General features: G+C 39.7%; 30 protein-coding genes and 2 non-coding genes across 52 annotated transcripts; 21 read left to right on the plus strand and 11 right to left on the minus strand.

Annotated features, from left to right (window-relative positions):
• The first annotated feature begins 423 nt into the window (after positions 1-423).
• Positions 424-495, plus strand: Trnam-cau. Its single transcript has one exon. It is a non-coding gene; the product is annotated as a tRNA-Met (tRNA).
• Positions 496-721: 226 nt separating this feature from the next.
• Trnam-cau lies at positions 722-793 on the plus strand. Its single transcript has one exon. It is a non-coding gene; the product is annotated as a tRNA-Met (tRNA).
• Positions 794-21,017: 20,224 nt separating this feature from the next.
• LOC106650397 lies at positions 21,018-23,249 on the plus strand. Its single transcript, XM_014368369.2, has 2 exons — positions 21,018-22,337; positions 22,414-23,249. Exons 1-2 carry the CDS (start codon positions 21,185-21,187, stop codon positions 22,965-22,967), a joined length of 1,707 nt encoding a protein of 568 aa, XP_014223855.1. The 5' UTR covers positions 21,018-21,184; the 3' UTR covers positions 22,968-23,249.
• Positions 23,250-29,250: 6,001 nt separating this feature from the next.
• LOC106650555 (probable cytochrome P450 6a17) lies at positions 29,251-41,577 on the minus strand. 3 transcript variants are annotated; one of them, XM_014368629.2, is made up of 7 exons: positions 41,348-41,577; positions 40,911-41,280; positions 40,499-40,848; positions 40,206-40,439; positions 39,886-40,137; positions 39,617-39,814; positions 29,251-29,376 (listed from the first exon to the last, which is right to left on the minus strand). In XM_014368629.2, the coding sequence occupies exons 1-6, from the start codon at positions 41,541-41,543 to the stop codon at positions 39,654-39,656; spliced, it is 1,563 nt and encodes a 520-aa protein (XP_014224115.1). In that variant the 5' UTR covers positions 41,544-41,577; the 3' UTR covers positions 29,251-29,376; positions 39,617-39,653. The 3 variants fall into 3 exon arrangements, with proteins under 3 accessions (XP_014224115.1, XP_023317476.1, XP_014224114.1); XM_023461708.1 differs by lacking the exon at positions 29,251-29,376 and having other exon boundaries at positions 39,432-39,814; positions 40,206-40,430; XM_014368628.2 differs by lacking the exon at positions 29,251-29,376 and having other exon boundaries at positions 39,432-39,814.
• LOC111694247 (zinc finger protein 271-like) lies at positions 35,023-36,193 on the plus strand. Its single transcript, XM_023461610.1, has 2 exons — positions 35,023-35,123; positions 35,190-36,193. The coding sequence occupies exons 1-2, from the start codon at positions 35,114-35,116 to the stop codon at positions 36,191-36,193; spliced, it is 1,014 nt and encodes a 337-aa protein (XP_023317378.1). The 5' UTR covers positions 35,023-35,113.
• Positions 41,578-47,521: 5,944 nt separating the features above from the next.
• On the minus strand, positions 47,522-54,814 carry LOC106650556 (endophilin-A). 5 transcript variants are annotated; one of them, XM_014368630.2, is made up of 3 exons: positions 54,649-54,814; positions 54,391-54,543; positions 47,522-49,966 (listed from the first exon to the last, which is right to left on the minus strand). In XM_014368630.2, the coding sequence occupies exon 3, from the start codon at positions 49,920-49,922 to the stop codon at positions 48,726-48,728; it is 1,197 nt and encodes a 398-aa protein (XP_014224116.1). In that variant the 5' UTR covers positions 49,923-49,966; positions 54,391-54,543; positions 54,649-54,814; the 3' UTR covers positions 47,522-48,725. The 5 variants fall into 5 exon arrangements, with proteins under 5 accessions (XP_014224116.1, XP_014224118.1, XP_023317477.1 ...); XM_014368632.2 differs by having other exon boundaries at positions 54,604-54,814; XM_023461709.1 differs by lacking the exons at positions 54,391-54,543; positions 54,649-54,814 and adding exons at positions 51,400-51,564; positions 51,656-51,954.
• Positions 54,815-56,629: 1,815 nt separating this feature from the next.
• Positions 56,630-58,270, plus strand: LOC106650440. Its single transcript, XM_014368428.2, has 2 exons — positions 56,630-56,945; positions 57,020-58,270. Exons 1-2 carry the CDS (start codon positions 56,883-56,885, stop codon positions 57,266-57,268), a joined length of 312 nt encoding a protein of 103 aa, XP_014223914.1. The 5' UTR covers positions 56,630-56,882; the 3' UTR covers positions 57,269-58,270.
• Positions 58,271-58,555: 285 nt separating this feature from the next.
• On the plus strand, positions 58,556-62,044 carry LOC106650332 (poly(A) polymerase type 3-like). Its single transcript, XM_014368262.2, has 6 exons — positions 58,556-59,093; positions 59,172-59,477; positions 59,563-60,062; positions 60,153-60,845; positions 60,921-61,174; positions 61,250-62,044. Exons 2-6 carry the CDS (start codon positions 59,284-59,286, stop codon positions 61,355-61,357), a joined length of 1,749 nt encoding a protein of 582 aa, XP_014223748.1. The 5' UTR covers positions 58,556-59,093; positions 59,172-59,283; the 3' UTR covers positions 61,358-62,044.
• Positions 62,045-63,219: 1,175 nt separating this feature from the next.
• Positions 63,220-68,449, plus strand: LOC106650241 (relaxin receptor 1). The gene is made up of 21 exons (XM_023461611.1): positions 63,220-63,586; positions 64,115-64,240; positions 64,309-64,389; positions 64,449-64,554; positions 64,665-64,736; positions 64,797-64,868; positions 64,939-65,082; positions 65,164-65,232; positions 65,401-65,472; positions 65,548-65,619; positions 65,682-65,753; positions 66,319-66,393; positions 66,482-66,553; positions 66,612-66,682; positions 66,825-66,986; positions 67,049-67,197; positions 67,336-67,486; positions 67,553-67,682; positions 67,813-68,003; positions 68,071-68,226; positions 68,304-68,449. The coding sequence occupies exons 1-21, from the start codon at positions 63,499-63,501 to the stop codon at positions 68,441-68,443; spliced, it is 2,271 nt and encodes a 756-aa protein (XP_023317379.1). The 5' UTR covers positions 63,220-63,498; the 3' UTR covers positions 68,444-68,449.
• A 1,455-nt stretch (positions 68,450-69,904) lies between these two features.
• LOC106650520 (nipped-B-like protein) lies at positions 69,905-80,598 on the plus strand. The gene is made up of 5 exons (XM_014368560.2): positions 69,905-70,383; positions 70,728-74,532; positions 74,616-77,147; positions 77,232-78,166; positions 80,405-80,598. The coding sequence occupies exons 2-5, from the start codon at positions 71,086-71,088 to the stop codon at positions 80,448-80,450; spliced, it is 6,960 nt and encodes a 2,319-aa protein (XP_014224046.2). The 5' UTR covers positions 69,905-70,383; positions 70,728-71,085; the 3' UTR covers positions 80,451-80,598.
• A 68-nt stretch (positions 80,599-80,666) lies between these two features.
• Positions 80,667-82,566, minus strand: LOC106650242 (coiled-coil domain-containing protein 112-like). Its single transcript, XM_023461613.1, has 4 exons — positions 82,310-82,566; positions 81,945-82,153; positions 80,938-81,862; positions 80,667-80,833 (listed from the first exon to the last, which is right to left on the minus strand). The coding sequence occupies exons 1-4, from the start codon at positions 82,471-82,473 to the stop codon at positions 80,776-80,778; spliced, it is 1,356 nt and encodes a 451-aa protein (XP_023317381.1). The 5' UTR covers positions 82,474-82,566; the 3' UTR covers positions 80,667-80,775.
• Positions 82,567-82,643: 77 nt separating this feature from the next.
• Positions 82,644-86,361, minus strand: LOC106650522 (ras-related protein Rab-40C). Of its 3 annotated transcripts, none has more exons than XM_014368564.2 (5): positions 86,111-86,361; positions 85,122-85,314; positions 84,869-85,062; positions 84,565-84,787; positions 82,644-84,449 (listed from the first exon to the last, which is right to left on the minus strand). In XM_014368564.2, the coding sequence occupies exons 2-5, from the start codon at positions 85,285-85,287 to the stop codon at positions 84,115-84,117; spliced, it is 918 nt and encodes a 305-aa protein (XP_014224050.1). In that variant the 5' UTR covers positions 85,288-85,314; positions 86,111-86,361; the 3' UTR covers positions 82,644-84,114. The 3 variants fall into 3 exon arrangements, with proteins under 3 accessions (XP_014224050.1, XP_014224049.1, XP_014224048.1); XM_014368563.1 differs by lacking the exon at positions 86,111-86,361 and adding an exon at positions 85,774-86,102; XM_014368562.1 differs by lacking the exon at positions 86,111-86,361 and adding an exon at positions 85,701-86,102.
• A 991-nt stretch (positions 86,362-87,352) lies between these two features.
• Positions 87,353-99,897, minus strand: LOC106650243 (dual specificity tyrosine-phosphorylation-regulated kinase 2-like). Its single transcript, XM_023461552.1, has 4 exons — positions 96,455-99,897; positions 92,502-93,308; positions 91,869-92,425; positions 87,353-91,672 (listed from the first exon to the last, which is right to left on the minus strand). The coding sequence occupies exons 1-4, from the start codon at positions 97,628-97,630 to the stop codon at positions 91,516-91,518; spliced, it is 2,697 nt and encodes an 898-aa protein (XP_023317320.1). The 5' UTR covers positions 97,631-99,897; the 3' UTR covers positions 87,353-91,515.
• A 1,802-nt stretch (positions 99,898-101,699) lies between these two features.
• LOC106650376 (microtubule-associated proteins 1A/1B light chain 3A-like) lies at positions 101,700-103,323 on the plus strand. The gene is made up of 3 exons (XM_014368337.2): positions 101,700-102,593; positions 102,681-102,843; positions 102,934-103,323. The coding sequence occupies exons 1-3, from the start codon at positions 102,551-102,553 to the stop codon at positions 103,118-103,120; spliced, it is 393 nt and encodes a 130-aa protein (XP_014223823.1). The 5' UTR covers positions 101,700-102,550; the 3' UTR covers positions 103,121-103,323.
• Positions 103,324-106,099: 2,776 nt separating this feature from the next.
• On the plus strand, positions 106,100-111,399 carry LOC106650364 (orphan steroid hormone receptor 2). Of its 6 annotated transcripts, none has more exons than XM_014368318.2 (8): positions 106,100-106,508; positions 108,677-109,018; positions 109,098-109,418; positions 109,498-109,765; positions 109,843-110,135; positions 110,206-110,411; positions 110,492-110,769; positions 110,835-111,399. In XM_014368318.2, the coding sequence occupies exons 1-8, from the start codon at positions 106,479-106,481 to the stop codon at positions 111,104-111,106; spliced, it is 2,010 nt and encodes a 669-aa protein (XP_014223804.1). In that variant the 5' UTR covers positions 106,100-106,478; the 3' UTR covers positions 111,107-111,399. The 6 variants fall into 6 exon arrangements, with proteins under 6 accessions (XP_014223804.1, XP_023317335.1, XP_023317337.1 ...); XM_023461567.1 differs by lacking the exon at positions 106,100-106,508 and adding an exon at positions 108,310-108,341; XM_023461569.1 differs by lacking the exon at positions 106,100-106,508 and adding an exon at positions 108,363-108,421.
• Positions 111,400-111,482: 83 nt separating this feature from the next.
• Positions 111,483-113,325, plus strand: LOC106650244. Of its 2 annotated transcripts, none has more exons than XM_014368166.2 (3): positions 111,483-112,449; positions 112,518-112,894; positions 113,106-113,325. In XM_014368166.2, the coding sequence occupies exons 1-3, from the start codon at positions 112,002-112,004 to the stop codon at positions 113,307-113,309; spliced, it is 1,029 nt and encodes a 342-aa protein (XP_014223652.1). In that variant the 5' UTR covers positions 111,483-112,001; the 3' UTR covers positions 113,310-113,325. The 2 variants fall into 2 exon arrangements, with proteins under 2 accessions (XP_014223652.1, XP_023317407.1); XM_023461639.1 differs by having other exon boundaries at positions 112,518-112,898; positions 113,106-113,216.
• A 571-nt stretch (positions 113,326-113,896) lies between these two features.
• Positions 113,897-118,016, minus strand: LOC106650622 (glucose-induced degradation protein 4 homolog). Its single transcript, XM_014368758.2, has 4 exons — positions 116,794-118,016; positions 116,535-116,702; positions 116,239-116,471; positions 113,897-116,151 (listed from the first exon to the last, which is right to left on the minus strand). Exons 1-4 carry the CDS (start codon positions 116,935-116,937, stop codon positions 116,088-116,090), a joined length of 609 nt encoding a protein of 202 aa, XP_014224244.1. The 5' UTR covers positions 116,938-118,016; the 3' UTR covers positions 113,897-116,087.
• A 1,130-nt stretch (positions 118,017-119,146) lies between these two features.
• Positions 119,147-124,027, plus strand: LOC106650583 (BTB/POZ domain-containing protein KCTD5). 2 transcript variants are annotated; one of them, XM_014368690.2, is made up of 4 exons: positions 119,149-119,877; positions 120,717-121,013; positions 121,103-121,231; positions 122,835-124,027. In XM_014368690.2, exons 1-4 carry the CDS (start codon positions 119,665-119,667, stop codon positions 122,862-122,864), a joined length of 669 nt encoding a protein of 222 aa, XP_014224176.1. In that variant the 5' UTR covers positions 119,149-119,664; the 3' UTR covers positions 122,865-124,027. The 2 variants fall into 2 exon arrangements, with proteins under 2 accessions (XP_014224175.1, XP_014224176.1); XM_014368689.2 differs by lacking the exon at positions 122,835-124,027 and having other exon boundaries at positions 119,147-119,877; positions 121,103-122,378.
• Positions 124,028-125,773: 1,746 nt separating this feature from the next.
• LOC106650585 (ragulator complex protein LAMTOR2) lies at positions 125,774-128,253 on the minus strand. Its single transcript, XM_014368691.2, has 3 exons — positions 127,907-128,253; positions 127,599-127,761; positions 125,774-127,528 (listed from the first exon to the last, which is right to left on the minus strand). The coding sequence occupies exons 1-3, from the start codon at positions 127,972-127,974 to the stop codon at positions 127,379-127,381; spliced, it is 381 nt and encodes a 126-aa protein (XP_014224177.1). The 5' UTR covers positions 127,975-128,253; the 3' UTR covers positions 125,774-127,378.
• A 546-nt stretch (positions 128,254-128,799) lies between these two features.
• LOC106650361 (MAP kinase-activated protein kinase 2) lies at positions 128,800-134,627 on the plus strand. 2 transcript variants are annotated; one of them, XM_014368312.2, is made up of 9 exons: positions 128,800-129,769; positions 131,085-131,407; positions 132,712-132,854; positions 132,922-132,986; positions 133,104-133,211; positions 133,298-133,396; positions 133,481-133,556; positions 133,628-133,838; positions 133,908-134,627. In XM_014368312.2, exons 2-9 carry the CDS (start codon positions 131,189-131,191, stop codon positions 134,163-134,165), a joined length of 1,179 nt encoding a protein of 392 aa, XP_014223798.1. In that variant the 5' UTR covers positions 128,800-129,769; positions 131,085-131,188; the 3' UTR covers positions 134,166-134,627. The 2 variants fall into 2 exon arrangements, with proteins under 2 accessions (XP_014223798.1, XP_014223797.2); XM_014368311.2 differs by lacking the exon at positions 128,800-129,769 and adding an exon at positions 130,253-130,340.
• Positions 134,628-142,599: 7,972 nt separating this feature from the next.
• LOC106650406 lies at positions 142,600-158,281 on the plus strand. The gene is made up of 5 exons (XM_014368382.2): positions 142,600-143,268; positions 155,509-156,036; positions 156,126-156,858; positions 156,937-157,259; positions 157,340-158,281. The coding sequence occupies exons 1-5, from the start codon at positions 143,190-143,192 to the stop codon at positions 158,038-158,040; spliced, it is 2,364 nt and encodes a 787-aa protein (XP_014223868.1). The 5' UTR covers positions 142,600-143,189; the 3' UTR covers positions 158,041-158,281.
• Positions 158,282-158,508: 227 nt separating this feature from the next.
• Positions 158,509-165,711, minus strand: LOC106650621. Of its 3 annotated transcripts, none has more exons than XM_014368756.2 (16): positions 165,434-165,711; positions 165,249-165,342; positions 165,057-165,170; positions 164,830-164,973; positions 161,997-164,764; positions 161,649-161,932; positions 161,320-161,579; positions 161,159-161,255; positions 160,872-161,036; positions 160,645-160,793; positions 160,446-160,574; positions 160,099-160,374; positions 159,597-160,015; positions 159,308-159,518; positions 159,130-159,236; positions 158,509-159,056 (listed from the first exon to the last, which is right to left on the minus strand). In XM_014368756.2, exons 2-16 carry the CDS (start codon positions 165,315-165,317, stop codon positions 159,050-159,052), a joined length of 5,199 nt encoding a protein of 1,732 aa, XP_014224242.1. In that variant the 5' UTR covers positions 165,318-165,342; positions 165,434-165,711; the 3' UTR covers positions 158,509-159,049. The 3 variants fall into 3 exon arrangements, with proteins under 3 accessions (XP_014224242.1, XP_023317349.1, XP_023317348.1); XM_023461581.1 differs by having other exon boundaries at positions 161,997-163,281; positions 163,369-164,764; positions 165,249-165,711; XM_023461580.1 differs by having other exon boundaries at positions 165,249-165,711.
• A 2,124-nt stretch (positions 165,712-167,835) lies between these two features.
• Positions 167,836-173,642, plus strand: LOC106650345 (alpha-(1,3)-fucosyltransferase 7-like). Its single transcript, XM_014368286.2, has 3 exons — positions 167,836-168,859; positions 170,203-170,462; positions 172,256-173,642. Exons 1-3 carry the CDS (start codon positions 168,668-168,670, stop codon positions 173,214-173,216), a joined length of 1,413 nt encoding a protein of 470 aa, XP_014223772.1. The 5' UTR covers positions 167,836-168,667; the 3' UTR covers positions 173,217-173,642.
• A 32-nt stretch (positions 173,643-173,674) lies between these two features.
• LOC106650245 (nudix hydrolase 7) lies at positions 173,675-175,368 on the plus strand. The gene is made up of 3 exons (XM_014368168.2): positions 173,675-174,057; positions 174,152-174,663; positions 174,740-175,368. The coding sequence occupies exons 1-3, from the start codon at positions 173,877-173,879 to the stop codon at positions 174,908-174,910; spliced, it is 864 nt and encodes a 287-aa protein (XP_014223654.2). The 5' UTR covers positions 173,675-173,876; the 3' UTR covers positions 174,911-175,368.
• Positions 175,369-175,786: 418 nt separating this feature from the next.
• On the minus strand, positions 175,787-177,082 carry LOC106650403 (40S ribosomal protein S2). The gene is made up of 3 exons (XM_014368378.2): positions 177,027-177,082; positions 176,422-176,758; positions 175,787-176,337 (listed from the first exon to the last, which is right to left on the minus strand). Exons 2-3 carry the CDS (start codon positions 176,755-176,757, stop codon positions 175,843-175,845), a joined length of 831 nt encoding a protein of 276 aa, XP_014223864.1. The 5' UTR covers position 176,758; positions 177,027-177,082; the 3' UTR covers positions 175,787-175,842.
• A 2,142-nt stretch (positions 177,083-179,224) lies between these two features.
• Positions 179,225-180,983, plus strand: LOC106650429 (zinc finger protein 239-like). The gene is made up of 2 exons (XM_014368415.1): positions 179,225-179,416; positions 179,753-180,983. Exon 2 carries the CDS (start codon positions 179,754-179,756, stop codon positions 180,909-180,911), a length of 1,158 nt encoding a protein of 385 aa, XP_014223901.1. The 5' UTR covers positions 179,225-179,416; position 179,753; the 3' UTR covers positions 180,912-180,983.
• A 1,065-nt stretch (positions 180,984-182,048) lies between these two features.
• On the minus strand, positions 182,049-203,681 carry LOC106650246 (collagen alpha-1(XVIII) chain-like). Its single transcript, XM_014368169.2, has 14 exons — positions 203,428-203,681; positions 200,872-201,516; positions 185,832-185,910; positions 185,575-185,733; positions 185,271-185,453; positions 184,923-185,146; positions 184,641-184,827; positions 184,083-184,160; positions 183,912-184,003; positions 183,701-183,793; positions 183,408-183,572; positions 183,128-183,322; positions 182,940-183,058; positions 182,049-182,869 (listed from the first exon to the last, which is right to left on the minus strand). Exons 2-14 carry the CDS (start codon positions 201,085-201,087, stop codon positions 182,581-182,583), a joined length of 2,079 nt encoding a protein of 692 aa, XP_014223655.1. The 5' UTR covers positions 201,088-201,516; positions 203,428-203,681; the 3' UTR covers positions 182,049-182,580.
• A 360-nt stretch (positions 203,682-204,041) lies between these two features.
• On the plus strand, positions 204,042-205,381 carry LOC106650402 (gem-associated protein 8-like). Its single transcript, XM_014368377.2, has 2 exons — positions 204,042-204,220; positions 204,367-205,381. The coding sequence occupies exon 2, from the start codon at positions 204,505-204,507 to the stop codon at positions 205,300-205,302; it is 798 nt and encodes a 265-aa protein (XP_014223863.1). The 5' UTR covers positions 204,042-204,220; positions 204,367-204,504; the 3' UTR covers positions 205,303-205,381.
• A 1,234-nt stretch (positions 205,382-206,615) lies between these two features.
• On the minus strand, positions 206,616-215,160 carry LOC106650595 (host cell factor). The gene is made up of 7 exons (XM_014368705.2): positions 213,309-215,160; positions 211,693-212,400; positions 211,484-211,629; positions 208,235-211,396; positions 207,930-208,163; positions 207,464-207,851; positions 206,616-207,384 (listed from the first exon to the last, which is right to left on the minus strand). The coding sequence occupies exons 1-7, from the start codon at positions 213,466-213,468 to the stop codon at positions 207,272-207,274; spliced, it is 4,911 nt and encodes a 1,636-aa protein (XP_014224191.1). The 5' UTR covers positions 213,469-215,160; the 3' UTR covers positions 206,616-207,271.
• Positions 215,161-216,089: 929 nt separating this feature from the next.
• LOC106650412 (cytochrome b-c1 complex subunit 8) lies at positions 216,090-216,947 on the plus strand. 3 transcript variants are annotated; one of them, XM_014368389.2, is made up of 3 exons: positions 216,090-216,182; positions 216,393-216,557; positions 216,646-216,947. In XM_014368389.2, exons 2-3 carry the CDS (start codon positions 216,404-216,406, stop codon positions 216,738-216,740), a joined length of 249 nt encoding a protein of 82 aa, XP_014223875.1. In that variant the 5' UTR covers positions 216,090-216,182; positions 216,393-216,403; the 3' UTR covers positions 216,741-216,947. The 3 variants fall into 3 exon arrangements, with proteins under 3 accessions (XP_014223875.1, XP_014223876.1, XP_014223877.1); XM_014368390.1 differs by having other exon boundaries at positions 216,171-216,206; XM_014368391.2 differs by lacking the exon at positions 216,090-216,182 and adding an exon at positions 216,204-216,222.
• Positions 216,948-223,891: 6,944 nt separating this feature from the next.
• On the plus strand, positions 223,892-250,123 carry LOC106650248. Its single transcript, XM_023461641.1, has 2 exons — positions 223,892-224,208; positions 248,188-250,123. Exons 1-2 carry the CDS (start codon positions 224,158-224,160, stop codon positions 249,925-249,927), a joined length of 1,791 nt encoding a protein of 596 aa, XP_023317409.1. The 5' UTR covers positions 223,892-224,157; the 3' UTR covers positions 249,928-250,123.
• Positions 250,124-262,783: 12,660 nt separating this feature from the next.
• Positions 262,784-279,327, plus strand: LOC106650249 (nuclear receptor subfamily 2 group E member 1). Its single transcript, XM_023461614.1, has 6 exons — positions 262,784-262,831; positions 262,908-263,136; positions 269,625-269,699; positions 277,923-278,153; positions 278,234-278,520; positions 278,644-279,327. Exons 1-6 carry the CDS (start codon positions 262,784-262,786, stop codon positions 279,325-279,327), a joined length of 1,554 nt encoding a protein of 517 aa, XP_023317382.1.
• Positions 279,328-282,931: the final 3,604 nt, after the last annotated feature.

Here is a 282,931-nt window from a genome sequence, read left to right on the forward strand (position 1 = left end):
AAGATCATCAGATTCACCTAATTTGATTGAACTTGTATTATGAACATTATGAACAATTTATTGACTGTTCGTTGCTTATAATATTTTGTAAAAATGTTCGTATCTGCTGATATTTATAACAGAGTTCTTCTTTACCGACAGTTACGTTTCTATAAAAAAAAACGTTGCATCATCTTTGATAAACTTCCTCCTATTAAAACTCTGAAAATGACAAACAAATAAGTTATTATTTATAAAAACACTCAACTATTATATGCTTTGAATAATCTGCTTACATAATGCCTGGTTTATTTACCAAATTGGACAAACACCCATCATCTGATTTCTAATCTATACCAAGGTGGAGTGCGATAGACTAGCTTGCGCCGGCGCAGTAAAAAATATCGAGTTCTACTAAGCTTTTATTAGGAGCATTTTCACAAGAGCAGAGTGGCGCAGTGGAAGCGTGCTGGGCCCATAACCCAGAGGTCCGTGGATCGAAACCACGCTCTGCTAAATTTTTTTTGTTTTATTTTTTAAAATTTTTTTTCAACTATCTCGTTTAAAACATACTGGCATTGCATGGAATTATTTTATTTTATTTTTATTACTCGTTTTACTGCTGTATTTTAGCCACGGGTAAAACCGATGACAGCGGAAAATCTGATTTTTTTCGGCGTTTAGATTGCATCATCTTTTTTTAAATTAAAATCTAGCTTCTTGTGGAGTGAGTAAATAAGAGAGCAGAGTGGCGCAGTGGAAGCGTGCTGGGCCCATAACCCAGAGGTCCGTGGATCGAAACCACGCTCTGCTATATGTATTTTTTACTCCCTGAAATTCTCATCGAATACAGACGCCGTTATAATTCATTTAAGGAAATAGTTTTTCCAACCATACAAAAATGCATAGTAAATGTAACCATGGAAAGAAAACTGTCATTTTCGTCTTACTCATTCCGGAAAGTATGGCTTATCGACAAATCCATGATCAAATCTACGTTTTTTTGGCATTTTATGCCGAGAATTGACTGACATATACCTATATATCGACGCTGTTAAGGAAGACTAGCACGTTTACATTTAAAAATGTATAGAAACGTGCTACTCTTCCTTAACAGCGTCGATATTAGCTCGTCGTTTCGAAACAATTGGAGCAGTTTATGCACGGAGCTCACGCGACAGTAGTATTCACGCGGACAATCTTGAGCTACCCATCGACTTTTCTTCCAATTACTTAAGCTGGCGCCTCAAGCACATGAGGCGTTGCAGAGCTTTTATGCTTAATTCGCACGTGCCTTTGAAGCAAAAGGACTATACTGGCATAGTCTATAAATGACACTTCACATAATATACAAGCAATTTTACAAATTATCAAGGAAATTTGAGCTTAAAATTAGTAGTTAGATAAATTCTGAAAAAATTTACGAGCATTCAAAAAGTTTAAGAGTTAACGTTTATAAAAAATTATATCGCTTAAATATTATTTTTTTGAATTTTTTTTAGTGGATCCCTAGAAGTAAATTTTTCTTCAAGTATACACAAGAAAAAGGAGAGTAAGAGGAAAAAAGGTTTTAATATTTCAGAGAAAATTCGATGATTCTCTGCAGCGTACTAATATAGCTGCAGAAAATATACCTATCGAAATTTTCATTGTTTACGAAATTTCCTTTATTTCCGGGACTCGAATGAACAGTTATCCACGTCCATTACATGCATCGAACGACAGCAATTTCACGCGTGGTTTTGGTCTCGAATCTAATGGATTTTTTATAGAATTACTCATATATACCGCTCCCCGAAATGTTATGCGATAGCCATCGTCGTTCACGCGGAGGGCGCGAACGGCTCTAGCCAAAAATCGTGCACGGCGCATTGTATAAGCTCGCAGCAACGTGTGCTATACATAGTTATAGCATATATTCTCGTGCACGAGAACTATGAGTCTAAATTGCTTTTTGACGCTGCATTCTTGAGCCGCATCGGGAGCAATATTTCCCAAGTTTTCTCTCCTTCTCTCTCTTTCTCTCTGCGAGAGAAGGCTTGCCTACAGATATATCAGTGTAAATATGCTAATTTTTCTCTGTTACTCGATTATTTTAAAAGCTACATAATAACAAATTGAAACAATTTTCCATTGCCGCGCGAGCGCCTGATTTATTCCAATTATTATTTGCATTTATAAAATGTCTTGGGCATTAAAATGCGCAGTGCACACACCTGTTGATTTTTTTCATAATTTTCACTTTCTATCGATACGCACGGTACATATTTGCTCGAAGATTAATCGATCTCCGCGCGATCGTGAGTAAAATCTTTTTGAGAATCTAAACGCTTACGTAACGCAAGATCTCAAGCTCGTGTGGCTACTACCTACATGAAATATTAGCGGCAATTGGCATCATAATTCGATACCACACGGGATGGAAAAGAAAATTCTAATCGGTCGTCTGATTGAAAAAATGAAAAATCAGTGAGCGAAAACCTTACATTACTTTGCATAATCTTGTATACGGCGAGCAGCTCTTTTTTTTCCAACTTTTTAATTTTCTCCATTAAGAAGCTGGTGCACGAGTAATTTACCGCACGTGCCGCATCGCGTACAGTGCATATTTACACTGTAGTCGCGCGAGTATGTGAGAAAAAGCTGCTATTGAATTAATGCATGCTTACGGTTTATTTTTATCTATAAAAATAAATAATACCTCGTGCATTGCAAATTTTTGCTCTGAAACGAGTGCGGACCAGTTAAATCCATATAATATGAATAGTTCGATTCACACGTCATACTTTTCATGCTGCGCGCGCGGCGTCGAACAAATGCAACGTCTTTTGCATACCGAGTCGCTGCATAAATTTATTCGGAAAAAAGTCGACAATTAAAGCGCTTTAATACCTCGCACAGCTCTCGAGCTCGTTGCACATACTCGAGCGGGAGCCGAAGCTTTTTCCTTTCTTAATCCCTTTTAACGCCGAGATCGCAACAATGTGTAATAATGATCATGGGGGTAATCCGACGCGCGCGAATATAAGCAGCTCGTACGTTGCTGTATGCTTTATTGGGTTTCGAAGTCATTGAGTATAATTGCCGCACGCAACGAGAGGATTTCATCATGCCGGGGCTGTCGCAAGGCCAGCGCATAACACGCGCAGGTGTCGCAGTTTCGCACTCTATGCGCGCCATATATAATATATATAGCGTACATGAATGAAAAATGTATACGTACGCCAGCTGTAGAGGCTGCGCGCACGCACTGCACATTGATAATGTATATAATTCTCGCTGCGGGAATTTTTCAACCTTATTCGCGCGTTGAATCGCGCTGCATTCGATATCTCGTTTCGATCGCGGGATCACGAGCAAGTTCATTGACTCGATCGCTAAGCGGTACAGAGAACATTTTTTAAAATTTTTTCCCGAGCGATCAATGTCAGCTCTCTCTAATCCGTCAGCACGACGTCAAAATATCGATAGCCTCGTATATGCCTGCTACGTGAGCATATACGCGCTCTGCGGCGCTGCTCAGCTGGTACCGGTCCGCTTCGCTTCGAGACGCATATAGAAAGTGCAAATGCCATATCAATGTCATTCCTGGATACATTTTAATATTCTCCGTTTCAATGATACATTTTCACCGCTTACGGATAATCGACATTTATTTATAGCCAAAGTAATATTTCTATCCTGCAGCAGCCAAATATGTATTTCGAAATTTTCTTAGCACGCGCATGCCTGTATCTACCCTGTTAAAAATGCTATGAATTCACTTCTCAATCATTATTATCGGAGCGCAAAAATAACGACGAGAGTACGAGAGAATATTTTTCGTAGAGCACAGAACCAACCTTTCACCCGCATTTTGAATTATATCATCCGGTGCACGATGTGCTTTTGAGACGCCGATGCGAGGCTGCTTCATAAATATCATCCTGCAACAACAAATTCAGGATACATTACAAAAACTTGGTTTGGAACTAAAAAACTCTTTTTTATTGTCCCAAACTAAAAACAAGGAGGCACAGATACAACTTTTCATTTTTCACAACAACGAAATCATATTTTCAAATTATTTATTATATCTATTGAGTTATCATTTAAAATTGCATTTGTTACACAACTTTGGATGCGTCTGATGTAAAAAATATAATTAGACGCGTTTTATAATTTGAAAGATTAGTGAAATGTTTTCGATAACGGATATAAGATCGACCAATTATACAAAATGAAGATAAAACAGTTTTCTTCTTCACAATCTAACTTTTAAAATAACCATTGGATCTTAATGTTTATGGTCTTCAATTAAAGCTTGGCTGCTGATCTTTCAAAATTCTACTTTTCAAAAATGTTAGAAACCGACTTCAATCTAAATAATTTTTGAAATATTTAACAAATCGAAATAAAACTTTTTCGGAATTTATCCTGAACATAATTGACAATAAATGTAGTTTATTTCAGTAAGATTTACCATGCCGTTTTCGAGAAAACGTATTCTACATACATACATATACACACACGCATACACATACTTACAAGTATCAGTCGATCACAAATTCTGCTTGGTTTACGAATATGTAGTTGAGATATTATACCAGACACAAAAATGAACAAAAGTCGATTTTGGACCCCTCACAGAGTTTCCTCGTCGAGAAAACAATATGTGCATGTATATATTATTACTCCTATAATTACCGAACTTCAAAAAATTATGAAATCCATAAAGGAATATTTTTAAGCCAACGAAAATAAAGGTCAATGCAGAATTGGCTTTATCGCCACGTGGAAACATGTGGTATTGCATCATTCGCCGTTGCATCCAAATGAGATAAAAGCAGCCTAATGCGGCGCTTCTGTTTCCGGTATATATCTCTGTTTCTTTCTAGCGCTGCGCAATGGATCAGATCGGATTCATTCAAAAGGTATTACGACTAAAAAGTGAAAGACCAGCATAGCAGAGGTGATGCCTATGGCCCATCTGTATGCTATTGTTATTATTGCCGCGCGAATGGACCCGATTACGCTGGAAGCTTTCACTTTCAAGTCGCTTCTGTGCATACACGAACAAACGTTTGACCCTGTTTCACGCTCGAATACATAGAGATACATTCACGCTCTGAGTCGAGCACAATCCACGCTCAGTCCCGAGCGCGAAACGTCCTCGAGTTCAGTCGAGTGCAAACTATGTCCCACGCTGAGCAGGATATTACCTCAACTCAATCTGGAAAGATATTCGCCCTCGAAGTCGATCACAGATCATGCTCAGACCCGAGCACGAAATGCTCTCGGGTTCTGATGCGAGCGAAGTAATCCTGAATCTTGAATATGAAAGATGAATGGTCGAGTTTCAAAAACTTAAACAAAAATCTTTCGTTGCGTATTCGCATTGCGTATTATTTCCCAAGTGTGCATGGAAACCCCAGATTTTCTATTTTTCAAAATCTTGTAAATTTATAAACTATCATTGGTTAAAATTTCACTTCGATCTAAAGTTTTTTTCATTTTCGCTACAGCCTCCGTAATATATCGTGCTTGGTATTTGCATTGATTTATTTTAAAAAATTTTAAATCTCCTTAAACGTGCTTCTATAACGAGCAGCAGCCGCAAGAGCATATTTGTGCGTGCTTCGAGTGCTATAAAAACAAAAAAAACTATTAAAAACAGTGAGTGATAGTGCAGTGTATAGTGAAAGTTACAGAGTTAACACCACAGTATTTCACGATGGTACCAGCGTATAAAAGGCATAAGGTAAGGGGCTATCTTACAATTTATAATAATAATTCGGTCTCGATTAAAAAGGAAAATTAAAATTCTCTGCAGAGTCTTCTTCATGCGACGGGAGATAACAATTACGAACACTGGTTGACAACGTCGGACATTTACGCGCTGCTACGCCTTTATTACCCTCTCGAGAATTGCGTAGTAGGCCCGCCTGAGGCTTCACTCCGGAGAGAAATCGAGGGGTTCAGGAATCATGATCAAATGACGTTGAAACCGATCGTCTTCAACTTGAGCGAAACTCATTGGACGTGTTTGGTCCTGGAGAAGAGCGCGGGTAAATGCTACGCATATCACCAGGACAGTCTCGGTAATTATGCCAAACTCTGCTTTTTTTACATTATTTCCGAGTTTCTGCGTAACTTCTTGCGGGAGTAGACCTATAAGGTTTTCGATGTCCGCACAAAACAGCAGTACGACGGTGATAATTGTGACATCTGGGCGGTGTTGAATGTCCGTGACATTCTCCAAGTCCTGCAGAAACAACGTCCAGAAAACCGAATGACCGCCGGGGTTTGGGAACAAGTCGCGGTGACGACCATGAAGAAAGCTATGCATCAACATAAACTTGCCGAGCTCAATGATCTTCGTCGCATGTATTCGTTTTTTTTTTTTTTGGAAAACTGTCCGTCTTACGACAACGAATATGGATACGTTGTACATGATCGGTAAGGCTGTTCTTTGCCATTCGTTGATTGAATTTTTAATATTTTTAAATATTTTGTTTTCGGTTCTAGCATCGTTCCCAGATTAACATCACCACCGGTGGAGCCGAGGCCCTCGAGCTTTCAACAGTTCATCTGTAGCAGGAGTGCTGCTCCGAATTTTTTAAATAATGCTACGCATTTTTTCTATTATTAAGTTTAATCTAGCTTTTTTCAATTCAGTGTCCGAATCAAATAGAGTCTTTAATGCATCGGGAATCAAATGCGAGACCTTATGTGCAATGCACGTCAAATACTTATCTATACCTCAAAATAGAAAATTTGATTAAAATAAATTATAGTCATTTTAATTGTACTTAATAAATAAATAATAAAATTAGAAATATTTACCAACTACTTTAATAAAGATAGAAAAGAAGTGAAATTTGAGATTGGTGATAGAGTATCGTAGACGATTCTACGGACACTCGCGGCTCTCGTGTGCTGTAGCGATCTACTAGCTTTACCAGTCAGACGGTAACTAACTGTCATCTTCGCTTTTCTCTTGGCTTCTACTTCGCCCGTCTTGTCGATCATCGCCTCTTGTTTACATATAACATAAAGGAACAATCACGCAGCATCTCATACTATTAGATCATTATTATTAGCCTTGACCGACAATGATTCGTCGGGCGACTTACTCTACAATAATACCGTTTCGGCATTACAAAGCCCTCCACCAAACTATTCGTACCTGTACGAATAAGTTTGTCAATTTGTCGCTCGACACATCCTTGTCGTCAAGCCATCGACGCTTAGTACTACATTCACACACTTCTCGAAATTCACTCATTCAATGAAATGATTCTTAAAATTACAAACAACACAACTAACTACCAAAATAAAATATAAAAAAAAACCAAAAATCTTACGGCCTCTCTCTCTCTTACACTCTAGCGCTTTCCTCCTCCTAGCGCTTTCCACAGCTGTTTCCTTGCTGCGGCCTTCTTCGAATGGAAGTTCCTCTGGCTCTTCTTCCAGGCCCGACTGCAGCGAGGACAGTGCCGAACCTCAACACCTCGCCGCCCACAATTCGTACAAATGTCGCCGTCGTAACGACTTTTACATTGGCGACGAGTGTGTCCCGGCTGGTGACTATGAAAACATGCTCCGCGCGGAGGATCCAACCCCGGCACGAACCCCACCGGCTCCAGGCCTCCAAAATTCTCGCCTCGAATGCGAGCCGGTGCGGTCGCGTTCCCCGACAGCGAGCTAGGGCCCGCCACCGGGTTTAGAGGTCGAACCTCCACGCGAGCTTCCTCTCGCTGATGTTGTTGCTGCTGCAGTCGCGGTAGCTGCTGATGTTGTTGCTGCTGCTCCTGGTAGTGGCCCGGACGGCGAAGTTGGCGCTGTTGCTGCCCGTCGAAGACGTACTCCGCCTGTGGCAGGCGCCGCTGTTGCTCCATAAACGGCTGGAATACCAAGCCATGCGGGCCCGCCACATAGCTCACCTGCTGCACCGGTGGAGGCAACGGCAGCGCAAATTGTTCTTGTACGGGTGCCAGAGGTGGAGTCGGCACCCGCGCGCTCTCCTCCGTCGACTCTCCTGAGCGACGAAGCGTAGCCGTCGCCTCCCCCTCCTCCAACAATAAACTCTCCTCTTCCGGCGAGCCACGGAATACCTCCTCGAAAGCTCGCCGTCCCACTCCTCCATTGGTCGACGGGCCGCCACCAGCTGCTGGAGCATCGCCCGCATATCCTCCTCCTGCAGCCGCTCGCCACCTTCGTCCGGACGTCGTCCTTCACCCGGCGACGGAGTGCGTTGGCGCGGACCAACGCCGTTGACGCGTCTGCGTTGGCGCGCCTCTCTCCTTCTGTCGGCGTCCGTTCGCTGCTGCCACGCCGGCTGTTGCCAGCTGTAGCCCTCAAGCACTGCGGACTCCTCCCAGTCCATCTCGTCCTCCGCCGTCATTGCCGACGAACTCGGATAAACCGGGACAAGTTCGCCCGAGACCTCCACGGTCTCCCTTCCCTCCGGCTCTGCGCGGAGACGACCGGGTACGCCGAGCTCCATGAGGCGTATATACTCCTCAAACCAAGGCTCCTAGTCACCCATTCATATTTTGATGAAAGAAATGATACAGTTACACCCATATAAGATTGATTGGAAACATCCTTCCAACAATCAGCTGTAATACAGTAGCAAATGCTATCTGCAAAATCTTCCATAAAGCGACTTTTCAGTACATCAAACTTACATTCAAGATTATGACTTAGGGTTTTTGCAGAGGGTATATTATAATGCGGAGCTACTGTTTTCTGAATACTTGAAAGTATCGAGTCTTCATAATACTATCGAATAGTATTGCCGAACACTAGCCGAGGGCAGTATCAGCAGCAGCACCGCCTGCTTCTCCGATTCCTCTTCAGAGGATGACGAACATATTATTCTTCTCATCGCTCCGGTGCGGATGGTGATTGGTTCATCATCCTCTGACTCGTAGAGCAGCTCCTCTTCAGTCCTGCGCTGATTGGGCGTAAGGACTTTTTTCGGACTTTTTGAAGTGAAAGTCCAGGGTCGACGCGATTTGGGAATCGACTCCAACTTCTTTGTGGCAGGAGTTGGAGGCGATTCTGGGTCCACCACGACTACCTCTACGTCGGCGGTCGATTGATTTTTCGCCAACGGATGTTGCTTGAGCGACAATGCAGGCGGTGCTGCTTCTGCTGCTAATGCTGCCCTCGGCTCCACCGGTGTGATGTTAATCTGGGAACGATGCTAGAACCGAAAACAAAATATTTAAAAATATTAAAAATTCAATCAACGAATGGCAAAGAACAGCCTTACCGATCATGTACAACGTATCCATATTCGTTGTCGTAAGACGGACAGTTTTCCAAAAAAAAAAAAAAACGAATACATGCGACGAAGATCATTGAGCTCGGCAAGTTTATGTTGATGCATAGCTTTCTTCATGGTCGTCACCGCGACTTATGTTCCCAAACCCCGGCGGTCATTCGGTTTTCTGGACGTTGTTTCTGCAGGACTTGGAGAATGTCACGGACATTCAACACCGCCCAGATGTCACAATTATCACCGTCGTACTGCTGTTTTGTGCGGACATCAAAAACCTTATAGGTCTACTCCCGCAAGAAGTTACGCAGAAACTCGGAAATAATGTAAAAAAAGCAGAGTTTGGCATAATTACCGAGACTGTCCTGGTGATATGCGTAGCATTTACCCGCGCTCTTCTCCAGGACCAAACACGTCCAATGAGTTTCGCTCAAGTTGAAGACGATCGGTTTCAACGTCATTTGATCATGATTCCTGAACCCCTCGATTTCTCTCCGGAGTGAAGCCTCAGGCGGGCCTACTACGCAATTCTCGAGAGGGTGATAAAGGCGTAGCAGCGCGTAAATGTCCGACGTTGTCAACCAGTGTTCGTAATTGTTATCTCCCGTCGCATGAAGAAGACTCTGCAGAGAATTTTAATTTTTCTTTTTAATCGAGACCGAATTATTATTATAAATTGTAACTTCTTTAGGCGCGTTGGGTATTTTAAATGAATCAGTCTGGGATTTTAGGTAAAAGTTGCGCCGCCTCAAAACACCTGTAAACAGCAAAGGAAAACATTTTTTCCGCTCTTTCCGTAGAGCGTCTACATATCTGTATCGCCGATGATTAGATTACGGAATTGCATAATAAATCCCGCGAGCGCGTGGCGTGCTACACAGTAGTAATTATCCGTGCAAAAATGCCCAGCTCTCCTTTCGTACCCTCCCTCCTCTCGCCATTTGCATAAATCACATTTTCCCTCATTCTGTGGTACAGAGCACGCGGACATTACTCGAAATCACACGTGAATTTTTTCCGCACGAGGCAAACGTTTTATAAAGCCGAGGCGCGCGCGCCCGAGTCGGTGCACGCGAATATGTATACACTCGAGGTGAAAGAGAGATCGTTATTCATCGAAATGGCTTTCACATACATGTGTGTTTGTGTGTACGTATGTTTATACGCGCGCAAGTATCAGAAGCTGTGCCGGGTTTATTTTCTCTCGCACTTGTACACGTTTTACACTTGTTAGCTATGTGCTGATGGAATTTCAATGCATGCATGTAAACGCATAACAAATAATATAATAATATTGAGCGCGTGCTCGTTGCCGCCTGAGTTTCGAAAATATGACCCTTTCGTTTCTGCTCTCGTGATTCGACGGGCCCGATGAAGCTCAACATGCCTCTTCCATGTAACGAAATAGTTAATATAAACGTGAAAAACTACGTTGCCAATGGAAGATTAACAATTTCGAACTGTTGATCGGTAAGCCGGATCAAAACAAGCGTCTTTACATACATTCATATCTGCTTCTCTCTTTTACTCTGGATTTTAATTAACTCACATTGTTTCTCTATCAAGACATACGTGTATATAAACCAAAAGACCGTGTAGACTTTGTATAAACAAGCGTCTTCTTGAATGCAACCGGTGGGCTTACACATATATATACTTCCGCCGTCAGCTCATCAAACAGTACTCCCCTTCATGATCTTGTGTGTGTGTGTGTGTATGTGCCTGTATGAGTGCATACATGCAACTATTTTCTAACTGGATCGGTTGAAATCGAAACCGCACATATTCGAGCCTCGCGTTCACTCGTCGAGCGCAGCGCGCCGAACAGCAGTTACATGATATATACAACGTTTGCCAATTCACGTACTCACGCTTGCATACACGTACACACATACACACGTACACATATTTATGCAGCTACGGTACTTATCGGTACTCTATCGATAGTCGTGTCTAAGATTGCTCCGAGAGAGAGAAAATTCGACTTCTCGATCGCTCGCTCGATATATACAGATAGCTACTGTAAAATGTCTGTGCAGACTTTAATTAGTCTAAGAAAGAGAGAAAGAGCTAATCGTAAAATATATCAAATGCAGCTTATAATATGTGGTATATTATTGCAGGTAAAAAAGAGTGGCGTCGGGCTATATACGTACATGTAGCTCGGATATTTATAAGTATGTATATGTGTGTATGTGTGTGTGTGTGTGTGTGTGCAATTGATTGGCGAGCTGAAAGTTGTGATTTCTTCTGCTTTTTTTGCGTCTGTCAATGTCAATAGCTCCGCAAAGTGTCTGCGCTTACGTTCACATGCACGAGCTCGAGCGCGATGTACCGTTTCATTTCTTTTTTTTTCGTTGTTGTTGTTTTTCTCCCTCTCGATCTCTCATTCCCATAAAACTTTTTTTTTCGTGTCATAATTTTGACTAATAATATGAGCGTGAATTGGTCTCGTTTTCTACGCCCGTCACCGGCGATTGAATATCAACCCAACGTTCGATCAGATAAAAGCCGCGATAAATGAATACTTAGCGCTGCTTTTCAGTCCATCGAGCGCCACAAATCACAACGAAAAGCTTATAATTAACATTTTTTATCAACGTCTCGGTATTTGTCACTGTTTATTATGAATTAAAAAAGAAGAAGTAAAAAGAGTGAAATAATTATCGCGGTAGCGTGTAAATTTAATCTACTAGTCTCGCGAGCGCACGCATAATCCGAATATCAAAGAGCTTTTCCCTCAAAACACTGGGCTGACTGTTTTAATGTACGGCAGCGGCGGAATTTGCACGGCTCGTTTGACTTACTGGGATATACAAGTATAGCTCTTTCCCTCTTTAGGCTCGCATCGCTATATAATTCGTATTCGCTGCTCGCGAAAGACAGAGAGAAGATTCTTCGCTGGACGAAATTAGACGAGTTAAAGTCTCTCTCTCTCTCTAGAGCCTATATATATATTGCGATTCATGTGGGCTCTTGTATACGTTGTAGGCCATTAGGCAATACAAATTACAACAAATTCAAATGGTACATACGGATATATATGAACGTAATTCCATCACTCGGCAACTAAGCCGAAAACGATGGAGATGTTTGCTGCGCGCCTCTGCACTTTTGTTTAGAGAGACCGAGAAATACTAGCTCCCGAGATATATTTCGAGACTCGAGGCATTTTCGTTAAGAGATATAAACCTTTTTTTCTCTCTCTTTTCTAGCATCGCGCACTAGGCGCCTTCTCGATGACGCACAAACTCGAGCACGTTTAATGAACATGTTGTACTTTTGCGCGCGGCCGCGCATATAAGCTCAATACCGCAAGGTATGAAAACAATGTTGAATACTCTTTATAATGAGCAGTTTTAGTTGGCACTTTGCAGGTCGCAAGTGTGCTTAGAGCCGCCGCTGCTGCTGCCGTCGCTGGACGCATTCTTGGCACATTTTAATTATATTGTTTTCTGCAGACTATTGTTTCGCCCGTGTTCCAGAAAGTCGAATGAAGATATATCGTTATAGAAATGTATGATCAGTAGTACGCTTCATCGTCGCTCCAATTCATCTCTTAGAATCTTGAGAGTCGTACGTACTCGGGTAAAGAAAAGAAATAAAAATTATAGATATTCCCATTACATAGATTGAAATTGAGGCTTCGTAAGAAATCACGCGGGTCATCCATGCATCGACTAGCTTCATAAGTATAATACTTTGTGAGAAAATAATTTTCTTTTTTGAAATTGTATCAATTATATAAGTATTAACATTTATCATTCAAGTCCACATAATTATAAATACTAATCATGATTTAGTTTCGACGTATTTACACTAGCTGGTTCAAAATTTCAATTTATTCGGTTAAAACATAAAGTATGGCATGCAAATAAGATGAATTAAAATCGATTAAAATTCGATATTTTTTATACAATTACACTGGACTTGTTTGGCGAGCAGGCATCATCAATCAGGCTTGGGTTATTTTCGACGCTGAATCTGACACATTATACAATTAATACTCATTGAGAGTGTTAAAAATCAGATATTTTTATAAGAAAGCGCGTGTACTGGCTGAGCAAAATGGACGGCACTTTTCAAGGTAATTAATGAAGGGTATGTACGTGTTACATTTGTGGCTGCGCGAAAAGGGACAATATTGGCGCCAGTTTCTACACGGTTTGAAATGTAGGTCGAACGATCTTGCGTTGCCCCTCTCTGACTTTGGTGTCGCGCGCCGAGCGCGTCTCTGCATTTACGTCAAAGTCAACGCGCGCACTTGTTGTTTTTCTTCTTTTCTTCTTTTTCCTTCTCTTGTTACCTGTTTTTTTCCATATCGCTCTATTTAATGCCTGTTTATACTTGGCCGGTTTTGTCATTTTTAAAAATGTTTCAATTCGACAAGCGAGTAATATTGCAGGATAAGGAAAATCAGGAGCATACTTAAAAGTCTCATTGAACGTTGCTTGATTTATTTACCGAAAGCCAATGAAAAGTAATTATTTGCATGCGATGCAGCGTAAAAAGAAGAAACAACAAAGTCAGCGAGTTGGTATTGGTACATGCTATACTCGTGTTAGCCACGTAATATAGGTGCAACCAGCAGAGCTCGATATAAACACACACGGACGATGACCAGCTTGTTTCACAATTATGTACGCTAATAGCATTTCCAATGCAATCTGTACACGATAAGCCGATCGATGCATTAGCGGGTAAAAATAACAATGTTATCTACTTTTTTGTTTTACATAGCAAATTACGTGTACGTGCCATAAGCAGACATTAAGCGGCAATGGTTTTTGTCGCTTCTTCCGGGTGGGCGCGCGACTACGTTACATTGACCTGAAAAGAGCGAGCTCGATCCAGCCGGGTCGCTCGGCAAAACTACATATTCATCTTGTATTTGACAATGCGAAAAATCTCGAGCGCTTGATAGATACCCCCTCAATATGGTACAGATGAGCCGACGGTGGGGAGGAAATACATACAGAGAGCAGATTAATCAAGTAAAAGGTCACTTGGCTATGCTAAGTAGCACGAGGCATGCGGCTCGCGAGCCTCTTCTATGTTATATACAGAGTATATACGAGCAGCAGCAGCAGCAGCGCACGTTATTTCTATACACATATAACGGCACTAATGTGACGTCAATATAAGCCAAATGCTATGTAGTGGAGCTCGTACGTGTGTGCACGTATAAAAAGATGCTATATTGTATAGGTGCTGCACGTTGCGGTGTATACACATTATATATAGATAAAGTACGCGCGCGGCCTATGCTCGTTAAAAGATCGGCTCGAGAATGCGAGTAGCCGCCCAGGGTAAGTCGCGCTGCAGTTCCCTGCACTACTACTACTGCGCCTATACTATAACGCACCGACGCTAAATCATATTGCATCGAAAGCAGCCTCGCGGCTACTTATAATACGCCCTACGGTCCACCCATATCCTCGCGCGATCCTCCACTTATATTTGCGGAAAACGGCGAGCCTACGCCATTTTCAATATTATACGCATTATAACAAGAAGCTGTATGCCTCTGTGCAATTTATACCTACATTCGTTTATCGCGACAATGGCACATCGAGCGGCCAAATCGCATCTTATCGTCCGGCTTATTGCTCCGCGAGTCTGCCTAAGATCGAGTTACCAGCTGTAGCACGTATGCTCGAAACATGCCCATAATCGAGCCGACCGACTTATCTACCTATTTCTGCGGCTTTTATTTTTCTTTGCTGTTCTTGTCTCCTTTCCTGCTCGTAATCGCCATCGCCATTATCCTATGCTAAGGCGCTGATGAACTGCACAGATGAGACTTATATCGGCTGCTCGATCCGTATTGTCGAGAAGCTTAGAAATATAGTGGAGACATTTTTCAGTGCCATAGGCTTTTAATGTATTATTTCTCGATTTCGTTGTGTTTGTTTATGTTTTCCACGCTGACATACTATGAAAATTTATATCATAATACTACACGCACAATCGACACCAGCAATCGACAAAATAAAATTTAAAAATCAGCAAAATTTGCTTATATATTTACTTACGTAATCCTACTGTACGCCGTGAAGAGGAAGCCGAATGACTTAGTGGTCAAAGGGTACAGTTTATTGTCGTATAATGCTGTATGAATAGACCGCGAAAAGCCGCTAACATCGGCAAAACAGTTCGCGCTATTTTCAGTTGAAAAAGTTTACGATTCTTTTAAATTTTCCAATCTCTATCGATACAAGTCAGTTATTTTTTGGTACTCTCGCTGCTTAGAAAAAAATCAACCATTCAGAGCTAATTGAAACGTTTACTGACGTACATTTTCGTATCCGAGACAACATATAGCCTCGCACTTAAAAAAAAAAACAGCAAGACAAAGAGAATCACCTGCGTATCAAAGGACGATTACATGCCTTTACACATCTTTTTCTTCCGTCATTTCGATATGCTACACCATAGGGCACACGTGATGCATAACTCGACTCTCATTGAAATGTAAATACTAAATTAGCATGTTCCGTTACGCACGGTTGATTATGTCGTTATAATGGACAAGAGATACATCGTTAATCTTGTGCACTTAGAGCAGTCACAAAATGATGTGCAGCTCTTTGTTTGTGACGTAACGTGTTAGATAGAATGATCGCATTTCAAATTCACCTGTATTTTTTGAAACGCGGGTCCGCGTGAATATACCGTTCATTAGCTGCGCGTTAAATGATTTATCGAAAATCAACTTCAATAGTCCAATAAATGATTGTAGATCCTTGTAAAATCGCGGCTCATCATACGAGTTATTAAGGAAGAACATTTTAAAAATCTTAACTCCACTTTATCATACAGTTTGAGTTCAGAATTTTAATTCACGACAAAAAAAGTATAAGATTCTAGTCACGAACGACTTTATACAGAATTTTTCAACGATGTGTGTAGCGGTTCTTCCAACTTTTGGGGATATTATACGCGCGAAGCTCGCTGTGTGTAGCGGTTCTCTGTATATATCTGTACCGCACATGCTTTTGTACAGTTTTAAAATTCACTTTCGGTACAGCACGCACACAGCCTCTCGTCGGCCTCGCGGTCTCGACCGCGAGAGATAGATGCATTAAAGCATCGAGCTTGTGCATCGAAGCCAGCGAGAATTGAAAAATATATTAAGACGGAGAGGAGAAAAATTGTAATTGGATTAAGGCGATTTCAATCTTTTTGCATGGGCACGCCGAGCGCACGAGCATAAGTGCAGATCGTAAACTCAATTACTTCAACAACGTCTCTCACTTTTCAATCAACGCGGATATGCGCCCGCGCCTCAACTCAGACACAGAGTCGTGAATTTTTTACCCCCCTCCCTCTCCCTCTCTCTCTCTCTCTCAATCCTTTTTTTTCATGAGCGTATGGCATGCGCTCGTTATATCAATCAATGACATAATTAAATGTCAAAAGTCATGGAGCCGCGCATAAATTTCGAGCGGACTGAAAATGATATCTCAAGTGTGTATTTATGAAAAATGAATTTTGCATTACGAAATGTGGCATTATATGCATATAAACGAAAAATCAATCTCGTAATCGCTACGGTGCATCGTGTACAGTATAAATGATTGATTTCTTGCGATTACGTAGGGATTTATGGATCGTTTTCCATTATTCTCGCTACTGGTAAATAGATACATTGTAAGGATCTGCCTGCACAAGATGAGTGATGATTAGAGCACAATGTTCAAACACACGCTGTGAAAGTTGCATTTATGTGCAATTATTTCTGCTTCTTTTCTTCTCTGATCTTCGCACCTTCAAATGAACTCAATCTTACGCAATTTGTATCGCTTATGCGTTATTGGGAAAAAAGCTGCGCTGCGTTTAAGAAGCTTGAAAAAGAAAACGATAACTTCTAGGCAAGAAAGGCTCCATTTTTATCATTTTAAAATAAACATGACGCACTCTACGAGGAAATAATTCGATGGGGGCGGTTATTTTGCTACATTCGAGCTGCATTGACGAACACGTGTATACTATATAGACAACCTATCACCCCAGTAACATAATTTACTCTATTTCGCATTTAATCTGCTAATCGCCACACCTGTACGATATAATATGCATATAAAAACTGAATATCTCAGTCAGTGTTTCGCGTGATTATTTTTGCAATTAATATTAAGTGTGTCGAACTCGAAAAAAAAGCTCACTTTATGCACGAAAACAGACATGCCCAAGTTAATGATGACTCATTTACTGTTTAGGCGGGCTTGAACTTTCAACTTTCGCATATTATATACGAGCCACGGCTCCCAACAAAATTAAGACGCTGGATTACTCCACAAGCGAATCTCAAAGCTCATATTTCAAAGCGTAGCCGTTAGGCGAGCTTTAAATGTATATCGCTTTTTCAGTATTGCGCTCGTCGAGCTGCCACAAGACTCGCCATCTCAAACGCTTCGGCATAGCTTAACGCTCGCACTGACGATATCGAGGATTAATAATATAGATCGCAATCTCGCAGCCGATCGGTTGCAGTACGTAGGTGCTTAATTGAGTTTCCGATGCATCCTCCGTACACACAATACGTCAGCTCGTGTTATTCGCTTTTTGCTCGTCTCTCGATTCGCAGCGACGACACCGCGTGTAAACGTTCCTCGTGTAAACCTTCGTACGCGCGCGTCTTGCGACTTAATCTTGCTCTTTCTCCTTCTTCTTCGTTTTAATTGGTGCCTTTTTTCCTCTTCACTGCTGCGTAGTGCAGCCGAGGCACCGAATCGACCGACGTAGGATATACATAATATCATCAAAAGCCCAGCGGAGAGCGTCCATTCTCGAACGCGGCCGGTATATTTTATTTATAAGGTATTTACTATTGATGAGGTCTATACATCAAAGTGACGCGTTGCATATATGACTGACGCGCTACGCGTTTGTTCGCCGCATCATCCGTCGGACGTGGCAGGCGCTTATATGCAGCTGCCCAAAACCGGTACGCAAAATGAAAGAAAATATCGCGTAGCGCCCGTAGCTGCGCGCGCGCGTGCCTCCTCGAGACAAAGCCCCCGTAGTGCACCGAAAAACCGGTCCGCTACTCGAGTGTATCTTCGCGCTACCATCGTTCTTCCGCGTCCCGTATAAGGATTGTTCTTGTCATGCGTGTACGTATGTAGAGTCGAGAGAAGGAAAAAAAAGGATTCGTGTATTCGTATTCTCTTATCGCGTACGAGAGCTCGTATGCGCTCTGGCTGCGCCCAAAGCAAACGCCGAGAGAGAGAAAGAGAGTAACTTGGCGCGCGCAGAGAGAGAGAGATGGCCAATTGCACAGTTTTACGCGTGTGCGACCTGATTTTGCTCACTCTCTGGGCAGATTTAATCGCATTTCTTCCGAGTCTTCTCTTTTCCGACCATCTCTCGCTCCTCGAGAGTTTTACATTTCAACTGTGCAGCGCGAAAAATAACACGCGTGATTATTTCACGTCTCGTGCGTCGCTAATGTTGCTTTTTCTCGGTCTGCCTATAGCTTCTGTACGAATTTATCAAGGATACTCGCAGTGAAGTAAAAGTGCGCAGAATAGGTCTTGAAGTATCCCATAATGCCTCAAGTGACTGTGGAAAAGTATATTTTTATTACGTCTTTATCGTCAAAATACTTTTAATTTCGTCACTAGAAAACGAACCAGCTGAAAATGTGAAACAGAAAAATGTTAATGTTTTTCATGACGAAATCGCTCTTAGCAATTCAATATTCTCGTAAATACATAAACGTATTTTCACGTAATAATTTCAAACTGTATAGTGCGAGTATAAGCGTTTTCTCGCCCCTTCCCCCTGCTTCTCGCTCTTTTGAACATTATCACTTGAAAGCTATAAAATATTTACGAACTGACGTGCATTAAAACTCTTTCTGCAACGCACCCGTTATTAATTATAAAACTTCTTTTAAAAATCTCTGCGAAAAATAACGGCCTCAAATGAGCAAAAGGGAATACGCTTAGCCGAGCCGCGCATTACCCAGATGTCATTGGTACATGGAAAAAAGGTAAATCACGTCCCATTTCCATTAGGCTCCTTCAATTTTAACATCCAGTGCCCATAATGAGCTGGTAATGAGCCTGGAATCGCAATTTTTCTTAACTTAAAGAGCGTTTCAATTTAGGAACAACGGCCATCGAAAATAAGTATCCTTAATAGCTAATCGATTTTTTTTAAATTTCATTCAAAATTGCAAAATATTTATTCAGAATACGTCATCAGAATTATTTTTTATGTTTCAAGAAATGTAACTATACACAAAGCCCGGTATAATTTTTCATACCTCGAAGCTTTTTCACAGCGTCAGGCTCTGGGCCAAAGACCTTCAGTCTTATAACGATAGCGTCCGTGATGTGCTGCATTTCATGCGAGTACCCTTGTAATTTTGCTTGGCTACATGTACTCTCCTGGTATCGTGTAAGTGTGTGTGTATGTATAATTCAAACCTTCGACAAAGAGATTTTCGCGCTCTTAATCGAAACGATTTAGCGCGAGATATTTATACGGTGAGATCGCGTTGGTGAATCCAATTTTTTCTTTTATTTTCTTTCTTTCTTTTTTTTGTTGTTGCATATTTCCATTCTTTTTGCTATGGCTTGAGCTCTCTGACGTGGTATGCCGCCACACGTGAGATCTATACAATTTCACAGTGCATGAAAATTTAAGTACATTATAAACGAAGCGCCCAGATCAGAAAGTATTCAGCTGTACACTTGATATATCGTTGCGTGGGGGAGAAGGCGCGGTATGAGCTTTTATAGTATTTATTACGCGCCAAGATTACAGCTAATTTTTTTTGTCTTTATTAAGTGTATTAGAATACGAAAAAAAATCAAGATATTAAAAAATTACCGATGATTTCATTAATGTAGTATCATTACCCAGTAACTAATAAAAAATAAAACAAAAAGGTGAGAGTTAGAGTACGCTTGAGGTGCACTATAACAAAATAACATTCGATCATTTTGCATAGTTACAACATAAAATTTAAAATATTTTCTGCTAGTTTACTGATTTGCTACCCAACAAGTTGCTCAAAGTGTTTGCAGATGCGAGATTGTTAATCACTAAGGAGAAAAGTCTGATTAGCTTCAGTATTATTAATTACATGTGTTTAACCGCCAAGTTATATGCACAGCTCGACAGACTGCACTTGACTGCTAATATCGCGTACTATTAAGCACCAAAATGTTATTAAACTTTGTAATTTACATCCATGTGTATGCATGCACTCCTTATAGCTTATATTGCGTTAGTGAAAGAAACAAACGAGAGTAAAAATTATTGATGAAAAATTACGAGTTACTGCGCGAAAAATTAAAGCTCCAGCAAGTATTTATAAATTTTATGAAAATTAATATTTGTATCCAAGCAAGTTATCTTGTACTAATTGAAATGCAAATATACTTTAAAAAAATTCATTAGAAAAAACTAAATCTTATAGATAATAAAAAATCATCTCTTGATGTCTAAAATGAAACTTTATAATTAAAACTCTAAATATTGTTAAGATGGTTACAAAATACAATTTATAAGTAACCGTGTAGTAAAGATTGTATAATTTTCACTTTAATTTCGTAGTTAGTTTTATAAATATTATATTTTAATTAATGTTGTAATAAGTTCTCTAATTTAATAAATTTTTAATTTAATTTTGAGAAATCGTATAACAGATTAGCTCAACGACAATATCTAGTGTTGACTCGAAACAATCTTGACATCTGCGTATTTGTAAACACTCACTCGTCGGTGTGGCATAGGTGGTAGAATCGTTGTACTCGTTTGCTCGAACAGTAGCAGAATAATAACTTGACAGGTAAGCGAATTCGCGCGTACAAAGTTGGAAATAGTTTCATCGCGCGCTCCAACGACCGTAATCCGTGAGACGTTGGGAACAAGGAAAATTATAAGTTGAAAAAGTAACAATTAAAAACAGGAGTAATCATGGTCAAGGGTGTAACTTTTGTGTTCAGAGACCATCATCATGTCGGTCTACGAAAGAAAATTATTGAAATACAAGATTGGAAATTTCATGAGTTAGAAGATGAAGGATACTATAATGATAAGGGAAAAGGATACAATTCAACAAAGAATCTGCTTTCCGACGAATCCGATGAATCCGTAGAATCCGATGAATCCGAAGAATCCGATATCAAATTTCTTAATGCTTGTGAAAAAGGCTACATTGATTTCGTTCAAATGAATCTGATGGCAAAAAAGGTGAATATCAATGCCCAATATAAGTCCAAACAACCATCTACACCTTTGCACATAGCCATTCACAATTCTGATATCGAACTGCTCGAGTTACTCTTGAAATATAAAGCGGATCCGTGTGTAGAAGACACAGGTAAAATGACCACAGCATTGCACCGCTTGTGTTTGTCAATATCAAAGGTGATGTCGAGTAGACAACGTGATTGCATATTGAACATGATTAAATTGGTGTTGAACTATCAAACTAACGTTAACAAAGAAGACAAGTTGCATGTTGCCCCGGTTTTTGGACTTTTTGATTATCAGGTTCATAAGAACACATTCGACAGCGAAGACAAGAGGAAAATGTTTCAGTACCTTCAAAAAGACATTTTAAAAATGCTTTTGGAAGCCGGTGTCGAGGTTACATCTCAAAGCAAGCAAGAGAGGACATTGCTCGATTTGGTCATAAGCTCCTGTTCGTCTCGCGACGGTGTCGTTCAAATTGAAATGCGAGACGAAGTCGGCATGGAAATGATCGAATTATTGTTGGAACACGAAGTAGATGTCACGGCTAAGAGCCGATGCGTAGAAATGCGTGAATTTTATTCACCCCTTCACCTGGCCGTTAATCGTTATAACTTTGACGCCGTAAAAAAATTGTGCCAACTTCATCCTAACGTCTCAACGATTCGGTTCAACAAGTTACTTTTGAACGATAGACCCAGGCATGTGATGCCCACTGCAGAGATAGCGCTCAATCTTATAAACATCATGATGACTTTGAATGACAATAATTACCAATTTAACGTCAGCAAAGACTTAGCAATGATTGATTTCTTGATCGGAACTGATGACGTATACTATGGTCCAAAACAATTTCTTAGTGTGTTGGCATTTGGTTCGTAAAATTATTAAATTATTTTTAATCCCAGTAAAGTTTACAAATATTTGACTACAACGATTTTTTACTTCAGGTTCCTTGGAAAGAATACGGAAATTTTTTGATTTGGCGCTTTCTCGCGATGAAGAACACCTAATTAAAACGACTCGCAAGTACCTCGCAATCGTGCGCAAATGTGAGATGTACAAAAGTCAAGAAATGATGGATTTTTTGTTGAAAAAGGCAAACGTCGTCGAAGATTCGAAAAACTACTTGGATGATTTCAACATTGATCTCGAACTGCAAAGAATGAAGAGCCTAAAAATCAGCAAAAAAGCATCTCTGTACGACGTTTGCAAGCTCCATCCGAAACAGGCATACTTCGATGTTTTGATCAATTCGGACTATAGATCGATCGTTAGGTCGGCCGAGTTCGATCAAATGTTCCCAGAGTGCGCTAGAATCATCAGAGGACACCTGGTGCGAGCCGAAGTCAACGCATGGTGCGATCTTTCTGTCGTAACACTTGCCGAGCTTCATTATGATCTTACTGACGCTGCCTCTCAGCAACTGATCAGCTACGCGAGCTACGAGGATAAGTTGTCTTGGGCCAAGCAGATTCAAGCTCTAACAAAGGACGTTTACTAGAATATTGACCTTTGCTCTTAAAAAATAAATTTTTAAAATATCAACGAAAGAGATCAACTTTTTACGAATATTGTAATACAATGTTGGAAGAATATTGTAAATTTTATGCCAATTCATAAGTGTAATAACTAAAATGGAATCTTTTCTCTCTGCTGTTACGATTTCAAATTAGCTAAATTTCGATGAATTTAATATAGGCACAATGCCTAGTGAGATTTTTTATCTTTTAATGAATTTTTATCAATGCATAGTTGTAACTATGCAAAAAATTAACATGAAACAAATTTTAAACTAATAAATCGAAATCTCACGCAAATTAAATTTTCAAATTTTTTTTATTTTTAGTCAGTAGGGGTTTTCCTTTGATCGTGTAATAATTTTTAGGCTTGCTACACAAACATTTTGCAATATTCAAGGATTTATCATTATTATTTTTTGATGTCAATAATTTTCAATTGCATGACTTGAGACTTATTAATTTACCATATGTCATGTATACATAACATCTATATAAAAAGGCAGCTGTTGCATAACACTTTATCATTTAACTAAGCAAGGGGTGAAAGTGCAGCGCGTTGTTCGTTCACATTTTACACGATTCAGGAATTTCGTGTAATAGTCGTTAAGTGCACATAGCTGAGATGATTTACTGTATATTTTTCAATAGCTCAACAATTGCTCGTTTAATTCTTTCCGTATTTTATCTTTGGTTTCGTACAGTAAAGTCACACAGATAACTAATATGCAAAGGTTTCTGTTTTTAAATTTAAAAAAAGGATGAGCAGAATGCTGTATTCGGAAAATTCATTCCAAGGTAAGAACTAGATAATTTCATTTGTAATTATGATTTGAAATAAAGTTCTGAAATTGCGTCTGAATACACGAGGGTGATTTTAAATTTATCCGACAGAGCAGTTATTCATGTATTGATTGCCGCAATATATATAACGAAGCCAATATATGGTAAACACTTGTGTTTACTTACATACGGCGTATATTAACTACGATTTGCAAATTACAAAAATCTATTATACTTATCGAAGATGTAGGTAGCGTATAATTAAATAATAATTATTCAACTTGGCCTTATTATATTTCAGAGTCTTGTTTTTCAAACAATCATTAGACGCACGTGTGTGTATTTTTCTTTTAATTTTTTAATAAATTTATAAACGGCATCATTGAATAATAAGGCAAGATGCCTGATATAGCCGCATAATATAATGGTATCTTGAATATTCCATCAGCGCGTGGTACGGGGTGTGGCGCAAATTTGAAGCTTCGATTTGCTTGCATATGCAATTAAGATAACTAAATCATGACATTTTATTGTGCTTGCATCGAAAGGAGCTATCAATTAAGATCTAATGTAGTCTTGGAGTGTATGCAAACTTTCTGCATCGATGTCGGGATTTTTAGCTTATTTTCCTCTGGGACAGTCGTAACTCGTTCGAATCGACGGAGCTCGGCGCGCTCGCAGACACACGCTAAATGGACCTTTATCTGCTCAACGATCCGCGATTATTTCAGCAAAAATCGGAGTTTTCGAAAGCCACTGCAGGCGCAGTCGACTCTCGTGCATTGCGCGTTGGCCGTTGACTCGTTGTCGAAGATCTCGAAATATTGAGATATTCAGCTGCTATTTATTTATCTAAGCGTAAGTATTAGCCAGCGAGTCGAACGAGGAAGTGCCGAGAGTTTTTCTCTGCCAGAATGCGCGTGTCCGTGGGTATTTGCGACTTTCCATAAAATAAAATCGCCTGGACCGCGGCGCGCTTTGCAATATATAGACGCGAGAACTTGTTTAACGTCCACTTGAATTTGTCCAATGGCCGTGCGCACGAATTAATTTTATGCTTTCGCTACGTTTTTTATGATTATATTTTAAGCGGGACGTTTGCCCTCGGTAATGGATATTTATGTTAATTTATTAGGTGCGTCGAGCGGCGAAAAGGCGCCGTGCGTCGAGAGATGAAATTTCGGCGATGCGCGTACGCGCGATGCGACTCGTCGCGAAGCATCGCCAAGTAAACGATCGGCGATTGGGAATCGTAAAAGCCCGAGCTTTTCCATTTATCGGCTCGATATTCCGCAATTAAGATTCGCAAGCGCAGAGGCGATATTTGTCGTATTTATGACTATTATTTATTGGCCGAGCGCGCGAGTTACCGCGCTAAAATTTACTGGACGCGCAGTCGTATTGCGCCCCGTAATAGTTTATTACCATCGTCGCGCGCGCGGGCAGAAAGATTCTCTATACATTATTAAATGCGCGCGACGCGCATCCTGATTGCGAGATATTGCTCGGCGCAGTGTCAGTGAAGTTTATTTACTCGGCGTAATGTAGCGCGCGCTGCTGGCCATAAGGAGCAAAAGAACAAGCTCGTAGCGTGTACGTTGATTCGTGCACCTTGTGGACTGCAGCGTGACCTTCGACGCGTAAATATAAACTTCGTCATCGGCCGGTGGGTGTTCTGCGGGGGGGGACAAAAAAAAATTATGCACACTCGAGCCAAACGAGTTCTTCTCGTCGATGGGCTCGCGCCAATAACGCCGAGATAACTTTTCAAGTGCCGAGTATCCTTGTTTGACTTTGCCCAATCTCGGCTACATTGTGTACTCGCGTTGCGCTCGACAATGGCCAATTTTCTGCCGCTTCGCCGATATTATCGTTTTTCGAGCTTACGTCTTCTAGCTTCTAGCTGCGGTACGTTGCTATAGTTACTGGATTATCTGATTTATGATTAAATTAAGTGAGACTTTAGCTTCGAGAAATAATAACAATTAATTCAAGCCCGTGGAGTCACGGGCTGGGCATATAGATACATATGTATTGCAATCATGCTCATGCACTTCCTCTTTACATAGCAGGCCGAAGATTTAAAATATAGTCAGCTTTTGAAATATCGCTTTGACTGATATCATCGATATTTCAAAACGTCAGCGCGAAATTTTTCAAACTGCTGCAATGCGGTGCCGCATTAAATTGCGTAATTTCGAATTCTGACGGTCTGCAGAAACTCGTATACACTCGAGGTACGCTGCAGCCGCTCGAGCTCTGTACCATGTATAAAAAAAACGTAATGCATCGTAATTATTTGCAATATGAGCCGAACCCGATTGTCGCGCAGTAATTTTCTATTCTTTGTTTCTTTGAGTACGCCACTGTGATCGTATATGCGCGGCCATAAACAAACGCCGAATATTATCGTCTCGCAGACGTACTCGTGAGCCCAACGTAAATAATAGCTGCATCGAGATTGCCCAAGCTCTCGGTTTAGATGCTTTTCTCTCCTCTCATCCGCGCGTAGACGTCATAATTTACGATTATATCACTGTGTAAGTCAGCGAAGGACGCGCACCGCTACGTATAATATTATGAAGCCATAGGCCTTATTGGTTATATACGGGCTTTCTCGTATAGGCCGTAGCAGAGATCCTGCCCGGGTGATACTTTAATACGCCACAAACGAGGGCGTAAACGAGTGCAGCAGACCTCGAGGCACGCGACACGTCCATTCGCCGATTGTCGTTGTAAATTCTCTCTCGGGCTAGTTCTCTTCCTTTTTTCTCTCGCAAACACTGTTTCTGATGCTTCGTCTGCATATTGTGGGCCTTTTGAGTCATATATGAGGTTCAGACGAATACGTTATTTTTTTTCAAAACTCTTGCACTCTGTAATGCGTTGAGCAGTAGCAGAATTGTGTGAAGTCGTCGTAAAAATTAAATGGAAAATCGGTAGCTTTTGTAAACGCATACTCTTTACTCTCTTTCTCTCTTCCAGTCGACCCATTGGAAAACGCATAGACATAGGCATATTGTCGCCGCTATCGACGCCTTTACTCTTATATATGGCTTATTAAAGACGATCGATTTATGATCTTCGGTGATACACAAAGCGTTCGTACGTATGTACAACGGCTATGTTTATTGTAACATTTTTTCTGATTATATGACGGCAACTGTGTGCACCCTGCGGGCTACGTGTCAATTATATTGTAAAACTTGATGTTTCTATACTTCGATAATAATATTGAAGACTGAAACAAAGACATAAAATAATATCATGTGCTTACATGTAGTGTGCATGTGCTATATAAGCCATCGTTTAATGCACCAACACGGCAGCAGCTGCTCGAGGCTGTTTCGCTCCTTGTATGGAGATGAGCTTTGGCCACAAGGGCGAGATATCGGCGAAAAGTTGCACGCCTATCCAAATCGAAAAGACTCATAGGCACGTTTTATGGAGCACGCAAAACACGTCATGGACGTAGTCCAACAAATTATGGAATGGATATTAAACATTTTTATTAAATGTAAAAATAGATTAATCGGAACCTTAATTGTAAACAATATGATCATTAACGATTTTGACTTTGTCCCTCGACATACTGATCATGTTTATAGTAAAACAAATTAGTTTGAATATTGTCTTTCGCTATCAAACAATCAATAATATCAAAAGATAGAGAAGTTATACTCGTTCATTAATTTCTGGGGCACTAAATAGACTGATACATTGTTTAAATTAGGCCCCAAAATGGATAAAAGTGAAAAGAAATTCAAGGAAGTTGTTTCAAAAGATAATTCAAGTGAACATGACATTGTTGTTTCAGACAACCAAAAATACATTTGTAATATTTGCCAAGAGGCATTTACACTAGAATCAAGCATGATAACACACCGAGACAAAATTCACGATGAACGAAAAGATTTCTCATGTGACAAGTGCGAAAAAAAATTTGAGTTCCGAAGTCACTTGAGTAGACACCAAATATCGGTACACAAAAGCTGCAAAGATTTTTTATGTGACAAATGCGAGAGAAAATTTGAAAATAAATACACTTTACTCAAGCATAAAAAAATATTTCACGAAGTTTTTAAAGATTACTTATGCGAAAAGTGCGCCAAGAGATTCGGAAATAAACGTAGTTTGTTCATGCACGTAAAGAGAGTACACGAAGTTCCGAAAGATTGCCCCTTCAAAGTCTTTAAACATTACTCCTGCGAGAAGTGCGATAAGAAATTTGGAATTAACTCATATCTAATTAGGCACCGAAAAAATGTACACGAAGATCGGAAAGATTTCACATGTGATAAATGTGAGAAGAAATTTGTATTCAAATACCAATTGCTTGACCACCAAAGGACAGTTCACGATCGTCACAAAGATTTTGCATGTGGCAAGTGCGAAAAGAAATTCGGAAAGAAACAACATTTACTCAGACACCAAAAGACAGTACACGAAAGTTGTAAAGGTTACGCTTGCGACAAGTGCGGAAAGAAATTTGGGGAACGAGGCAATTTGATCAAACACCAAAAAATAGTCCACGAAAGTCGGAAAGATTACAAGTGTAACAATTGCGAGAGGAATTTTGGAATTAAAAGAGATTTGTTCAGGCATCAAGAAGCAGTCCACGAAGGTCGCAAAGATTACTCATGTGAAAAATGCGAGAAGAAATTTGGATTTAAATCCAATTTGCTTTTCCACCAAAGGACAATACACGATGGTCGGAAAGATTACGCATGTGACAAATGTGAGCAAAAATTTGGCACACGATGCAATTTGATTAGACACCATAAATCAGTTCACGAAGGTCGCAAAGATTACACATGCAAAAGATGCGAGAAGAAATTTGGACTTAAACGTCATTTACTTTTCCATCAAAAGACAATTCACGAAGGTCGCAAAAATTACGCATGCAACAACTGTGAGAAGAAATTTGGGCAAAAATCGACTTTGCTCTTTCATCAAAAAGCAGTCCATGAGGGTTGCAAAGATTTCGCATGCGATTATTGCGAAAGGAAATTTGGAGATCGAAGCAATTTGATTGTACATCAAAAAACAGTTCACGAAGGTCGGAAAGACTACGCATGCGACAAGTGCGAGAAGAAATTCGGACAAAAACGAAGTTTGCTCTGCCACCATCAGACAGTACACAAAGGTCGAAAAGATTATGCATGCGATAAATGCGAGAAGAAATTTAGTCAAAAAATGAATTTGATCAGGCACCAAAGAACATTACACGAAGGTTGCAAAGATTACGCATGCAACAATTGTGAGAAAAAATTTGTAAGTGAAGGAAATTTGTTGAGGCATCAAAAGACAGCCCACGAGGGTCGCAAAGATTACGCTTAGGACAATACAGAAGGAATGATGATGGACAATTTTTAAATGTGTGTAATTATTCATAAATATCTGTTTTTCTGAAATTTTAATAAAAATTGTGCCTAAATAATTTTATCTTACCTGAACCTCGGGCTTTCAAAAATCATTACACCTTCATACATGTCGTTGTGATGTTTTACTTTTGAACAAGATTTGCGAACTACTCTCTCTCTTCATTTTTTGGCTTCTTAGTTCTTGGCTCTTTATTCATCAGCCCAGATTTTCTGCTAATTATTACTCCTAAAAGAGACGTGATCAGTTATAACAATAAGTTTTTACTGAAAAAATTAAGTGAAACACATTTAATACTTTAATTTAAACAAAAAAATATTTTATAAATAAAGGAAATGAAAAATACATAGCGAAAAATAAAAAATTTCTTCACAATTAGCCCTCATACAAAAATCAAGCAATATCCTAATATTGACCAAATAATAGTGTTTAGTTTCATTGAGGATTCTCTCTCGTCTGCTTGTAGTATGAAATGTTCGATGCTTCTCCAGTCACTCTTCTGCATTAATAACATGTGTATATGGGCTATTCTAAGCATGATATATCAAAAACTGAGCATACACTGTTGAAGAGTACACTGAAAAATGAAAATCCTAAAAATGTCATCCCTCTCAGTCCATCCCCCTTGGATTCATAAGGGCAATTATTCTGCTTTTCTGGGGTGCAGAATATAAAAAATTTTTTAATTCATTTTTCTATATGAAATTTGATGCAGAATTCAAATTTGTACTCAAAAATCATATGTATAACCTTAAAACACTTAAAAAATTATAAAATAGCACGAAATAGCATAAAATTCCAAAAATAAAGTTGTTCATATAGATTAGTTACTTTTTCATTTTAATAAATTTTCAATTTTTTCAAGCACGCAAAATTCTAATTCAAATGAAAACTCAAATAAAATTCAGCAATTTGGTAAAATAAATGCTTAATTTTATTACTGTTATGTAAATGGCTGAGTAAATAAATATTTTCAACAAAACTTGATTCCTATGATAAATGACATGCCTAATCTCACTCATGTTCAAAATCTTCTACTGACTTATTTTAGTAAAATATTATTATTTTTACTCATTAACAGACATTTCTAGGTAATGTTGATGCCTCGCTAACCAATTAAATATGAAATTAACAGAAAACTCAAATATTGTTAGAAATGTCAAATTATGTAATCAAGGTTATCAATAGATAAGGCCATTTCGAAGTAACGAAAAAAAATTAAGATATTATCTATGATTTTGATTAAATTTTATAGAAACCTTCGAAATGTTTACTATCCATGAGTATGGTCCAGGAGTTAGGACTTAAATTTCAGTCAAACATTATTTATTAGACTATTGATATCCAAGACTTTCTTTAGAATTTAGCACTTCTTATCTCTCGTAATATCTGCTTATCTATAAAAAGTTGAAAGATTCTTTTGCGAAACATCCTTATTAAAATCAAAAGTATGTAGATCGTATAACACCTTCTGTCCTCCTTGTCGTTATGACATAGAACCTCGCAAATGAAAAAAACTAGAAAAAAATAAAAAAAGAACAAGGACCCCACCCTCGCATTTCGCGTCGCGAACTCATACGCAACTAGTTTTGTACATGCAGCAATAATAGCCGGTGGCTATTTAAGTATTTCAGTTGAAGGATATATACGTGCATTGCGTTCGTGGACGACGACTCTCGCTGATCTAGGCCTTGAGATTGATATTGTGGTTTTTCTCCGCTTCGATAGGTAGTGCAGATCTCGCTTTGCTCGCTACTGCTTGTAGTCGTTTCTGACTTCATTTTACCAGTACGTTACAGCCTTTGAGCTATTACAATTAGTTTCGATTTAGGAAATCTTACCTATCATATGCAATTCGAGTCTGATACGAATAAAATTTTCTTTAGACCGCACCTAATAAACCTGATGGCGTATCTTCGTTCACTCAAAGAGGTGGTCGATATAGGGATCCTTTGCATGCATAGCTAACATTCAACAATGAAGCATACGCATTCGACGAGACATAAAATAAAAAGAATTTCGCAACCATGAACGCGTCACTGCAACAACGGGACCTATTCTTTTTTCGCACATATTGCAGTTTAACCAATCAACGCACAGTTTACGCTGCTAGATCGTTATTTTTCTCAGTAGATTGAACAAAAAATATAATACAATTTGCAATTATCTTACATAATTTACAATCATGAAAAATGGGATGAAAAAAATATATTTTAATTTAATATATTTATGTGATCTTATCAAAATCAGTGGTAATCAGTTTCATGAGAACTACTATTTATGTACATTGTACTATTTTATAATTTAATAAAAGTAATGGAAGTCAAGTTTAATTAAACGGCAAACTTGATTCTTATGAGACGAGAGTAAAACGATGCTATCGTTCGATGAAAATCATGAGAAAATAGATAATAGTTTCAAATATAGCGAGATTTTTTTGGATGTATTCTAGCAATTATGGTTCTTAATTAACAAATTACATTTTGATTTTGTTTAAAAATCGTGTATCTTTCATACTTGAATAAAATTATGCTTAAGAGAATGCATCTTTTAAAACTAGTAGAGTAAAAAATCGATTGAAATGTTTATCGTAATCGCAATTGTGACTAATGAATTGTTTTGGACTTACAAAACATTTGTTGCACATAAGTTTAAAGATAAAAATAATCATATTTGGAAAAAAGACGCCAGCCGCACATATGCCAACAGAAATCGGACATTGCTCGGCGTTCGAGTCCGTTAGAAGTACGTCGACGGCACGCGAGCTGTTATCTTCCGAATGAGGCAAATTTTCGACGTCATTCCTCGAGCGGGTGATTAAAAGAAAAACCGCCAACTCGCACGTCGCATTTTACAAACATAATAACGGCCTCACCTACTTCCAAGGCTCGACGCTCATACCCGATCTCGGGCTCGCGCCTATACCCGATCCGGCCGCTTTTATTTTTGCTCAATTCCAGCGCCATCCTGTATACTTAATTGATTTTCTCAGCCATCGCGGCGATCCACGCTTGCATAATTCATTTTTTAACTAAAAAATGCGAAATGTGATTCGGGACACTTTTTGCGCGGTGTTTTCTTCTAAACTGTTGCCGCGTTTCGACATATCATTGTTTTTGATCGTAGGCATGGCGAGGCACGCGAATGATTGAAAAAATAATGAAAGTAAGGTAGGGTTCGGAAATGAGTTCGGATACATGAAAAATTCAGGATGGCACTCATCGGTTTGTTATGGCTATAAGTTCAAACGAATTTTCCGAGATTTGTTGTACGAAATTCTCGCAACGATTTGGTTTCATATCAATTTATATTGCCACGCAGTGAAAAACTACATAGATGTATTTCTGTATAGGAATTATATGGTCAAATCACATAGACGCTTATGTTTGCATATATATTCTATGGAAATCGCATAAAATGCCAATAATCACGAAGGAAAGGCTCAATTAAGGCCATCCCTCGATACTTTATTTACGGACTCGAGCCGCGTTACATATACTAATTGACGCTCGGTCGCGTAGATGATGTTCGAGGCGGCTGGCAAATACACGCACACGCGCAGGTATTATAATAGCGTGCGGGGCTCCGCGTGGCTGAAATTAAGAATAATTCCTCGTCGATAAATAAATGTGTTAGGAGCGCACGTGCGGCGGACAGTAAACAAATAGGCGCGCGCGATCCTCGCCATAGTCCCGTTATTCTCCGTTTGGCCGCGAAGCTTTAATTACGAAACGGCCGGCCGAAAGATCGGTCTCAATTAAAAGTCGACGTCTGCCGCGCGGCAGCGATTAAGTTCTTTCGCCCCCTCTCTCTCTCTCTCATCTCACTGCAGCACTCGACCCGATGACGGAATAACAAGGATATACACAAGTGGCTTATCAATAGGAGAGAAAAGAGCCCGAGTTATGCACACGCGCGCGCGCGCGCGACTTTGCTATACATTATAAAGTTCCATTCGAAAGAGAAAGGAGCACGACGGAAACAAATGCACGCGCCAATGTGATATAATGCCGCGCGGCTAGAAAGACTTTCGCGCATTCGGATTTTTCCTGCTCTTAATAATAATGCTGTACGTATAGCCGCACGCGTCCGTATGTGTACGACTCGCGGCATTTGCACACGCCTGTGCGTGCGCACATTATAATATATTATTGACATTTCTATCTGTATTTCTCGCGCGCGGCAAAACTTATTATTAGGATTGTTTTTCTTTTGTCGTAAATTTACCAACGATCTGCGGCTGCCTTATGCGGCCGTGCGCACAAGCTCGTAGTAGAAAATATCGAAATATATTACGCGTATCTTGAAATAATATTCCGACTCGTTGATATCTCAATGATACCTCTGGGCATTTATTAACTTGGTGAATTTAAAACCACTCACGAAAGTTTTCAAGCCAGTAATAGTCGTTTTAGTACTGCCCTCGTGACTTCTTCTAACGCACTTACATATTGTGTACGCTGAAAAGCTTTATCTCATTCTTGCGTCACAAAAATCTTGCCTACATGCATCTCATCGCTGATTATATCGCTCTACACACCCATCGCGAGTCATTAAAATTATGTATATTATGAGCTCGAACGAAGGAACGATAAGCAAATTAATAGGATCCTTATCCACCTTGCCGACACAAGAAAGGAGCAAAGAAGGAGCTCGGAATCGGGCTAATCTAACTATCGAGTTAGACCCAACAAATGAACGAAATAATCATTGTTTATTCATCGTCGCTCTCGCACGCATAAATCAAGTAGTTATGCGCATTATAACTGTGAAGTGCAGCTCGGCGCGGCCGGATACGGAAAAGTCGATCCAATTATTCGCACTCGCGGGAGAAAAAGAGAGAATAAGGGGTGTGGATCGATACTGTGTCCAATGTGTGCGTACCTACAAATGAGATTTGTTTATTTTTCAAATATATAAATATACATGAGCGCAATTATGCATTCGCAAGAGAGTCGGAAAATTTGCCGACTCGGCTTTTTTTTGTTACTCTATCAACGTCGCTTGACGAGTGAGTCTTCCAGTCTCGGAGGTTCATTAAAGTTGGAACTATGTTGTAGCCCGTTGACTGGACTCATGAGCGCAGAGCTATTTTCATCGAGAGATTTCACTCGTTTAATAAGCCTTAGGTGCATTGCTGTAAACTCTTTGTAAATGTATTTATTTTCATCGCCAATTAATAATAGTGTGTACCACACAACGTATTAGATGTAAAACTTGGGTTATACAATGAATTGGCTTGCTTGGAATTAATTTTTTTTCGTAAACTTGTGTGTTGTGAATCTCGATCAAATTTTTCCCCGAATTATAATGCAACCCTCAAACGTACTTTATTTGCGTATTCGACAATTGTTTTATTTTATATTTATTATATAAGATGGATCAAATTTCGTGTTTTACGAACGTGCAGCAGACATCACGATAGCATATGAAAGTCACGCAGTAAGCATCATCGTAGTTTTCTTCTGCTGAGATATCCGATAAAAATAGATCGATTGTTTCCTTACTCTTTATTTTACGTAATATAGTATCGATGAAAAATACCCCCAATAACTTGCATAATAAGACGTTGTAGGAATCATGTTCTCACCGAACTGTCAAGTAAATATTGTATAGTGTGAATTCGATATTGCCTGTGGGAAGTAATTTTAAGTACATTTACTTTTAGAAGAGCAAAAAATTTTTCGAAGGAATCGTTGCTAATATAGAATTTTGATTTGTTTCAAATGTTGTAAAAACAATTTATAAACGGATAAATCAGGTACCTCGATTGTAAACAATATGATCATTAACGATTTTGACATCGTCTCTCAAAATACTGATCATGTTTGTAGTAAAATCAAATTAGTTTATATGTTGTATTTCCCAACGAAATAAACCCTAATACCATTAGATAAATAAATTTCAGTTATTCAACTTTTGTGGCATTAAAGAGAAGTATCAATCGCTTAATTTAGGCAGCAAAATGGATAAAAGTAAAAAGAGTTTCGACGAAGTTGTCTCAAAAAGCAATTTAAGTGAACACGACATTGTTGTTTCAGATGACAAAAAAAACCATTGTGATATTTACCAGGAGGCATTTATACCAGAATCAAACATGATAACCCACCGAGACACGATTCACAATGAACGAAAAGATTTCGCATGTGACAAGTGCGAAAAAAAATTTGAGTTCCGAAGTCACGTGAGTAGACACCAAATATCGGTACACAAAAACTGCAAAGATTTTTTATGTGACAAATGCGAAGAGAAATTTGTGAGAAAATCCAGTTTGATTACGCACCAAAAATTAGTTCATACAGATCGAAAAGATTTCTCATGTAACAAGTGCAAGAGAAAATGCGAAAATAAATCAACTTTGCTCAAGCATAAAAAAATATTTCACGAAGTTTTTAAAGAGTACTTATGTGAAAACTGCGCAAAAAAGTTTAGAAATAAACGTAGTTGGTTCATGCACGTAAAAATAGTACACGAAGGTCGAAAAGATTACACATGCGACAATTGCGAAAGGAAATTTGGAATAAAAAGAGATTTGTTGAGGCATCAAAAGGCAGTCCATGAAGGTCGCAAAGATTACTCATGTGAAAAATGCGAGAAGAAATTTGGATTTAAATTCAATTTGCTTTTCCACCAAAGGACAATACACGAAGGTCGGAAAGATTACGCATGTGACAAATGTGAGCAAAAATTTGGCACACGATGCAATTTGATTAGACACCATAAATCAATTCACGAAGGTCGCAAAGATTATCCATGCGACAATTGTGAGAGGAAATTTGGACGTAAGGCAGATTTGTTAAAACACCAAAACACAGTCCACGACGGTCGTAAAGATTTCGCATGCGAAAATTGTGAGAAGAAATTTGCACACAAATCGACTTTGCTTTTCCACCAAAAGACAATACACGAAGGTCGGAAAGATTACGTATGCAACAATTGTGAGAGAAAATTTGTAAGTAAAAGGAATTTGTTGAGGCATCAAAAAACAGCTCACGAGAGTCGCAAAGATAATGAATGCAACAAATACAAGAAGAATGATGATTGACAATTAGAAATATTTATAGATACTTAGAAATATATGTGTTTCTAAAAGTTTAATAAATATTGTGCCTAAATGATTTTATATTACCTGAACCTCGGGCTTTCAACTATCATTACACCTTTGTTCACTATTGTGTTGATGCTTTATTTTTGAACCGGACGACTGCTAATTACTACTCTCTGTTCATTTTTTGACTTCTTAGGTCTTAGCTCGTACTACGCGGTGTAGTATGTTAGGTCTCAAATCTTATTATTTTAAATTAATTTTTCCGAGTCCGAAATTTTGGACGAAGTATATCTTTGTATTTTTAAAACGTACTTTTAGTTCACGGCATATCCAGTAATTCACTCACAGTGGGCGCTTATCTTCGGGGGTCAAAAATACTAGAAAAATCCATTGACACCGGTTCCGGTCACTTTTTTGCTCGTTAGAAGAAGGAAAATCATTTTCAACATTCTACACCTAACCGAATCTTCATAAAGAAAAAAGTTTCAGGAACTTATTAAGAATGCGTACACCATCTTCATAAATACCCATGATCATGACCTAAATATTTTTTATTCTAGGATTCAGTTGAAATATCTCATGATATATTTTGAGTATAGGAGGAGTTCGATTCCATCATCCTTGTTTGTACATAAAATGCATACTGTCGGTTACAGTTATAATGCTATTGCCTTGTATGTACCCCGTCACACTATGCTGCAGGTTGAATCTTTCACATTTAGCAGCAGTTAAGTTTTCCACTTCCACACTTGAAGGTTTTCCAAATTTTAACGTAGTTTGTGCAAACAACGCCTGTGGTATTATCAGTGCTTTTTAGGTAGTATTAATTTATTGTAATTTCTTCGAGGTTGAAACACGATCTATGCTCGTAACCATTGGCAATGCATTCAATGGAGATTCATAAAATCGATCACGTTCTATTTGGCAGGGCATAGCCAGGCAAATCGTTGCTTATGCGCATTGTCATGCGTTAGCGTGCGCACGAGCAAGTCCAAAATTTTGCATGAATTAGTCGAGGCGCTCGGGCGCAACGAGCAATTCTTCCGATTCGATTAGTAATGTAGGCGCTCGAGCTAGTACTACATGGCAACTCGCGAGATAAGACGGATATCTGCTACACGTGCATTATTGCCCGCGTTCGGTGGCCTTACATAACGGCAGAAAAGCGCAGCGCTCCGTGCGTATATGATGAATATAATTATATCTAGATATGCACTCGACACTCCGTTACAGCCTATAGTTGTGGATCGCAGCTGGCATATATAGCAGATAAATACCTACAGTGCAAGTGTGCGTGATACGATCTCCAAATACCGGTACCTTATAACAGTCGACGATGCAGAAAGCTCTGATTTGTTTGCCATCTTGTAACACTGCCATATGCAAATGTGAATTGTTAAAACCAATCTTCGCTCGCGTGTACTACAACGGTAAGTTGTATGCGTTATTTTAAAATATGAAATTTTACCATTGACGTCTCTCCCCTCTCTTTCTTTTTGGAAATGTTCTTTTACTTCCTCGCTGCTATGTTTATTATCAGAATTCGCCAGCTTCCTGCCAATGCGGAGATCTCATCTTGAAGTTTTGAAAATATCAAGAACAGTGATAAATCAAACTCTTCAAAATTTTATAAAAAATATATTTGTGCATCTGGTATTCTTTACATTTTCAACAGTACATTAGGAATTTGAATGGGGCTTATACAATTGAAAAATTCTTTCAATTTTGGAAAAAGTATCATTCGACAAACACGTATGAATTTCTTCAAATTGTTTAAACATTCGAACCTTCAAGATCTGACCATTTTTCAAAATTCCCAGTAGTCTGGTAAATTCTGTAAAAATTTACAAGCTTTCTCGGAAAGGTTTCAACGATTTTTTGTTTCGTTTTTAATAATCATGAACATATCAAAAGTGAAACTATCTTTAACAAATTTCCTCGAAATCTTCAAAGATCGAGCATCCTTGAATGAAAACAGATGAGAAAATTCACTCGTATTATTTAATCATGAATGCACAATTGAAAAACCTCCACGCGATTAACACGGTATTCTCGTGTATCGAGTAGAAGATTCCTAGCAAGCACTCTTAGTTTTGCGCAGCTCTCACTTGGCATAGTAAGCATTTTTTTTCGCACAGCTTACAAGTAGGCCGATGATTATATACATGAAAATATAAATGTAGCTGAGAATTCACGCTTAAAAGAGAAGTGAAAAAAGATAAGGAATGAAAAATTTCATCCAACATTAGTTTTTATTGGGAGAAAAAAATCGCTCGCGCGCTGCTGCGGCTGGGCTGCGCGACTAATTAGCTCGTACACGCGCCTCCTTCGGCGGTACGCGGATGCTCGCTAAATTAATTTATTGTATGTGTTTATGCGTTGCTCTGCGTAGGCGTGAAAGCCGTAATATTAATTAGAATTTGACATTTCGAGGTAATAATAAAAGGCCTGCGCCAAGGCTCGTGCGATAAATCCGTTAATACAGCGCACCGTGGCGATAATACAGCCGGGTTAAGTGGCTCAGCCTCGGGTACTTGAATTTATGTTGCACTTAATGCCACGAGTCTGTATCGAAGCTAAGATTTAAAATAATTTTTCGGACTTGATTCTAAAAAATTCTAATTTTCGCTCTTGTGGACATCTTATGCGAGAGATGCGGAAATTGTCCGTCCTTGAACGTCGACATTTGAAAATCACACTCGTAATGTAATTCGAAAGAAATGATTACAAAATCGACTCTTTGGCTGCACCATAAATTTGGTACGATATAATTCAAACGCAACAAAGACCACATCTCAGCATTGTAAATCTTATATCAATGTCTCTCGGGCTGCTCGCGCTTTCCAGCATTACACAAGCTTTTCGCTCGCCTTGTAATCCGGGCAGGACATCGACGCGTAGACGATAGGCCTTGCATATAAAGACACGCATAGCTATATAATCGATCTCCTTTAGAGCTTACCCTCGACATCGCTCAGAGAGAAAGTTTACTTATAAGTAATACATATAAGGAAAAGTGCCAGGCGTACGTACCTGTGCGCAAACATTTTACCATAATATATACTACGTTATTATATGTGTAAGCAAGCCTCGTGCTTGATATTAGAGAAAACTTTTTGACGTTTATTATGATGTATCCCAATGTCGATTGAACGGGAAAAAAATCAACTTTCCGCGATCTTGTTGGCACTTTGTCAGGTGGAAAAAAAGAAGAATTACGCAAACAAAATCTGTATTTGTGTAAACATAGCTTTTTAATGTAAAATCATTACGGCTGCTAAACTTGATATCAAGATTATACCTCCTTAGACATAAAAATTTGAATCGAATGCGTTCATGTAATTGAATTTCACATATCACACGTGAATGCATAATTTCGTAGAAAAAATTGATTATTTTCTAATCTGTAACCATTCATACCTGTTGATGGAAAAATAGTCCTGCTTCAGATCATTCATCATCTTTTTTCAACTTTTAGATACGTGTCAACCGGAACTTGAACGAAATAGCCGGGCAAGTAAGTCATCGGTCTGGGCGTTTTATCGCTCGCCATGAACTTGTAATTTAAGATCAAGTAGTATATGGCAGTTTTAGGTTTTAAAGTTCCAAGACGTTTACCTGCACACATACATATTATGATAGATTTGATCAATTGTTAAATGCTAATGACGTATATATGAATCTATTACCTATGCAGTGTCTAGGACCATCTCCGAAAGGCAAATGAGTGCAATTTTTTCTCTTCACTTTGTTTTCGTTAGAAAATCGTGTTGGGTCAAATATCTCGGGCTCGGGATAAATATCTGGATCCATGTGTAAGCCGATGGTTGGTATGATTAATTTTGAGCCTTTTTTTATACAACAATCTGAGCCAGGGATTTGAAAATCTTGACTGCATTGTCTGTTTAGTACAGGTGTACCAGGATGTTTCCTCAACGTTTCTGTAAAATGATATAAATTTTGACTAAGATGCATTTCCCTCGAAATTGTTGTAGAAAACCTGGATTACCTTGGAACGTCATATCCAAGTATGGCATATCAAAAAGCTTATCGTAGGTTAATCCTTCCGGACTGTCGTTCACTTCTCTTATTTCTCGATACAAAGTTTCTTGAACTTCTTGATTGAGAGCCAATTCGTACAAACAGTTAGTGATAGCTGCAGATGTGGTTTCTTGCCCAGCGGCGAAAAATATCATTATTTGACCGATTGCTTCGGTATCGGTCAATTTATCGGCTACCGTTACTAAAATTTAACAATTGATCACTCGATACGATAAGTAAAAGACATTTTCAACTACTTACTTTTCGGTGCATAGCCACTCGGAGCACTTTTTGACTCGTTGTCTTCTTGGATGGTGCCATAATCCACCAACTGCATTATCATATTTAGAAAATCAGGCCTCATGATGTTATTTTGTTTGCGATGGCTGACCATTTTTTCATAGAGATCAACGAAAAATGTTTCCACTTGTTTCCTGTCTTTTGGTAATGGATACAAGGGTGCTAATTCGGTATTAAAAAAACTAATGAGCAAAAAAATTCGACCAAAGCTATTACTGATTTGACCATTTTTCAAAAATTCACTGTCCGGCTCGTGTAGACTATCAGCGTTGAAACCAAAAGCGATGGAGGAGATGCAATCTATCGTGAATCTACAATTTGCTGTTAATAATTGAATAATTTAAGACTTTTGAGCATTTGTTGCACTCTTTACCTAGTGACCAGTGCCTTGATTTCCAAGACATTGGACTCGATCAGAGCATCGTCGAAGACCTTGATCATTTCTTCGCAAATCTCTTGAACCAGCGGAAGCATGAGCTTGAGCTTCTTGGAAGTAAATAGAGGCGAGAGTTTTTCCCGGAGCCTTTTCCACTTTTCGTCGTACAGCCTGACTATTCCAGTTGACAATGGATCCTTGCTCTCATTGTACAGTGTGCCGCGATTGTAAAAATTGTTGAAATTTTTCACCAGCACGAGCTGTATGAGCTCGGGATCGTTAATTACGAGCACGGGCAAGTTGAGCAGATAAATGCCGTAAAATCGCTGCTTCTTGTGCTTCTCGTAGCTGGCTTTTACAACGGAGCCTGCGTGAAACGTGCTTCGTTCGATTAAACGCGAGGAGCTCAGAGAGAGGAGGATGGATCATCTTACCGAGCGTCGTGTCCCCGATGAAGTAGGAAATCGGCAAGTTACCCAGTGGAATCGTCGGCTCGTCGTGCTCGATCCCGCGCCTCTTCCACACACCGTAGACCACGATTTTCAGATAGAAATAAAGAGCGAGCACTGCCAATGTCAGAAGCACGTGAGCTTGCGAAACGAGTGCCGCTGCACTCGCTGGTGACTCCATCGTCGTCGCGCCTATGCTGCATCGCGCGGACTAAATTGCGTCCACTCCGATCGCGAACGCAAACTCGAAGATAAAGTCAATACTCGTTTATGTAAAACTCCCACTTTGAGGCTTGATAAAAACTCGTTTCTTTTTATTTACGTGCTACTTGGCTTCATAATCTTGTGTAATGTAGCAATCGTCGACGCTGCTGAAGAGACTCGGACTGCGATCGAGTACTTTTCGTGTGAAAATCAATAGATCTTGATCAACTCTCAGAAACAAAATGAATTGTAAATATATATCATCGATCGATCGTCGCTATATATGAGTGAGTTAAATATTTATAGTCTTTTTCTGATTATTACATCACTCGCGCTAGCTGCACTTGTCCTCTCGCACGTTTAGGTAGAAAAACAAAAACGAGGTACGTTTCTCAAGTTTGAACGAATAATCTGAATAATCTTCGGTGAGTTTTATTTGTTTATTAGTGAGTGTATGTATTTGCTTTAATAATTTATTTACAATACATCTGTAATTAAGTTGACTTGACGTTCTTTTCATCCGCTATCACAATTCTTGAATTGAAAATTTAGTTTTGCTTAGGGTTATGAGAGATTAAAATATTGTGCGATAATAGTTATACCTGAGGTATTAACTCAAGTGTCAATGTGAGCGTGGCATGCATCTAGAGTTTTTTATCTCGATGGTGTAGTGTAGCACAATTCTAATGTAACGATCAAGCTACGATATTAAGAGCCCCTTTTTTCCACTAGTCACGAAATCACGATTTTAGTCGGCGGTCGAACGCCTAGGTATAGATTTAATTTTGATCCGAGTATGTTCGAGTATTCAGTAGGTTCTGTATGTTAATCTGTATCGGTTTGACGGATTTTTCTTTTCTCAATCGAGACTCCGAGCCTGCGAACGCGAAAAGAAAATTCGTGCCTATCGATAAAATTGCTTATTAGTTTCAGCATAAACAATCGGAAATCGGTCGCTTAAGAGTTTCTCCTGGATCAACTGGAACAGTTAATTTTTGTCGTAATCTAGGACACTCGTTTGAACAATCCAAGCTAAGATTTTAAAATGTTTAATTTCATTACAATACCGATCAAATTTTCATTACAGATTTTCCAAGGGACAAATGGAAAGTCACGAGGCTATTATGATAGCGCAGTGGATGCACTTACGTATGGAAAATAATTTGACAACCTTACACCTGTTAAATGAGCAATAAAATATACGTATGCAGACGTGCCGACATTAGTGGCCACTTTCAGCGAAGCAATCGCAGTTTAATTTACAGCAGTTGTTAATTCACATGACACAATTAAAAATCGAACTGATTTACGAACTTGGCGCATTGTTATACGAGGCGCATCGAACCAAAAGGCAAATAATCTCGTCAAGCACAGAAAGAAAAGAAACAGCGTGCAATAATGTGCAGCGATGTTGGACTGGTCGCTCGAGTCGAAGCTCGGACGGCGTTAAAAAGTGGATATTTATCTGCGATCCCCATACACAGAGAGCTGCACGTATGGAATGAACGACAAGGAGGATAAGCCGCTGCTGCCTCGTGCGCTCGCAAATTCTTTTTACTTATATAGAACTCGCGCGTGATACGCTCTCCTTTTCTAATCCTCGAGTGTCATGCACGCCGTAAGATATTGTGCCTCTCTGTACTCCGTATATATATATGGGCGCGCACGTGTATGTAATTGTGTCAGTACGCTCCGAGATTCCAACTGCACTTTTATGCCATAGAGCCGCGTACAGGCGCGAGTCTCTGCTTTTTTTTTGTTTTTTTTTGTCTCGGCAGCTTGAATGCAGTTAGGCAGTGTCAACGATTCTGCGAATTCACTGCGAGCGCGGCACGTATGGATATACTAACTGTTAATAAGAGGTAAAGGCGAAATTTTTTCATCCTGTCAGCGCTCAAAGTACGCTCGCGAGCCCGATAGAAAGCGCCTCGTTTTTCGCCTCGATTTATGTGCGCGCGATTTTTGTCGTAAAACTTTTAATTTGATAATTATTATTGCTTCGCTTTTCGATACGAGTCGCATTTACATCGATTTTCGCAGCTGCTATGCAATGGTATCGATCGGGCGCAGTTCACGAATAGTTGGCGCACTTACGACATGCCGACAGACGCCAGGACGTCGACGACTTCCGACTTTGGATGGAATTGCGAAATACACACAATGGGCCGCATTGCCAACGCGAAAGTATTAAGAAAATCGACGCGACGGGCAACAAAAAAATCGTGACGAATTTATCGTTCTCGAATATCAAACGTGCAATGGGCTGCTGCTCTTGCTCCGCGCGACCAAGTATATCAAGCCGTGTGATTTATTGTCGCGCGAGAGAAGAGAGCAATTTTTCTCGCCTTGAATCGCGGGGATAACTACTTTTTTTTTACGATTCGACCGAGTGATTACATGCATGTTCTTATTTTCTTTCATTTTCTCGCATCGCCGAGAGTAAAAGAAAGCATTGTAAAAGTGCGCGAAAATATGAATTTTACGACCCGGCGATAAACTCGCGTGCTGCTTTTCTATATGGGCACGTATTTTCACAGCTAATTTAGATAATATGAGAAATTCAAATATTCGCATAAAGTAATTGCATAAGTCAATTTACCGTTCGTATGCTGCATTCGAATATGTGCGTGGAGTAAAAATTTGGCCGAGCTAATTGGAATTGAAAAGTTAATAGTTTGCTCAAAGTTTTACATAAACTTGCAGAATTTACAAGTAAGTACCAACGTTGGCGCGACGCGCTTTTTTACATTCATTCCTCCGCATCGATTCGCAGCAAAGCTTGCCAAGCTCCCTTGGCCGATAAAACGCGCGTATATGCGAACGAAAAAGATTCGATGCGAACAATAAGCGAAATGAAGCGTCATCGCGCCAAGGCCTGAATATCGTCACGTAAAAATAAAGCTCGTAACGGTCGCGACGAAAAGCAGCTTTTCATCGTTGCCGTCGGCTGCTGGAAAACTGCCGTATTATTGCGCGCCATATAGGCTACCGGTGTTTAAATGAAAACATTCTTATTCCTCGCTTGTGACTCGCGTATACACACGCGCCTGCAGCCGAGTATATACCGTTTTTCTGACTCGCGCGCGCGTGGATATAGGAAAACGAGGACTCCTTTTGCGAGCTCGAGCGCGATGGATTTATATTTATACTCGCTCGGCGCGGCCAGACACGACGCGATAATAGGCTATTGCAGGTGTTTTCGAGACTGCTATGTAACTCGTTAAGCGCCGAGCGCGGTGCGAATTTACGACGCTCGAGATTAAAAGCAATAGACGAGCCGAAAAAAAAGTCGCGCTAGTAGTAGCCGGCAGCAGCGGCGGCGGCGGCGATGACGCACTTCACGGGCAAATCATTAAAGGACATAACTGACTAATATTTATTCTTTGAACAGTTTATTTAATATGAGTATCATTGAACATTGATTAACATCGTAATTTACAATAATATTCTGACTACCATATAATGTGAGTTGTTTCTTTGTAGCGTATACTCTAAAAGATTGACGGCATTTGAAATCAAATATTTGCGATTTTAAAACTTGATGCGATATACTCTTCTTTTTTGTCGAAATAAAAGACGCAGCTCACAATCGTAAACATCGTCATAGATTTCTTTTTATCTCCGTAAACTTTCGAAAATGTTTGCAAATTATACCTCAAGTATAAACTAGTTTATTTTTTATTTTCATTTTTTTTTCATTTATTTTGAACTTTCGTTTACTTTTTCATTATTTCAAGTGACTCATACAATAATGATTATAATTCTTCTCTGGTTATACTTTAATTAAATATCACTTTTTTTTAATTAGCATGATAAACTTAACATGTCACCTTTTTTTCTCTAGGCTAAAATTAAATTCATCAACAACGTTCGCTCATAATATAATACTATCTTACAAAATGCTAAACTCTGTAACCTCTAGTTACACGGCTCTGTTCTTATTTTATGTGCAATAGCAGGAGCATATGTATCGAGTTTAACATTATATCGAAATTCATACTTTTCATTACTTTATTTTTTTTCTTCGTGTAACATTTGCTTTTTTTTGAGATTTTCATTTCCATACGGTCAAAATCTACATTGATAAACGTTTTCATGTATAAACACCAAGCTTCGAAAAGTCGAGGGATAATTCAACAATTTATAGAAACTTTGTTATTAATGTATAATACAAATGTTTGGGTATTACTATTCAACATGGAAAATTTAAACGATCACAATCAGATTCATCAACCATTTAAAAAGTCAAAAACGTCAATAATTTCGTCGACGGAATTAGATTTAAAAACCTTATGGAATTGAAAAACCAAATCATAATCAAATGGAATTACATGTATCATATTTACTTACTACACTATATAAAATCTTGCGAACGCTTAAAAGATTGACAGCTTTACTTTTTTATTTCTCAATATCATTATTTTATTCTCGCTGAATTATATACTTCTTATTCGCATATTATGTTATTTTTGTATCGTTACTTTATTATTGTTTATCGTTAGATGTATAGTGATTGACTCGTGATTATAATTTTTATAATTTTCGTTTTCAATAGCAAAACAACGCGTAAATATATATGATATAACCAATTAACTCACTTTTCTTTTTTTTTTTTATTAATATATTCATATAACTTTTTCTAGTAGTGTACATATACACATGCACGTGTAGATTAAATTTTACTATAATTCTCAAAACTGCTGTTCGCTACTGTAATGATTATATCAGTCTGTCCCTACAATTACAAGTTTTCCTCGCAAACTTAATATTTTTTCTCTTCATTTTTCTGTATTGTATTATAATTTCTATTGCTTCAAAAACATAGAGAAGAAAATACGAAAAGTTACTGTTAAAAAGTACTTAATACAATGGAACAAATTCAAAACAAAAGCAATCATTGAGTATACCCTCATGTATAAATCAGAAAATGAATCAGCATATACATCAATATATTGTCGCTTTTGTTTCAATGACTTTGATTCAACTACTTTGTGGGATATGTGTGTTGTGAATTACAATTTTTGTACGCAACCCTTATGTACTTCTCATTCAATCATTTTAATTATTCGCAGGGTGTGCGTCTAAGACCGTTCATGTATTTTCGCATATATTTATATGATGGACTGATGTCATGTTATTACTCTATTGCTACTATACACTTATTCGTCATTATAGTACGTGTCTCACATTCGCTCGTCGACGAGGATAGCTTATTATTCACGATCGATCGATATTACACATTTATTCAATAAATCGTAAGGAATGTCGATGAAACGCAATCGTAATTGTAGCAATTATACAAAAGATAATACAATAGGTACATAATAATAATTTCATCAAGGTATATCATCAAAGACAACTTATCATTGTCGTCGTGTGTGTGGGAGTGTTTTATGGGTGTATATTATATACATACTTGATCGCTCTTAAAGTAACATGGTATACAGCTTTCGTTTGTTTCAGAACTTGTATGGCCAAAGCTTTTACCCAGAGCTATCGAATTATGTGTTTATTATATAGACCCAAGCTTATGTATTTTAATAATGTTTATTCATATGTTACAACATTCAAGTTTATAGACTAATAAAAATTGACTATAAACTGCTTTACTTTTCCGTTTACATTATTTTTGGAATAGAGGGATTTTATTCCCTCGTGAGTCAACCTGTAAACGAAAAGCGTATCGATAACTATAATATGAACAATAAGACTTAGAATACAAATAAATGGAATGGCTTGAAACGATAATAACTAAACATCAATCGCAAAACTGTGGATAATATTTACAAAACGCAAAATCTTATTATTTGTTGTTTTTTTCTCAAGACAAGACACCGTTGTGACGACGTATTTTATAAATTACTCAGTATTGTCGAATTAGGTCATAATACCCGTGTGTATGTATTTTTCTCACACTTTGCGTAAAATGCAAAAAATTGTCATCGTCATCTTCAATTTTTTTTTCTCAATTTTTTCTACCATCATAGACAATTAAACGATCGGGAGAGTATCAGAAATCTAGGTCTACAATCTAAATCGTATCATATAGAATATTTTAAATGCATATAAGTTAATCGTGTCGAGATATGTTTCCTAATATCAATTTATTCTTGTTAACTCATCATCCATTCAATAAGTAGGCACCTTTGTGTTTAATACTTTTATTGTGTTTTTTTACGCTGTTGATCAAAACATAGACAATATCCGATGAAAAAAATTTCAACGCTCGACGCATCAAGTACAATACAATCTAAAAAGCTTGACTTTGTTGTTTTCGATACCTATCCTTTTCTCTTTCTTCCTTATTATCTTTGTCTCTGTCTCACGTTTTCCCAGATTTCTAACACAACTCCTGAATGATCGAATCAGAGCTGACTAAATTCGCGGATAACTATGATCGGCGCGAGCTTCACTTAATTTAATAGACCGCAGTGTACACGCACAAATACAATTTTAAAAAATTTTCCTATCATTTTTTTATTGGTAGTTTTTTCTTTCAATTAGCTATTCGATTGAAGAAGATTCAGCCATTATTATCGACTTGTTATCCCATAAAAAAATGTTCGAATAGCAATTTATGCGTTGTGTGTATATGTACATTAACTTGTACAGTCATACTTCATCATTTGTTATATTATCTTATATAGAGTTTCGGTACCTATCTATAATAAAAACGTTTAAAACGAGCAAACGGACAAGAAGACTGTAAAATGATAGAAATAAGAAAGAGTATCGTTTAGAAACGCTATTAAAATTATTTAGAATAGATTTGTAACAGTCACAGCGCGAGAAAATCGTTACTTGAATATAATAACACCATCGATGACACAAGAATAATTGTTATATTATAGGACTTGCATATAACAGTATTGTAATAGTTAATTATTATTTTGGGTAATCCGAAGGTAAAAGTCATTATTATCGTCGGTTATCATGCACAACAGCATCACACGCACACGCTCAGACACACACTCATGCAGACTCGGCACACGCACACGATTACATACCAGCTGTGACGCGGTGCGCGCGTCTCAATTATTTGAATATTTTTGTTTTCAATACAATAACTCGTAGCGATAGTTATGAATGATAATGTTAATTTGAATAGATGCACGATCAAGAGACACGGATTACATGTGTGCTTGTAAGCTTAAACGGCTTAAGGCAACGGCACGACAACTTGAACGTAGGACACGGGAAAGTAGCCTGTGCGACCGTTAACAGTGCCCTCGTACCAGTTATCGTCGATCTTCTTTATCAGAGTGATCGTATCGTTTTCCTTGAAGCCGAGCTCGCCCGGATTCTCCGGCTCGAAATCGTACAGAGCTGTGCAACACGGCTGTCGCTGTTGCTGCTGCTGTTGCGGCTGCTGTCCCGGCTGTCCCTGCTGCTGCTGTTGCTGTCCCGGCTGCGGCTGCATCGGCGTCTTGGCCGGTGAGCGTATGACGCTCGGCGAGGCCAACGGCGACGCGTTGGTCGAGCTCGGGGGCTGATTCGCTGGGAAGAGGTCGAGCTGGGAGCGCTTGTTGCCGTTCATGCCGTCGCCACTCAAGTGAATGGCGTCTATGCGCAAATCGGACAGGGTTTTCGGCTGGAACTCGTCCTTGGGCCGGTTCGCCGCCTCCTCCTTCTTCTCCATGAGTCGCTCGCACAGGGTCCGCAGGATCTCGACGCACTGCTGATGGTACTCGAGCAGACCCTCGCTGAACGTGGCCAGCTGCGCGACCTGCTCGATGTCGTTCTCCAGCAGGTTGTACATGCCCATCTGAGCCAGGTGCAGGCTCTCGGCGAACTTCTCTTCGGCCTGGCGGATCTCGTCGTCCTTGGCCTGGCAGCGCCGCTTGCAATCGAAGTCCAGCCGTCGGCCCTGCAGCTTCTTGCGGTGGTGCATCACCTCCTTCAGGTCCTTCATCTGCAGGTGGTGCAGCGGCTCCAGGAAGTTCTGCTTGATATTGTCGTCGAGCGAGTACTTGACGTCGGCCATCTGTTTCATGGCGTCGCCGACCTCGATCAGGGCTTGGCCGAAGATGCTCTCGTCGCCCATTTTTTTGCCGTAGTGCAGCATGCAGTCGCCGAGGATGCCTTCGGCCTGTGGGTAAGTCGAGGCCTTGGCCTGGCCGCTGAGTTTGCCGATGCCCTTGACGGCTGCCATTTTCGCTCGGGCCGTCGGATTCGGCTGGAGAAATTCTTTGGTTTTCAGTTGCAGCTCGTCGACGAGCTCGAACGTCACGTCCGTTTTCCTCTCCATTTCCACGAGCTGCTCGTCGTCGAGCTTTGTTCCTTCCGCGCCGCCCATTTTCTCCGTCATATACTGGTTGGCTTTGTTGATTTGCTTTTTCAGACCCGCGAACGCCATGATTGATGAGTTTTCAAATTTTCTTTTCAATACAATATTTCAATCTGAAAATTAAAACATTAAATGTCAAATCTGGTCCATTTCATCATTTTTTGCTTTCAAGTTTATCAATAATTTGATTTAAAAAATCTTTGAAAAAAAAACAACTGAGCTACAGGTATATATTCATAAATTGAGAGGTAAACGTAGTTTGTTGCGATATAGACCAAGTTAACGTTTTAGCATGCGCGTGAAACGTACGAGAACTTTATGTCGTTCGACGTGCACATTCTCACCAGCGTAGGATGTGTTTCTCGAAATATACCACGCAACGTTTTGACGCGCACTAATTGATTTAACGGCGTGAATATTTTCGTTTAACAGTAATTCAATGACGTTCTCTTTATAAACGTTTCAATAGACAAACCAGTATAAAAAAAAGCTCGTGCCGAACTCGCGAACGAAAATAAAAAGTTAAAAGCATCGCATCAATTGAAAGTCGATGCAATATTGAAAAAAAAACTGCACAATTTTCGGGCCAACAAAGACACAAAGTCAAATGACAAATGCGGTGCAATTCAGCGAGAGATTATGATGTATTTTAACATCAAGCGATTTTACGAATTAAATAATCGTGCATAAAGAAACTTACAATTTCGCGTTTTACAATAATGATATGCCGATGAATTAAAGTAACTTGATTTACGAAGCTCTGAATTCAGCTCAAAGTTGACTGAGCTTTAGAGACAAGCCACGAACAATTCAATGCAAATTAATACAGTTAAATTATGTCATTGTCCGATTTGACCAAACGAAAGTAAATAAAGAAAGCAATAAAATAAAAGCAATAAAAATGACTCATTTACGTATTATTATTTGCTGGGAAAAGCTCGATATTCGTAGCATACAAAGGTATTAAAGAAAAAGTCAATGAAAGGGCTGCACAATACACAAGATGAAAAAGAGAGAGAGAGAGAAGTGCTGCATATAAGTTGCTACGTATAGTGGAAGGGCGTGCGCATTAAAGCTTGCAGCGTATGCATTGCAAAGAAGCGAGGTTATGTCGTCATGCTCATTAATTCTAGACACATACGAGCGAGCGAAGGCAAAATGCAGCAGCAGCACTAGGTAAAATCATAAATATTAGCTGCTCCCGATGATGCGTGTATTTGCTCTTTCGCTCTTGTCAATGATCAAAGTTCGCTTCGGGAAAAGTACTCGAGTCGCGTCGATCGAGAAGCGCTGAGAGAGCTTGAATTTTTAACGTCCTCGGAGCTTTTAACGTATTAAAATGGCCCGTTTGGCGGCGCACGTGTAGCCCCCCGTCGCAGCTGCACACACACACACACACACGCACACACTGCTACTACGCGCAGCACCGAATGTGACACTTTGCGCGAATCGGCCGCAATGGTGTTTCGGAGACACAATGTTTTTGGGGGCGTCGGGAAAGGGGGGCCTATACTCGTCCTCGGGCGGGGGCCACTGCGATACGTACGGGAACGGCCAGCAGCGGCGGCAGGAACAACGGAAGAAGCGGCGGTGGCGGCGCGGAGCACTGCCTCGACTCCTCTTCGACTCGTGCTGCTGCTGGCTGCCTCTGCCTCTGCTGCTGCTGCTGATTCTCTCCTTCCTCCCGCTCTCCGAGTCACGCACATGGGCACTGGTACGCGAGAGAACACAGAGCTTTCATCGATCGGCTTGGCTACTACTACTACTACTACTACTGATACTACTACTGCTGGCAGCCTTACTACTTGCGCTGCTGCCTCGACGCTCTCTGCTCTGTGCTCGCGATATACTACGATGTCGCGCGATCTATCTCTACGCGCTTTTCTGACCGATGGACGTTTTTTCTTGCACTGCCTCGGGTTGCCACACGACGCTCTTTTTTGCGGCTGCAGCTGCCTCTATCATCTGCGTGCATATGTATAGGTATACAATGTGTACGTGTATCGAGTCGCGCGCGCGATACAGCGAAAGCTCTCGAGGACAGGCTCGGACTGTCTTTGCTGGCTGCTGGCGCGGAGAGCTTTTCCACCGCGTACACACCCCCGTTCGGAGAAAACCTTAACTCCCCCTCTCTCTCTCTCTCTCTCTCTCTTTACCGAAGCGGCGCTGGGCTTTTTATCTCTCCCTCTCGCTCGCTCCGGATACCTGCGCGTGCTTCTTCCTACGGGGGAGTCGTGTCCTATGACCAATGGGACTTTTTCTCAAAACCGCTCGCATCCCCATTCGCTCTGGCGTTTTCTCTCCGTCGCGATGTGCTGTGTGTACTTAATCTCCATCGGTGTGCCCGCGTAATGTCTCGAACGGTGATGTGGCCGATATGTGTGTCGAAGCATCGAGTGTGCAAACAATACATCTGCACAAACAGACGCAAAGGAAACGGGGGCATATGACCTCCTGCCTGAGTCACACCGCACACGCGTAGTCGTCCGGCTGCTTATCGTCGATCTCTCTCGCCTGCCAAATATCCCTTTTAAGGAAAAGTCAACGAAACACGAGCCAGCCTCGATATTCTGCATTTTTCTCGAAAAATCGCTCGAAAAGGATCGAGTGTCTCGGAGCGATCGAACCGACGCTTCGTTCAAACGTCCCAATGAGTCGAAGCGTTTTTTCAATGAACCGCTTCCATCGCGAAGCCTCTTGCGTACTACTTACGCATCCATGAGATGCGATTAATTATAAGTAACGAATTTCGTCGTTACAATGAAAAGTCAACGCAAGCCAAAACTGTACTCTCAAAAAAGTCGTACGAATGAAAATCCAATACTTCCGACACTAATGATTGACCCATTGTAATCCCAATAATATATCTTCTGTCAACTTATTGCATTCATGCATGATTTTTTCACTCTTCAAACGTTTCGCGCGTCGAGATATACTATCGAAGCGACCGTTTCCTTCCGCTTATTTTTGATTTATAATATAAGTGCTGTCTTTTCCTTTCTTTTTTTTTCTTTCAACCGACAATAAAGTGATAGCGCTCAACGCCCACATTTTTCCACGGTAATACGTTTACCGAAGAAAAAATCTTCAACATAATGCACGCTTTGTTCAACTACCTACATCATTATTAAAAACAAATAATTCGAGAGAAAAATGAGTAAATATATATAAAACAAATATAGACGGAAAAGGCTCAATTATTTATGAAAATAACGATTAGAATGAGAAATTGATTTTTAATGAGGTACCGAAGTAAAGAAAAATATTGAAATCTTCAAAATTATTCTCTGACATTCATACTGAAAATATTTTTCGAAAAATAATGGTAATCTAAAAAATAATTCATAAATAAACATATATTTAGCAAAAAACTCAAAAAATTAATTTAACATGTTCATTTCCTCAGAGGTTTTGAGGTTTCCTTAATTATCAAGACACGCTTTTACGTTGTCACGCACAGAGCTTTTGCACTTTAACGTCGTGTCTTTAACTTTTTATTAATGAAACTCCGGAATAAAACATGTTAGAACAGATACTGTGCAGATACCGTTGTCGGCAGAATATTAAATTTCGAGCTTTGAAAAACGGAAAGAATAAGTTTTGCTTCTGAGGCACGTGTAACATATAATAACGTCAAAATCAATATCTACCAAAATTGAAAACGTGTAAATTATCAGATGTACTACATTGCGTACTTTGCTCCGTTTAAAATATTTAGCTACCTACACTATTTACCCAGGTGCAAAAAAGAAGAATTTCAAATATCAAATGGTACATTCTAGCTTCTTTAACATGAAAAGTTTCATCATAAAATTACTATCCTTCTCTCTGGCTTAAACAAAATGTTGAAAATAAAATAAGAATGTGGAATTTTGTGGAGTAATATCACGCTTATCAAATCTGACTCTCATTAATACACGTAGACTTATAAGAAGTACATAAACCTATTCACAATACCTTGCAAGCATCGAGTCAGAACTATAAATGTTTATAGAGCCAACGCATACTTGCTATGAATGTACATGTTTAATCTACTTGTGCTTTCAATCAACATAGAATATAGTTTCTGATTATCATAATGAATAAAAAAGTATTAACTTTCAATTAATATTGAAACCAAGGAAAAAATATAACAATTGACTTGAACAATGACCAAAATATAAACTTTTGAATTGTCAAAATATTTAAATTCTTAGTAATGAATGAGCTGTACTTTGACACTCTATCAACTAATACATCAATGACAAATAAAAAAAAAGATAGAAAATAGCACCATAAAACTATACTAACAAGTTGATTTAGTAAAAGCTATCCAATAACATAATATGTGATGAATATCTGAAGCCAGATATATTATTAATAAGTACAAGGTCATAATAACATACACATCTTATAGTTTGAAGGCAAATTAAAAAAATCTAATAAATTAAATAATACAAAGTAAGCTTAAGATTAACAACTGTGCAAGCAAGTAAAATAGCAAAAAAAAATCTTCTGTATTCTTCAGAAGTCAGAATAAGCGTGCAGTGACACTTACTTTGCTCACTAGAGTATAATTCTGCTGTGGATTATAATATATTCACAGATGTGGAAATCTCTTCGTATTGAAGGTTATACATGTACAAAGAACTTTTGAAACAAGCAAAAATCCGTGAACATCATCACTTTGCACTTTATTGACTTTGATTTTCTAAAAAGAAAAATTGCGTTCATTACACAATTGACATTAGACAAATGGTTTCCTTATTACTTATCAATCAATAGATTCTGTGTTTCATCGACGATTAAAACTCACTTTATATACTCGAGAAAAAAGGAATTACAGATGTACGAACGCTTGCTCCGTAAATGAGCGATAATCGCCGTATTGTATAAGTATGCGTATGCTTTGCATCAATAAGAAAAGCACAGCAAAAATTGTACAAGTGCACTGCTAAAGGAGAACAGCTGACTATTAAACAGTATTGATATTAAACCCCTTTGACAGTTGGTGGATTTGAAGCGCCTCGACAACGGTCACATAACCGTCTTATTACTCCGGTACATACGAATGGATGCTTATCTTTGAATTCTCTATATTTTATAAAAATCGTAAGCCAACAATTTTTATATAAGTTTTCTGAGATTTCTACGAAACTTTTTGTTAAATAACTACGCGTAAATTACCAGAAAAAAATTATGATATTCGCTCACTTTATCAGAATAGATTCAGGGGAGATCTTTGTATTTTTTCATTTAAGGCGTTCCTTTTTTATTTAGAAAATCGTAGAGATTGAAAATGTAACGATTTCTAAATAATTTTGAATGTAAAAAATCACTTTTGCGATTTTTATCCCTTTGAAAATGACTTGAGTGAAAAAGTTCAAAGAACAAAAAGCTCTTAGAAAGCGTGTGAATTTGTTCGAAATTTTTAAAACAATTTTATAAATTATCAACGCTAAATTATTACTTATAGTATATTACTGCTCTAGGCCACGAAAAACAGAAAAGTCTCAGGGTACATGTAATTAGTGATCGAGGCGAAGCCGAGGCTAATAAACACGTGCCCTGAGGCTTTCTGTGTTCGCGGCTTAGGCCTGTATACTATTTTATACCCCGTGGCCCGAAAATAACTCTTCCCGTGAAATGAAAATAACTTTTTTGAGGCCAAAAAGAGACCTCAATCGGCCACGAAAACCCCCTTAGCATCCGGACTTATACTACCTAGATAATAGAAATTACTACTACGATTATTCTGCTCATCTTATATATGGTTTCATTCTCGATGCAATCAATCAAATCTCACTTGAAAAATCTATAAAATAAAACTAATATCACAACGCACCTAAGTTAACTTATATCAGTAACTGGACATTAGTGTGGATGTAAAATTATGCATGATAAAAAAAAACATTAAATAGGGAAAGAAAAAGAAGCAAAACGTTCTCTATTGTACTAGGACCCTTTGAAAAAGAGAACAACGTGCAAAATAAAATGCAGTAAGAGGGAAGGGATGTGTATGTAGCATTCTAATTAATCGCAATTAACCGCCGCGACCGCGAAGTGTACTCAGCAGGGTACTGTGGAGCGGTGCACATGGTCGTCGCCGTAGTCTCGGATACTAATTGCCTCTCGTCGCGCTTCTCTTTCAGACACAACGCTTGCCAAGTGTTGTGCACTTATTTCGCCCACGATCCTGCACTTTCTCGAATACAACAAAATATACATTGCATAATATACATTTTATACATATTTGGTGCAAAGTCAAATCTGTAAGCAGAAAATCGTTTCTATTATGAATTGTTTTCGGGCCAAGGTTTTGCATTTTTGTAAAATTACTAAGTAATCGTTGTTACTTAAAAAATGTATCATTTAAAATGAATATACTATGGAAAAATGTACGTGGGGGACTCTTTGGAAAATTAAATGACCTAAAGTTATTTTCTATTTATATATTTCATTTCATACTTGTTATCTGACTTCAAGGATGTAGAGCTTACGCAATTGTTGTTAAAAAAACAAGTCTTGTAATTAAAGTTTGAAAAATTTCCTTTGTAATAAAGGTGTTTCAATTGTGCTTTCATGATGTAAATATCATAGAAAATTATATTTTTGGACCAAATTTTCAATCTGTTCCGAATTCGCCATAATCTGGAAAACATCTCAATCCGTGGCGAAAATGTTTCACCTGTAAAGTAATATTGATTTCATAGTGAATTTTTACCGTGAATTTATTTGGCAATATGTTTAAAAGAATGATCTTTCATATACATATATCTTTTTGACAAGATTCGCACTTACAACATGACATTTGTTACAGCAAAACATAAATAGAAATTAGCATTTTACGTGTTAGTGCTTAGCTAAAACTAATTGTGACTTGAAGAAAAATTGAAGGCTGCATATTTGAGTATCATGTACAATAATATAAGTTATTTTATAGCGTTTCTTAAAATTTGTCATTGTCATTTTTTTGCTATATAATAATAAGCGAAAACCGACGGTGTAATATTTGCTCAATAGGATTCAAAGTAAATTTATCAAATTATAATGGAACACATTTTTTTTTTAATTATTTACTTGGTCCTCGTTACAACAACTGCCCAAATACCAGTGAGTAATAATTAATTAATAATAAAATGTGTCTAATGACATAATCGTACATTATATGTAATATTATATTATAGCAAGCTAATCTACTAAATTTGCTTGGTATTCCTACACTATCTAATCTTTTGGGACGCCAGGATAGATTCGATGGAAATATTAATTTCGATCTATCTGGTCGAAATTCTTTTACTGGAGCGCAAGAATTTTTTGGTAATTTTTTGAGCGATTGTTTAAAATTAATCAAAGCTGATGGAAAATTTTTGGGAAATCAAATACACGAGAGTCAAGGAAATATTAAAGGAAATTTTACATATGGAACTTCTTAAGAACAGATTTTTGTGAAGACTCATAAAAATTATTATTAATTTTATAAAAAATTATTATTAGTAAGCATAAAAAAAAGCAAAATAAAATGTGAACTTTGGTATCTGCATGTATTGTCACAGGACTTATATGTTAAAGAGACTGTGCAATCTTTGTTTTTGTGATTCATATAACTGCTACTCGTACGCTAGTGTTATTAAAGCTTTTTTGTAATAGAATCTCATTTAATATTAAATGTTATTCATTTTATTATCAAAATGAAAAAAGCATTGCACAGATAGCAGCAACCTGGGCAAATTCTACGTTTGTACAGCACTATTTGAGACAAAATATTTTTTATGAGAAACGTGAGTTTTTTGAGTTGATTAGACACTTTACGTCTCTGTTGTGATTGTATACTCTCATATTGAATATTTAATAGGAATTGAGACCATAATATATTTTTTTGTTACTTAATCTAGAATAATTTATTACTAAACTTATTACGGTTGGAATGACTCACAGGTAAGTTATCTGTTTTAAGACAAGTTCAGACCAAATTCTTTAAAAAAATGCCCTTAGTGGACTGAGTTTTTTTGGAATTTTTTCAAGGGCTAGACCTTTATATTAAATCTATTCGATATTAACTCAAAAAGATTGTTTAATTTTTTCCTTTTTTCACATATGTTTGTCTATAATTTTTAATAATTTTGACCAGACATGTCTGGTTAACAAACCAAAAGTCTCTTAATCTTCAACACTTATAGAAAAATCCTGCGCTATGTTTTCTATGATTTCAATCACTGCCTATCATCCAACTAAGATACAGACATACTGCAGAATAGCTGATTAGCGTTGCTTAATGAAAAATATAAAGATTAATAAATGTTTAATCACGTTTGAAATATCTTCTATTAGAAAACATGCTACAGTAGACATGCTACAGTATATTTTATTATAGCTGTTTTACTTGTATAATTACTAGCTTCATTGAGCATATATCACTACGCTTTACTAAACTTCAAAACTTATGTAAGCAGCATTACAAAGCAAATAAAAACAGTTATCATTGTTTGCACTGACATTTTTGATGTAAGAAAACTTGAAAGAAGTTTCACTTCTGAAAACTAAATCTCACCACAAGGTTCAAAATATACACTAAAGTATATCGTTGATCAATGCTGTAATTTTAGCTGACGCATGTAACATCTTTATCAATTGCTTTTTCACAAGTGCAATCAACATTATTCATTTTTACTGCTACTTTTACTGGCATAACTAGATATAGCTTTAGCTTTAAAGAGGTGTCTGTTTACATGTGCGATTTCTAAATTTGAACACCAGAGGCAGCACTGAACAGCGTATGCCAATTGAATACTATACGTGTAACGTGTACAGTGAGAGAGGGGAGAACAGAGAGGCAGCAGCAGCAGCACATACAATTAAAGCCAAGCGGTCTCCACTCTTCATAGTCAGTTGGCCGTAGAAATCGTGGCGAATACAGCTCAAGATCAAGCCTCGGTGAGCTAATGATTCTAGCATCATTTCTATAGTATCGTAGGTTGTCTCAGACCAGCCGTTTACCTTACCTAGCCTCACCAATTCTTTTAGTAATCGTGTACAAGACTTGAGTTGCCAAAGACGAGATTTGCTTGGCAGTCAACAGTGCCAGTACAATAATTGTGTTTGCAAGTGACTCGTTCCCTGACTTTTCATGTGCTCTTTGCAAAAAACTGTGCTGCCTAGTGTTTTCTTTCTTTTAGGTTACTGCAGTTTTCGACTGACTCAACATAGTTTTACAAATTACTTGTAATTTTTTAACTTTATCATCTGCTTATTAGCAAACAAGTAAGTTAGTTTGGTTAGAACATAGACAGTCCAGCTCTAAACAAATTGAATAAAATCACATAACTGTCTGCTCTAAAGTTTATATGGGCTGAGAATTCTAGAACAAACCGAGGCACAGGCCCATTAATACGCCCACTAATAGAGTGTTCGCTCATATTATTGACCAAAAACACCCAGTTGAATCGTCAACATGAGTACTCAAAACCCTCAAACCACTAGTAATAGTGCTGGATCGCCCCGCACCCTCGGCATGACTTCAGCGATAAGCACTGCAGAACCTAAAGCTATCGATCGTGCAAAAACGGCAGAGCTTCAAGCAACATTGGAACGGTTTAATGTAAACGAGACTCAAGAAGAACTCAATCAACGAATGGAAATATTGAGGTATATATCGCACGAGATTTTACAAATACTTATACTTTTAATAAAACATTACTAATATAATTTATGTTCATTTTTCATGTTACAGCAAACTCAATACACTTGTGAGAAAGTGGATTCGTGACACTAGCATTGGAAGAAATATGCCTGCTAATGTAGCCGACCAGGTCGGAGGTAAAATTTACACCTTTGGGTCTTACAGGTTAGGAGTACACGATAAAGGAGCCGACATAGATGCACTATGCGTCGCTCCAAGACACATAACAAGAGAAGATTATTTCTCATCTTTTTTTGAGCTACTTAAAGCTCAGCCTGAGGTATCTAACTTGAGAGCTGTCGAAGAAGCCTTTGTGCCAGTTATAAAAATGAATTTTGATGGCATTGAAATCGATATGCTTTTTGCGCGACTAGCAATGAAAGAGGTTCCAGAATCAACAGATTTAAAAGATGATCTTATTTTAAAAAATCTTGATGCAAAGTGTGTCAGGAGTTTGAATGGCTGCAGAGTCACTGATGAGATACTACGTCTTGTACCAGACATTAACAACTTTAGATTAGCTCTCAGAGCAATTAAATTATGGGCCAAAAGTAAGCATACATTTTTATAAAATTTCAAGATCAAACATTTTTTAAAAAACTGATGTATTACTAAATATGTATAAAATTAAAATTTTTCAGAACAAGGCATATATAGCAACGTACTTGGCTATCTTGGTGGAGTTTCTTGGGCCATGTTGGTGGCTAGAACTTGTCAACTATATCCAAATGCTGTTGCTGCAACGCTTATTGAAAAGTTTTTCCTTGTTTTTTCCTCCTGGAAATGGCCAAATCCTGTGTTTCTGAAGGCACCATCTAATCCAAATCTTGGGTTTACTGTTTGGGACCCAAGAATCAATGTTCCAGATAGATATCATTTAATGCCTATCATCACTCCAGCATATCCTCACCAAAACTCAACTTTCAATGTTTTAGCATCAACTCGTCAAGTTATGCAAACAGCTTTTGAAAATGGCCTAGCAACAACACAATTGATAAATATGGGTAAAGCTGAGTGGAGCTCATTATTTGAGCCCCCAGATTTCTTTGGTACATATAAACATTATGTGCTGTTAATGGCCAATAGTGAAAATGCAGAAGATCAGTTAGAATGGTCTGGAATGGTTGAATCCAAATTGAGACACTTTGTTGGAGTTCTAGAGAGGAATCATACAATATCTTTAGCACACATCAATCCTACATCATTCAAACCTCTAAATGAGGAAGAAAATCAATTTATGACTATGTGGTTTATCGGACTTACTTTTAACAAAACTGATAATGGAAAAATCAAGGTTGATTTAACCAGTGATGCTCGCTCATTTGTCGACAACAGTATGTTTACTTTATAATAATTTTGATTATTTATAAAAAAATTTTTACTTATTACTTAACTATGTTTTTTTTTAGCAATGAGACATGCTGAACAAATCAAAATGTATCGAAAAGGTATGTCGATTGATGTTAGATACTTGAAGAAAAAAGATTTGGCTCAATACGTTCCTGCATCTCTCCTTCAAAAGAAAGTTAAAAGTTCTAATGGCAGTACATCTCCGAGAAATGAAATGGACTTACTTTCGAGGAAAAGGAAGTCTGATCAAGACTTTGGCGACTCTGCTGATAAAAAAAGACGAACGGTTGAGGATGAAAGTAATGAAGTTAAGGTAATCAACTAAAGAGAATTTATAAAATTCAATTTTGATAAGACAACTTATCATACATTTTAATAAAAATTTAAGAAGGAAGATTCTTGTGAAGTCGAACAAACTTGTGAAGATAGTAATTCTGGATTTAGCATAGAAGATTATAGCTCTAGCTATGAATCTACAAAAGATGTAAAAACTTAAACCTAAATAAGTCATTAGGTTTGTTAGCAAACATTTTAAGACAACAATGAATATTTACCAAGAAAAAAATATTTTAAAAGTCATCACTGCCTCTTAAAAATTCTTCAGCAACACGTAAGTCAATAATAATAATAATTTTTAGTTTTTCATTATGTTTGCTATTAAAACAAATGTTAAATCATTGGACTATTTTTGAATTGATTCTTAAGTCATCATAAAAAAATCATAAAAAGACTTTTCTAGATAAGTTTAAGAAACAAATTTTTTTATTACATTCAAATAATGTTTAAAAGAATGATATTTTGTGTGAAAAAACTGTAAATTCATGAATTTGCATGTTTCAAAAATTTGTTTTTTGAATATAGTTACAATACCAACTGTGATATATTGTGTAATTCACCTCATTATAGGTTGGAAACTTCTCAATTCTATAATACTTACTAATATCATCAAAAATAACAAAAAAAATTGCATATAAAAAAACTGTATAAGTTTTAAAAAACTCTCAGTAAAAATTTTAAATTAAAAAAAAAAGTTACAAAGTTGGCATCAATATTCATAGTGTCATTTGATTAAATTAGGTGAGCGTGTAATTGCAGTGTGTGAAAGCAGTGAATTGAAATTATATTAAAAATACTTCGGTAACTTCATAAAGTAAATTTTACTATTTGTAACACACGTAAAATAACAATCAAAATTTATTTTGCGTTCAATTTTACATGAATTTTTTGTAAATATTAGCTTATTTTATTTAATTCTAGTTAGTAAAAGACACTTAATTTACTGTTATTTCAAAATGTTGAATATTCTCATGTACACGATAACATGAGTTACAAATTTACATTCCTCGCGTAATTTAAAATTGACTAAAAGTTTTATTAAATTATAAAACTAGCATTTTCCAAAAATACAATTTTTATGTTTAACGTTAGTTATATAACGTTAACTACTTGACTTAATAAATTAACTTTAAAGTTATTGACATTATTTACAGAATGATTCCATAAAGTTGGACAATATTAAATTGTAACTCTTTTGCACTGTAAATCTTACTGAAATAGTAAATTATCTTCAACTATAATTAATATACTTATGTAAATAAATAAAGAAATAATCTTTAAAAAAGTGAAAAATCGACCACCTACTGTGAACAAAAATAACTAATGAAATTTAACAGTGGGGACTCGCTATACTCCTTTTTACTTCTGTACAATACGAACTAAATTGTGTCTGTCGTTATTACGTTTTTTGTATAAAAATTACACATGTATAATTGATAACGACCAACGATAGTATTCATACGTGTAAATAATTCATTATACATAAAACACTTTGACTATCATCCAAATGTGTAAGTTAATCGATTCGATTGTGACGATTAGAAATATTAGCGTACTTTTTACCACGCAATCTTCTAAATGTAATGTGTATAAAATAATCATGATTATACAATGAATATATGAATATTAAGAGAGAGGAAATTATCAAATAAGTGAAAGATGAAAAATACTTGGAAATTGGATGTATTTCAATGAACATAAACGGAAATATGTTTGCAATAAGACTTGTATAATGTATAGATGTGTGAAAGTGTTATGATTTTTTTTTTAAATTATGCTATGTAAAAAAATTAAAAAATATTGACAAAAAAGAAAAAAATTGTACAAAAAAATTTTAAAACTAAAAAAAAATAAATAAAAACCGACTTGAAAACATATGATTGAATTATTTCGCAATCCCTACTTTTACGTACAATATTGAGTTCAGAGTTTCGTGAATAAAAAATACCATACATAATATCTTTATCAACGATATTACATAAGTACTTTGTTAAAATCTATAACTCCAAAAGAAAACTGTTTTTTACACGTGGTAAAAAAAATCAGCGTGCATCCGTTGTGAACAGCCCGAATCGACATGAGCGCAAGGTAAAGTGCGCTTGCGTGAAGAAGAGCAAGAACTTCATTTATATTCCTATACCAATGATAAATTTTCAGTTTCACACAGGAGATCGGCTCGGTCCACTACTTGACCGGCGGTATGGAACTATTATACTGATCGGTATCGAGTCTTGCTGGCTAGGATTTAATAAGTATTAAAAGAATTCGCGATCAATAATATACCAAAAATCCTAATAAAAAATGCGGTACAAACACATAGTGTCAGTGGGAATGTTTTTAATGTCTATTATAGTTTTACTGGCTGCTTTGATGTACTACTTTTACCAGAGTAAGGATTTTTTTTCTTGTTTATTCTATTGCAACAATTTCGATGTTTGAATGTGTACCATACACGTTGCAGAATTTGAAATTCTAAACGATTATCCATTGCTGAAACTACTTTTACGAAAAATCCAAGGCTTTTACTCATTTTACGTATTCAATTAGATCTTATTGCTTCATTTGAGCGTGTGAAATAAAGTAAAATCCGTACGCGTATGATATAATTGTGCGATTGTCAGTCGGAAAATTCACGTGACAAAGTTATTTTTTCAGATGTAAAACCACTATATACTTGCTCGATGTGCAATTGAGATCAATCAAAAGTCTATTAAATTACGATATATATTAGCATCAAAAAAAGCAAGAAACCTACTTGTGTCTAGAATTGAAGATTACATCGGCTGTTGAGTTCAGTTAACACGTGTCGAAATGTCACTTCAGTGCAATAATCACTTTTATCATGCCTTCACGCGACTTCCTGTCTTAGCATGAATGAAGTATCATAAAACACTTAAATACATGAATGAATTTACAGAGGACTGTGCACTTGGAACGTTTCGGTGCCGAAATACAACTCCCGTAGTATGCATACCACAAAACAAATGGTGCGACGGTGCACCTGATTGTGCCGAGGAAGATGACGAGGACATTGAAGATTGCGGTAAGACAAATCAGAACGATGGCTATTCAAGGTCTATTGTTTCACCCATACTATGACATTATTTCCAGTTGATAATAAACTTAGTATTTATCCATATCCCAAGCCAAATTACAATGTCATGGATTTTTATTGCCCACCCGCTGCGATAGGTAAGCTTCAACCGACGCGACTTAAAAATCAACTGCAAACATTTGATTTCATCTTGCAGATGTCGGAAACTGTACGTATGGAAACAAAAGTCATGATTGCGCCGTAAAGTGCGAACATTTAGATGGAAATGTGTCTCAAAACATATCTGAATTCGTAATACAAATGTGAGAATTTTTAAAACTTAGGAAATATTATACATAACCGATGTGTTCGGTGGTAAATAAATGTATTATACATAATAACTTTATAAAATATAAAATAAATTTTTCTACAGGACCATTACAGACAGTAACATCAACATTTTACGTAAAAATGATTTCCTCCGATTTTCTAGACTAAAAACACTGTAAGTTTTATTTTTTCACGTCCCGAAAATTCTTGCTAACTACTTAAAATTAAATTTTAGCCATCTTTTGGAAAGTCAAATAAAAATATTAGAACCAAACGTATTTATGGCTCAAAAAAATTTATCAAGATTGTAAGTACATAAGAAATAATAAAAAATCAACTACGATACTTGTGCTCAATAAATTTTTTATTTTATTCAGAATCGTGGCAAATAACGAAATTGAAGAAATAGTAAAAGAAAACTGGAATGGTTTAGAAAAATTAAGCCTTTTTGATGCTAATTGCAACCAGATACGTTCGATTGATTTATCCTTTTTTGAAAATAGCACACTGTTGACTTTCATGTAAACCAAATATATATATTCATTTGGTGTAAAACCATAATAATGTTTCAAAATTTGACTAACAAAATTATTTTTTTTCAGAGATCTAAGCTACAATTTATTAACTTCAGAAAGCCTGACTCTCCCTTATTTGCCAAAACTTGATCATTTGTAAGACAAATATTTACGATAATAATAACAAAAAAGACAATGAATCTGTAGATTTTGCTTTGTCAAGGAATTTAATTTAATTTTTTAATTTATTAATCTCGATTTTTCAAATACTTTCATATTTCAGTAAACATTTCTTTTTACATTTCATGCTGGGTTTTCAATCAGAAACTTGGAAGACAATCGTTTGACAAAAATAAAGGCCAATATGTTTGATGGTTTGATTTCATTGACGCGGCTGTACGCTCTTTTATTTTCATATTACATGACATTGATTAGGTCGTAATTTTTCATAACATTTCATTTGGCTCATAGATTTTTGCAGTACAATCAAATTGAGCAGATCGATGAAGATGCTTTCGCCAGATGCAAGTCTCTAGTAGAATTGTACGAACTTTTGAAAAATTTACTTTCGTTTTCGTATTTTTTAATTTTTTAATTTTTTCCAGGAACTTGATGCAAAATTCCATTGTGGCCTTATCGCCAAATATATTTACCCCCTTAGGCAATCTCACTGCTCTGTAAGTACATAACTAGTTTTTCTAAGTCTAATACTCTTGTGTTTTTCTTTATTTTATTCGATTAATATTGTTATGAAACGTTGATATGATAATCGAGATTACATAAGCAGCACGTACGAGTCGGATGAATTAGGTTGAAAAAGGATAAAATCTTACACATTTCATCCCTCTAATCCATTTACGTGCTCGAAGTGTAATCAAGGGAATTCATGTAAAGAGTTTAGCTCATTCAGCAATACCTGCGCGCGTAAGCTCTGGCTTGTTTTTTTACTCCAACCACAATGTCAATAGTGTTTCGAATAATATTATGAGGAACACTATATTATACTTAAATAATTGAAAAAAATGTAAAAAATATTTCTAAATAAGAGGTAAGAGAAATTTGAGAAAATGAAAAACATAAAAATGAAAAGCATTGTCTTTACGCAAACTCCTATTCCTGGGTAGAAATATAATGAGGTTGACATTTAAAAAGTACCTCAAGAAAGTAAAAAAACCAATTAAAAAGTAACTTTGAACTCCGCAAGAATATTTGAAAAATTGTCTGAATGATTGTATGTTTCAGATTCCTTGGATACAATCCTTTCAAAAACATACCAATGGATGCTTTGCAGCCTCTCAATTCAAGTTTAAGAACACTGTAATGAATTGTTATACTGAATTGTTTTAAAAATTTGAATATTTACCTTATTCTCATCTGACATTAAAGTTTTTTGTTATACTTATAGGCATCTTGAAGATATAGAAGTTCATCGGATAGAAAAAAATGCCTTTGATATTTTCAAAGAGCTTAAATTTTTGTAAGTATGCGACATAAAATAATGCTGTCACAATTACTTCAACTGTTGTCTTTAACAGATATTTCAAAAACTTTTACTACTGCGCTGCTTATACACCGAGAGTCAAAATTTGTCGCCCACTTAATAATGGTAAATATAAATTAATAACGAAACTATGCTCGAATCAAAAATACTTCTAATCGTTCAACGAAGCTAAATATTTTTCAAAATCTTTACATAAGAATTGAATTAAGACATTTAGTACATCTTTGAACATTGAACTCATTTATAGGTGTCTCATCCTATACAGATCTCTTGGATAAACCAGTATTACGAGCTGCAGTTTGGGGAATCTCGTGTGTCACTTGTCTTGGCAATGCGCTAGTGTTATGGGGCAGATTCACAGCAAAAGACGAAAATCGCGTTCTCAGCATTATCATTCGGAATTTAGCTGGCACGTTATTCGTTTTTATCGACAATAAAAATAATCAATTGATCCATTTTTTTCAATTTCAGTGTCGGACATGTTAATGGGATTTTATTTGTTTATTATTGGATTGGAAGACGCACGATTTCGAAATACTTATAGCCGAGAAATAGCAAATGTATGGATGTCTTCGTGGTCTTGTACTCTTATCGGTATACTGGCTATGACGTCGTGCGAGGTGGGTGTTATAGTCAAATTTAAAGTAAAGGACAATATTTCAATGTAAAATGAAGGACTATATTTCATTTTGAAATGTTAAACTTTTTGAAACAATGAAGCTTTTATTTTCTATTTATAGTGTTCAAATTTTTTTCAGGTTTCTATGCTCATCTTATCGTTCATGTCCATCGAACGATTTTTACTTATAGCAATGCCATTCAAAGCTCACAGATCCATCACTGCACAAACAGCGACTTCGGCCATGACTGTGGTTTGGATAATTGGAATCACTGTTGCTCTCGTTCCTGGTTGAAGATTTAAATTTTTTTCTCAATGTCTTAGCATTGTTGACTCACGTGGGATACTTTTTTCAGCTATCCTTTGGCGCAATAGCACGCGATTTTATGGTATAAATGGCATGTGCTTCCCTCTTCACATTGAAGATCCATACCTTATTGGATGGGAGTACTCAGCGTTCATTTTTCTAGGCTTAAACGTTTTGGGGTGAATATTGTAATTTAAAAATCTTAAAAAAATGTCTTTCCGTTGACAAATTAGTAAAATGACTGAAACTAGAAATGCGTCATCGAAGTATACGTATCTTCAAAATTCAACACCTTTAATATTATTTTAGACTCTTGACAATTGGCTACGTTTATACTGCAATGTTTTGGAGCATTAGAAAAACACGTCTAGCCACAACTCTGTCAATTGGAGATGTTGAATTCGCATTACGATTTTTTCTCATAGTGTTGACTGATTTTCTTTGCTGGGCTCCGATCATTGTGATGAAAATCATGGCACTAGCGTCTTATCCCGTTTCACGTGAGTCTGTTGGTTAATAAAAGGATTATTAATAAAAACGACAATGACCTTTTACTAATTTTTTCAGCCGACTGGCACGCATGGGTAGTAATATTCATTTTACCCGTCAACAGTGCTATCAACCCGTTGTTATATACATTTACAACACCAAAATTCAGAGAGAGATTAAGCGAAGGGTGGTTTGGTCACGTACGTAGCTATGTTTCTCGCAAAGCCTCCAGCGGTAAGTAATCTCAAATCCATGCAGACAAAACCAGTTTTATTCATTTGCATTACAATTCTTCGAATAAAATTTTACAGATTCTCATCTATCCAATTCATCTTTAAGAGACAACAATATGATACCCATGTCAGCAATCGTTTATTCAAATGAGGGCAAAAGAAATAAACAAGTATCTAATAATGAAATTCTTCTGATAAATTTAATAAAAAATGATTGAATTTGAAAAACGAAGTATTGTATTTCCCACAATTGTGAAGTTGGTGATCATTATTATTGAAAATAGCTTTCAAATTTATTAATAAAAATTTCCCCAGACTATAAAAATAGTATTTCACATTCAACTAAATCATCAAACTTTGCTTTCAATTTTCATTTCATCTATAGTGATTAAAAAACGTTGACTGTTTGTAAGAAGATTTTGGTGGTTTTACTACTACTATTGAACATTAAAGAACTGAAATTTAAATTTTAGAGTCTTTTTCCTTCTTTGAGTCTTCTTTCTGAAATTAAATTTGACTTTTTCGATTTTCAATGTTTGTTTTTTAATTCAAAAGAAAGAAAAGAATAGAATTTGAACAATTAGCTTCATTGTACAATGTATGTATGCACAAAATAAAATCCCGACCAACAACTTGCTGACAGTTCGTGTTACTTGGGTAGTGCTAGTTTTGGCGGTATTTTTAATTTAAAACGAAAAAATAATTCTCAAACATTTGCAAGTCTAAAAAAAACGCAGAGAACTTTTTTTTTAAATTACTCGTGGAATGAGTACTTCACGATGGTCGATCACATTTCATTCAAGGAGAGGGAGGACAATTACTATTGTCCAGGTTCACGTTTTAACAATCAATTTTTTCAGTAATCGAAGGTACTACGCTCGAGTCAAAACTGGTAACTTGGCATTGATTTGAACCAAAATATAAATTGCACCAAGTATGTTACGGTACCTATAAGTCTACCTAATCAAAAGTACCGTTTTAATGAATATGCGTTAAAAATGCATGATTAGCGATTTTGGTTTGATCGGTTGGGCGCGTTATTAATTGTCATATTCATGCTTAAATCTACTGTTGTTGTTGGCTGATGGCGAAATCTGACACGAAGTCTGCACTGGGTAATTTGTTGCAACTCTAATCGCCTTAAAGTAGAATGCGTAAAATAAAATAAAAAATATTATCAGACGATGAACGTATCATTATCGATCCATTGATCGTTGGGATTAAGAAAATAAATATCAGCAGCAATTTAAGATGGTAATTTTTCTTAAGATATTAGTGACGTTTCGATCATTCGAGCCAAGATTTTGAAGATCCAAGACTCAGAGATTGAGACTGGAGTTTGCTACTTATTGCTCGAATACATCAAGTCTCAGAGTTGAGTCATGGTCTCCGTGCGTTGCATGTTTTTGGTCTGAGAGCATATGCATACAGCACTGCACATTGTTGCAGAATGCAGATACCGAATGCAGACCGAGACCAGCAGTACCAGAGAAAGAGAGTTGGAGAGCATCAGTGAGCAGTCTGATCTTACTGTAATAATAGATATAGGTATATGTTGTAATGTGCTGGCGAGGAAGGCTCTTGCTTGTATGTGTGTACTTTAATGTGTGTGTGTATATGTGCATCAACTATTGCAAACGCTAAAACGAACCCCGCTCGGCGCAAGCTGGTAAAGCAAAGTAGTAGTGGGTGAGCCCAGTGCGCATGCGTCCCGCATCTCTGTTTCTCTTTTATTTCTGTCAATGCGCCAGACAGAGACAGCGCCAGTCCAGTGCGAACGCGAGCAGCAAAATGGACGCCTTTGTGTCGGTTTTCTTCGTAGCTGCACTATAAATAGTGCCTCCTGGTGCAGGAGCCTGGCCGGCGGCCCACAAAGACTCCAAGGACACGCTAGCGAGCCCCAGCCGAGGAGCAGCTGAATACGAGGAGAGACGGAGCGCTCTTGGAGGCGGATAACAGCGCGCGTTACTAACACGCCAGCCGCCAGCCACCGCTATAGACCATTATACATTGCGCTACACCAACACAGCTGCACCTCGCTGCTCTCGCGTATATACACATCTACGATCCCGCCAAGCAAAACATCTTTTATATTTCCAACATTCGCTTCGCCGAGCCCACCCCGGACGATACCCGCCGACGAATTCACTCCTTACTGGTAAGACTTGCACGAATGCTATCTTGAAAGCGTCAACCTCCTTTTGCCTCGTCCTAAAAATTACGCAGAAATAACTATTCCGTGGCGGCCTGTGCTGCGTCTCGTACGTGTGTGTCTCTGCGTGTCCATATATATACCTTTCATACTTGTGTATACATAAATATATATATGTATACACATACACGTATATACATACTAATATTCTCGTCCGTTACTCTGTGTACGTGAGAGAATAGAATGTGTGTTTATGCGTGATACCTCGCTGAGGTAAACCGATTTCACTTTTTTAACCAATTTCCACCAAAAATTCACCATCGATAACTTGGCTTCATCTTTTTCTGCAGGTTACTGACTTTCAATCAACTATGAATACTCTACTTCAAGACCCTAGAGCTTCTTCAAAGTTTGGCTAATGACTGCCAAAACATCATGGGAACTTGAGTTTAAAAAACTGTTGCTAGCGCCTTAGTGGTGGTACTTACTAAACGTTTGTTAAGTGTAATCAGTGTACAGTTTCTCTTTGTGTTTCCTTAAACAAGTTTTGTGATCAAACATTTGATCTGTGCTTCAGTGATGCAATGAAAATAAGTGTGGTTAGTCATTACAGTGCACCTAGACACTCAGTATTGTAACCAAAAAAGTTCAACCGTTAATTTAAGCTGTGAGAATCTGATAAGTATACATTCAAGCTTACACTATCAGATGCCAGAACAAATCAAAGTCAAAATGAACGGGGTAGTACCAAATGTACCAATTACTACTCTTGCAGGCATTGCAAGCCTGTCGGATTTGTTGCCAGAGATGCCTCTGCCAACTCCTTTACCTCAAACTTTGTCCAATAAATCTCTTCTATTTCATCCAAGGGTAACTGAAGAGGCCAAGATTTTACTTAGTATGCAAGATGATAATCTGATACCGCAGCTTATCATGTCAATCTCGCAAACATCATCTGAGCATATTGAATTGAAAGATCAGTATGCGCATTTAGAGCAACCTTTGGAAGCGCAGCAAAATCATCCAGAATTATTAAAAGCAATTTTAAAAACTAATCCTAATGTTTTTAAAGGGAACAAATATGGTTCTGCACAAATTTGGCCCCAACAGCAATTAAGCTGCAGTTATGAAGGATTTTCCCCATCTTACTCAAATTCATCAGGATCTAGGCAAACACCACAAGGTAGTCCTGCTCACATGGCAGTAGGACGTTCAATGATACCTGGTGGTATACCACTTGCGCAACATCCTGGGATGCCAGTTGCTCCCCAGAATCATACAGACGTTACTCAAAGTAGTCCTTTTACTGTGCCTTCGCCATCTTCTCGTGCAACAGTCATTACTGAGCAAACTAGAACATCTACTACTCCACAACATTTAATTGATGAAACTCAATATTCTAATAATGTAGCAGCTCAATTTAATATGCAGTCTCCAGCACATTTGAATATGGCTAGCCCAGTTGTATCGTCTCTTGGTAATGTCACTCCGCAACATCATATGATCAGTAGTACTGGAATGAGCTCTCATCAAAATATGCATATGACGACAACTGCAGACAATAGTGACCAACTGTCTCAACAAATGCAAGCACATCACCACCCTCTACACCAACCTCATCAAATGCATCAGCCCCAAATGGCTGTTCATCAACAAATGTTTGATCCAATGGTTGGTAGACAAGTTCATCAACCTCAGATACCTCAAACAATGGATATTGATCATACCATTGGACATGATTATCAGCAAAATATTCTGGATCAGGTTGCTGGTCTTTCTGAAATGTTGGACGCTGTTCCCCCTATGACATCGGCACAACCCAATGTGTTTGATAGTGTAAATACTAACTCAAATATAGGTAATCCAATGATGTCTTTACCACAATCTGGATCATATTCTACACATCAACCAGATATAACATATGATCCATCGATGGCGCAACACTTATTGCAAATGCCTTATGGAGGACAGCAACAGGTTGATCTCGCACCATCAGAACATTTGTTACAGCAGCCAATGCAACCACAAGTACAACAACCCCAAGTACAGCCACAAGTGAACATGTTTGAGAAAGAAAAAATTTCTTTAAAAGAACCTGTCATTATGCTTAACAGATCATTGGCTGATCAAGCATTGATGAAAAAAGCTCTAGATGCATCTCCTCATAAATCATCAGGTAGAACAACACGAAATAGAGAAAGTATGTCTTCTAAAAGTGTGGATAATAAATCAATCAAATCTGAATCAGATAGCGATGAAGACTATAATAGTAAAAGCAACAAATACTTTAAATCTAAGTCAAAAGATAAAGAAAAATCAGATAAAAAAGAAAAACGTACTTCATCAGCTAGAAGAAAACGAACACTTGAATCCAGTGATGAAGATGATAAAAAGAATGAGACTGTTTCACCAGTTAAACCAAAAATTCGAAAAATTGAAATGAAACTTATCCCTGTTTTACCCAAGCTCAGTGTCGAAGAGCTAATGGAAACAAATACTTTTCAACGATTTAACTCATTGGTTGAAACAATATTTGATAATACAGAAGAAGCAGCCTTTGAAGAGATCGAAGAAGATGGTGATGTTCCACAGGAATTGCTCATTCCTGACCATCAATTACAAACATTATGTTCCGAAGCAGCAAAATTGAAATCACTGGCTGCCATGGAATCGGTACCTGCTGAAAAACTAGTTAGGCTATTGAATATCTTAGAAAAAAATATTCGCGACGGAGCTCGAGTTTCGCCATTGGCGGATCCAGATGACGATGTCGAGCAAAGCCGAATGTGGATGCAGATAGCAATGAGCAGAGTGCAACAAGCCGTCGATGCCTCTCTAGTTTGCTTACATATTATGACATCGAGTAACATGCCAAAAGCAATTTATTTGGAAGACGTGATCGATCGAATAATTGTTTTTGTCAAATTTCAATTACAAAATACTATTTATCCATCCTATGATCCAGTTTACCGAGTGGAATCGAAAAGCAAAAACGAGTCGCTGCTTTCAAGCGCGAAAAAGAAACGCAGCCACGCTAAAGAAGTCCGAGAGAAAAATTTAGTTATGGTCTATAGTAAACTACATGAGTTGGTTGGGCTTCTAGCAGAGCTCCTAGGTATACAGATTTTAACGGACACCAGCGTGTTGCACGCCTCGACGATGGGTGTTGCTCCCTTTTTCGTTGAGAACGTCAGCGATCTACAGCTCTCGGCTTTGAAGCTAGTGACGGTAATCTTCACCAAATATGAAAAGCACCGGCGTTTATTGCTCGAAGATATTCTAGCGAGTATAGCAAGGCTACCAAGTAGTAAACGAAGTCTGCGCACCTACAAGCTCAGTACAGATGAACATATCCAGATGCTGACTGCACTTGTACTTCAGCTCATCCAATGCGTTGTCGTTCTTCCAGAAACGGGAATACGCGGTACGGGAGAAAAATTATCGAAAGAAGAAAAAGAATCGGGTCTGATGAACAATGTCGACATCGATCTGCTAATATTGAACAAGTACGACGCAGCGCAAGGAATTGCCGGCAACTTTCTCGGGGCCTTTCTGAAAAAGTGCAGCAACAAAGGCGAAGAAGTCGACTACCGTCCTCTTTTCGAAAATTTCGTCCAAGATCTGTTGGCTACGGTGAACAAACCTGAATGGCCAGCGGCAGAGCTGATGCTTAGCTTGCTGGGAAAACTGCTGGTCAGCCACTTCAGCAACAAAAGTTCAGACATGGCGATACGCATAGCCAGCATAGAGTACCTTGGTGTCGTTGCAGCTCGTTTGCGAAAAGATGCTGTCAATTCGCATTGTAAGATCGATACCATCGATCAAATTATCAAAGACATCAAGCAAGAACAGGATCGCGACTCCGATTACGATAGCGTAAAAGATACCGCCATCAAAGGACTCAACGAAGAAGAGGAGCGCGTCGTCTTTCTGCAAAAGGTTCTTCTAGATTATCTTGCTGTTAATGGTACGAGAGATTCAGGCTTGGCTTACGCTCGCCACTTCTATCTTGTTCAGTGGTACAAAGATTTAGCTGTCGACAAGCAACGCATTGGACAATCCAACAAGAACATAAGCACTCCCAGTAAAAAGAGTCCAAGCAAAAGTAGTAGCAGCAGCAAGCATAAAAAGAACAAAAGTCGCAGTCGTCATAAAGTAAATAATTTTGATGTTTGAATCATTTTTAATCATTTTTAATTTTTTCAATGTTTCTCTAATTATTATTTTTTTTTTAACAGATGAGCGACGATGATAGCGACGATGACCACGATGATGATCAGGATGGTGACGAAGATCAAGAGAGCAAAGAACAAAAGTACGCCGAGATTTATCGGATAATTGAAGACAAAAAGCGGCTCATAATTCGTAAAATTAGACCGTGCAGTACGAGCACAAAATCTGACAACTTACAGACGTACATAGACTCCAGTTCGGCAGAGCTTATTTCGCAATATTTAGCCTCAACGCGCCCTTTCTCACAATCTTTTGATATTTATCTTCAACAGATCTTGCGGGTACTCACTGAGAATTCAATAGCTATTCGAACGAAGGCAATGAAGTGCTTGACAATGATCGTCGAGGCTGATCCAAGTGTGTTGGCTCGCGTCGACATGCAACTGGGTGTCAAGCATTCTTTCCTCGATCACTCTACGTCTGTACGCGAAGCAGCTGTAGATCTCGTTGGGAAGTTTGTATTGAGTAAACGCGAGCTCATTGACAAGTACTACGACAAACTAGTGGCACGAATTCTCGACACGGGCGTTAGCGTTCGTAAGCGTGTCATTAAGATTCTCAAGGACATCTGTATGGAGTATCCTGATTATGAAAAAATTCCCGAGATCTGCGTGAAAATGATCAGGCGCGTCAATGACGAAGAAGGAATTCGCAAGCTAGTTATGGAGGTCTTCCAAAACATGTGGTTCACGCCAGTCCGCGATCGTGACGCCAAAGCTCTGCTACGCAAAGTTATGAACATCACTGATGTCGTTGCTGCCTGCAAGGACATGGGTTTGGAGTGGTTCGAACAGTTGCTCGTTAGCTTATTTAAGCCCAAGGAAGATAAAGAGGATAGCACCAAGTTACAAACGGAGCCACCGAAAGCGCTTGTTACCGCTTGCACGCAAATCGTTGACTGCCTCATCGAAAATGTATTGAGACTCGAGGAAACCAATCTCAATAACGGGCCCGTTTCTAACGACGCAGAAACACCGAAACGCGGCGCTTCTCAGCGTCTTGTCGCTTGTCTAACCACCCTCTACCTCTTCGCCAAAATTCGGCCACAGCTTCTGGTTGGCCATGCTATAACTCTGCAACCTTATCTTAGTTTAAAATGTCAAACACAAGGCGATTATCAGATAATTAGTAGCGTAGCTCACACGCTCGAGTTGGTTGTACCTTTGATGGAGCATCCTAGTGAGACGTTCTTAGCCCAGCTGGAGGAAGATTCCGTTAAACTAATTTTGCAGCACGATCGTTCGGTCGTAGCCAGCTGCCTATCTTGTCTCGGCTCGATCGTAAACAATGTAACCCGTAACTTCAAACTAATTCGCGACTGTTTCAATAAGTATTACGGGCACATTGCTCATTATAAATCATTTTACGAAAAAGATCCAAAGAATCCTTCACTAGCCAAAGTCAAGCCACTTTTTCGCCGTGCTCTCTTCACCGTGGGTCTGCTTCTGCGACACTTTGACTTCACGGATCATCAAGTGATCGATGGCTTGCCCGAAAACATCAAAGATCAGGTATTCGAAACATTAAGCTACTTCGTCGAGCAAGAAAATGACGATACACGCCAATTCACGTTATCTGCTATTGGCTCGCTTTGCATACGGCACTGTGACTTCATGATGTTGCCTCAATTAGAAGAACTGTACCATTACTTCCTCACGTCGGAAGTCGCACCTGTACCCATGAGAGTTCAGGTTCTCAACAACATCGAGCTTTATTTGGCTGAAGAAGAAAAACGCATGATTCGGCAAGATCTCGAGTGGGCAAAATTATCGAAGCAAGAAAATCTTAAAGAGATGGGTGATGTCTCTTCGGGGATGGCCAGTGCTGTTATTCAACGTTATCTTACTCAAATTCTCGAATCCTATCTTCACAGCAACATAAATGTGCGTCATGCGGCACTGAAGGTTGTTCAACTTGTGTTAGCCCAAGGTTTGGTGCACCCAGTAGCTATTGTACCTTACCTTATATGCATGAGTACTGATTGTGAGAAATCGCTCAGCCATAGCGCTGACAAACAGCTACAGGACATCGAAAAAAAATATCCTGGTTTCGTTCACACGAAAGCTCAAGTAGGTATCCGCTTGAGTTACCGTCTCCAGCAGATACTGCAAAAAGATTTGATACTCGTTCGTGGCATGCGCATCAAAGAGGGAGAGTATCCCTCAGCTCTCAATGGATTTCTTTATAGCATATTACGTGGTACCAAACAGCAACGTCGAGCCATTGTTCAGTCAATTTTGAAGCAATTTGACGAAAGTGTCAAAACCAGTCTTTCGCAGATGCTTTACCTTGCAGATAACTTAGCCTACTTTAGCTATCAAGTACAAGACGAACCGCTATTCATAATTCATCACATCGACATTATAATTTCTATGTCTGGAATGAATCTACTTCAACAATTTAAAGAAGCACTGATACCAAAAAATAATCAAGTGCTTGGTAATCAAACGACTCATCTTCAGCTACCTCAAGAGATTCCTCTAGAGCAGCAACAGTTGCTGCACCAAATTGAACAAATCCAACAAATGTACCCACAGGTAATAAAAATTACTATGAAAAATTATAATTTTAATCTCAATGTAAAATGTTTCGTTAAAAAATCGATATTCCTGTCATTTTAGGGAGATGGTTTGAATATAGCTGGACAAGTAGCAGGTATCACTCATCCAACGGCAAGTGCCATTCCCAGTCAAGTAGCTGGCATAGCACCGGATCAGCTTAATTCTGCAGCGTCTATGCCACCTAACCAACCTACACAACCGGCTATGCAACGTTTCAATCCAGATGGAACACCTAAACCCGAACAAATGTTATCTGTTGCACTCGAAGACGAAGAAGATGATGAAGAAGATGAGGATTCGGTGCTTGATCGAGTCCCTCACGATACGCGGCAACTTCGTGGCTACATAACTGCTAGTCAAGGATTTTTATTACTTTTAAATTTACGCCAACATCTTAAAGATTTGTACGGGTTTAGTGACGCAAAAATTAGCCAATATTCACCGATAGAATCGGCTAAAATTTATGAAAAAGCTGTTAGTCGTAAAAATAATCAGTTGTTCAAACCTAAAAACACTTTGGAAAGAATTGCAGGTGACAAGCAAAAAACTGAGGATAAAGAGCTCGATGACGAAGGCCGACGTCTACTCGTTAAAGAGTATCTCAACTTTAAACAGCTCATGCTTAAATTTGATCCTGATGATCCTGAAGATGATGATGATAACGATGATGGTACCGGCAAGTCACCTAGGAAAAGTCGACAAAGCCACCATGGAAATCCTGGATCCTCCGAGGTGGTTAGTGAGCCGGTACAGTATCAAGTGCACCAGGTACTCGAACAGCAAAATCACTCCACGGCCCCAACTCAAGGACCACCGCGTGTACCAAAACTTACCATTCATGCAACGCATCATCATTCGCCTGAAAAAGAACATCGTAGTAAGCACCGAACCAGCCACAAAACGGAAAAACCGAAAAAACATAAGAAAAAGAAACGGAGACGAATATCCGATAGCAGTGACAGTGGAGACGACTACAGCGACCCAGATTTCGCAGTGTGAGTAGTTCCTCGGTCTTCCAGAGTTAAGGATCTCTATCATTTTCTCATCAATTTAATCTTTTCGCGATATCACTATTGTGCTGGTGCTGGACGCTCATACTCGGAGTAACTTGAGTGCTTTGAAGACACTTGTATCTATTGTGTAAATATTTGATGTCGATCATAAATTGTGATTTGAAAAAAAATACATCGTATCTGTTAAGTAAGCAGACTATAATAAATATGGACCAGAAAAGAATATCAATGTTTATAAAGTTGGAAATATAAATAAATATAGGAATATATTACTAAGTTTAAGATGCAATTTTAAAAAAAATTGAAAAGGTAGAAAATTGATTTCTAAGCTGGCACAATTTATTCAAACTAATAAACTAATAAAGCGCAATCCAGTCACTTTTACTAAAACTCAAAGTTGTTTTGAATGATAATTCTAAATTTTGTAAAACAAAGGCATGCATTATCTCTGCATAATGCTCATTATGTATAAAAATTCTGGAAAATAAGTGATTAAAATCTTTCTAAAAGATCTTATTTTCTTACAAAATAAAAAGAGTGTTACAATGATAACAATTATATAAAGTGATGACATAAAGGCGTGTTTACTTTTTCACTTCTTTTGATGCTATTTTCAATCGAAATTTTCTAAATTTACAAGCTTTTGGATCCTTTTTATGTTTTTTTTTTTTTTTTTTTTAAGTAAACTAATATGCATTATATCTTTCAATTATTATCTGTAAGATATTAAACGAAAAGATTGCTACTTATAATCAAACTACAAAATCGTTGTTACTTATGATAAATCATTATTTTTCATGGAGTTCCGAAGTATTCAAAAAATTGATAATCATATTAGCTATACATGAGATACATTTCATATTATAGTACTACGTCTTTGCATTTTTCTTTACCTAGCTTCTTATATGTCTAAGTTAAATATTGTTCATAAATAATCTCGTAAATTTAATTGTTGTAATAGACCAAAAGTGGCGTTAGTAGATAGAGAAAAGTAATTCTTTTTTTTGTGAAAATTTTATGTTATGCTCGTCATGTGATTGTTAAAAAGTAAATCTTATTATTAATGTCGTTTACACTTATAGTTTGTCTTCAGGTGATTTCCAGATCAAAATTTTGGTCGTTAATTGAATTTTAAGAAGCTTCTTGATATTGCCGCGATAGGTTCAATCAAAGTTTTCCAATTAAGTACACAAAAGCAGATAAAATTTATTTTCTACAAAACGTCAGAAGCGTGCAATGATATAGATCTTTTAGTGTCAGTGAAAACATTTTTCATTTCACTAATGTATTTTAATTCATGAACAAAATAAGGCATAAGATTACGTGATAATTTTGATTGAATGGAATAAAGAAAGTGTGAGAGAGAATAAATGAAACCATGTTTTAACTTGTGTCGCAGCTCAGAAGCTCAGATTGCAAGAAGAAAAATAGAGAGAAAAAAGAGAGAAATAGAAAGAAAGATCTGTAAATATTATTAATGCATAAAATTATAATGAAAAGTAATATAGATAGCAATTATTTCTCAGATTGATAAATAGGTAACAAGTTATCTATACTCTTATTGTAAAAGGTACATACTAAGATGGTATATACTTGGGAGTAAATACGTTGATGAGAGGAGAATTTTTATGTTATTAAGCTTTTTGCTTAAAAGAATGAAAGGTACTATCTAGGGTCTACCTTTCCGATGTAATTATTTCTAGAAAGTACAGTGAATTTAAAATGATTATATTTCTACGTATGTATAGTTTTAAATAAATTTTAAAAAAATTAACGGCTCTACGAGTACATAAGTATTTCTATAAGATGCATCTCATTGTATGGAGTGTAGCTATTGTGTCGAATATGGTTCTTACACAAAATAAAGTACATATTGTATATTGAGTAAGTTGAAAATATAACTTTGTAGAATAGTATCCTGTTCGACGCAATATCGAGGCTCGTTTGTATTATAAATCATTTTCGCAGATAACACGTACACTATCACACATGCACACACATTATCAGAATGTTTTTGTACTTGGTATTAAAGAAAAAAAACTTCATCGACACTGACTAACTCAAAAACTATTCAAACCTGCGATCGCATCAACTGAGTAAAAAATATATGTGTAAATATATATGTATTTATAAAGACATGTATATACACACCATTTTTCGAGCGGAGAGAAATGCAGTGTTAATGTTATCTGTAACATGCAATTAACCGTTTGTGCGTAGATATCCAAGGAAACGAGAAAATCGTTGTAAGAAAATGCGGTTGTGAGATAATGGAAAAGTGAAAACAAAAGTGACATCAATAGGCGGCATTTCTGGATAAACGTTAACATTCATTTACTCTTACTTATCGTGTACATCGTTTTGAAATTTATTGAAAAAAAGAGTTAAAAATAAATAAAATAAACATAGAAAAATGAAAGCTCGTTTTTTACATTTTCTTTCAAAACAGTTCCCTAAGGCCATTTCTCTTTGAGATTAAAATAGCAAAGATTTTTATTGGTAAGAATTGTTTTTTAATTTAGTACCATCTATTTTTTACACAGGCTTATATATAATCTCATAGTTCTTATGTAAGTAGAACTAGGTCGGTGTCATTTATTTTGACGAGTCATCGAAGTTTGAACATCTTCCTGACTTTTTTCAACAGTCCTAGAAAATATAAAAAAAGAAAAAAATGATTTCACATTTGAAAAAGATTTCTCGAGAGAAATCCTATAGAAATAAATGAAACGAAATAAAATATTCGTTAGTACCTATCAGAAGTGCCGGAGTCATTGCTGGAGAAGTTTGTTTGCAAAGCGTCGAGCAGTTTCCGCTCCATTTTATTCTGATAACCGATCGAAAAATCGTACACTCGTCTATCTTCAACTCGGCGGCCTCTAGAATTGAGCGCGCGCCGACGCTCGTCGATCAAGCGCAGCTTTTCGCGCTGCTCTCGGGAACGGAGCACCAGCTGACGTTTGCGCTCGGCCTCGGCTCGTTTGTGCACGGCCAGTCTCAAGAGCCGATCCCGAGCAGTGGAGTCGTCGTTGACCGGACGCCCGGGAGACCGTAATGGCTCGCACGGGTCTCGCGGCTGCGAACTACAGGATTCATCGCAGGATTTAGCCGAGATCGCTGCGACGCTGGTAGGCTGCTCGGACGAGTGGGACGCGAGATCGGCTCGTCTCCGCTGACGCCACTGCTGCACGGCTTGTCGCTGCTGCTCGCGCAGCTCGAGGTAGCGACGGTACCAGAGCTCGTGCTCGACGATGGCCTCGCGGCTCAGATCGGGACACTTGGCCTGGACCAGACGCACCAGCTGGGCCAGGCTCTGCTTGCCGGACTTGGAGCGCTGCTGCTGGCGCTGGCGCAATCTGCAGAACAGCTGGTGGTCCTCCTCGCTCCAGTTGCCGTTGTGGCCGCTCCTCGCCAGCAGACCGCACAGGTCCTGCACGCTCGACGACGCTTCTCTGTCGCTGACGGTGCTTCTCTTTGCCGGCCCGGTCTCGCCGCTGCTGCTGCCCTTCGTCGAAGCTTTTTCCTCCTGCTGTTTGCGTACGACTCGCAGCAAGCCTACCAATTCGCTCTCGAGGTCCTTTTGCTCGGCCACCAGAGCGTCGAGGGCCACGAGTGATTCTTTGCTCTCTTGCATTCGCTTCCACAAGGAGTGAAGTTTCGATTTGAACGACTCCAAGTCTGACATGTAAAATAAAAATGTTCGATAATAATTTGATTTTGTATTTACTTTCATCTCAACTCGTGAGCTATATGCACGTACCGATTGTCTCAACGTTGTCTTCGTTTATCATTGATTTGGCATCTAACAGCTCTTCATAAATTACTCGCACATTTTCATTCAACGTGCCCGTCAATTGTTTCCTAGTGAATTTTCTCGTGTTATCGATTCGCTCGCTTTTAAAGAGATAGGTAGCAAAATTAAGGTAAAAATATGAATAGTCAAATGCTTTTTTTGAGATTTTCAGGGATTACTGTTGAGCCATGTGAACATTCAAAAAAGAATCAAATTTGAATTTGTTTGTTAAAATTATGTTCAATAGAAATCTCAAATAATGCATTCAAAAATGATTATACTTTTTCTAGCTTGATCGATACACCACTAATATTAAACAATCAATTTCTTACCTTTCGATCTCAACACTTTCAGAATTGCGCCTAATGGTACAAACCATTTCAAGATCGAGCTTTGCATTTGCTAAAAGAGTTTCAATTGATTTTTCAATGTAACATTCCTGCTGCTTCAGTTTTAAATAAACTTTCAAAGTTGGAGATTTAGAGTAACTATCCATTGTATCGTATCATCATTGAAAACCATACTGTTTCGTGGCAGTTCATTCTTACGACCCCTTCGAAACAACTTTGTATGCATCATTCGCTGCAGTTACTATGGTAATTTTTCGGACCTGGGAATTTAAGGACGGCAGAAAGGCGGCTTGGTAAAGAGAAATACGACTGTAAGTATGCTTAAATTTCATTTATATTACAATTTTTTGCATAAATTAGACGATTATCTAATGTACACGCGCATCGATTTCCTTAAAAATTTTCTTACTCATTTACGCTCTCTACATCCATTTCTTCTATTCATTGGCATTTTACCACGTTTTAGAATATACATTCAGATGTATCATTTTTTCTCCAGCTATCTCTACAGATTTTTTGGCTGAACGAGCAGTTATCTGTTGTCAGCTGTAAGTAACGTAATAAATTTTATACAAGTTGTAAAAAATACCATTGGCAACCAGTTGTTGTAATATATTTATACGTTAGCCTTTAGTTTACCATCACGTTTTTCTGATAAACAATAGAATTATCCACATGAAATAATTTAAACAATATTTTACGTATTTTATCAGTTCTTTGCAAATATCAGAATTGTAAATTATTTAATTGCAAATTAAATAATCCTGCATTTATGAAAATCGTGTAAAATTATTTAATTCGAAAATCATACTATTATGAACGTGAATCAGAATTCATTGTTTTCGTGACAATGCTGAAAGTTTAAATAAACATTCTTTGAATTTGTCTAGTTATTTTAATTGAATGTCATCATCTTAATGGTAAAATTTGATTTCACATAGCAACAAACTGTCACAATTTGTACAGTATGCTTGAAATATAGAGCTCTGAAAATTCAAAAACTGAATCAACAAAACTGAGCAAAGTTTGATTGATTTGTTTTCAGTATGACTAGTTTGCTACTACAATTGATTAAGCTTAAGCCTGAGGATAAAACAACAAAAAAACTCATACATATTTTTGAAAATCATTTCCGTTCCATTCAAAACACATCCAAACTTGCTAATATTTTACATTTTTCACTCTTGGACGCATTATAATTAAAATATTTATTTCTTGCAATATTATCCTAAAACTACATGTACCTAATTTTTTACAATATTTTTAAATCCGACTAGAGGATTACAAATTAAAAAGATTTCATCAGAAAAAATTAAAAACATAACAGTTAACAAAATCCTACTATAATCGTTATTTTGGAAAATGGAAAAAACGCGCATTCAATACCATATAATTTAGATTTTTTTCGTTCAATCAAGTCATTCATTCTTACATTCTTAAATGTAAATATACTTATTGTTATCACGTCTTTACTCACATAATTAAGTAATATATTGCCCGCTAACACACTTATCTATTAACTTTATACGCAAAAATTTAATAAATTCCTCAAAAGATAATCACGGACGTCTCGAAGTCTTGTCACTTAATACTTGAAATAGGTCTGAATTTGCAGTGCATCAGTTTCAGATTTTGATTTTAATTGAAAAAGGTATTGTTCAATTATCATTTTAATCATTAAGAACATCACAAATTTTTTGATCAACACATCTTATGTTCTAAAACACTTGACAAGTACAGAGAAAAATTGTATGCAGTGATGGTACTTGAGATAGTGTAAACATTGATCAAGATATAGTACAAGAATTTCGACCTGCACAACTAGTACGTGAATCGTTAATACTTCCGGACGGTGAATTACCTGGCGTTGAAGATCCTGCACTGCTACTACCTATAACATTAGATAAACGCAGCTTACGATGTCCAAGATTCAATGACTTAATGCTACACAGTGTTCTACTGCCACAGGATGTATGAATACGATGTCGAATATGAGGAACAGAGGTCATGGCATACGATTTTAAGTGTGATTTTATTGAACCCGGCAGAGGTAGTTGTTCTATTCCATAAACTGTTGTTCTAGCCACTATCGCACGACATGCCAGTTCTTGTAGACTCAAAACTAAAATTTTTAATATTAAAAATCGTAAATAAAATGTGTTTAAGAGTTCTTTCATTAAATAATATAACAGAGGAAAATCAAATCTGTATTTAAAATATTTTTCAAATAAATTTACCTTTATTTGATCTCCACAAACGTTCCATTCCATTGCGATGAAGGGCCATTCGAGAAAGTTCAGAAAAACTTTCACGAATATTAAAATCACAGAGTGGTGATACCTCAAAGAATGCCATACGATTCTTAGCAGCATATTGTTCAGCATCTCGCTCACTGACTTGGCGTTTAAAGGCCAAATGCAGGCGATTACCAACAAGAACCTTAGGCACTCCAGGAGCTTGCTGTAAAATAATTATAAAAAAAGATTAGCATAAAGAACCATTTTGTGCATATTAATTAAAAAGAAATATATAGTTACTAACCTCTTCTACCTCTTTTAGCCATCTGTCAATTCCATCAAAAGACCACTTATTAGTAATATCATAAACCAGCAGTATACCTTGAGCTCCTCTAGAATATGATCTGATAATAGTGCAGAATCTACCTTGACCTGAAGTATCCCATAGTTGAAGTTTTACCCTTTTTCCATCCAGCAAAATGGTAGTGGTTTTGTAAGCTATAATGATACAAAAAAAACTTAAAAAATGTTTGGCTACAAAAGCGTAATTTACTAACCACTTCCACTGCAAAAGGGAGACTCAAAGGCACCATCGTCCAGACCACTGAGAATCTCCTGTTTACCAACATCACTGTCACCTACCAAAAGAAACTTGAGCAAATAATCATACTGTTTCTCTTGTCTAGGTTTACTGGTAGCATGGCTTTGCCCTCCTGCTGCCATGATAGCCTCGGGCTCGCGTTGAGCATACTGCAGTATCGACCAGGAGGTATCCGTCAGCAACAACCAGAGTAGTTTAGTTCAGAAACAATTCATGAAAGCAATCCAACGATATGGAATCAGATACAATGATATCAACAACAACAATAACAACAGCGGCAGATGTTTTAAAGACTGCTATGCATCGACCGCGTCACGTTTAGCAAACCATTTAGGATTCGAAAGTATATATTTCGAACTTAATTGCGTCGATTCTTCGCGATGCAGCTGGCGTGTGATTATAAAAACACGCGAGAAAGAGCTCTGAGAGTGGAGAGTTAAAGAACGAACGAACGAGCAATGCAAGGATAGAAGGGAGAGAAGAGAGCGAGAGAGAGAGATAGAAAGCGCGTCCTTGAGTAAAAAAAGAAAAACACCTGGCAAGGTAACACGACGAGAACAAGAATACAGTCAAGTCTGTAAAGCAAACCGGTTGATAATAATGCACACCCGTTAAATGTCCCACTGTGGCAATCTGCGAGTGTAGCTGATAATCCGACTGACTTGGGAACGTGGAGGATCAAGGAGCATCGTCGCTTGAGTACACAAGCGAGTATTATCACTAATGCTCCGAAATAATGCAAAACTGGTCAATAATTGTTATCCAGCCAACGACGGTCCGCGTACAAGTACTGCTGACTGCCTGCCATGATACACTGTAGGCAGCAATAATCAAGAAAGAAAGGAGACTGCGCTCACGGCGCAACTGTTGGCTGCAGGCAACACTCGAACTGACTTAACGAACGGCAAGCGCAACGTATAACGGCCGCAATGGGGCTAAGCTTACCTATATAAAATGTAAGTCAGACGGTGCGCAGTAGCAGTAGCAGCAGCTATATCACCAGTCACCAAATAAGAGCTGGGCATATAAACTCAATGCTACTTCGATGCTTTGCACTTGCTCGCGCTTACAAAACAAAAACATACACAACAATATTATAAATGTCAGTAAGGCGGCACAGCCTTTGCACTTGACGTTCGCTGCCGAATGCCAAATTGTCAATGATCACACTAGCCGCCTATACAATTGTCGGTAGCAGTAATACTGACTCGTACACTGCACTGTCACAAACTGTTATGTGTGCATGTGCCCCAGCGCACAAGCGTTTAGAAATCAAAAGTACACTATCATCTTTCAGTAAGCTCAAGTTAACACTCGCACGTTGCTCGTACATGCAGCATAAATGTAGATATGTTTAAATTCAAAATAAGTATTTACACTTACTTTAGTAATACAAATATACAAATAACGTTTTAGTTAAACGTTTCAATTCAATTTTAAGAGCAATAGATTCCTTACGTACTTTAAAATACATATCTTTATTAACTTAAATAAATTCCAATAATTTTTAGACCATCTTTTTTTAATTGTAAGATATTCTTTTGAAAGTGTTTCGACTCGCGCGCGAGACATGGTAACTATTTTTTGGCGAGGAATTTGTTTGGCGTTGAACCATGGAGTACTCCTGATGGAGTAAAAATATTCGAATTACGTTTCCCCATTCGGCGAATTTTCGCGATGGTATCTGTTCGTAAATAAAATGCACATCAACTATAAAGACGGATTGAACCAAAGTAAAGACACGAACAAAAGGATGAGAAAAAACGGATTTGAGAAAAATGTTCAACTTTTCTTTTCTAAAATAGTTGTAGTAATAGTGTAACAAAATACTTACAGAAGATAGAAGATAAACGCGGAAAAAATATTACACGATTAACGATACTACGCGTATCCGCTGTACTTTTTTTTACTATTACTTTGTTAATTAAATAATCGATCCGAACATTATTTCCATGCTTTCACTATTAATCATTAACTTTACCTACAAGCTGCTCAGATATATTGTATGAAGAACAGTTCCAAAACTCACCTGGTGGCCGAAATTGTGTAAAAAAAAATGAAGATATTTTTGAAGCTTACAATCAAATGATTTTACAGGTTCAAGTGTGACATGAATGAAAGCACATTATATTTTGGAAAGAAGGATTTAAATTTCAAATTGCACCAAAAAAGAAAAAAAAGCATTAGTAACCGTCGTAAGCAGTATTTATTTCTGATAGTTATCTTTGTTATCATCACCTTATTCGTGAAATATACATGTTATAATCAAATCAGGTATATCGGGCACTGTTAATCATCATCCTTAATTGTAGTATGTATAGCTCATATAAGCGACATTCAATTTTGTATATGCAGGCATTCTCGAAAAATTTTAGTAAAGCACAATTCGGAAACTTTCGCACCGGATCACGGATGCCTTATCGACTGCTGCAGATTACCGCATGTATAATAGGATAACATTTATACCAAAATTGTACAGTTTAGCTCGTAAAATGCGATAACTGCCATGCAGACATACCAGCTCAATTAATTTTATTAATTTTACTTTTATTAATAATATACATATACATACATGTATAAGCGAGTATACATGTACATATGTATCTATACATTAATATTATGCACATTACATGACAAGATGTACAAAAAGCGCTTGGACGTTTTTTCTCGTACTCTTGAAACGAATAGCGTTGACCATTCACTTGGTTGATTTTCTTCATTCCCTTACTTTACCGATCAATTGTATTGTATACTTTAATTCATTCTTACATTCTATACATATTCAACATTCCTCAATACATAAGACTAATATTATAATAGTATGAACCACATTTTCATCATTCATGTTTCATTAATATTTTATGTTAAATATTAAGCGTTATAGAGATCATTTCTTCGATTTCATCGTCGTTACTTTACGAGAAAAGTCAACTTTTCTCTGCTCTCCTTTACAAATATTACACTTAAAATACAATCAATCATTTCTCGATGTTGCAGCATTCGCATAAAGTGTACACATTATCTATACATATGATAAACTAAATTATAGTGGTTATGATACAAATGATTATACATCTGGGATGCGGTGTGTGCTCTAATTTTTCATTTTTTTTCAAGTTGTACCGTGATTTTCTTTATTAAGATGCTACGTTGGAATATGATTCTATTACTGCTGCGTTGTCTGGATTTTGTATTGTACAGTAAGACTGCTTTGTTATCGACATTGTTCTAATGATCGTTAGTTTTTCGTAAAAGATTTTTTCCATACTATATCACAAACGTATTGCGAAAAAAGTCGATACGCGAGGAACTTCTCGTTTCTTTAATTTTTTTTTAAGAATTCGCAAAAAAAGAATTCATTAATTGAAATCGCTTTTTATATTTAATAACATAGTCATAACAATGATTCTTTTTTATTGACATTCACGCGAGATACTTATATTCAAAAAGTGGCAGTAACTCATTCAATTCATATTATCTAATGTTTTCGATAGTTTGCTAATTATCGTACAAATTCGACAGTCATTGGTGCTCGCAATATCTTTGACTAATTATTAATATAAATCTAGAATCTTATCATAATTTTCAAATTATATTTACAGTTGAAGCTTTATTGCATGCGTGTATATAATCACGCAGTCGTCGTTTAAAGTTACATTTTTCTAAATTCATCTTCAATATGTTTTGAATGATTGCAAATGCGACGTCCTGATTTCGCCATTTAGTCGATACATGAATATTAATTTTTGAGCGTGACTTTTCTTTGTTTTGAGGCGTTAATACATATATATTACCTGAAAAAAATGCAAATAAATTTTGATAAAAAGGCATGAATTTATATAAACATTTTTTTTTCGGAAGTATCGGTTTCGATTACTCTTAAAAAACGGTTTTTTTATTAAAAATTTGAAAATTATTTTAAAATAATCTTGGCTTGTTTTACCGCTCATTTGAATTATTCATGTTGAAAGTCATTGTAGTGTTATTATAAATATAATTCCACTATATTGGTAATAGCAGTATTTATCGTTGAATGGTCACTATTTCACAAAAATTCGTCTCGCAAACGAATAAACAACAATTAAATGCATAGAAACCCGCATGCATTGTAGCTTCACGCAAGTACCACACTTGTTTAGAAAGAGCATTACCAGGCTATCACTCATAGTTTAATGAAAATTTTCTTACAAAACTCGAATATTTGTATATACTTTTCTCACACAAATAAGGTGTATTTAATAAGACGATGATAAGTAGGTAAAATTGATTAATCGATCGTTTAATTTTTTCGTGCGAAAAGTCTTCTAACTTTGTGTTTATTATTCGCACTAAAAAAGTGTAGAATAATTACGTAAACCTTAAAGCGATTCATTACTAAATGATTTTACTAACAATGGTACATATGATTTACAATTTTTTCTGCAGCTTTTCATCGCGTTATTGCAACATTTTTCAGATAAAAGGTGATTTTATCATATTGCCGAATTACAGAGAAAAAAAATGTTCCTTTTGACATAAAAACTTTATGCGTGCCAAATAGTTTTACAATTTTTGAAAGCTATATTCATCAGAGTCGAAAAATTCTAGGGAACTATGGTACAATTTTATAAAATTTTTTAAAAAATGTTTCCTTATATAATATGTTTTTTATAATATATTTTTGTACATTTCAAGATTATCAAATTAATTGCTGAAGATAACAAAAATTTTTGCTTTAAATACTTAATAATGGTTCATTCATCACATTTTAAAAATTATAGTAAGTAGTCTCACATCACTAAACCAATATTATTTACAATCGATTATGCTTTAGGAGCCAACGAAGACAATTCGTTTCAGCGATCAGCAGAATAGCTATAACGTAAACAAGAAAATATACTTCACGAGCAAAAATGTATCGTTTTCTGACTTTTTCAAAGTGTATTTTCTTCTTAAGTTACATATCATTTACAAAGAGCTATTATAACGTCCTGCTAGTTTTCTTGATCGAAAAGACGTTAGATCACAGCCTTATAATTTAATGCATTAATTTCTTTGCAACAGCAAACAGTGTTTACTACTAACAACTACTTAAAATGCTCGATTTAATATGTAGGTACTTCAAATACCTATATGATGGTGCACGCGTATCTAATACATATCATTCAGATCATAATACCCAAAAAAAGTTTATGCGGTAAATGTTTCATTTATTTAAAGCTACTCAGCAAGAACGCATTGCATTTAGCGACTAAACGCCTTAGAACGTTCTATAAATTATGTCTCATAACTTCTAGTCAATTGACGCTTCAATGACCACAGAAACAGCCATGTATTACAGTTCAAGAAATTTTTTTCTTTTACTTTCACCAGCTTTACATTTATTCTAAACACACACACAAACATACATACATGCATACATACATACATGCATACATACATACGCACAATTTGCCTAATTACAAAGAAATATTCACATCGACGACTTTCTTCCTCTCAAAATTAAGTTGAGATGTACATTAAAACAACATAGATATTCGAGAACAAAAACTATACACGCGCTAATAATCTTTTCAAAGTAAAAATGCTTCAAAATTCAATGTAACCAAATGGATCGATTGTTATCATACATGCACAAAGATTGTGCATCTTTAAGTATATATCTAGATTTATAAAAGTACAACCACACGCATTTTTTTGCAAGATTTAACACTATTGATGTTATACATTCATTCAAGCTAGCAAGTTTAAACAGTCACAGATATAATAAAATGAATGAAAAAATGAAGCAAGTTTCACATAGAAAATGGTTATCACATAAAAATCTCGTTTGTTGCATGTATGCACAATTATCATCGGCTATTACAATTATTATTTAAAAACTTTTCCAATTTTCCATTGATTATGTTTGAAAGTATAGAAGATTGCACGATGACTTATAATTGCATCTGTATCTTGATAATAGTTTAAATAAATTCGAGATTATATCAATAATCGTAAAATTATGTAAAAAACGAAAAGTGAAAAAGTTAAAAAAACAATTGATAGCTCATAACTTCGGGTTAAAGTTTAGAGTTGTTTGTTCATAAATTGTTGGTGATTCTTTTCAATCTTCTAATTTTTTCTCACATAAAATACATATATACAGAAGCTTAGCTTGATCAAGCTAAAGAACATTTGACACTTAGAAGGCGCCAAGGAGTGCTTGCAGGGCTCGAAATAATCGATAAAAAGAAAAAGGTAGGGCAATGTAGTATGAGGTCAAATCGGACGGATGGGTAAAAGGAGGCGCATGAAAAATTGTTTTTTTCATTATCCTCGTCTTCAAAAGGAGAGTCGAAAGTGAAGAAGCGACATTCGCTGGCTGGGGCTCACATTTCGGCTGCGTAGCGTTTGACGTCGTGCCAAGCGGCAGTTTTGTCACCCAGAGCCGATCGGTCAAGCGAAACGCAGCTACCATGACTAGCCTGAAGACCGGCGGCAAGAAGTCCAGCTGGCCCATTGCTTTGACGTTTCACGTCCTGCAAGCTATAGGCAAAATGTATAAGAAGTCAGCCACTGAGAAAAGAATCGATAGCCAACGATTATCTAATCGAAAAAAAAAAAGATAAAGAAAAGTAAGTGCGGGGAAATATACATGTCTTGTATACAGAAAAATAAAATGAAAAAATGCGTGAATAAATAAAATGACGTGCAGAGTAATTAGCTGAGGGTGCGCCGGTACCTGAGGCTATCCCATAGCGGCTTCTTTTGCTGAGAGGCCGAGCTATCGGAGCTCGTCGAAGCCGAAGCAGAAGCCGCAGCAGGTACCGTGGGTATCGGGTCGGAGAAGTTCAACCTCGACAACTGATTGTAGAGCTGCGGCTGAGCAGACCAGGTTGCTGCTTGTTGCTGCTGCTGCGGCTGTGGCTGTTGTTGTTGCGAAAGATCGACGAGCAGATTCGATCTCGCCTGATTCTGCGTGGCAGTGAGACTGGCTGAGGCAGAGTTGCTTTTGTTGGCAGTCGGCTGCCTGTGAGCAGCATCGCTTTTGTGCTTGTCGATGTTGGCCTTGATATTATCAAGAATCGGTTTGAGCTCCAAGGCCAAGTGGTTACGGTCTTTGTTGCTGACCACGGCCTGGGGCGGCGGCGGGGGTTTGCTAACCTGCAGTCGCTTTTGCTGCAGCTGCTGCAGCTGCTTCAACAACGCGGCCTGCTGATGGTAGTTGCAGCAGCTCGCCGTCTTACTGACCTCGCGGCTATTTCCGCCTGGGCAGGTTCGCACCAGCTGAACGCTACCCTGTCAAACAAAGCACAGAGACGGTACGTCATACATAGGTTAAACGATATGGGCCTCGTCGAGGTAACCAAAATACCTGCTGTTGTTGCTGTTGCTGTTGATGATGCGGCTGTTGCTGCTGTGACTGCTGTTGCTGTGGCTGTTGCTGTGGCTGCTGCTGCTGCTGCTGCTGCTGTTGATGGTGATGATGGTGATGATGATGGTGATGGTGGTGCTGCGGCTGTTGAGGTAGCGCATTGTGAAGCGCCGTCGTCACTTGGCAGGCTAGCTGTGTCGAGGACGTCGACGACGAAGACGAGGGCGTGTTGCGTTTGTCCTGCAGCGCCGACTGCTGCGTCAACTGCTGTTCGGGCGGGCGTGGCAGGCGCCGCCTGAGCCAAGCGTGGCGCAGAGCTTCGGCCGGAGTCATTCGGTACTGCGGATCCCACTCGAGGCAGCGCTTGATGAAGTCCAAAAAGTGCTTGTCGTCGCAGCCCTTGAGTGCCTTGCTGAGGTTCTTCGAGCCGGGTGGACCCCGAAACTTGCCGCGATGGGACCAACCACCCGACAGGTCCATTGTGCCGTCCTGGGAAAAGTTGATGCCCGAGTAGCGGGGGTAGCCTTTGGTGCTGAAAAACTGCCTCGCGCGCTTGGCCTTTTCCAACAGTCCCTGGGGCGGCATGCCGAGCAGCTCGATTATGCAAGCCATTTGGTCGGGCTCGTCCTCACCGGGCAAGAGTGGGTAGCCTGTGAGCAGCTCGGCCAGGATACAGCCAAGTGACCACATGTCGATGGCCATCCCGTACGGGGCTCCCAACATGACCTCGGGAGCCCGATAAAACCGCGACTGAATGTACGTGTAGACTGTCTGGTTTTCGTAACAGGACGAGCCAAAGTCTATCACCTATAAAAACAAGGTAATCGGTTATTAGTCGTTTCAATTTTTGGAAATAAAAATTTTCTACTATTTATATGAAATATGACAAGGAAAATGAGCCGAACTCAGTTCGGCTCCAGTCGCACTCAATGATCCACTCAAGGAATATCTTTAGAACACCTGCCATGCCTCGTTCAAGTAATAATTTCACGGAATTCGCTCGATACGCTTTAAAATTTGAACTTGAAACGCGGAGCGCGTTGCGATACAGCGGCGAGTCAAGTCAGCAAATCAAAAGGAATGTGTCAGGCTCTATGCGCGGTATCGTTTATTTATCGTTCATCGACTGCATCGAATCGGTCGTCGAATCGACGAGGAAGATCAGCTGCGACGTATGCACGACTATTTATCGGGCGCGGATCGTGCCGCAAGGTCGTAATAAGTGTAGAGGATCGCGGATCGGCCGCTGAACCGGCTTCGGCGCGGTGTCGCTGAACTTTGGCCGCTATATAGCTCTCTCGACGGCGTGGGCGCGAGATGCTGCCGCCAATATATATACGTACGTGCGGCGCATGGCTCGCGGCTCCGATAAATCGAACGAGCGACAAAAATAATCAATTCTGCCTTCTTGTGTGTATGTATGTATATCGGCGCGAGCCACGCAACGAGAGAGAAAGCCTTTTGTTGCGCAATCTTGTGGCTGCTGCAGTCTAACGCGGCGATCGAACGAGAGCCAAAAGAAACTCGAGTTTCTACGAGCTGTGCTCCAGTACCTATTCTTTTTTCGTCTCTTGCATCGATTCTCGTGGTTTTTCGTCGTCTCGCAACCGATGCCCTATCGAAATCGGGAACATTCAGTCCTCAATTTTTCTCGCGATAATACGACGATAGCCTTGCTCTTGCTTAATGAAACGAACCTCGCAGCCATGTGCATTGCGAGTCGACAGCCTCTTATCGTTTTGCCTACACGTCTATTTTCACGCGTCAGAAACGTAGCCGGCTCGATTGAGTCCAATATCGGACGCAGAGACACGCGCTCACTCCGGCATAAACATCCGTTTATTAATGAATGAGAACTCGAGGCAGATGATACATCGACTCGGTATAGGCCTAGATGTGTATTGTGTAGACTGTAGATGTATATAGACAAGTCCGGGCCACGAGTATCATTTTTCTATTCTCGAACGCTTCTATTTGAGACTAATTTTTCTTGGATATATTAAGGCACTTATTCTGCGTATTAAAAACTTTCTACTCGCGGAACGACTCTACATTACAAAAATATTAGATTTTCTCACGAGGGAAATGTTGGCTTACGCACGATCTGATCTGACTATTGATCAAGGTACAGTAAAATGGGTTTAGTTCTGCAAAATGTTTTAGGTGCGCACCACTTTCTTGCGAACGACGAAAGCAACACGTGAAACTCGGACGGGCAAAAAGATATTACGACGGGAGTTGAAAAAATCTCAATGCACGCTCATCGATCCGTCGCGATTTACTATTACTTGTCATCGGAAAAATTTGTCTCGCTTTGCTTCGACACAGAGTAAACTGCTTTTATCTCCGACCGCTTCCATCTTCCTAGTTCCGTACTAAAGTTATCGCTTAGTGTTAACAACAATTTTAATGCTCATAATAGTCACCGCGTGGCATATAACCCTGATATCGATGTCTCAAAAATCATTGAATTTTTTCTTTTCACGTTATCTATGACGGAAAGATGAGACCAAGTGCAAATTTGCGCGTCAAATTGTAGAAAATGCGCTGTTCTTCCAGTAAGCCAATTATATTGCTAATACGATGCATAAGATCAACAGGAGGTGTAATGTTAGCATATCAACTGCAGGTGGAAACCATTTGAGCAGCGCGTATTCTAAGGGTGTATAAACTACGATTGGTCGCCAGAGCTTTTTTAATTGAAGTGATTTTTGGAGCAACGCGCGTCAAGTTCGACTTTACACAAGATGAGATAACGATGGTAATAAGACGAAAATAAACGTGTGAAAATTTTGATCGATGCTAGTGAACGTACGTTAAGAGGTTTTTACAATAAACATACAATCGCGTTATAAAACTAGTTCTGAATCGGTAATAGTTGTAACTCGAGCGTACGAGCGACGGTTGCATTCAATATATAGCGACGGAGGGTGGCCTATACGATGCATAAACGCAACGCCCGTACAGATGGTCAAAGGCGCGCACGCACGAGGTAAGGCAACCGTGCGAATCCAAATGCTTTATTTTTGCGCTGCCTGCGCCGTACTGGCAACAACCCTCAACGTATGTATGTAACGTATACGCGCGTCGTGTAAAGCCAACGCTTTTATTCGTCTTGTATCGTGCGTGCATTTTATTTTTCACAAATAGAGGCCGGTGGATGTACACATCGTGTACGCGTTTAATTGCTGGCACATGCACGTTAAGCGATCATTTGCCGATTTTCCTTTCGCTCAACATTTCAAGTTAAAGTATCGAGTGAAATCAAATTTTGCGATGCAACGAGCATGGAGAGAAATTAGGAATGACGCTTCGTCGCTGATAACGAACGACAAGTGGAAATGGGAAAAAAGCTCTCGAGACTCGAGATTTCGAGCGCCACGAGTACTTGTACGTATTCGCATGCATCGCGACTCGCGCGAAAGACTCTCGGTAAAACACGTATCCGATATAATTTACAGCAACGACGAGCAAGACGTCGGTGCGATCAATGAAGGTAAATGACTCGTGATAAAGCATTCGTATAGTCGGCTCGTGTCCTATATATAACTCGAGCGTGCAGCCGAGCTAGGTATGCGCGCACCAGCATGACGATGTGGACATTGCAACGAGACTATAGCTATTGCGTCGTCGGAACGTTACGTTTTGCGCGTGCACCGCTGGCCAAGGATACGTTGCGCGTAAAATTCACATTTCCGCTCTCTCTCTCTTTCTCACAAACGCACTATACGATGCTCGCTACATGCTCACATACGTGTAGCAGCGAGAACAAGAGAGCGAGGAGTGCATGTATATATAGCGAGAGATACAAAGGTATAATAAGTAGCTACGCTGCACATTATCGAGAGAATCGAACAAGTGTGCAGTACAGGGCCAAAAGGATCGAGAAAGAGGCTGGCAGGAGGAAGAAGAAGCCGAGGAGGGATAAGGAGAAGCTGTGGTATCGTGCTCACCTTAATTCCAGAGCGGCCCTGTTGCTTGAGCAGTACGTTCTCGGGCTTCATGTCGCAGTGTATGATCTTGTTCTTGTGCAACGCCTGCAGGCACTGGAGCAGCGAGTGCGAGAACTTGCGCACGAGCTGCAGACTGAAGCCCTGGAACTTGTTCTTCTTGATGAGCTCGTACAGATTGATGGAGAGCAGCTCGAAGGTGATGCACATGTGATTGCGAAAGGTGAACGAGTCGAACATGTGGATGATGTTCATGGCGTTGTCCTTGTCCTGCTCGCGCAGGTTCCTCAGGATGCGCACCTCTTCCTGGGCCTGGCGGTGGAAGCGCTCCTCGTTGCGCACCATCTTCAGGGCGACGATCTCGCCGATCTTGTGGTCATAGGCCTTAACCACCTGGCCAAAACTGCCCTTGCCGATCACCTTGAGCACCTCGTAGCGGTAGGCCACGTGGTCGTGGATCACGTGCATGTAGCTGCCCTTGTCGTTGTCGTAGTCGTTGTTGTTGGCCGCGCCGACGATGCCGGGCCGTTTCTTCGCCGCCACGCCTACGTAGTAGATGGTCGGGTAGCGGTAGATCTCGTGCAGCTCGTACGGCGTGAGCTTGCTGCCGAACAGCTTGACCGCCAGCTCGGGCGTGTACTTTTGCGGCACGTGGCTGTGGCCGTTGTTTATCACCACGACGTCCAGGAGACTTTTCGAGCTGCCGCTGATGCTCGACTGCGAGTCCCTCGACGACGCCAGTCCCAGTTGGCTCTTGGAGCTCGATTGTGACTGTGACTGTGACTGGGACTGGGACTGCTGCTGCTGCTGCTGACTCGGGGGAGTACTATTCCGGCTAGTTGCCGACGACTTGTCGCCGTTGCCGTTGAGGCTCTGAAGACTAGCCGCCAGACTGGGCAGATTACTGCATCGTGCCAGCAGCTGCTGTTGAGTAAACAACTGTGTATATGGCTGCTGGTTTGGTTGTTGTTGTTGCTGCTGCTGCAGCTGCTGTTGTGGTCCTGGCGAGTCGAGGGATTTGGAGGTCGGCACCTGTGGCTGTGCCTGGGCCGGGGCTTTCAACGGCGGCAACTGACCACTGGCCTCGCCGCAGGCGTACGCGTGCAGCTGCTCGCTCGACGACAGTCCGTTGGTCATGGTGGCCGCTGACAGTGGCGGTGGTCTCGACGACAATGGCATGCCTGTGCCGCTACTGCTGTCTCGTGCTCTCGACTCCTTGTTTCACTTTATATCTTACTGATACTTTTGGCTGATGCTGCTGCTGCTGCTGCTGCGATCGTCGAGTTCGGTCTATACCTCGGCTGAGGTCGCAGATGATGCCTCTGCTTCCGCTTGCTACTGCTGCTGCTGCTGCTGCTAATCGTTGTGGCTGCTGCTGTCGCTTCTGTTTCTTCTTCTACTTGACGAGTCTCGGGGGGACGATGCATGGCTAGTGTCATCGGGCGTGATGCACTAGACAATGGCGCGGCAGCTCTATCGTCTCCTGGACGACTGCTTGACTGCTGGAGCCGGCTTCTACGAGCCCATGCTTCTTGTCCATCGGTTGGTCCCGAATCGAGCGGCTAGTTCTCTTATTTCGTGTAAACACACACACAGAGCAAAGTCGATCGTATATAAACACCGCGGAGAGCTCTTAGCTGCGCGCAGGATTTTCGAGCCAGCACATTTGTTATGATGCTCTATTTAGCTCGGCTATTGGTACGTTTGTCGAGCGAGAGCGAGCTTCGGTCGGTAGGCAGTTGGCTTGGCTGTAAAATTCATAATTTCAATGGACGATGCACGCGGGCGCGACTTTATTGTGCAGGAGCGCGTGTCCTCGCGCTCGTAGACGTAGACGGCCGAGTCTTGCGTGCACGAGACGTCTCGGTGAATCACTGGGCCGAAGCGATGACAAGAGCATCGACACGCGTATCGTAGCTCGCGCACTGGACACCCAACGACGATACCGACACGATCGATGAACTTTCGTCGAACGCACTCGCGCACACCATTTACAGCTTTCACAAAGAGACCCTCGAGATAACCAATAATAAGGGCGAAACAATAACACAGATATGTGTGACAAGCCACTCGTGTATGAATCGGCTGCACTACAACGACAATGAATGGCCGAGGGAACGAAATCGAATCGTTCGGGTCGACAATTTACGCCTCGGTGTGCACACGTATACAGAAAAACGCGTGCTTTGTATACAGCTGCGAGAGTCGCGAACTGGCCCTTTTGTGGTTATAGCGCAGCGGCAGTTCCTTGCGTGTCACTATATTATATGCTTGGCCAGAGCGCATAGAAAGGGTGACTCTTTCTCGCTCTCTCTCTCTTTCTTTCGTTGCAGCACACATGCAACTTGTCGCAGCTTCGACTTTGGAATCGACGTTCGAGCGGCGATGCTGAACTTACACCGCTAATTCGCTCGCGTGCAGACTGCAGATGCACTTTATATATAGAGTGCGTAATTTTTCTTCTTTTCTTTTCTCTCGGTCTCTTAGCTGTACTCGTTATACGAGTGCTTGGGCCATGTCCTTCGAGCTCGTTGTCGGCCCTCTCTTTTACACTCGTGCTTCAGTCCCCTCGTCGAGAATAATCGTCGTCCCGATACACTTGCAGCCGCGCGTTCCAGTCCAACTGTAGGGCTAGGGCTCTGGCTGGCACCGATAATTCACATAGACACACACCCACAGCACACGCGCGACGATACACGCATTATATAGCGCCAGCGAGACTATCGTAGCGAGCTCCAGTTCCCGTACAATTCTCTGCTGCTGCTGCTGCTGGCCTGCTGCTGCTCCGACGTGAGTCCAGTCTCATACGATTTTCAGAGACGCGCGGGGATGATCGCGCACGTATAATACATGCGTGTAACTCGCTGCCTATATGTGTGTTCTTCTCTCGCTCTTATCGCGTATACGCGTCGGCGCTGACAAGTACGTGTGTTTACGTCTGACAGAGACGAGAGACTCGGACTCGGATATTACAAATGCGTGTCCGGCGAAAAAAAACCTGACCGAGAGACTCCGCGGCGAGAGCGACTCCTCGATTGTGTTGTATCTCTCTCTCTCTCTCTGCATGCGCAACCTATAATACCCACGACCTCTATGGGACGAGATGCAGCAGCGCGTATAGTGTTGCCCACCAACACACGTATACACAAGTGGCGAGAAGTTGCCGTTGGCTATGGCGTCCCGCGCAGACTAGCGGCTGTAAACTGCGATACGACCAGCCCTATACGTGCTGTATATTGGCCATAGGCACTGCTGGCAGTGTATCCACTTATTTAGCAGGCGACACGCACACGCGCGCGCACTCACGCACACATGGGCGCGCATCTAACACACACATACATACACGAGACCAGCTAGTATACGAAGAAGCCAAACGGAGACACGGGACGAATCGTGTACGCTACTGCTGCTGTATACGTGACGCGCAGCCGCTCTCGGCTAGTTTTAGACAGTCCCGACTGTCCGGACTCCGAACTGTACGACCAAGCCGAGGGCAGTATCGTGTACATGGGGGCAGGCAGCGATCGCCAAGTTTTTGCCAGTTCGCTGCCACGGTGCTGCCACCCGGTGCTCGTTACCTGGACTACTTAGCAGCAACGGCGCTCGGCGATCACAACAACCACGCACGCTTGCTTATCTCCTCGTACCTGCTAATAAAAAAAAATAGTATTTATCATTGTCCTAGGCCGCGAAAAACAAAGTTCCAGGGCACGTGTAGAGATAGTGCCGTGAACGCGTGCACTAGAGCCTTCTGTGCTATTTTTCATATCTCGTGCTCCGAAAATAAAATTTTCCGTTCAGCGCAGTAACGAGCAAATTCTGCTTTCTGGACGTTGCCGCGAAAGATACACTTTTTCTTTTAAAGCTTTTGTGGATTTACTCATTCTAATATTATTGTCAAGTCCTTCTCATTCCTTTCCCTTTAAAAGACTTGTTTACAAACTTGGATGCACCGAGCGAAATATATACTGCAGATGGCAGCTCTGATCATCAGTGTCTGTAGCGCGAAATGTGACAAATTACGATCTTTCGAGAAAACTAATTAGAAGCATACTAAGTTCATCGTTCATATAATACGGTTTTTCTACCATTACTATGAAATATGTGTTTCACCAAAAATGGAAAGACCTGTCTTAATTAACTTGAATGAAAATGATATTCTATGAGTAGAAAGTTTTCAGTTTTAATTACATTTCATATTGTCACAATACTAAAAATATAGAAATAACTTATAATTGTACTGAAATTCTTATATTGGCTGGCATCGATGAAATAAATTCGATCAGTAAATGATATAGGGAGATAGTACTAAAACCTGATCAGTTAAGAAGTGATGTTCTTGTATCCGGTGATTTCCTCGTGAGCTTATGATAAATCAATTACATCTTTCACTTTGACAATAAAAACTTGAATTTTCACTCAACACTACTTTAAATAATGAAGAGATTTTAGAGAAAAAAAATTGTTGACGTGGTAATTTTAACTTGAAAGTGATCCGTAATTGGACAAATTAATTTGCACCAATATCGGGTCACTTTTCATTCCATTTGTAACTTCAATAAAAATGACTGGTCACTGGGTATAGTTACTCTACATTGATTTCGCTCCAGCAAAAATGTATTAAGCCTTTCATTGAATTTACTATTCAAGCTTAGTTCGTGAAACACCGTGAAAACTAGAAACCAGCTATACGATGAAGTAAATGGATTTATTTACAAATAAAATAATTTCGATAAAATTGTTTCAAATTTTGAAATATTTGCTAAAAGCAAATATCACTTTTTACATAAACAATTTATAATTTAATAAAGTTACAATAATTATAATACTAATAAATGAATAAAAAAACTACCGATAATAACCCGAAATGACATCATCACTATCGATATGTAAGCACGCGTATCTTAGAAACATTATCCGGACACAGTAATATTTACTTTAGTTATCTTATCCAAAATAAATATAATACGCTATCGGCCTAATTTTTTCCTAATGTTATGATTTTCAAATAATATATGGATCAATGAATATATCAAAAATTATTTAATAGCAATTGCAATAATATATCTTAAATTGCTATACTTTTTAACTGACAAAACCCCAAAATAATTATAAACTTAGCGCGTAAAGCACATTAACGAATTAGTACAAGCTTAGCCTTACTCCCGCGAGTGTGGGTAGAGCAGCACCGCTGGCTTTCCCCGCATTTCTCTCGATTCCAACATACGCGAACGATGCGAATTTCGCAGCCGCAGCCAACTCCACTGCACGCAAGCAGCAGTGTCAGCAGCAGCAGCAGCGAACTCTCGCGAGATCAGCATACGAAACATAAACACACGCGGTCAGTAACTTGGTCGACGCAGATAAAGCAACACTCCGATAGCACAGTGGATACGTTTATATTGCATTATACATATAAAATTCGCGAGTCGTGCGTGCGCCTTTGCATCAATTTATTATATATACTCAAACGAGTGAGGTGCTGAACACGTTTCTGACTATCAGCCTCGCAGCGGGAACTTCATAATAGAACGCTGTCAAAACGGAGCTGGGCCCGCATCTGTCATCGCGTGTGTACGTCGTATATCGACGAACTGCGTAATAACGTGCAGCATAGACTCGAGCATTACGCGCGGCTGCTCGCAGCACCTTTGGACTTTTCGACAGTAACAACGAAGCTACGATTAAAGACAGTCTAGGAATATATGTGTACTATATATAGCATATATAATACTGTTTCATAGTTTCTCACTATACAAGATACGAGCATATATACGTGCGCAGTACTTATTGCGCCAGACTCGGAGAGACTGTGTCGTTGTTTTAATACTACTAGAACCAGATAGCCTCTTTGCTTACGCTTAACGAATCGAGTAGGTTTCGTCATATATCATCGCAATAATAGCACACCATTGTCGATTTCGATATTAACGCCTTGATTTCTTCGGATAAAACGCACTCGACTGACCATTTTTAAGTCTGACTTATCTGAAATCATTTATAAACAATACCAGTATCGAGTTATACGGTTGTCATCATTTACTCGACTTTCTGGACAAAGACATCGAAGTATTACTATTGAGTTTTATCGTCGCCGATATGAATCTCGTACCGAAATCTTTCAAGGAAAAACGTTCCTTTGGTTAGTAAACATTTTGTAATTTTATACATTGAGCAATGGGTGCATTGTCAATTATGTTGCTCATTTTTTTATTATTCTATCCGACAGATCAACGTGTGGCCGATGTCAAAATGATTCGGGAAAAACATCCAAATAAAATACCCATCATTGTTGAAAGGTACTACGCAGAGAAACAGCTACCATTGCTTGACAAGACCAAATTTTTGGTTCCAGATCATCTTTCAGTCACAGAGCTAATAAAAATTATAAGGTAAACTGTTTGGTATTATTTTTCTATACAAGCTTGAACCAATCTAAATGGTCCTACTAAATATTCAAATGCTAATCTATTGTTCGATAGGCGAAGACTGCAGTTGCATCCCACGCAAGCATTTTTTCTACTTGTGAATCAAAGAAGTATTATTAGTGGTAGTACAACCATGGCTCAGCTATATCAACGAGAAAAAGATGAAGATGGATTTTTATACATTGTATTTGCGAGTCAAGAAGTTTTTGGATCAACACACAAGCTCTGTGAGAGATCTTAAGTAGTTATCGATCCAGATTTTCAATTAGTTCAGTAAAAAAGCCCTTGATGCTTCGTTTTGAATTTTCATAAAATATAATGTGTTTAAAATCATTGATAGAGTCATCGATAAACTTACTATGAAAAGTATATGGTTGATTCTCCCGAAATCTGCTTTTTCGGGTATGGAAAACGGAAAAATGGTGAAAATTTTTTTGTCATATTGAACGGCGCGAACTAGTTTACCCTTTTTTAAACCATAAAATATGAATAATTATTGAATCTGGGGCTTTGAGATTTCGTTTTACGAAAACTAAGTCCGATTTTATGCTTAAAATCGACTATTTTCGGTTACGGAGGTGACACACACGGAGGTGACAAATCGCTGCTTTGATCAACTATGTAAGAAAAATAAGAAACGCACAAAATTTTCCGCACAACCCGAAATTTGGTCATGAAAAACAAGTCTTTTGACGGGGCGAGCGGTTAAAAAGAATGATCATAGCTCGAGATATTCATGTCCACGGAGGTGACCGTTTTTTTGACACACGTGAATTTTTCAATAGAATAATTATCGCAGCATCGATAAAATGTAAAATTTGAACCCGCAACCTACACCAATCGAAAGCTGGGCTATAATACTTGACATTTACGTATCTAGCGACATCAAAAATGAGTTAGCGACCCAAAGCAGGCGGTATGTTTGAAATTATTCAGAAGCATGATTAAAATCCGAGACATTTTTCAATTGCGTGGGAAATTTTTTTAAAACATTTTTCAAACCCCTAAAATAGACTTAAACTTTACTCTGGATGTATAGAAGCTGGTCTCGTAGTTATTATAGGGCCAGGTGCTAATGAAAATGAATGGTACATGCAAATAGAGTTGATTTTGAGATGTAGACATGCCACGGAGGTGACATTTGGCATATATATCTTCACGGCAAATTTAATTGGCTCTAAAAAATTGAAATATTTATGTCCTATCATGAAGAATACAACAATATTGAATGAATGACCGAGCCAGTTTTGGCTCATCTTCATTAGTTTAAGAATATGGCATAAAGACATGCAAAAAGCAGATTTCAGGAGAATCAACCATATACATACTTTAAAAGTAGCATTATACAGATTAAAGACAAGTCTATTTTGTCTTTTTACCTTCTGCTCGTGACCCTTTATATTGTTATTTGTACCTGCATATTGTTAACTGTATTATAACAATTCTATAATGCTGCGTTCATATTTCGTATTTGGAAATGATTTGTTTGCAAAACAAAAACCAAAAATAAGACACCTTTGTGCCTTTGTTCATTAAAAAGCTCTCTTCTTTCTCTTTTTTTACTAAAAAATTCGATGTAAAGTTTTACAAAATGCATATTACGAAATAGAAAAATGAGTGCATTATTTTTCATACATACAATAATGATAAAAAAATATTTAGTAATAATATAATAGATGACAGAATTTTAGCCGCTATAAACATTGTAGCGCGATAGCGGATTGGCTGTGTATAACGTTGTTTAAAACATAACGTGTAAAAGTAGTTGTAGAAGATGTAGCGATAATAGTGTAAACGAATATCAAATAAATAAATGTTTTTTATATGGAAAAAAAGTTTTGTAATTGAATGTGTGTGTGCGTGTGTGTTAGAAATGTGTATAGTTTTCCGAAGATTCAAAATTTCTTCGCGCGTAGCTATTTTTCCGACGAAAAGTGCTGCTTATGAAAATTGGATCATGCCGCGATCAGCAATTTCACAAGTAACGATATAAGTAAAAAATACTGACAAGAGTTTGAATAGCGCGCCGAATAAATTGCTGATGCGCCTTTGCTAATCTATCAAGCGACTTTTTGCGAATTTTTAGATTAAAAAGTACCAATGAACTATTTAAATAGTTATGTCATAATTTTAATCTATCTAGCTGATTCGGACACGCAATCGGTAATCTCCGTTCATGCTTATCTGTTTCTAAGCCATCCAAAAAGTAGATGGTCTTGGTATTATCGAGATTTTCGACGGAGAAGATTTTTAAGACGAAGATAAGATTAATGACAGCTGTTGCTCGGTCGTTTAATGCGACGTTAAAATTGTGACAAAACGAGAGCCAAAGAAAACGATTCGTATCCGTACATTAAGTAACATGACATATCAACTATTTGAATGAGAAAATTATTTGTATGCGTAGGTAATTTATGTAATTGACGCGCGAGCGTTATACCGATGATTATTCGCGACCGAAAGTGCTGAATGTGCAATCGAAATGCAGGCACTACGTTGCTTCTCTGCAATTATAAGTGTGAGCAAGAAAAATAATTTCTCACAGAGAAAAAGCAGTTTTTTTGGGCCATAAGCACGTAGCTGACGATTATTTATCCGGAATCAATGGGACTTTGGGGTACAGCTCGAGTCCAGATACATCGTTGGGCTTTATGAGGGACGCGGTAGCAGGGTCGTTTACCCAGCTCCGGATTCAATAGGTATAGGAAGGAAAAGCAGTCGAACGAGTAGCGTACGATGGTATAGTCGTTGTCGGCTACGATATCTACATATTATATCCATTAGGTAAAAGTCGCAGGTATATAGGCTGCAAGTATAGGTACAGAGTAGAGGTATATCACACGCCCCGATTGGCGAGTGTGTCGTTGCGCCGTGCATGAGGCGGTTCGCGGGCCACCTGTGCAGTCGCTCGCGTTGCACTTTGCCTAGCACCTTCTTCCGATCCCTTCTCTCTCTTATTCATACTCATATATACGAACGTGTGCAGCTCACTCGGCTTGGCCTGCACTGCCTGCAGAGGTTTGCTCTCTTTGGCGCTGATGCTCGCAGTTTCTTCCCAGTATGTGTGTGTGCGAGTATACGTGCGCAGCGTAGGTATAGTCAGTGTATATAGACTAGAGGATGAACCAAGCGTATATATATATAGCGTGCAAATCGCGCGCCGAGATGCCCCGCGCGGCAGCAGACCGATCTTGCGCTGCAGCGCAGTTGGCCGCTGACCTGCACACTGCAGGTTCTACGCTATTATAATCGCGCACGTTCGGCCGAGTACGCATCTATAAAGTAAATTAATAACCGTATGTACACGCAGCCTCGCGAAACGCCAATGAGTCGATTCGCCATCTCGACTCTAACTAACTTTGACAAATCGCGAATTTTGCCCCGGAGATTTTGAAAATTAATAATCGCTCGTGGCTCGTCGTTACAGTTATATTAGACATTCCGCTGGGCAGTGGACGAGCGAACTAGCCGCGTCTATATACATCTGCACTCGTTTGCATATATAGTTGAGAGTCGGTGCCTCGCAGGCAAAAGTGTTGCATTGTTTTTGCGATCGACTCGAGTGCACAAACGCATAGTAGCAGTGGACACCTGCGACGATGCACAGCAAGCAAGCGGTGCCTCAACAGGTAACGTATTCCTCGAGCATTTATTTCTACGCGTGTGCTGCATTCTGCGCGATTGAGATCGGGCGGCCAATAACTATATATAGATGGCTAAATAAAATTAGGCGAGCTTAATCTTCCGATCTATAGGCATCGCGGAATTCCAGCGCAGGCTAAGTTTGCGCTTAGACGGAGCAGCTGCGCCGCCAACCAACTCGTATATAAATGCTCTTATACGATTCACTTGTAAATTAGTTTTATATACTGTAACCCACACGACGGTGCATACATAGAGAGAGAGAGAGAAAGAGAGAGAAAGAGCAAAGAACGCCGCATATATCTGGGCGGAGTTGGTAGGTAGCTGTTGTTGCACAGGTAGTAGCTCGTCGGCCCAGAGAGGAGGCAAACATGCCTCGGACTTGAAGTTTACAAGAAGATAGACGAGACGAAGAGAGGAGAGTACATAGTTGGGAGGGCCGAGGGAAAGAGAGAAAGAGAGAGAGAGAGATAGAGGCGAGAGGGAGAAGGAGAAAAGAGTCTCTGACCATGGCCGCTTCCGCTGCTACTATAAGGCCCTCTTGACTGCCACCGCCTCGGCTCGCGTGCATCCATAGTTGCAGATGTACGCGGAGCGATCCTTAAGCGAGCATATAGCGGCCAATCTCGATCGCGCTCCAGTCCAAGAAGCACTTGGGTCGCTCGGCTAGCTAGAGCCGACGACCTCTAGCTAAAACCAGATACCGATCTCTCCTCTCTCCCCTCTTCCTTCCTCTCTCTCTCTCTCTCTCTCTCTCTGCCTGCTCTCGTGCACTCTTTTTCACTCGCTCTCCATGGCTGATGCTGCTGCAATGCTGCTCTTGTGTAGCTTCCTGCATTTATGCACATCATACGGTGCAGTGACCACTGACCACTATTTGCAGCTGCCTAAGAGTAAGCTATCGACTCCAAATCGTGTAATAGTACATCGACTACTACAAATATCATTTTTACCAATGCCACTTTTCACTGGTGTCGAGAAAACGCGTCGGGCTTGCACAATGTGCTCTCGCTACTGCGAAGATGAGGCTGCTGCGAACTATTCAGGAATCGCGACGATCGCTTACGAAAACATAAATTTGGCCGACAGCTAAACCCGTATCGTTGTACTGCACCGCAAGCTTATATGGTACTCCGAAGCTCACGAACGTTTTAGCCGATTTTTTTCCCCCCATTTCTCAGCCGAATTATAAGGCCTCTCTGGCGCGTGCACGAGCCGAAGAACGATCGTTGCCCAAGTGAGTATAGTAGTGGAAAACCTGCACGATGTGCCTCGCTCGATGCACAGAGATCGACACGGATAGCGACTATTTTCGATGCACATAGACAGCTATACGATCTTAATCTGATCCGAGAGCGTCGTGACTCGCGAATCGACACCACGAGTTATAGCTTTCGATCCTCGACAAACTTATGGACGGCTGCAACAGCACCGACGATGCACACGTACAACGAGCGTGATCCGCTGTAGAAATGCACTTTTCAAATACCTATACCTGCACCTGTCTTTACACGCGAGTGCATACTCACATCGACTCGACGACTATTCTGTACTCGATAGTCACGTACGTGTGAAAAATTTATGGACTGGTCTTTTTTTCACTGCTCTCGCTGTAGAATACAGAAAAAACTTAGAAACTCATCGCACGATTATAAAGAATATCAAACAAACCGAGTACGAGCCGGGCTGACTATACAAGAACTCGCATAGCGTGTACACAATCGTTGTAGCTAATACAATACTTTGGAATATCCACGTACACCTACAGGTGTCAATTGCCGGCTACTTATACGTCTGCTGCTTGTCGAAAAGAGAAAGCGGTATAAAAAATCAAAAACACAAGCCCTATACAATTCACTTCATCACTCACGCATGACCGGCATCGTTCATTCATCACGCGGTATTATGCTGATACATCATTCGAACGAGAATTTGATCACTTCGTCAGTGGTTTATTATTATCGGCTCGCAGTAAATTAGTATAACGTCTCTACGTCGGTTCGGCTATAGTCGTACGTGAGGTTATAAACCTCTTTCTACGTTATTTATAGTTTATTGTTTATAGTGTATAGTGTATAGTTGATAGTTTATACTCGGTGAACCTAGTGCTGCAAAAATGTATGGTAAACCAAAGTATGCTCGTTCTTCGTTCCAGAGGGATATGGAGCGTAGTGCCTGTGAGATGTCAGCAACTACCTCGGCTAGTCACACGCCCGAGACGGTGCCAACTGAGCAACAGGAACCGAGCGATCTGAAAATACGCTCGACATCGTCTGCCTCTGCGACTACTGCAACTGCAAATCGTAGTCGCAACAACGTACCTGCTAAACAATCGTCGGCTGCTTGTCGCGTTGCTGCTCGCAAAACCGCCGACGAGCACGCCTTACGCAGCGGTCCCGGAGAAGCCGACGACGACGAGGACGTTGACGACGACGACGATGACGAGGAGGACGACGAAGGCGATGACGAGCGTGAAAACGAAGCCATCAACTACGAGGTAAATAAACGTGAACCAAAACCATTCACGAATCGTCAAACTCTTATATACACATCTGTATGTTGCATTCAATTTTTAGAAGAATGCGAACAAGCCCAACGATGCTCGGAAAGGAAATCATACCAGTACCAATGACAAGCTGAACGATATTAATCCGGAAATAGCTAACATAGCAATCCGCGATTACCGAACGCCTTTTAGAAAACATCACCTGGGAATCGACAGCAACACTGACAACATTCAGGATCTGGAAGCCACCGTCGACCGCGAGATAAAGCGTGAAATAGGTGTTGAACACTACACGGCCGCAGCTGCAGCTGCAGCCGCCGCAGGAATGATTCAACATCGCCTGCATACCGGTATCGATCAGATAGGGGGCAATTCTGGAATTAAAATGGAGGTATTTATTGGCTGTTATTCATCTTTTGTAAGGAGTAATGCTCGTATTCCTTCAAACATCTTTTATACTTTTTGCACAGATGAAATTATCTAGAGAAGGTCGAAACTCTTGCATGGGTTTAGGATTGTCGTTGGAACTGTGTGTTGTGTGTGGTGATAGAGCAAGTGGAAGACATTATGGAGCGATTAGCTGCGAGGGTTGCAAAGGCTTCTTCAAACGCAGCATTCGTAAGCAACTGGGCTACCAGTGTAGAGGAAATAAAACATGTGAAGTAACAAAACATCATAGAAATCGATGCCAATACTGCAGATTACAAAAGTGTTTGGCAATGGGTATGAGAAGTGACTGTAAGTAATAAAATTTTCAATAAGGTATTCTATTTAAAGTTTCACTGTAGTATTATGATGAATATATTTTTATTTAGCTGTTCAACATGAAAGAAAACCTGTGATTGGAAACAATGACAGTAGTGGCCAAACCAAAAGTGGTAATCGAGGGCAACGTATTAAACCAGAACCAGCAACATTACCACCTATCACGGAGACACCAGTTGTTAGTAATTCTTGGGAACCTCCTCAAGATCACCAACCCGAAAGTCCAAACCTTGAAGATCATCAAAGTAGTGACAGTGATTTCAGTGATGCTATAACTTTGGCAAGAGAACGTGTTATAATAGCACAAGCACTTGACAATATGACAAAAATTATTACTGGCGATGTGAGCTATGGTTTATTTTTGTTATTATACTATTAATCTTTAATTTAATATTTACAATAATTTATTTCAGAGTGTCAATGGTAGTATTGAGGGGGAACCAGATGATGACTGGAACTGCGGTCAATTGTTGTCTGACAAGCATTTACTTTTTGATTTAAGAGCTCCCAGTCCAACTCCTACATATCTAACTATACACTATGTTTGTGAAAGTGCATCAAGATTATTGTTTTTGTGTGTACACTGGGCTAGAGGAATTCCAGCATTCCAGTCTTTACCGTAAGTAGATGTACCTTCCTTATTTTTATCACTTTAATCAAAAATTTATTTATTAATTTAAAACTCTTACCTTTTAATAGATCTGAAATACAAATATCTTTAGTTAAAAGTTCATGGAGTCAGTTATTTATACTTGGATTGGCACAGTGTTCTTATATCCTATCTTTACCTAGTATTTTAACTTGGATCATTGGACATGTTCAAGCAAATATAACTCAAGAGAAAATGACTATTAATAAAATTAAACTGATTACTGAACACATTTGTCGTTTGCATGATTGTGTGAGTTCATTACACAAAATTGATATAAAACCAACAGAATATGCTTACTTAAAAGCTTTGACTTTGTTCAGTGCAGGTAAAAATAATAAAATTATAATAATTTAACAAAAATAATTTTCACACCATGAAAAATTTTTGCAGACAATGTTTTAAATGGAATTTGGCGGAAGCGCATTCAAATTATGCAAGAAACAGCTTCAAATGAATTGCAACAAAAAGTTGGATCAAATCGATTGCCAAAATTATTACTACGATTAGCACCTCTTCGTTCAGTTAGTCCACGTGTGCTAGAAGAGCTCTTTTTTGCTGGACTTCTTGGTAAAGTGAGCGTAGCGACCATAGTGCCTTACATACTAACGATGCAAAATGGATCCAAAATGGAACCTGAAAACCCAATTCAAGGATGTATTTAATTTTTAGTAATTAGTAATAACGTACCTGTTACTAAAGTGCTTTTAAAAAAACTTTACAAAATAAACTTGGCAACAATAAGTAATTATATTTTATATAATATAATATTTAAAAATTGAACTATTATAATTATCGAAATGAGATCATCTTAAATTAATTCATTGAAAATGTATTTTAAAGCCATACTCAATTTCTTATTACATGAAATCGTTTTTGCGTGCAATTTTTAATCTTTTTTTGAACCTTTGTTCAAATAAGTAACTTTTTTCATCATAAATTTCGAACTGTTTTTATGAAAATGACTACCTATATTAACATCAGTATTTAAAAAAATTTAGTTTAGAAACTATATGAATTATTTAGAAAAAATTGTGAAAAAGTATTAATATTATTTTGGAAACATAAGAAATTATTATATTGGCTAAAAAAATGTATTATTAAGTAAGTGGGGCAGTTGCAATTTTGCAATGTATATACATTATTTTAGAGAAAAAAAATAGGAGTACTTACATAGAAATACGTGCCTGTACAATTGAAACAAAAGTGCGATTTATACTTGATAACAATAATAATATAATATTATATTTACGTTTATTGATCTTTTCATAAATGTTCATATCAAGACACTAAAAATTGTTACTTCATAACTCAGCGATAGTATTGTGTACCGATAAATCATCATACAAATAAAAAAAGTTTTACAGTAATTTCAAATTGATCATAATGCATTATTTATTTGTATTCGAGGAAAAGTATCTGTGATAGGCTGAAGTTAGCATAGAAAAAAGTATTGTAGATAAATTCAGTCGTAAGCCTGTCAGTACATTTTGCACCAAGATATTTTTTATTGATTAGAGACTTTTTTTCGTTGATTACTCGAGTCTAGAATTTTTTTTCATGGAAGAAATGCAAGTAGATACGTCAGCGTCAAGCGAGAATGCCGATTTAATCGAAAAGATCGGTGAACAAGAAAGCGAGGAAAAGGCCGAAGACGGAGGATGTATCGGTGGCACGACAAGCGTAGAGACTCAGGTTAATTGTTCACCGGGTCCTGACCCTGTGGTATCGTTGCACAAGCGAGTCGAGAGCATCGTGTCGCTGATGAACGAACTCAACGACCAGCTGGAAATTCTATCTAACGAGCGTCGTACCAGCACATTGAAGACCCAGTGGTCGATCATCGAGGAGTTCAAGACTGTCAAGTCGCAATCCGGGAAGCCGTCAAAAATTTGGCACAATAGCCTCTTCTTTCGAATGTATTTTGTCGAGAAGGAGCTCGACGACATATTTCTTGCCGCCTTGAGACACAACTCCATGCTCTGCAAGCATCTCAACAATCTCAATGGTACTTACGTCAAGCCAATTTTGATCGGCGATCGGGCGTATTCACATTCGTTCACGATTTTCTCCTAGACAAAATTGTGGGCAAAAACGAAAGCAAAGCCGCATCGTATGTACAGCAGCAGCCACAGCATCGGGACGAAGCATCGTTGGAATTGCTGCTGCCGACATCGAGAACCCAAGAGTTGCTCGAAGCTGCTATGAAAAGTCACCAGCTGCAAGCTCCCCAATGTAAGCCCGTCTCGGCTGTGACTAACTCCAAAGAGGACGAGTCTTCTGGCAAACGCGATTTCAAGCAATCCTTTACCGATCTCATACGGGCCAAGATCGACTTTGACTCGCAATTTATTCAATTCAATGCATTAATGAGCGAGAACTGTCACACTGAAGACTTTCAAAGCTTTTATAAACTTTACTGCGCAGCCAACTCCAGTAGCAAGTCCAAAACAGTGAGTATGCAAGTGTATTTTTCATAATTTTTTGCCTGAACTTTTTTTAAACATTTTAATAAAAATAACTTACTTACTCTCGTTGAGGATTATTGATAATCGTTTATTGATAGTCTGACAATTACCAAAACGAACTTCATAGATTCTAGTAGTTCCGAGAAATGCATATCATCGTATTGCGCAAAAAACAAATAGCAGTAATTTTTTATAGTCGTCATCGTCACTGGCTATTGATAAAAGCGGCGGCGATACCAACCAGCTTCGACGGAAACGACTCTCTACGAGCAGCAATAGCAGCAGCATCTCTCATCGGAAAAAAACCCAAAAGCAACGAACCCTCAGAGCACTCAGACGCTCCAGTCGTTTGGCCAGCGACGAGGTGCAGATCATACGCACCGTCAAGCGTGCTACCTGACCAATTTTGGCAACGGGAGTAGTCGATGGAAAAAATAGCCAGAATATCTAATAAAATCGTATCTTAAAATTCTAAAGTCTTTATTTTATTCTCCTTTTTTTTTTAGTCGCTTTCATAAAATTTTATACATTCAAATAGTCGGAGCGCTGTGATTATCGTCAACCCCTGAGCTCTGAATTTTTCATACATGCGCAATAATCAATTGATTCTATTAATAAATGTCCGTCAAAATTGCAGTTTGTTTGTCTAATTTATTGAAATTCCTTCACCTCAAAAATTCGACCCTTCAGATTTTTTCCCATACGTGAATATGTAATGAAATGTTTTTACCGTTCCCTAGATCATTACCAACGTTAAATATATTTCAAAGTAAATTTATATATACTTATTGTTACTTTCCAGATACGAACTTAATATTTTTAGAAAATCGTAACAAAAGTAAAATAATAGAAGCTGTCCAAATTTTACCAATAAGATCGTTGAAATTAGCATTGTCGTTGTTCTATTGCAAAAGTTACCTCCAGTAAGTAATTATTGTATCGATAATGAAAATAGTGGATGTAAAAACAGAGTTATTCACATTACAATTCGTTATACTACAGTAATTTATACGTTCAACACATTAGATCGATTTTTACACGTTGTAGCCAACAAGTATCGGTTTACTCTAAGTCACATCGGATTGCTTATAAACCTATTATAGCGAATTTAGTTGGAAAAACACTTTTAATAATATACACAAGTTTTTGAGTCATGATACAGACGTTTTTAGTATGTTTCTTTTACACTATTATTTTGATATTGCCTTTTGTAAACATGGTATTATCTCATTCATAACTAAAGCTACTGCAAAACTGCTAACAATCACTGTATGATTGACTGACAAACTGAAACCGATATGAAATATTTATGTACAATACAGAACTATCGAAAAGTACGAAATATATCTGTTATAAGTTTTATTCACTCTGGATGATGAATCTTTTCCGAGGTTCGACCAACAATTAACAAAAATTGTTGTTTCTCTCATTTGAAATGTTCAAGTAACTTGCTCAAATCATTATTTTTTTTATTGAGAATTAAACCAAAACAAAAAAACTTTTTTATAAAAGTCAAAAATATTTCAAAATTGAAATTGCTATTACAATTATTTAAATGACCTATCTAGTTGTAATCAATCATACAGTATACATATCGAATTTCAGAATACACGATGCATTTACATTGATATAAAGCGATAAACTTGTTAAATTTTACATTTGACAAATTATTGCTCTAAAATTGCCTACTATGCTTTTCAATCAAAGATAGTATCGCAAAAACAATACATTTATGCACAGATAAACAGAATATATTCAACAAAACGTAGACAGTCATCATTTTTGTCACTAACAATTCAACGATTCATTCTTTTTTTCTCTAACTACATCAGTCATTTTTGCTCATACAGAACCATATTATGTTATCTACACAGATTTTTTTACGGCTTGAAAACTAATGAATAGTATTTTTACCTATCTCATTAATTAAGTAAAAATTTAAAACTGAAAGAGGATGAACACTCTAGTTTTCGGATGTTTGCTAGTTAGTAGTAAGCTAGTTTTGCTAATTTCTTTTGTAGTTTAAACACAAAGTTACAATGATTTTTCAATGACAAACTTTGAAATGATAATTTTAAACTATATTTCGTTGTAAAAATAAGTGAATTAAACAACATGAAAAATGTTTAAAAACCACTGGTCAAAATGAAAATTTGAATGGATTCTTCAATGGTATTATTAGTGATGTAAACAATTTTTTACTCCAGAATGACAATCTCCATTTGTAAAAACTTCACAATTAGGCTCTCCAGTGACAAGTTTGTCTTGTAACTGAACATGCATTTTTGTTTAATTTTTTTAAAATACTTATTGTTATAACTAAAGCACTTGTTATTTGAAGTACATACATTCAAGTACATGGTTCTTGATAACTAGCAGCTATCCGGCAAATAGTATGTTTATCCAATTATTATGAAATTTGAAATGTAAAACTTTGAAAGTGTATGGAAGCAAGTTGATTAAAAAACGTACAATAATTTCCATGTTACAATATACTACTCTGTTTTTATAACATTATGTACAGGCTTCTTGTACTACTCACAATTTGAATTTGAACAGATAAAAAGATGTTTCACTCACATGAAATTAATTTGAGTCAATAATAATTTAAATCATTTTCCTGCAAATATTTGCCAACTATGGTTTAATCATGTATAATTATAATTAACGTTACTTTGATTAATTTAAGCAATATCTCGTTTGACTAGTATAAAGATTTGTAATATAATAAATAGTTATATATAAGCATCTATGTCAAATTTAATTATTCTAGACAATCTATTTATAGAAAATTTGTGTATAAGTTTCTCAACATTGAACTAAATTGTTTTTTCCAACTTCAGTTGCAATTCAATGAAGAGTTCTTAATTCATCATTTGTACAATTGTAAGACTTAAAATTTCCCGATGAAAAATATGCAAAAAAGTGGGAAAACAATTTTCTTGGATTCCTCTAATGGTGCTAAGCACATCATTGTTTTAATCATCACTTACCGATATTTGAGGCACTGGTCCGCTTGTTGAAAAACGGACACGCACTTAACATAAAACTTTACATTTACATAAAACTCAAATCAAACAAATATTAACATGAGAGTTCAACACACACACACAAGATTCCATAATAGTTGAATGAATCAAGGAGCTGTTGCAAAAACAAATGCAGAGCTTCTCATTTTTCACCTAAACTCATAGATCTGAATACTGTGTTCCGGCACATGCCTCAAATTCAACGATTGGTACCTAAAAAAACATTACGCATTATTATGAAACATCACTAAATATTTTAACTTGGATGATTTTGAAAAATGTATTTATTAAAAATATTACCATTCAGAACTTCGATGATAATAATAACCTTCAATGGTAGCCGCAGATTTTTGAAAACAAATATAATAAAAGCCTGCAAACGAGGCCCCATTAATATCTTTGATTGTATGATCAGGCACTAGAAAATGTTCCTTCCACCTCATGAAAACATAATCTGTTCCTTTAAGAGCATCATAATCAAAGGTGTCAGAGTTAAAAGTTTTGACATATTGGCAAAACGAATTGAATTTGCTCTGAAATTAAAGTCATTCATGAAGTACACACATAGTTACAAGAGAAGAAAAAAATTTACTTACCCAATGTTTTTTGTCAACATCTTCATCAGCATCCCATTTGCGAGTGAGAAATGGATATTTTTTGGAAATAATTTCTCCATCAAAAAATGTGGTGAGTGTAGGAAATTCTTCAGTTAGGCCTTTGATTTTGAGGTATCCACAAAGATAGCTGTTTTCTTCATCAACATGCTGAAATAGAAAAAAAAGGAGTTACTGATGCACAAGAGGAAGAAAATGTGTAAAAAACTTTACTAGCAAGAAGAATTGATGGCTAGGTTACCTGAAGTACAACTTCGACGTCATAACTATTTCCCTTTGATCTTTGGGAGCCTTGGAATCGAGATCCGTTATAAAGCAGTGATTTGGTGACGCCGGGCTGTTTGGAATTGGCAGGTGGCGGTACTACGTCTACTTTCACCGGCATGTTGAGACAGGACGAAGGATGCAGTCACGAAGATGATAACAAACGATTCGCAATGGCCACGTCGCGAGCGGAACGAATCAGTTTAGATTTGAACAGCTATACGGATGGAAACAGCAGGCAGCTGCAAGTCAGGCCCAGATACTAAGTCGATGCAGAATCTTGGGAGCCGCTAGGCGCAGCAACAGCAGCAGCAGAGATGCGTGCAAAAATGTGCACTATACAGCAGGTGAGTGCAATAATCGCAATCGGACATGTGACGTGTTTCTAGCAGCTTCTATATATCCAGAGAGTATGGCAAAAGTGCCAAGTCAGAGTCAGTTGTGGTGTCGTCGAGTGCCCGATCACAGGTAAGCTCTCGTCGATGATGATCGAGCGGATTGGTGTCCGTTTTCTCCGCAGATTGGAGTACGTTACGTGCGTGATCGGCGAAGCAGCAGCTGCGCCTGCGAATTTCGCTCGGTCCTCCTTATTTATGCCTATTTGATAAGTCAGCAGTTTGCTCGCGAGCGCGAGAGCAGCTCGTGTGGAAGATTGCAATAGGCGCAGCAGCTATGTGACTCTCGTTGAGGAGCTGCTCAGGCCCGAAAACTTTGCCGCAGACCGTTGCGAGTCCAAAAAATTTCACGCAAGCTGCGTATATACGTGTGAGACAGTCGGACGGTATACGTATATACATATAATGCAAACAGGCAGTAAGTACCAGACGTGTCGGTGTACGTGTATATATAAAGCTGCTGCGCGATACGTCCGCGCGCGCTGCCTATAATGTAACAACTATCGGGCTGCGATGACGATGACGATCGACGACTCCAACTTTCAACGTCTGTGTTGGTACGGACAAACGACGACGACAGTCATACGTCGTATAGTAGTTATGCATACGCTCACACACACACGAGCACACTCTGTATATGCACACACGCGCGCGACACACAACACGTTGAGTTTGCTATATAGCTATAATATCATTGAGGTTGCTATACGCAGACTGCTGTTGCTCCAAAGCTGAACTGCGAGCCTGAGCGAGTGTTGCTGCTTCTGCACAAGAGTCGCGATGCGCGCGCTCTCGGTTTTGCTCTCTCTCTCTCTCTCTCGCTCGTGATATATTTGCCCGCGTGTACCTTCACTTTGCACTCGCCAACTTGCATGCTAGTATGTATGGATGTGCATTCACCGTTGGGCGCGCGCTGCAATTCTGCCGTGCGCCAGCGCAAAGTCTGCGTACACACCATACCATACCTATCCCAAATCTCAATGACTTTTGAACATGAGAAATCTTCATTGCAGGTTTCATCACATTTGAACTCTGCTTTGCCACGTGCGCAGCATTTCAAAAAAAAATATGGCAAATTGTATTGTGTGCACTTAGTGCTTTACTCCATACGAGTTTTCATTTAAAACTTTTAGAGATACGTGAATAATTGCAAATTGTATTTCAGTCAATTGCAATACTAAGTTTAGCAATAAAAATTAAATAAATTTGTTTGTTTGTTGGTATCTAATTTACTTGACGCTTCAGAGGATTTTACCGATTTACAACTCGTAACAATTTGTAGTCAACCCATGAATAAGTCTAATCTTCTCTTCCTTATTAAATAAAAACCTTGGATTATAAAATGCAGCGATAAAAATTATAATTAGCAATCAATCGAAAAATTACTAGATATATACCTACAAGAAATGAAATTTTAGTGATTCGATTATGATTCAACATCAACCATAGAAAATATATAAACCATCACGATAACAATTTTACATATTAATAGTAACAAGCGATTTATGAAATCACACACATAATTCACGGTGGTGGTTCATAAACAAGAGCAAAAATGTGTCGATGGGCAGAGGAAAAGGGTGAAAAAGTCGAGGCATGAGCCGACCGCATGCTCTTGTTGCTGTATAACAGTTCCGAGCAAATATTCACCCCCCAAGGGTCGACGAAATGTCAGTCATGCCGACCGAGGCACTTGGGCTCTATAACTTTGCGCGCAGCTCGATCCGAAGTAGGTATATGGAAGAACGGCTAGGTCAACTTATACAGTATAGTATTATAGGACTCGGCTGTGTTTTGGTAGGGAACTTGGACGATCGAGACGCGCGGGCAGCTAAGTTATCATCGGCGAGTATAGTTTGCGCGACGTTCGCGAGTGTCGCGCTGCTCACTAACTTGCTATAGTATAGCTCCGCATAAAGTATAAGAGGCCAACAACTGAGAGCATTTTATATACGGCTATATAGCCAGAGGGGCCAGCGCCTGGCAGCAGCAGGCCTGCGTGCAGTCGAGACTATTTCAGTGTTGGTATAACTCTGCACGAGTCGAGTAGTCGAGTGCACAGCACGAGACTGGACTGCGAGCAGTATAGTGACTCAGTGAGCCCGGACTGCCGTGCCAGCAATTGTGCACTGTTTGCACATTATACACCACAGCTTGTATACCTATACATATATTTATATTTATATATTGCATCGTTGCGTCGAGTTTGTCGCGAACTCCCCAGTGAGAGTCTATTTGCACGGATCGACGTCGAAAAAGCCACACACGGATAATCGTGCAGTACAAGAAATCGCGAAGCTGAGCCAGCCTCGATTGAAGTACGCGAGCACCCAAATAGAGGCACGTATACTGGCACATCGTTGCAGTGTATACACACAAGTTGAAACTACGAGAGAGTCGGTCGGTCGAGCAGTGTTATAGCGACGCGCCAATAAGCGTTTGCAGCCCGCGTAATGGCCGAAAACAACGGGGACAACAATCATCAGCTGATGATGAGCAGCAACAACATGATCAACAATCACCTGCCGCAGCGTTGCAAGAATCAGTGGGTCAGGCTCAACGTCGGCGGGACCTACTTCCTCACGGCTAAAACCACCCTGACCCGCGATCCCAACTCCTTTCTCTGTCGACTATGCCAAGAGGACTCGGAACTCATATCGGACAGGGTGAGCTTATATTAGTTTACTTTCTCCTATTCCGCCTGTTGATCTTCGTCCTAGTCCAAATTTATGCATCTCGCGCTCCCTTGCACTTTGCTTGGCCTACCTACACGCGCAGGTGTGTTCATGCATCGATGCCTCTGTATAGGTGCATAACGTTGACCGCCGAGAATCCGCAAATGCATGGATGACTCGGTACATGAACTACAAGAAGTTTCTGTAGTCCGAGTATTGGCCTGTTTTGGTTCATATTAGGGGGTGTGTGTGTGTGTGTGTGTGTGTGTGAGTGCAATTGCACTGCTCCGTTATATAGCAGGCCGTGCAGTCGCGTGCCTTTGGCCACCCCCGCCTGTGGGCGATCTCGCCTCTCTGTGTACAAAATAAAGCGAGGCAGTTCCCTCGTGTCCCCTGCGCGCCCCTTCGCGCACGGCCTCCTGCTCCTCTTTTGCTTTTCACCGATAGCACTTGTCGACTCACTTGCTCTCTCTCTCTCTCTCTCCCTCTGCTATCACGACTCTAGTTCATGTACACACACACACACACACACATTCGGAGATCTACCCTTTACGTCCATCTGCCTGTATAACTTTTGGCCTATTTTTCTCTCTCTCTCTCTCTCTCTCTCATTCTTAAGCCCCCCCAACCACCGACTCTCACGCCCCAAAGCTCTGTCCTGCTCTCGTATACACACACACACACATAACGCTGAGCGAGCTCGACACTTGCATTCAGTACATTACACATGTTTACAATGTAACTGTATACAAAGTCAAGCAAGGCATGTTCTTTACATAAACACTGGCGTTTTTCGCATTTCTGAGTATTATATTTATGTCTAAATTTAGGACGATACTGGAGCCTATCTCATCGACAGAGATCCGACGTATTTTTCACCGATCCTCAATTATCTCAGACATGGCAAGCTCGTCATTAATAAGGATCTCGCTGAGGAGGGCGTTCTCGAGGAGGCCGAATTTTACAACATCACCGAGCTGATTAGGCTCGTAAAGGAAAAAATCATTCTGAGAGACACGAGACCCATTCGTGACTCGAAGAAACACGTCTATAGGGTCATACAGTGCCACGAGGATGAGCTCACTCAAATGGTTTCCACCATGTCCGACGGTTGGAAGTTTGAGCAGGTAATCCTTCTGCCGCGACCAATTTATTTCCTGCAAATCGCTTTTCCATCGACATCGTTTCATCGTTAATTATCCTTTTGTCTTTTCAGCTCATCAATATTGGCTCGCAGTATAATTATAGTAACGACGATCATGCCGAGTTTCTGTGCGTCGTCAGTCGAGAATACGGTCCGAGCCAGCTATCAGCCAAAGAACAAGAATCGACAGATCGCGTCAAGGTACCACCACCACTAGTACCCCGCTCAAATAATGCGCATTCTCAATCCAGCCAAACTCATTCTTCTAGTCTAGATTAAGTTTTAAGTTACTTTTTTTCTCCATTATTGATCGATTTGGCATTTTATTAATTCAATTGATTTTAGATTAATAAGCGTTCATCTATAAATTAATTTTAGCGTATTTCACGATATCAACTTCTCAAGTATTATCAAAGCTGTTGTTTTTATAATGATCCTTTAATTGCTTGCTTTCGGAATATCAACTGTAGACCAAAATAATGTGCCTAAAATTATGCTTGCAATTTAAATGAAAACCAGTCTTGATAGTACCATCATCTATAAACATTACTTTGCATTATTTTTTTCCTTGACAGGTATTAACAAATAATTAATAGAATTATTGTATAAATAGCCGAGATCGTTCTAAGCATTGAAACAATTTTAACTATAATTCTCGGCATATTCAGCACACATTCCTCACTCTTCCTTCCTCTTGAAAACGCGTTATACTACCACATACATACACGAAGAATTTTTATAGTTTTATATGCAGCCATTTACACAATCTCAATGATGATACATTCCACAGTTGTTACTAACGACATATCAGCACATATAATATTTTTTACTGTCAAATCAAACATTTTTGCTCGGGCTGAACGTTAATAAAACATTTGAATGACATTTTGATAAATCATGACTCACTATCATGGTAACAAAAAAAAATAATAATAATAACAAAAACGAATAAAAACTAATTTTTATTATACTAATACAAAAGCTCAGTTTGATGTGTGACAAAATGGATTTGCATTGAAAGAGTAATGATATATCCTGCATGAGCATGCCTTATGATCTAATAAATATAACGATTTATTAAAATAACAATTTATTAAAGAATATTAATGTTAATCGAACTTGTGCAGATAATATATATTACCGTGTATTTATTGTAACGCTAAAGCGTAAGGTGCAAAGTAAAAAATATCTAATTTAACGAATGTTTGAAAATTCATACACATATATTTTATTGATATACGTAAAAGAAAAGCGTAGAAATAAGAGAAAAAGATAGCATTATATTTGTGGAAGGCATACATGAGTAAGAGAAATATTGAACGAAAATAAAGTTGCATTGCTGCTCACAGAAAGCCATGTAGTAGTTATTTATTTTTATTAATTTCTACGGTTAATATATCGGGTCACGCCGAATTTAATTGAATCGTCAGCACATTTATATAATGTATTTTTAATACCTTTGATAAAAACTCGTTCACTGCCTTCGCAAGGCTCAGTTGACGTAAGTAATCCCCAGCAAATAAATACGATTTTTTGGGTATCGTTTGCGCTCACAGGCCGATACACGATACAGCATCGTAAACAGCGTCGATGATATCGTTCTCCGCTGTAATGCTTACATTTATATGCCGTGCACCCTTTCATTTTTGTACATATCATTCATCGAGTTATAAAATGGCTATCATTCAGCGTCATTCGACCCGTAAAAAGTTGCGATCACTTGATATAAAAAAAAAAAAAAGAAAGAAATTTGCATGCCCAATTGTCGTCTGTCTGACATTATGCTACTTGTTCTCTGGTCCAGGTACTGCAGCAAAAAGGCTCGCGCATGTAATATACGAGTCGGCTACCGGCTATCTACGGCTGCAGCTCGTGCCTTCCTCGACTCTGGCCGCTCATCAAGAGGCTCGCGGCCCGCAAATCCAGTCAACTCGCCGGCCTCAGCACCAGGATCATCGCGCGCGACAACGACGACGTTCGCCGTTTTCGACAACAGCCCCTACGAGCCAGCTCGCAAACAGCCAGTTCGTCATTCTGCTACTTCTACTACTATAGGCAGTAATCAAGACAACTTCATCTTTTACATATAACATATAATATCAAATAAATATACATACACACGTACACAGACACACACATACGCGGGCGCGCACACGTTACCTTTATACATTTGCGCAAGACTGGACACGAGTTACTTACGTATACCACTACCACCTACACCCTAAGTTAAAGTTAATTAATTCATTATGTATACATTTGGATATTTGCCACTTATATTTCACGTCGTTCCTGTTATTGTTGTCATACGTATCACGCGTTATTTTTCGTGCATTACTCGTTTTAATTAGCCTTTTTATACTTATTGGACTTATGTTGTTCGTCCGTTCGCGTTCAATGCGCGTCAAATACGTAGCTTTATCGACGTCCTTTTATTATATTATTGTGTATATGAATAGATAGATATCCATTACATAAAAGATGTGTGCCAGTCATAGATCGTTTGTTTCTCTTTTGTTACATAAATATATTTATATAAATTTATTGATTATACGAATATGTACATAGTGTCAAGTAGCAGTTACGGCTTGTACAATAATACCGGTTAAGAATCAAGAGAGGCGCGTGAATTTGCCAATGAAAGATAAATGCAAAGATATATAATAGTAATGTGTTGTAGGCAGGGTACATGTAGATGAGTTAGCTGCTGTTATTTTTAATTTACCTTTAATAGCGATTATGCACATATTCATTTTACAATAATTCATAATTTCGACTCACTGCTTTAGTTAAAGACTTTTCGGACCTGTGGCGAGGTTTACACACGCGTTTGTTGTAGTGTGTGCAGTAGTGCTTCAAGATGAGCATATTTATCCAAAGTACACTTGCAAATGAATAAAAACGGCGGAAAGCTTCTAGCACCATGCACCGACGTTTCCAATCGTGTTAAATAGTTTTTTAAGTAAAGCATCAGAAAATAAAACAACAAAAATCCTGCTACTTTTTTTCGTTCGTACTTTTTCTATTACATCGTTCTCGTTGATGCACAAAGACGATATTGCATGTACACGTACGTAGCGCGTGCGAGAAAGGCCATATGTCCAACGACCCTGGAGAAAAAGCCACTGATCGATAACTCCAACTGAAGACCAAATTTATACAAATATTATATACAAACATAAAATACTACTTGGGTTACAAACGGTTAAGCTTTTCACTCAAATTTGACATCTAAGATCTAAGATATATATGTAATAAATATATACGTCGTATGCATCGAGTACACAAACGCGTGCTCGGATTCTCTTTATAATATCCATTTCCTACCGTTTATAAGTTATAATTATTGTATACACATAGTATTTGAATACTAAAAAGTATGTTCGGATTTTTACCTTGGACTTACATTCATATGGACATTTTTTAAACGTACGATCGGCGAAAAAACAAGCTAATGTTGATACGAATTTTTAAAAAGTATACATTGAAAAATAAAAATTTTTTAGTCAATTTATCGCGTACATGAATCGGTCATCCTCTCGCTTTCTCTGTCTCTTTCTTTTTGTTTCTACATATGCATAACTAAAAACGTACAACTACTGCTTCTTTGCATAGGTGCGTTAAAAACACACACTTACAACAATCAATAATGGGTAAAAGTAATTGTAATTCAAGTATACTAATGCATATATTATATGAATACACACCTTGTGCACTGCCGCCATGAGAAAACATAATTCTATTATATATATTTAAGTATAAATATAATATATAAATATTAGATTTTATGAATTATGTATATATATAGAGAAAAAAAACATATAATTATGCATACCAACATCGTCGTCCTCCACCTATAGAAACAAAAAACATTATATTAAAGTATACAAATACATACGTTCAAAGGAAAATTTTTAAAAAAACGTAGAAAATTGAGGAGACAGAAAGCTCGTAAGCGAGTGCCAGCGATTTTAAACATAAATGTCCATTACAAAAGTCACAGCGAAATGCATACATTATCAAAATACCGTTGCATGCAAAAATGAGCGTGTGCAAGTAAAAATGTTAAAATGTGCACGAGCTTGACTGAGTTTTTTGTTCGAAAAAATATAACATAAACATCATTCGACGGTATCATGCACCAATTTGACGCGTAAGCTGTCAATGGAAGTATCGGAGCACCGATTCATTGCTTTCTTTCTCCTTATCTTCCTCTCTCTCTTTCTCTCGACAAATGTGTAAAAAAATAAGTGCATTTTGTGATATACGCGCTAGCATATGTATATGAGCGCAAACCTGTAATACTATATAAATAGAAACAATATGTAAATCTGTAAGTGCGAATGTTATCGAGTTCTATAAAATATAGACTCTGCATGACTTTTGCGTCCGATATATAATATGAAGCGTTAAACGAAGAACAAAATGGTTACGATAAGAAAGAATAAATAAAAATACGAAACCAAGAAAAACAGAAGACTCTCTATTAAATTACAAAATCTCGCAAAGCAGCTTGTATATATAATTAAATTATATGCACTAGGCTGATACTTATTTACCAAGTTACTAACAATTTCGTTTCCTTGATTTTTATCGATAATTTATCATGAAAAACTATTATACCTACTAACTATTATACTCTTTAAAAACGGTTTAAGGGAGGACCAGTGCTCGAAAATGCCCATTTTTAAAAAAAGTCTTTTGAAAAAATTCACGCATATTCTTTGACTAATTCTTTGAATTTTTTTTCTCATTGGTTTCTGATAGTGATAAAAAATATCAACAACTAAAAACGTGATTTAAAAAAAATTTTAAGAAAAATCCAAGTTTAAAAAGACCACGTTTTTATTGCTTACAACTTTTTATCTCTAACAGAAGCGACTTGAGCGAAAATTGCACAGGACAAAAAATTATTAGAATTAGTCGCAAAGCGTTGTGTGCCTTTTTTAAGTCATATATAAAAATGACAGTATCAAGCATTGACTCCGCCTAAACCTTTTCTTAAGTTCTATAATAAGTTGCATCGTGGTTTTTCATATTAGACTGTCGATTATCAACAAGGGTTCGAGATTTTTTTAGCAACTTAGAATGTAAGTTCCACCCCATTATGCATATATGCAACTGTTTCTATCTTGGTACTCTAGTCTTGTATACTTACAAATCGATACATGTGGACAAGTGGTTTTGACTATTAACAAATAAACGTACAATAATGAACAAAAATACGCTGTATGAGTCATTGTACGGATAAGTACACGCAATCTGGACAATATATACATAATGTATGTTAAAGCTGCATCGCTCAATGCACAGAAATCAAGTTATTATATCTTTATAGAATATAGTTGATGAACATAAAATTAATTAACTGATTAGACATCTACGTGAAGTCATCGCATAAAGTGCATATAAGCATAAACCCATCCTGCATGACGTAATCCTGCAGGAGAAATCATGTCTCATGCGATTCAGTACATATACCAATCCATACCGCATTACAATAGTCTATTACTGCCCTAGGCCGCGAAAAACAAAATAATTCCCATATGCTATTCCTGCTTTGCTCTGCAGATGGGAAATAATCACTTTCTGGCCGCTGGTATTAAATAGGATTTATTATACCAAATAATTGTCATCATATCTATTACTAATGCGAGACAAATTCTATATCCTATAATTAATTAAAATCATTGAAAATGATATTGTAAAGCGACGTGCTCATTGTATATATATTTACATATATAATATGACAGCACAATGCATGCTGATGCCAGGAAACATAAGGGTCGGATGAAAAAAATAGAAAGATGTATAAGCGTATGAACTCGTGGAAAGATTGTCTTACAGCTTTGCAAATACTATGAAACTGGAAAAAACTACCATTTGGACAAATTTTTATTAGTTAAACTTGTTGTGAAATTACCTTATTTTTTGATTTACTGTATATTTTTCATACATGTACAATTTATCAAATTTTACTGGGTTATATATCAATATATTTCTTGGACTGTAAAGATATTAAGCATCACATTGAAATACAATTTACAAAGAGACTATGGAATCGTTAAGAAAAATGTTTATGATGGTTGTAAATTGTACTATGGAAATAAAGGTATAAATCCCCATTGATTAAATGGTATTTTTTATTTTGCTTAGCAAATATCCATACCCAATATAAATATTTTGAAAAATTAAAAATTTTTTCTGATACAGTATATAATAAATTTATATCACATATTCTAAGTATGCAAGAACATATGCATGCTTTATGCGCATATATAAATAATTGTTTATTTACACATATCTTTGTTCGCTAACCTTTTAATAACTATAGTTAGAAGAAAGCCTTTATCATGGCATACTTGCTATCGTTCTTAAAGGCTGATCTAAATACTTGGCCAAGGCTTGTGCTTTTTCTCTCAAAATTCCAAAGCCAACATTTTCTCTGGCATACAGGCAAAGTAATAAATTGGCAACTTCTGTGATCACGACTTTACCTTCCTATAATACAAAAATATTTTTTTAATCATAATCATGACATAAAATGTGCAGGTGTTGTCAAAATACTTACTGCACAATCCATCAACACAAATTTAAGTTGATCTTCTTTAAAGGCGTTTCTGCCATTTTTTTCATAAGCTGACCAGATATTACTGGTGATAGCAGCTGTCACTCGAGCATCCTTGTCACCATATCCACTGTATGCTAATAAACCACCATCTCTGTTTAGTAACCTGAGTAGAATCAGTAAAAATAGTTTTATGAATTTATAATCTATTAGTAAAAAGCTTTAAAATTCTAAATACTGTGAATGTTTGATTTTTGAAATAATAAAATAAGTTAAGAAATATGAATTTAAGGTTAAGGCTCACTGCTTACAGAGTATTTTCAATGCCACCAGTATTGGCTTGGCTCAAAACTTGTGTCAAAGCTTTAGGTTTGAGCATACTGAATAGTCAAAGCTTTTTAAAAGCTACTAGTAAAAATTCTTCAAAATTCCTCAATATTTTTGATTTGTTTATCACGTCGACGATTATCCAATGACGGATGAAAATGAGACTGTAGCAAGTTTCAAAAACCTACGCATGTAAAATATGAAAAAAAAACTTGTATTTCCTTAAGTGATACTTAAATAAAGACGGAGCTGATAAGTGACAAGTTAAAAGCAGAACAAACACATCCCTATGATATTTGATGCAATGTGATTGTCTGCTGATATTATGATTCATAGTTTTGAAAAAAGTTACGAGAGGGCATTGGTGGTAGGCCACTTGGGGGAGTCAAGAAAATGATGGAGATTTTGTCAAAATCACTTGCGGAAATGATCTCGGTTGACCTCATACTTATTTATAAATTTGAGACGAAATTTTGCCCACGTGTACTCAACCGTATAACGCAAAAAATACTCAGCTTTAATTTTTTGCAGTCGTCACGATCAGTGGTAAACAACGGGCATATGTAATTATTCTTCCAAAACTTTTTAATGTGAGCTATGTCAATTTAGTGATTTTAATAGAATGATCGTTTGTTGTTATACTTTTTATGGATAATAATAACTTTACGAGAAATCAGTCAGACAAATGTATGTCAAAATATCGCATATTCGCATTGGATTAAATTTGAATTATATTTTGAAATTGCGTCGCTGCGTAGGGCCGATCGGTGGGGGAGACTACATAAAATGAAACAACAGCCTCATGGCCTTACGGCGCGTGCGGAGCTCATTTCATCAGTATAGTTGACGTTGTTGGTAGAAAAAGCTTCCAACAATTTACATACTTTGACCGCAGCTGCTTTACGCACACGAACTGCAGAAGACGTAACGCATCTCCTTCTTAACGTAACCATGTGTAATAGGGCACAATTGCCTCCGTGCCCTGTACCTATATGCTTCGAGGAAGGCACAACATATCTTGTGGAATTTCCGAGTGTCATTCGCGGGTGGGAGACTCGTGGGCTTTTCGAAAGTGTCAGTAACGTCTTTGCTGGCATAAGCCAATGAGCCGTAGCCGCAGTATCACGAGTATACGAGATAATATAATATAGGTAATGAGCAAGAGGCACTAAGTGAAGCTGTTATTTATAAACAAAGAGACCGTGACGGTGGCTACGTCTCCGCGAGATGATGTCATAGATCGGCGGCCGTGCCGAGTATCGAAAGAGAAAGAGAGTATTAAAGCGAGTAAAGCTGCGGCGGTGCAAAACGAACATCTTGTGCCAAGTAAACACACACACGCGCGCATAACTTGTCTATAGTGTCAGTTGTATAAGGATGTCGTGTATGTGAGTGCGGAGTGTAATTACAAGTGTGTAGAGGCACGGCACTGCAGTCGACCCGCAGCAGTCGGTGCTCGGTCGGGGCGGTGCGTGTGCATATCGATTCTTACTTTATATACATTGTTATTTCTGCACTGCGCGGCGGTGGCGGCGGCGGATTCAGGTTATCGCGAGAGAGGCGCACACCACTGCAGACGAAAATCCGCGCCGCAGTTGCTCTTCGGCGTCGTTCGTTGTTCTCCGCATACATGTCCATCCTGTATATGAGCAATAATAGTAGCATATAGGCTCCCTACTCTCCTCCACGCTTATCGACACGATCGACATAGCGATAACGCAATAATCTTGATTTCGCCTTGGCTTATGAAAATTGCGCACGAAGGACTGGATTCGACCGCGGCATCGTGTCAGCATCATTGCCAATTTGTATAGCAGCAAAAACGGCCGAGCCTCAGCGTGGAACTAGTGAGTACACATATACCTATAACTTGTATCTTATGTACACTATATGGTTTGATGCTACACACCCAGCCAATCGTCTTCTATCTTGATCTGCACGGACATTTTTGAAACCCATGACCAGTTTGCGCTCGAATATTTGCTCGTTTTTCGCTGCTTTTCGTTTGAAATTCAAATAGCTTAAAACTCGTGCGCTAAGACGTAAATACACCGCACAAAGTGTCAAATAAATTACCATAAATTTTCTCAAAGTCGCTGCTCATTACAATTTTCGTGTGTGCTCGCGAAAACGAGCCTCGATGTAGCAATTGCCAGTGCCGATGAAAAAAGTTTCACTTTAATTGAAAGCGGTATGCTAGGCGAGATATCGCAATAAAGTAAAAAAACAAATTCGATACTCGTATTCATCGACACAGTCGCTCGTTCCGATAAGCCGTTTTTACAGCACACGCGGACTTTTGGCAGTCAGTTGCATTATTCGAATCGAATCGACTCTAGTCGAGAATATTATTTTTAGTCCCGATGGACGTGTGCGCTCGTCAGCGACTATTTTCTCCATACAAAGTCTCTCGATATCGTAAGTTTACTCGCTCCGTTACATAATTGACGAAGGTGAGTCGTATGGAAAAACGCGACGGGCAAAGGTGAATCGGCCTTGCGCCTCGGGAGCTCGATGAGAAGCGCCTCGATTACTATCGCTCGTTATTGTTAATCCGCTTATATGAAAATCTGCAGCACGTGTTCTCTCGTGAAGCGAGAGCTCGATTGATTGCCCTCGAATTTTTGCTAGTAAATTGCGCGCCTATCGTGCACGAGCTGCTTGAAAGTTTCGATCGATTGGCGCTAATATTCATTCAAATTGCACGTGTCTTTACCTAGATACGTGTATCGGATATAGTAGTTTATATTGGTAAACGCACCCGTTGAAAAATGTTATTAAATGCAAAAGTAGCGGAGTTGTAGGATCGATTGATTAGTTTTGACGTTCGAAAAGCTCGAGAGCTACAATCAAAGCTTTGCGCGCCACTTGCTTGTGCTACCTGTAGCTGCGTGGTAGGCATGTCATGTGCTCCGAATGCGCTGATTCTCGCGCCGTAATAGTCCGCCCGGCGGTTGTCACTTTCGCGGATCGGAGATAAGAAATTGCCACGAACGTTTCGTAATCGCTCGAGAGAGAGTGGGAGAGTAAGCACATCAGTTGACGTCTGTCAGGTGCTGCGGCCGCATCTCCGAGCAAAGTCTCGGACTCGGCGTTTATACGCATTGTAAAAAGACTCGTGAATAGTAATTGCAATGAGCCCTTTGTTTTCGCGTTTTACAGAGCGTTGCAAGCAGCGCACCGGCAGCGCCGAGCTGAACGGAGGAGGAGGCGGAAAGTCGAGGCGGAGACGCTCGCCGCCACCGCCGCTGGTGCTTTGCACCCGCATGGAGCCCCTGGCCAGCGGCATGTCGGACCTCGACAACAACGAGCTGCCGCCGGGGCAGCCGCCGCCGATATCCCTCGACAACCACAAGCCGTGCCTGCCCAAGACGGTGCCCATAATCGAGCACTACGACATCAGCGACCACGTGCTCGGCCTCGGCATCAACGGCAAAGTCGTCCAGTGCTGCGACCGGACCAGCAAAAAGAAGTACGCCCTCAAGGTCAGTAGTTGGCACGAGACAAGAGTCCTTTAAACGCTCTCTTGGCTGACTTCCTCTTCTTAATTTTTTTTGTGCACGTGCTTATCTGCGGCAAAAATTACGCTCGCACTTCGATGCCAGAGACTCAAATTTCGCACAGTCTTGTTTAACGATCTCGCGATTAGATAAGCCAGTGCCAAGTTTTTTTTGCTTTTGCTCATCGACGCGTTTCTTTGTATCGATGTTTATATGTATATCTGTAAAGCACGCGCGCGTGCACCAACACCTGTTGAGGCACTCTCGGACTTTGTGCGTATACTACATTGTTATGTATATGTAGGTGCAAAACACGCGTGCGCACAATGCGTCGCATGCTTCGATAGCTAATTTATGACCCTGCAAGATCGTAGCTCGTGTTTACGCAAGCTCAAAAACATCGTTTACTCACGCGGCTACATTGCCATTTCTTCGGATTCGCGCGAGAACCGTTGGATTGAATTAATCTTCGCTTGCCGAACGTTGAGCCAAAGTCAGACGATTCACCGTCTCTCTGAAGCAAGTTTTCAGTTTTTAAATTTTCAAGACTGAATTCGAGCGCATGTTAATGAGCGGGTTTAGGCTTCAATGAGTAACAATTCGTATGCGCGCACGAAAAGCGATCGATCAATCCGTATCAAGTTATGACTCAGATCGCAGCTCTCACTCTTGAGCATTGCGATGTAATGCTATATCCTTTATTATCTCATTATCGGGTAGCCTTTAATACTCGACCGGTCGATTCGTGACGCGCGTCTGCCTTTCTTCCCTTCTCGTCGATGTCTCTATATACTATGAACGACGAAAGTAACACTTTAATTCCGTAAACGCGCTCGATTATTTTTCTAAGGCTTCGAAATTCTATGTGCACTTTTCACTTGTCGCGTCGAGTATGACATATCAATTCATAAGTGAAATAATAAATAAAGAGAAGTGGCAGGCTTGATTACTTACTCAAGAAAAAAACGTTAATTTTAGCCTTGCTCGTCTATACGCGATTTATTTTCATCGTCGAGTGAGTTCTTAGTGCCGCGCGATTATTCGTGACCTGTAAAACTATCGATTTGTCGACAGAAAGACAAAGTGATAGAGAGAATATTCGACGTTGCAACTGCAATCGTAAAAATAACGAGGAAATTACACATAACGATCTGTATGCCTCATTGAATTTTATACGAAAATAACGTCCTTTCTTTCTCGGATGCGTAAAAAATTCATGTCTTTTTGGATCTTATAAACAGACACACAGTTTATACACGTACTATATTGGATGCGTTATTTTTACGTAGGTTTTGCACGATTGCGTCAAGGCTAGGCGCGAAGTCGAGCTTCACTGGAGAGCGGCGAGGACTTGCAAACACATCGTCCAGATTCAGGATGTATACGAGAACACATATGGTGGCAAAAAATGTCTACTTATCGTCATGGAATGGTTCGTATCATTTTAATTTAATGAAAAATTTTAAAAATTTCCTCTAAAAATGTATTCCTTGATTTAGTATGGAAGGTGGCGAACTTTTTCAAAGGATACAAGAACGGCAGGATGGTGCTTTCACTGAGAGAGGTAATTGGAAAAACTTTAATATTTTTCCTTACTCATCAGTTTATATTTAATTTATTACGGAGATTTGGAAATTATCTTAAATACCAGTTGTCTAAAATTTTGCTTTTGCTGTTTCAGAGGCCGCACACATAATGTACGATATATGCATTGCAGTCAAAAGTCTCCATGACAACAACATTGCGCATCGGGATCTGAAACCAGAAAATTTACTCTATACTCAACCTGGTTGGTATTTTCATTTTCTAATTAAACATATAATTATATCCGATTATGCCAAATAGTATTATGAAAACTCGTTTGTTCATTCGCAGACATGTTTGGTGTATTAAAATTGACAGATTTTGGATTTGCTAAAGAGACCAGTTTGAAAGATTCTCTACAGACACCTTGTTATACGCCCTATTACGTTGGTAAGAATTGGGAAAATATTTTGATACTTGTTTATCATCAATTCTATACTACAGATTAATTTATATTTTTTCTTACTTACTCAGCTCCTGAAGTGTTAGGTCCAGATAAGTACGACAAAAGCTGCGATATTTGGTCAATGGGTGTCATAATGTACATATTGTAAGTAAACACATTTCTATGAATTTCCAATCGAACGCACCTCTTGCTAAATTTTACCAATACAATTTCAGACTGTGCGGCTTTCCACCGTTCTACAGCAATCACGGGTTAGTCATATCACCAGGTATGAAGAAACGTATTCGACTGGGTCAATACGAATTTCCAGATCCCGAATGGACCAACGTGAGCGTTGACGCCCGCGAACTCATCAGCAAGATGTTGTGCGTCGATCCACTGGAACGCATCGCCATCGACGGCATCATGAAAAACAAGTGGATCGCCGTAAGTTTCAACGTCGTGAATACGCTCGTTAATTGTTGGGTTTATCAATTGCCTATTTCTTATTTGCAGAAACACACGGAAGTGCCAGCAACGCCGCTGCACACTGGCCGCATGCTTCGCGAGAGCGAGGAGACCTGGCCCGAGATACAGGAGGAAATGACGCGCTCCTTGGCGACGATGCGCGTCGACTACGACACGGCCAACTTGAAGCAGCTCGACAATACCAATAACGCCCTGCTCAATAAACGCCGACGTGCCAAACAAGAGCTGACCAAAAAGTCCCTCCAACCAGCTGAAACCACCGTCGTGAAAACTAGTGCCTCCTAGGACATAGCCAAACTTGCGAGACTCATCGATCACATGTGCCCTTGACTCATCTCCTTCGAGCGGACATTGTTCAATAATTATTTGTTATTGCCAAATACATTTTATTGTCTATACTTTTTGCAATGTTGACGCATGACGACTCGTGCGGTGGAACGTATCGAGTATTATTGTGCCTATGTAACTATTCTTAAGAAACTCACCTAGTGCAATCTTACTGAAAACAAAAACTGATAATCTATTAAATAGACTTTACGAAAACTTCTATAGTCTGAAAGCTTCAAGAAACAAGTCATTATATATATAAAATATATATAAAATATATGTAAATTGGTATTTTGGCAAAGGCATGTCTTGCAATTCAATCGTGTAATTATTCTATATCAAAATATCTTGATTAGGACAATAATTCATAAACTCTTCTTACTTGAAAAATTGAAAAAAAATATATATATACCAAATGCACTACAAGTATGTTCAATACATAAAATGTATCAAGACTTGCAAAGACAATTGACAATTTTAAAACAGTCAAATAATTTATTATTCGGCTGTGCGTATCAATAATATAGCAACCAACTGAGATGCTCAGTTCATAACTCAATCACGATTCACGATGCAGAAGTCATTGGTCTGAAAGTAGGACTCACTTCTCGTTTTATGAAGCTCAAACAAAACATGTCGTACGTGCAAGTGTTATATTGTTTAAGTTAGTGTTTGTGCTATAGCAAATGTTGAGACAGATGAGGGTCGCACTGGCGCTTCATAAAAACGCCAAGCGAACGACTCGCGCCGCAAACACTCGAGTTGCCATTGATATACTCTTACGTCTGTAGCCGACCGCACAAAACAATAAAGTAGCCGAATGAATGGCGAATATATCTCTTGATATTTTAAAAACGGTACCGTTCGCTACGACGACTCGATGTCTTTTTCATATTTATGTCTACAGGGGGTGAAACGAAGAAAGTTTTTCTATCTAAAATCGCACGTAGGGGGGACAGGAGACACTCGGTGTATAAGTACAGCTCCTGTATTATGTGATTGACTCAGTGCATTGTAATATTTTGACTTGTGAGCGCATGTTTGCGTGTATATTTTTTTTCTCTACACGACTTTGTTTTTAAGCGAGTAAAATGCATTTTTGGCTGAAAACGCCCCATATTCTGGTTAGAAAAATTCACCTAATACATATTAAATCGTTTTACCGTTATTGATCGTTGAGAAACAGTGTTGCGTTTTAAGAATAAGTTTTAAAATTTGTGTTGTATGAAAAAATGTCAATTAAAGTTCTTAGTAATATAACTAATTATATGAACAACAGTATTTTATAAATGCTAATGTGTATTAAGACGCTGATACTTATACATAAAAGAAAGTGTCCCTTAGTTTACTTTTAATTTTTTTGCTCTACCCATTCTCCTCCCCTTGATAGCCCTAATATATCATAAAAGTCTGGTGGATTCTTTTATCAACATTAAAAACTTTTTTTGTAAAACATTTTATCGTACAGTGCTTACTTTTCGAGTTAAAAAATTGCAAAGTTTTCAAATGAATTGAGTTGCATTAATATTTCGAGTTTAACATGGAAAAAATTTTTTGAATCGATAAAAAATTACGCCAATATTTTTTCAGAATTTTCGAAGTCATTTTTTTAGGGATCCAAAAATATATCCAAAAAATCCAGGCGCAGTCTTTGATCAGTTCTAAGTAATTTTTTGTGTATAATTTTTTTAAAGTAGTTTCTTTTCAAGAGCAAAAAATAAATAAAATAAAGGACACTTTCGATAGATATATAATTTCACGTTAACGAAATATTGTCTATTGATGTTGTTATTATCGCTGAACTGAACAGTAGCTATGCTAAAATCTACAATTTAGGTAAATTGTTGCAAACCAATCGTAAATGTGCGGTACTCCAAGCATGTATTGAATTCAAGTAATGAACTATATTGTATGTTAAAAGTGTACAAAATTGGTATTTTCATCGATTAAAAATTAATTTTTGAAACAAAACATGAATACTTTTTACTTGCAATTATTGAACATTATGAAAATGAAAATGATAAATTGTTGGATTTAGGTAGTGGGCGTGACTTTGCTCATTGCCGTGGCGGAGTGCAAGCCCTGGGAAAACACCAAGCCTTGCAAGTACTGGTGTAAAGAAGGTAAGCAATATTACTGCTGTCCAAGTGGAAAGAAAAAAAAATCCTTGTGGAGCTGGAGCCTGGAGGAGATGATGGACGACTCGTGGCTCTGGACCACTACTCCGTGGATCAGCTACCTGCTGCCGGTGATATTTCAACGCTCGTCATGGTCACCGGCGAAACCGATGCATCATCCCCCGTTGGAGCACGCAGTGGCAGAAGAAGAAGAGGTCGTCGAAGAGGAGGTGAAGAAATCTTGCCCGGAGATACGTCCGTCTTGCCCTCGCAGTCTCTACGAGTGGTCAAAGCCCAAGCCCTGCGACGGAGACGACGAGTGCGATGGACACCTGGAAAAGTGTTGCTACGACGTCTGCCTCGAGCACAAGAGCTGCAAACTCGCGCATTTTAGTTGAAAAATGTTAATCTTTGAGAATATAATATTATTTTTTTTGTAAATTTGCGTAATTAAATTATAAATTTTACTCGACATGTAAACATAGTTTTTGTTCTCATCATATAGTAACGATGATTGAATTACTTCCAACGAACTCGAAAAAGTTAAGTTAGTGAAATCTTGACTGGAAAAATGAGGTCAATTTAATCAACTCGTAGCAAGAGAGCTGGATAGCAACTCTAAGTGCATTACTTTGACCTTGCGAGCAATAAATTTGTACATTGATATTTTCATCAAATTGACTTTTCGCGATGGTCAAATTACTTTTAATTCCTATTAAATGTCCAATCAATTCATACATTTAATAGGATAATGGACGATGAGTAAATTCTGGGAATGGCGAAAACAAGCGAAAAGCTGTTCTGAGATTCAATTGATTAATTACTCCGCAGACGGCTGTGCTTATATATTATACGAAGAAAATCAATCAATCGATGCGTACGAAAAGCTGCAGTTTGCTTCGAAACGGGACAGATGCAAAAGGTATTAATTATGTCCGGTTGAAATTGTCCGTCACAAAAGCATTTGCGGGCCTAATGTATACAAGGTAATATTACAGACATGAGTAAGGGATGAGCTTTGCACGAAATAACTGTCGAATTTATACGCGAGTACTTGTCATACATAATAGCGGCGCTCAAAGTGTGTCATGCTCGTTCTGTATACTGACTGTAGAAGTACATAGTCATACACATGATAGGCTCGTTAGGCAGAGAGAGAATCAAGGAGGAAATGTAGGAAAAAGCATAATATCGAGTCATTGAACGAAAATCGAGCGAAGCTAATGTTTTCTATTTTGTCGATCGGGAGATTCGAAGCTCAGCTAAGGGTCATGTACTCGAACTAAACTGTCTATAGAGCATTGGTCAGGCGCAGTAGTTTTGCAATTGGGAATAGCTGGCCAGGATTTTCGGCAATAAATAGCCCAGCCGCACGAATGGTCGAGCCAAGTATATAATACGATATCGATCATGAAGGTAAGTCGACCCGCAGTAAACGAATTCAATAATAGTTGACGAGAGCACGAAAAGCTGCATATAGTAATGTACATAGAGGGATAAAAAAAAAGTAAATGTACATATACACGCAGGTATGTATAGTAGCTGCGCGCAAGTATCCTAACAATGAGACCGGAGCGGCGGTGGCGGCGGCGTTAAGCGGCTGTATGTGCTGCGAATCTGCACTCCGAACGAGTATATATACAGAGAACGGAAGTGAGTCGCGACGTCGTCGTCGTCGTCGTCGTCGTTTCGTGAGATTCCTTTGCACGCGAACGCGAAGCGGAGAAAGAAAGAGAGAGAGAGAGAATGAAAGGGCACGCGCGCGAGCAATAGCTATTGGATGCAGCTCTGAATTGCCGACGAACTGAGACTCTCGAGCGCTCGCTACACACACAGCCACAAATCTAAGGTATATAAACCGAAACGCGTTGAGTGAGTAAAAGAAAGAGAGAAGCTGAAACGCGTTGGGACTGGTTCGAAGAGTGTATATAGCGGAAGGAAAAAAAGGCAGCCAAGAATGGAATGCGAACGCGTGAGTGGAGGTGAGCTGCGCCCCTGTATACTGCGCGTGTACATATATATGCGCCCGTGAGCTGCTGCTCAGCTGCCTCGCTCGCTTTCTCTCTTTTCTCAATGAAACGCACTCGTATATACTATATATATAATAGTACGACGCATCGCGATCGGCAACGATTATTACTCGCTGGATGGCCAACCGTTATGCGCACGTTATTGCGACCGATCGGTATGATTATGAATTATATTCACCACTTAAGGGGCTGTCGAGGCAGTCGATGTTTCTCTTTGACGGGTCAATCGATCGATATCGCTCGATGGGCATACCGATAGGGCATTTTCGGCCCTCGAATTTTGCGACTAGAAATCGATCGCTCGTCATCCGCGCGGTACATTAGAAGTAGAAATCCATATTCGCGATAACGATCGAACGGGGCTCGGAATTTTTCCAACAGCTCCTCGATGCACGACTCGCATTCGCATATATATACATATAATAAATTGAAGTAGTTCTCGCACTCTATACTGGCGAGACACAGGAGCAGCGGTGGCAGTGGCCAGGGAACGACTCGAGTGCGATTCGCACACCTAAGAGAGAAAAGTACACTGAACCGCGGCTCTCCTCTATGCTCGCTCGCTCGCACAAAGTCTCTCTCTGTCTCTCGCTCACTCAGAGCTCCTCGCATGTTTATGTATATATACACACACGTACTCCTCCGAAAGAGGGAAGAGAGGTAAAACCGGTATACCGGGATGGCCTGCGCCTTTATGCGCTGCACCATATGGCACCCATGCGTATAGCAAAGTGTATGTGTATACGCGTATTATACACTCGGGGCTGCTTGTTCATTTTGCGCCGCCGCTCCCATCGATCCTGCCTCTGCGCACGCACACTTACACAGGGCACACATGTACGCATTCACTGATGAGTTTTTCAAGCACATAAAAATCACCTTTATTTATAGCGCTCGATTCTTTTCATTTAACATCCTACCTGTACGTGCTTTATTATTGTCTTTTATTTTTATTTATTTTTTGTTTTGTTTCTCTTCAAATAAATCGGTACCTTGTTCTCTACTCTACTCGCGGAGAATCGCGATAAGATAAGGAATATTCGCATTCGCCGATCATCATCGTCGTGCGCATTTAGTCATTTAGTCATATCCGAACAAAATCAATGAAGCAACGAGTACATCGAGTCCACTTGAATCTTTGTTTCCAATTCTTCGAAATAATTTTTATCGGCCCGACGATAATTTTTTCATTTCTCTACGGGAGTCGTAAAGTGCTCCTCGTCAAATATTCATCTCTCAACCGAGATCCATACTTTCGCAATATATTATCGCCACTACTTCATAAAATCGCTGTACATCAAAGACGACTCATTAAGAGGTGTTTTTTCTTTTTTTCTCATTAGCTAAGTTTTTAGCGAAAAATGAGCGCTCGAGTGATGGATAAATTTATTCGATAAACAATAGCAATGAGAGTACCAGCTATCGAGAGATCAATCGAATAAAAGAGAAAAACGCATAAAAGCGCAAGAAGGAAAAAGAAAAAAGGAACACAAGTTGGACTGGAGTTAATTGGTTGAACGAGTTCGAGTGCCGCTCGTTTCTTTAGCTGCACTTCATTCATGCGAAAAGTACGGATCGAGGCTGCTGCCGCTAACGCGCGACAAAGAGAGAAAGTAAAATAAGGTATCACCGATGGCGTGCGGCGATGCTCGCGCTCTCGAGTCCCAGCTGCATTCTCATGCCAGCTCTTCTCTTCTCTCTCTCTCTGTATATATAAATGGAAATGCACATCGTCGCGCATAACGTTGACTTCCGCCGCGGCTCAACTCAAAAATTGACCATCCAAAATGAGAGAGAGAGAGAACAAAATGCAGCCAAGCGCATCCGAAGCGTATAGAAATTATTCAATGCAATGATGCAATGACGCGATGAGGATGAAAAATGAGAATAAAATATATAAGCGAGCGAGCGTGATCGGACGGGCCGAGGAAATTCGAGCCGTTGGCATAGCTGTTCTCTCTCTCTCTTTGAGATACACTTTTGCGGCTGCTCTCGTGGGTGGCTATAGTACAGTGGCTGCTCCGTACACGAAGGTACATTCGAGCCGGAGTGTCGCTTTTCGCGGCGGCGAACATAGTTTCGTGCAGTGCACGCCGAGGAGCAACTAATCGCGCACTTCCGATCGTCAATTGTACACGCCTAAGCACGCGGTGTGTATAATGGGCTATACAGGTAGGCGAGCTGCGTCGGAGCGGCTTATTTCTCTTGTTACGCGTGTAAACTTGAATTGCAGCGCGTCTCGTAGATAGGCCTCCTGCGTATTTATGTATTATTTGCCTTTCCGAGGCGAGTTCACACGCGCGCGCGCTCGCCGGTGACTAATTAAAACTTGCTCGAGTATTTGTCACGTTTCGTAATTAATGGCCACTGGCGATGATTTCGTCATGCTACATGTACGCGCGTTCGTTGTTTCAACTCGCTCGCTCGAGACTATAATATCAAATGAAATCGGTTAGCGCGTATCGTCGGACGCGTGGCTGTGACGAAGCACTCGAAGGCAATTCGAAGCACGAGCCGCGCGCGATTCAATTAAAGCGCAATCTTACATTAGTCAACGAGCGCCTTGCGCGCTTTCGATCGATTCAAAAAGGAGAACCTAATGTCAAGATGAAAGATAAAAGCTCGGACTAAGTGATTAAGATCGGACTGGTGCATTATATAGGGCGCTGCTCGAGATAAAGAGAGACAGAAAAGATATATAAACGAAAAGCGAGGGGTGCGCAGACAGGCGATACAAAAATGCCTTTCCTATTCTCTCTCGTACGCGTATAGACTGTATATATACACGTAAGCCAGTTAATGCGCACTTTTGGGAAATTACTCCGTCTCTCGTGTCTCTTTGCATCGTCGTCGGTTTGTTTGCTCGCGCGCAATATATATATATATACATCGCAGGGGCTGTGGCTGCGTTTCACCCTCGCTGCGCGCGACGCGTCCATGGCTCGGAAGCTCGCTCGGCGCAAATTTATACCTGCCAGTGTATTGCCTCCCTCGCACAAGTATATAAGTATATAGTCTCGTTGTGTATATACGCCTCGAGCAAAAGTTGGCAGGCAAAAGTTTTCAATTTTATAGCGTGGCGTGTGCGAGCTTGCGTGTGCGCGACTCGGAAAGCCAAGGAGGGAGCGGTACGCGGCATTGGTATAGAAGGGATGGATATGGTAGGCGTTTTGCTGCTTATATTACAATATTATCTCTCTGTGCTCGTCGAGTGGCGCTTCGCGCCGCGCATATACGTATAATACGTATCGCAAAATAGCTCGTGAGAATCGGCGCGGACTTGACCCTCGGTGACGCGTTATACCGGTCTACCGTACCACGTACACGTCGAGTATAATATTGCTGTAAATAAGCTATGGCTAGGTACAAGCATGTATCGGAGACGAGTACGCAGGTGTTGGTGTCAACAATAACACGCATCAGCTGACGCGCAGCTCGTGTTCGTAGCCGACACGCTCAGCTGCAGCGACTACGAGCTTATCCTGTGATTTACGTTATACATTTGAGAGAGGACGCGACGAAATATGCGGGCGTAACGCAGCTCGTCCATACTTGCGTCGATTTCACGAGTTTGCAAAAAAATAATTATTGCCAATTGTACCGCTAAAAACGTAATATACAGAAAGTAACCATTGTGCCTCGATCCGAATCTCAAATAAAACAATTGTGTCGGGTGCGAGTCGACTTTGTATCAGGAGCTCGCGACGGGGGGTGCTCGACGGCAACCGATCGCACACCATTTTTAGCCCAGTTCTGTAGGGCTACGTATACGTGACACACGAAAAAGCTCCAAACTCTCAATTAAAGTCCAAAGGTTTGTATTGAGCCTGCCAATGATAGTAGCTGTAAAATCGATCGATGGTAAATAAATGGCGATGCATCAAAGCATCCGCATCTTATAGATATTATAAGTACTGTTTTAAAATAAAAAAAAATTATTAAAACACATGCCTACCTATATGCGAGTGCAGAGCTAGCGCAGAGATGAATGGGGGGCGCCGTCGAGCCTTGGAGCGTGTGCGTGCCATGCAGCCTGTATACGTGCACACGCGGATGGCAAACGCCGCGGGAGTAGGGATCGTATACAGCGATCTTGGCTGTTGGCGCGAGCAGCCGCAGCGACTGCGGCGGTGGTGGTGGCGGCGGCGGCGGTGCTGCTGCTGCTGCTGCTACTGCTAGTGGCTGCCGCGACGATATAGGTACGCGCCGCTTCGAGTGTCTAGTCGCTCTCGGGCTGCCAGCCGACTGCCGAGCTTTCAGTCGCTTATACTCGAGCTCTCCTATATTCCAGAATCAAGCGATACGCACGCTCGACCGATACAAGAGTGAAATTCGCGATGAGATTTAAAGCTCCTAGCGTTGCACTCGTTAGCTGTGTGATCGCGATCGTCTAATCGTCAGGCGTCGATCGTGCGATAGTTCCTTGTTGTTGTTGTTGACAGTGCGCGCGAGTCCGAATCCGAAGAGGAGAAAGAAAAAAAAGGTATACAGAGCGCGCGCCTCGTCCGCCGCTCCGAGTGCAAAGTTCGAATGAGCGAAACAAGTGATAGCTGCGCTTCTGCCGCTGCCGCGACACCTCGGCCGGAATAACATAAAGAAGAGCACGCGACAGCGAGGAGGCCCCAGCAGACGACTCGGCGTTTTCGATGCTCGCTACGCCGTTCGAGCCAGTAATCGAGGCTGGAGCAGCAGCAGCAATCGGCGATTCCAACGAAACGCACTGCCTACATCGCCAGCCGAGTCGTTTCGTCACCGGCTTATAGCACTTTCCCATCCAGGACGAGTGCCCCCGGAGCAGTTGAGGCCTTTTTTCCCAATTGGAGGGCGCCCCGAAAATGCTCGGCTCGACGACCTCCTCGCTTTTGTCCTGCTGCCTGCTGCTGCTGCTATCTGCGCTGCTGCACAGCTCTACAGGTGAGATAAACACTGCATCACGTCATTTACCAAAATACACAACTATGCATAAATTAAAAAAAATATCATTATTATTATATTTTACGTGCGTAAAGCAGTTGCAGACTTGTATATCGTATTAAGTTCCGGTCGTGCTCGCGACTCGCTCTCTCTCTATAATGTAATATCTTCATCCCCCTGCGAATGTGGCGAGGATGATTCATTCGACGTCTCATGACTTGTACGTTCTCCTTCTTGTACGCGTGTATACCATATAAAATATCGTCTAGGCCGTATCGGCTTTCGGCGACTGTCCGGCCTCCTCCGGCTCGTGCGTCGGCATTGTCTCGTATTTTATTGATAAGATAGCTGGCTGCAGCCTCGATACCGAGCCTGACGCGCTCGCAGGTGTCGAGAGAAATAACGCTCTCGTCAATGGCTAAGAGATAAAATTACTTCATCGTTGATCTTTTTGGGAAAGTAATTGGGCCAATTTTCACCCTATCGCGTGCACGCGTACTCGAGCAATGGGAATGGGGGGCCATGGCGTGGTATGGCTCACGAACGATGCATTCCGAGTCGGCGAGGGGTATTTTGTCGCGGCCCGTGTACAGGTGGAACTACGAAACGTGCCTTTTCCAAGCTGATCGATCAAACTTTTTATTCGAGCAATGTGAACCTCGTGAAACGGGATAAGAAATGTATTACATGTTTAGGAGAAGCCGACGATAACGGTAAAACAACATAACTCGGCCGCCGCTGACTCGATATTATTATTTTTCTACACATTGTTTCCGTATATCGCATCGGCGCGCAGCAGTACTTCTTATTCGCTTTTCTTCCGGTCTAGATATTGCGAGTCGCATACACATATATATGTATATAGATGCGTTATGTGCTGCTAGTCGTCGCCGCCGCCGTCGTCGCTGTCTCGTTTCTCGGAAGGATCGCGAGCGCGTGTGAATTTTACGTCTTGCGTTCGCGCGAATACCGCAGTCGTAGCGGGAGGTATTATACGACTATAACGACAATGATGATGGTGATGATGATGATGATGATGATGCTACATGCTATACGCGCACGCATTGCCATTCACTCCAGTCCATTGAAACTTGCTTCCTTCCTCTTTCTTACCTCTCTCTCTCTCTTTCTTCTTCTTCTTCTCGCGCAGTTTACCCCCTTATATAGTTGCCTCTCTGTCTATATACTCCGGCGCGCAGGTACATGCTTGGTCGTTTCGCGTAGCTATATAATATTCGAGGCAGCCTTTCATAGCGCAGTTCCGACCGAAATTATCCCACTGGCCGAAAAAACGAGTTTCTCCGCGGTCGGCATGCACAACAGCAGCCGAGCGCAGGCTTACACATAATTTATAGGGTTGAAGTTTGCTCTCTCTCTCTCTTGCTCTCTCTGGTCCTCGACTCGAGCATGCGCCGGCCGGCGGCCAGCACCGTAATTTTGCTCCTTTTTTCCTTGTATTTATTTTGTATTATCCTCTCAAATTGATGATGATGAGTCTTTCATTCGCTTCCTGCCGAGATCCTGATTTTTCTTTCCTTCTTTGTATACACACACACACACAGACACATACCAAAGTCCTACGCATCGCGGGCTCCTATATCCTATCCTATACAGCATCAGGACGTTTGCCTGCATTTTTCTCTCTTTTTTTTTCGTGCTTCTTCGAGTGGAAGCCGAGACCAAGACAGAGGAGATAGAGAACGAGGAAAAAAGATGAGACTGTTGAGATATGTATGGCCGGTGATGAAGCGATCGCACACTCTCTCTCTCTCTCTCTCTCTCTCTCTCTCTGCGCCCGACTGATTTCTTAGCTTTTATATAAACACACTGTCGTGCGCACATAAGCAGACGCACGCGCGCATGTATACATAAAACACATACGAGAATTGAATAAAGAATAAAGAAAGGAGTGACGAGCGAGTCGTCTTGAAGTGAAACATCTCGAGACTCTCGCATACAATGAGACGACTGTTTGCAAGCCACTGGCATCTTGTCTATTGTTGTACGAACTTGAAAATATTCCACTCGGAACTCGAACCTGCCCCTCGTTATTGACGATTCGATTAATACGCAACGGGCGTAATTATGAAATTGGTTGCATTATTTGCAACGCCAAAAATGTGTATGATGAATTTCTCAAGACGAGATCGAAATATCGCCCCGAGCAAAGCCGAGTCGTTTAAAAAGAAATAAACATCGATCGGTCTTTCCATTCTTTTAGAGTCTGTACCGTAGAAAAAAGGTTCAGCTATTACACTTGTTGTTCAAGCCAATGATTTATTGTTTAAGTTGTTTATTTCAACATTAGAGCTGATTCGAGCTGGTAGAAATTGCCCCTGGCAAGACCTTTGAGTTGCTTCGGGCTTCTATAAAAAAGCATTAGCCACGCAAAAATACACAATTAATAGGCTAGCTATTAAATATCTCGAAGCTCTTAGAGTCTGTGCGTTCCTTCATTGATTGGAAGCCTCGTTATTCGAAAAGTCCTTTTAATTTTTCTACCTCGCTTCTCGTTGCTCTCGTATTCGACAAGTCCTCAAATATAAGCGGCACTTGTTAATTTAGAAATTCCTTCGCAGTTTGGACTTTTTTTCTCACCGAGTACATCATACATAAGTAAAATAGTTTGTCCGTGTGTGTCCGTGCGTGAGGTAGGTGTATAACATGTATATCTGTGGCTTTGGGCAGCTTCTTTATTCGCTGCTGCTGCTGTCCACGTCGTCCTTCGATGCAGCCTCTCTTCCGGCGACTCAATACGCGTATAGGTAGGCAGGCTTCATTATGTTTTCGTTGCCCGAACTCCAAGTGTATACGGCTGTATTATGATGCCGTGGCCACATAAACATACATAATGCAGACGAGCTCTTTCTTTTTGCTCGTCACGTCCATTCATTCGCGTTGCCGTGTGTTACTTTATATACAGATCGTGTGTGCACACGGGCTGTTTTCTTTGATTCCGCTGCTTCTCCTGGCTGCGTCGTATAGTATAGTGGTAGTGGCGCATACCTTTCGAGAGAGGCAAAGATTCACTTGCTCGAAATGGGCGCACAGGTGTATTGTCTTGTTTTGGCCCTTTTCCGCACTCTCACGATCGTTACGCTAAGTTCTCATTGTGTGTCTGTATTTTGACAATCTTCGCTTCCTCGATATAACGAAGGATCGGTTCAAGCGCCCATCGGATTATTATTCGAAGATCGATCTCGACTCGAATGTATACATTGCATTTACGTTGCGTGCTGTATGCACCGCTAATGGCTCGAGGCTTCGATAGTTTCGTCACGAGCGACGTGCAGCGCGGTGAACAAAAAAGAAACACGCTGCACATGCCTTTATATCTATCCTATACGCACGAGATACGCGCAGAGAGGAGTGCACGCGACACTTTTTGCGTCGTCGTCGTCGTCGCCTTGAGAAGCAGCGCTCGACTTTCTCACGTTCGCTCGTTTACGCGACGCCTTTATTACTCTCATTTTTCTCCGCGCAGCTTTTATATTCATCCTTTTTTTTTAATCGCATTATGATACAAGAAGCCGCGTCTTTTTCTCATTCTGCTTCATTCGTTGACGTTGTTGTCATATCGCAGCCTTTGTGTCCAAACACCTCTTATATATATACGCGATGATGGGTATATAGGTATGTATAAGCTGCAGCGAGAGCTCGTGTAATAATGCCGCCGAGGCACCTCTAATCGTCGCGCATCGCCGTCGCAATATAGTCGTCCTTGATGCGGCTCTCGAGTGAACGTATACTCTTTCGGAACCGCCTGCGCCTCTCTCTGGTTGGGGCTCCTCGCTCTGTCGCTCTGACGCTGCTGCTGCTGCAACGCAGGCTGCATCTCTCTTATATAGCCTTTCCATTATACATCGGGCTTATTATTATTTCGCTCGGAGTGAAAAACAGAATGAGAGAACGAGAGATAAAAAAAAAGGAAAGAGAAAGGGAGAGATCCAATCGATTTGGGTAATTCGATTCGTTTATGCGGGATCGAAAATCGCCTCGCGTTCAGCTTTGACCGAACTACTGTTACGTAAAAAAAGAAGAAGAAGAAGAAATAAAGGCAGAAAAAGTAGAAGAGCAGGAGGAACGGAAAAAAAATCAAAAGAGGAAAGAGAAGCTGCTGCTAGGATCGCAGTAAACATCGCGTGGAAGCCAAATACGCGAAACATCCTCGCGAGAGGAAGTGGTATTATAGATGCTATTTAGTGGCACTACAGTGGGCAGGTGAAAGATCCGCTCGCACACATATAGCGTACGGATGGATGAGAGAGAGAGAGAGGCAGTCACGCACACGCCGGCTATAAAGTACGAAATGATGCCGGAGGCTCGCGGCCGGCCAGTAGCAGTATAGTCACCACAGGCGGTGGCGGCGTCGAATTGCTGCGGGGGGCGCTCCAAAGATATACAAGTTAGAGATCGAGGGCTGTGCTCCTCGTAGTAGTAGCGCGTGCGTGCCGTGCGTGACCATATCCCGAATTACCTGTATCCTATTGCGCGGATCCTGCACGTATCGACGCGATGCTCCGATATTGTAGCTCGCACGCACCGATCGTGTCCTCGTCGTCGTCGTCGTCGTCGTCCCGCACGCAAAATCGATCGACTCCTGTACTTCTGTATCAGCCAACGACTCGAGCTCGTTCTTCCTATTTTATAAAATAAAATATAACGCGTAAAAATATATACGAGCTGCCAGCCGAATGTCGACAATGGACTTGCGGACAATGCGTTAATCGAACGTGAGGCTCAAAAGTCCCTGTGCGGATCGCACACCTAGAGCGAATGTCATTGAGGTGCGATTTACGTGGAAATTACTCACAATTACGACGGCTCGGCTTTTCTTCGAGGCACGTACTTACTTTTTCGTCCTTTTTTCCCCCGTTTCCGACGAATCCCAAGTTTACCTCGAGCCCTGCGTTGCAATCAAGGAATAAAACAGTCCAAACGTTCAAATCACAGCGGATCCGAGCGCTATGCCGAGTGCCAAGGGAGAAAAAGAGACCACCGTCGGAGCTACACATACACATACACACCTATATATAGGATGCATAACTTTAGCCTCTGGCAGGAGGAGCAGCAGCAGCTCGCTTTTATGTACGCATATACACGAGACAGAAACGGGCGCGGGCAAGATCGTTCTGTGTACTACCTCGGCCGGCCGGTGCATCCTTAATAATGTAGCATCAACTGGTTTCCAGCTCGCGGACGACGATGCTGCATGCGAGGAGGAGCATGCGAGTGTGTATATTATGCTAATGTGTTATGGCTACACGCGCGTGCCTGTATATAGCTCTAGATCGGCCGTCCGACAGAGTCGAGACGTACACGGCGAAATAATCAGCTTTTTTTAATTGTCGTCGGCGTGGCTCGCACGTGAGAAAGAGAGAAAACTTTCTTGCGCCGCAACATGGGTATAATATCCCATTGCAACGAGTTCCGACTTTGACTCTTTTGTCTTCCTATAACGATCCTTGCTTCGAATGAATCATCGCGTTTGCCTTTGCATCGATATTAATATTTGTGAAGAAAAATCTAATCCTTGTATCTCGTGATCTTTTTGAGGCCGCACGAGGTCTTATTATCCAAAATAAACCAGCTGCTCCAACTCTTCCGGTTTCTTACGAGTCATTATCTCAATTTTCTGAGCCCGACAAAGAAGTATATATAACGATATTTGTTCTAGGCCAAGTATGTTTGAATAACGGCCTGCTTCTCTCTAGAATAAAGTGAATTTCCGAAAAAAAATAAAGAAAATAAGTCATTTAATATTATCAATATCGTGTACATATTTACTCATTCTTTATCTGAATGCCGGAATTATTAGCCTATATAGTTCGTGTAGGTGTATATCGCTCACTTATACAATACTTAACGCAGGTGGACTGTGAGCGGAACGATTGATCATACGTACATTTAAATTATATTATAATCTCTGGAACGCTTATAAACAAGCATACTGGCTAAAACAATATTTTTAGAAAAATTCGAAAGCAAAACTTCCCCTCGTGCGCAGCGTATGTACACGAGAGCGAGGTAGGTTTAATTGCCGGCGTTCATATCTCGCTAGACATTGCAAAGTGCAGCAATGCGCGACAGCGGCAGGCATTCCATTGGCATTGGCGCGCAGACTATATACACACACACACTGCATCGAATAACAATCGCTCGATCGAGGCTCTCTTTATACGCAAGATTACGTATAGTTGACTCGAACGAGTAATTCATTAAAATTAAATTACGCGGCGTCGCTCGGCCGATTAGTTGGGCCTTTTAATTTATGCGCCGGATGAATAATGCATTACTTATATAGGTATACGATCTGCCGCTTATACGTATATCGAAATGAATATATCAATGTATTATATTTTTTCCTGGGTATACGAAAAGCGGAATTGATTGGGCTCACGCGCGTGTGGTCGCGGCCAATAAACAACGTCGCGCGACTTTTATTACATTATACACAACTAAATTTGCCAAGGCGAAATTTTGTGTACATCTACATCTCTTATACAAGTGTAAGAAGTGATCGCATCGTTGTCGCACGGACGATATTATAATGAACACATTTGGCGCGAGTCAGCATAAATATACATTTAAAATTGGATTTTGGACGATCGCTAAGCAGCGAGGCTGGCTCGGAAATGTGTTCGGCCGGCATTTATATTATACATATCAAGAATCGCAGGCGGCTCGGGTACATTGGACAGGCGCTCGGTACAAAATATTATTCGTCGCGCAAGCGAGGCACGCGACGCACCAAACAGATTCACGCGCGACGAAATTGTATACAGGCCTACGCGCTGCATCTGTCCTTTTGCGTCTATACAAAGTACAATGAAATAAGTAGTATACGTAATACGTGCGTACACGAGGTAGAAACTCGCGCATATTATACACACAGCAGTAGCTGTCCCGCGAGCAGCAAATGAATAGCTCGCACACACACGCATCGAGCCCGGCGCACGAATCAAAAATCGCAGCTGCGACGTACTCACTCGTACTGAGCGTAAGTTTAGTGTACATTTGTGCACGCCGGGCGAAAAGAAGTTGACAAAAGTCGTGCGTTCGCAGAATTGCAGAGGCAGGCGCGCGTTTGCAAAAATGGCACTGCCATGCAGCTGAGAAAGTAAATAATACGAGGCGCGCGTATATAGTACGTTGCACACGCGCTCGAGACACTGCAGCGCGGAGAGGAGAGCAGAGCGGCAAAAATGTGTACATACCGCAGCCACGATATGGATGTAGGTAGCGTGGGCAGACGCGCGTGTCGCGCACCACGCCAGGAAAAGCACGATAATGATAGCCGGGACGCGTGTATAGTTATGGTCTTTCTCTCTCTGTCTCTGGGCCGAGCGACGAGTGACCGCGACCGTCTATATCCACCGCGTTATACCAGATATACGTGTACAATAATAGTCGCTAAATTGCCTCGAGACGCGCGTCCTTGCACATTGCAGTCCCCATCCGCGATTGCCTCTTGACTTTTAAACCCAGCGATGCAATATAGAGACTCGGGTGTACATTACGGCCGCGTTGAAATCGCCACTGCGCACTGTATGCAGCGTCGGTCAATTACGGAATGTGCGACGATGATGCTACTGACACTGCACTTTCGCTGCGAGCCACATTGCGCGCCGCGCGTTACCGCTACTGCATACAGTACGTACGTATGCACTGCTGCACGCGTCCATTCACGCGGCCGCATTTAGCCCATTCAGACGTATCTACCTTGGCAGCTCTCCTATGCTATGTCATGTTTTTTTTTTTTCATTTTAAGCGATGTGTCATTGGCATTTAGATATCTCAGTTTTTCCTTAGAAAATAAAGAATATTTATCGTTACTTTACGAAAAATTGGAGCAGCTGTACAAACTATTACGAAGCGCAGTTTCAATTCGGAAGATATCGCTTTTTATACAACTCGTAATAAGAATTAATGAATTTCCAACGTGCGACTTGAAGAAACAACCGAGCGATACGCCTTCGCACGGACGTATTACCATTTATGTTATTTATAATACACGTACTTCTGCGCATAAAAAAGAAGAAAAAGGTGCAAAATTATTTTATCCGCGCGCGGTATACTAGGCGTGTAAAGGACATGCGAATAGCTCGAGCGCATAAGTTTATTTGGCTTTAAAATGAAGAAACTCGCATGTATAATATAATGATAGGCTGACGTATAAAGGTATAGGAGAGCGGAGCAGATGGCGCAGCCCGTGATAATTGCGACATATCGGCTTGACGCTTTATTGGCCAGTGTCTGTGTGTGTGTATATTTGCGCGATATATGCATGCACACGAGAAGACCACTTATAGCGTACAGCAAAGCGTACATCAAATACGGCTCATGCTCTCTAGAGGTAGGTAATAATAATAAAAGGGCCCACCGGAGCCGAGCGGATATCAAGCGTCAAAGAGAAAGACGAGCAAAAGAGAGAGAGAGAGAGAGAGGTCGATTACTTGGGCCTTTAGGATTGGCCCGTCATCCTTGTATACACACACATAATACTGCTACTACCACTACCACTACACGGGTCCACCTGTTCGTTTTCCTTTTAGCCGCATGAGCGGGCGTAGCTATAGCTCGAGTCGTCCGTCCGTGCAAAACGACGTCGAACGTGTATTATGGTATCTCTGGCTCGGGGACGATGACGAGCGACCAACGCGACAAGGATGATTCCAAGGTTCATCAGCACTATATAGTAGGAAGGAAAAAAGACGCCCGGCTCGAGTCGGGCCATGACACGCGAGGCGTCGGGAAAAAGCAAATGGGATTCGCTCGAGTGGATCGTTGTGGCACGTATAGCAGCAGCTACATACACCAGCCCAGCTATTTTTCTTACTCGCGACGGACTGATATTCGCTGAACCGTGAAATACGTACCTGTACTGGCTCTGACTCTGTAGCTCCGTAGCTCTCCTCCTCTTATATGCTGCTGCGGCGTTGCACTTTGTCTTTTGCTTCCTACTATACGTATGTACGTTTGATCGGAGCGAGCGGAAACTGGATTAGATTGCGTACACGCTCGTTATTTCGCTCACACACGCATGAATGTACGAACGTATGTATATAAATGCAGTCGGCGCATCGTGCGATATTCTCCAGCGAAGAAAGAGACCCATAGCATATACCAGGAGCTCACCACTCGATGGATTATTTTCGTTTCAAGACTCGTGTATATGCAATATGTATACAAGATTTTTTTTAAACGAAACCAAGCGGCAGTCACAGCAACAGCAGCAGCAGCGGGTCGCTTTAAAAAGCTCGCGCGCATAAAACTTGATTGCGCCGCGGTAGCATAGTTACAGATGGTCCCCGCGCGCAGCGGAAGTTCAATCGTTTTCCGACTTACCACCAGCACCGACATTACTTGTGTGTATAGCTATGTATATAAACCGTAATCTCGATCGCGCGGATGTTTTGAATTCTCGACTTTTACCGCGCGTGCTACGTACACGCCAAAGAGACGAGTCGGTGCGAGTATAAACGAAACCGCAGCATCAACAGAAATTATCCTTTTTCCTCTGCTGCTGCTGGCGGCGATGCGCCGCCAGATTAAACAGTCATCTTCGTCATGTTTTTCGACGTCGACCCCAAGCTCTTACCTCTCATTATTATTTTTTCTCTCTCTCTTTTCCTCCGCGATGATTACGTTTATTTATCCATCCGTGTCCGCGCGGAGAGTGGCTCTCTGAGGTTTTTGCGGGAAAAGCCATCGGTCGCGCGAGACGTCCAAGAGACTATTTCTCACAGTCGACGCGATCGCCGATATATCGACGCAATGGACCATGTGGCGATCGCTTGTACAAGTACCAAGTACCTGTGCAATTATAGCTACGCTCGAAACTGAGATCCGAGCCGACCGGAGACGCATTGTTTTGACGAGCCAGAGCGACTCTCGGCTTATCGCAACGTTCACGGAACATCTGCGTAGAGGCACTTTGGTTTAAATATAAATATTACAAGCGACTGAGCGATGTAATGATTCACGCGCATTAAGAATTCGTATCCGAGTAGTCAAGTTGCAGCGGCACTCGACAAGCATCGTTTCAAGGATCGTCGATGTTTTATTTTTGAATTGAATTTAAAGCTGCTTCTCGCCCCCTGCGTGTATATCGGTGCTGGCACGTGGCTCTAAATGCCTTTTCGACGTAAATGCTTTGATTCTTCTAATGGATTTAAGATCGAATTTACAATCGATCGCGATCAAGGAGAAGAAGAGTGTCGTCGTGCGTTTGGCTCTCTTTTTCCGTAGGGCGTACGCATCGCATCAACGATGCAGCTAACTAGGCAACTTGTAAAATTGCGAGGACGATCATCGCTGCTGCATACGGTACATATAGCTATATCTACATGCGAGGTTGGCCTGCGAGCGCAGTCGAGCGCGGCTCTAATTACACCGACGGCGCGGGTGGCCTCTCTGCTACGCGTGCTCTCTTCTGTTAATGCTGCTGCTGTTGCATTGACTGCACGTACGGTAGACACGTCGAAGCGATGTACGTCGATGTAAGAAAAAAAAGGAGGAGGAGGAGGTGGAGGCCGAAGGACGAAAAGGGAAAAAATGTTTGGCCGGTCCCCAAGGGAGGCAAAAATACCTGTGAGTGCGCGCGCGAAACGAGACTCGATCGACGAGAAAGGAGAAAAAAAAAAGGAGAGAAACGAGCCAAGTTACAGTAGCTGCACGTAGCCTAGTACAGGTACGAGCGTACGAGAAGCGTCAAATAAAATCGACGCCGCGCCACGACCAGGTCGAGAGCTGCATCCAGTGCAGCTGCACACGCAACGGACTCGGAACTCGATGTACATATAGGCATAGGTATAAACGTACGAGAGCTGCACAATAGCTGCGTTCGTGCATCGCACAGCAGCAGACGTAGCCCGCGCGTTCATACGAGCTCGTGCAGTGTGCAGTTATATAGCTGGCGTAAGCCTATTGTAGACATAGGCACCGCGAGAGAGAGAGCGAAAAGCGAGCGAAGCCACGGCTCGCGCTGCAGTTACACGCTTCCGGCCTCTCCTCGCTTGCATCGCTTATATGCCGTGTGTACGCGCTTATTGTGTGTATACACGAGAGAGAGAGAGAGAGAGAGAACGAGAAAACAAGAGAGCGTGGCACATGTGCGATGAGAGATGCGTACCTATGCAACTCGCTGCTATATTGCAGCGAGAGTATATGGAAGAGAGAGTAGAGAGCGCGAGCTAAAAAAAAACGTAAGATGCAGCAAACGGAGCTAGCTCGTTGCGAGAGCTGTTCGTGGCGGTGCATCGGCGCGGGCAGGTGAATCGCGTGATCGTTATAGGCGCGCTTCTTTCGCACCGCTGTTACCGTGGCGTGCCGCGATCTGTTCGGCTCGTAACGTCGATGCAGCAGCAGACAGTCCACAGCTCATGAGTATAAACAAAGAGAGAAGATTAACGCCGTGGTCGCAGTGCAGCGCCTCCGTTAACACTCGCAGATGCAATTTTTATCTACCTATATTTTCGCGATCTTTTCGATTTTTACGCACGATCGGCTCGATTTATCTTCAAACCCTTGAGAACATTTTTTCAATGATACTGCTATAATGTCAAGCTAATGAATCATGTTCAATATAATGAAAAATATCGCTAAACTCACGCGTTAGTTCTCGTCCAGAAAACTGTTTACTACGAGATCACGCGTTATTATCTTCCTTATAAGTTTACGTAAATGATCCACGTTAAGAGCGCCGTTCATTCATGAAGAAAAGTTGTTTTCTTTCTGATCCCTGAAAAATTGAAATTTGTCTGTGCCAGTGGCATTCGCCATGAAGTTATTGCAGTTGTAACATGAAAATTGATCATGTCAAATTCTCCCATTGGAATCGCATCGTTCCAATAAAATTTATTTCTTTAAACCGATTTTTGAACTAGAAAATTTCATTTCGTTGTCAGTTTTCCAAATATTTAATTAAAGTAGAAATTCATCACTAGTCAAACTTCTGAAGAACGAAACTTATCGATACAATAGACTCGGAGAGAAAGTTACGCTACGCGAAAAGCGCAGGAAGAGCGCGACGTGTATGGGATCCTCGAGACGAGGCCCTTTGGCACCGCAATGCGTTTTAACCGCGCGCGTACGTCGACTTGCAATAAATTCCATATTATTCTAACTCATCTTATGCATGCATACTTGTTGTTCTTTTATACATAATACACGTCACATTAGCCACCGCAATTATGGCCAAAAACTAACGTACTCACGTCGATTATTTCTGTATCGCAGGTCTATCGACGATCGCCAGCGAGGGCCATCAATTGGACATCGAGCAGCAGCCACATCATGACGTCGAACTCGACGAGTTCACCTTCGGCTGCTACTTCTCGGCCGAGTATCAGGGCGAGTTCGTCATGCAGGTCAACAGTCCGTCGTCGAGCAACAGTGCCCAGCTCATGCAGCAGTCCCTCTCGGCCTTCATGGGCGAGCGCTCGAAGCTGCTGACCCCCAAGCAGCTCCTCCAGCAGCGCCAGCAGCAGCAGCAGCTGAGCAGCCTCGAGCCCGTCCAGTACGTCAGTCTGAACATCACCTTCAACGCCATACCCGTGTGGGGCTACTGCCACCGCAAGCTCCAGGACAAGGTGCTGCTGCGCGACCGACGCGGCGGCTACGGCGAGTGCATGCGCTGCTTCAGGCTGGTGCGCCGCGCCCGCAACATACTCCAGGTCTACTATCGCGACCTGGCCGTCTGCTACACCGACGAGGCCCGGGCCATCGAGTCGTGCGACCACCTCAACACCTCGGCCATTCTCTACCGTGAGTATAAAATCCAAAGTACTAATCTACCAAGTACTAATCTTTTCATCAGCTCGAAATCTAATGTTTTTGTTTTTGTGAATCATCAGGTACGAGCGAGGTCGGTGGCGAGAAGATACGCAACGAGTACTGCCCGATCGCCGGCAAGTATCGCTTCAAGTACACGGTCAACTACGACTACGAGCTGCTGCAGGAGAGCAACGAGCCCGAGAGCCGCGACGAGTGCGACGGCTTCACCTCGGAGCTCGACAACTGTCCGGACGGCTCGCAGCTCAAGCTGCGCTTCAACCGCTGCTCCTTCGAGGAGCACGAGGTGAGCCTCGACTGCCTGGCCAGCTGGCCCGTCGCCGACTCGGACGACGATTCCCAGCCCGGCCCGAGGAACAGCGACGCGCCCCGCTACGTGGCCCTGCTCGACAGTCGCGGCACCGGCACCGCCAGTAGCAGCAGCAGCGAGTTCGCCAGCGGCAAGAGGCGCCGGCCCCGTTACCGATGCGGCCTCTACCACGTGGACGGGCGCACCGGCAAGACCTACCTGTCGCTCAGCAGCGACTCCAGCTGCAGCCTCAATCTGCAGAACTCGACGTCGGGCTACGAGCGCCTCGTGCTCAGCAAGACGACCACCCAGAAGAAGATGCCGAGCTACGTCGTCAACAATCTCAGCACGTTTCCCCAGTGGGCCCAGGGCGAGTGGGAGGAGACCGTCATCGTCAACGGCACCATGACCTTCCAGGATCTCAACGGCTACAAGAGCTTCACCTTCGTCACCGTCGACTCGGACGAGGCTACGGGACGCTACATCGTATTTTCCCGCGACCAGTGGTGAGTAGCTCTCTCTCTATCTCTCTCTTTCTTCTCGGGTCCAACTGATTTAATAATTAATCCTTTTTGCTATTGCAGCGAACAAGAAGCATACGTCTGCCTGATCATGAAGCAGCGCAGCGAAAACGTGCTGGAATTCGTCGTGGGCACGGTGTCGTCGCCGGTCTACCAGCCGGCCCTCTGCAACGAGACGAATCTGCTGCTCGAGCGCCAGGGCGCCGTTTGGTGGACCCTGGCCAGACTCGAGCGCAACCACGAGTCACCCTGCCCCATAACCGGCGAGTACACCGGCCGCATCACCGACGTTCCCGGCATGTGCGCCGAGCTCAGCAGCAATTGCCACACGCGACAGCTCATGTACTACAAAGTCTACGATTGCGAGTCCGGCGAGCTTTACGAGGGTACGTCATATCTTCTCCGTAATGATAACTATAAGATTCGACCCCCTCTCCAACTAATGAAATCTTTTGTTCGTTTTCAGAGCGCACCTACGAGTGCCTGGGACAGTGGCTCGAGAACGGACTGACTTACAGCTACACCATGCGACAAGACACCCAAACGAACGAGTGCTTCGTCGGAGCGATCGTCAACGACGAGGAAATCTACATCAAGGAAGCTGGAGATTTTTGTGCACGCACCATCGATCCGCGTACCGAAGGCATGCGACTCTATCGTAAGGGCCTTTGTCTCGGCAACTCGTCCAGTCCGGCGCCGACGCCCATTACCTCGTCCACGACCCCGATATCGTCCTCGCCGTTCTCGTCGTCGTCGTCGCCCTCGTCGTCCTCCTCCTCGTCGGCTTCTCTCGTGCCGGTATCGGATCTGCCTCTCGCATCGGTCACGCTTTCCGACACGGAGCACCGACAGTCCTACCCTCCGCACTACGTCAACTCGATATCGAGTAGCAGTAGCAGTAGTAGTAGTAGTAGTAGTAGTAGTAGTAGTAGCAGCGTCGGTTCTGCGGAGCCACCGCCACCGCCTCCGAGAAACGGTGCCGGTGCCTACCCGACCCACAGGTTTCGGCCGGGTTACTTGCCTTCTTCCACTACCAGTAGGACGACGCATAGAGCCACGACTACGGCCGTTAAAGCGGATCGATTTCCGAACTCGGCCGCGAGTCAACCCAACAAAATGGTCCTTTGGATTCTTGCCACGACTTTTTGGGCGATTTCGCTCGCGTGAGCTTGAAGCATTGGCTTTTTTTATATAGTATTAAATTTATATATAGATATTTACATACACTTTTGTACGGTATACACAATCGACAAGTCCAGGCGAAACGAATGACGATTGACGAATGAATGATCACAAACGCGAATGAATGTGTGCTTGCTTCTATTTTTTATTTTTAATACGTTGAATGCTTGATTTTATTTTTGAATGTGACGTTTATTTATCAAGACTCTCGACTTCATTTGTACATACGCTTCAGATCATTATTTAGAGATTTATATTATACATACATAGATATAAATATATACTTTTTTATACGTGTAAAAAATAGAATATATATTATAATGTATTCTGAAATAAAACTCGATTCTTCTAATATGTACAGATTACTTTATTTTCATTGTCACAGATGCAGATCAAATTATGAAATTCAATTAATCTCCAATCCAATCCACTGTATTTAAAAAATAGTCGGTATTAGCATTTTTTACTTCTCGTGAGAAGTAAAGTTTTTTTTATTGTAATCATAACAAATACACTTACAGATTTTTCATTACAAAATAAAGAAAAACATTTGTAGAAAACAAATATTCATTTTGGTTTCACAAGTATTACAGCCAAGAATAACGAAACAACTTACTTCAGACGTTTGGCTTTTTTTAAAAAGAATTGATAATAAAACATTTCGAAGGCGCTTACTTTATTATATTACAAAATTCACTGTTTGTAAAGACACTTTAAATGCATTGACAAAAATACTATCTATTACCATATGAAAAGAGAAAATTCATTACCAAAAATTATTTTTAACTGGTATAAAAAATATACTATAATAGTTTTTGGCACATATTTGCCAGTTAAAGATGCAAATTAATAAACACTGTACAAAATAACGTATAATACAAAAAATTAACTCAAGTCTTATAATTATACTGATGGCACCAGGTACGAAATCTATTAAAAACGTTCAACAGCATCGTTAGCTAACTAAACGATTTACTTATATCCTTCCAATATCTTATATTCTACAAAAAAATGAGAAAAATTATTTGTTAAAACGAAAAAGGATTGTAAACTCATGAAATGAAGAAAATTTACCGAACAACATGAGGTCTTATTTTAGATGGATCTGCATTAACATTTAATCGCATGAAAACTCCTCGACCTTTTGCATCGTATAGCAAATCTTTCCACATAGGATCTCTCTGAAGAAAATAATCAAATTAAAATCTGGTATCAAACTTTGGTTAACTTAACATGTACAAATAACCATTACCTCAAAAGTTGTGAAATTTCCGCATATGATCAAAGAATGTTTCGCTCTGGTAAGTGCTACGCATAATCTTTGGTGATCCGACATAAATCCAATTCCACTACTTCTAACACAAGACATAATTATCAAGTCTCTTTCTTGGCCTTGAAAACTATCAATAGTATTACATTCAATCTCAAACTTGTTTTTCGTATTATCTTCAACTCCTCTGATTCTGAAAAATGATATAAATCGTTAAATAAATGATTGTCAGAGTAAGCATTATTTTTTGACTCATATTGTGACTGCTCACGTGTTATCTATTTTGGTGTTGATTAATTTTTTTTGATTTTGATAGGGTGTTATTATTCCTATACTAATTTTTCCTTTCCAAGCTTCATGTTTTCCATACATCATCAAACACTTTATCAGTCGAGCAATGAAAACAGCTTCACTTGTATTGGAAAATTTAACATCATCTTGAAACCCATCAATGTTTAATACGCGATATGCGTGGAATGGAAACTTTTGATTATAATTAGTAGAATTTTCCAGTTTTCCTTTATAAAAGTATTTGTTCGGCCAGTGAGAAATTGCGCTAACCATTCGATATTGTAAATTTAGCATTATCACAGGATTCTTATAATTTGGATTATCATCTTTTACTTGGGGCTCTAGAGCTTCTTTGGTTCTTGTAAACAGTGATCGATCCAAACCAAGTTTTTTAGCTTCCTAATTAAATATAAAAAGTATAACAATATTAACAAGTAATTTTTCATTTAAACTAATATTGCATAAAGCACTTTAAAACTCACTGTTGACATGACTGTCGCCGGCAGTTGATTGGGGTCGCCAACAAGGATAAGACTTTTCACGCCCAACATTAAAGGAATAAGATTTTCGGCTTCACAGGACTGAGTCGCTTCGTCAACTATACAAGTAGCAATTTTATCGGGAGAATTTCCTCCAAAAAGCGTCTCCATCAAACCAGAATAACAAGAAGACAATGTGCAGGCAATAATATCTGCTCCTTTTAGAATACGGACTTTACTCATTTGCAATGCTTTGGACATCTCTACAGCTTCTTTATTCTGAAAATTAAATTTTATATTTTAAAACAAATTACTTCAAATTTTTTTTATATAACAATTATGAAACATACGGGATTTTTACGGCATAGCCGATCAAGCTCTCCTTGGAACTTTTTAAGATCTTTTAAATAAATTTGATTACGTAAATCACCTTGAATTAACTTTTCCAGTGCTTCAATTTTTTCGGACAACTGATGTTTCTGAAAATAAACTTAAAATTAAGAAAATTCAAAAAATTTTTTAAGAAAAAAGACCATTCATTTTTCTTACTTTTTTTTCAACTTCTTCCAGATTTTTTTGGCGACCTTGGTTTGTTGTGTTTTGGACATCTTTTTTAGCTAATTCTGTGATGGAAATTTTTTTCACTTCGGTATGCATAACTTCCGCTCTTCCAATTCTAACCATTCGAAATTTATGTTCTATAAATGAAAATTTTATTATTTTTATAAAAATTAAAATAATGAAAATTTTAATTTTAATTTTAATTGAAATTGCACCTCCTATTCTTTGCCTTATATTTAGTAATCGTAAAACAAGTTCATCCACAGCGGCGTTGGATGGAGCACATAACAAAATTCTTAGGGGTTTCCCATTGACATATCTGCCATCTCCATAGAGGATTTGCATCACCAAATTAGAGATTACTTTTGATTTACCTGTACCTGTGAATTTATTAAAAATAATTTTAAAAAATATTTCGAATTACAGACATTCACTTCGATACTGTTAAATAACCGTTTCATCGGATTTTTAAAACTAATTGCATTTAAGAAAAATCGCTCACCTGGAGGTCCTACTAAAAGACAAATTTTAGGCTCTTTGTTAATAGATGAATTTGTAAATTTAATTACGGCTTCTGTTTGCTTATCATTCAATTTTTCCTACAGTTAAAAAAAACGAATATGTAAATTGTATTCTATTTATTTACAAATTTAAATAAAATACCTTAGTCATAAGATCATAGTGACGAATTTGTTCCGTAGTTACAGTAGCTAATTGGAATTCATCAATTTCAACATTCAAAATCAAATCTTGAAGAGCAGAATGAGGCACATATTGTAGGCCTTGAATTAAGCGAAGATGAGGTCTGAGATATAATATGCTTCGTATTCTTGATATTTGATCCATTTGGATGGCATTTTGATCTATCAAGCGAGTTTGCACCACGTATGTCATGTGGAAATCAGGCTTTTTACAGTATCTACCTATACTCAATTGAAATATTAAATAATCTATCATCGTTGTTAAAATAAAAAATTAAAATATATTTTTACTTAGTTTTTCATTAATTCTTGAATATTTTGCTGGATTTTGTTGTTGCACTTCTGTGACATAGCCAAATAATCTTTTGAATTTAGTATTCCTTGAAGAGTTTTGGGCTGTACTAAATTCTAATATAATCATATCTCCATAAAGAGGAAGAGTTTGCTGCATTAATTCCTGCTTGGTTACAAGAGCTTGTACGTTAATTTCTGTATATCTCAAGCCATTGGGTGTTTGCATTTGTCGAATATCACCCCGACTAATTTGACAAAATACTGCAGTAGATGTAACAAATCTAAAATATAAATAAAAAAATGTAAAAATTACAACTTCAAGTTTATAGGTATCAACCGTATTACCTTGTTCCAGTACACTCATATTCTTTTGTTAGTTGCTGCCAAGTTTCTAAAAGTAGAAGGGATTCCATTTTCTTATAATAATGATCAAAACTTAAGAAAGTATTTGGTAAATTTTCTAGCTGTGTAAAATCAATTATTGGAGGAGGGCTAGTCTTTACTGTCTGTTGTTGCTCCAACCAAACAGGTTCCCAAGAAAAAATTCTTGCTAGAAAATCTTCAATTTTCAAGTGTAAAACTTTAGGAATTTTAATGATTTTTTTAGTACTTCGAAGACTTTTTCCATCCTTAATATTTCTTAAATTATTTCCTTCGATAATAGAAAATTCTCTAACGTCAGCAATATTTTCTTTAAACGACACAATTTTTTTTGTTTTTGTAGTAATTGTACTTTCTGATGGCTCTGATATTGGTGAAGTTGATCCACAATTATTAGTATCCGAAGAGACTGGTTCATGATTTATATTGTTGGAGGTATTAGTTAATACTGTAGAAGAAACACAATTATTTTGTAATTCATCTCCTTGAATATCTAATTTATCTCTTGCTGGAGGTGCTTGCACATCTAATGTTAGCTCTGTCTGAGAAACTCTGTCAGTAGTTATGGAAGAGTGATTTATTTCAGTACTGTCTTCACTAGGAACTAGTGGGATTGGTACTTGTCTGCGGGGTATAATATATGTTGCTAAAGATGATGATCCAATAGTTGGTTTTTTTGTTTCAGGTTTTTTAGGTTGACGAGCTTTTGTTTCCAGTTTTTGCATTGAATCACACAGCATATCTCCACGGGTTTTAGTAGAAACTTTGACTTTAACAATTGTTGTTTTACACCTTGGTCTTCCCTGGTGCTCAGGAGTTGATTTTGTTTCATTTAAAACAGGTGCATTCTTATTATTTTCATCATAATTTTCAGTTTTATCAGTCTTTTTATTTTGTTTTAATTTGATATCACTAGGACATTCTGTTTTTTTAGAATTGCGAGTCTTTGAGTCTTTTCTTTTTTTTGAATCTTTAGATGAATGGACACGTTCTTCATCTTTACGGGTTCTACTTTTCAATGCACCTTCAGTTTTACTTTTAAGTTCTGTTTCCTTTTTACTTTTATCTGATTTTTTGTTACTTTTTTTAGGTTTCATATGATGTGGTTCAATTACTTCAACAGCTCTTTTTTTATTTTTAGAGGCTTTAAAACTTTTATCTTCTATTGTTTGTTCAGTGTGTAATTTTTCATTCGCTGCTGTCAAGTCATTTATCAGTTGTTGTACACTTGGATCCACATCTTTCAATACTGATGAATTAATCAATTGTGCATTACTTGAAGTGTCAATTTTGTTAAGACATGCAAAATGTGTATGAGCGTTTGAATATGTCTTACCATATTTAGAACTATTTTCCAATTTATCCAAATCATCAACTTCACTAAAAGAAACTGGACTAAATTGTTCTAAAATGGAAATATTAGAATGATCAACTTCAAAAGGAGTTGAAGTATTATTTGCAGATAAATTGTCCCTGCAATTATTAGGTACACCAGTGGTTGAACCATGACACATATCTGTGATATCTTCCATTCCAGGTATTCCATGAGATTCTATTCTCACTTGTAGTTGTTCTCCACATTCACTGTCACTACTATCTAAAATAGTTATACAATTTTCATCTTCATCATCATCATAATATGATGTCTGTGGTGGAGGATTATCAGCTTCTGCTTCTTTTTCATTTTCTTGCTTAACAATAGATCTGTCAAATAACTGAGAAGATGGGAAGAAACCATCATCATCATCATTAATTTCTACTACATCTTCTTGAGAAAATGTTCCCCAATAAATTTCCTGTTTAATGTTCATTGGAGTTTCTGCGTTATCAGGTTCCACTTTAATATTAGAATGATCTATTGTAGTAGTCTCAATATTAGTCGTCTTAATGTTTGAATGATTTGTTATTCCAGAATTGGTTTTTATACTTGAATTAGCTATTGTTTTAGAACTTGTATCACTATTTGAATCAATTGTTTTTGTGCAATCAGCATCAATATTAGACTGAGCTGTTTTTGAATCATTAACATTGAAAGTTTCTTTTTGTTGATTTTCATCTTCATTGTAATCCATGATTTCACTTTTAATTATTTGATTAGAACAGATGACTTCACCATTTAATACAGGATTTTTAATTTCTTCACTTTTCATTTGTACTGGCAGTGATGGTTTTTTGAATTCTGATTTACTTTTATTTTTTTCTTTTTCTGGATCTGTTTTTTCATGGTTTAAGCCTGAACTATTTCTATTTGATGACAATAGAGTTTTTCTTTTGTTCATGAGGTAATTTTTATCTTTTTTGTTTAAAATAATAGATTCAATAATCTTAGGAGGCTCTTTAATTTGTTTATTAGAACTGTGATCGCTTGAAGGTGTATCAACTTTCTCTCTACTTATAATGGTAACATTATTACTTTTCATACCATTAATCTTTTTGGTAGGATTAACATTTTGTAAATTGGATTTTTCACTATTTATAATTGATTTGGTTTCATGATTGTTTTTCTGTACACTATTTAATTTTGGTATTTCATTATCTTTTGTATGAGATACCATTAAAATATCATCATCATCATCTAAGTTTATGCAACTAATAGAGGCATTTGATTCAATTTTTGATACTTTGGCTGGCTTCTCATATTCAAAAGTGGTATTTAATCTTGAACGTTTTTTATTTATGCTTTTGAGTTCACAGCTATCAGATTCACTAATTTCACTGGCTTTCATGACAATCTGAAAATTTTATACTTTAGTTGTATTTGGATTTTATTAATATAAAACTGTGTTATAAATTTTACCCTTTTTATAATCCTGTATATAAACATGTCATTTCGTAAGTCATTACTCAATTCACAACCAATACTAACAATATCATTTTCTTTAAGTTGTGTTTCATTGTATGGTTTGACCTGAGAACCATTTATGTAGACTCCGTTAGAGCTCTGAAATATTTTATAAAATTTTATCAATTTGTGCAAATACTAGTTTAACATGATTACATTAGAATTAAACATAGAAAATATACCCCCAAGTCAGTAACATATAATGCATCTGGCAAATTGGTGAAAGTGCAGTGCCTTCTTGAGACAAGTAAACTTAAACAGACCAAGTCATTCTCTTTCATTCGGCCAACGTGAAACTGTCAAAAAAATTAGCAATACATAAATGAAATCTGCAATGATTTGTACAGGAAAAGATGTGTTTTATTGCTACTTACAAAGGGTTTTGATATTATAACTGTCTGCTTTTTATCACCAAGACGTTCGAGATGTGTTTCAACCCGCATTTTAAGGTTTCACAATAACAATTCACTAATTTAAACGATGTTAAATATTCATTAGTACTATGCCATTAGGGACAGCAAGTGCCAAAAAGAAATTGCAGTTGCGAATGTAAAATTACCTCTAAAACGCAAAAAAACAATAACCTATTCGATAATTCTGAGAGTAGCTAATGAATAGGTTGATTTGTCAACGGACAGTAAATGCTTATCACTGATCCATGCGTGTGCTCATTCAGTATTTGCTGGGCTATAACGTTCTTGCTGCAACAAACATTCAAAATTATCTAGCACTAACACATCCACATGTATATTCAAAGATGCACGTTATCTTCTCACAATGAAAGTACACTGCGGTCCGCGCAACACTACATTACTACAGATACTGCCAAGTACTGCGTATTGTGAGTTAAGTTACGAAAACATCTGCCGACTAGCCGGTTTTCGCGCTGTTTTCAGTTCATATTTGCAGGCGCACGCGCACCACCCGTAATGATCATTGATGAGAACGTATGAGAGCCGTTTACCTGTACAGTTGACAGGTTGTACCAATTTTGCAGTTTTTATTATAATTAATCCGCACGTATCAAGGATTATTTCAATGTGTCTCGCTATTCAATTTACTAATAACGTTGATTTTTTTCTTATTAAAAACGCTTTACAACTAAAGTGAAATTAAAAAAAAAAATTTCAACGGGTCATTTTTTTCGAGCATTGGTTCATTGCTCACTTCACTTAGCTGTTTGAAATAATTGCAACGAGTTCATAAATTGATCTGCAGGTTGAAAAAACCTGTGAGCGAGAAAAAGTAGAGCTTGTTACGACAAAATAAATAGATCAAGATTATCGATCGAAACTGGCACGTGCAAAGAATTTGACTATTGAAAAAAATAAGTTGAATGAAAGTAAATTAATAAATATTTCGTTGATGCATTTTATTTTATTTTGTAAGAGTGAAATTTTTTTACTTACAACAATCAGTTGACTCTTTACAAATTTCAAAGTTCACTTGTTTACCGTTTCTTTGACTACCTGCGTAGCTCAATTCAAACATTGCAACTATTTACTATAGGGCGTTTTCACAAAGCGTTACTGACGGTCAGGATTGAACAGCTGATTTGCCTGTAGGCACAACAAACCGAGTTTCCATATACTTTATATGTTAAGTCGATTAGTTTGACTGCAAATTACAAATAAATGAGATGCTCTAAAAATATATAAAAAATATGTCGATGTAGAGGAAGACTTCATCTTTTCATCTATCGAAGCGGATTTTACGATTTCTCTTTAGTTATTGCAAAAACAATTGTTGAAATTTAGGTCATTTCAGAGTCTAACTCGCTACTCAGCTGCTGTCAACACTGACTTGCGCGTGTCCGTGATTGTTTTAGCGATATTTGAAAATACATTTAAATATTAAAGCATGAGTATATTGCCTTTTTCGACTCAGTTCCCTTAATTCTTCAGAATTTCTATTATTTTTCGGCTTTCCTGTTGGTATACAAAAGAAGGAAAACTTTCCATTTTGGGAATTTGCTTTGCATCCTGTTACATAACACCTCAACACCATTTTTTATTTTATGATTGCAGATTGATAAAAAAAAAACGAAATCAAATCTCAAATATCGCTAAAACGATCACGGACACGCGCAACTCGGTGTTGACAGCAGCCGAGCAGCGAGTAAAACTCCGAAATAACCGAAATTTCAACAATTTTTTTTGTAATAACTAAAGAGAAATCGTAAAATCCGCTTCGATAGATGAAAAGATGAAGTCTTCCTCTACATAGACATATTTTTTATATATTTTTAGAGCATCTCATTTATTTGTAATTTGCAGTCAAACTAATCGACTTAACATATAAAGTGAATGGAAGCTCGGTTTGTTATGCCTACAGGCAAATCAGCTGTTCGAGCGAAGAGGTTAGTGACGGTCTCTGAAAACAGCCTATTGCGGCTTCTGTGAATTCAAAATTACGTAACGAAGAAAAATGTACGATTTCAAACGGTCAGGAAGGATTTGGAACTTGATAAGTGCTACGTTCTAATATGTATTCCCAATAGGTTTAACTGAATTTTCTCAAATGTTTTCAATTTGTTTACAATCATTTTTTGACGATATTGTGAATGCCATAAGGTTTTTATATTCGTGGTACTTTTTGGACACGTATTTAGTGCGAATACGAAGGGATGTCTGTAACATTTCGAAACGAGCACGCGTCAAACTGTCACAAATAAAGCTTAAAAGTTTGAATTTTGAAATATGAGTAGATAGCAAAGCACGAACTTGAGTTGGGCAAAATATGGCTCGGTCGCTGATTTAATCGGTTCGCGAGCATTAACATTTATCATTTACGGGCGTATTGGGGAGAGAGTCGCTTTTGCGATAATAATTGCCTGACTCGGGTACTCGCTCGCTCGCGCGCACGTGTACATATATAGACTTGGAGCTAGATTCGGTTTGTGCAGGCAGTCGATCAGCCGACATAGGAGACAGGATCGTGTTGTAATGCGGCTGCCAACGAGTTCAGACCAGTATCGTGCGTGCAGCAGCAGATTCACGGAAAGATACATATACAGAGCTTCCAATTCGACGCGACTCGTGTGTTTGTAAATAAACAAGTGACGGGGGTATATTACGGGACAGCCGCACCGCACGAGGCATAGTGCTGCGCGGAAGCGACGTTTAAAGCCAGTCCATCACGAGCCCGCAGGACAACAGCTCGCGACAGTCGCGACTCGCGCCAGCGTTAGATATTAGAGCGTGTATACGCGGTGTTGTACATACAGATAGAGCCGGCGCTGGCGCGATTCGCGCGAGTGGCGGGGCACATTCGTACACACCGGGGGCCACTGGGCGGCATGCGGACACCGTCGCTCAACACGCCATACACGTACATAGGCAGCAGCTATAATATACATTATATATAACGTAGAGACGTTGGACGACTCGACTCATTCGAGATCGACCGATGTATCGGGCGCGCGGCGAGGAGCACATGCAGCCGAGCAGAGAATCGAGAACGAGCTGCTCCATAGTTTACTGGCATATACTTAATAAGCACGCGTTATACTCGCGTCGTTGTGCATAGTGCTTCTGCCTTATTTTCATTAGACTCCGAGTGTCGTTGCATAAGCACGTCGATGTGTAATTTAAATAAATGTTGAAAAGTCGAGAGCGAGTTCCGTGTCATGTGGCTATGTGTGTATAGGTGCGCGTTGTTACTCGTTGGCGTTCGTGAAATCTCTCGGCCGTCGCTACACAGTCGTCGGCGGTCGCCGCGAGTCGTTTGACATTACCACGATGGCATCGGCATCGACGTGATCGCTCGAGCTGTAAATATACGAGTCGTTGACATGTCGGAGCTGCCGTTGCTGCATCGCGCGAGCCATCGACGCAGACGACGGAGGCGCCGGCCCAACTGTCTGCAGCTCATCGTTTGGCTCGCCGTCTTCGCCTTGGCCTTTCTGCTGACGCTCCTCGTCGTTTATCAGGATGACTTTATGGATTACTCCAGCCGGCGTCCTGTCGCCGCTTCGACTGCCAACGTGAGTTGACTGTTTCTTTCGCGGCTCGATCGACGGCCGCCCATCGGCCCACGTATACGGATGCTGCTCGATATTGTCTCACTTCGGGGAGCCATATATGTACCGATTTTAGAGTTATTATAGTGTTTGCCCAAGAGAAATTGTGGCTTGAGCTAAAGCGATAACGTACGTAGGGGAATACATGTTGCACACACGCTGGTATATCGTGGGAGAGATTTTTCGAGTGGCGCGCGCGAGCGAGCGCGTCCGCGCGATGAGCGATTAATGGAAGAGAGTCGGGATATATGCAATGTTCGGAGCTTTCTCTTGGGACGAGCGCCTTGTAACACACAAAGAGCTGTCATCGTCGCTCGCTCATAGTATCTGTATGCATTCGTTGCGCGCGGATGTTGCATTAGCAGCTTGACTCGGCATGACTAATCGGCGAATCATGTGCTTGATTACGCTTTGGTCGCAGCGCGACAGAGATTCACTGCTCGCGAAATTCGGCATAAATACTCCTCAGGCTGATAACCTTTCCGCTAATAATTAAATTTGCGTCTCGATTGGCGCGGCGCTCACGTGATCCTGTCCGTGACTCACCTGCGTGTTTTCAGACATTTAAGCGGGCCAATAAGAGGACCACAACATTTTTAAAGTTCTAGCTTCTCATTGTAATAAAACTATTTTTCGCTCCGAGTATTTTGGATATAATTTGACTTTTTGTTAGATAGATTTAAAGCACAGTTCGTTGACTCGATTGTTATTTAATCGCCACATAGAATTAGAAAGCTCTCGGGTTGCGAGAGCTGCTATTTTATCTATTCTTATCGAATCTTTGTTCAATATTGCTCGTCCGTAGGTACATTAGACGTAATTTATAAGGCGCTCGCCAACGTTCACAATAAATGAACACAATAAACTCATACAGCACGTAAACTTTTCGACGTTCATCGTGGCTAATAATATTTACCAAACTCATAAAGAGCAAAAATTATGCATTTACGTTTAGCCATAGGTAGATAAAGTAAAGCCGAGTATGTGGATGGAGCAGCATAGCTCGCTTGAGTCTCACTTGCACAATTTGATTTGCAACCTCTCGCTACATACAAAGCCTCTCGACGTTAACAACGCTAATTATGAGTTCATAATCGTAACTTTACAGCGTTGCGGCTTTACAATTTTTCCTTTATCGAAACGGCAAACGGCATTGGAGTATACATTACAAGTGCACTCGTAGCGTGTGCGAGCGTTTTTTATTGCACGCGAGTCTTGACTTTTTTTTCCTATAATCTGTATGCTTGATGTACGATGCGAGATAAATGCCGAATGTAATCCCCATGCACGATTACGTCCTCTTGTAGATGCAGCAGCAGCAGCAGGAGATAATATCGCTGGAACGAGTCGGCGCGACAGAACGAGACCAAGTTTGGCTAAAAAGTCGTCGGCTGCTGGCTAACCAGACGAGTCCTCTCGGCATGTGGCTTTTGTCGGAGGCCGACGGAACGAGGCCGCTTCCGCCAGCAAGAAATCCAAACAACGGCGACAAGCCTTTTCTCATCGTCGTTTGGAAGCAGGGAGAGTTTCTCGAGCGACGCCACATCAGGCGCTTCTCCGATAAATTGTAAGCGCATGCAACAATAATATATTAATACTATACCTACGTTCATTATGCTTATCAAAAGTACGTGGAATTTGATTTATCGTAAGTGAATACGTCTCGCTGTGGAAACAAGGGCTCGTAAATTTTTGCGCGCTTGTTTATCGAACATCGGTTGCAATTTTTAATCGGGCGATCGGTCTTAGTAATACGAGCTAGAAATCGTTCGGTGTCTTGACTGCTTACTAAGCGTTCAACGCCAACGAGTTGCTCCTTGTGCATTTATGGGCGCGCTTATCGCTATAAACCGATTGCCAATGGCATTTTTTTTCTTTTCAAAAAAAAAAAAAATTCGATCGAGAGCTAAGCTCATTTTAGCTCATTTTTTGTAATTTTAAGCGTACAGCTTATTTATCGCAACCAGTTAAATATACATCAATTTGAAAAATGTCAATAATAAAAGTAATATTTTTTTCTTGCAACCTCGGAAGGTTAACTATAATAAACGGAAAAATGCCGGATGGCAAAATTCCACCGAGCGTTAAATCGCTGCGGCACTAATCGCGTAAAGCAGAAGCTGTCTTGTAGCAGGTGTACATCGCAGCTAATTCGAAAGTGAAACGAAGGCACATCGCGCGGTAATCTCGTGTCACATAATGCGCGCCGCATCATTGGACGCATCCTTCGCATGCGGTATAGCACGAGGCGCGCTCCGTCTACGTCGCCCCAAGGACTTTTCGCGCTCGCGCGCGACAACAATTGCCCAACAGCTCGCTAGAATGCCTGATGATTGTGACGAACGATAACAGAGTTCCGTCTAATAAGTCATTCTCTCTCTCTCTCTTCGCATCTCGCGTAAGCACAGCTGCACAGCACGCGAGCCGATTCCACGGCGATTAAGTCATCGTCGGCGCGAAAGCAGAGAGTCGCACGAGGTCGGCGTCAGCTAGTAATAGCGAGAGATAGAGATGACGTCGCGTAACGCAAATCTCTCTCTTTTTTTTTCTTGTGTTTTTGTCGAATGCGATTGTGGCGTCCTGATACTGGACGCAGCATAAATGTATGGGTTAAGCTTAAAGACGTACTAAATGCCCTAATCTTATTGAGAGAGATTCAGAATAGTTTGGACAATACTCTTATAATAACATTTTATTTAATGGCTTACTGTTATAAATAGCAATGACAAAGATAAGCACGAGTTCGCCCATACCATCTTGGGTTGCATGTATTGGATATCCTCTGTCAATTCTCGGAGGACGCACGCTTAGCCAATTCCACACTCTATACTCGTGTACTGACTCTAGCACTGACGATATTTATGAATTCAACTTGCAAAGATACATTTTCGCGATTTTACAATAAGTTAAAGACTTTAAAAGTTATACTTAATAATTTTGCAATACTTGGATTGATCGAACAGAAGTAAACGTAGAGATAAGAGTCGGAATAAATCGTAAGGTCCTAGCAATGTATTCGCCGGAAGACCGAAGTATGAAGAGAGAGCCCAGAGCCGATCTGCCGGCTTCTTTTTATATCGCACGAGTTAATCTTTGCGTATCCGGATTATCCTCTGTTTTTTCCTTACATTCCGCTTACCTTTTTGCGAGATTTGGCTCTTGATATTTTATTGCGTAGCAGGGCCATTTGGCCGCGAGATTACGAAGTGTCACAAAAGTGCGTGCACGCGCGCCGGAGGATCATAAACGGTTATCGGAGATAATGAGTTGTGCTTTCTTTTCTCTTTCGTGGAAGTTAACATCTTCAAGAAGGAGATATTTGTTTATAGTTGCGCAATTCACGCAAATTAATCGTTTCAGTCACTCACCGTGGGAAAACTGCCCGGTGGACAACTGCGAGCTGAGCTACCGCGACGAGGACGTGGACAAGGCCGACGCCGTGCTGTTTCACCTGCAGCGCCTCGAGGGTCGCGCGTCCCTGCCCACGGAGCGCAGGCATCCCCGTCAGCGCTGGGTCTTCCTCACCGACGAGTCGCCTCTGCACACGTTCCCGAGCTCCCGCGGCTCGGCCGCCAATATCGCCGAGTACGACGGCCTCTTCAACTGGAGCATGAGCTACCGGCTGAGCAGCGACGTGCCCGTGCCGTACGGCCGTACCCGCCTCGACAGGAGCGGACGGCTGGACGAGGCCACCGTCTCGGCGCCGGGCGCCAAGAGCAAACTCGTGGCCATACTGGGCAGCAACTGCGCGGCCAGCGAGCGCTGGGAGTACGTGCGCGAGCTCCAGAGTCTGCTGCGGCCCGACGAGCTCGACGTGCTCGGGCGCTGCAACGGCGCCAACCGGACCGCCTGCCCGGGTCACTTCGAGACCGACTGCCCGGCCCTCGGCCGATACAAGTTCTACCTGGCCTTCGAGAACAGCCGCTGCCGCGAGTACCTCAGCGAGAAGACCTGGTGGCACGGTTTCGCCAAGGGAGCCGTGCCCGTCGTCATGGGGCCGGCGCGGAGCGAGCTCGAGCCGATCCTGCCGCCCGACTCGTTCATGCACGTCGACGATTTCGCCGGGCCCTCGTCGCTGGTCGATTACATGCGCTACTTGTCCAGCCAGCCCGGTGAAATCGAGCGACGCTTTCACGCCTGGCGCAAGAGGGGCTATCGAGTGCTACAAGAGCACGGCTACTTCGGCGCGCCGTCCCGCCACTACTGCCGGCTCTGCCACGCTCTCAACTTCAACGATCCTCGTCCCAAGGTTTATCTGAACATGCGAAAGCTCGGGGCCAACGATTGCGCCGCTAGTCCTCCGATCCTCAAGCACAACTAGTCCATTGCTCCTCTTTACTGTCGACAATTAGGTATGGAAAGTTGCGATGTTGCTTCAACGATCCGCGTTCGATGTCTGACCGACTTGAAATATTATTGGCCTATGCGTGAGCAATCTAATTATCAACTAGAGATTTCGATTTTTCCAAATCTCGCGTAATCGTAATAATATTTTACTTATTTTTTATTTTTAATTGTTTTTATTAGATTAGATTCGATACATTCGTACATTCAATACTTCGGAATGACTCGAGTTTTTACAAAAGAAATTCAACGAGGCTCATAAAATAATACCTGCTAGGGGCAGTATCGATCTTATACAAGTTTACATCTGAAAATCGTTTCGCATTCGAGCGACTCTCATATAGGCGACAAGTCGGTCACGCAACTACCTACAATTTTGTTCGCGCAGTCGCAAATAGCTCCGACAGACTCTACGATACAAACTTCGGTCGCGTAAATACTATGTAGACATCTCGCTAGCTCGGCCGTATATACGTATCGTGCGAAATAACCATCGCACGATTCAGACTATATCGAGCAATCGCAGCAGGTTGTCGCAGTTCTGCTATAAGCGACAGCTGCATTATATACGCGATAAGGATCGGTGTTGCGCGCTGTCATTGACTGGTGTCTGCTATCGGAGACTCCAGTCGCGCGCATGCTGCTCACTAAAGCAGCTCTCGTCCAGCAGTTGCTGCGATCGTCGTTTCGTCGCCCGTCGTATCCGCGAAGCATGGCTACCTCCTTCAACGGTAAGGTTGATCGATACGACGGTATCACGGTCGATTCCGCGATCGAACCCTGTCCATCGGCCGATGACTTTTCCAGCCGTCTTCGAGGTACAAATTTTATATATTTTTTCAATTCGAGCCTTCCAGCTTTTCTCTTTTTAATTGTTGCACCATTCGATGTATTATCTTCGCTTGCTTCTAGTATCGCTCGAAAATTGGATAGAGCAACAGAAACGGACTATTTGGTTCAGAGTGGACACGACTCATAGCCACTGGATACCCGAGCTCACTCGCAACGGCTTCAAGTTTCATCACGCCAAGGGTGACCTTGCTATGCTCTATCGCTGGCTACCCGCCAACGAGACCTGTAACGTGCCACCCTACGCTCACACCAATATTGGAGCTGGTGCTGTTGTGCTCAACGAGGCCAATCGCCAGATACTCGTGGTCAAAGAGCGACACGGACTCGCAACCAATCACTGGAAACTACCTGGAGGCTACGTCGAGCCTGGCGAGGACATTTGCGATGCAGCAGAGCGCGAGGTACGCGAAGAAACTGGAATCATAGCCAAGTTTAAGTGTCTTATCGCGTTTCGACATGTTCACTCCTATGCTTTTGGATGCTCCGATATATATTTCGTTAGCTGTCTTACCCCTCAAACTTTTGACATTACTCAGGGTAATCGAGAGATTAGTGAGTGTCAATGGATGAAGGTCAGTTTATAAAGTTTTGTTCATATTTTATTAAGCTTTATTCTTAAATTTTTGATTTTATTTCATTCAATTTCAGCTTGAAGATTTTATAGCTCATCCTCAAGTTCATGACAACAATCGTCAACTAGCAATCAAGGTTCAAGAGTATTTGCAAGATAAAAAAGCCATCACTATGAGCAAAGCCATACATCCTATTAGTGGGAAACGTCTATGTGTTTATGGTATTGCTGACACCAAAGATGATTAATATTATGTTATTTATGTTAGTTACCATTTTTTGTTGTATAAACAGGGCTCATTTTCACCAATTTGGTACTGTTTGTTACAATTATTGTCACATGCAGCAGCACAATTGTTTTATTATGAATTTTCACTTTTATAAGTTGTGAATAGTTCATTGAATATCTCTTTGTACATAGCGACACAAATTTTACATACCAAAGTGCCTAAAGATATCACGGTATATTATTGTGGATAATTATATTATTATTAATAATTGACAAACCTTTTTAATAATTCTCATAACCTAGAGAAATTTCATACTGTACATTTTGTCCAACAAGGCAGAGATGATAATCAAATGTAAATTGTATTATACTTTGTTGAAATGCTTTTTATAACTTGTTGATAGGTTTTTATTTATTTTAAATGTCAATGCAGTTGTGGTGGTAAAACTGGATTTTACCTAATAAATGATAAAACTAACTGAAGGCGTTTTATTATAGTAACTGTTTACAACCTGTTTTTTCTTCAGTTTGAAGTTAAGGATTATTCAAATTATTTTTTTCAATGTCTCAGTTCAAAATTTCAAGGAATCAAATTAGGTATTTGCTTATTTCATTATTCATTCCATTTTTGAAGGTAACAAGTAGTTAGAATATTTCTATTGTGAAACTTATTTACAGGAAGTATATTTTTTTGAAATTTTTATGAAAAGTAATTTTTATATGATAGCAAACACAAGTTTGTGTCACAAATTTTCTGATTTGCCTAAATGCTTCCTATTCACTTTTGTTTAAATATTTTTTCCTTCATATTAGACATTTTCATATATTATTGTAAAGATAGTAATTTTATTTAGAAAAATGAGAGGATTTTCCACTGAATAAAATACAAATAGAAGTCTATTTAAAATTTCATGAATTTTTATTTTTCTGTTGAAATAGAAGATTGTCAAAGTTATAAAACTTCAGCAGCAGATCGGCTTGATACAACACGATGGTTTTTTACCAAATGATCTGCATATTCCTGATAAGGTGTTTTTTGTAAAGGCATTTCTTTCCACAAGTCTGGAGTAAGATATGAGTAAGTTTTGGCAATGGCTGCATAAGTAGCCTTTGCAAAGTTACCCAAAGTACAAGTAGAACCTCGTGCGGATGTGTAACAGTCTTCAATTCCTGCCATCTGCAGCAATTTCTTGGGGACAGGAGCAGAAACGATACCAGTACCTCTTGGTGCAGGGATGAGACGCACCTGGACTGAACCACATTTACCAGTGACTTTGCAAGGTACTGTATGTGGTTTACCAATTTTGTTGCCCCAATACCCACGACGTACTGGAACAACAGACAGCTTAGCAAGGATTATAGCTCCACGAATGGCAGTTGCTACTTCCTTGGAGCACTTGACACCAAGTCCAATATGTCCATTGCTATCGCCAATAGCAACAAATGCCTTGAAAAAATCATTACAATTAAAATCAAAATTCATCAAGGCAAAGGATAGAAAGAAAATTAAATGTTTGTTAAAACTAATTACCTTAAAGCGAGTACGCTGACCAGCACGTGTTTGCTTTTGGACTGGCATTATCTTGAGTACTTCATCTTTAAGCGAAGTACCAATAAAAAAGTCAACAATCTCAAACTCTTTGATGGGCAAAGAGAAGAGATAGATCTCTTCTAAAGATGTAATTTTACCATCTTTTACAAGACGGCCGAGTTTGGTAACTGGCACCCATTCCTTGGCGTCTTCCTTGCCACGACCACGGCCGCGACCACGACCACGTCCGCGGCCTCCACGACCCCCGCGGTCACCCCCACGAGAACCAAAGCCTCCACGAAATCCACCACGAACGGCTGGAGCTGCGTCCGCCATTCTGCAAATAATCAATAATTCATTTTAGATTATGTTTAATGAAATCGTATTGATTCTTAAAGACAATTTGCACGTTTTGACTTAACCTTGCGTGTTACACGTGGCATGGTGTAAAAAGTGATTAATACAATAAATTATTAATAATATAAATATAAATATGCATAATGGAAGTTATTAGCTTATAATTATTTTCATAAGTTTAATGTAGATGTATATGCAGTGCATTAGTCGTATTGTATTCTTGAAGATAATTAAAAAGAAGTACTTACTTTATTTCAGATATATTCGATCTACTCGAAGAGAACCGAGCGAATGTAATGAGTGTTCGTTGTTGACATCAGAGCGTAGCTTTTGAGCGTCGCCATCTGCCGGTTGAAAAGTCACCAACATTCGCTTACCGCTAATTTTTGAAAATGTCTCGTCATTGTAAATCTCTTTATTATGGCTTCCTACTTCTAGACGACTCAAAATCTTAGGCAACTACATTTTTTTACAATGTGTGTTTTATTTTAATAATTAAGTGTTTCGCCGCTCTCTACAAAAACATTAAAGTTACAATTAATTTGGACCAAAAAATACTGTAATATATATGTCATCATAAACGGTTATTTCGGAGTTTTTACTCAAGAAAATTATGATGAATAGGGATGAGTGGGGTGTTTTGGCATGTGAGGTGAATTGTCAAAATGCCATATTTCTCCTTATTAATGACTTTTATCGAGATCATACTTTCAGTAGTCTTAACACTATAATATGTATTGTTTGTATGTAATGGCACCATCTCGGTTCAAGACAACCCAAGTAAAAAAATTTTATTAAGTTTTTATAAGATCGATTTTATAAAAATTTAATAAAATTTTTTTACTTGGGAATGATCAAGAGAAATATGCCACTTTGACAATTTACCTCACATGCCGACACTCCCCGGTTTCCTCTAATATATGTTCTTCGGGAAAAAATTAATTTGAGATTACTGCCACCTAAAACAATGACTGTTAAATTATATTTATATTTTCATTTATACTTATATATTTTTATATAATATAGCCAATTAAGCGGTAATAGTTTTCGTGAACACTATTGTAAGAAAAATACCCTTCGTTGGCACATTTTAAAGAGTAATTTTTTTGCTGATACAATATCGATCGAAACGTTATTGTTTTCGCGGTAAATTATTGAGTAATTGTTTTCGTAGGCAGCGCTAATTTATAGAGCAACAAAATTTAATATATGGGCTTATCCCAAAAACTTTTAATACCCTGCGTCCTTTTACATAATAATGATGCACTGCACTGAATATATTATAATTTTAGCTAACAAGTAGAAGGTATGCACAAGCAAGAGGTATGGGTAATTTCGAAAAAGGCGATTTTTGAATTACCGGACCCTTTTCTCGGCTGATATGGTACCTCAAATAAAATCACGAATTTACTCTTAAAGGTGAAGACTTTTCTACAGGGAACACGAAGAATAAAAGCTTTAAAGTCAAAATGTGAAACGGCAGCTTTCCAAAAAACAATTCAATTTTTGAAAAAATCTCAGCGCAAAGTTGTTTATAAAAATTAGAATTATGATCTAATCGAAAAATATAGATTGATCGATTGATGAAGGATTGAACTCATGTCAGAATCACGTGGTCACTGGTCAGTCAATTTAATTACAATATTATGAGAAAGTAATTTCAGTGCTTTGGTCCAGGCACAAGACCAGGTAGTAGCGACCCAATTTAATGCGCTGAAAAAGTGAACATTTCTCCGAAGTCGTTTTTAGGATAACCATTTCTCTGGAAGCTAGGAAACGGTGATATTAACTTATTTAGAAAGAGGCATAAGTTTTGCAAGTAGATATCATAGTTATTACCATGAATTAGATAATCATATTAGTTATCATGGTGGGCATGATGTGCGTAAATGATCCTGAATTTAGGACTCGGTTAAATTTTTATTTTGAAGGTCTCATGGCATGATAAATGAACACACCATATCTAGAAATGCATATAACTGCTGTATTGTCGTTATTAAAGTGGAATATAAAACTTTAGAATAAAGATTATTAAAGATTATTGCAGGTGATCCATAACTGAGACAATTTTACCGATTAGCCGAGTTTTCGACCAGGTTGGAATTATAAATTGAGCGACAAAACAGATCTAATAATTTGCAAGCGAAGCTATGAATTTTCTTTGGAAGTATAATATGCATAAATTTATATAAATAAATATGTGACGTGTGTCAATTTTTCCACTTATTTGCCCTGGAAAAAAATCATGTGGAATACTTAGAAGTAGCAATTAGTAGCAATTTATTGGCGTTCAAATGTGAATTACGCAGCCACGTATATAACTTAGCGTTGGATTTGGATATTCTTTGATCTAGCTCATCCACGGTGCCCCCTGCCGGAATAAATTCAAGAGCTCTTCTGCTCGTCTCGATCGCTGGCGCTGCTGAAGGAGCGTGGCTACGTCGGCAACCGTTTCACGCTACACGCTACGGTACACATGCGTTTTGATGTTATCTACTTACAACTGCTGATCGGTGAATGAAAATAATTCATTAATTAATCTGTACCGTCTTTTTGGATGCTAGAGTTTAAAAAGTTTTGTCATTTGGCAACTACCTTACTGTAACACTAAAGTGATAAAAAGATAATCCTACATCACGTAAGTTTCTTTTATTTTACTCTACATTCAGGGGTTATAACTTTGTTTATTTCTCATACAATCCTTTTAAATGAAATCACTATTCTTATCTTTTGATAGTTATCGTACTCTTTCACTCAAAACATACCTCCCATAATAATTTTTTTGATTTAAAAATTTATTTTTATACTTCGAGCAGAAACTCAACTTGCACATGATTTTCTTCTGAATGATAATGATTGCACGTCTTCTCATCACATAAACGAATTTTTTTATGATTTTCTGCAAAATTTATTTGTACAATTTCTTCATCTTATTCTTATAAAAATTAATAAATTATTTTCAATTTTATTGCAGAATGAAAACTAGGGGTCAAAAAAATAAAATAAAAGGGAAAATCAATTCCAAAAATGATAAGAAAAAGAGTCTTCAACCAGTCAAACTGGACTCAGAAAGCATTTCTTCCAATAATAATAGTCTTGAGGAAATCCAAGAGCCTAAAACTGTGCAAGTTAAAATAGAAGAAGTTGCAGAAACTTTTACTTGCAGTAGATGTCATAAAGTGTATAATACAGAATCTGCCTTTCAAAATCATCTCTTTATTAGTCACCCTACATTAGGTACAGAAAAATTTGTTTGTTTTAAATGTGGTGAATCTCATATATCAAAGGATGCCTTAACTTTACATCAAAATGAAGTTCATAATATCATAAAAGCTGAAGTTGAACCTGTCACTACGGATCAAGATGCTAGTCGGAATAAAGTAAAAAAATCTAGATATGATGGGTCAACTCGTATCATGTGTGAAAGATGTGGTAAAATATTTAAGACTAGTAGTGATATTAAAAAGCACATTGAATTTGTTCACAATAAACAAAGAAATTTTCCATGTGATCAGTGTAAAAAAGCATTTACCACAAACTCTAAACGTAATACACACATCAAAGAAGTACATGAATTAAGAAGAGATTTCAAGTGTCGCATGTGTCCAAGCAAATTTGCACGAAAGTTCAATATGAGAAAACACTTTGAACTTGTTCACCAAAATATAAAGAGAATCAAGTGCGAGTATTGCTTAAAAGATTTTTCATTTAATAGTACTATGCATGAACATGTTAGAAGCGTGCATCAAGGCATCAAGCGTCATGAATGTCCAACTTGCGGCAAAAAGTTTAGCCGAAAATCTGATGTAAATAGGCATTTAAGAACAACACATATTCCACTTTGTAAAGAGGCTCATTATGAATGCGATGACTGTGGTAAACTTGTTAAGAGCAAAGGCAAATTAAAAAATCATATACTGGTTGTTCACATGGGGATAAAAGAATATAGTTGTTCAATGTGTGGTAAAAGATTTACTCAAAGTGGAAATCTTCAATATCATCAAAAAGTTGTACATCAAGGTATAAAACCTTACAGTTGCACTCAATGTGATAAATTGTTTGGATCTAGAAGTAATCTAAAAAAACACTATCAAGTAGCTCATGATATGTATCTAACCACAGCTATGCCTTAGATATATTTTTTTTATATTTGTACATAATAATGAATTTATATACAAGAAAGAAATTGTAAAGTGAATTTAATAATGTTATATGAGGTTGCTGAACTAAAGATAAAATAAATGGTAAGTTATGTGCCTAGAGAGCAAAAAGAAAATCTCAGAGCACATCTAATTATGTTTTCTGAGGCTTTCTTTGATGCTTGATAGGTGCATATAATATTTTTCGTGACTCATCCCAGTAGAAAATTTTGAAATTCCAATTTGTGAAGTTTAGCAATCAATTCATTTAGTTTTTAAATATTTTATTAATTGATTGGTTGGTATTTTATTTATTGATATTTCATTGATTAATTGAACTAGAATTTATTTGACGATTTTTAGTAGTTATAATAATTTTAAAGTTTTTAAATAGTAATGAAATATTTTAAATATCAAACCTTACTAATGTTTTTAAAGACTAAAATTTTTCAAATAAAATTAAAAAATAATGTTATTTTGATTTCATTGATCATTTTAATATCCTATAAATTCTATTTTTGCTGAAAATTTTTGAGTTATTCCTACAGCCTCCATAAAGATTTAAACAATATACAGTAATTATTATATATTATGTATATTTTTTGAAATAATAATGTTTAGATTAATACTTTTTATATTTAAGAATTATTATCAATTATCAAAAATGTATATTTTTAGGTAAAAAATAAATTTTTACTGTTTGAAATGATATTTTCTAAGAAATGGCTTTACGACCCGAATCAATTCCTTATTGACAAAATGTGTTTTTTGATTGCTAATTAAAAGATAAAAAAATTTCAAAACAAAAATTCTAAAATGATGATAATGATCAAGATGATTAAAAAATAACGAAAAGTTTTATCGCAGATTGGTGAAAATGATCATAGAGTGATGGTTTACCTTAGTAGCTTGTAATTATATGTTGAAATATTTATTATAAAAGTTTTTGGTGAGTTCCATTTGAAATATTTTATTAATTCAAAATAATCGAGTACAAAGATAAACTAAAAAAATGAGTAAAATATTATTTATTTTCAAATAGATAAAAATCCTTAAATTATAGGGTTTTTTTAAGTACTTTGAAACAATTGCTGTAAATGGTAAAATATACTTTTGAAAGGTGTTCTCATGCTATTGTGCTCCAAAATTCTATCACAGTCGTTTTTTAAATAGTTTTCGTGCTTTTTAATTAAAGTCATCCAATCAAAGAGTAAAAGCTTTACTTATACCGGATTCTCCAGAAAAATACGTCTCACAATTTATATTATGCACGAATGTTCAAGGAACTGAGTAAAAATCTCGGTGATTTGTTTGAACAAGCCTAAATGCATCCATCAACAGTTGTACTGTAATTATAATTATTGTATTATTTATATATTTACATATTTAAAATTACTCGCATATTCTTGAACACATACAATCGAATGACTATTAAACAGTACGCTTCAAATCAACTTATAAGAATCTATACATATGATGTAAAATCAGTCACATACAACATCTGCTGTCTTTATAATACGTCTGAGAAAAATACTCTTGCGAAGAAGATGACATTTGAGTATGTTTTTATCTGTAGCACCATTTGTATAAAATATATTCGTATGCGCTTGCATAATAGGATAAAACGAATCATCGAACAAAAGCCACAGTCGGCCAAACCGTTCTAGTCAAGCTCGCCGCTAAGCACAGCGACGTCCTTGCGAAGCGTCGAGCGTCTCTTTCTTTTACTGTCACTGTGTGGAGTACTGCTCACGGGCTCACTGGTCACTTCCATGCACAAGAGTGCAAATTTTCTGTCGCACGAGTGGCGTTGCTGCTCGAGGATTCTGTTGTTCGCCAGCGGCGATGCAAAGCTGTACCTGTCGCTGCTCTGCGAGAACCAAGCCTCGCAGTAAGTGTCCATTATCGGCTGGTCGGGCGAGTGCCAGCCGTGCCAGATGAATTTTTCTGGCCTGTTGAAAAATCAAGTCGCACACGACTTTACTACTCATTCACCGATGCGAATGCAATAAACGTACTCACCAGGTGCTGTCTGTCATGATATTCTTGCCATTGAAACTGTAGAGGATGGGAGTTTTCGTCGCAAAAGTTCCTAATTTCCCAGTAAAAATGTCTCTCCAGGAGTCGAATAAGACCTCGCCCTTAAAACATTACTATTAAAAACTGCACAAGTGGTTAGAAAGTGGGATTTTACCGTAAGTCTGACTTACTTTGATATTAACTATGGGTAAATCTCGATCGCTGACTCTGACAATGCTGTCGACGTTCTGCACTCTGGAACTGAGGAAAGCTCGAAATGAGCCACGGAAACCGGAGCGCCGGGCTTGTCGGTTACAGGTGTGATCGGCGCCTCTGATGCCGTGCATATCGCCGCTGTAGGGCTCGTTCAAAGCCGCCACTCTTAGCTGCAATTTACGAGAAATAATGAAAAATCACTCGAAAGTTGCTGTGGCACGATTGACCCGTCTTAGCGCGTACGACGTGACTTACACTAGTGCCATTATTAGCTAGTTCCGATGGCGTCGATGGCTTCTGATTCATCAGATTAGAAGCCTCGAAAGGTGTAGTGATCGACGGTGGTACGATTATCGCTGGAGAAGGAGATGCTGCCGTATCCGTGTGACTGCTCTTTACCATTGCCGTTGTTTGACTGAGCTGCAATATTTTTTTTTCATTCACCCCCCATTGATAGGGATCAATACATTGAGCGAACAAATATTGCAGCGACATATTATTTTAATTATTATGTAACGTGAATGTGTGAAAATTGATGCGACATTTACCGAAATAAACCTCCAACCGTTGTCGACTCTCACTAATAGGGCTTGCTCGTTAATTATGTAAGCGATGCTTCCTACGGGGCACGTACCTGACATCTGATACAATTAAGAATTGATTTAATTTTCAACGTTGCACTTGATATTCATTATAAATCCAAATGCATTACGCTTAATGCATTATGACAATTTTCTTTTTAAACGTTTTGAAGCGTACCGTTTTCATGTCGTCGGTGCTTTGAAATATAACAGTGCCAGGAACTACTTTCATCGGGACATTATACGTCGGAGCTTTTGACGCACTGCTCTCTATAACAGCGCAACAATACCAATTTTAGCATTTCTTTGAAAAAAATGCGAAAATCTCCGAAAGTGTAATGTAACATACCCAGCTGTTTCTTGAGTTCCTTCAGCTGCTTGAGCTCGTGGAGTATATTCAATTCATTTAAGCTACTTCTCATAAAATCTGAAATATTAGTGCAATAATGATTAATTAGGCAATAACACCACAAAATTCATTTGTTTGAGGGACTAGTCCGATCATTCCCGTGAAAAAAATAATTGCAAATAAATCAAGCTTTCTGTTGTTCTATAAAGCCGCATTTAGTTTTTTTACGACTTGACCTCCCATACTCAACGCGCGTAAAGAAGTTTCTCTTCAAAAACTTTGTAAACTTCAGATCCCGGATTCGGTTTCAAAGTGTCAATGTACATAGCAACGATTTGTATAATAATAATTGCGTTTGACCAATTTTTTTATTGTGGATTTCGCGATTGTCACCAATTTATTACTAATGTAAAATAAATTATGTAGCTCAATGCTTGTTCCGAATAAAAAACGAAATATTTCAAAATATATATATTTTTGTGCGCATGTGTTATTATTTTATGAACAAATGAATCGAACGGAAATAGATGGTCTCGCTCTATGTGGCGTAGAGCTTACTATGATCGGTCCCCGTAAGTCCAGGTGGGCCGGGTGGGCCTGGGGGTCCCGGTGGTCCAGCCACGGGTATGTAGGTGCCTAAGAGCGTAGGTCCCGGTGGACCCGGTGGACCATTGCTGCCCGGTTGTCCCGGAATACCAGGCAAGCCTTTTTCTCCCTTCTCGCCTTTCTCGCCTCGTTCGCCTTTCTGCAACAAACCGAGCCAAGCGTGACGCGGGTCAGTAGTGATGCTCAATATTCCACGAGACGTGTACGCTCAATTCGCTTGTATACTTGACTAACCATTTTGCTCAAAGCGATGTTGGCCGGGATCGAACTGGGCACACCCGGTGGACCCACGGGCCCGGGTGGTCCGGCTTTTCCTCTTCGGCCGCGTTTTCCCTTCGATCCTTTCTCGCCCTTCAAGCTCGCGCAAAAATCCTCGGGAAGGACGCCGGGGGGGCCTCGCTCGCCTCGTTCACCTTTGGGCCCGATTTTACCAGGCGTTCCCGGTACTCCGTCCTTTCCTGTGTTGTTGTTGTTCATATTTATATTCATTAAATTTTGTGTCCACGCATGAGTCGCCAGGCAAGCCGAGCTCGATGAAAATATTCGCTGCTTAATAAGCATGACGATGATATAAGCTCATACCTGGCTCTCCTTTGTCGCCTTTGAGGCCTTGCGAGCCTTTCATGTGAGGAATGCCAGGTTGGCCCGCACCGCCCTTATCTGCCTTTGCTCCCTTGGGAATGCCCAGTGTCCCTGGACTCTTGTAGTTGCGATCGACGGGCTCGCCTTTCAATACGCTCCAGCTAGCTGTGCCCGATGCATACTCTGCAATTTGATCGTTAACGAACTTCATTCGCATATAATACGAGTGGCAATTGCTCGATTCATCGGCGCGTTAACTCACTATCGTAACCGTTACTGATACTGTCGAGAAAATAAGTCTTACCAGCGACTCTCGCCGCGTTGCTTTTATCACCTTTGCTCTGGCTGCCCGTGGACTGGAGAACTCGCAACGCGTCGCCACTTTCAGGCTCGGTTTTTGCCTCGTTGTATTTCACGGATGGCCATGCTACATTTTCGTTTCTGTGCACTGCTTGCTTGGCACCTAATTAAATAGAAAAATCCTTCTTCTGAACTGACTAACCACTGGCGAATGATTCTCTCTTTTTCATCGTTATAAATTAATATTAATCGTTATTATACCTTTTAGATGTATTTCTCTGGAACTTTCACCGACAGCATTTTCATCTATTACATCCGATGGCACAGTAAATTCTTTATTCTGCACAAGTATCGAGTAATTAAATTAATTGACTATTATGGAAAAATTGTTTACAGCTTTTTAACTTAAAAATTGCAACTTTGTCACTACTTTTAAGCTCTTGCGCTATAATAGTACATTATGCTCTAGTATCATAATTTACTAGTATGCAACATGTGCAGATGAGCTATTTCTGCAAACGAGGGGTTACACAATAAGCTGTAGCTCATTTTGACGAAAAATCGTATCCACGCCCGTTGCATGCAGTACTATATATGGCATTTCGTGGAAAAAAGTTACTTATTATTATAATTTCTATAACTTTTATTTAATTCTTGAATTATCGAAGTGGAACTAGATAAATTGCAATGAAATAAAACTACAATCAGATAAAGGTTTGTCAAAAAGTTTAATAAGAAAAACTAGTAATCAAACGTATTGATAGTATAGAGTCTTCACGGTGTAATTGATAAATTGACGTCGCTGCATTAAACAATTCACGACTGCATCTTTTAACATGTTTGATAGTTAGTTTTTTTATATATTATTTTATATTATTTTTATAAAACCTTAATCTTCCCAAAATTCTTTTTTTATTTATTAGACAAAAATTGAAGGTATCAATTTCAATTGTTTTAACAGATACGTGCAGTTTAAATTGCGACGTGGCCATTTACTTATATAGCAAAAAAATTAAAAGTTGGTTGAGTATTATTGAATCGTCGACACTCAAATTTAATTTGCCATCAGAGTGTGTTAAATCACCACCTTGAAATACCGGAGCGCAAAATTACACACTATACGTGTGAACGAGTACGTAGCTTGCAAAAAAGAGAGATGATCTCGTCTATAGCTGGGCATATTAGGAACGCTTTCATTAAGGCGCTTATCTAAGAAACTATTGTAAACTTATAATAACGCATTAAACGAGGCGGGTAGCTGGAGCTTTTCAGGCTTAGTAGTAGGAGGTTTGGAACGTTAACGCGTACCAGCACACATACCTACATGTACACTATAACAAATGTGTAGACAACGCAGTGAACATACTATTACGATAATCTTTGCTGATGGTCTGCGAAAATGGATTAATATTTAAATAAAATATATCTCGCTGAAACGTATATAATAATCTAGCCAATCAGTGGGATTTATATAAATTCGACGTCGTTCGTTTACTTTTCGCGCGAGCGTAATAACAAAATGCGTGTGTTTTGCTGCACGGAAGGAATTTTTGCGGCTTTCTCTAGCGAAAACACACCTAAGCCAGGCGGAGCGTCTCAAAAGAAAATTCAGCTTTCTCGATAAATCAAGCGAGGCGGCGCGATAATCAGCTCTCGCTGCTGAAAAATCCATATGGTTTTCGCTCGAGCGAGCTCGACGACGACGAAAATTGACAATGGAGCGCGAGAGAGCGCCGGGAGGGATCGGCCGCTCTATAGTTAGGTAGCTTGAGCTGCCGTACCGCCTACACGTACATACGATTATTCGCTCTTTTTCTCGCTTTTCCTCGACATCAACAAACATATATTTAGCGAAGAATAGAGAAAAAAAAGAGAAGGAAAAAGTTTCAGAGGCGCGCAAAGAAGGTTTTAATTAACGATTGGACGCCACCACCGATTCCCCATATACGTATATAAAGTTGGCTGCTGCAAGCTCTGCTAGGTTTGCGCTACTCGCGGAAATTAATCGATTTTCTTTTTTTGCCTTCCTTGCAAGCCGTATACGTGTGCGACTGGATCCGGCGCGCCGTGTGCATAATCGCCACTTCGTTTGCTCGTTATTTAATTAAAGACGCGTGATATTTTATTACTTTCCTGCTTGATACAGGCATGAATTATTATATCGTGTATCCGCAAGCTCTTTGCTGTACGATGCTTCAATCAATATATGTATTCGGGTAAAATTTGATGCTCGAGATTGTAGCTATGCGCTCTTTTCTTCTCTTTTTGTCTTTTTCTTTTCGTTGTCTTTTTTGTTTCTTTCATCAATGATATAAAGTGCAAAAGTTTTTATTCGCTGTTTCGATTTGCCATTTTCGTTGAGCAAGTTTATATTCGGCGAAGGTGAGCACCAAATCGTATTTTACTCTATCTCTCTATAGCAATTCTTATATATGAATGCGCGCGCGAGCCGAGCGACCTTTTTCAGGCGTGAATAAAACCAACCGCAGCCCGAACGCCGCGGCCGTATTATACGCACACAAGATCCCGAGGGAAAACTTTGCTCTCCAGTTATTTCGCGCAAAGATGCACGTAAACAAATGACATTTCAATGTCTTGGCTTTCTCGCGCTTCGCGGCCCCTCCCTTGTATTATACTGAAATATATAGTAATGATGACACTAGTAATCATTTCCGTAGATTATTATTTGCGCTGTGAATCTGTGTGTGTATATGTGCGTGTATATACGCGCGCATGTGTGAGACATAGCACGATACATCCACTATAACGCGTGTCATATTTTTCTTCAACTTTTTGACCTCATTTGGCCCGTTTGAGAAAGTTTTTTATTATATTATTCTTGAAGCTTCGCAAAAGTACAGATCATTCGGGCGAGCATGGGTTATTGACACACAATGCTTAAGATATATACCATACTCTGGACGAGCTGTGAATATCATTATTATACATATATAAGAATCGGCCGTATACATGCACGGCTACACGATGCTATTAGTATGTCAGAAAAACTTTTTTACCCCAGCAAGATGTCAAAATGTACTTGAACTTTTTTACCCCTCTCCGCTCTCGCATCCCACGAGCTTTTAATGCATGTTTTTACAAGTATACACTTCGTTCATCTATTTGATTCCTGATCTAATAATTGTAAAAACTGCAAAGTCTAAAAAAGTAGAAAAAAATCTCCTGGATTCTGGTTAGGGCGATGAGCTAATCATGTAATATAGGTCATAATGAACACAGCAAAAAGCCTATACAGACCGTCAACGCTGGTAAAAGTTTTCATATTGAATTATGTTTTTGGTATTCATGAAAATTATCAATAAAACTGATCGGTAAATATTCATTGACAGTTGAAGAAAAAAGTTGAATTTTTCAAAATTAAAAAAAATATATATTCACTGAGATACAGCCTTTTAAGAATATTTTCTATGTTAAATTAATTTTAATTTTTTGTTTTTTTCTTGTTTTAAAAAAATGCCTCTTACTTGTCGATATTTTTAGAGCAAACCATTTGACTCAAAACACGCCCAAAACATCGATGGTGACGATCGCAACCACTTTTGATAGACCCAGTGCAGTTTTATAATAGAGATCACAATCGATGATATGAAATAAATTATGCTCAAGTGTTTGTGCACTATCACTTCAAAAGTGATTGCAGCCCGTAATTATTGATGTTTGCAAAAAAAAAAAAAAAAAAAATACGTAACCTGGTCACTCACTACAAGCCAAATAGTTCGCTTTGAATCTTAAAGAAAGGCAAACAAAAACATGGTTACACATCCAATAACATTTTTTCAATTTTGAGGTATCTTTGAGCCCCGTTCTAAGAAAATAGAACTAACAACAGCAACAGTAACGTGTCAGGTGAACTTTAGTTATGAGATTCGTCTGCGATGATTTTAATTAAGTTGGAATGGATTTTTCACTCGTAAGCGCGACGCGTGTGTCTGCCTTTGCGAGAGTCGAGTTGCTTATTTTTTTTATTAAAAATACATATTTTGCCATCGGTAAGCCAAGAGCAAACAGAAAAGCGATTGATAAATATTTCAAAAATGTTTTCCTTGACTCATACGCTGCCAGCTCCTTTTTCTGTAGTACTCGGCGCGCGTCTACATACGAGCTACCTACGTATATATTCCAATGGTATATGTATAACGAGTATACATATGTATAGAGAGAAAATGGAAAAGTAACTTTGCAGTTACAGGCTGCATGCCATCGCTAGAAACATGTACACGTGCTGCTGCGCTTGGAAAAGCGAAAGAGAAAGAGGGAGAGAGAAAGAGAAGGAAAGCTATCACTGCTTCCGTATTCCATCGGAACTAAACTTGCCCGCGTGTGTTAGCATGAATCCGTGTACATTGTATAGATATATATAATGCTAAACCGTTTTATCCATTGCAAAACTCAACCTTTCGTTCTCTAGCAGATTCTCTCTCTTTCGCTTTCTCTTAGTCAGAGTAGAGCTTTGCGCTGCTTGCCAAAGAGAACACGAGCCTGTCTATGTATTATATGAAAACAGGCGGATCCGTCCCCGAGCGCAACATAAGGTGTTGTATTTGCTAGTGGTCTGCTGCTCTACTGCAGCTCTTCGACAGCCCATGGATATCATTTTGCAAGAGTCCTCCCTGTAAAAGTCGTTCTTACAAAACTTTGATTAGTACACCACGCCAAAAAAGGTCAAACGATAATAAAATTATTTCTGAAAATATATTTGTCATGTGTGCATTCCCTTCGAGAGATGTCCAACTTTAATCGGGATTTAGTTTAATCCTGTACGTAACGAGCAACAGGTTTTTATACGTATTTAAAATTTTACGTATTTATTTTTCGTAATTCGTGTGCTTTGACATGATTCATAGATCTTGATCGGACGCTTCGAATGTTTATGTGCGAAAAATTGATAGCAAGTAAAAAATAGATAATCTTTTTCAGTATTTGTCGCGAAGAAATTTCTATTTCAAAATATGTCGTACGATGAAAAGATTTATAAATAATTTTCGATAAATTTTAATTATCATTTTTACAATTTTTTTTTATAGTCACAATTTTTAAGTAGCTTCAATTTTTTCTGGAAAAATTAATTCATGAGATTTGCATAAAAATTTCATAATAATTAACTTTTATTCAGAAAATTTTTTGCCAAGGTGAGATTATGTTTGAAAATGATATTTTTTTCGCGGCTTATTCTAAAATGGTTTTCTCTTCGTGGCATATCTGAAATTAAATTTTTATCGCGACATATTCTGATTTGGCATTTGCTTTGTGGCTAATGCCGTAATACGGTGTTATATATTTTCGGAGACACATTATTGATTAAAACATAAATAATGATAGTCAATAACCAAAGTTTTGATGATTCTCACAATTTTTTGTTTTCGTCATGTTTCAATGTATTCATTCGATAATGACTAGTATTTTTAGTTTGATATGAGCATCAGCGACAGAAGTAAGCTCCCCGATGAATGACGTAATTTTCCGAATTTAAATGTTTCCCGTGCTACCTGACGAATAAGTAATTAAAGATGAAAAAGCTCTCAATAAAAGAACATCCCCCTTCCCCTCGTTGCATGCCTAAGAAGAATATACACAGAGTGACAAAATTATTGCCTTTATTAATCCATGAAAAATTACAATTAAACACAATTTCATTTTATAGATCTTAATATCATATTGCTGAATTATTGAATATTTTCTCTTCACTATTAGATTACTCAAAACGGATTTCAATAAATGAATTTATTTAATTTTAACAAGGGTAGATATTTAAAATAGATGTTCATTACCATTAGCTGGAAGTTTTATAAATACAGTAATATATGACGACGTTTATTATGATACTATTTCATAATTAAAAGAATAAGAATAATTAAAAGTGACTATAAAGCGTCAGAAAAATTTGTTCGATCATTATGAATTTTTTTTCCTGCACATAAGTATTTTGTTTCTTTGATTTCTTACTCTGAAAGTATATTGAATAATAAATTTAAAAAATGGAACGTAGATTAAGAATCTATAAGTTTATACGACATTTTAGCAGTGCGTTAAATTTCGCAAATTAACCGTTTATCTATGTCAAGTAATGGGAAAAGGACGTTATTGAGAAAGGATATTAAAAGAAATAGTGGCTTCCGTTGAAAATCTTCAAAAACATTTCAAGTTCTCAGTTATTATTATATAATTGCTTTCAATTTAATATTTTATTCGAGGTATCGAAAAAGGCTGTCGATTGAATTCTTGTAATTATTTATCGTTACCTGCAAAAGAAGCAAAAAACAACCGTAATCGACTTTATGTCGATAATGAGGGAGTGAATTTCAAATAAATCAATAGCACCACGTTTATATACAGGGTGTGACAGAAGTATGGAAATCTCTTGAAAGCAGGCTAAATATGTGGAGAAAAAAATCAAAAACCCCTAATCCGACGTATTTTTTCACGGGGAATCCAACGGTGACCTTGGATTTGACCTTGAACATAACCTCAAAGCTACAGCCATCCTAAAATCGATTTTTAAAATAAAAACCCCTATTTTTTATTTCATATTTGAAAAGAGCGGAAAATTTTACGTTGAAATATGTATTCAAGGGCACTACAGACTCAAATCAAATCCTGATTTAACTTGAAATCAAGCTCAAATGAGGGATTTATTTTCTGACTGCAGCGCCCCCAAAATGACCTTGAAAAAAGACAAAAAGGCTTCATCAGACGTAAAATTTTCTGCTCTTTTCAATGGTGACCTTAAATTTGACCTTAAACATAACCTTAAAGCTGCATTGAATCAAAATCGGATTTTGACACGGTAATCCCAATTTTTTATTTCAGATTTGAAAAGAGCAAACAACTTTACGTTAAAATTAAAACTTTGTTTTTTTTTCAAGGTCTTATTGGGGGCGCTACAGATAGAAATACGTGACGAACTTGAGCTTAATTTTAGGTTAAATCGGGGTTACATTTGAGTCTGTAGCGCCTTTGAAATGACCTTGAAAAAAAAACACATAATTCAAGTTTCAACGTAGAATTTTCTGCTCTTTTCAAATCTGATATAAAAAATAAAGGTTTCCATTTGAAAAATCGATTTTTGGGTCGCTGTAGCTTTGAGGTTATGTTCAAGGTCAAATCCAAGGTCACCATTGGATTCCCCATGAAAAAAATATGTCGGATATGGGGTTTTTGATTTTTTTTCTTCGCATATTTAGCCTGCTTTCAGGAGGTTTGCATACTTTTGTGACACCCTGTATATGCAGGCAGGCAGATTGTCCATATACTTATAATTTATTCGCAAATAATGCAAAGTCATGAATGATGAGCTATACGCGTCGTGTGAGAGTGTAGCTGTTAGTATGCATAACGAGGGAAAATCATATTATTATAATATAGTCGATTAGCATTTGAAATGACGATGCATCGATGCGTGGATGACAGAGTTGCAGCTTGTACACACGCGCACCTATATATACAGGACACGTGGCCGCGTCGAATCGACTCAAAATAGCAATTAATTTCATAACGAAGTTTGATTAATAATTGACTACTCAATCGCGGCACACTGTTGATTTCGAGCTGATATACATTGTTATTATATACTTACGCATCATGATACTGAATCGACTTTTTGACACTCAAAGACTCCGAACGATTCTATAAAGAAGCTTATCCCTACCCAAGTTAAGCATGGTTTCGATTATAAAATCACGTATTTTTAAAATAATTTCCATTGAAATACTTAATCGAATAATAAAAAATGATATGTGAATTATGAAAGATACACAAACTCGGTCCATAATTCGACGCAATGAAAATCGACATCTCGTTAGCGGAGCTTAGCTTATTATATCGACGTTCGCTGATGATGGTGTATAGTTTGCATAATTTACAAAATGTACATACGTTGGTTGCAGCAAGAAATCGTCTTGCCGCGTATACAGCGCGCATGTTACAGTTCATTTTCATTAAAGCTTATTCTATTAATATGTGCAAGACATTAATTGTTAGTCGCTGGCAATGGGAGCGTACGCGCACGAAAATTAGCATACTACAATCTGTATCGAATATACGCGGTAAAATTATATATCAAAATAATGACATTGGATGCGCTCGTATATATATTCGTGAGCGTTGGATTGGACAGCGGCGGCTAAATTATAATATGTGATTTGATCGCTGACCTGCCGCGGGCTGTTGCCGTACACAATACTCTGCAGCAGTTACAATTTTTACTACGGATCGGATTTTTTGCAAAAAACTAAATGTACACGGAGAAAAAATGTACAGAAATTGGAGCTAGACTATGCTAGTCGCTGCGCGCATTAACTAGAAGGACACGACGGAGAAAAGAATAATTGGGGAGAACAAAGGCAGCGCGATGAGATAGCAGGAGACGCGTACCTGTGTGCATCTGACTGTACAAGTGATTTTGTATATAACTCGGCCATTTGCGAATAAATACGAGAACTCGACGCTGCTTTATAGACATCTCAATGTATATATTATATGACATAATCCAGTTATACGGCAAACCGTCCGTGAACGTCTCTTTCTCTCTCTCCAGGTCCACGCACTACACCGGCAAGCCGCGATTCATTGATATAATAATAATAATAGCGCACAGCGGTGTCGAGCAGTAGTTATATACTTGCAGTTGACGACTCGCAGCAGAATAGTCCAGTAACACGCGCGGAACAAATCCTTGCGCTGCTGCTGCTGCTTTTCTTCTCATCTCCGCGGCGAAATCAACACAACGAAGCGTCGTTCTCCTCCCGACCCATATGCTATATTCATGCACGCTGCATATTATATATGCACGAGGAAAAATCATCCATTCAACCTGACTCTCACCTTCTCTGCTCTTATTTGAACTCAAGTACCGTATAATTTACTAAAATATGTCATGCTGAGTCTTTATATTGACTGTATTTAAGTGCCGAAAGATTTTTCTACCCTCTATCCTACCCTCGGTACGCTTTAAACTAGAAGGAAATTTTTATACCTTCAGAGTATATTATATGATTTTACATTATCGTAAAAATGTCAATGCGTTGTTAAAAATCATGAAACATATTTCATTTCATATTTTTATAGCTTATGTAGTGAGATATTTTTTGTGAAAAAATAATCAACGTATCAATTGTGCGGAAAAGTATGTCAAACCTTGCACATTTTATTACATTCTGATTTTCTGTTGAAAGTTTTGTGAACATTCGTTTGATTTTTTATAACAGCAACAAAATATTATTCAATTTTTTTCTACCAGTCAAACAGTATGAGACACGTACCGTAAAATCATCAAAGTCAAAGTAACGGAGAATAGCATTAAATGTTTTTATCTTGAAAAAAAAGTAAAGCAAAATTTAATGTTTTGAGCAAATAACGCTATTTGGCCCTCTTCGATATAAATTCTTATCAAGGGATATGAATTTGTTATGACGAGTACCAGCCACATCGTAAAAATAAATCGACATTTCGCGGAAGTTAAAAGAACATTTATTTAGCTTTTACGCGGAGAGTAGTAGTAGCATATTGGCCCTCACTTGTAAAATAATACACCGTAAATAAAATCAGCAGAGACGAAAGCTTTTAATGCTGATGTACGTATAAATAACTTTGCAAGATTCTGTAGTGTACCATTATTATAATTGGGATTGCACAGCCAACATAGCCCTTGTGCAAATTTAACTTTTGATTCGACAAGTGGAAGCTTCGATCAATTCGATAAGATAGATATTTTTGTACGCGGCATTTTGAGTTTTGATATTTAAAAATGAAATTAATTCAAGGAACCTTTGAAGTGTTTGATTTTTATACCACACTACCAGCTCGCTATCTTAAACTTGAAAGAACACACCTATACTCGACTGTCTACTTTGAAGTGAAATATCGATTTTCTTTCGATACTTTCATATCGTAAATATGTCTGCTGCATATTTATTTTCCAAGAGATTCTCGTCTCGAATTATTAATATCCATTTCACGCATAGGCATACGAATGATAAGGCACAGATTTGCGTGGCCTAGATCATGAGAAATTGTATATTTTCAACTTTTTTCCACTATTAACAATAGTTATTAAAATTTTGAATTATTCTGTACAAACAACAGCGAAGTTAAAACGCAAAATTCCATTTAATACAGCAAAAGATGAAAAACGCGGCTCTGATTTCAATTATCTTGTAGCATACGCAACGTTACTTTGGCGAATGCAAAACGCAAAGCAGATTAAAAAATTCTTGCTATTTTCCACGGAAGAAGTACAAAACGAAAATTGATAAACAACCCGATGTTATAATGATAAATTAATAAAATAATAAACACGAAGGCCAAGCGATCGCATAAGTTTATATCGAGCTCCGCACGCACATGGCAACTGCTGATTTGTCAAACATAAACGGGCGCGTGGGCACGAGCTACATAAACGCGAAAAGCTCGAGTAAGCTCAGCGCTAACGACAATACCAAGGAATTAATCATATGCACACGTGCGTATATGCTTGTGTGTGTGTGCAAATCAGGCTGTCGCTAGTAACCACACACAGATACACACAGAGACGCACTTGGCCCACACAATGGGTAAAACTAAAAATACATGCGCAACTGCTGGTAAATAGCCACAGTGTGTTGTCGTATGTGTATACATGTGTGCGCACATTCGACTGCCACAAACCGAATATATACGTCGCCGAGTGGCTATATACCTAGCTGCTATATGCTCCTGACCCAGCCCAACGTGTTTATTCAATTTGTGAGATAATATATAATACACCTTATGCCGCGTCGTAAGCGAAAGATAATATTATTATTTATTGTGATGAATCGTCGCGACGCCCCAGAGTGGAAATTGAAAAATTAGCGGCCAGTGCTTGGTCGTGCTCCGTCGAGCACTATCACTAATTTCAGCACCCAAGAAAAGTTATGCGCGCGTGTACATTTTTTCCGATGCTCGAAATAAAGTCTTTTCATAAATCACTGTCACATTTACCAAATGTCAAGGGTGTTTTGTATCTTGCGCGCGCGCGTGTATATCTTCGGCCCAGTTGAAAATTTCATTTCCTACAGCGCAGGGGCCACAGAAAGGAATATACACGTTATGCGCGGTATCAGTGAGCAGATATTAAAAAGCTCGGGCTTGCTCGCGGCGTACGTACGTACGTGCCCGTGATATTCGAGCGGCGACGAAGAGGGACACGCACGAAAAATCCGACTGACTCGCTGCTTTTAGAAAGGATATAATTGTCGTTTTGCGGCTCAGCGAATCGCGAAAACACGACCGTGTAAATCTAGTTTCTGAAACGAGACTGATACGCCAGCTATTCGATGCTGAAAATATTTGTATCTCGCAGGATGCCAGCTTGTAATTCATCAAAACTATCGGATATTCGCTGATTTTTATCCTAGAATCATTTGAATTTCCTTGCAAGAATAATTTTCTTAAATCTTGAGTCGATTTTAAAAAGAAAACTCTAATTAAGATTCGAATTCGCTTTCAAATTATTTAGCTTACGCAAAAATGAGAAAAAAGTCTGTGAAAAAGATCTGATTCATCTTTAGTAAACCTCGAATTACCATGATAAGTTCTTTGAGCTAAAAGCTACAGCGGCCCGGCCCTTTTAATACCTAATAAAAATTCATTTCACTATAAATAATGCCTGTACATGCAAATATATCTCGCTTTTACTATATGTGTTCACTGATATGTATTTATATGTATAATGGTACATCGATATAGTTGCATGCAGTACAACCCATCAAATCTCAGTGCCGAACTGCGCCTCAAGACATTCGAGGAATTTTGCATCGAGAGTCTTTTTCTCCTCTTCTCCCTCTCTACCGCTCGTCCCTTCCAGAGACAGAGGTATCACTGCGGGATGAAAAATTATACCAAATAAAATCATCCGAGTCACTGGGGCGCTACTTCGCCAGCATTATACCTACCGCGCAAATATTCATATCCACATACCAACTATTATTCAATTTTTTTTCTCGCACGGTTCAAGCTTTTTCTAAGAAAAAAATAAGTATAAGAAAAATAGACACTAGCTCTGATGTTGATTTTTTCTGGTATGACTTTGTGCGCAATTTTCAATTTCGATGCCAGTATTTTTTAAAGATCTATAGCATAAATATAAAAAATTTAATATGATTGCAAAATGTTATTTTTGCATGAAACCAATTTTGAATTAACATATTATATTAAAAAGCTGTTAAATGTACTGTTAAAATAAATAAGTATGTTTACTTTGATACGAAAAATGACTAATATTTCAAATGATCAATATCATGCAAAGGTTACAAATAAATGCAACTCCGATGCTGTCCTGTTTAAATCGATTAAAAGTTGAGTATTTTTCCAGTGGTGTACTGATTAATTTACTTTTTTCCAATCTTATTCGCATTTTATTATATCCAGATATATAATACACGCTAAATTTATAATAAAAGTCTTTAAATCGTGTTTACTGTTTATATCTCTTGGCAGTGTATATTTTAAACAATGTGCTCGCAGTCAGTAGTCCCGAGGAAAAAACTTTTTTTTCCTTCATCTTTTTACGCGGAGCTGCATGTTGCGCGTTATATATAATGTGTGTATATACGGTGGTCCAGCGTTACATTAAACGAAGCCCCAATATTGCCTCGATAAATTCCATTAAATTTTTTTCATCAAAACTCGGCGCGCGTTGCCTTGGGCGAATACGATGACCTATATATATATATAAATATAAATACATACTTTATTCAATACATGTATTGTCAAGTGAAACTAGCGTATACCGTGACTCGTCTCAGTGGTCGTACGCTTTTATATCTTCATGCATTTATAATTTGATAAAAGTTTTCCTTGCAATTGATACGGCATGAATGGTGGGGAAAAGGGAATATCGGTTAAATTTACGATAAAAATACTATTCCTTTTGTGTGTGTGTGTGTGTGTGTGTGTGTTTGTGTTTGCATAATAAGAAATTATCACGAGAGTTTGCATTTGATTCTTATTTCGAGAAATTAGTTATTTTTCGAAGTATATGCATGAAAGCTCCAAAGTTTTTTTAGGTCCGCCCAAAAGGTGTATTTTGACTCGTTGGTAAAACGAGGGTAACAGCTTTATCAGTGCGATGGAGCTTTTTTATACAAGTGTATCAAACTTTCTTTTTACATTCGTTTTCTGTTTTTCTGTGAAAAATTAAATTCTGTAACATTTTTTTCGCACAGATGCAGCACGTTCAACAAAACATCTTGCAATGCGGGTTTCAAAGCGCAAAATCGTCATACGTAAATGTAACTCATTGTAAATTAAAATTTGGCAAAAACCTTCTGTGAAGGCAAATTCAAGGTAAGTAAAATGAAGGTATAGAAATCATTCATCAGCCCTAAGAAGATCCCTGTACATTATTGATAAAATTAATTGCATTGTAACGCGATTTACCGAAACAATTTTCCATCATTACGAAGTTAGTGCCTTGCAATACTATGTTTCCAGTGCATTATACGTATCGATAAAAGTTCTGAGATTTTCATAGTTACTAATAACTTGGAACTTGCGGTATACTAATTTCCGCAAAGAGTTTTCTATGCGTGCATTCGTGTGCTACATGTATGAATATGCCGCTGCTGCTCCACCATTGCGGGCTATCTCAATTTTCTTTTGACTCGCGCGCATCTTTTTAAAAAGGAAAATTGAATTTTCCATATCTACACGGCAGCGCAATCGTCAACGTGCGCGAAAGCGCCTGGAATCTATCGAATTCAATCGTGGATACTCCGACACAGAGGCGCACGCACAGTACACGGCTCTATGCACGTATACGCGTTGGAGTCGATACGCAATCCGAGATACACGAAACAGTACACCGGTGGATTGTCGAGTTATTTGTGTTATAACTTTTTCTTTCCAACGTCGAGCTTCCGCGCCCAAGAAATAATGAACATCAGATTCAATATTATACGTATGTTTTTCTTTGCCGTTCAATCGATGTGTACCTATGTGCCGCGTTTACCAATATGTGTAAGTTATTGTAGACACTTGATTATTCACTTTTTCTTGAATTTCCAAAGTGCAACGGAATAATTGCTTCGTTCCAGAAGTTGTGCGCCCATCGCACTAATAATGCCTATTGTTTAAGATTTCGATGAAAGAAAAATTACGCGAAGAAAAAAAATTAATCAGATGAAAGCTGTTTCTCGTGAAATTGCAATTATAATAGCTTTTATGAAGATTACTTATGTAGTGATTTTAATCACGGCAATGTCAATTTGACGACTTAAAAACAAAGATATGAAGATGTCTACGGTTGTTTAAAGCTGCCATTACTACTAATAAAAATAATATTCAAATTAATTATAATATTGAAAATAATAACAAAGATAATAATACTGTGCTGCACGAGGCGTTTTCTTCGGTCCTTGAGTTTTCCGTAGAAATTTGAATCTCCGTGCGGGCTCTTATTATAATATATAAAAGCTCGAGGAAAAAAGGAGGGCCCGAGTATACAAGCGGCGGCGAGCGAAAAAGGCTGTGCACGCCCGTAAAAGGGAGCGAGAGACAAGAATTTATGAAAATGTTCTGGCAATAAGCTGATACCTTATCAACGACGCGGCAGGGAAAGGTGTTATGTATATTTTGTCGATCCATAAAAAAGCCAAGCTTCTAACTGGATTTTGCCCGATCAGCGCAACGTCCCGAGCTATTTTCTTGTTTTTTGCGTGCCGGACGACGAAAAAAGGTACCGTTTTCGCGCGCTTCGGCCAAGGTAGACCGAGAAATCTCGTCTTTTTCAAAAGCAAAATAAGCGAACGAAAAAATAGTCTTTTATTTTAATAATGGCAGAAGGACAGCTCGATCGAGCGTAACGCGTTAGTCGATTTCCTCGAGGCAGCTTCTCTCATTTTTTTCATCGAGCTCCAGCGTATATCTATGTAATATAGTGTTGTGGGCGTTTTCCCTTGAAAGCATACTCCTTTCGTCATAATTTTCCATTTACATGGATGTTAAATGCACGCGGCTGCATCTCGCGCGCCGCCACTTGAATATTTTAACGCTCGTGAATTTTGATCGTCGTAATAGAATTGTTGCTGACTGTTGCTTCTGGTTGAGAGATAATAGCTCTAGTGCGAAACGACTAAGTTAACGCAGCTATAGAGAGATACGACTTTCTCGAGCTTTTTATTCCCGTTTCGGATGAAAAGTTAAAAGGTGTTCGTCTTTGAGAATCGTTGAATATTTCGCGCTCTTTAAAATTAGTGGCATGCAAAAAATTGCACTCGTGGCCCAATTGGAGTTTGCATTCGTAAAATAAATACGATAAACTCACCAGTTGGCGATGGTCCGTGTAATAACGTTGATTCTTAAACAGTTTCGAGTCGACGTTGTCATCGATGGTCGTGAGATCGAGCGATCGTTTATCGTTGATTTCGCTGGGTGTACTCATGAAGGTGACGCTGACAATCGTGAGGGCCACCAGCACGACTATCATCAGCAGCAGAGTCAACGTGACGATTTTACCCCGCGGCGATATGACCATCGCCATTTTCGCCGCTTGGTTTTATTCTCTTCACGCCGGTGGTCAACGCGAGCTTCGATCCTCGAGCTTCTCTGCGGTATTTACTTTTGCGAATACGATTATTGTGCTTTTTTCAGCTGCTCGTTTACGAGGGATACGGGGGGAGGCCGGGTGGGGGGCAGACAATTCTTCACTTTTACCGTTCCATCCATTCGCTGGCGCCGCTGGAAAATTAATACCTCAAGGATCCATCATGATTATCTCTCATATAAAAAGCTTTGGAGCGTCAATGCCGCCTCACAGATGCGCGTTTTATATATGCTCACAATCGTTTTTCATTCTTCTTTATCATGATGAAATGCCGCTGCTGCTGTTGCCGCGCGTAACTTTACTGTTGCAGCCCGTGACAACCAGCACTACACCGTTGCCCGTAGTTAATCTTGCAAATGAATATTTCTATAAAAATGAGACAGAAGAAAAAGTTAGTCGACAATCGTTCCTTTGCTCAGACGGCGCAGATATAGCTACTTTTACATTATTACGTAATATAATCTGCAAAGTAAAATAATGCCGGAGAGATGTGCACGCACACATACTTACTCGTGTACATAGAGCAGCACACGGCTGGGGCATGGATTTCGAGGGAGGCAAAGGGAGTAAAAAACATTTCGAGAAGAGAAAGTGCATAGCGAGATAAAGTAAACGCGCGCGCGCACGAGGGCAAAAAGAAAGAAAAGTCGCTTTTAAGATGACGCACACACACACACACACGTACACATATGTGTCAAAACGAGTCCCCGGAGATCAGAGAGAAAAGAGAGACTGAGAGTTTTCTTTCTCCGACTCTCGGCTTTTCGCGCACTGACAAAGTGCAAGAATGTGCGGCATTGCCGCGCGGAGTGAGTATAGAGCAAGTTGGGATGGAGCGAGCGAATCTGAAAAACTGACCATTACACGCTTCATCTTGCGCCCTATATAGTGTCATCCTTCACGAGTACCTTACGTGAGTAGCGGCCTATGTAGGATCATGCAGCTTCGAGCTTTCCGCAAGCTTATACCTGTATAATAAATTACTGATATACATAAGAATCGTGTATAAGACGTAAGTGTTGATATAGCGCGACATGCAGCTTTACGCATCGACTCGTGCTATCTACGGGCCATTCTGTTCTTTCGATTTCTTCTGACGGGCTGAGTGCACCTATAAACCGATACAACGAGCCTACGTTTTTTGCTGCATTATTCTATATTATCACGTTAAAAATGTATGCACTACTTTTAGCCCGCGTTCGAGAAATTTACTCACCGAAGCTTTTACATTTATTAACTGCGATGCAACAATTTTTTTCATCATTTTTTTCTCTCTCTCTCTTTTCTGGAATTTTTAATCGACGCTAAATTTTTCAATCTAGGCCATATTTTTCAAATTGTTCCCTTACTTGTAATTCGAGTAATGGTTTGTTACAACGTCCGTTGAGAATTGCCATCTATACCTGACACCCACGCGCGTGAGCTTTATTTTCCACAACATCCTTTTGCTATCGACTATGACCCGTTAAGTTTAATCTAGTCATACTAATTACGAAATGGACTGGATTCGAAAATTCAACCATTCGTTAATACGAAAGCTGACATTAAAATTTCACGGCTAGTTATTCAAAACTGGAGATAATTACTTACATCAAAATTCAAATTTTGACAATCGATAGAAAATAGTAATGAAATCAAAATCAAAGCCATTTAGAATTTTCAATCTAATTCGAGGCTTTTCTATTGCGACGACAAAAACGAGTTTTAACGCTTGCAAATCTTTTTTTTTGTCGTTTCAGTCATCTACTTTTGTTTTTTAGCTCAAAGACTGCTGCGCGAATTCATTTACACATTTGATAACGTTTCGCCCTCATTTTTGCTCCGGCGAATTGGAAAAAGCTCCACACACACATGGTCGTTGGTGTTAGTTGTTAGTCGACTCTGGCTCCGGCACATCTGCATTAAATGCAATGATTAATTGTAACAATGTTTGCACCAGCGTAGCTAGAACGAAAATTCGGGCATGACTTTCGAGACTGAAAAATGCTCGCTAAAATCCTATACGCACGCGCTTACGACAATGCATTAAAATTTCGCTCCGTCTTTTTGTACCGCCGACGAAAAAAGTTCGGTCGAGCGTATACGAATCAAACGTGCTTTTGAACACAACACTTGCGGGTAAAAGCGTGAGCGCGCGTTATACGGCCTGTTTTGAGCATTTGTACATGCTACATCTATAGGAGAGCGAAAAAAAGAGGCATCGCAGGAATTCGTGGGACAGAACAGTTGAGCGGTGTTTTTGGCTTTTTTTTAACACTATAATGTAAAACAACTTACGACTGTAGGAGACTTAAAAAATTATCGCATCGACACTGTTGCGGTCGCTGTTTCTACTGTTGGATGAAACACATTGGAGGGAATCTTCAGTGATCCGAAGCCGTCTGCATATATTTATGGCCATTCATTTTTTATTTTTATGCAATTTATCTCCAACTGCGAACACTTTGAGATGTCGAGTAACTTTACACGAGTTTTTGTTTTTACATAGCACTGATGCATTCGTCGAGATGTCGACATGCGACACGAAGCGAACGCCACGGGTGTCGCGCTTCAACTGCTGCTTTGCGCGGCTCCACTGGCTGATCCGTTGCAAGCTGCAACTTGCGGCTGCGAAGTAAATGTGTGCGGCGCGCTGCCACTTGCAGTGCAGTCACGCTCCTTCGCACTCGCACTGATCGTAAGTTATGGTAAATTTTTCATTTTTTTCTAACGATTCATTTTATTCTATTAATAATATTAATCTTTGTTTAACCTCTCAGATTTTAGGCGATAATCTTATGAACAAGATTTCACGTATTCAGTGCTTTGTATTTTCATGCTTGCAAAGAAGTGCAGGTGACGTGCGCGCGAATCTCGCATTCTGCAGCTGCGCCAGCGCAAGTACCTCTGCCAAGTTTTTTAGTCTGCTGTCTGCTTCAAATTAGTTATTAGCGCAGTACACTCTGTGTCTCGCAACTATCGACCAGGTTTATTGACTAACCGTATTTTTTAGTATGATTCCGAGATGAAAATTGTTTTAATTTCATAATTAAATATATTTATGATCGTGAGATACTTACAAAAAGTATCGGTACGTATTTGCAAACATTTTAAGTCACACCTGACCGACGAAAGTAGTGTGACAAGCCAATTTTATTTTTCAATCCTCCTGATCTCATTTTCCTTGTATATAAAATAATAAGGATCCTGATCTTATAACTTATACTTGTCTTTCAGCCCTTCCATCAGTATCACCTGGCTTCTCAGCTTGATTATACAAATTTAAAACGACAATGTAAATAAATTCAAGAGATGGCTTGGTCGTGGCACTGCCAAAAAATCAACCGTTCTGACTGATTATCGAAATCTTCAGTTATGGAATTCATTGGTACGAGACATAAGAAAAAACGCAAGCGTAAACGTGCCCTGATCAGTAACAAGAGTCGAAGAAGACGGCAACGAGTCGATGCAATTAAATGTGAGGTTAAGTACGCGAGACATCAGAAAATTGCAGTAACGACGCCAGCGTCCAGTAGCAATAACAACGAGCAGCAAAGTTTTACCTGTAAAAAAATTGAACCGTCTTCAAGCAATAGCCCTTATGCCATGGAAGCAAGTGCATTTTGGGAGAATTACGATGCAGCTCATGAATGGCAAAAGAAGCACAATGTTACTTGGTGGAAAACTAGATGTTTCGCTTTAGAGCACGAGAATCATATTCTTAGAGAGACCATTCGAAGATTGCGACAGCATCCTGAAGCGGATATCACGAGTTTTCCTCAACCTTGCCAAAACATGCAGAGCCAACAAGTTCACCAAACCTTCGAATCCGCTTATATGGATGATGATGATAACGAACATATCGAAGATGACTTACAATTTTGTATGAATGAAGATATGATGAACTTTTTAGCACAGAGCATTCAACATAAAAAAGAATTACAAAACCAAAAAGAAGCAAATAAAGACACTTTAGCTGCAAATAATGAAGACCAAACAAAAATTGATATTGGAGTGAATCGGATCAGTAATAAACTCAAAGATGCTCGCTTACTTTATGGTGAAGCAAGTTCTAAAATTTTGGGCATGGAGACAGCTCTTCAGACAACAATTGATAGGCATAAGGATAAAACTAAACCACAGTATTGGCCAAACATACCTTTGCGTCTATGAATCATTTCGAAAAAATAATTTATTTTTCTAGAACTAAATTTTGTTTATAATTTACATTTATATATTACTTAAAAAATAACTGCAACCTGTTAATAAATATCATTAATAAATCTGCAGTAAAATTCATAAATGATTTCATCATTTTTCATATAACTTTTCCCCCTATTTATATTAGCAATATAACTACATTGGTGCAGATTAGAAATAAAACATAAGTATACAAAACAGACATTTATTCATAGCATTTTCATGTGTACTTATAAATGTGCTTAGTTATTCTTTTTTTTTTTCAAAATTTTAATAGCTGAATTTTTAACTTTGATTGGGTGAAAATTTACTTTATACATTTGATCCCATTAAAAACCAAGTTTCACGTCTAATCACCAACCAGATACCAGAACTATCAAAATTCATTCATCAAAATAATAGTAAAGTAGTGAAATCGAACTTTTCAAAGGAATAGAGTTTTAACAAAAGTAAACTTCACAATGCAACATGCTGGTAAATGATCAATAATAATATCTATTTGTATAAATTCCATTTGATTTTCCTATTTTTACAAAAAGAAAATTCAACACTTTGGATTTTAAATCTATGCTTATGTGATCACATTAATCAATGATCAAGTAAAAATTCATGTTGAACATTTTATTGCAAATTCAAAGTTCTTGATTTGTCAAATATGAATAAAAATATTATAAACTCAGATTAAATATTTTCTGTCATTCTGAAATGTTTGGTGCTTTTTCACAAAAATTGTCATTACTCATGCTCTATGACTTTTATTACCACAATTATCCCATTTGCTTATTTTATTAATTAAACTTATTTGTATATATGTGTTTATGTTATCAATTTTTATTATGGTCTATTGTGTCTAAAATACATGTTTATGTTATGAACATAGTTCCAATTTAGCATTCACGAATTTTGTACAAAAATGCATTCTAGCGAAAATAAGCTTCAACTATACCAAGTTGAATTCAAAAAAGAATGTTATCTTTAATTCTATCATATTTATTTACATATATGAGAGATTTTGTTCAAAAAAGTTAATCCAAATTGAATATTCTCCCACTTAATTTAATGCATAATACTTTTTTCACAAGATGCATTTGTAAGTTTTCTTTCATTGATCCACTTTTCTTATTTAAATTTTTGAAATATCCTTCACTTCTTAATGTACAATTACACTAATAATGTAAATTTTTAAAATGTTGATAATTCAATATATATATCTTTATTTATAAATACTTATTAAAACGATACCACTTAGAAAAACTGATTTTTTATAACAATTATATTTATAGGAAAAAAGTATATTTATTCTTAATTCAGGTGATGTTGACGAAAAATTATATTGTGAACAATAAGACAATTTTTTTAGAACTACAAGATTCATTTGAAACTGACATTTGGACACTAACAATTCTGCTGGTAGATTTTGAATCGTGTACACAGCTAGATTAATATAAATGTTTTCCCGTTATTCACCTTTGTCACATGCGATTTTGTCGCTTTTCTCTTTTCATTTAATTCATAAGATCCAGACATGAACGATGACATTTTTAATCAAAACTTGTTATTAAATTTTTCCATCGGAAGTACGGATTATTCTCGATATAATCTGAAGCATGAATGACTCAAGCTCAAAATCTTAAGTTTTTAGATATTTATATATGTATAATATATATTTTTGATTAAGTCATTCAGTCTCAGTTTTATTAAAAAAGTTTGTCACTTTCATTCTTAGCTTGCTTTTTGAGCTTCTAGACATCTATTAATCATCCACTTTTCACTAAGAATACTACAAGTTCTATTCAACACTTTAATATAATCAATAAAGTACCAAAAGTACCCATGAAACTCACAAATAATATCGTTGTACTCAATGAGTGAGCAGTGGTGATGCACGGATTAATTACATTGCAAATCGAACGCTTTTTGCTGTCACGTTAAAGTGGGTTGCTCACGAAGTATTATCGTTCGTCGTGTCTCCTTTGATCTTTTTGACAGGACTTGGCGTTGAGAGAGAACCAGGTCTTTTAACACTCTGTGTGGGTTTTGCTGTGTTGGATGGATCTAAAACCAAAAAAAAGTCAATTGAATTCAAATATATTGTTTTGTATAAAAACGAATCTTTGAGAATATTTTTCATTACCTTGTAACCACCTCACTTGAGTCGCTGGTCCATAACCTTTGTCATTACGTGCTGCAATTCTGAAGATTATTGCTGGCTTTGATGTTCTATCTAGATGAGCAGCACTAAGTGCTTTATTTGGCACTGAACATGCATTCATAATACCGCAGTAAACTCGAATGAATGAAGGCTGTTGCGAAGCTGTTGTTGATGAAACATCACCGCTGTTGTTTTCAGAGTTTACAGTACTAGTGTTGCGTACCACTAAATATACAGAATATTCCAGAATCGGCCCAGAATTACTAACTGGTGGTTCCCATGATAATTGGGCACCCTCAGATGATTTGACTATTTTAATAGCACTAGGAGCTCCAGGAAAACCAGGAAGACATGTCTTAAAAGCTGATATCTTTAAAAATAAATTGTTAAAACAGTTAATAATTGAATTAGGTATAATAAAAGTTTCAAGATGAGTATTGGTACATACTTCACTCCAAGGGCTTTGACCACAGCTGTTAACTGCAGCTACCCTGAACCTGTAAGCTGTTCCTGGTTCCAGAGGTACTTTTATTCTTCCTTTGAACGCATCACAAGGAACTGAAACTTTTGTTGCGTCTAATGGTTCTTCTCCCGGAAGATAATAGTGTTGCACAGTAAATGTATGATCTTTCGTTATTGCTACATCATACCATTCATTTTTTTCCTCTTTTGGTACGATGGGCTAAGAAAAAAAAAAGTTAGTATAAAAAATGATCAAGAAATTATATCAAGTAAGATAATTAGTATATTTACATCATTTTTAATCTTTACTGCAATGGGCTGAGCAGTTGGAGCTGTTGTACCAAGTGCAGCAGTTGCCAATGCTGTCAAAGCAGCTGAATCTTCAGTATTGTCGTCATGTTTTTCTTGTTTAATAGATAAAATCGTATTTTTCGTAGGCGAAGAATTATTACAAGCAGTAACTCCATTTGAAGTAACAGAAACAGGAGTGACAGGAGCAGAAGCTGCTAATGGTACTGTTGATTGTGCTGAGCGAGCTGGAGAACCACTAACTTTTATTCGTTCCATTTTTGGTTTAACATCTTTATTTGTATTAGATTCAGTATTACGAGCAGCATGAGACAATGAATCTGTATTTATAGTTGCATTAGCGTCAGATTCTGTTTCTACTTTAACTTTAACTAGATCTGGAGTAATTTTGTTAGATTTTGGTTGCTCAGATTGTGTGATACAAAGAGGCTTCTCTTCTGCCAAAGTTGCCGCCGTTTCAGTAGATTCTGTCTTAAGATTAATTTTTGACTCTTTGCTAGGCTCTTGATCAACTTCCATTTTATCGCATTCTTGATGAGAATCGGATGCAGCAGATGGTTTATTTTCTGGTGCAACTTCTTCAGAATCAGCTATAGAAGATATTTCTTCTTTTTCAGATTTCAATAGCATCGACGGCGAAGATTTGTCCACGTTGCTTTGATCTGTACCTTCATTATTTGATGTTATGTTAGTTTCAAGTTCTTTATGGGTGGGTTCTATTTCATCAGCTTTGGTGATTTCTACCATGGGTTTATCGTCTTTAGATAGTGTAGAATCAACAGGAGTATTTGGGTCACTAACTAAGGCAGCTAATTCATCAATCGAATCAGTTTGTTCATTTTCAGCAGGAGTTTGTTCATCTGCTTCTATTTTTGAGTTTTCATCAATGTCATTGGTTTTAATTTCTTCAGGGATTTTCTTTTCATTAGACTCCTCTGTAGTGTCAGTTCCGGCAAGAATAGCTTCAACGTTCATAGAATCTACAGATTGGCTGCCTTCATCATGGGCAGGATTTTCAGATGGTTCTTCTCCTGTGATAGCAGCCATATCTTCATCAACATCTTGATCAGTTTGTGGTTCTGAAGCAGGAACTGGCTCTTCGGTAGGCTGATCTTCAAAAGGTTCATTAATTTGGTCATCATCATTTTCAGTAGGCTGTTCATCATGTTGTTCATTGTGTTGTTCTTCATGTTGTTCATCACGTTGTTCTTCATGTTGTTCTTCATTTGCTGTTGTTTCAGATTCTTCATCAGAGAAAGCATAGTCTGCAGCTCCATCTAATTGGGGCATTTCACCGTCAACTTGCATTGGTTCCATGCTAGCAACGTTAGCTGTATCTGCACCATTGCAACTTTCCTTATCTTGGCTATCACATGCCATCATGAATGATAAACCTCCCGATGGTTCTTGAACTGGATCTATAAGTCCGGCTTCAGCAGCTAAAGCAGCAAGAGCAGCATCAGTTGTGGCTGGTCCATCAGAGGCAGTGGCTAGAGTAGCTGATGGTTGTTTTTGAGGTGATATCAGAACTACTTTATTTGAATCAATTCCTGTCTCTATTGGAGCAGTTGCAGCTGCTACTACAGATGCTGCAGAAGTAGCATTTACAATGGAGCTAGATGTTGGCATTAATGTCAAAGTCTTGGTGCCGCCTTGAACTTGCAGTGTTACAGGCTTACCATGTAACGCTTCACCTTTCTGCAATTGAGGCATAGCCATAAGCTGATTTTTATGAAGAATTGTACCTGATGTACCAGCTTTAGCAATGGTAACTGTTTTACCACCCTGTCCGGGCATTGTGATTGTAAGAGGTTTACCAGCTGTTCCTCCAGCTATACCACTTGAAGAAACAACAATCATTTTGACCGGTTGATTACCACCAACATGATTAGTTGCTGACAGAGGCATAACATTCATTGAGGTTGTTCCTGTTCCTGAACCAGCTTGTGAAGTAGTAACATTTTGAACAGTTCTTAAATTAGAACCGGAAGTTACAACAATAATTTGATTTGATCGAGCAGTCACAATATTTCCATTTCCGCCTGGTTTCGTGATCATTATTGTTTGTTTCCCAGCGATATTTTGAGCTTTGCTCATAGCCACTAGATTCGTTGACTTCATCGTTGTTAATATTTTTTGGCCACCAACAGCGTTAGGATTTACAAGTCGAAGAATTGTCGGGCCTTGATTAGTACCCTTAATTCCAGCAACAGTTTGAGTACCAGTTGCGCTGATAGTACCAGCTGCACTTGCTGTTGCTGTAACAGTTTTGCCTTGAATCAAACTCATTTTAGGTACTGCAACCATATTTTGACCTGCTTTTACTAGATGAACAATTTGCTGGCCAGCAATATTTGGACCTCCCGGTTTTTGAATTATAATTTGCTTGCCTTGTTGCGGTGACGCAGTGCGGAGTACTGTACCTCCAGGTGATGCAAATCGAATTTGCTGACCGGCTTGAACTGTTTTCATCCTTATAGGTGTACCAGTGCTTGCAGAAGCTGCTGCAGTTGAGCTCACTTGCACATTATTCATATTAATCTTGTGAGTCATTGCTGCAGCTGCAAGAGCTGCCATACCTGACATGCCAGAAGATGTTGTAGTTGTTGTTGTTGATATGGCTGTACTAGCTATAGTAGTAGCTGGAGAAGTCGTGGTCACAATGGTTCCTTGAAGAGTGGAATTTGGCGATTGGATACGTACAACATTCGCAGCTGATAAAGTTCGTACAGGTGTTGGACTTCCAGATATTTGCTTTGCAGCCAAAGCAACAGAAGCAGGTGATCCTGATGCTATTTTTGGAGTATTTGACTGAACACGAACTGGACTGGGAGTAGATGGGATTGGTGTTTTAGTTACTGGGTTTGAAGCTGCTGAGGCAATAGATGGCAAAGCTGCCGATGTTGGAGTTGTAGCATTTGAAATAGGTGCAGTTGTAGTGGAAGTTGGAATTGCTGCAGGAGTAGTGGGTGCAGCACTGGATGATGGCACGTCGAATTTTTGTATTTGAAGAATATAGTGTGTAGCAGATGGAATTGGACACCAAGTAACATCCAGCGACCTGATTGCTGCTTTGATTAAATGGGCTCGAGATGGTGCATTAGGCTTACTAACTTCCAAATACCATAAATCTTTGCAACACACCTGCAATGAATATTGATGTTAAATTTTTTTAATTATGAAAATGATGTAAATTTTAGAGTTTATTGTGTAATAAACTACTGATCTCACCTGATTATTCCATGCTTTGCGATAACCATCACGACCAGACCAAATGTAAAGGCGGTTGTGAATGCCTACAGCACAATGTCCAGCACGGGCTCTTGGCACATTTTCTTCTGAGACATCAACTTGTAACTGTTCCCATGTAAGAGTTTCTAATAAAAGTAAATTATCATTAGTACATTCATCATAATGTTAATTTGATAAACGGAAATTACCTAAATTTAAAGAAGCTAAGCTACTAGTACACTTCCATTCTTTTTCATGGCTGGCAAGTTTTACTTCATCGATGACTAAAGGAACCCACCCTCCAAAAACAAACATTTTATGACCAATAAGAGTAGCAGTATGCAAAGATCGTGGGAGAGGAGTTGGTCCGTGAACCATTGGTTTGTTCCAGCTCATAGTATCAATGTCTAAAAACCATAAATCTCCTAGACGGCACCCACTCATACCACCATAAATTACTAAACAAGATTTTCCAGTGGTTTTGTCTGTATATGCTACACCTGTATGAGATTCTCTGGGAGGAGGAGCAGGACCATGAGTGGCAGGAACGTCCCAGGCGGTCAAACCACTAGGGAGTAATTCCAGAGTATACAAATCATTTAAATATCGTGGTATATTATTTTTAGGATCTTCGCTGTCATTGGCAAGGCCTCCAAAAAGAAAGACTTTGTTGCCAATGAGGGTAAAGCTGTGTCCTAATCTTGGGCATGGAAGTGGATCATATTTTGGTGGTCTTGGTTTTAGCTTCCTCCATTCCCAGCGACTGGCTTGCAGTTCATACAGCTCATTAGAATATTTGCCATATTCGACCATGCCTCCGAAGACGAGAATTCTGGTGCCATCCACGACAAAGCCGTAAGCGGCGCATCCTGGTGGAATGTCCCCTTTTGTAGCAGGAACGAACCACTGATTTGACGCTGTAAAAAAGAAGAAAAAAAAATAAGCATTCATAATTTCTGTCATATTTTCATAATCTGTCCAGTGGGGGAGCATACATATAAAATAAACAAAAACAACGATGGCTGAGGCCGAGAGCGCCACCGCCCCCGCGCCGGTTCGTCGCTGACTCGCGCACGCATTATGGCTGCTCCCGCGTTGGTGGCAACGCGCGTTTCCCTCTTATCAGTTCTGGCGAATTCATAACCGCGTCGTTGGCAAAAAGTCATTGACATGATATTTGAGATAAAAATTACGAGAAACTAGAGTATCTGGTGAATTAGTGGCTCGCTCGAGCTTCCAGTCGGTTTTGGCCGATCGCGCAACGATCTTGCCTCGGCCAAATATATGGAACGAGGCCAACATATGACATGGAAGCAAGTGCTCGGCTTGCATGCGCGCGCGTGTGTGTGTGTATAACGTACAAGCACGAAAATACACACAATAATAAAAATGGCGGCGAAGTGCAGATACCGGCTGCACGGGCTGCGCGTAGCAGTAGGGATTCCGCGACTCTCGACTGCGAGCGGCCATATTGGCGTTTGCGCGCGTGGTTCTATACGACTGCTGCACGGGGATAAGGTGTATTGCGTACGCGAACAGAACGCCAGATGCGGGCTCGGCGTAGCACGTATCTCGGCGACACTAGGCAGCGAGTGACGATGGGCGCGCGTACACGCGAACGGAGTCGTCAGTCGGTCGGTCGTACGGTACGGAACGGGCACGCACACACACGCAGAGACACGCGCACAAACACACACTCACACGCGTACGTATACAAAAGAATCAGCTGTATGCGTGAGAGTGTGGTAGCGCTGCTGCTGCTACAGTGTTTATGACACGTTTCTCTCCGTTGGAAAAGCAGCGGAAAAATGCGGGGATCACTCACCGGTGTTGTAGACGTGCAGCTCGTCGACGATGCCCTCATTGCCGCCTCCGAAGACCACCATAAGATCTCGGATGGCCACGGCTCGGTGGCCGTGCCGAGGCCTAGGTTGCGGTCCCGACGGAGTCTGTATACGCCTCCACTTGAGCACGGGGGCCGCCATGATTGTTGTTGATCTGAGCCTGCGTCGCGCGCTACTGAATCCGCGATACTCGGCTAGTTGCTTATGCTATGTTGCTCTGCGTCGCGAGCACACTACTCACTTTTACAGAATCGCACGCGAGGGATTAACGGCTAGTAATAAATGTATGTATACGGTTATTACGACGAGCCGCTCTGTCTCCCCTATATAAACACCGCCGCGCCACACAACACAAGCGTTTAGAGGAGCTGCTGCCTCTGTTTTTATTGCTGCTTCTTGTCGTTCCTTCGTTCGTTCTTCTTCTTCTTCTGTCACTGTTGCAACTTTCGGTTGGGCGAAATTTTCTCTGTCGCGATAGACGATGCAAGACTATGCTCAGCGGCTTCGTATTACTTGCAGACGCATTTCACACAATCATTATCATACGATGATAATGACAATTCGAGGACACGGGCTCTCCGCGAATTTACTGAGCCCATGCCCATCACTGTTGGGACGATTGAGTCGAGAATATAAACAAAAGTACTGGGCGCAGTTGCGTTCGTAGTCGGCGCGCACTAGTAAAAATTTCGGCCTCGCGATCGTACCTAGGCGAAATTCGGGAACTCTCGAGTCGCCAGTGAAGAAAAGTCCTATAATGGCGTAAAGAGACTGTAGAGGTGTACACAGTCTACACAGTACGTACCGCGAGCTTAGTGTACAGACTCGACGCGCAGAGCGCGATCGCCGAACACGACTTTGTGTATATATAGAGGGGGCGCACACGCACACAAACAATCCGCAACAGCGCGAGGCAGGCGGCGCGTTTGCGTTAGAAGAGAATCGCGCGACGGCCAAAGAAGAAAGCTGTACACACGACGACGATGGCTTTGTATATGCGCGTATATGCAGGCACGACGTGCGTCGTCCGCGATTTTCAACAACGCGTTCGGCGTTTTTTTCCTCTTCGAGCACTCGCGGCTGGGCTAGCCAACGTCGACGTCCGAGGTTCCGTCACCTCCGTTGGATGCTCGATACGACACTATATATGCAAAAGTTGCAACGTTCTTTCAGCCGCGCAACTCACAACCCGCTGCTGTTGGCCCGATGTACTCGCGCGATTGTAGCAGCAGCGGCAAAGTTCGCAGGAGCGCACATAACCTTCGAAGCACTGTATAGTGTATATGTATTACGATGCTCGTAGCAGTCGGTCGTAGCTGTCGTATATCGCTAATGCACGATCGGGGCGCTTCGATGTATTTAATCGGCCGATGAAAGCATGATAAAACTTTGAACGCGCACTGATTGTGTCTGCGGCCCGTGAAAGTTATTATCAATCCGATCGGTTCTATTCCGCTATTCGTGTTTTTAGGATAGAGTCCCTCGTTGTTTGTATTTAAAGCCCGCCCGTCTCACTTGCTTTGTATAATAACATGTATGGTTGTAAGCGGAACGCGATTCGCGATGACGGCTGCGACAACGAGCCTTATACGAGTCAATCTATTGTATTATGCTGCTGCTCTACGAGCCTTCGCAGTAATCGCAGTTTGCTCTCTCTCTCTCTCTCTCTTGACTCTCTCAGTCGATGCAGAAAGCGACCATGTCAGTCCAGCTCGCGCGCCTCTATATCTCCTTCTCTTTCTGCACACCTCTGCACTTCTCTGTTATGTTCGATGTTGCAGGCTTGCGTCCGCTTGAGCTTGTGTATATACAACTTGCTCGCTTAAGGTTATAGAATGTTCGCCGCGGCTAAATTGCGCTCTGTCCTGCAGGCTGCACTCCCACAACTTGGACGATTGGTCGTACGCCGCGCCACTTTCGCTGCTGACGACAAGTCGTCGTAGCAGACGCCATTGGGCAGGCCCGAGCGTCGGCGTGCGGCTATCGAGTTTCATAGAAATCTAGGGACAACGCGACTGTGTTCTGCCGTTCTACCGCGTCTTCATGTGTATACAAAAATACGAGCGGGCCATGTCGACTGCCAAATGCCAACGCGTCACACGCCAAGTTCACGCGGGAACCCGTATGATCGTCGTTCCACGTAATCGATGCTCTTCGCTCGTATTTTTTGGCAATTTTTTTCTCGTTAGCGTCTAACATCTAATGTATGTAGAATATATCACCTGGCCCATCACTTTAATGCTTCGATTTAATTTTTATGTCGCTTATCTCTTATCGCACGAATTCGTATATCTATTAATTTTTCCATTATTCCCATTGAAATTACGTGGCAAAATATTAAGAAAACCAAATTGACAATTCAATTCGCTAAGTAAATCTTTTGAATGCACCGTCATGATAGCTTCTACAATTTTGACTATAATATTTAAATTTCGCTCAACTATAATAGACGCTTTTGGTGCGAGATCTTTCTAGACAGTCGGCTTATCATTGGTCATGTAGAATCAAAACAACGATGGAGTTTGACTTATGATTCACGTAAACACAATATAATGGACAATTTTATAATCACTCGAGTATTTTTTTTTAAATAGACATGTTTTCATTGATAGTTTTATTGCTTTAGATATAAAATTTGAAAATCGAACTATTGATATGAAAATAAACTTATCGCAAGTTTAATTTTATCATACATTTTTTAGTGTAAAAAGTTGCTTTGTAAACGAACCTTAAAAATATCTGTTTTCCTCTCGAATCGATCCATCTCATCTGCGCAAGTTTGGGGGCGCTGTCATCTACGTATTCTTGATAGTTTACGCCTGACTTTAGTCGTCTGCATCGTTCTCTATCTCAAAGTGAGTGAAATTGTTGAATCTTACGTAATATTATATTTCTGTTTGTAAAATTGTTTTAATGTTGCTTTTTTATCATGTTAAATTACTATTTCATAAACAATTTCATTGTCAGACTGAAAAACATCATGCTCAAAAACATTTCGAGTTTACCAGTGACTTTGACGTTTCTTGGTTAGAAACCCATTTTAATAACAAACTTTTTTTTTACAGACAGCCTCAAGATGCATAGTGATTTCGGTAACTTGGCGAAACTTCGCCGAATTGTCTACTACAGACTAAGTCCACATGAAATGAACCCCCTGCATGGGATCATCAGTCATGGAGTTCCCAACATGATTCGCAGATTCAGAGAATCTGTTTTCTTGATTGCTCCCTGTAAGTTTTTACAGATTTTGATGAAATTTTTTTTTTCATTTTATTGCAGTTATATTAATTCTTCTATTGTTTAAATATTTATTTGCAGGGGCTATTGGAACATACCTGCTTGTTGACTGGGCTGAAGCCAAGAATGAAGAGGTTTCAAGGAAGAACCCAAAAGATTATGAAAATGATAAATAAATCATAAACTTTCAAAGCTGTTAGCCAATTATTCAGAGTTTCAAGTTTGTTGACAAACTTTTTTTTTTAAATTGTCAAGATTCTAGTAAAATGTATGTATTTTAAATTGCAGTAAAAGATTTTTTTGAAGTAGATTATGCAAATTGTTTTTTCCTATACAATGAACAATTCCAATGCAATAAAGTACATAAAGAGAATTAAATTTTATCTATTACTGTGGCATTTAATCAATCTATTAATATAAACAAAATTTTTATCTTTTTTATGGAATATAAACATTAAAAAACATTAAACATTAAATATATATTAAAAACTTGTTAAAATAAATAAATTATGATATTTTTGCCAAATGCTAGAAAATGGATATCATGATGATGGAAAAATAATCACTGAACTAATAACTAATCTATAATATTACTTAAATTATTATAAATTCATTCTTATTTAGTCAGTTTTATTGAAAACCTTTTACTAATTTCATTAATGATTTATATTATCTGAAATATAAGTTAGCTCTATACAATATTACTCAAGTTGCAAGTATAATGCAAGACTATGCTAAAACATTGATTTTAATTTAAATTAGATATCTTGAGTAACTTTATCTACCTAAATTTTTTAATTTAATTTTTTAAGAGTAGATTATGTATAAATATATAAAAGCATATTGTTGATTATAATACTTATAATCAAAATATTTTCATTTTAGTCTCTCATTTCGATCTTTGCCAAAAATTAATCATTATAAAATAAATCCCAAATGTGAGTGCTTTTATTTAATATAAGTGTCAAATCAAATATGAGTGTTTTTTTTCTAAACTAGTAAACTAGCTAAAAACTAAATCAGTTTCATAATTGAACACTTATTGTTTGTTTATCATAATTTATCAGATAAAAATTTAGAATGTTCTTCAATTTTAAAAAATGTCAAAAGGATCTGTCTTATAACTTGATTGAAACAGAACACAGCCAAAGCAGGACAAGAAACATCAATGTAACTTATAGCTAAAATTAATGATTACCCCATCATTTTTAGTTGAATACTTGATAATATTTTTTCAAAGAAATATTTTTTATGAATGTATCGAATATTTACGTTAGTAAAATGTAATAAAACAAAATTGTTGAACAATTTATTACGATGATCTGATCATTCAAGTCAACGATGCAAGATATTCAAAGAAAAAAATATTGAGGATAATCATATTATCAGTATCCGTTTCTCTAGTATTCGAATGAACACTTATAAGCATCGAACGAGTTCGACGACATGTAGTCGATTGTAGCACATTTTTCATTTATTTATTTTTTACATTATAAGTATTTTAGCGATTTAAATGACGAAGAGTCGGCGCCACCTCTGGCTACTCCCGGCACCAGCAGAAAAAAAAAGAAAAGAACGAAAGCAAAGAAAATAAAAGAAAAGAGAGTGCATTGGAAAAGAAAAAAAAGATGGTATGCGCCTCTGCGCTAATGTTTTTTTTTTTACAAAATTTCGGCATGTTGCCTCGTTGGAACAAGGGCAAACGCGCAAGAATTTCGCATAAACGCGCTGATCGTGGAAGAAAAACTTGCTTTCGATGCGCCAAGCGCGAGAGGCAAGTTGGCATAAAAACATCCGATCGCGTCGCGCGCGAACTTGAATTTGTATTTTACAAAAGATCCACGCCTGAATGTCAAGGATGTAAATGCGTTTAATATCGGTCGTGTCGCGGTGATAACTCATCGCAGTGAATTCGAATATAATCCTGACACTTGGTATCCCGATGAAAAATAAGTATAAGAACGGGGGGAGGGAGGGAGAGGAGTCTCATTAATAATCAAATTGTCGTTCGTCATTTATGATAATGTACTCGAAAAAAAAGATGACAACGCTGACGAGGAGCGACATCGCGATACATAGGAAACGACGAAAGTAAAACTGACTGAGTGGATTTTTGGATGGATGCGTGTAAGATGCAGCACGCGGATTCCGCTAAAAGTTGCCGTGCGAGCACGTGCGTGCGCTGCGGCTTCCGATAAGCTCTCGAGTAAGTGCACAGCTCGCACAACCGATCGAGTCTCTTACTCTTTCTCCTTGACAAAGAGATCGAGTAATGCATTCGCTCGTGACCTTAAGGCCGCGAACGGCTAATGTCTATACTGCAGCACGTACTTTATATACTGTGCTATGCGCGTCCGCGCAAGGCATCGGCAATATCGGCATCGAGCGGGTACTTATTTCACGATACATTTGCTTGATCCTCCGAATCCCAAGTAAGGATAGGAATAGGAGAGAGCACCTATATTCAGTCGACGTCGCCGAGAATGGAGTTAATCGACGAGACATGCCGCAAAAGGTTTCGGCTGCCAGAGATCCAACGATCCAGTTATCATTCATAAAGTAAATATATTTTATCCGAAGTATGCTAATTGGTGCGTGAGTACTTTGACAAGTGCGTTGGCGCAACGAGCATCACTGAATTGAGGTCGCAAAGGGCCGCGAAATCAAAGACAATTTTATGCAATTTTTGGAAAGGATTTTTGCCTTGTTCCATGGTCCTTTAATTTAAATTGCAAATGTTTTATTTTTCATTGATATACAACTGTTCTCGCGAGCCTCTTTCCTTTACTTTGCATGCTAAATTTTTTCTTATTTTGCTTCTTCTGACACTGGTTTTTTTTTCATCCATCGTAATATTCAAAGCGAATGAATATAGTTGTAACATCCGGCTGCAGGTGTTTGTGGAGAAGACCTCGGATACATAGGCCACCCTACCCCATTTTTAAAGTGCAATAGAAAGGGTAATGAAGATCCTTTTCAAAAATTGAATAAAAATTGTTTTCGAGTTTGAACCCTCTTTAATCCTTTAAATGAGTTTCGATGTTTTTGAAATACAAGCGTTTTCTCTTTTGAAATCAATATATAAACTGGAAGGTGAAAAAAATAAGTCTACAAAAAGTCGATCAGGCATTTCTTTGTAGCACAAGGCGTGGTTCGAATTTTTTGTCAGAGTACAAAATCGAGCTCTCGTATAATTTGGTCGGAATTAAATCAAAGCTATTGTAAGCTCGTTATACCGAGCCAACGTGTATCGACTCGCCGCGTACTTGAAATGATTTTCTCAATGAAATTAAATGTGCAGCTGCCTGTATACTTTTGACCGGTACGGTTGATCGGTAAGGCAATCGAGTGAAGGTCCTCGGCGCAATATCCGTTATCCGCTCTCTCTCTCTCTCGCTGATGCTGATGCAGCATCCGCTACGCGTATAGACGTGGTCAGTGGTCGCGCGACTTTTCCAGCTGTGATTCATTTCTTATCCACGAGCGAAATTCCGGGAACTCGAGTGCGACAGAGATGCATCCTTATGTACAAAGTGCTGCGTCAAAAGGCAGTTATACGTTTCTCGAGCGAAGTCCTCAAAAGTCAAGTGTCGCTCGAGTGAAAAGCGAGTTTTCATATTAGTGGGCAACTGTGCGCGATATAACTAGTCGCATATGCACGACTGCAAGGCCCGAGCAAAAGTGCGAATAAAGAGAAAATTGCCCGGACGCCGGGGCAGCTCCGGCCGGCTCTGACGCAAAAAGTCAAGAATGCTTAAATACGATGCGATGGCGCTCGTCGATTTACGTGTGTTTATGCGCGTACACAAGACGAGGCAATTTACAAGCTTTACAGGTTTATTGTCACGCTGTAGTCGTCTTAGTCGTCGAACGGAGCCGATCGGGCTCTGCCTTAAAGAATTTGACATTTTTTACGATAAAAAGTGGACGGCTGCGTCACGTCACGGCTAGCGCAGTTATAGCTACGTATCGACGCGTTATCGTAGCGTTGCGTAGGCGCTATAACAAATCGATCGATATGCAGGCGACGAGTCGTTGACGCTTTTTAATCGCAGTCGATAACTGTTTATAGTGGGCTGCAAAAGCTCTCGCACATCGAGTAGGGCTCGAAAGCGATCGTACACAAAGCGTCAAGATCAAGGTGAAAATTGTTGTCTCGCGTTGATGAAATTGCGATGAGGCGCGACTGCGTTAAACTCGTTCTCTATGTATAAAAATACAAGCGAGCCGCGCGAGTCGGGCCAAGCAAAAGCTATACACCGATCACGTATACAGCAGGTATATATAGTAGGTGTGCAGTTGGCGATCGTAAACGATAGGTATTGGAAGCGCCGCGCGCCGACCTTGATCGTCGCCAGCCGCGAGTATATGTATACGTACGTATTATATAGCCGCGCGCCACTTGCGGTCTCTCGGGCTGGCTCGTTGCGTATACCCCGCCGACGCCAAGTACGCGCGTACTTGTTATACTGTATACATGGAGCTATGTGTCGCGATCGGCCGCGGCGCCGAGAACCACCACCACCACCTTAAGCATGAAAGGCACATCGAACGGCAGCAGCACGTGAGAAAGGCTTTCACGCTCTCCTACGCGCAGTACACAGCGGCACAAGGTCGGATTCGCGCGCGCGCGCTATAATGCCTATAGCACTCCTTTTTCTCACGTGTATGCTGCAGCGGTGTGTGCACGGGGGGGTCTCGCGAGGCGCGCGTTTATACGCTTATTAAATACATATATCGCTTGCCGAGGCTCGAATTTACGCGCCGTTGCACAATCTGCGTACGCGTATACGTACAAGTATTACTGGCCGATACCTCCCGACCTACGGAATACGCACACTGCTACACGACCGCAGTCCAAAAGCATCCATATTATATGTCATACGTATTATCATTTTTCTTCTTTCTCTTCTCGAAACACATTGTTGTCCTTTTTTCTGCAGGACTGTATACTCGCGTACTTGTGTACTCGTGAATCAACTGCGGCTCGCGTCGCGAAAATTACGCCTCCAGTATACGGGAGCGAGACGGAACGAGCGCGTCTACATATCGATATGCAAATCGCCATCGCCGTACTTGCTGAAAAAATAAATAATTACCTTCGGACTCTCGAAGGAACACGTCCGACTGCAGTGGCGGCCGCGATCCTCGCCTCTTGTTTTCTTTCTTTTCAACGCGCGTTATATGCGCGCGCTTATTACTTTGATTTATGAAGCCGCGTGTACCTCAAATTCTATATTTACGCGTTCGACGACCATTGCTAAGGGAAAAATCCAAATAATCTTCCCGGTATATTATACGAACGCACGCGAGCCATTGTTTTTTGGGCTTATTTCGTGTCTCCCGTGCACAAGTGGACATTCTGAATTTGTCAGCGGCATTCTTATGCGGATTAACAAAAGGACACGTTTAAGGTAATTCGCTCGATTGAATTTTTAAGCTCGCGTCTACTCATTGGAATGTCGTCTCATTATAAATCATGTTTGCTTTGTGACAGCATAAAAATTACTATCTGGTACTAGTAGGATGAATCGCCAAATCAATAAAGATCTCCGCAGTACAATACAATGCCTGTACCTGCTACATAAAGTATCGAATCTCTTGCAAAGTTACAAGCAATTATAATGTAGCATCGTAGTGTGAAGGTCGCATTGTGTCCCGTAGATGCTACATCAGTATAGAGGTGCGACATGCTTCGAAATTAATCGGTCCTGTAAATCGATTTATTATCGGTTAAGTAATCAATTTTTATTCCCTCTTTTTTCGACGTTCGACTTTGGTTTTGATTTAAAAAAAACATTGTATCACGGTTCAGTATAAGCTAGCCAAACGGCGACATTTACATATACTGTATAAAGTACATACAGATGAAGTATCGAAATGTGCGCCTGATCCGAAGATTAATGTTTTTCGCGTACCCGATGCATTGCAGAATATATTAATTTTACACGCGTCAACGCGTATACGAACGCACGATCCCATAAGTCCACGTCTGTATACCACGCTCTTTTATGTATTGGCTCTTTAAATGAAATAAATACAAAACATCGATGTGTATATTGGAGAGATTGAGTATTACGTCATGCCTGGACTAAACAAATGCAAGAGACAAAATAATTCCAACTCATAGATGTATTACATATGTTTTCGTGGGCTTTATAAAAGTCAATTTTAAATTTATTTTTAATGTCGCATTAAAATTTGATATCAGTATTTGAATAATATATTTCTATTGATGGTGTTCAATTCATTCAGCCAACTTAAAAATTTTTTATATTGATTATTGATAGAAAATAGGGTTAGAACCCTTATAACTGTTACCAAGTCAGTCAAGACATTCGATGCTCACTGGTATGTCTTCTAACGAAAAAAAGAGCAACTTTTTTGCAACGCATCTGTTGTATTCGGTCATTTGTGTCGTGCATACGTCACAATATATCAGACTTGCTCTTGAAGAAAATGTGGATATTATGAATGCACTCCGATCGATAGGTGCAGCTGCAAGACAGAAATCGGTCGTAAATCGGTTACCAAACTCGAAAGCATAGAAGCAGGAATTTCTTGATTAGTGTTAGCTGCGCTTCGGATCGAGAAAAAGATGAATTTTTATCGATGTAAATTTAGCCGATGAACAAGCAGAGGAGCCGTCAAAGAGGGGTAACGAATGGTTCGTCTAACACGTGAGGTGCAACGCGAGCACAGGTAGCCGGCATTGGAGCTGTCTCGGGTGCATGGAAGTCCAACTTTTGAGTGGGAGTCGCAGTAGCACACGTGTGCGCCGAATGCACCTATGGTACATCACACACAATGGCATAACGTAGGATTATGACTCGATCGGAGCCCGTATATCCACCAGCTCGCGCACGTACACCAATGTGCGTCGCGTATACGTGCATACAACGCACACACAGAGATATATAGGCGCGCGGACATGTGGTTATACATACATACGCGCGAGGCTCGAGAAAGAGAGAGAGAGAGAAAGAGAGCCTGGGATATTATATAGGCGGGTGCTATCAGCTGAGCGCGGTACAGCGGCACTGCTGTACGGAGGAGAGGAGAGCGGCGCGGGTCGGTCTCTCCTGCAGCAGCCGCGGCATATACGCGTGTGTTATGCTGCTGCTCTTGCTCGAGAGAGAGAGAGCGTAGCGCGTGCGGAGCTTGACCCGCTGTCAGTTGCCCGTGCCCTGTGCTACGGTTAGGACCGATCGCACCCGATATTGTATCCTCATCCCCGCGCGGAGACACGCACGACTCCGTCATCACTCCGACGATCCGCTTAGTACCTCTTCTTCTTCTGTCTGTACCGGATCGATTTTAGCTTCGTTGTGCCATATTATTATTAATAATAATAGTCGAGCTACGCCTAGCCTGGAGGACTGGCCCCCTCCGAGGCCACGACCGATCCGATTCGCTCGTTCCGATTTTTTCGACGTTCCGTGACATTTTCGTCCTGTGTGCGGAAGACCTTTCACGGATTGCAGCCCCACGGAGTCTCGCACCTACCTCGCGGCTGCACGTAGCGTGTGCAGCGATGCTCGGCTGCTGCTAACAACTGTGTGCGGGCAACGACGAAACAGCGCAAGGGAAGTTATGGCGAACCCCAGATTTTTTCTCCGATGGCACGTCACGCTTGTCGCAACGGTGAGTACTATTCGTGCATAAATTGATCCAATATAAGTTCTCTCGCTTTTCATTTTCCAATATTAATCTTTCGCTCGGTCACTTTCTAATTTAATAATTCGTGTAGGATTTGTTCGCTCAACCCTTCGGATGTGCGAACATCTATTTAGCGGGGGGGATAAATAAATATAAAAATGGGAAAATACCCATATCGTACGTATATCCTACATAAAAGTCCGCTTCGCTGCAAGAGCAATAAGTGCCTATGCCCACAGTGTCGTGATAAATATATTATGTCGGATTGCAGTAGCAGCCGTCATCGCGATATTTCTATTCAAACTTTTAGTGTTTTACGATACGCGTTTATTCAAATCCATTTTCTCGTACGCACGACTTTCGTAAAGGATTAAACATCTCTTGGCATGTTTTCCTGTATGCTTCGATGAAATATATTTACGTCTTTACATTAGTTAATAAAAAAATGTGCTAGTGGTAAGGTACGGGTTTACCCTTGAATGGGATGACTTTACGTAGTGACTCCCACCCAACTCGTCACAACTAGGTCACTCGTTTGAGGAAATTATTTACGCGCGTAGCTACTTATGGTGATTGGCAGGACGTGCGATCGTATCGTGATTCAACACAGCGCGAGCGAGCGACTGTTTAGCATAAGCGACTGCGTGTGCGAGAGAAAAAGTGTAATTGCAATAGTAGCGATGATGATCGGCTGGCACAAATCCTCCCCCATTTCCGCCAAAACGTTCATCGAGCTTTCGCAGCTCCGTAGAAAAGATACACTTATTACACGGATACATATAGAGCTAATATATATTATAGCTATGTTGGTATAACGCATTAATAATTTTGGCGAGAAAAAAAAGAGTCTTTCGCACGGCTCCTCGGGGCCCGTGTAATGTGCAATCATCGTCAGACCGTTACATGCAAACACGTATACATACGGTGTGTATAATATCCGCGGCGCGCCATAAAGCGAGCGAGCTCGGCCGATTCACCGAAAGGATAAGGAAAAAGCCCTACTTGAGAGCTCGAAATAAGGTCAACGCGGTTGTATCATATACACGTGTGTTCATCTCGATTCTCGCGCTACACGCAGGCCCGTGAATATAATGTACGGGCGACCTTAAAATTCCTCAAAAGCCAACGCGAGTATTATGGGCCAAACGCGAAAACGTACCGAGATCCCATCCGTCCTCTTGGAGCGACGAGTTTTAGAGGCATCGATCGATTAACTTGTCGATCGCATCCATGCATTTCCGCACGAATCGACGGATTAGGGCCCGGTAAATATCGGTACGAGCCAGTGACACGATCGATAGACCCCCGTACAGTACATCGTATCGATACAGATCGTAATAAGCTCGGGTGTAACATTGACGTATGCATTAGCTGACTCGAGGCGTATAGAGAACTGCGCGCGGAATAACTGGACGTGTCACGTGTATCGATGCACGTTATCGCGTGCGTGAATTGCGCTTTACGCCGCGCTCCGCCGCGACAAGTTACGCGAGATCGTCAAGGATAATGCTCCGCTGTTGCGGCCGATCCACGCGCACTTTTCTTTCGCGCTCCTACATCTGCGATCTTTGTCATCGTAATATAGCTCGCGATTCTTACAATTAATGCTTAGTGGACTCTGTGCAGCCGAGCCTACATAACATTAACGATACCGTAAAAGTGCAATAGCGACTATCAGACTCTCCCAATCGGTGCTTTTCCGAGTTTACGCGAAATCATTTTTCATCGAGATACCACTCAATTAGAAAGATGTGCAGTTTCAAACGACGTTGCTAGCACGTTAATCATGTTATCGCGCCTAGACGACAAAAGCTTCGTTACGACACACAGCTGGGAAAAACAAATGATCGCGGCGAAAGTCATTACGGGCTCATTCGTCGCTCGCTCATTGAGCTTCGGAAAGCTCGAGCCACGAGGCAGCTCTCGAAGAAACCAGATCTCTCGAGTTTCTCGCTCTCTTTCTCCATCAAAGTGCCTCTTCCGACAAGTGCTTGTAAATACTCGAGGATTAAAGCCGTGAAAAATTCAATCGAGCCGATCGAGCAGCTAAGTAAAAGCCTACATGTACGGCCAAGAACGCGAACGAAAAAGAAGAAGGAAGAGAAGAAGAAGCCTCATTACAAGCTGTCAACATCATCCTAATTACATATACGTATACACAAATTAGGTACACGCATACGGGCTGTGCTACACGTGTATACGCATGTATAATAAGCTATATCGAAACGACATTTCGATAGGTCGAGTATGGCTCGAGCCGGTGCAAATTATGCAAGTGAAACAGCTTCGAAAAAGATACGATCGCGACAAGGGCCGATTGCTTAGCACGAGACATTTGTCGATACAAGTCGTTGCTTGCACGGAAATGACTTTATTCGCACGAAGAGAACGTAAACTTGGACAATTTCGGATATCGTTAGCTGTGTCCGGTTTTGTAAAGAAACACGAAAAACTGCAATGGCCTGCCCTGAAATTTAGTCGCGAAGACAGTCGAAGTCAGATCACTAGCGGCATCGTAAAAGCTGTAAGTTGTCGTTGGCTGCATTCGTCAATGGAAATGTAACTAGATGTCGTGGAGCAGGCACGCGAACAGCTCGTCAGAATGCCAGAGAATACGTATTATACATGTAACAGTCCTGGCTCGTGGGCACTCCTCTTCGCACTCGGCTCGGCATCCACGATTATCTTTTCTAAGCGCGCAACTATATCACGTTTTATAATGTTTCAACGCACGTGTCCAATGCACGTGTTCGCGCTCGCATGCTGTAAAGCCGCGCCATAATCAATTAAAGATCGTAAATATATGCACACAAGCACATCGTCGTATATATATTTGAGGTGCGCGTCGCAGGTATACGTACTGTGTACGTCGCACGACGCATATGTAGCAACGACATATATATTATAATAAAGTTGTGTATTATAATACGACAGCGTGTATAGGGGAGGCCGAGTTTTGAGCTATATCGTTGCGCTCGATCGCGCCCGAGCAGCAGAGGCTGTGCGCGGCTACTCGACGAGCTCAACTATATATACACAGGCTGCATAATATATGCATGCGCACGTGCCGCGACCCGACTGCGATCCCAAGCCCCGCGTCCAGTACTGTGCTACCCATATAGATTTTCGTCCGAGCGCATACGACACGCGCGTCCTCGCGCGTCAGCGAAAAACGACGCACTTTTATCGCGAATTCGAAAATCCGCGCCAGAGCCACGAGATTTTATTTATTTCGCCGAGATCGGTAGATACGTGTGGCGAATCGGTATTTTTTGTCAAGGCCACGACACTGTATAATATACGTGTGCCTCGAGTGCGCGCACAAACAGCAGCAGCCAGCAGCAGGAGCATGAAAGAGGCAGCAGAGAAACTTGTGAGCGCGCTCCGATTTCGAATCAGAGACAACGTCGCGTCCAAATATATATAATAATGCACCGTGTGTATGCCAGCCCCTATACTCTTGGTCGTCCGGCTATTATATTAATAGCGATATGTTTGTTTACCCACGCACACACACACACACACACATACTTACTTACTTACGCGCACACTTTCGAATCATAGTCCGCGCGGCGTTCCGATCGGAATTCATTAACCCTGAATCATATACGAGCCGCGCGTACAATATATACTCACACATTTATACACATATTTATGCGCAATAAGTCCTGCATCCGGATATGTATCTGCCGCCTGCTCGTATATTCCTTCTCGCAGCTACACTCCGCATTATATATATCGCATGGGTACTGCATGGGCGCGAGCAATAAAATGTGCCTTTATACCTTGCGAGTAAAGTACTGTATAAAGGAAAAACCGCATCTTGTATTATGAATATCGAGTCGCGCGCGCGCGAGAACCTTTTTTTTACTTCGTATACGCTCGTGAGAGCCCAATTCTTAAGGTCAACGTGAATCTCTATTGTCCAGCAGTTGCGCAAGCCCTCGGTTATCGAGTAGGCCCACTGCCGACGGAAATATCAAAATGTGAGCGTACACAGTTGTCGAATTACTCGTATGCAAGAGCTACGTTAATCCGCTCCTTTCTTTCTTCGAGCTAAGCCCGCTACAAGCCGATTTTTCATATCCCGTACGACTCGACGTTGAGAAGCGATTCTTCGTAATGCCGATTGTTTCGCCTTTTTTTCACACGTACACGTTATAATAAATTTATAGCGTCCTACACCAACACCACCGACTCCTATGCGATCTTTTCCTACATGTATACGTATAGCGGGTCAGCGAGCGCGCGCGCGAGACCGTTTATTTATTTGCGCATCGAAACTGGCTAGGCGTGACGTCAAATGTATGTATAACCGCGCACAACTATTCTCTGTATCACTGTAACAAATTGATACGCATTTTTGAGAATCGATCGACGGCGCCTCGCATACATTTTTTTGCAAAGTTCAGTTATTTCCAAGAGTCTTATTGTTCGAAAGCTCGCACTTTCGTGACGCAATTCGTTTTTATCGGCGCTAGCAGTCTCGTGATAAATCGTTTTTGCGTCAATTTTATGTAATTCCCGCTGCGCTACGTAAGCCAAATAATTTCATCGATTGGACAATCGACCGGAATATATCGTGAGATGCGTCGATGTAGCATTAGTTGCCTTTTGTATAATAGATGTATTATAGACATTTATTTCCGGCTTGGAAATAATCGCAGTAAGGACAGCGTAATTGTAAAATCAAAAAGTTTGCCGTACACGTTGAAGATAGGCTAATAAATTCTGGTGCAGGCTCTGGTTTAGTTGTTGATTTATTTAAGAGACTACCTTGTTTTAATTAAAGATATAGTCTCACCCCATATTTCCTGTCAGCCCCAACAACGAGACATTTCCCGTCCGCAGACTAAAAGAGAGAGAGAGAAGTGAGATATCAAGCGTGCGCGCAGCGAGCTCAACTAACAATCATTCAAAGTGATCCGGTCTTCCCACATCCAGGCACTTCTTGTTCCCTTATAGAGGTTGCCCATAATGCTGCGTAGATAGCGTATGCGCCGTATCACAGGCCAACAAATTAACTTGTCACGATCGGGAATTGAGACAATCAAAATATTTTTATGCCAAATTAAACCGAGCTAAATTAAAAGGAAGTGCCTGCTTCTGAGCCAAATATCCATGTTCGTAGGCAACTTGGCTCGCTCGTTTAATTATTACATGGGCTAATCTATCGTCGCGATCGCCTGCTTTTCCATGACTCTAAGCAATGCTTTTTTGCATTACCACGTAGTACTTTTAGCCGCGCGCATACGTCTGTGCCCGTTTGTGCCTGAGCTTCAAGGCCGCACGCCGATACTTTTTAAGATGTGCGTCCGGTTTACCTTCTTTTGTGTGTGCGAGTGTATGTACACACACGAAACGGGCATATACGCACATTTACAAAATGTGCGTATACACGCACGCGAGCCCATGATTTATAGCCGAGGTACTTTAAACCAAATGAAATTTCATCCGATCCGCTTGAGTTGCGGCGTTGGATTTTTCATCTTGATACCATTTGACGGAATGTTCTTAAATGTATATAGCTTATATATATATTTTTGCATTCCACAGTGGACATTTTAAATGTGTGTATTTTAAGCACGTCCTTGTAACGATTCGATCGCTTTATTGCTGCATTCGTCAATTTTTGACACTTTTATTATTCGCTCCGTAGCTCTAAAAACATATTAGAAAGTTTGGGCTTGCAGTATCTATTATGGTGACTACAAAACCTGCAAAGTTTCTTATCAGCAATGATCTATGGTGAACTAGACGTTGCATTTTTTCAGAGTTTGGTTCGCAAGTGGCTACCTGACTTAGGCAAAGAATAACCAAGTTTGAAAAAAAATAATACAAAAATTTAATACATTTATTTATTGTTTAAAAAAAGGCCAATCGTTTAGTTTTTTAATTCTCATAAGTCAATGAACGTCTAGAAAAACAACAGTGATATTCCTAAATTTGAATATATTATGCTAACGAGCTGCAAGCGCAGCAATTATTATTGGCCAAACAGCAGGTGAGCATGGCGCATAATATAGGAGGCGCCGTTGCTCGATTTTTTTCACTAGACTCCGACGCCTTTGCCAAATGCTCACGAGTTCCGTGCTTTTTTATGGAGAAAAAAAGAGCAACGCAAAATATGAACAAACAAAATCTCGAATTAACAGGCTCACGTACGAGATGCGGAATTTTTATTTTCGATCATTAGCTCAAAATTTGTCCACTCTATGGCGCCCAATTAGAATCCTTCGTACTAATCGAAACTACATGAAAGATCAAATAATTTTCTACCACATTGGCAATCAGTTTTAATATATTTTTGTTTCGATTCATAACAGGTGGTTGTCTTTTTTGAAACGTCATTTTCAATTTGATGTTAATTCATTCAACGTAACATTTTTGATTTTCAATGTTGCAATTTTTTTAAATGATTTATGTAACAAATGTCTAAAATTGACATTTTTCGTCACATAGCTTTGCAAGCAGCAAAAACTTCTTATTTCAAAAATATGGGTCAGAATATGATTGAAATTCGAATAAATTCTTTAAATTTTATCTTTTTCTCAATTCTTTCGTCCATTTAATATTATTTTCGCTTATGGAATTAAAAAATAAAAATATTATACATAGTATGTATTACATACCTATGCCTTCTGAAAATGCAAGCTCAACTTCGCCTTGGTAGCTAATTGCACCGGCTCTGGGACATATCTTTTTGGGACTTGTGCACGTAATACACTATTACATAATATTTCAATTGATTGCACCACAATCACTGATTTGTAAAATTTGATTTAGTTCTATCGTGGATCCTGTAGAAATGTTTGTGTCAAGGCAATTTAATTACTTAAAAATTTCCCATCCTCACATTAAAAGTCTCGGAGTAGCCAAGTGTTGATTCCGAAGAGCATATTTTGAAGGAATCAAGTTAATATTTGAAAACGTATTCAAACGGACTCGTGGTGGCTTGCATGTATATAAAAATTCCTTGACCGACTCAATTGCTCGGAATCACAGTTTGCTACTGTCACGCAGCGAAGAGAACAGGTTTGCAGGATGAATCGGTATTTTTACGAACTTACATGGCTTTGGCAGGGAAACATATAATAGCTCCGTATCATTATGGGCGAATTAGGAAATATCTCTGACCGTTTGTTCGGCCAATAATTTGAGATTTTTAATATGCTGTTGATTCGACTAAACTCAAGCTTCGAGTTCAGGACAGAAGACCTCGAGCAAGGCCGAGGACAAGGACCTCCCGAAAAAACGCGTCTATATAATATTTAAATGAATACTGCCACAAGCTGATAGAAACGGTTAAAACTTGTTCGTTAGTTATTCCGCCCCCGGTGGGTCTTTCCCAGTCTCTTCTTTAATATACATATCGTTTCGTTGCAATTGTCATTTTCATAATTATGCAGTTTTCAAATATTGTTGACCTTTCAAGCTCTGCACCGGTTTAGAATCGTAACGTGAGATGCATCGGAATGTTCATATCGTCCGATGTGTCAGTCATTGAACTGTTCTTTATTCACGTAGTGCATAATAGTGTAATTAGTTATTTCTCCCCAATTTTCATAATTTACGCGCGATAGCTTAACTCGACTCGTGTTTGCGAACAAAAAGTCAAAAAAAAAAAAAAAATCTGAGAGCATGAGAAAGCCTAGTATGACTGCCTAATTCGCCGAGTCCGAACTGCCTCGTGCGTACAGTAGTTATGCAACGTGAGTATATGCGCGACAAACAATGGTGTAATCGTTGGCAAGGAAAAAAGTCACAGCAGCTGTGTACTGTGACTAAATGCAATTGACGGTCAGTAGTTTTTATCATATTTTGTCAAAGCTCGGAGAGGCTTTCATCAGAAACCAAACAAATCGTTACAGTCATAGCTGGTTGCAACAAAACAGCCGTGTTTTACAGTAATCGGGCTTGTGAAACATTCGGGCTACACATTGTCGCGGCCTATGCGCGCTGCACGTTCGACTGATTCGCGGCCTGGATGGATGAAAAATATAAGGAAATGGATTACGTGCGTCTCGCGCTCATATATCGCTCTGGGTCGTATAAAAGCATGGCCCAGCTGGCCTAGGACAGTCAGTAGAAGTCGGTCAGCGCGAGATAAAGCGTCCGATTAAAAATGTCCGGTAAAAAGTGCGCAGGGCCGGGCTCGCGGGTCCTGGTGGTGCTGCTGGTGGTGCTGGCCACGCTGGCGTGGCGATCCGAGGCCCGAGGTCTGACGTACCAAAAGGGCCAGCAGCGGGGCGACCTCGAGGTGGCGGCCAGCCACCATCATCACCACGGGCACAGCAGCGAGGAGCACGGGGGCCACGACCATCACGAGCACCACCACGACGAGCACGGCGAGAAGGGCGAGAAGGGCCACCACAAGCACCACCACCACGAGGACGGCGAGCACAAGCACTACGGCAAGCACCACGACGAGGGCCACCACCACGAGCACGGGGGCCACCACAAGCACCACCACGACGAGCACGGCGAGCACGGGGAGCACGGCGAGCACGGCCACAAGCACCACGGCGAGAAGCACCACCACAAGAAGGGCCACAAGAAGGGCGAGAAGGTGCACGGCTACCACAAGAAGCACCACAAGGACGAGTTCCACAAGGACCACAAGTTCTACGACGACCACCACAAGGGCGGCCACCACGAGAAGCACGGCGACCACCACGAGCACCACGGCGCCCACGAGAAGCACCACAAGAAGGGCCACCACCACCACTCGGGCCACCATCACGATCACCACGGCAAGAAGGGCCACCACGACAAGGGCCACCACGACGAGCACCACCACGGCGAGCACGGCAAGCACGGCCACGACGAGCACCACCACCATCACGAGGAGCACGGCAAGAAGGGCCACCATCACGGTCACAAGAAGCACCATCACTCCAAGGGCCATCATTGATCCTTGCCTAGCTTACCTATACCAGCCGATCTCTTGCACAATTTATCTAATGACTCTGATTGATCGCTCTGGAATTATTTGTACAGTTCTTTAGGTTGATCGAATTCGCCTAAATTATCCTAAGCTTAAGTCGTCGCTCGCTTTTCTTACTATTTTTATTACTTATACTCGTGTATCGTTTAAAGTGTTCAATAAAGCATATAAAGATCTTAAGCGAAAAAAACGAAATTTGTCTCTCTTGCTTTCGCTTCGTGCAGATTTTTTCTCCGTCTCTTTGGCTCGCCTGGACGATATCCTGGGACACCCATGCCTGTATACGAGGCTGTATGGGCGTCGGCAATGCTCCCAACGAGGAAGAATCCTCCCGATGACTTGGGCATTGGACCTTGGCGATCAGTCCGAGATATAAAGATATAGAAGTCCGCGCATATAAAAATGAGAGGACAAAAGCGAGACGTTGTGCGTCGAGTCTGCGCGAGGGAAAAGTACCTCTATTTATTCCTCCCGACTCGTGTATGCTACAGAGTCGGCGAGCAGCTCGGCAACGCATTTATATATAAGCAACATACTTATATACATTTTATATATACGTAACAGACAATAAACAGCTGCAACGATCGCGAGAAAGAGAAAGAACCTCTGCTTGCGGTGGCGTAAGGCGAAGGGTATACAAGCGCGCCCGACATATATACGACACGTATATAGAAGGGCCCAACGTGGCGCACATGCCATGCACGTGGCATTGAACGACCTTGAGAAATCGGTTTTCTTGCACGATCATGCGCTGCACTTCGACTGCAGTCTCTGCTACGCGCCACCTTCTCCGGTCTTTTCTTTTTTCCTCTTTCTCCCTCGCTTTCGACTCGAGCTTGAATTTTGAATATTAATGCGCTGTTTGTATGTGCCTTTGGCTCAACGACTAACGTGCACATTATTTTTTTATGTTTATTAGTCCCTCAAATCTTTAATTTTTGTTCAAGTTTAGCCAACTTTTCGGCATTTTTTTAAACTAGTTGTGGAACTTCTTCCTAATAAACCGTCGATCTTTAAAAAAAATGAGTATCTTTGAAAACAAGAAATAAAATTGAATAGATCTTCACGAACTTTTCTTCATCGAGAAAGCTTGGTTATTGTGTAGCTAACACGCTCTAATATACCATTGAAATTAAAATTTGAGGGGTGAAAAACGACGAATTTGTTAAAAATAGTTTTTCAAAATCAATTCAAGCTATGTTTTGTTTCTCAAATGGTACTTAGATGGTGCTTAATCGTTGGATATAGTGTTATTCACCTATGTCCGTAAAATATTTAGTAGTCGAAAGTTTAGGAAATTCAGAACCACTATGAAAAAATGTTGCGGACGCAGGTTGTCATTGTTGAATTTATATAAAGTTTCTGAAAAACTGGAGTATTACAGCTCATTATTCTTTCAGTATAAATTATTATACTACTGAACTACTTGGTGCGACGCGATATTTTTTGGCCTAACACCTATTGAAAAGTGTGTGTTTAGCAAAGGCCCGTGAGACAGTAATCTGAGAAAATATTAAAACAATCAAGGCACACTTTCTGCATTAAATTTTACTTATAAAAAATGAAGTAACGCGATATCTGTGCGAGTACATTTATAAACGCTCTTTATACTCGCCACGAGTGCGAATGCAACTATCTTTACTTCTGTAATTACCATCCATTCAAAATATGTGGCAAATATATACGCTGCATTGCCATTTATATTTATGCAAGAGCAAAGGCTGCGTGAATCGAATAAACATACGATTAATCGAGAGGTAAATTTTAATGAAATCTTATACGCTGTATCCATTAGCGCGATTGGTACTTTTTGCGCAGAGAAAGGTGGAACCTCCCAGCTGCCTGCAAATAGCCTTCTGCATCTTCTCTGCCGTACGCAAGTTAGTTGAGCACTTTTACTCATTCAATGTGTAATCTTGCGTGTAATTTGACTCTGATCTATGTTTATTAAACAGATTAGTAGATTACGTGCTAGGGAGCAAAAAAGTGGAACGCCTCAAAGTACGCCTAATTAATAAAGATCGGTTGGAACGAAGCCGAGTCTAATAAACATGTACTCAAAGGCTTTCCATTTTTTTGCTTGCATATATACTATTTTTCGCGAATCTTCTAACAGAAATCAACTTCATTATTTTGGCTGCAGAGCAAATAGACGAGTTTCGGCTGGGGGGCATAAAAAAAAGAATAAGTTTCATAACGATTTGAACAATCACTTAAAATATAGCTACAGCAATGGTTGTTTGTACATAATATGTGATTTCGTTTTGGCGACAGCTTTATGCATGGGTAAAGACTCTCCGAGGGATTTAGATATTAAATAGTATTTACAGTGTCAAAATCTAAAATCATAATCGGAACCATTGATATTAAGAGCATCGAAATTGTATGTCACTTTGAGTATGGTGTAATGTAAATGTATTACATAGGTACATGTATAATATACTATATTATATATTTTCGTCCGTTAAACAAGATTTAATTCGATCGATCGACAAGGTCGATCGCGAAGCAAAGTCAAGGACCCGATCATAATTCGTGGCGATTTCGAGCAGCTGATCTCGTGAAAACGGTACCCACCTAAAGCGTTTAGACAAAGCGATGACGAGGTCAAAAATTATAGTGGCTCTTTGCCAGTGAATTAGACTTGATCGATATTCATTGGCAAGCTTTGATAATTTTGCTGCAGTATCTTTAATCAGTTCTTAAAAATAATTCGGCAAAAGAGATGTCGGCCTAAATAGCACGAAAGCTTTTGAATATTCGACATGAGATGCATCTAGGACACAAAAAGGGCTGAATAATATCTTGCGCTGAAGCTGTAATGTTAAATGTTCGCCTCGATGGTATTTCAAGGTGAGAATAGCAAAATGCTTAACACTTGATGTTGTATTTGACTAGTGTTTGGATACGTTTCTCGCTCATATACATGTCTCTAATTGCAATCTGTATAAATTATATTGTACATAATGCACACGACTCAAGGGAAAAAAGGGAGTAGTAATTATTTTTGTCTGCAATATCGAGCCGTTGGCTGGTAGGACGCGTATTAGTCCTTTGAATTGAGTATGCGTGATTTTAATTAACGACGCCATAAAGGACTCGTGAAGACGACGACGAAGCAACAAAATTTGTGATGTATGTGTCGCTTGTAGTTACCAACAAAGCTGTCCCTCAGACATACAATTCTGACAAAAACTTAATTTCATTATCTCTCGAGGTCAAGCTTCCAGATATCTCTCTCTCTCTTTCACTTTTTCTCTCTGTTTCCAAACTTGGCTCATATTTCGAGTCTTTCGAGAGTAAGAGCTCGATTAATTTATTAAATGCAGTCAAATTTTAAAGAGTTGGCTTACGCGCTGCGAGGAATGAACCGGCCATGTACACGAGCGCACAGGCATTTATGTCGTACTGCGCAGGTTTGCGAGAGTTTATTTCGATCCACGCGTGCGTACACCTCTTATCTCGACGAAAAATCATAACTGACACATTAATTGCAGGAGCACTAGTGTAATTGACTTTAATTTAGTTTCGCTCGTTACCGACGACTTCATATAATCTTGCAAAGTTCATCACGAAAACGCATATAAATTTTAAATAGCAATATCATCAATATTGGCGAGAGTACGTTATCGGGTCGCTCGTAAACATTGTCGCGCTTTTGTAAAAAGACGCGTACGGCAAAACGACGACGTCGATCGAAAGTGCAACGACTCGCGGCTGGGAGTCCGCACTCGAGCACCACGTATACGAAACGAGTTGGCCAAAAATAACCGGCGCCTCTGGACTGCACCACCCTCGTCTTTTCCCCACAGGCTTTCGCATATATATTCTGTTATACTCGCGTCGAGCGAATGAGCATAACAACCTGTTGAGCGTATCTCGAGTATACACTTTATGCCCGATGTCTGCGTTTAGCCAAGTGTCACTTGCCTTTTCTTTCTCCTTCCTTCTGTTTTGTTTTTCAATGCCGTATTCGCTTTATTTCGGAGTTGAAAGCAATGAAATTATTGCCGGCGCCATCGCGTCCATTATTTCATGCAAATCAAAGGAGCAACGAAAATCGAAACTCCGCATTCGACTTTCGGACTCGTTGATAATTTAGGAGGTGCAAAGAGAAGCTGCATTAGAGTCAAAGAATTCACGCTATACAAAAGAAGATAGCTGTGAAGCTTCGCCGTTTTTTATCGTCGGTGACTGTGCGATTCATCGATATACCCGTAACACTTTGCTCTCGTCAATTAACGATGGAATTCAAAGTAAAAGTAACCGAGCTCTCAATGCAACGTTTCTTTAATCGTTTCGCACATGACACTGCAGCATACAATCTCGATCGCATCGTCGCATTCTCTTGTTTTTGGCAGAAACAAAAAATGAACAATCAATAACGGTCGTAAGTGGTAAGTGAACGGAGTTGGACTCGGCGATATAAACAAAAAGCTCGTGCAGGATTTACAGGGACTACGCGAGTACGAAAACCAAACGCTCTTTGTTTTTGCCGATAAAAGTTGCACTTTTGTCCATTGTTTCTCGTTTATAGATGCGATATTTATCGGTGATAAATTACTTCTGTCGGTTACAACAAATCATTGAAAGTTAATCGGAATTGCTATGCTCTATCACTCGTTTCGATGTGTATTTAATATATCAAAGGCGCGAGCCGAGTTTAATGAAGTAAACTGTCGATGAACCGCTGCGCTCATAGAACAGTTTTCAGAGCTTTTATCGATTATAATTAATAATGCGCAATATCGATAGGTGCGAGGTAGGGCGAAAGCTCGTAACTCAATTACTGTCAATCGGCCTCCGAGGGATATTTTTACAATGTAGCTGTCGAATGTAAAACCGATAACGTAAGTCGCTGGAAAATGGCTTTTATTTTAGATCCGAGCAGGGAAAATATTACGGAATAGAAGTAGCAGCGTGTAGCTACTTGTACGTACGTCACGATCCCATCGAATCAGTCGCTCATATGCGCTGCACTCGAGGTTTGGGTTTTATTATTGATACAGAAACGCGTGCTGCAGTTGCACGTGGTATGCAGGTGGCTATTTATGTATACGATATAACGCAAGATTTTCGTCGTGAATCAACCTGTTGGCGCGAGATATCGGCTCGGCTCGCATTATGCATGATCCATAAGCGCGCGAGCTGTATTGCATCGGGCCGCGAAACGAATGCAGCGAAGCTTTCCCGACCACTATATGTGCAAGCAGCGACTTTATTGACTCCTAGCAATTGTGCAAAAATGTATTTATTTTCAATTATTATCAGCACTGCCCTCGTTGAGACTTGCACGCAGCCTTTTTTCATGATACATTATACAGAGGTATAGGATAAGGTGAGAACGACGACGACAACAACAACAGGAACAACTGGTCTGCGTCGGTATAGAACACGAGCTCGTAATGCCCCGGCGTATAGACTGAAATGTTGTTTACTTTCATTGTTGATGAATGATGTGGGCAAGATCGCGAGCTCGAGCTGCAAATATCACCGAGTCCTCTCGGTGCCGTACATACATTACATACAAGATATACACGCTTATATGCATAAGATGTAGCTGCGCGCACGCATGCAGCAGCAGCACATAACGCGAGTGCGCACGAGTTTGACAATGTGCGTGGAGCAGTGGAGGAGCTGCTGCTGCTGCTTGATGACCTTGAGCGAGTTCAAGCGGTGGTGGTGGTGGTGGTGGTGGCGGCGACGGCAGCGAGATATTCGGTTTGTCTTGAATATTTCTCTTTTATAAGCGAGTGCATGTGTAGCTCGATCGCGCGAGGATCGTTCATTCGCACAAAAAGGAACAATTGACGCGTTATGCTGCCGCCACTGCACACGGAATACGTGGCCTTGATGGAAGGCGAAAATTCGCGCTCACTCGAGCTCGAGCTCGCTCAGTCATTCTCCCTGCACACACATACACACACACATACACACTCATGCTCACACGTATTATAAATATCCTGCGAGTGGCTAATTAGAGATGCTTTTTTCGAGCTTCATTTTATTATACACAAGCACACTTACACACACACATACAGAGTCACGGCATCTCACGCCTATGCGGACTTTACTTTCTTGCGACGTGTAAAGGTGATCTCTCGAGACCGATCGTACACCATATCCTGTACCTAAATATAGCACGTCGAGCTCGAGTCGTCGTCGTCGTCGTCGTCGTTATACGCTGCAAATCTTGTATAATACGCGTATAGGAGGCCGTACGACTACTTTTAACAGTTTACATTATATAGAGCTGCGCTGCGCTAAAATCCATTCCAGGGTTAAATTTTACAAGTTTCGAAACGATTATCGCGTGGGCGCATATACCACGGCGCATTTGAATTCCTTGTTTAATGAATTCTCTCCTTTATTATATATATATCGCTGCCGAGCCATACGCAGCCGAGCTCGGGCTTTTTTCTTCCTCGCCTCGGATTCGAGTGTGTCCAGCGGCGCAGGTCGATTATGCATATGCACATAGCTGCAGCACATATATATGTATATAAAGTTGCTTTTGCCTCGGTCGATCGCTGCAGCGCGTGCTCCTGCATATGCATACGTTCGAGCGCGGAGATATATGCAGTCCGTATGGATACACTGCACTCACACAGACAATGACAAAATCAAGAGACGAATGCAGGAAATTTGCGTAGGAACTGTCGCTCGTCGATAGGTGTGTCGCCAAGAAAGCTTACCGAATAAAAGTTGGAAAAGCCTCGGCCCTTTACCGCGTCTATAGGTATACGAGCGGCGAACTTCTGGTGCGCAGAAAATTGCACACTTATTTCCCGTTATATTCTCGCGCACACACACGTGTCTAATGCAAGCGAAACGGCCACGATAAATCATTATTGGCTCGTTGTACACGAGCTCGGGCTATTACGCGCGCGGCTATACGTGCTCGTAGGTACCTACATATCGCGATATTGCGATACCGTTGTTGTTGCTATACGTATAAGAGCGTCGAGCCCATGAGTGCAGGAGCGCGAATGTCGATCTGCTCCTATCTGACGCTATCTCCGACTGTTTACATATTACTCGTGATCCTACGGCAGCTACGTAGAGTCACCCATAGAGGCTCTATGTAGGACTGCACTGGCGGGACTGGCGATTCGTACCTGCTGCACTGCATTACGTTGAATTCGTTCATTTGCCGAACGCGTGTACCGTATACTCGTTTTACTCGCACATGTACTTTTCTTCATATAATTTTTTTATTATTGTCATGCGTGGCGAGGCATGTGCGCTCGACGCCCGTAATATGGTCTACGCGAGCGGAGCACGTGCTCGGGGGGGTCGCGGTCGCGGCTCTCCTACGCCTATCCACGCGCGTCCACTCGAGTCCGGTACTGTATGTATGTATACCTGAAGCGGCTCGGCACATTTCTGTACGTTATAATGTGGACTTGGCTGCCGCGCGACCACCTTGCCAACGCATACTACAAGTAGCCTACACGTATCTCTATAGGCAGCTATTTCTCTATATTATATATTGTGCATAGGTTGCTCCCGTGCCGCGCGCGCGCAGCTCTATTATACATATATTCGCGCTCCTTTCACATGACTAAACGAGCGCGGCTCTGTCTCGGCTATTATGACCGCGGATTCCGCGCATATTTATCATCTCATCTATAATGCCAGCTCCATGTAGCCCTCGCGATTACACCTTTTTAACGCTATACGATGTGAAAACACTACCGAAATTTTACCGCATCTTTCGATGCTTCTTGTACGCAGGACGCAGCTTTTTGTTCTTGCCGTACGAGTAAACGTCAATTTAAGATATTTATTAGGAGAATGAGTGAACGTAGCGTTGCCCAACCTTTTATAGCCGCGCATTATTATATATTTTTTCGTATATTACACGAGAAAGAGACGGCCTTTGCTGCAGCAACTTTATCCTTTGAAAACTTTTGACAATGTGCACGCCTCGTGGAAACTTCGCAATTGCCGCAAAGGTGTATCAAAATTCACTGCTTTCTGAGCGAAGTTAGCCTGCAACTATACTCTCCGAATCTTGAGAAAGAAAATCCTCAGCGATTCTTTTTATTTTTAACTTTGTTTTTCGCCTCGTTTGTGTACTTACTTTAAAGGTACAAATATGAATTAAGTGTCTGCAGGATTCAATGAATGACTTATAATTATGAATTGCGTTAATTAAAGGTTCAAAGTGATGGTTACTTATCCACGAAGATAAATGATTTCCAATATGTGTGGATAATTTTATTTTTCCTAAGCTATTTAAATTTATATTTGTGTAAAATTAATTTTGGCTGCACAAGTGGCAACTTTGTCAATAATGCGCGAGCCTTGCACATAATGATAATATATGCCAGGCCGCAGATATTTCAGTAATTTATTGTAGGAATGCCGCGTTGATTGCACCGAAGCAGAGATTTTAACGCGCTCCCGAGATTATAAATCCATAAAAGACACGATTGGCGCGTCGCGCGGCGTTTCTCGGCAGATTTTCTCGTTTCTCCGGTGGCCGGTATATAGTGCATAGCGTGCATATAATAGCTTCATTCGATTCGCATCTATCTGTCGACAGTATACACGCTGCTGTACCGTCGCGGAGAAATATTTGTCGGCGCCCTCGCGACAGGCTCACTCTCTCTCTCTCTCTCTTTCTCTCGCTACTTTACACGAGCCGCTGTTGTAAAGCATGTATATGATCGTGTGCAGTGCACCGATCCGTGAGCCAACGCCTCGATGCTATGTTACATGTATACGTACATTATATATTTACCTGCGTATATACGTGCAGACGTATACGAGAGTAACGTTTAATCGTTCACAAGGTCGTTCGGTGAAATAATTGCGATTGCTAGCACACGAATGCGATCGAGAGTCTACCAGTTTTGCGTAGAGAAAACGATCAGCACGAGCCAACTCTACCGATATAATATAATACAAAGGGGCAATACGCAAGCTCGCGTATACTCACGCTCTATCGTGATATTTTTTCATGCCGAGTGCTGAAATTAAAAATCTTTATGAATGAATACAGTTGTAAGATCCGTATAAAGTGTCGAAAAATTATTCTAGCATGAAAAACGACGATTGCTTTCTATACCGACAAAATTCTCAACTTAGCTTTTTTTCCATGGAGATACTTTTGCACCTTACAAGCGATACTTTATTCTTTTCTTATCGCTCTGTGACAGTTGACGCGAGCCGTGCAAATTATCAAACTTCACGCTCGTAAATAATTAATTGATTTTCTTTCATTTTACATGTATAATTAAGTGAATTTTCTTTTGTTCGTGCGTGCGATCGGCGAGCGCAGTCTTGACGCTGCTATATATAATTATGCAACTTTACGATTGTCGGGAGGAGAAAAAAAAGGCATTTTTTATTCATAAACTCGCGATATATTATTCAGAACTTAATTACCCTAACGAGGCACTCACGAAGAGAGAAAAAAAATTAATTTACTCGCGCTACGTAGTCGAGCGAAGGAGGTATAGATAAAGTTTCTCTGATAAATCAACCTATAATATTCATAGCGAAGAGTAGCTGCGCCGCACGTTTCATATATTATATTACGTATATTACACGTATGCGCGCACTCGTAAATATATAATATATATAATGCACTAGTCGTCGATGATTTGCATTAAAACTTGAACGGAATAATCGCTAATTGAATTACAAAATCGCTTTACGCGCGAGCACGCACGCGTCTGTGTCTGTATGTCTGTGAGCCTATACATATAGATGTGTATCCAGCATTACTGCCGACTTACGAGCCAACCCCGGACATTTCACATCGTTAACTCAATTAACAATATTGTGAAAATGACATAAAGTAAAAAAGCAATATTATATTTATATTTGCTTGCCATGCAAAACACATTGAATGCATATTTTAATACTACATGGCTTTGGTCCGTTATGAACTTATGCTTGTGTAAATTCACTCTTAATTGATTAAAAATCAGTCTAAAGCTCTAATCTAATCGTTGAGACTGCAAGTTTCGATTTTTAATACTTCCAATAATACTTATTGCATCCAACTCGTTGAGTTTATTATGAAAAATTGTATTTTATGTTGAAAAATCAATTACAAGAGACACGCGTCAAGTTATACAGCTAATAATCGAAATTATACACGAAACTTATAGTACGAGTTGAATTATATAAACGATTTGATTCCCTTATTAATAAATTTTGTTTTTTCTCACTGCGTAATAAAACCATTGTAAAAAATAATTAATGTACGAGCATGAATTATAATTATTTATGAGTCTGGCAGTCACAGAGGATGCTGTCTGTCTGTGTATTTAATCTAGTATGATTTAATATCATTGAGCTTGATACTTTGATATATAAATATAAATCATTGCATAAAACTGTTTTATGAACACTTAACGGGATCTCTAGTACCCCGATCCATTTCAATATCATACATTATCCATGATTCTCGTTCGCTTTAACTTGATCAGCCCTAAACAAGTTCAATAGTGAGGCATTACCCGTCAAAATCACTCAAGATCGTCTTGAAAAAAAAAGATTATCATGTGTTTTAGTCACTAATTGTTAATTTTGTCGAGTCAGATCTGAAAATATTGTAAAGCGATTTTTTTAGCACAACATCGCGATAAGAGCCCAAAATTTATATTACGCATCAATATTCATTTTCTTTTCAAGGTCACGAAGACAATAAAGTCTCATGCAGTGCGAGAAACTGAAACTGTGACATTAATGGCGTGCAATATACTTCATCAACATTAGCGTCATTGTTGCATTTCAGGATTGCGCGTTGAACGCGAGGTGTTGCGATTTTAGCCCGAAATCATATTGTTGTGATATAACTAGCGCTTTCAATTTCAGTCCTTTTATCGGGTCATTGTAAACACCCATTTAATGAGTACTTGAAAGTCAATTTATCGGCCTACATCGGTGATAATTAATGAATTGAATCGACCAGCGAGAACATAATCAATGAATAATTTCGTTCTTTCGAATAGCTCATTTTAAAATAATATGAAAATAGCGAACGAAAGGAAAAAGGCGTGAAAATGTGCGTTGCAAAAATCGATAGTCACCGGCTATAACGTAGCCATTGAAATTTTCTCGCGGCTCAGCTGCATTTTGTTAAACTTGGTAAAAGTTTCGAATGGGTCGTGCGCGCTTCGGCAACATCGATGGTTTTTGATTCACAACACTCGAAGGGATCGCACCGAACGCGTACGTACCTGCGGTGTATACATAAAGGCAGGCGGTTCGAAAAAAATTTTCCAAATAGCAGCTCGCGATTAAAACGAAACATCCTTGATGAGTCATGGCGCACGCGTCGCAAGGGGGATCGAGGCGGTAGAGAAACTTTAAGTGAAATTCCTCGCGGTAATGCATGTGTACGGCGTGCGCGAAAAGAGATATCGCTACCGCGTATACGTTATACATTATATCATGTGTAAATCGTCGACAAATTTCCATGCGTGACATAATTATTCGAATACATCACGGCCGGGATAATACAGGTCTCATCGATGCGCCGTACATTTTATACGGTGCGGCACTCGAGTTAGTGCAGTCGCGAAAAAATTCCACCGAGCAGCGAGCAGCGATACGCGCTGATTACATTGAATAACTTGCAAATATGTCTACACGGGCGAGCTGCGGCTTATTTATTATTTGAGGTACAAGCGCGTCGGTCCGAGATTATACACTTACGCGAGTTATAGCGAGCAGTGCTCCACGATGCGACTGAAAATCGAAATTTCGTTATATTAATAAAGCTCGCGATTACTTAGGTTGCGCCAAAGAAAAGCAAAAGAAAAGCACACATACGCGCAAAGGAGTTTCGGCGAAGCGTCGATACGCTCCACTATTAATAACGCGAGCGTAATCATCAATCGCGGAGCGAAGGAGAGAAGAAAAGTGCAGCCGTCCTATATGGGATACAGTCGCGCAGAGCTGGACTCGGGTATCGCCACCGTATCTGGGACGTGTATAAATATATGGAGTACCTATATATACGTATAGATACAGGCACGGCACCGAGCTGCAGTAACAACGTTGTAATTTGCCGCGCGCTCGACTCATTGGCGGTGCAGCGCTGCTGCGACTTTATACCCCCGAACGTGATTCGAGCGAGAGCTGCTCGTGGCAGCTTACACGTCTATATACTCCACGGCCTCGGCTGACATTGAAATTCGTGTTCTTTTTTCCGGCCTCTATGGATGTGTAGGAACAAGTGCGGCGCAATCTGCAGCTATGTACGCATTATGCCGCGCCGCGACGGTACTCGTTATATACTGTTTACGCATTCGCTCGTTCGTCCGCCTTATCCGCGCGATTCACGAGCTCGCCCTTTCTCGCTGCCATTAGGCCGGTTTATTGCGCGCGCGCGCGCGCGAATAGAGTGTGTGCCGATCGTCGAGCCATAAATGCAGCGGCTCCTACTTGGCGATCCTTTCGATCGGCTTTTATTCTGCGCAGAGCTACATCCTGAACAGGCCTGACCGCAGACGACTCGACACGCGCTCGCCTTCTCTCTCTCTCTCTCTCTCTCTGTCGCTGCACCAACGCCAACAAAGATACGATATCGCCTCGACGAAACGACCGCTCGACCGATACGATCTGGCGCACTCGTTCGACGCGCTCCTTTTGCTTTCTCGCGCGGCAGCTCGCATAGCGCCGTGCTCTGATTCCCTTTTCGTGTCGCGGCTCACTGCCGCCTCGCGATCATCGGGATCGCAGCCGATCGATGCCGATCATCGACTTGTGGCTATGGAACTGCGTATAACAGTCGCTGGGTTGGTACGTTGAAGCACGAGTAGGAAATTGACTACGAGCAAATTTTCATATAATTTCAACTGTAACACCTCGACTCTTACAGCTAAATAAATTAGTTCATACCCCCTGTTGTATACTTTTTAGAGTCCAAGCGTCGGCATGATCCAGACTCTGACACGAGCTCGTTTGGCCGGATCGAGAAAAATGCGCCTGAAATATCTGGACTCGAGCGTGAAATGTATCGTTATTAAAATGTCCACTCGCGGCTTTACGCAATCGGTTACGAGTACGAAGTCAGAACGATCTGTGTCACAAGTATCAGAAGCTACACGGCTATTTTAACAGCATTAGTTCGACGCACAAAAAGCCTTTTCATCTAGTAAACCCGCTGAAATAACTTTCAAAGCAGAGGTGATTCTCGATTCTCAATGTAAAAATTATAAGTTATAAATTTTCCGTTAACGCTCCATACCATCGGTTTGTTTTATGTAATTTACGTCATTAATTATGAAGATAAAGGGGTAGACGCCTCGAATGGTGATTATGGCACTGGCCTCAGCACCGTATGATTTCTGGTGGACCACGCGTTGTTACATATCTCGGAGGACGCGTGTGTGTGGGGCGACGCGAGCTGCTGTACGCGTCTGACCTCGACTTGGAAATGTATCCTCGTGATTATCAAGCACACGACACTGACCTTATACTCACTTTTTCGTACATAATATGTATGCGTATATAGGTGTGTAGTTCTTTGGCTTGCTCGACAATTAAACAGCTCGCAAACGACGAGCAAGTTTACGAATGTGTTGACGTTCGCTGTCGACCGATTGCCGAATGCATTCCAACGAGTGATCTCATTTTTTTTATTTTTTTTTTTTTCATCAAATTTGATGCCTTTTGTGTAGCAACGCAAATCCTTGAATTTGCTGATAACCATCTAAATTTCGGTTGAACTTTTTTAATTCATTTTCGCGCTGTATTTCTCGTTGTACAATCATGGTATTTCCATTATTCGCTAACTGCTTCATAAAATACGTATATAAGCTACGTATTTATATAATATACAAAGAAGCTGTTTGATTTAATTAATTATTTCATCGAATTTGACTTTGATACATTTTTTATAGTTTTTAAAATTTTTGAAAAATAATTGGTTTAAATAAAAGAAATCCGTATTTACAAATAGCAGGCGGTGAGAGCTCTGGATTCGGATTGCGTAATTGAAAAATAATTTTTGCTGCCGATCACGCATTACAAAATTTTACTCGTTAATACTATAGCTTCCGAGTTACGATTATTGTATCAGACTTTTTAATCTTCGTTTTCAGTTCATGTCAAAAACGTTGTAGTTACTGTATTATAAAAATTTTCAACATTCAGCGTTTTACGTATGTATTTTATTTAGTACGTTTGCTAACTTAAAGTCGCGGTACGGGCGGTAATCATTTCATTGGCTAATATAAAGCTCGATGCAAAAAAATTACATGAGTTGGAAAAGCGTACTGACGCAGTATTTATGCACTACGAATGATGAACTTTTGAACGTGTAAAAAAGGAATCCGCAAAAGAATGCATGACTATATCAAAATACATAGCAGATCGTTCAGGTCTTGGACGTGCGTAAATGTTACATTATAGTGGCGCAATGAAATGAAAAGGCATATTCGTATACAGGACCTTCATTCATACAAAGAGCCAATAACGACGCCAATAAGTAATGTCAAAATAATTGATAGATTTCTTAGTAAACAATTTTTGTTCTGTATTTGCTGAATATGATCGATCATTAATCGTTGGCTTTTGTCGATTAAATCGTCATTACATGCCTTCGAGCCCATGCGTATGTTTCAATTTTTGTTTTTTTTCGCGTTATCTACGGGTATCACCTTGTCTTCATTACGAAACGCTCGGTACGCAGGTTTTTATTTTTTTTTTATAACAGGTGCTTCGTTCGTTCATATGAATTAATTTTATTATTACTTTTATGAAGATGTAAAACTATAACAAGAAACTTTAAACCCGCGGGTAAACTGCTTTTTACAAGTTCTCAAAGTAAAGATCTTGATATAAATTGCTGATCGATGATAGCACCATATTTTTCATTAATTTTGATGGATCTTTAATCGAATGCCTTCGACAATGAAAAATTGAAAAGAAATGAAAAGCTTCGAACGAGTGAATTAATATTAAAGAAAAATAAACTTACTTTAAGAATAAATAATTAAATTATTCGCATTTCATTGAGAGTAATTGTAGTAAAATATTGTTTACAGGTTGTGCTACAAATAACTCTACTATGGGGAAATGGTTCAGCCTTGCCCATTCCAATCCCTGCGAAGAAAAATGACATCCTGGCGGGCACGGACTTTTTGTCGGTCTTCATCAACGGTGCCATGGCTCCCAGGCCGACGCGACGACGTCTGAGTCTTCGCCGCGGACACTCGGCAATGCCCGACAACGTCGCGGCCGAGTCGAAGAGCGACGAGGCCAACATCTTCCGCATCTCGCGGGCGCCGATCACCATCAAGCCCACTCCCCCGAAGCCGAGGACGACGTCGAGCCGCGACGATAGTATCCGATACTATCCGATCAGTCACAAAGTCGACCTGGACAACGCCCATCACAGTTTCGAGACGATCGTCGATGACCTCGGTAGACCCGGTGATATATCTACCAAGATCATATCGAAATCGAGAGATAATTATCCGGTCGCGAGGAAGCAGCCTAGTTATAATAAAACGTCAAATAAGTTAGTTAAGCCCGTGAACCAAAAAATAATAGGTGTAAGCGTGACGTCGTCGGTCGATGCCACACCCCACAGAATCAAAATCGAGTATCGCAACCCGGCGGAGATGTCGTCGATGTCGAGGCCCACCGCGGCAACGAAATCGTCCCCGAGCCTGACAACGATATACTCGACCTCGAGTCAAGTCTCCGTGTCGTCCGCGGCTCCGGCCACAACGAGAACGACGGAGAAAACGAGCTCGACGAGCGTCACCACCGCGAGGCCCGCCAACGCCCTGGTGACGGAGGAGCTCGACCACATCGTCTCCGAGTCCAACCGAAGCGAGTTCAGCGTCGACGAGAAGGGCTCGCAAACGAGCAGCCACGAGAGCAACTTGGTGACCCCGGTGCCAGGGCCGGCTTCCAAGGGCAAGGCCAGCTCGGCGGAGCCTGGGCCCGAATCTCACGAGGACAGCCGGGACTCGGCCACCAGCCATTCCGAGCAGATCGAGCACAGGTACGAGTACGAGCTGTCCAATGGCGCCGAGACGAAGCCGGGTGGCGAGGCCTCGTCGGACGCCAATCGGCTGCCTCTGCTGAGGAGCCAAGGCCGCAAGGTCGGCAGACACTACGAGGACTCGTCGTACAATCAGCCCTCGGAGATCTACAACGTTCGGCAGAACGGAAAGTCGTACGACCCTCAGCATCCGAAGATCTACGGGGAGCCGTCCAAGGTCTACAGCGAGCCAGCCAAGGTGTACTCGGAGCCGGCCAAGGTCTACGGGGAGCCATCGAAAGTTTACGGCGAGCCGTCCAAGGTCTACTCGAAGCCCGAGAAGGTCTACTCGGAGCCAGCTCGGGTCTACTCGGAGCCGGCCAAGGTCTACTCGAAGCCGGCCAAGGTGTACGGCGAGCCGGCGAAAGTCTACGACTTCAACGGGCAGCCGGTGGGCGGCCACGAGATGGGCAGCGGAGGCGAGCCCGAGGAGAAGAACTACGAGGTCGACGAGGCCGTGAGCGTCGGCAGCAACGGCAACATCCACGGACTGCAGCCGTTCACCGAGGCGAGCAACATCGAGGAGGACGGCCACAAGGTCGGCTACGTCGTCGAGGGCCGCAACTATCGCAAGTACCGGGTGGAGGAGCGTACGGCCGACGGCTTCATCGTCGGCGAGTACGGCGTCGTCAGCCACGACGACGGCTCGCTCCGGGGCGTCAGGTACACGGCCGACGGCACCATAAACCCTCGGCTCATCTACGACGCTCTCATGAAGTTCCTCGCGCTCTGATCGAGCCCTGTACATGGACGTCCTTGCGGACTCTTCCTTACTGCCGATCGAGCGTCGTTACGTGCACTCATCCTGTTGTAAAAATAGCGAAAATTGTTCTTCTCTCACGTATATGGAACGTGCGCCAGCTGCCTGTGCCAACGCTAAAGTCTTTGCAGAAAGAGCATGGCTTGTGATAAAGGGAAAATTGAGGTCGAATCGCGCGAACGTGTACGTCGTGCAAAACATACGTAATGCCAAATACTCGATCCTTCTTAGATCGAATAATGTACTATGTTGTTATTTATTCTAATGTACCATAGCCAATTGTCATGTCTGTTGCGCTTACGATTACGAATGATATACTTTCTATGAAGACTTACGTTGGCGATTCGCATACACTGTAACGGGTTTTCAAGTTTGTCTTGTGTGCCTGCCTGGGTGGATGTATTTTTTAATGCACATTTGTCCGTGTGCTCGTGTGTATTTGATATGCTAACGTTCATTATACTCAATTTCATTGCCATCGTGTCTTGATGACCGAACGACTGATTTTATTATTCTTTAATCTCATTTTGTTCATTTTTTTATTGCTTTACTACTTTTAAGAATGTGCATATCCCACGAACATTGTTGTAGGAACTCGAAAGTATCTTGATTTATCGAGCAATGTCAAACATCTTGATTCAAGATTACTTACGTATTCATTCACCTAATTGCAGTATTAATTTGATATTACTACTTCAACGGCACAGTTTTTATTTCAAAACGAAAATTTTTAATCCTACATTATTTGGATTTACAAAAAAAAAAAACATATTCCTACATTACCAATCTTAGACAATTTTTTGGTTCTGCTGAAATGCTGGGTTATTTGTCATTTTAGTTGAATCTCCAAGTCATGATAAATTTAACAACTTTCTATTCCATCATTACGTATACTATATTTTTATGAATTATAAATGCTATGATTTTGTGTTATAATTGTCATAACTACAATATGATTACATGTTTTAATATGCGAAAAATGTTTGAGACACATACACGATGGTGTGTTGTAGTGTTATTTTAAAGCATTAAGAATGAAACATGAACTTGCTATTGCGACGCAAACTATTAATATCCCATTATGTTGCAATTTAAATAAAATTTTTGCATGCACGCAGAAAAAATTAATTTCAAATTATAATCAATAATTATTTTTTGTTAATTAATTATAGTAAATAAACTTCATTTTTCTGCGTACATACATCATTGAATTAATTCGTTGCAGTAGTGATTCTTATCATGTTTCAATATTGAATTATTTATAAAGTTTTAAATTTTCTCAAAAACAGTTTCAATTTCATTTTATCAAATAATGCTTAGATTTTTAAGTAGGAAAAATATTATTAATTATCAGTTATTTTATTGATAAAAATGCTTTTCTCGTTTCAGGCTTTCATTGAAACTCATTTTTGGATTATCTCTAAATTAAACATGTAAATAAAACTTATTTGTATTTTAAGCCATAAAAACTTCGATGAAATATGAATGAAAAAATTCAAACGTTTATGTTTAATTAATCAAAGTGAAAATTATTTCTTGGCTTATGCGTAAACAAAAGTTATGATTATTCAAATGTATCATTTTATGTACTATTATTTAATATAAAAATTCAAAATAATGCTTTGTTTGTGTTACTTATTTACGTATTTTATCCTTATTTTTCATTAAATAATTGAAAATGAAGTTATTATTCAATAACTATTTAACTCATTCGGCCCTTAATGAAAGTTCGTAGTTTTTGAAAGTAAATATTGTTTCAAGGCGGTTTTTATTCTTAATAATATCTTTTCAATTCACAATTGAATTGAGATATTTATCTTATATAAACCTTTCTTCTATTCTTACTAGGATGTTTGAGGTGTTGCCAGCGTACAGGCTTATAAAAGTTTTTTAATAATTTATTGGAAAATATCCTATCATAAAGTGGCAGGTCCCAACATGATTTTATAAATCGTCAACCAATTGAAAAGGCGAGTCATGACTTTTTTCTCTCAATATTGACATGGGTTACCAAGATGGAATTTTAGCTGTAGTTACTGTGTACCCACATACCTCCGAGCGTGCCACGAGATGGCCACAGCTGACAGTCAGTGTTTGTATAAGCAGACCCTCAGGACTCAGGTATAAGTTTATACATTGTACATTAACTATTAATGCGGTTCAAAATAATCCAAGGGTTTCAAAACTTCGTTTTATCAATTTTAATGACTTCAATTTCACAAAATAAGAAACATGAAGCAATTTTTAGAGGTTGCTCAACGAGTCTTTTGATTTTCCATTTAAATAACATTAGGATAAGTAATTTTTTCTCTTTAATCTTCTGTAGCTCTGATTGGTCGAATTTATTTGGACAAAACGGTCATAAAGTGTAATTTACAGAAAAAATAGCAACTTCCTAAAATTAAAACTGAAAAATTGACATCTAAAAATTACTGTTTTAGTTAAAAAAAAACGCGAAGTTTTTTATTATTAAAATAATTATTCACGATTTTAACTACGTTTAAACGCATTTTAAACATTGCCATGGGAAATGAGAGCTTCCTTGTTTTTCGGAATATGTGAGATTTTTTCAAACGTTAATTGCACAAGCTGTACAGTTTTGAAAAAATGATACTTGAGTCATTTTGTGTCAAAAAGAAGTTAATATAGGAAACGTGGTATGCATGTGAAGCATACATGATGAATAAGAAAGGGTTCATTTAATCAATAAACTATTGGAATTTTAATTTTTTCAGTATCAATGTTTATAGATTCGATTAGATGTGTTTATCAGTATTTAAAATTGTACATGAAAATTGTTTTGCGTATTGAAAAACGGTGAATAAATATTCTACTATCTTAAATAAGTAGTACCAACATCGAATGATATCAAATGTGAAAGAGAAAAAAAACGATTAATGAGTGACTAGTTTTCTTTATAGATGGTCGAATTTCTTTCGAGTTTACATTTTTTCTAATCATTATTAACTCTTCTAAGACGGGGTAAAAAGAAAATATGCAGTTGAATTAGGCTTTTTAAAATTAGAGGTAACTAAATATGTAAATTGCTGTAATTCAAATTGAGTTAATTTAGTAAAAATTATATTTGAATAATTTTACTCTAGTTATTCAAGTTTTCTTCATTACATCTCGTCTGATTGCCTCGAAAAGAAAATTAGAAGACAGCGTTTTTCTCATTGGTGCAGAATCTTCGATGCGATTAATGGAATTTATGTTTGATGAAAAAATTGTCAGGTCGAAAAAGGGCAAGATAATGGTATTGGTTAGTTACATACACTTGGCCGTTTCCCAGTCAATATTAGTATGCGTGTGCGTCCCCGCAGCACAGGAATACACTCGGAGCCGGCTCGTGTCGAAGCACTTTCCGGAGACAAAGGGTTTAAAATCAATCAGCGGGTTCTCACGATGTCGCGCGCGCGACACGCCGAAAGCTCCGCCAGTCTAGGAGCAACCCGACGTGCTCGGGCCGGTAACGCAGGGATAACGCTTTGCCGACTCGAAGCCGTTCTCCTGTCGATGTCAGTCTCACTCTGTGTGTGTGTGCAAACACGGCCACGCGCTTGCTCCAGCTCCGCCAGCGGTATATGGCCATAAAGCAGCGTAGTTGGCCGCCCACTTGAAAAGAGCTCTCGGCTGCCTCCTCGCCGTGCAAATAATTGAAACCCCATAAGCCGCGCGACACTGCGCGTCAGCCCGGAATCGCGTGTCCGCATGATGTTCATTGGCTCTGCCTGCTACTGCCGCTGCATACGTACATACGCGCGCTCGCGTATAAATATGAGTGTGTTAAGCCTCCCTCGAGGGCCACACGTGACTTTGCATGCTGAGATTTTTCAGCCCGAACGCGTTTACGTTCTTGGCTGCTATTTGTAATATAATGCACGCGTACAGTCGTCGCACGCGCACTAGACGCTGGATAAATAAGCGCACGTTGCAAAAGTGTCTGGCCGCTTTAAAATCAACGCGGATACATGTGTAGAAAGATGAGCTTTCGGCGATTCAAGAAAATAAAGGGGATAAGCGCGTGCGTGACATCGAGGGATGCGCTTGATAATCGTTTGCAATATATGCTATTATTCTTTTGTCAAGCTTATACGATTGCTCCGATCTGGCTACGGCAACTTGATCTAACTGTCACGTTTTTTCTTGCGTCGGTGGGATCCCTTGCGTAAAATTTATCAATTTTTTCGTGACTCGGTTACTTTTTCGATATAACAGCGCAATTGAGTTCATTAATACCAATATTTCAAAGCCAAACTAATGTGAAAATAACATCGAAAGGTGAGTGATACAGTATATTAAGAGGTAGTGCGCAATAAAAATTGTTACTTTAAAACTAATTGAATTGAAAATATAATACCAGTGGAACTTCTCGGGGACATTATAGAAAATTTTGATGAAAATATTAATGTTTGTTGGACTCAAAAGTAAGTAACTAAAAACTCTGAAACGAAGAAGTGAATGATCAGTGTTAAGGGACATTTGGATGCATAGTAGTTCGTAGCATTTTCTTTCCATGTCTTTATCGAGTACAATGCGAGAGAGAAGTTAACGGTTTACCGTGCAACAACTATAAACACTCGCATAATATATATTTTGTATTAAAGAAAAACCGTAATTTTTGCTTTCATGTGTTTATCACACTTACAAAGGTATGTTTTGAAGCCCGTCGATGGTTCTCATTTCATGTGGTTTCAATAGCTATAGAGTTGCAATTGAAACTGCTATACAACGCAATGTCTTGTCTAATATTGCATTTTTACAATTTTGAAACATTTATGTGGTGGTTACTGCTTGTGCTGCTTAAAAATTTTGGCGATTTATTGTAAAATCGGGCAAGAAATAATAAGTTGTGACTTGTGATTAGAATTTTTTTTAAAATAAATAAAACTACTTGAATAGGCGAGTGAAAACCAAGTCAAAGGGTGTGATATAAAGATAACGCAGATTGTATACGTTTACCGCGACATCCATTGAGAACGGAGGTAAGGCAAAATTCATGTGGATAATGTAGATTACAAAAAATTAATAAATCTAATACAAATAACAAAATTGTTTCTTATGGAAACCTCACCTCTCAAAAGTGAGCACTTCTAGATAATGATCAATCTCTTTGTGATTTCGCTATCGGAAAGGGTGGAGAAATTTTTTTTCATCATGATTTAAATAAACAAAAAGTTTTCAGGTGTCTACTTAGGGAGTGACAAATTAATTTGCACTCATAAAAAAGGCGGATTCTAAGTAAGGTAAAGTTGCCCTTGAATATCAATCCCCTTGTACGTGTTACATGGCGTCACTCCTTGCTAGCTCATATCAATAGGTGCGCAAGTAGACGCTTTTCTACTCCCTTACAAATAGCAGCAGCAACTTCTCTTTCGCTCAGTTTCTCTGAAGAAAAGTACTTACATTATGTACATATTATAAACGTCACTATCCTCTGCCTTTTTTTCAAAACGCGAATAATATTAGAGTAAAGAAAACGAAAAATAAAATGTTAAGCAGATCTTAGATAAAACATTGAATAGACTCGTATTTTTCGTCTTGTATGTGGCATTAAGCTCAGAAGAATTAGAGGTCTTTTATTCAAAGAAATTCTTGCTAAAGAGCACGAGGGCGGGAGAGCAAGTGCTAACTAAAAACTAAGCTAAAAATGTCATCGCGGCTATGATTTTTCGGCTGTATACTAGATGAATGTAGAACTCAAGAGGTAGGCCAGCAAGATCATTATTCCTTCGAAAATATTTCGAGATTATTGGTTTTCAAATAAAAACGGACAAAAAGTGCTTTGTCAAAAATAATCTGGAAACAATTGTTCAAAAAATGAGGAAATGAAGAGACGAGGCGCGGTTATCACGCCCATCGATCATCATCGACGTTTTAAGCGCTTCATAAAGAACGTCGTGATTTTCGGAGCAATACTTAACAATCGACTAAGTAGCATAGACTTTGTCGTACTTAATAACGCAGCTTTCTATTAATCGCTAACACAGCTGTCGTTCATTGTCCTGACGACGATTGACACGGAAATCGCACGAGCCAATTATTACAAAGACTAATTCTCAAAAATGCTATGGCGTTTTTATCTTATCTCTTGATTTTCAATGATTTCATTCAATTCACTCGGTTTTGAACCACGCCAAAAATTTTATATGAACATGAAAAAAGTAAAAAAATTATTTCAACTTTTTTTCTCTCTTTTTCTCTAGCTGTGTGTCTATTTTGTACTTTCGAAATCATCTTTTAAATACTCATCTCTACGTGTAAACAAACACCTTATGTTTAAATACATGTAGGTATATGCTTAGAAGGTATATCAGCGCATATTATATGCACAAGAAACAAGAGCCACAATACGAAGAGACAATAGCTCGAAGACAAAAAGGCTTAAAGTACACGCGCTCGAGATCTTAAACAGAGAGAATTTTTCCCACAAGTTAGAATAAAAAAAAACAGAAAAGGTAAAAGCGCGCCCATGCGGGCCTACCGAGCTCGAGCACGCATTTCGAGACAAGTGCCTCATTTCGGCCGATGAAGAGCAAGAGTTTCGGCTTACCTGTGCCTTGGCACTTGTGCACCGCAAGTACAATCCCGCAGGACTGTAACAGCATTAATTTCGATACATCTCGCTCTCATTCTCTTTCTCTCTTCTTTTTTGGCATGAACGACGAAGGCGAGCTACGCTTCTAGAAACACTTGCCCGCGCGCGCCTTGAGTAAGAATATTAATGTCACATGTGCAGTAAGTGAGTGCGCTGAGTACGCCCTGTCAAGCTTTTGTGTCTGCAGAAATGATTTTGGCCTTTCAGTCGTGCTATGTGTGCGCGTGTGTTTTTATACGCCCCACGAAACTCGTGAATTCGCTTGTGCGACACTTAATCATCTTGCACCCAAGGCAGAAGAAGAATCATTCAGGTAGAAAATCGTTGTTACTACTGCTTCGCCTCTATAACTTACAGCTCTAAGATAAAGTGCTTATCTGTTGAAATCGTTGTATTGTTACGTAAGTTGACAGTAATTGATGTGTGTGTCAAAGTGTACGTCGATCGAGATTCAGAGCTAAGATTCTTAATTTTTTTCTAGGGGGGCTAAGAATTGGCGAATTCTTTTCCATGAATACAGTAATAACGGGATGCCATGTTTCGGGTGTAAATTACTTTTTTTTTCATTGATTATCCCCCTCGACTCTGCTATAAGAATATTACTAAATAATTAATGATAAGTTCAATTAAAGAAGGTGCACCCATGCGAGTACAGACGATATGATACATCAGAAAGCTTAAATAATAAATGATTAAATAACATTGGGAGATAGGTAATAATATGCATTAGGTACTATTAATCGATGCGGTCAAAGGCACGACCAGTTCATCCCAGTCACGTGTCAAAAAATTGTCTACGAAGTTCATTCGCAAAGCTCGAACGAAGGGTACACTTTTATTATCGCAATAAGCACGCGCATAGGGTGAACTGGGATACGACGGCGCCCTGCCGAATGTAGTTTGTTTACTGTAAGTCAAGTTTCGTATTTCATCAAATTTGACGCAAAAATTTTACATTGAAAAAGTATGATGCCTATCAAGAGGTAAAAGGACTCTTTTCATAGAGATCTGAAGACATTTTTTTCAATTCTCGTGCACCTTAAAAATTGTACGTTTTTCAAAAAAAATTAAAATGTACCTGAAAAGATAAAAGTATCATTTTGCGCTTTACAAGTACATTTTTAATTGTTGGATTTTTAATTACGATCAAAAATTTCTTACTCGCAGCGCATTAGGGCAGTCGCCCCCTACGTCGAACGTGTAGTTGCAACGCGAGGGAAAAGTGCACCAATTTGCTTACCTCACATAAGTCCTAAGTCACTTAATAATACAAGACAAAGATGATGTACACGTTCCACAGGCAGGTATATAATTCATATAAATACGTATGCTCGCTCGTGCGAGTGTATATATACGTGCAGACCATATTGGCAAGAGAGCGTAGTGGCCGACGCACGGGGGGCACAAGGGGGAGGACGAGAGGAGTAGGGGGGAAAATTGGAGTTTCACCCCCTCGAGGCACGCGCAAACCGTAGCAGGTATTTCCTATATATACGCGAGCGAGAGAGAAGAGAATATATCGTTTATTCGTAGGTAGAGAGAGAGAGCCAGTCATTGCGCCGTGCTCGTTGACTAATGATAGCCATCTGCGCGACGACGATCGTGACTGATAATGTTCTCTCTCTCTCTCGAACTCGGGAGCGCGAGCGGCTATGTATACGGGCACGCGCGCGCTCCCGTGTTCGCGTGTGTGTTCGTGGCGTTGCTCCGGGCCTGGGGTTTGCTCGGCTCGGCCGCAAAAAAAGCGCAGCTACAGCTTTTCCCATTATTCGGACATCTCTTTCGGTCGTGTAAGCTGTATCAAGTACGCGATCCTAATGATTTCGGTTAATGATCTTTTACGCGAATCTTTCCTCGCCGTTGTTTGTATCAGTATCATATCTCACCGGCTACGTTTCATCTCTCACGTTCAACTTTTAATGATACTAGAGCTGGGGTGCTCTGTGATCCTTATTTTTCTTTGATTCATCGAGTTTCAAAAACTGACGAATCAATTTTGTTTCGAGATTAATTACTTTTTTTTTATCAAAAAAAGGAGAAAGATAGAGTGAAAATACAGAGTTTGTTGAGCAAAAATAAACTCCGAATTGACCATTCTGTACTCTACACGTATATAATGTATTATTCGTATTCTACAAACACCTGATGGTTTAAAAAGTAATGTGCTGCAGGCTTTAAAAGAGCAAGTACACATCGAATCGTAAAACCGCAAAGTACGGCATAGAACAGAACTCAAATAATATAAATGTACATAGTGTATGCAAGGTGTCGATTCGTCCAGTCATAGTTTTTGACCAGAATCATGATCCATCGAGTACACTTACTGCCAGTTATTCATACGTATGGTTTTGCTCCGATGCTATACGATCGCTGCACTACTGCGCGCGCGCTCGTGTGGGCGAGAACAGCTGCCAGCTGCTATATGTATATACCACATAGAGCACTTTCAAAGCAGGCGGAGTTGACCGGCTACGCGGAGGCGTGGTACATCGAGAGACAGAGAGAGAGAGAGAGTATCCCCCGACTTTCGATCCCCTCTCATAACGTCTTGTTCAGGAGCTTTGGCGTTCGACTCAGATACCGAGCGCGCTGTGTCACGCAGCGAAGCGATGGTGTTTATAAGCCGGAGAATAAATACACCTGCGCATCGAGCGCCTTCGCAGCCAAGACGCAAAAATCAAGGGTAATATATTGCATCTGTAATTTACCCGAGTCTTCGTAACGCGGCTCTATATTATTTATATACTCGGCATTTATAATTCACGCGTATTTATAGCTTCTTATGTGCATTAGATTGCAGCTGTCGCAGAAGCTCCGATTTATACCTTCACATTATTGTAAACCTATATCAAAAATGTAAAGTGTTTGATTAACTTATAGCGTGCTCGAGTCTATTTTAGATGATTCACTGGTATTAAGAAAGATTTCAGAAATGCTCAAGTCTGGTAAAAGTAAACAGCTTTTTCTTTTTTCGGGAAATTTTTATGCTCGATATGTCTTTCAAAAAACGAAGCTCATTGCCAATGAATTATCAACGGTTTTCTTCTATGGCTATCGTGGTTATTTATGAAAGTTATAAAAAAATGTTCTATTCATCATTTTAAATAAATAAATTTTCATTTGCCTTAAAATATCATTACCTTTATATTTTTATTACCTTTACATGACATCGATGCCTCCTAGCAGCAAGATGCTAGTTCACTGGACAGAGCAGCATTGTGCCAGTTTAATTTTCATTCGGCACAATACTATTCTAGCGCTTTCTTCAGCGAGATGCTACTTCAGCGTTCAGTTCTGTAAGATACTATTTCGGCAGCCCGTCTAAAAAAGGACCAAAACCTTACCTTGGCTATAGATTACACTTTTCGATAATTTAAACTGTTTATGCTTGAAGCCTTAAAGAGTTAAATTTGCTCCTTTAACGAGTGAGGTTCATAACTAACTCGTTTTGATGAAGTACTAGAATTCAAGCTGAAAACGCAGATTACTCTCTTTAAAAAAGTATGATGTTTTACAGATACTCCGTAAGTTCTAGCGCTTCATCGAAACGAGTTTTTGAGAAAAAACACTAAGAGGGAATCTCAGAAATAATGTTTAAAACATTTCATATTGAACATTCGAAAGTAACAAAAAATGTTATATAATGCATTTTTAAAATTAAACCTGTATTCATGATTCCGTTATTTAAATTATTTTCAAATAATAATTTAACATTCGATTGTGAAAACATAGTGACTTCGAAAAAAATTGATCCGCTGAAACAATGTTTGGCACAGATTTGAGTTGCTGTCACGATAATTCTTATTCATTTAGTTTTCTTAATTATTGTTTGATTTGAGCAACACCTTTAATGGAAAAAAATTGAAAAATGTGAATAAGGTGTCAATTGGAAAAGAGTAAATCGACACCTACCAATGTCCAATGTTGGTATAAATTCAAATGTAAGTAAAAAGGCAAAGAGTCTGGAGAAAGCAAGCGATTGCAAAAGAGAAGTAGAAGAAGGAAGCTATAGGGAGAGAAAGAGAGTGAGTGGGCGAGAGAGGATAAATCGCGCGACGATAATGGAATTCTGAACGGGGTGAGACCCCATCAGTGATAGTCTCACTCTTGGCTGACAACACCAGCAGCATAATGTCGTCAACGTTGTCGTTCGCCTTTCTAACAGCAGAGTGTAGTGTCTATATAGTACACGGACTCGAGTAAGTAAGTAAAGTCTAGTAGGGGATCAAGAGCCACACGGCACTCGCGACAACGACTGATGCTGATGCTATGCGTCGAGCGAGATAAAGAAACATTTTCCACAATCCATTCTATTTCTTTACATTTTTTTTATGTATATTACATATGAGCCATCTTATTGATCATTTCTCTGACGATAGAACAAGTTTTCTATCGTAGAAAAATTGATACGCACAACTCGATCTAGAATCTATCTATATACCAGTAGATTAAGCGAGCGAGAAAGAGAGGGGGAGTGGGTGGGATTGGGAGCACGGAGTACATGCACGAGAATTGAAAAGCGAGAGCTCTTGGTACGCCATAGGGATATATTATATGGTTGGAAATTGATTTGATTATAAGCCAAAGTTGCGGAGAATGGGAATTCGTGTGAATTCGCTCGTCGAGCTAACACGTGTTTAATGCTCGATAGCAACAGCCGCTGTCGACTGTCGAGTGTGAATCACGAAATGCACTGACGTTTTCCACCCTAGCTAATTCAAGCGTGTGATGGGTGAGAGAGGCAGCGAGAGAGAGAGAGAGAGCAAGAGATAGGGAGGGAGGCGTATATACTATTCGGCGTGTACGAGAATTACTCGCTCGTTCGATTAACACCGACACGTACGGCTTTTTCGAGCGACAGACTTATGCTACACGCCGTGTCCTCTCCCTTTCCATTAAACACTCATCATATGCCGATATATATACCCATAGCTACTGCTACTCAGCACCAGTGCTTTTATTATTTGCACTGAGCAATTTAACATATCAAGGATTTTTACCAATTCAAATCGTTTTATTTTTAATTGTTATGCAAATAGTGTTTGCAAGTTATCACAATGACAATGATTCTCTTTGGGGATTACTAAAATACGGAATTATGAATCGTTGTTTTAAAATGCCTCATATCTTGATACATTCTTAGCTTTCATTCTATCGAGAATCAAATTTTTTTCAACAAAGTTATGGATTGTATGTACTGTGTGCGCATAGAAGAGAATTTAAATAGAATTTTTTTAGATTAGCTTAGTTTGTTTAAAATCGTCGAATGATCATAATCGAAATGGTTACTGAGTGAAAAATACATATTGATTACTTTCAAAAACGTGGCATCATTGTTGAATACTGTTATCTTGTAAAATAGAAAAGTGTTTTTGTATATTACTCATTCAATTTTTTTGTTGAAAAAATATTTATATTTTACAAGATCGTATCGTCTGGCTAAAATAACTAAAAATCACTTTATTAATTTAACCTAATGAGACATTTCATAGACTACCTTTTTAAGCAATATCAACGAATTTTTCTTGAGAATATTACGACTTGCTATCATGTAAGAGCAATGAATCTCTACGTGCAACTACAAAAAATAGACTTCGATACACCTTGAGGTTTTTATTGTATAGATAAGATTATATTTTAAATTGTGTACGCTGTTTCATAAACTGCTCGGAATCTTGATCTCCACAAAAAATTAGTATATCATTGTAAAAAAAGAAAATCGTCGCTAAAACTCCAAGTATTTGTCATAGATTTTTAAAATTTATTTCCAAAATTATTATAGAAATTATTCGCTACGTTCATTCGTTCATTTGTAAAAGTTGTATTTTGGACTTTGGGACAAAAGCATAAGCACGTTTACCTACACCGCTTGGGCGGTAGGGTTTTTCCCGAGCCCTGGAAAAGACAGAGACTCGTGTTGCTGCTAAACCATGGTAAGCCCACGAGGAGCCGTGATCATATTGCCCGCTGCGTAAGTTCGACACAGCCGGCAAAAGCCTCGAGAGGATAATCTATAACCCACTGCAGGTCTTCACAGAGAGCCCTGAAGGCCTCTCGGACTGGCAGTATGCATTCCGAAGGGAACAGTCCGCCATCGCTACCGCCCAATCTGTCTTCGAGGGCAAGAGATGACTGCGTGGAACGATGGAATACTGCACCGTCGTGACTCTGGACATCAAAAATGCATTCTATTATGTGTGCTAGAGTGACATCCTCTCTGCCTTATACCTAATGAACATCCCTAGTTACCTGCTGAACATCATCTCTGGCTACTTCCAGGCAAGGACATTACTGAACGCGATATACGACACCATCCTGAACCTCCCCCGCATAGTGAACATCGTTATCTTCGCAGATGACATTGCCTAGGCCGTCGTTTTCAAGCACCTCTAGCAGCTCAGCCTTGAGACAGCCAACCACAAAACCGAAATTACTGATCATTGGTAGGCGGAGGATAGATACCATAACCGTAACAGTCCAAGGCTGCCGTATCATCTCAGTTCCCTACATTGAATATCTGGGCCTTCACATAGACGCCATGGTGAGCAATGCGAAGCTGACTATTGTAGAGAGGATTCACGCAAGTTAGCTATTGAATTTGAAAAACAAATCTTCAGTTTAAAATTTTTAAAATATCGCACTCCTTTTCACTAGGAGTCTAATTTATGAATTGAGATTTTGTTAAAAAAGGAAAATCTTTTAATGATACACGTATAATCAATATCGAATTTCAACGAGATCGCAGCATCTTAGGCAATGGAAATGTTCTCATGATAATTAGGCTTCGGGTAAAAAGCCTTTACACGTTCATACGCATTCACGCCCTCGTAAAAGCATTCTCATGCTTTCACGGCCAGCATATGGCCAAAAAATATTAGCCCCGCTGCAACACGTTGTCGCGCACGCAGGTATTGCAACGAATCTAGGAAGAAGCATATAGGATTTTCGACAAATTGTCGGTGCGCGCCATCCGATACGCACGAAGGGCGCGCGCAGGCTAGGCCGATCACACGCGTTCCCAGGGAATACGATGATGTAGCAGCGACTCGCCATCAATACAAACATAGGCAGCAGAAGCAGCAGCAACAGCAGCAGAGAGACCACCCCCGCTTCGAGTCATATCAGGAGCGTTCGTCTTTTTTGGGGCTCGCTGCGAGCGCGCAACAGGTCGTCCGACGCACCCATCGCGCGGGGATGAACCGAAAAGGCGCTGTACGGCAAACATATCGCACGCCAGAGCTCGATTGTATAATATGCAGCGTGGGACTTGAGCGAAAAATCGATTAGCGCTTATCATGACCAAGCGTGTGCCACTTTATGCGCAGAAATTTTATGCGCCGTGCGATCGATTGTGCATTACATAAAAACAGGAAGGTCGAAAAACAGGAAAAGAGATAAATATATGAGAGCAAGCCTTGATGTATGCTTTTATTTTGCTTGCGCTTTGATTTTCAAAAAAGCAATCTCTATATTTAGGGCAACATTTATCACGACTATCTTAATTTTTCCCCGATTATTATCGATGATATAACTTAATTTCACCACTTTCTACAGCAATCATTGCGGAGAATCGACTTTTCTACGAATTAACGACTGAAGATAAAAAATCTGAAAGCAAAAAGCTCAAAAGCGAGGCAAACTCTATCGCACGAAGACAATGGAACATCAGATCTCAACTACCCTCATGAATGGCTGTCCACATGAAGTTTGTTCAATATTGTATGAAATAGATATAAGAGGGTTTTGAGAGGTGACGTAACTCGAGCTATATATATTTACAACCTTACGTTTCTGTCAGTCTTGTCCTTTTATATAATTTTATCCACTCCACTTTTATCCGAAGAGAAAAAAAGTTTTGCATTGATGCTAAAGAAAAGAAAGCCCGTGTTCTTTCGCCTCTCCACCTTCTCTCGCTTATTCAATGCTCTCGAATTACGAATCAAGCAGCCATTTTTTTTCTTCATTTTTTTACGCAAGGTGCATGTAACGTTCGATCTGACTGTGATGTTTTACGAGTACGAGCACCCACGCCGGGGCATCGTAGCTAACAGACGAGTCGCAGCTTTTGACGGGGTACTTGTACCGAAACGGCCTACACATTAACAGGTACCTGAGCATTTGTACATAATAATACACCCGGGCGAGTAATCGCTTTTTTTCTTTCTTTGTATTAAATGCATGTATGTATACATGAGTTGGCGAGAGGCTCATTATGAGGCTGAGTGGAAAAAAGTGGGGAAGCTGAGAGAAGAGAGAGAAAGAGAGACAGACATAGGTAGCCCGCCCCGCGTTGACAAAGAGCTTCCGGAGAAATGAGCTGCCACACCAACTAGTCGATTTTTTGTTCCAGCTTTACTGAGCGCATTACGAGACTCGCTTTAACATTTGAGTCAAAATTTCCTTCGAATACTTTACCATATTTTATTATTTTATCTAATGATGCCAGATAGCAGAACTACATTACTATATTAGCAAGTACTTTATATGGCAGTACTATACTGCTGATTTACTATATGATGGCAAAACTAACATCGGATATTAAAACAGCACATTCGAAAATCTCCGAGTATTGATTAAAAATGTTCAAGAAAAAATATTAACTCCGTGTACGATTTTCATATGATAAAAAATTTACGTACAAAATTGCTTGTTAATGGGTTCATTTCAAAGAATCTAATAAGGTCGCCGAAGGTCATCTTTTTTTTACTCTACTGTTATATACTCAGTGGCTGATTAGAAAAATTGCCGCCCCCGCGCAAACTTTCATTAGCCGCTCACGCAAATTCAAAAACAATAATGAAAGATTTTAGTAATTTTGAAGAAAGTTAAGAAAACATTTTTTTGTTTCAAATTGAATTTTTAAATGGTTCCTAAGTTGCTACAACAATATGTTTAGATAAAACATATTGTTATTACCGATCTTGCCTCTCATAGCTGTAATAATCGGTTTGTTAGCAAATTCATCAAAATTTTTCATTTTAATTTTATTACGTGGGGTTCATCAAAAATCTTATAGTGAATTAAACGCTCGTCCTATTCAAAGTTCCAAATAAGACATGAAAAAACTCTTAGCTGATCGTTGCATGGAGGGCTACAAGAACTAAGTTAACAAAATATGCATCAAGAGTATAGTAATTTACAACGTCAGTGTAAAAAGGTGTAATGATAGTTGAACGTCATAAGTTCAGCTCATATACAATCATATCAGTATGATTTTTATTTAAATTGTGGAAAAATATCTATATAAGTATCCATATCTGTGGTGGAAAGGACTAACGAGATAACTCCATTTTTTCGAAATCGAGTTTATGACATGAATTACCTATTTGTTATGTCTACTTTAAGGTACAAGTGTCAAAAAAGCTGAAAATAGCACCTATCGTTCAATATAATACCGTGCGTAACAAGATAAGTCCATTTCGCTGCAAACGATTCCCGGCCAAACGAGATAAGTCCACCTTTTCGAGTTCCAAAATGCGATTAAGAGTCTAGATTGATTTGAAAATGGGAGAAAATGATATTCCAACATACAAATGGCTCTCACACTCTTCGAATGTTGTGAATTTCACTATACAGTTGGTACATTTGATACACGAGGGGTCATTTTCGCAATTTTCAGTGTGGCCTTTTTTCGTTGCAAGATTTGAGATCTGACCCCAGTATAACGTTAAATGAGCTATTTTATCAATGTAAAATCATTACATGAGGTTTTGATCACAAACTAAGTGAAATTATCGATATTGAAAAAAGTGTGACCGCAAAAAGCGGACTTATCTGCTAAGCGGGGAAAGGGCTAAGGAGATAAGTCCATAGTTTTTGCTCCGTATTATCACTATGATGCACCTTTCAATTTCATAAGTACATAGTTCAAAAGATACCTCATAATAGGTAAAAATATCGTAGGTACAGATCTTTAGTCGTCCGCGTCTAGCTAGGCCCTCGTGCGCAACTTAAAACGCGTTTTTCTCGAAAACACGAAAAATGGAGTTATCTCGTTAGGCCTTTCCACCACAAATATATATTTAAAATAGTCAATCATCATTTCTTTACGAAATTGTGGCATGCGTATAATGGACTGTCTTTTGGTGCCGAATCATAGTCCATTTATTTCCAAATTTCTGCTCGCACCTGTCGCACGCATAATCTTTGCGCCCATCGTGAACTATATTTTTTTCCTGATCCAATGAGCTTTTTGACCAAATTTTTTTTCGCAATTTTTGCATGTGTAATCTTTGCGAGCTTCGTGGACAGTCCTTTGGTGCATCAGCAAATTTGATTTTTGTCCAAATTTCTGCTCGCATTTATCACATCCATAATCTTTACGACCTTTGTGAACTGTGTTTTGATGGACGAGCAAGTGCGTTTTTTGTCCAAATTTCTTCTCGCACTTATCACACGAGAAATCTTTGCGACCTTCATGTACTAATTTTTTGTGCATGAGCAAGCTCGATTTTCGTCCAAATTTTTGTTCGCATTTATCACATGCATAATCTTTTCCACCTTGGTGTACTTGTCTTTTGGTGTAAAATAAAATTTTATTTGCGTCCAAATTTTTTCCCACAATTATCACATAAGTAATTTCTTAAAACTTCATGAAATATATTTTTGTGCTTGAGCAATGTTGACTTATTTTTAAATTTTCTCTCGCACTTATTGCATGAAAAATCTTCTTGATCTTTATTTACTAATTTGTGGTTCATAATCAAACTTGATTTTTTCACCAATTTTTTCTCGCACTTATCGCATGCGTAAATTTTTTTATCATTATAAATTGTATTTCGGTATGTTATCATGATCGATTCCAAAGTAAGCACCTCCTGGCAAATATCACAAACGTATTGTTTTTTATTTGAAACAACAATGTGGTGTTCACTCAAATTATTTTTCAAGGCAACTTCTTCAGGTTTCTTCTCACTTGTATTTATTTTGGTGCTTAAAATGAACGATGGAACTTTTTATTTAATTTTAGTGCTATGGTTTGTTTCATCGGGTAAGATAGAATTTATACTAATTTGTCTTTACTGTAAACATGATCAGTGTGTCGAGGGAATATGTTAAAATCGTTTATGATCAATTTGTTTACAATTAAGTTACCGATTTATTTATTTACAATATTTGAAACAATTTAAAATTCTAACTTGTCGACGATTCTTCGAGGAACTTTTGGCCTTCTAAAACTAAGAACTTTAAAAAAATTTCCTGTAACATCGATTCAAAACATCCTTATAACATATCTATTTATATATTATGATAAAATTTTTAATATTTACCCCGAAATTTGCCGCCACTGTTCGATGCCGCCCCCAAACCGTGGCGTGATTGGCTTGCTGCATAACACGCTATTGTATATACTCACATACTATACTACTAGCTTAAAATTTGTTGGTATTTTGACCTATACATAACGTAGATATAACTATTCACAAATTATATATTTATTAATCCCCTTTAATGTTATAAAACGCTAATAACCAAGCTGATTATTGCATAAAATTCCAAAAGAAACATTGAATTATATAATTCGAGTAAACGCGATTTTTTTTAACTCGTTTCACAAACGTATATTGATGCTCACCATCTTTCATACTTTTATAATACGTCATATTTAAATTTTGAAGGAGTCGACGAGCCCAAAATATATTTCATTAATTGCATAAAGGCACGTGCCTAAGATTGATATCTATCGAATCATCGAGATTACCTTTAGGAGAGAAGACGTTCACGAGGCTTAGCCGTCATTACGTCCGTTAGTCGTCCGGAAATATAGTGTCATTTAAATGAGCAGGTTTCTTGTATGATCAAAACGTTAGGATGGGCGTGTTGCAGCTTCGTATTTATGCAAAGCAACGAACTTCTTAACGCGCGCAAAAAGAAGTTGTTTTCTGCAGCCAAGACGTTAGCCGAGACTCCTTGCTTTGCAACAAACAAGGAGGCGGGCAAATTTAGCTAAAGGTGGTTAGAAGAAAAGGTGGAAGCTGTTTTTTCCCTACAAAGACTTTCTCAAGAAATAAAGTCTGTCCGTGATGGTTCACACGGCAAGATGTTGCTTGTTAAAGTTTGAAAATGGTTCAACCAAATATACTATTAAATTTTAATTGTCGTGAGATTCTTTCCATTTCAAAAATATTTTCGTGTTTTCCTATATCATCACTGATACTAGTTCTGAAGAGAAATACCGTCATGATCAGAAAAAAAACATGCTTTACACTCACATCGTAATTTAAAACTTATAAGATAAAATCATTTTTTATTTTTTTATAATTGCGTTAATTTAAGACTGTGTGATGATGCACACTTTACAAGAATACTTGGTACCACTGTTACAATTAATTTGTGTTGTAGCATTACGGGATCTATTTATAGACGTTCGTCTGCCCTTTAAGTACCTGTTCTAGAATTAAATTTTTTGAAAAGTAAAAAAAGCATCAAGTGGATTCCTTTGGTACAAATTGCGCCCAATGAGTGGAGATGTGCCAAAAATGTAACAGTCATCAATTAATTATCGAAAGGATCTATGATTCCGAACAATAGGTCGGTAACAAGTTTTGTTAACGTTGATTGTTTGCATTTTGTACATGGTAGTTAGCGAAAGAGGTTGGAAAAAGCGTGCGAGTGCATGTAAGAAGCTGGTAATAGTCTTTGAAACTCGATTATTAGCTGTAGCTGCAACAAAAGGTCGGTTGGTTGAATTGTAAGGCCTCGACTATTAGAAGGAAAGGAGCATCAGAAAAAGTAAGCGAATGGCTTGCGCGCGAGAAAGTAGAAACAGCAGAAGCAGCAGCAGGAGCAACGACTGCAAAAGAGAGCATGAGAATACGCGGTAGAAAGACGCCTGAATTCGAGGGAGAGAACGAGAAGAAAAACAAGAAGGAGCCGCGCGACGTTCGGGCGCGAGCAAGAAGACGAAAGAGCAAAGAGAGAGAAGGCGGTGCAGAGGGTGACAAGTAGTATACGTATATAGAAAGGACGAAGCGATGCGCAGAAATCAGAGATTCTTATACGCGTCACATCGCCATTTTTAAAGGAGCCCGTACAGGAGCGAGAACTTGTGCCTTTGCTTTCTAACGTGCAGAGCGAGAGCATGGGCCAAGAAACGGCCATCCTGGGCGGAGACATCCGGCTCTCCGGTTACCTTGCTCTTCGTCGAGCAGAAAGAGAGAAAAAAGGCAGCGCGCGCGCGCGAGCGAGAGGCAGTGCAACGTGCGCGACTCGTCTTGGCGGGATAGCTTATACCTACTTCTTGACGGTGGGAACTTCTTGCCCTTACCGCGTCGCGCTCTCTTGCTTCTTCGATCCCGAGCGCAACGACGACGACGACGACGACGAAGAAGCCTTTGAGATCGGTCTGAGAGTTGCTTTCGCCCTCGCGCGTACCGCCTCGCAACTTTACACAATGCGCGCGCTCGTATATATGTACCTGAGCGCGGACTCGGTGCCCCGTGTTATACGAGAATCAAATGAAGAAAAAAAAAGAAGCAGGCCGGGATCGCTTCGCTCTGTACGTATATGCGCGCAGTTACACATGCTCGCGTACCTATACACTACATAGGTGTACAATGTTATATTTTTATAATGTACACCATGTCATTTAGCCTTGATGTCTACCTGATGTGGGTGTAATCACGGACTTTGAATGGCTACGCGCGTTACTCACTTGAGATTTGTTCTTGTATTATGTGTAAGGGAGGCTACTTCCCGCTTTAACTATACTCGTGATACGTACGTTGCAAATAAAAGATGAACATCGATTCGCCGAATCCTTGACGAGGAGCATTTTTTTCTTCTGTAACTCAATTAAACAAATGAGATTTCGATCGAATGAAAATATGGCTTGCTTCATTGAAATCGGCTTCGCTCAACAAAAATGAGTGCCCAAACAAAAGCGCAATAAAAGAGTATTCCTGCAACATGAATCGAGATCTCATATAGCCTCTCATACCGAAATTTTTTCATTTAATGATGATATTCTACAAGGTGTAATGCCGTGTCTTTTCTATTCTATTAATTTCTCACCGCCCTTTTGATTTTCCTCAAACGTTTTTCCATACTATTTTACAGCCTCTAATAATTCACATTTTATAATAAGTTTTTAAACGTGGGGATACTATCTGACAATAAAAGAAGAGAGAGAGAGAGAGAGAGAGAGATAAATAGAGAAAACTAATCCTTCTTTTGGCCTATCATACGCTTCACTGCGTGTAAAAACTGTTGCATAAACTGCACACACAACTAGATCGACCGAAGGACAAAAAGGCTCGGCTTTGACGCTCGCGTGATAGAGAATAAGCTCTCCTATTGCGCCGCTTTAAGAAACGACTCCGAATGAATTTATAAATGCTCGACAGGGTTGCGAATATTTTTGCATGTGCGTTACTCGCTCATTTTACAAAGTGAGTCGCAAGCCGCCAACATTTTGATGTTAAAACCCAGATAGCGTAAGCATCGTATTTTGTGCCTCCGCGCGAGGTATTAATTGTGTCAACGAATCCAAGTCACCGGAGAGCAGCGGCGCGTTCGATCGAGCGAGAGTACATTAAGAGTCTAAAAAAATTCAAGTATACATTATCCCCCTATTGTTGCCGCGGCAGAGCCGAGATCTCCGGACGACACCGCAACAACAAAATTGTTGTAGTTGAAAAGTCCAGTCGCTCTTCCCGTTTAATGAATTGCGCGCTCAGGTCAGGTAGTCTTTTTTGCCTCGCTCATTTGAACGAAGATTTTGAGACTTTTTATATGTAATAATGATCGAGTCGAGCACAAAGCTCTATTCATTTTCGATGAATACAATGACGAGCCACGTACTTTTCACTACACGTATGGCATGGATATACGCGTGTGTGTATGCGAGTGTGCGTAATAGAGATCGCCTAAGCCAGTGGCATACATCCGAAGTTACTAATGCATTCTTTAGAAACGTAATCGCGTCATTTCTACGAATGAGAATTTCCAAACGACGTCTCTCATCAAAATTTACGCGCTGACAAGCCTACAGCAGCAGATTTTTTTTCACCTCCAACGAATCCATCATGCCTGTATCATAAATGGCTAAGGATCTCTGCCGTGATTGACATTTGATAATACGAGTGTTATTAACATTTGAAAGTGATTCCTTGAAAAATAAATCCAATTGACTCTGCAGATTTCCGATCGCGTTGACTTTTTCTTCTATTTCTGACGACTTTTCTAATGAGTATTAGAAATCAAATATTACATAATCGCAAACAACCAAAGTTCTATCATAGATCTGGGCCTACGGGCAGTATTAGTAAAGATTCATGTTCATAAAAAATACTTCGTGTCTTATTAGTTATAAAATTGGAAATTGTATTGTAGAGTTAACTTTCGCATCACAGAATTTTTTAAATAAAATAATGGAATTTTCATTACACAAAATTTATCTAATAAAATAAAAATATTTTTAAACTAGATTATATGATTAATATTTAAATTATGATATAAAATGGAATTATTTCATAGTAAAATTAATAATTTATTACTGTAAATAAAGTACTGAAATATTCTACAAAGAGCGATAGTTGAAATTGATTTTTTTCCGTTAGTCGATTGTTTTTATTTATTTTGTTTCTGAGTGTATTAATCGAATAAATGAGTCGTCGGAAAATTAATTCAGCCCACGCATGACGGGGCATGCATCACGAGAAATTGGATTAAGAGGGAATAATAAATGTAAATGCGCGTCCTCGATGAAAATTGATAAGGTAGTGCGATGATCGACGATGGGCAGTATTATATTTTTGCGATTTGCCGATGCATAAGTAGCTGACGTTGGACGTTAGCTGTATAATGTTTCAACGAATCCAGCTGCATACATTCGCTCGAGCAATGCGCACGGGCAATCAAACGGGTAATCGGATCACGATTGAATTAGGGTTTGTAAAACTGACATCTGGAATATCATCGGTCTCGTGCACGGATCACCCAGTAGTTGCACCCTTTGAATATATAAAAAAAGACTTGCTGCTCTAAATGGCTACAATAATTTCCTACTCGAATCTCACTCATATTAAACATAAATATTACGTAGGTCAGGGCAGATTAAAATTTCTATGCCAAAGACGTTACATGAATATATGTGTATATTATAAATTTGAAAAATAAAAAGAGAGATTGCTCTCTGCGAGAAGGTAGAAAGACGGAGAGGAATTTTTCCGCATATTATGAATCAATCAGAAAAGTAAATACGTCATAATAGAGCGAAAAGAAAAATCTTAAAAATACACTCGAGCCGGAGCTGCGCTGTCGATAGGTATATATACATTTTATACACAGGGCATATGCTCTTCAGAGTAGACGAGCTGCCACTGTGGCGTTCGTGTACAGAGAAGCGCAGCAAATTATAAGAAAATAGATTAGCACGATGAGAGCCGGAGTGAAGAGCGACGACGACGTTGGCGGTGGTGCGTGCAGCCTGTAAATATAATAACAATAAAAAACGTATTGCAGTAGGGGTCTCTTATTGTTGTACATTATAAACGGAGCCGAGAGCTGTGGCGGTCGAGAGGCGCGCGCGCGCAACGTTTTGATTTTTGTGCGACTTCGATGCCCGCCGGCGACACCGCGCAGAGGCACACACACACACACGGTCGAGCTTCGAAGCCGAGGAAAAACATATTATGATAGAGCTTGAAAATTTCGTCGCCCTAAAACAACATCGTTTTATAAGCAAGGATCTATATGGACGGTAGCGATCTGCGAGCCCCATCATCGCGTGCATAACGCGAGCACGCACGCACCCGGTGCTTCTGCATGGACAATCGTATTTTCATTATTCGCTCTCTCTCTCTTTCTCTCTCGTGTTTAGCAGTCAGAGGTCCCACATTACAGTCGTTTAGCTAGAATTTTGCCTTTTTGACACGACGACATGAATCTCTCCCTCTGCTTTTCTCTAGCCGATCGCTGCCTCGTACTTATGCAGTATATTCATTCACACACGCATAAACTCACTCCCCCTTGTGCCGCATTATCTGCGCACTTATATTTATATAGCTCGAGGTTTACGCGCTATAAATGAGTGCGCTGATGCCTTTATTCAGGGAATGTATGTATATACGGGGCATTTTTTGTCGAGGCACCGACGACGACGACCCAAAGAGAGAGAGAAGCTCATCCACCATTACGCATCTCTGAGTCTATTCAGAGCTCGTGAATTGATTCAAGATCTGGCTATATGGTCTGTGAGTGCGGACAACCGCTTTATTAATCGGACTCAACAAAAGAACTCGGCTATAAGCTGCAGTCGGAATCAACACACAATTTTGCGCGTTTCTTTTTTATTGTACGATGCTGCCTCGCTAAGTACTGATAAAACCGTTGTCGAGATATTACGAATGTCTGTCAACTATGCAGATACTCATTACGTACACGACAAGCTATCAACGAAATTTCGAAAAACTATTTTTAAATTTAGCTTTGGATTCAAAGATGAAATAGATGCAATTTTATAAATAATTAAAAAATTGAAAAAAAAATCGAACGAATTTATCCGTATATTGATCAATACGAAACTCGAACTGTCTACAAGCATGCACATCTACAGATTAATCATGGACTTTCGACGATTCTTTTAAAAATAATTAATGCGCCTTTTATTACGAAAGTTAATTTAACACCTTTTACAAAACTCGCCTCAGGTGCAGGAAGCAGTTAGGCGACGAAATGTAACGAGCTCGAAAAACAATTTTGCTTCGTGACAAATTGTCAAGGAATTTGGCAAGCAAAGAACGAAGGAAGAATACATGGGACTTGGCGCCATGTACACGGGGTGTTGACTACCTTTGTGCTGCGCGTCGTACAAGCACGCTGGCAGCTCCGTCGGGCAGTTTAGAGCTTCCAACTTGCCGAGTTAAAAGTTTGCATCGGCGCGCATCGCACGAGGCATCGGCGAAAAGCCAGGAACAATGGGCTCAGCGCTCGGTAGTAGACGACTCGGGCGCGCGCGCGCGTCAAAAAACCGGCTTTGTTCGCGATCGCCACCCCGCATGCAAAAGCCAGGCCTAATTTTTCAAATAGTTACGCAGATAATCTCTCGCTCGGCAACATAATGTGCGAGTATATATATTCGGGACGAGACGAGGCTCGACATATTGTACCGACTACAGCTCGTACGCCTAGCCTCTATTTCGTTGTTCACGATCTTGTCCGTGTATTATGTTTCAGACCTTTTATGTGTACCTATATATATATTATTGTAAATAGAAAATCTCACATTCCGCGCCAATCGACTCGCTTCCACGTCAATCTTCCGTTCTGATATTACTGTATACGAGTACGTTGAGTCTATTTCAGCGTGCATAGTTGACCGAATCTCTCTCTCGACCACCAAGTGCACTTTACATTCATCGGCTGCGATAATCAAATAGAAGGATGTGCACATCCTCCGAAAATGCTATAAGAAACCTATAGATCGCGTAGGAGCTATTGGTCTACTACTTGAAAATCCATATCGGCATAAATCCTATATCGAATTCTAAATATTACTGCTGGTGCGAGCGCTAAAGTTACGAAGGCAACTACAATATATAATATCCTTGCGATCTCGATTCTTCGAGGCTCGATGCGATTTCCTGCCAATAGGTAACGGTATATAAAGTTTCGATTTTTACGCTCGTTGACACGAACGTCGCGCATAAAACGTAATCTGCGCAGAAATTTTCGAAATATTACCGAAATATTTGCCATTCAGGGCTGGAAAATTATGCCTGTCAAGTCGAGAGGGCACGAGTGTGTAATTTCCAGCTGCGAGCACACGCGTACAATGGGATAAACGGCTAAAGAAGAGTATCTCGTCTATTATCTCAAAGCTAAACGTATCGGGCCTGACATGCTCCGCGAGTGTGCAGGTACAAAAGCGCGACTACACATATTTCAAGACTCGTCTAACCCTCGGCTCGTCCAAGAAAAGAAAAACGTCCGCGCGTACTACGATGTAGAAGCCAAATTTATCGAAAGATCTTTGAAAGATCGATCTAGGCTTTCGTGTTTATGCTGCGTGCACTACTCTTTGCAGTAGTTCGCACTGCCGCCCGAGCGTCTCCGTATGATTTTTCTTCTTCGCGCGCGCAAAAATTCACTCAAAATGGAGTCACATAGTCATATCGAAAGGCCACGGACGTTCTCCTCGAGTACCGCTGAGCTCGCATCTGCCTCGTACGTCGATGCCCGTGTGCTTGCGTATATTATTCCGTATCATCCTCGTAAATACGCGCGTCTGTGTTTGAGTAGGGATCCCGTGCGGTATGTCATATACGTGCGACTGTGTGCCTGGCTGCGAGTATATGCAAGGATATATTATACATTGTACGCGCATAGTATACGCATCGACGAATCACAACGGAGCCAAAGTGCCTGAATGGCCGGCCCGCGGCCAATTTCCCTTCTCTTTCTGCAGAGATGACGCCCGAAATTGCTGATTTTTTTTGCAAGGGACTAGACAACGCATACTTGTATCATTTGCCCGACTTATATTCAAGTGCAAGAATAACGGGGTACAGTATTGTACTCGGATGCGCTTGGTCGAGTGCGATTCTACTCAAGAGGGTGTTACATTTAATCGAAAGAGAAAAAACTATTTTATCTATGTCGATATAATTTCATTTATCTTATTCACTTTTGCAATTTCCGTTCTTTTGTATAATGCCTTAAAACACCACCGATTATATATTATAAAATTAATTTGCTTATAACAAAAAAATTATAATCACTCCGAGAAAAATAAATCAAAAAAATTAATAGTTTATAGTAACCGATGGGTTTACGCACAAACTTTTATAAAAATTGCTATATTACAGCAAAAAAATGTCTACTTAAAAAAAGTAATTTTTACAATTTAGTCATTTTTATAAACATTCTATAGTACATCCCTTGATTACTATGAAATTAGCGATCTTTTCTTAAAAGCGAACAAATATTTAGGATAATAAACTTTACATATAGTTATTATGTAATTTTTTAGAACATAAATATAGAAATGAAAAATTTCGATATAATATAAATGATTATCAATACGTCCAAGTGAGGGTCCCCTTTCAAAACCCTTTCAGCTAAATGAGACTTTTGCTAAAAATTTAAAAAAAATGTACAAGTTTTATTTGATTTATTTAAATGATACTCTGACAAAGGCTAGTCAGTTATTTCATTTTTAGCTTATTTGTGCAATTAATAATAATTTAAAATTAGTTTTTAAATAATAAATAAATGTAATGACCCACAACACAACCATGTAGATTGTCTACAACATGGAATCATTTTATATTAAACTGAAAGTCGCATCGTTTGACTTTATAGAACTGGCAGGTGAAATTTAAAGCGCTTAGATAAAATTGCATTATTAGATAAAACAAAATGTTAGCCTCGAAAATACACACGTCCTTTGTCCAAAGCACGAAACTCCGATCAACGCAAAACTTTTTACTTCTCTTGTACGCGCTCGTCTTTATACTTTTGGTGGGTGGAGCCAAGGGAATCTCTCGCGGTAGAGGGGATAAGGTTCATACGCCTGGGCTGAATCAAGAAGGGATGCCGACTCTGCCAATGGAAGTTCGTCGTTGCTCGTAATAAAAAGAGAACAACCCTTGATGCTTTAGTCAGTAGTCGCTAATCTTCACTCTGCGGTGGACCTCGAAACTCGAAGTACAGACATTTCTCTTCTCAAAAAGTGGGGAAAAAAGTGCCAACATCTGTAGAGTGAATTGCTTATTTTTGAAAGTGCTGGTGTTTAGTTGGAAATTTGCCGAGTTTACTTGTGCGACCAACTTTTCTGTTGTTGTTATTACTGCAGTTGTTATTGTAGTGAATGTTGTTGTTGTTGTTGTGGCTGTTGTTGTTCTGTGGTCTGAAATTTTGGAAAAAATACGACGAGTGCCTCGTCGTTTTGGCATAAAAGTGACACTCAATTTCGATCCGGATGAGTCAAGAAAGTAAAATTAAAACTGTTCAAAAACCAGAAAAAATGGCCTCTTCAAGTGAGTATTATACTTCAATCGGTGCAAAAGTTGTAAAAATTTAGATAAACAGAATGTCATTGAGCAAAGTGTTCATAATGGAATCTGTATATCGAATAATCAAATGTTTTGCGAATACTATAATGCAGATCTCCACTTTTACAAATACCCGTGAAATTTATTTTATTTTTGTCAAATAATTTTGTTTCAATAATGTTGCAAGAATAAATATTAGTAAGAGTCTGCTTCTACTTTCGGGTGCTTTCGTTCAGAAATCCAAAAAGATTGATTAGCTCGATGAAGAGCGGCAATCTTGCCGTCGCGCCACTATGCACGCATAAATTTTTGAAATGCGCTCGACCGCATCTCAAAATTTCGTAGACTAAAAGACCGTTACTTGTAATTCGCAGGCCGCATTCTGGTGGACGTGCCGTGCGAGGTGTGCGCCGACCACTCCTCGGGCAAGCACTACGGCATATACACCTGTGACGGGTGTGCGGGATTTTTCAAAAGGTCGATCAGGCGAGGACAGGGCTACAGTTGCAAGTCGCGAGAGCTCTGCATCGTCGACAGAACGCACAGAAATCAGTGTCGGGCTTGTCGGCTCTCCAAGTGCCTCGCTGCCGGCATGAACAAGGACTGTGAGTGCCCCGCAATTGTTACCACGATCGATCGTAAAAATCGAGGACGACTGAAACTGAATCTTGCATCGTTTTTTCAGCTGTTCAACACGAGCGAGGACCGCGAAATTCGACGCTGCGAAAGCAGGTGGCCTTGCTGTACGGCTCGTCGCCCTACGACCGCTCGTCGTCCCATCCGAGGAGGTCGTCGGTGCCGCCAGCCCCTCCAGCGCCGCTACCGCCTACGCTCGCAGCCCCGGTTGCGCTCAACCTCGCTCTACCCAAGCCCGTCGTGAGCGAGCCGCTGATACCGTCCTCGGTGGCCACCACGCCGGTTCTGCACAACTCGCGCTCGTCTTTTTATCCGGTCCTGGATTTTTCCCCAAAGGTACGAGCTTGTCTATAGCCGCACAATATTTTTTATTCGAATAAACGATGCATGCATGAATAAGAATTAAGATCGATCGATTGATATACGAGTGAAATTTAACGAAATGCCTTGTATGATTAGATGTCGCCGTCACCGCCGATGCTGCACCAGCCCCTGTTCAGGCTGCCGCTGATCCTCGACACGGTGAACGAGCAAGCGGCCCGGCTCATCTTCAACAACGTCCACTTCGTCCGCGACATAAACGCCCAGACGAAGCTCTGCTTCGAGGACCAGCTGACGGTGCTGGAGGCCTCGTGGCGCGACCTCTTCCTCATCGGGGCCTCGCAGATGTACCCGCTCATGGACCCGGCCGAGATGGGCGGCATCACGCCCGACCTCGTCGTCCAGTGCATACGCTTCCGCGACATCATCAGCGAGTTTCACAATCTCCAGCTGAGCAGCGAGCAGTACTCGATAGTCAAGGCCGTCGTGCTGTACCGGGCGGGCCTGGACTACGACTCGGAGATCAGCAGCAGCCCGAGCAGCAACGGCTCCGGCTCGCCGCTCAGCACCGGCCGACTCAAGGACCCGCGACAGGTGGCTCGCCTCAAGATGGACGCCGAGTCGATGCTCTGGGCCAACATACGCCTGACCAGTCCCACGCTCTGCGAGATCAAGCTCAGCCGGATAGCCTATCTCATACCGCTGCTGCAGCTCGTCTCGAGAAAGTCCATCGAGGACTTCTTCTTCAGAAAGGCCATCGGCGACACGAGGATCGAGAAAGTCATCACCGACATCTACGTCAGATCGCTCAATCAGCGTTGAAACACCAGCAGCAAAGGCAATATATCCCAGTCAACTTGCCGAACTTCAGGCTTTCCGTCCACAGCTGTCCAATGAAAAATCCAGTGAATGCTCATCGAACATCCATTAGATACCTTAGAAAAAAAGTATTACCAGCCAAGCCACGTGAGCTATTTTTGTGATATACGTAAAAGACGTTTGTTATATTTACCATTACCTTTATTTAAATGTCCAACGTGCATTATTATTAACATAAGGTCGCATAGTGTACATACAATTATATTATACATAAATAGATTAATAGATATATTATATGTGCTCGAAAATATTTCGTTCGTCTTTAGAATTTCTTAGTTAATCGATAATAATTGTAAATATTAAGAGATTATATGTATAAAAAAAAATTATGGAAACTGTATTAGAAATACACTTTTTTATGTGATATATAAATAATAATAACATTATTAATAAAGTTTGATAATAAACTTATGAAATTTTTCGTCAGAATTACTTGAATAAAAAATGATAACACGAGTTTTTCTAATGTCAAGCTTGCGGTTTTCCGAAAAAAAACTTATTCCGTAGTTGTCAAAATTGTGCTTGAAAATTTAATATTCACAACAAAGTTTCGAGTGCGATTATATCTTTCGTAAAAACTCGACGCTAAACTTGGTCTAAAGAAAAAAGTGCAGCTGCATCGACAAACTGATCCGTAAAAACAACGATGGTAAAAAAAAATCAATTTAATTCTTCATGGTCATTTCGCTTCAAAAGTGTCCTCTCGTTCGTAACTTTTATTCGAATAAAAATCAAAATAACTTTTCGATGCAAAAGTAGCACAGTTGACCGATCACGACGATGGCCGTAGGATTTTGAAAAACAAACGAAAAGCCGAATAGGATGTAGCTTTGGGAGGACGACCGTTGGTCGCGTGCGTCAGCGCGCGGCGAAAAGGATGAGCTGTACTGCCAGGACGTGTGTACACATGACGCTGGATTCCCATGGCTGAGTGATTCAAGGTGACGCGCGCGCGGGGCCAAGCCGTAGGGGGTACATCTTTCCGCACAGGCATTAGTACGCGTAGTATGTAATACGCGCAGGGCAGGTAGCAGCAAATCGCGCGGTATCATCGTAATTACGGCGCGCGCGCGACTCTGCTGTTGTTGTTGTAGTATAGTACGGCGTTCGCGGGGGGTCGCCGCTCGCCACTTGCTTTTGTCCGTTGAAACATTTGCGTTGGAGTACTGAACGCGACCGTTGCTGCTTCTGCTGCCCTACACACATGTAGGTATAGCTCACAGGACGCGTACGCGTATGCGTGTGTTTTCGCAGCAAAAATGACACCGATACGCAGAAGCGTCCGTGAGAAATTTCGGCAGGTTGTGTGTGCCGCGCGCGCATCGGTCGGAGAATCATTAATTTTATTGCGAGCACTCGAGAGAGCGGCGCGTGTATTATGTTTTCTCTCGAACTCGAGCTTAATGCAACATCACGCTTTTATCCTAATATATATATTTTTGCCGTAATGCGCGCGCTACCGAAATGCTCTTAATTTCTCCGCGTCGTTCTGTACTCGAAACAAAAGCGTCGATAATTATTGCACGAGTGCGTGTAATTATTGCACGCGGCAAATAATTCGTGAGACGCAGCGTCGTAAGCGAGTCATAATTATTGCAACTTTTTTTACAACGATGAAAATTTTATTCTTTTCAACAAAGTCCTGTGCATTTCAGAGCGCGAGGAGGAATAGGTGCTATTCGCGTATACGCGTATATAAGATATACATGCGAGTAGCTAACAACGCCGAATGCGCACGTATACGCACACATGTATACCGGTGGTATAAACACCTGACAGACACGTTGGCGCGTGCATTCGACGTTCTTAATTATATATACTTACGAATGTGGCGTACGTTCCAGATGAGTCGAGCACATCGAAAAGTTCACCTATTATATAGACCCCCAGCCGATGTAATAGCTAACGAGAAATTATAAAGTCTCTTTATGACAGACGTTGTTCTGACATTTTCCAATTTGCTCATTGTTCTTTTTATTTATCGAACAGTCATTTTTCTCGATCGATATTGCATTCGACAATATTATCTACATAACGTGGTGGGCTAGTGTTGCAGCTATAGCGTATTTTTCTACTCGATAATGCAAAATATGTGTCTGACACGAATTTCCTGCTTACAAATAAAAGCAGTACAAGGCTTATATCGCGAGGGACATATTTGCTAGTTCAGCCACCTTTTTCATCGCTCGCTTGACATTTGATCTAACTCAATGAGCTCGGAATCTTCTATTATCGATCGGACGCTCAGCTGTGTAATTGCTGTAACTACCGGCAAGCGGCTACATATACAATTATATCTGCTCCGATAAAAATGCTCATTAATACACTTGAACTTTGTCCGAGTAATAGTTTGCCAAATGTGACGCGGCCGACGCACTGAATTAAATGGCCACTTTTGTCCTCTTCTCCAAGAAATAAACAATTATTTTCCTTGGATTCGTATGCGAGCTCGTAGTTACCTGCACGGGTGTACGTATGAATTGTACGGTGCTGATAATTCGATGCCTGAACTCGCTGCGCGTTTTCTTCTCGCTCATTTAGCAGCAACGAGTACGGCCAAGACTAGCCGTGTGTCACTACGTTAATTATAATTGCGAGCTCGCTTATAGCCACAAAGTTAGGACATTTATCGAAACGGGGGGAGACTGAAAAAGAGAAAAAGTTATGTGTATATATCGGTAATGCGCGTACAACGCATGCGACGTATACCACTGCAGGCGTATACGCTCTATATGAAGACGACACGATCGTACCTTCTCGGAGCCTCGCCAACATACACAACTATATGGAGTATTGTAAAAAAACTCGTGAATTTTTTAGCACCCCAAGTCTTCTCTCCCTCCGGCCTACATGAATGTATAAGAGCGATAAAAAATTCAAGTGCGCCGGTCAGCCCGCACCGGTGTATATGTGCAGCGGCAAGTAGCAGCATTGCGAGCGGTAATTTCGTTCAAGCGCGCACGAAAGCTTTTTTCGCGCAAAGGAGCCACCTATACGTGTTTCGCGCGCGCCGGAAAGCGCACTCCTCTAAACGCTTGCGCGGTTGCTTTCTTTATTTACTTCCTTCTTCCTACTCACTGTGTGTGTGTGTGTGTGTGTGTGTGTGTGTGTGTGTGTGTGTGCAACCGAACGACATTTTGGACCTTAACACGCGTGGGCTGGTCTTTTCATTATTCACTTTTTTTCAATTTTCTTCCTAAGGCCGAGAGCAGAGCGAGAGGATTAAGAGCACGGGGCATCCGATGGCTCTGACGATTATGGCGCCTGTGTATATATGTAGAAACGACGAGAGCGAGAAACAGGATGTTCGCTTCGGTTTGAGGGCTTGCTTTGTCCTTTGATACAGCGTCGTGAATGAAGACCTTGGCAAAAGTTGCGTACTCCGAGGCCGAATTTTTTTGTCATTTTCTGTCGATATTTTTGACTCATGCGGATTTTCTGCGAAGCGAGGCGCAGAAATCAATCGATTGGCAGCTGAGCTTCCGAACAAAACTCGACATTTTTTTTCCGTCGCGCATCTATGCAGCGACGAGCTAAATAATTCAGC

The sequence above is a fragment of the Trichogramma pretiosum genome, unplaced genomic scaffold, assembly GCF_000599845.2.
Source record: "Trichogramma pretiosum strain Unisexual culture from Peru unplaced genomic scaffold, Tpre_2.0 scaffold4, whole genome shotgun sequence".
Classification (NCBI taxonomy): Eukaryota; Metazoa; Arthropoda; class Insecta; order Hymenoptera; family Trichogrammatidae; genus Trichogramma; species Trichogramma pretiosum.

Excerpts from the sequence above, each read along its gene's own strand:
- LOC106650397 (XM_014368369.2), top strand. The coding sequence starts at position 21,185 with ATGGTCAAGGGTGTAACTTTTGTGTTCAGAGACCATCATCATGTCGGT. Across the intron at positions 22,338-22,413 it reads TCTTAGTGTGTTGGCATTTG|GTTCCTTGGAAAGAATACGG; the intron begins GTTCGTAAAATT and ends TTTTTACTTCAG.
- LOC106650555 (XM_014368629.2), bottom strand. The coding sequence starts at position 41,543 with ATGGAGTCACCAGCGAGTGCAGCGGCACTCGTTTCGCAAGCTCACGTG. Across the intron at positions 40,849-40,910 it reads ATCAAGGCACTGGTCACTAG|ATTCACGATAGATTGCATCT; the intron begins GTAAAGAGTGCA and ends AGCAAATTGTAG. Across the intron at positions 40,138-40,205 it reads CTTGGATATGACGTTCCAAG|AAACGTTGAGGAAACATCCT; the intron begins GTAATCCAGGTT and ends ATCATTTTACAG.
- LOC106650556 (XM_014368630.2), bottom strand. The coding sequence starts at position 49,922 with ATGGCGTTCGCGGGTCTGAAAAAGCAAATCAACAAAGCCAACCAGTAT.
- LOC106650440 (XM_014368428.2), top strand. The coding sequence starts at position 56,883 with ATGGAACACATTTTTTTTTTAATTATTTACTTGGTCCTCGTTACAACA. Across the intron at positions 56,946-57,019 it reads CAACAACTGCCCAAATACCA|CAAGCTAATCTACTAAATTT; the intron begins GTGAGTAATAAT and ends ATTATATTATAG.
- LOC106650332 (XM_014368262.2), top strand. The coding sequence starts at position 59,284 with ATGAGTACTCAAAACCCTCAAACCACTAGTAATAGTGCTGGATCGCCC. Across the intron at positions 59,478-59,562 it reads CAACGAATGGAAATATTGAG|CAAACTCAATACACTTGTGA; the intron begins GTATATATCGCA and ends TTCATGTTACAG. Across the intron at positions 60,846-60,920 it reads TCGCTCATTTGTCGACAACA|CAATGAGACATGCTGAACAA; the intron begins GTATGTTTACTT and ends GTTTTTTTTTAG.
- LOC106650241 (XM_023461611.1), top strand. The coding sequence starts at position 63,499 with ATGCGGTACAAACACATAGTGTCAGTGGGAATGTTTTTAATGTCTATT. Across the intron at positions 66,554-66,611 it reads TTCAAAGAGCTTAAATTTTT|ATATTTCAAAAACTTTTACT; the intron begins GTAAGTATGCGA and ends TGTCTTTAACAG. Across the intron at positions 68,227-68,303 it reads TTCTCGCAAAGCCTCCAGCG|ATTCTCATCTATCCAATTCA; the intron begins GTAAGTAATCTC and ends AAAATTTTACAG.
- LOC106650520 (XM_014368560.2), top strand. The coding sequence starts at position 71,086 with ATGCCAGAACAAATCAAAGTCAAAATGAACGGGGTAGTACCAAATGTA. Across the intron at positions 74,533-74,615 it reads AAAGTCGCAGTCGTCATAAA|ATGAGCGACGATGATAGCGA; the intron begins GTAAATAATTTT and ends TTTTTTTAACAG. Across the intron at positions 78,167-80,404 it reads AGCGACCCAGATTTCGCAGT|ATATCCAAGGAAACGAGAAA; the intron begins GTGAGTAGTTCC and ends GTTTGTGCGTAG.
- LOC106650242 (XM_023461613.1), bottom strand. The coding sequence starts at position 82,473 with ATGGATAGTTACTCTAAATCTCCAACTTTGAAAGTTTATTTAAAACTG. Across the intron at positions 82,154-82,309 it reads GAAAGTGTTGAGATCGAAAG|ATCCCTGAAAATCTCAAAAA; the intron begins GTAAGAAATTGA and ends GGCTCAACAGTA. Across the intron at positions 81,863-81,944 it reads AGACAACGTTGAGACAATCG|ACTTGGAGTCGTTCAAATCG; the intron begins GTACGTGCATAT and ends TTTACATGTCAG.
- LOC106650522 (XM_014368564.2), bottom strand. The coding sequence starts at position 85,287 with ATGGCAGCAGGAGGGCAAAGCCATGCTACCAGTAAACCTAGACAAGAG. Across the intron at positions 85,063-85,121 it reads TCCCTTTTGCAGTGGAAGTG|CTTACAAAACCACTACCATT; the intron begins GTTAGTAAATTA and ends GTATCATTATAG. Across the intron at positions 84,788-84,868 it reads GGCTAAAAGAGGTAGAAGAG|CAAGCTCCTGGAGTGCCTAA; the intron begins GTTAGTAACTAT and ends ATTATTTTACAG.
- LOC106650243 (XM_023461552.1), bottom strand. The coding sequence starts at position 97,630 with ATGCCATTGTCGTCGAGACCACCGCCACTGTCAGCGGCCACCATGACC. Across the intron at positions 93,309-96,454 it reads AGGGCCGCTCTGGAATTAAG|GTGATAGACTTTGGCTCGTC; the intron begins GTGAGCACGATA and ends TTGTTTTTATAG. Across the intron at positions 91,673-91,868 it reads CCGCTATGGGATAGCCTCAG|CTTGCAGGACGTGAAACGTC; the intron begins GTACCGGCGCAC and ends TTTTGCCTATAG.
- LOC106650376 (XM_014368337.2), top strand. The coding sequence starts at position 102,551 with ATGAATCTCGTACCGAAATCTTTCAAGGAAAAACGTTCCTTTG. Across the intron at positions 102,594-102,680 it reads CAAGGAAAAACGTTCCTTTG|ATCAACGTGTGGCCGATGTC; the intron begins GTTAGTAAACAT and ends TCTATCCGACAG. Across the intron at positions 102,844-102,933 it reads GAGCTAATAAAAATTATAAG|GCGAAGACTGCAGTTGCATC; the intron begins GTAAACTGTTTG and ends ATTGTTCGATAG.
- LOC106650364 (XM_014368317.2), top strand. The coding sequence starts at position 108,638 with ATGTATGGTAAACCAAAGTATGCTCGTTCTTCGTTCCAGAGGGATATG. Across the intron at positions 110,412-110,491 it reads CCAGCATTCCAGTCTTTACC|ATCTGAAATACAAATATCTT; the intron begins GTAAGTAGATGT and ends ACCTTTTAATAG. Across the intron at positions 110,770-110,834 it reads TTTGACTTTGTTCAGTGCAG|ACAATGTTTTAAATGGAATT; the intron begins GTAAAAATAATA and ends AAATTTTTGCAG.
- LOC106650244 (XM_014368166.2), top strand. The coding sequence starts at position 112,002 with ATGGAAGAAATGCAAGTAGATACGTCAGCGTCAAGCGAGAATGCCGAT. Across the intron at positions 112,450-112,517 it reads GCATCTCAACAATCTCAATG|ACAAAATTGTGGGCAAAAAC; the intron begins GTACTTACGTCA and ends ATTTTCTCCTAG. Across the intron at positions 112,895-113,105 it reads CCAGTAGCAAGTCCAAAACA|TCGTCATCGTCACTGGCTAT; the intron begins GTGAGTATGCAA and ends AATTTTTTATAG.
- LOC106650622 (XM_014368758.2), bottom strand. The coding sequence starts at position 116,937 with ATGCCGGTGAAAGTAGACGTAGTACCGCCACCTGCCAATTCCAAACAG. Across the intron at positions 116,472-116,534 it reads ATGTTGACAAAAAACATTGG|AGCAAATTCAATTCGTTTTG; the intron begins GTAAGTAAATTT and ends CTTTAATTTCAG. Across the intron at positions 116,152-116,238 it reads TATCATCGAAGTTCTGAATG|GTACCAATCGTTGAATTTGA; the intron begins GTAATATTTTTA and ends ATGTTTTTTTAG.
- LOC106650583 (XM_014368689.2), top strand. The coding sequence starts at position 119,665 with ATGGCCGAAAACAACGGGGACAACAATCATCAGCTGATGATGAGCAGC. Across the intron at positions 119,878-120,716 it reads CGGAACTCATATCGGACAGG|GACGATACTGGAGCCTATCT; the intron begins GTGAGCTTATAT and ends GTCTAAATTTAG. Across the intron at positions 121,014-121,102 it reads ACGGTTGGAAGTTTGAGCAG|CTCATCAATATTGGCTCGCA; the intron begins GTAATCCTTCTG and ends TTGTCTTTTCAG.
- LOC106650585 (XM_014368691.2), bottom strand. The coding sequence starts at position 127,974 with ATGCTCAAACCTAAAGCTTTGACACAAGTTTTGAGCCAAGCCAATACT. Across the intron at positions 127,762-127,906 it reads GGTGGCATTGAAAATACTCT|GTTACTAAACAGAGATGGTG; the intron begins GTAAGCAGTGAG and ends GATTCTACTCAG. Across the intron at positions 127,529-127,598 it reads TTGTGTTGATGGATTGTGCA|GAAGGTAAAGTCGTGATCAC; the intron begins GTAAGTATTTTG and ends TTTGTATTATAG.
- LOC106650361 (XM_014368311.2), top strand. The coding sequence starts at position 130,286 with ATGGACGTGTGCGCTCGTCAGCGACTATTTTCTCCATACAAAGTCTCT. Across the intron at positions 133,212-133,297 it reads TTTACTCTATACTCAACCTG|ACATGTTTGGTGTATTAAAA; the intron begins GTTGGTATTTTC and ends GTTCATTCGCAG. Across the intron at positions 133,397-133,480 it reads TTATACGCCCTATTACGTTG|CTCCTGAAGTGTTAGGTCCA; the intron begins GTAAGAATTGGG and ends TTACTTACTCAG.
- LOC106650406 (XM_014368382.2), top strand. The coding sequence starts at position 143,190 with ATGCTCGGCTCGACGACCTCCTCGCTTTTGTCCTGCTGCCTGCTGCTG. Across the intron at positions 143,269-155,508 it reads GCTGCTGCACAGCTCTACAG|GTCTATCGACGATCGCCAGC; the intron begins GTGAGATAAACA and ends TCTGTATCGCAG. Across the intron at positions 156,859-156,936 it reads GTATTTTCCCGCGACCAGTG|CGAACAAGAAGCATACGTCT; the intron begins GTGAGTAGCTCT and ends TTGCTATTGCAG.
- LOC106650621 (XM_014368756.2), bottom strand. The coding sequence starts at position 165,317 with ATGCGGGTTGAAACACATCTCGAACGTCTTGGTGATAAAAAGCAGACA. Across the intron at positions 164,974-165,056 it reads TATATGTTACTGACTTGGGG|AGCTCTAACGGAGTCTACAT; the intron begins GTATATTTTCTA and ends AAAATATTTCAG. Across the intron at positions 159,237-159,307 it reads GAAATTTCACAACTTTTGAG|AGAGATCCTATGTGGAAAGA; the intron begins GTAATGGTTATT and ends TATTTTCTTCAG.
- LOC106650345 (XM_014368286.2), top strand. The coding sequence starts at position 168,668 with ATGTCGGAGCTGCCGTTGCTGCATCGCGCGAGCCATCGACGCAGACGA. Across the intron at positions 168,860-170,202 it reads TCGCCGCTTCGACTGCCAAC|ATGCAGCAGCAGCAGCAGGA; the intron begins GTGAGTTGACTG and ends GTCCTCTTGTAG. Across the intron at positions 170,463-172,255 it reads AGGCGCTTCTCCGATAAATT|TCACTCACCGTGGGAAAACT; the intron begins GTAAGCGCATGC and ends TAATCGTTTCAG.
- LOC106650245 (XM_014368168.2), top strand. The coding sequence starts at position 173,877 with ATGCTGCTCACTAAAGCAGCTCTCGTCCAGCAGTTGCTGCGATCGTCG. Across the intron at positions 174,058-174,151 it reads CTTTTCCAGCCGTCTTCGAG|TATCGCTCGAAAATTGGATA; the intron begins GTACAAATTTTA and ends GCTTGCTTCTAG. Across the intron at positions 174,664-174,739 it reads GTGAGTGTCAATGGATGAAG|CTTGAAGATTTTATAGCTCA; the intron begins GTCAGTTTATAA and ends ATTCAATTTCAG.
- LOC106650403 (XM_014368378.2), bottom strand. The coding sequence starts at position 176,757 with ATGGCGGACGCAGCTCCAGCCGTTCGTGGTGGATTTCGTGGAGGCTTT. Across the intron at positions 176,338-176,421 it reads GTCAGCGTACTCGCTTTAAG|GCATTTGTTGCTATTGGCGA; the intron begins GTAATTAGTTTT and ends GATTTTTTCAAG.
- LOC106650429 (XM_014368415.1), top strand. The coding sequence starts at position 179,754 with ATGAAAACTAGGGGTCAAAAAAATAAAATAAAAGGGAAAATCAATTCC.
- LOC106650246 (XM_014368169.2), bottom strand. The coding sequence starts at position 201,087 with ATGGCGATGGTCATATCGCCGCGGGGTAAAATCGTCACGTTGACTCTG. Across the intron at positions 185,911-200,871 it reads ACACGGACCATCGCCAACTG|AATAAAGAATTTACTGTGCC; the intron begins GTGAGTTTATCG and ends ATACTTGTGCAG. Across the intron at positions 183,794-183,911 it reads GCACCGACGACATGAAAACG|ATGTCAGGTACGTGCCCCGT; the intron begins GTACGCTTCAAA and ends TAATTGTATCAG.
- LOC106650402 (XM_014368377.2), top strand. The coding sequence starts at position 204,505 with ATGGAATTCATTGGTACGAGACATAAGAAAAAACGCAAGCGTAAACGT.
- LOC106650595 (XM_014368705.2), bottom strand. The coding sequence starts at position 213,468 with ATGGCGGCCCCCGTGCTCAAGTGGAGGCGTATACAGACTCCGTCGGGA. Across the intron at positions 212,401-213,308 it reads GCTGCACGTCTACAACACCG|CGTCAAATCAGTGGTTCGTT; the intron begins GTGAGTGATCCC and ends TCTTTTTTACAG. Across the intron at positions 207,852-207,929 it reads GTCAAAGCCCTTGGAGTGAA|ATATCAGCTTTTAAGACATG; the intron begins GTATGTACCAAT and ends TTATTTTTAAAG.
- LOC106650412 (XM_014368389.2), top strand. The coding sequence starts at position 216,404 with ATGCATAGTGATTTCGGTAACTTGGCGAAACTTCGCCGAATTGTCTAC. Across the intron at positions 216,558-216,645 it reads TGTTTTCTTGATTGCTCCCT|GGGCTATTGGAACATACCTG; the intron begins GTAAGTTTTTAC and ends ATTTATTTGCAG.
- LOC106650248 (XM_023461641.1), top strand. The coding sequence starts at position 224,158 with ATGGCGAACCCCAGATTTTTTCTCCGATGGCACGTCACGCTTGTCGCA. Across the intron at positions 224,209-248,187 it reads ACGTCACGCTTGTCGCAACG|GTTGTGCTACAAATAACTCT; the intron begins GTGAGTACTATT and ends TATTGTTTACAG.
- LOC106650249 (XM_023461614.1), top strand. The coding sequence starts at position 262,784 with ATGAACATCCCTAGTTACCTGCTGAACATCATCTCTGGCTACTTCCAG. Across the intron at positions 262,832-262,907 it reads TCATCTCTGGCTACTTCCAG|ATGACATTGCCTAGGCCGTC; the intron begins GCAAGGACATTA and ends TTATCTTCGCAG. Across the intron at positions 278,154-278,233 it reads TGCCGGCATGAACAAGGACT|CTGTTCAACACGAGCGAGGA; the intron begins GTGAGTGCCCCG and ends TCGTTTTTTCAG.